Here is a 245212-nt window from a genome sequence, read left to right on the forward strand (position 1 = left end):
GTCTCTCTCTCTCTCTCTCTCTCTCTGTCTCTCTCTCTCTCTCTCTTCCTTTCTTTCTCTTGCTCTGTTGCCCAGACTGGAGTACAGTTGCATGATCTCAGCTCACTGCAACCTCTGCTTGCTAGGTTCAAGCGATTCTCATGCCTCAGCCTCCTGAGTAGCTGTGATTACAGGCATGTGCCACCATGCCCAGCTAATTTTTGTATTTTTAGTAGAGACAAGGTTTCACCATGCTGGCCAGACTGTTCTCCAACTCCTGGCCTCAAGTGATCCACCCACCTCTTCCTGCCAGAGTGCTCAGATTACAGGCATGAGCCACCATGCCAGACGACTTGACTGGATTTCTTAACAGCCAGAAAGCGTAGGAGCCTCACCTGAGTTATTGTGTGTATACACACACACGCACCACACACACAATTTTAAATACAGGAAGCGTTATTTCACACAATGGATTTGCAGAGTGAAATATTTATGTACTCCCCATGCAATATTTGTTTCAGGCATTCTGAACTCCCAAGGTTGCATCCCAAGCATAGGAAAGGATGACCCTGACCTTTCTGTCCTCATTTGCCAGCTTGGAACACAGGAGCTTCCTCCTCCTCACAAGTCAATGTCTAGCCCTGCCTGACCTGGTCAGGCTACAGCCCCTACAACCAGTACTCCCAACCCCAACCTGGCCAACATGTGCTGAGGACCCCATGCAGTACCATTTTCTTGGATCGGGTGGCAGTCATATTCCAAACTCGTTTCGCTGAAGCAGAGCCAGCAGCTTTTTGTTCCAACTTCTGCCTCTTCTGGGAGGCACCCAGGGACCGAGATCCATGCTCCATCATTTCTAGAGAGAAGAACAGAGACCCCAGGAGCACCCATAGAAGTTGTACCAGGGCTTCTTGGGCACAAAACACACCAAAAAGAAGACAGAGTCCCCAGCTTTCTTGGGAATCACTCAGCACCCATTAACCACTGTCCACCAGCTGATCCCAGGTCTCAGTTTGTTCATCTGTTCAAAAGTTAAACAAGAATTTCCTGAGGGCTCAGCTCGAGACTAGGTTACTCTCCAGTAATCTAGAGAGCAATGACCAAGAACAAGATTCCAGCTATCAAGGAACTGACCATCTGTTTTGTGTATAAGAGTGAATGACAGGTGTAAAACAGAAGGTCTATCCTTGCAAATGCAGACAGAGAGATGCAGGCTCCATAAATGATCAAAACAGGGTAACATAGTGGAAGGAAAGGGCTCCTTCTAGAAAAGTAGGAGACAACAATTGAGGCAGGGACCTGAAAAAAATAAAGGACCCAGCCCTGGGAAATTGAGGGAAAGAGCATTCCAGACAGAGGAAACAGCAAATGCAAGGTCTTTGGGGAAGAAGCAGGCTTGGAGCATTGTAAGAACAAACATAAATGCAATGTGATCTGGATCCCTTTGTGTGCTATAGAAATAGTATTTTCTGTCTATATCATAGTATGAAATGTTTTGAGGAGGCTGATACAATCTTATAGATCATGGAGTCTGGATTTTCCTCCAAATGGCAGGAAAATGAATTCGAGGGTTGGGAGAGAGAATTGATCTCTGGTCTCATAATTTGAGCCCTCTGAGTATTTTGCAACAGACACTGTGGTGGCTTGGACAAGGGGAAGACAGAGGGACCACACATGTTGTTCCCATCCTCCTCCCTCCCAGGGCAAGATGCTCACATCATCTATCCCTTTTCTCCTAGATCCCTTACCATCAACCCACAAATCCTCAAAGCCCGCCCAACACACAGATGTGCAAACACTTCCATGCACACATGCACCTTTCCCAACACACACATGCACAGGTACAGACATGTATCTACACAGTTGGCTGTAGCCTAGGGGTATTTTAGGGGATCCTCACCCGCTATCACCAGGTGCTCTTGGTTTTGCCCTTGGCGTCCATGATTCAGTTCTTCTGTCAGGGACATTTCCATCTCTGCCTTGGTGTTGGGAGGGCCTCCTGCCATCACAACCAGCTGTTCACTTGTAAGCTATGGCTAAGGATGTACAGGGTGCCAGGAACAGAGGAGTCACATTCAGAAAATCACCTCTTCCTGGAACAGGAGCTCAAGGAAGATATAGTCAGACCTGGGGGTGGAGCAAGACTCCCTCTCTAGGCTGAGGCCTTGGACTCAGCACTTTCTGTTTCTATTGTATCTTGTTGGCTAGGTCCGTGGCCTTCTCCTTGCTACTCTGTAAGCAACTTAGGAGAAGAGATACAATTCCATGCCTTTGACTGTGAGAACTGCTCTGGCTCATGAATCTCCATATTTAGCCCATGGGGGGAAGGGTGGGGTCTACCCTCCATCATTTCTATGAAGAAACAGGGATTGGCACAGGGTCCAAGAGCCAGGCAGTGGCTACAGCAGAGTTAGGTCCTAGCAATCCAGGCCATACCACACCTTCAGAAGGGATTCTCTGGAGAGCATATCCTACCTCCCCCATCCAGAGTCCCCAGACATGGGAGGTAGCCTTTTTCTGAAGTAGGTCAGACTAGGCAGGAGCCATGAGAACAAAGGGAAAGAAGGGTAAGAGAGGTGGGACCTGACCGCAGCCACTAGAACTCCCAGGGGCCTCAGGCCCTGCACCTTCTAAGTCCCAATTCTCCCTCAGTTTCCCTACTGATTAGACCACTGTGATGGTCAGGTTTATGTGTCACCTGGCCAGGTTCTAGTCCCCAGTGACTCCTTCAAACACTAGTCTAGGTGTTGCTGTGGAGGCATTTTGTAGCTGTGGTTGGCATTTACAACCAGTGGACTTGAAGTAAAGTAGAGACACATCCTCGATGATGTGGGTTGGTCTCACACAATCAACTGAGAGGCCTGAAGAGCAAAGACTGAGGTTTCCCAAAGTAGAGGTAATTCTACCCCAGGACTGCAGTGTCAACTCTTCTTTGAGTTGCCAGCCTGCCAGGCTGCCCTGCACATTTCAGACTTGTCAGCCCCACAATCGCATAAGTCAATTTATTAAAATAAATTTATATATACTTGTGCATATGCAGATATATACATACATACATACATACATACATATATACATCCTATCAGTTCTGTTTCTCTGGAAAACACTGATTGCTACACGACCTATGGTGAACCCTTCATTCTAGGAAACAACCCCAGAGCCCCTGGGGGAATAGGAGGCTATTGGTGAAAGGAATCAGGACAGGTTTATAAAACGTTCCTTTTAGAAATAGCCTCTTCTTCCCCCAGAGCCCTTGGGTCAGGTGGGATAAAGAGGAGGAAGGAAGGAGGAAAAGAGGAAGGGAGGAAGGAAGGAAGGAAGGAAGGAAGGAAGGAAGGAAGGAAGGAAGGAAGGAAGGAAAAGAGGAAGGGAGGAAGGAAGGAAGGAAGGAAAGAAGGAAGGAGGAAAAGAGGAAGGAAGGAAGGAAGGAAGGAAGGAAGGAAGGAAGGAAGGAAGGAAGGAGAGGGAGTGCAAAGGAAGGGGTCAGAACTAGCTGAGATAGGGCAGCATGGTCTGAGGCTGCCTGTCCCCTGCCCCCACCTCACCTGTCCAGCGCTGGGGCCGAGCTCTTGGGAAGCAGAGCTGATATAGGCCCTGCCTGCATTCCTGGGGGCCCCAAAGAAGCCCTTCCCAGATCTAGTGGAGCAGCTGCGATGAAATTTGAGCTTTCTGGAGGGCCACCTTGGGAGCAGAGAAACTACTGAGTGTGCTCAGCTTAGTGGGATTCAGGAGCCTGGGAAGCCCAGCCAAGGTTGCCAGATTGAGCAAATGAAAATACAGATACGAAGTACATTTAAATTTCAGATAAACAACACATCTGTACTTATACTACATTTGTAGTGTAAGTATTCTCTCTTGTATACTAACCTTTGGGACATATTTACACTAAAAAAAGGATTCATGGGTTGATCTAACATTGAAATTTAGCTGCATATCCTGTATTCTATCTGACAATCTTATCTCACTATGACCTCAAGATTTTACCTCGAGCAAGTTTCTCCCTTCTTTTGGTGTCAGTCTCCACCATGGACAAGCCTCCCTACAGGGTGGCTGGATTGTGAGGAGCACTCAGAAGTCAGCAAAGCTACAGTAGTGTAGGCACTGGCTTGCCACAGGGCCTCAGGCTATGGAGGCCAGATTTCTGTCTAGTTATCAACTGACCCTGGTGGGGCTTCTTGGGCACAGGAGCACAGGGTCCAGGTGCATGTGGAGGCACTGCCTCCTGGTGGCATAAGAATCCACCACCTAAAGCCAAGCAAAGAGGGTGGGAGAATTCCTTCCCAATCCCTGAACCCCCAAGGCCACTCAGAAACCCCAACATCTCACCCCCTTAGCGTGCCTTCCCCGCTTGGATTGAGTGCCAAAGACAACTTGGAGGTGACAGAGAGTTTAATGTGCCTTTGAATTTGTCTCTTAGCATGTTAGCTAATTATAATTTCATAATTGTAATTTACAAAGTAATCTCCTTTTGAAATGGCCCGAAATTCGTACTCCAACCATTCTGAAAAGCTCCCTACCCCAAAGTCTGGGTGCTAACCTCAGGGGCCCGAAGGACTAGAGCACCTGCGATACAGAGGGAGATCTTTCAAGTCTTACACGGTGCCTGGGTCCAGGAAGATGGCACAAGGCCAATTGCAGACAACAGACTGCAGAGCCCTAACACTCCAGTGGAAGGCCCTGCTCACCCAGAGGTTCGAGAGATGCTTCTTCATAGGGGAAGGAAGGGTCCAGAACATACCTGGCTTGTATGTGTGTCTATCTGCTTTCAATGTGCAGTGTTTTACATAAATGAGATCTTACAAATCTGAGATGTGTGCCATTGTGCAACTTATTTTTTCAAGTGAACCAGGTGCCTTGGGGATCTCTCCGTGTCAGAACAAATCTACCTCGTTTCTTTTCAGCCCAGCATAGCATTTCCCTACACAGCTGCCTCCCGTTGCTCCTTTATTGACTTGCTCATGGATATTTTGGGTGTCTAGAGCTTTTTTACTTTTAGAAACAATGTAGCACTGAGCGTTCCTGAACATGTCTCTCTGCACACATATGTAAATGTGTTTGCACAGTGGGTGCCTAGAAGTGGAATTGTGGGGTTCTAGGGTATGTGTGTTGATTATTTTGACCTAAAGGGACCAATATTGTCAAAGGAGCCTCCGAAGAGGCTGTACAAAGTGAGGCCTTACCTAGGAGAAGAAAGTCTGTGTTTCTTCCCAGTCTGATCAACAGAAATATTATGCACCTATTTAAAAGGCATAATGGGTGAAAAATGATATCTATCTCATTGTTGCTTTAATTTATATTGCCTTAATTATGAATAATCTTGAGCAATTTTTCACATGTTTATTGATCTTCTGTATTTCTTTCCCATGAACTGTCTGCTGGAGGGTTTGAATCTTTATTAAAATAAGAGCTATTTTATTAACAGAAAAGAATAAGACAAAAACTCTCCCTCCTTTCAAGTTAAGTATCTCCAAAGGAAACGTATCATCTTTTTCCCTAAGGGGGATCGTGAGCCCAGAGCCTCCACTGGGGACCAAACAAATCCAGTTAATTGCATCCAAGCTTTTGCTGAAACCTAGAGGGCACCCAGCCACCCACGGAGAAGGTGTCCAACTCAGGCTGCTGCCTACCTACCTGCCCATCTGCCCTTGTGTCTGTCTGTCTTCTCTGCCTGCCCCCAGCCAGCCTGATCACCTGCCTCCAACAGTGCCTTCCAACCATTAGCTTCTTCCAGATGTTCAGTCAGCTGAGCACTCTGCTCCAGTTCCCAGCGGCTCAGGGTCGCAGCTCTGTCTGCCCCATGTTCCCACCTCCCTTGCAAGCTGCAGCAGGAGATGTCAGGAACCCAGCCCAAAGTCAGCATATCTGTGAGTGACTCAGAGTCCTGACACTGGGATATCTTAGGCAAGTTGCTTCACCTGCTTGGATCCTCAGTTTCCCATCTTCACATGGAAATTTTAGGGAGATTTGTGGGGGCTGCCTGGGCTTCAAGGCAAACTCTAGCTGTTCTTCATCTAGAGCAGCTCAGCTCTTACCACTTTCTTATATTGGGGCTTTATGGAAGAGGTCATTCAAGCCAAATGTCTTGAAGGAAAGTAAAAAAAGCCATTGGGTGTGATGACTTCCTATCTCCCAGTCCTGCTCAGAGTCCAGTCTCAGGCAGCTACAGCCCCACACCCAAGCAAATGAGTGCACCTGGATCTTCCAGGCAGCTGAGAGCTTCCTCTTGGCTTGTTAATGAACCTTATGGACCCATAAACAATTCTCCTTCCTGCTCCTGGAAGCAGCTGGTACTGAGGTCATCCCTGGAGCCCCAAAGCCCTCCCTACACCAGAGAGGAAGGGGAAAGGGGACTAGCAGAGTCTTGCATCTCTCCCGCCTCTCCTTAAAGAGGCAGGGATGACAGACAGAAGGACACAGGGTCAAACTGCAGGGACCATAGCTGGCCCAGGGAAGGAAGGCCACCTTGTGAGCAGAGAGAGGGAAATTAAAAGTATCAGGGCCACTTAGGGCAGCCCTTAGGACCCACTTCCATGGGGACAGGGCCACGTTGATTTCCAGCTTTCTGTCTTGAATCAAGATTGACTGTGTGCTAGACACTGGGGATGGAGATGAGGTCCCTGTCCTCACAAAGTTCATGCTCTAGTGAACAGAGAATCAAATGGATAGGAAGGAAGTCCATTTGTCTGTGGGGACAATAGCAGGCAGCTGTTTATGTGGTGGCCATGCCCTTAACCCTGCTGCACTCTGCCTGTCTGGGAGTGTGGTGGGTGCTCACTAGAGCTTGGCAAACCTAAGAAGGAGGGGCCCAAGGGAGATCTGTCCCAAGCAATGTCCCCAGCCTCTGCAGCCTCTGACTGCACACCTCCTGGGGCAGCTCGCTACCTCCCAAGTGGGCTCAGATCAGTAGAAACGTCTTCCCTACATGGGTGGAAACTCTGGTACAGTCTCGGGGGTGGGGGAGGAGCCGCTTCAGCAGAAGGAAGTTAAAGACGCAGACATAGAGTCAGTCTTGGCTTTCAAACCAACAGGTAGGACTGCAGTTGCTGAGATGCTAAGTGGTTCCCAAACAGCCCAGTCCTCCAGGCTTAGGGGTCCGGAGACCATCCTGCTGTGCCCTGAGTCCCTTCAGAACAGCACCTCAAGATTCCCCCGGAGAAGGGGAGGCTCCCTCAGCAGCTCAGGTGGAGCTGCAAAGAGCTCAGGGTAATTGTTGTTGGTTGACTGCCCTAGAAACAACTCGGGACCACCCTGCATGCGACAAAGAACAGCACCCAGAAATGGGGGAAATGCGCCTCCTAGCGCAGCCAGCTGCTGTCACTGCCTGCTCCTTCTTCTGCCTTTTCCTTTTCTCTTCACTGGCCCAAGAAATCCTGCCCCCAAAAGCTGCAGAAGTTTCAGAGACACAGAGGAGTTTGTTTCCTGCCTATCTGTCACACTGTGGCCCAGTGTCACCCTGCCCCCCAGCTGAGAGGCTAGGGCACTTTGCTCTTGTGTCCAGAGATCCCTTGGAGCTGGTGGGAAAGAGTCTCTTTCCTGATCCTCAGGAAGGGGGATTAAGCAAGGTGACCTCACAAAATCCTTGGCCTCAGCTGTGTGGTGACTCCTCAGATCAAAATGCATCTGCTTTTAATTGTTTCTGTGCTCAATGGCTGAATTGTGATGCGTATGTAAAAATCAGGGGAATCAGAGGCCAAAGAAAGAAGTAGAAAATGTGGTACAAAACCTCAGACAATGACCTGCTCAAAACACAATGAGCAGCTGCCCCTCCAAGCTAGAGAAAGATGTTGGAGAGGAGAAAAGAAGGCCCAAGGTGGGAAGCACAGCCCTGAGAAGCTGCATGGGTTTGTTTTTTTTTTTTTTTTTTTTCAGACAGGAAGCTAATGACAGATGTTCCCATCTATGAAGTGGACACTATTCCCACTATGCCCCCATTTTACAGATGGAAAAGCTGGACAGTGGTGGGAAGAGAGGGCTGAGATATGACCCAATTCACTGATTCAGTGATAAACCAAGGTCATCACATTAACACTCCAGGGTCCTTGCAAACCAAGAGGAAGTCCCAAGGAGAAGGTGGCTCCAGAGAATTTCAGAAAACATCTCTAGCCCCCTATTCTACTCTGACCTGCCCTTCACTCTTAGAAGACAGAGATCAACAGAGACCTTGTCTGCTTTGTTTGCTGGCCCCTCAGCACTTAGCATGCTGCCCAGCATATTGGAAGATTACTAAATAGTGGTTGGATTGGAATGACCTGAATGTTAGAAAACAAAACGATCCCCCCTTAGCATCTTGTCTTATGCCATTAAACTCTCAACTCCTGGAAAATGTTGCCTTCATCATATGCACTGTCTCCACTTGTTGCCTCCCAGGCATCCCACTGCTCATTCTAGTCTGGCTTCTTCAGTCACTATGGAACTGAAACCACCCCTTGCCAAGGTCACCAATGACCCCCTGATGGCTCCATACAATGAATTCACTTTGGCTGTCATCTTTCTTGGCTTCTTGAAAGCATTTCACATCATTGTCTACTGTCTCCTTCTAGAAACACTCTAGTCCTTTGGTTTTCAGGGCTCCATACTCCAGTGCTTTTCCTCCCACCTGTCTGGCCTCCCTTCTGGGCCATTGGGTCCCCACTCAAGACCACTTGTTGTCTTTCTGAGACCTCAAGCAATTCTGATCTCTTCTGCTGCAGCCTAGGCCTCCCTCCTCAACTACACTCAAATGCACTATACACCACATATGCAACACGTCAACTCAAACCTGTAGTCTTTTGCTCCCCTAAACCTTCTCCTCCTCAACTGTGACCCTTCCCAGGGAATGGCCCTACCATCTACTCTACTATCTGAGCCCCTAAACCTGAGAGTCATCTGGGATTACTTGCTACCCCTTCCCAATGCAATCAGTCACCATGCATGGTTCTACCTCCTGAATAGAGAATTCAGTGTTTCTTCCAATGTGATGCAAAGATCCCCTGCAGAAGAATCAACTGAGTGATCTGGCCACAATGCACATGCCTGGCCCAACCCTGGACTCAAGGTATCAGACTCTGAGGGTGGGATCTGGAGATCTGCATTCTAAACAATCAGATGGTCTTGTGCCTATCAAAGTTTGAGTAAAAACCTTCTCAACAGTCTATTTCTCTCTGTCTCTTCTGTCATCAGCCTCATCCATCCTATTGCTGTCTCTTGCCTGGGCGATGGCAATAACCTGACCTCCCTGACTTCTCTTATTCTTCAGCTCCCGCAGCCTGTTTTCCACATGGCTGGCAAAGCATGCCTGGCCATGCCCTCTTGCTCCTTAAGACACCCCTTGGTGGCCTCCCCTTATCACTAGGGTAAAGACTACAGCTCTGAATGCTGCCTAAAGGGCCTAACATGGGCTCACCTCCATGTATCTTGCAAATCTCATCTTGCACAGGTCTTTATCCTCATGCTACCCTGTCTTCTGTTTCCTTAAAACCACGATGGACTTGCTAAACTCCAGGCCTCTTCACGTGCTGCCCCTCTGCCTGTCTGAATTGTCTTGCATGGTCTTTGCTTGGCTGATTCTTACCCATCCTTCACTTTGGTTGGCCATGGCTTCCTCAGGAAGACTTTCTCTGGAGGCCCCCAGCCTCAGCCCTCTGGACTTCCCCTAGCATAAAGTTCATCATGCACCATTGCTACAGCTGTTCTGATGTTTCCCCAACCTGCAGCTATGCCCAGAGCTCCAGGCAGCCAGGGCCTGCATGCCCCAGCTTGTGGAGCATCATGCTCTGCCAGCACCCACCCCTATATGTCCTATCAGCCCAAGGACCCAGCAGTGCCACCACCCTCTGGGCTCCTGTAATCCCATGCAATCAGCCTGATATGAAATGTTACCCAGTCTCTATTTTTATAGCTCAGAAATCCTAGTGAAACTGAACCCATCAAGCAGTTTGAGCTCTTCAGAGAAAATGCTGAAAGTTAATGTCATTGGATCTGGTGGTCTTGTGATTCCCCAAAACAATATATTTTGTCTATAAAAACAACCTGTGGGGCACAAACGTTTTGTCTCTTCTTCAGGCTTTGGGTTCTCACATCACTTCCCACAGACGAACCCTGGAAGAAGCATTCTGAAGCCCACTTCTCCTTTCCCAACTCACCTGCCCTGTGGAGACTTTTGGCAGCTGTCCCAAGTCTGTCCAGCGTGGCAGGGAAGAAACTGCTTTGGGGCCTGGTTGGAGACTGACAAGGTGCCCCTCTGTATTTGCCAGCATCTCAGAGAAGCTGTGATGTTCACCCTTCAAGATTTTCCAGAATGTGCATGATGTGCTTAGGTTGGAGGAAGGAGCAACAAAGAGTCTTCCTGCCATGAGTGGAGCATTATGAGCCAAAATTTGTCCCCCTAAAATTCATATGTTGAAGTTGTAAGCCCCCAGGACCTCAACATGTGACTGTAGGAGTAATTAAGGACTAATTAAGTGGAAATGAGGTCAATGGGGTAGGACCTAATCCAATCTGACTGGCATCCTTATAAGGAAGAGGAGATTGGGAGCACTGAAAAGAACAGAGGGAAGATACTGTGAAGCCACAGGGAAAAGATGGCCATCGGCAAGCCAAGTAAACAAGTCTCAAAAGAAATCAACCCTGCCAGCACCTTGATCTCAGACTTCCAGCCTCTAGAACCTTGAGAAATTCTTCTGTGGTTTAAGCTCCCCAGCCTGTAATATTTTGTTTTGGCAGCCCAAGCAAACTAATGCATGGGGCTTGGGCTCCAATTCTAGAACACAATCAGTCAATACGTTTTTAAAAATTGATCACTTACTGTGATCCAGGCACTGTGCTGTGTTCTAGGGCAGAAGTGGTGAGAAAAGTTATACATGGTCCCTGCCCAAATGGGGTTACCAATAGGGCAGGGAAAGGAAGGGAGCATTTTGGAGGGATCTATAGTCAACACAAAACCAACGCAAAGTCACCCTTCCCCAAAAGGGACCAGCAGTGCTAGGTGCATGGCCTGGGGTGGGGACATCAGGACAGACCTGGATTCACATGATGGAGCCAGGACTTCCTTTCTATGAGATCTTCGTCAAATGGCATGCCTTTGCTGGCTTTGCTTCCCTCTGCTGTAAACTAGGGTTAGTTATAAACCCCATATCACAAGTTTCTAGAGAGGATTGTGTCAGTCAGTGCATGTACAAGGCTTGGCATATACTAAGTGCTCAATAAATGCTGGCTATGATCATTTATAATCACAATTCAGGTGTCTTCCCCACTGCCCTTCCATCCTGTCACTCCTTGTAGCCTCAGGCCAGCTACTATGGGGGAGTGGCACTGGTGCAGGATGGGAGGCTGGGGAGAGGGCAAGGAGAGGGACCCCACCTTCCCAAGCCACACCCTTGAGGCACAGGGTCTGCTTTTCACCTGATCCCCTGTCTCTGGGGGCAGAACCGTCTCCCTCCACCATCACCCCATTAAGTCCCTGCCCCTGACTTGCCCTCATCGTCTATAAGCAAGTGCCTTGGCCCCAGAACCTGTGGCTAGATTAGCAAGGGAGGCCCAGTCCACTGGATGGTGCATAAGGGGGACTTTGGAAGCCCAGGGCATCCTTCATGTATTAACTTCCTTGCATGCGCAAAGTGGGACCCTAAGTCACTGCCTAGAACATTTGTCTCTGGCAAAAGAGCCTAAAGTTCAAAACCCATGTTCAGAATATGACCCCATCTGTGTGCCTGAAGGGCCTTCCTTTGACTTTCCAGCATCCCCAGAAGGTAAGCATCACTCAAGCCCCATCTCCCCAAGGCCTCTGGCTGCCATTCATGGCATTTGGGCTCCATATTCGGTCTTCTAAGGAGGTCCCAAGTTTCACTGCCATTGTCCCATCACTTCTAGGGTCTTCCCGATTAAAGGACAGATTACTTTCATTACTTGGAGTTGGCACAACTAGCACTTGCGACTTCCTGTGGCTATATCTCTCTGCATACCCACAGCTGGGAATCTCTGAGGGCTAAGACCATGTTTCCTCTGTGCAGAAGCTGGGCATTATTGCCCTCTGAACAATCCCTGACCCTTGCCATCCTTAGAACTCAGGAAGCCCAGCCAGGGCAAAACCTGAGTACTGTACACCTTCTACTCCTCTCCCAGCTTTGAAACCAAGCAGGGCATCCTTCCAGCAAGGGACACCTCTGTTAGTAAGCAGGGATAATCTGACTAGGAAGTTTCTAGCTGCGATTTGTGACAGATCTTACTAACCTCATCCCAGAAAGACAGGTCAGGAGATCATTTTACACACTGGGGACAAACTTTAGGACCCAGGACATATCTGCTTCCTGCTCCTGGACTGGTTTGGGCTACTTCCTTACCTACAGCCTGACCCACAACCACCCATACCCCTTGGAAGTTTGGGAGTCAGTAGGGATCCAAGATGGATGAGGACAGGATTCAAGTGGATGCCATTTGCTCTTTATTATTATTGTTTTCTTGTAAAGAAGAAGACAAAATGTAACAGCCAAACTCAACAATTATGAAAAGAAAGAGAGAGAGAGAAATCAGAAGCAAGTTTGCCTGTTGTTCCCAGGCTCCAGTGAAATGCTGACATATTACCGAATGCACAGATTTCCCAGCTGACAAGGGTTAACACATGAATACAAGCACAGTTTAAAGTGGTACCAAAATTAATCAATTTCACAGTAATTATTTCTATAAGCTCAGTTGCACATATCAGGGTTTCCACTGTCACAAATTCACAATGTCAGAATGAAATAGCAGATGTGTTCAGGCCTGGGAAAGTGGCATCTGTGAGGGGAGATGGATTGAGAGGCAAAAGCAGCTGGGGGATTTGTCCCAATCCTGAAGATCTGAAGGCTGGGGGTGGGTAAAGGGCAGGCACTGTTCAGCAGTCAGATGTCAGTACAGTGAAACAACTGTTGAGGCATTGAGCTTGAGAGGGTGTGCTATTTGGGTATGTTTGTCAGAGAAATTCTTGCTAGAGAGAGACTCGCTGCCCACAGTCTGAAAGGAAAAGCTCCCACGTTTGAATATTTGGAGGCGAATGATGGAGCGGCCAGTCTGACAGTGAAGCATCTGCTTTACAGAATATTTAGAAAGATACATCACGTGTATTAGTTTAAACTGCAGTCCAGTTCACAAACTATGTTATTCACAGGATAAATAAAGGAGTAGAGTGAAAGGCTGCAATATCCAACATCCTTGCGATGGAGAGAGAACAAGAGATCACCCTGTACATACAAGAAGTGCTGAACCGCAAAGCTGAAGGCACGGTGAAGGGATCCTTAATATCTTGAGCCTTTTCTTTGAAAAGGGTACTCATTTTAAACTGGATTTCTCTTACACAAAAGACCCTGAACATTGGCTAAAGGGAAGAATATTTCAAATATTTTTATGTAGCCAGAATCACAGCTACTGTGAATTGTCTTGAGTTGTGATTTTCTCGAAGTTCTGAAGTAGTGGGCTTCAAATTAATGGACTTTTACTATAGTTGCAAGCAGTCTGATTACTGTACTTTTAAATTAGCTAATTGTAGTGATTAGTATCAGTAGAGTTCCGTGGCAGGGGGGTGGGGGGCTGTGCTTGTTTCTGAATCGGTGAAGTCCTGAAATGGAGCTTCATTACTTGTCAAGCTGAAAAGCCACCTAGACCAGCAGCTCTACTGCCAAGACATCCATCTCAGCCTCAACTGTGAGTGTCCACACATGAGACAGCACACATGCATACTCCTAGAAAGACAGAGCCTCCGTGAGTGAGACTCTCTCCATGATCTCTCTCTCTCGGACAAAATAACAATCTAGAGGCAGTGTTTAACTTTTTTTTTCTTCCTTTTCATGGGATGTCATTTGGTTGTCAAAAGATCAGCTCCGGCTGGGGGTTGTGATGCTCCACTCACCGGAAGAGGGGAACCATTTGGCTCTGACTACTTGACAAAAAGACACTTTCCTGTCCTGAATTCCTCATATTCGGGCTACCAAAAAGGCGATGTCCGACAGATCAGGCAGACTCCTGTTTCTGGAAGCACCCTAAGGAATTCACATTCATGGCAGTGGGATTGGAAGTTGAAAGAGAGACCTCCCGGGGCTGACTGCTCAGCACTGCGTCTCCCTCAGCCAGCGCTCAACGCAGCTGTGCGGGTGGTGTTTACACGCCAGGCACCTGTGCACCCCACTCTTGCACTTGTGCTTTCATTTTGAAAACCAGAGGCAATGGGGAGTGGGGGGAGGGACAGGATCTCGATTTTTCTTTTAAAAAATCTTAAAAAGTTTTTGGTTGAAAACAAGTGACAGTCACATTTCAAGAAATTTTTAAAGACTTCTTTTTGAAAAATGAAAAACATCTAAGTAACTAGCCCCGCCATACCCAAAGTCAATAGTCACACATCTTTCCACAAAAAGAAAAAAAAAAAAAAACATGCCCAGGAGTGCTCAGATTTCTTTCAGCTGCTGACGCCCACAGGAGCCTGGGCCAGGGGCATCATGCCAAAAGGGCGTGTGAGCGGGGGTTGCACAGGGTGGAGGCCTGCAGAATGGAGCTGCTTTGTCTTCTTCCAAAGCCTTTTTCAAGGAGGCAAAGGATGACAACTTTGGGGGTTGGGCGTCCAATAGTTAATGTCACTTTTCCTTGCTCAGGGTCCTGTCATCAGGCTACTCAGCCCTGGGAGGGGAGGTGACATTCCTCTTTTCAGACCGGATCCCTCCTGGTACAAATATAGCTGCACACTGGCTATTGTTTCAGATAAACAATGAGAAAAGGCAACGTGCACACTTAGATACACACACACACAGACACAGACACACACACACACACACACGCGCATAGAAGTCCAAAAACAACAAAAATGTAGCCACAAAAGAGTTAGCATTGTATCAAATCCACCTCCATACAAAGACAGAGTTTGAAAAGATATGTACAGGGCATTCGTAAAAGCCAAGTGTGCACCGCAAGGAGTGATGCCGCTGTGTGCTGTACAGTCTTTTTTCTACAATGTGTTGCAAAAACCATCCCAGAGACCATGGTGCAACCCCACCTGGCAGAACATCATGAAGCATCTGAACCGAACACCACAGGCCTTAAGCAACCACCTGTGACTCTTCCCATGGCCTGTCCTCAGTCCCTGAAGGACACATGCTGCTCTCCATGGGCCAGGCCTTAGGCTTCTTCCTGCTCTTTCCCATTACCACCCAGCTGCAACTCAGATGCCAAAGGCAGCGGGCATTTCTTGGCAAGCTCCCTTTGGCTCTGATCAGTGGAGCTCATGCCCGGCTCTGTGCTGAGTAGACTTAGGATAAGTTTCTTCTCACCTGCTCCCAGGTCACACTCTGGCACCTACTTGAAGAAATATTGGGAGAGCCAGGGCTAGCCCCGAGCTTCAGGTTTCCCCAGGTCCCCCAACATGGAAAAAGCAGGGGCCTTCTAAGCCAAAAACCCCTTTGTGACGAAGGGCAAGAGTGCAATGTTGAAGGCCCAGGGGAAGGAAAGACAAAGGAATGAAAGGTAGAATGTCACCTTCTTAGCATCTCTGGCATCAGGGAGCTCTGGGGAGGACGAGAGGATGGAAAGGGTCAACTGACGGGAGATTGACTCCCCAAGTGGAGACTCAACATCAGAGGCATATGAGGGCCTCAGCTAAGACTGCTTCCTTACAACCTGCACCTTTCTAGAAGACTCTTCCTAAGGCAAACCTCACTGGCTTCCTGGCACTTCAAGCACTTCACAGGCATTTGCTCAGTCAGCCTCCAACAGGCCTATGAGGTAGGGGGAAGGATGGAAAACCCCAGCCACAGGGTCGAGTGGTCCAAGCTGGTGGCCTCACTGGGATAGGGACACAAGCCTTCTCACTGGAAGCACGTCCCAGGGCAAGTCCTCAGGGCTATAGCAGCCTCCAGAAGTCCTCTGTGGCCTGAAGGCAGGGCTGCATTCAAGGAATGAGTCCCAATATCTGCCTTAGAGAGATATTTTGATAGAAAGAAGCTTGTCAACTGAGTGAGTTTTAAACTGCTGTGGTTGCCAATAGACCCAGGCCATGCATTCTTGCACCACACAAAAATTTGCTACAGTTTTTAAAGCACCACAGAGGAGAAATGGTTTGGTGTCGACGTCAACAGGATGGAGACGGAAGTAGGGGGAGGCGGTATCAACAGTGTCTAGCATGGTCACTGACAGTTAAAGGGCAGGTGCCTTCTGCCCTACTGCTGTCCAAAGCCTCACTGAAAACAGACTGGCACCTGGCAACAGCAGAGTAAACCCCAAATGGGCCTTCGACTCCAGGCCACGGGCTTCTCCACAAGTGTTTTGAAAGGGACACTTTAGGATCTTCTCCCGAGATGGGCACCATCATTAAGGAGAAATTCTCAATCTGAAGTTCAATTTCAATGCACCATTCACAAAAAGTAGGCTCATGCCAGTGGGTAGTGGTTTGAACACAGCTGGTCCACATGTCTGGAGAGACAAGCACACTAGAAACTGAATGGCAGAGTCCACGTGGGCCCCTTGGTCAATGTGGATGAGGAAACTCTGCCACCCAGCCCTCTGGCCCTCATGCTTCACACACCCTGTCCTCCTTCCAGGAATGTGGGGACAGGTTTTGGGGCAGGTGGGCATCACAGATCCATGTGATCAATTTCCCTTGGCCTCCTATGAACGGCCCGGGTGCTAGAGTTTTGTTCTACTGTATTCATTATTTATTTGTCATGATTTTTTTCACTTTGTTTTTGCTCAATCCTTGTCCCTGTCCTCCAAATATAAGCAAGGACAGAAAGCACAGAACTGTGGAGGAAAAGGGGTGCTGAAAGGCTGGCTTCCCTCCCTTACCCCTGTGGTCCAGGGCTCCAGACACAGACAGGCCTCCAGCCAGCCCCACAGCCCCCGGGCCGGGCCTTTGGACATTCTGGTTACAATCAACTCAATGGGGTGATTCCTTTGGCATAAGAGAAGCCAGTTCCTGATGGAAAGACAGGATGTTGGAGGCTTGGGGGTCATCCCAAAGAGTTGGGCACTTTGGCCTTTGGCTCTTCCGGGAGCTTTGACTCATGCGTGGTCCCTACCCCCACCCTCCCCACTTGTCTGTGACAGCTGACTTCCTAAAACTCCGAAGTTAGGGAATTATTTGGCAACAAGGAGGCTAAGGCTGTTTTGTGGTGGCACAGTCTTTAAAAAGTTCAAAAGAAAATATGAGACCTCAGAAAGAGGCGTTCATCCGGGACAGGGCATAAACGTCCCACTATTTGTCAGCGCCAGGGTTGGCGGCCACTATCTCCTCGTACTTTGGGGGTGGGTCGCTGTAAGACATACTGGCCTCCTCACTGCTGCTCTCTTGGGGCGCAGTCACCTCCTCGTAGGAGGGGGGAGGGGTGGTGCTGGACAGTCTGGAGAGAGAGAGCTCAGGGAGGTAGAGAGTGCTCTCGAGTCGGACTGTGGTCCTGCTCCCCTGACTGGGCCCCACCACCACCTGGGGGCTGCTCACTGCCTCTCGGTGCCCAGAAGGCTCCCCTTGACTATGCATGGTACCCCGGTACACCATGACCCGGGGGAGGGTGTGCCCGGCGCGACTGGCTAGGTACCGGTTCTGAGCATAGGAGGGGTGGTGACGGGTCGCTTTCTGCAGCTGGCACCTCCAGATGATGAACAAGGCGATGACAATCAGCAATGCCACCCCCAGAAGGGGTACCACCACGTACATGGCATCTGAGCTCTGTGAGGGGTCTCGGACTGAGTATACTGCATTTGGGTATCCCTTCCAGAACTCCATCTGCAAAAGAAAAAGGGGTACTTACGAGAAGCTCAAGCTCCAGGTGGGCTCAGAGACCTTCAGTAAGTCTGCTGCTTCCTACCCTTCCCCATCTGACTTGTCTCAGAGAGTTACTAGAGAGGCAGCAGAATGTACCAAGGGCAAAGGACAATGCTCCCAAGTGAGGAGGACCCCAAAAGAGTCAGACAATGGGACTGTACGGACTTTATCTGCTCCTTGATGGCCCTAGTGGCTATGCCTTACGCTGGGTGGCTTTCCTTGCTTCTGACTCATCTGCATTACCAGGGCCTGTTCTTGTTATTCCTGAGGCTACTTCTACTCCCAGAACCAGCCCCAGGGTGGTACATGCCGTTTTCTCTTTGTTCTCAAACACTTCCTTGACCTCCTCGTAGCTGCAGATCTCCTCCATGCACTCTCGCTCGATGGTGCCCTGGCGCAGCTCCTCCAGGAACTCATTGGCACGAGGGAATCGTTTCAGGACCGAATGGGCATCCTTGGCCTCCAGAAAAACTGAAGAGAGAGCCCTACTGAGGCCTGGAATGGGGAGATGCCCAGGGGCTCCTTCAAACCAGGCCCAGCCCAGCAACTGAAGCATAATTACGCAGGGAAACAAGGCCGAGTGAGCAGGCAAGACACTAGGCTTCTGATCAAAGGACATGGCCAGCCCTTTGTAAAAGGGATGGAAAGGCTGACATTCTATGGTGCCATGATACACCTGTCTAGAATACCATGGCCCCAACAAGGCTCAGGCCCCTGGTTACATGGAAGAAAATGGGAGCCAACTGCAAGGAAAGTGCACGTTGCACAGGAACAATAAAGAATAAGAACTGTGAGTAGGCAATCTTCAGTGACTAAATCTCCAGTATCTTTTGCATCACCTTGAAAAGTGAAAGTTGGAGCCCTTGCAATGAGAATGTATTCCTCTTTAAGGCTGATACTGGTAGAACTAATACCAGATAATCCTAGAAGACTCTACCAGGGTGGCATTCCTCCACCTGAACATCCACCTGTGCCACCAGGTTGTCTGGCATCAATAGTCTGTTCAAGAAAGCCTAATGCAAAGCCAGCCTGGGCTAGATCAGACAAGTGGGCATACATGAGCCTAAGAGCACCTCTGGGGATGGGAAGTAGCAGGGCTCAGATGGAGAGTCTAAGCCTTTACAGACAGGGCACAGACTCCCCCTACAATACTGTCTTTGGATGGTGCGCATATCTACTTATTCCAGAAAGAGAGACCCAGCTACAACAAGGCTGACCAGAATAGCTTGAGCTCTGCACCCACATAAGCCTAAGTTGAGACTGTGAAGGATGAAAGAAGAGGTGACGTTTGCTCCTGTTGTTCACCTAGAGGTGGGACTTCCTGGTTCCCATGTAAAGCAACTCCCCCTGGATGCCCAAGCTGGCATGTCTTTGCCAGTGGGCAAGCACCCTTCCCCAGGTCCTATGGCCTGTCACGTTAGTGTCACTCAGGCAAGTCTGGGTAGGTACACATCTACAAGTAACACATGCTCCAGAAGGGAGCCAAAGTGTTGAGAGGGCAAAACTGCTACTCAGCTATTTGGAAAATGGCTACAGGGCCACTTGGGGGGTGGGGGGCAGGGAAGCTGGGAAGGACTTGAAACCTGACTCATGAACCCCTAAGCATGACCCTCCACAGCTCTGCCCGGGTCTGGAAAAACTCACCTGCCATGATGCTCCCTCAGCTCCAGGGTCTCACTTCTCTGGAGTAAGAGAAAAGCAAAGTTGCAGTGAAACCACATCTAGAAATTTACAGGGAACCCTCTTGGTTCTAGGATGTGCCCCCTTCCCACTGGCCTGGTCAAAATGTTGAAGCAGCACCTTGTGGGGCGCATCATCCTCCATGCAGCCACCCATAGCTTCTGCTGCTTCTGATTCTGCCCCAAGCTCTTCTCCAGAGACCTCCCCAGGCCCAGCAGAGCCCAAAGCAAACCTTTAAGCGTTTTCCCCCAAGAACATGTTCTGAGCATCCATAAGAACCAGGGGTTGACCTTTTTCTTTAAGAAAGGAAAGCTCCTACAGACTGAGGCTCCTCCTTCCTTGCTCCCCTCAATGAATCTTTGCAACTTCCAGTTGGAAAGGACCCCAGAGATAGATGAGGAAATAAAGCCCAGAGAGACGTGCTCAGACAAGGTTAAGCAAATCAACAGTGACAGTGGCAGAACCAGAATTCACAACTAATTTTGATCACAATGGTGAGTCACAGATACCTCCAATGACAAGCACGTTCCCTGAAAACAAAGCTTAACACATCATCAACCATCTCAAAAGTCACTGCCCTGCTGGGACTAGCCTACAGCAATCTTCAATTGACACATCTTCTACAGGGTCTCATCCTCCATGCACAGCAATGCTGCATTCTTCATATTCCCAGGCATATCCAGAAGACCCAAGCCCAGGTGACCTACTGTGTTCATCTTCACCAGACAAAGAGGCAAGATACCTGGAATGTTCTGGAACCAGGCCTCTCTTCTCTCTTTGCATTAAATCCTATAGCAGTAGAGTATCAAGACATTAATTTAGATGACCAACACCGAGATGCCAACTAGAAGAGTTGCCCCTAATGTGAGCTATTGTCCGAAAGCCTTTCTCCTGCTAAGGAGCTATCCAGCCAGTACTTAAACCGTGGTCACAGCACACTGCTCCCTCTGTCCCTCCCCACAACACACACGCCCACTCATACACACATTCTGGAGCCCTTGCTGAGCTGTCCACATCTGGGAGCAATCACCCCACTGCTCCCCTCCCCAAGCAGAAGCTCTGGTTTTATGACTAACTGGTTGCAAGACACGTGAACTGCGGAATCCATTGAGCCCTCCTTTTTGCCTAGGCTGCCAGGAAGTACAGCATCACTATTGCCAGTCAAGTATAGGCACACTGGAAGCCCAGTTGTTAAGCACATATGCTTCTCTCCTGTGATGTGGTATACAGCTTTCTATTTATGTTTTCAGTGTCTTATTGTGCATGTATAATATGTCACCTAATCCTTTTGGCAAACAGTTGGGATATAAATCAATAATTTAGGCTATCGCAGTGGCTCATGCCTGTAATCCCAACACTTTGGGAGGCTGAAGTGGGCAGATCACCTGAGGTCAGGAGTTTGAGACCAGCCTGACCAGAAAATGGTGAAACCCCATCTCTACTAAAAATACAAAAATTAATTGGGCACGGTGCCGTGCACGCCTGTAGTCCCAGCTACTCAGGAGGCTGAGACAGGAGAATCACTGGAACCAGGGAGGCGGAGATTGCAGTAAGCCGAGATTGCGCCACTGCACTCCAATTTGGGCAAGAAAGAAAAGAAAGCAAGAAAGCAAGAAAGAAAGAAGAAAGAAAAGAAAGAGAGAGGAAGGAAGGAAGCAAGCAAGGAAGGAAGGAATGGGAAGGGAAGGGAAGGGAGAAAGGAAGGGAGAAAGGAAGAAAGGAAGAAAGGAAGAAAGAAAGAAAGAAAGAAAGAAAGAAAGAAAGAAAGAAAGAAAGAAAGAAAGAAAGAAAGAAAGAAAGAAAGAAAGAGAAAGAAAGAAAGAAAGATGGGAGGGAGGGAGGGAAGGAAGGAAGGAAGGAAGGAAGGAAGGAAGGAAGGAAAATTAAAGGTAAAACAGCAAATCTGACACCTATTTGTGGAAAAGCTACATCAAGGGGCTTTCTCTTTTGAAACCTGTAACAATCCCATTCAAAACTATCAACATGTGAATTTGCCAACAGATGGGACTGCCTTGTGAGACAGTTGGCCCTCAATGTTTGTCAGAACCAAGATGGAATATGATCTCAAAATTATGCTTGCATTATGGATAGCTGAGCTTTATGTGGTGAGGGTGTGGATGTAGTATGCCTCATGGCAAGGATTTTTTGATTGAAGAAAAATGGAGCTGTTGTATCTGGGTTTGAAAAGAATGCATATAGTCTTAACTAATAAGGGAAGAGAGAAAAATATGTTGCATTGCTTATCAAAGGAAACTGCAGTGGTTTTTTTAAAAATGTGGAAAAATTTACATAATAGATTATATATATCCATCTTTTGTCCCCCACACACCTAGCCTTGGTCAAAGATGGCTATATGTCACACCTATCATAGACCCAAATACATGTTATCCTGATGCATCTGCTAAAGTCATCAGTTCATTTTTAAGCTTCAGTCGAGCCGGGAACCCCCCAAAACAGTTCCCACGGCATGGTCCACTCCATTAGCAATTCTGTAGCCACCTTCACTGCTGCTGCCGCCTGCCATGAGGCCTCTTCCCCCTCCCTCCCCAAAATGTAGCGCCTGCTTCTTCCCCTATAAATACACCATCAATAGACAGTTACTATGGCAACAATAAGGAAGCAAGCGTGAGGGCTCCACGACAGAGAATGATGCTGCAGCCATACATGTATATGTCCCTCCTGCCCCTGGTGGATACTGTAAAGCTGACTGTAGGCGGAAGGAATTTTTAACCCACTCCCCACAGGAACACAGCTGAATCCTGACAGCCTGGAAAGGAAGGAAGGCAGGGAACTGGCCACCACAAAGACCTTGCTTAACTCCACCCCAGACTGAAGCTTCTGAATCTCAGCCCTCTGGGACACAACTCCCAAAGTCCTTCACATGAAGCCTGGTGACCACCAGAGCACCTGGTGTCCCAAGACATGGCCTCCAAACCACTTCTCCATACCCTAGACCTTATTTCCATCCCTCAGAACTGATCGCCAGGAAACGGCTCCGTGATCTCCAAATCGCATGACTCATCGACCCACCCAGTGACACAACAACTCCCAAATTATGCTCAAACTCAAACTCTGGGGCCCCCTTGTCCCTTTCCACTCAGACCAGCTCTGAAAGTGCCTGTCCTCGCCCACCTTCGCTGGACACCAGCGCCCTGACCCAGCAACAATCTTCTCCCGGGGCTGCTCAAGACCCCCCCATCACCTTGGCCCGGCCAGGCCTCCAGCTCTTCCCTCTCCAACAATGCCCTGCGCCCAGCTCGTTGGCCCTGGACACTGAACCGTGCCCTCGGGACTGGGACACCCAACCCAAATGGCCTCACCGTTCTCCGGGCCCAGAAGGCGGCCGCCCTGTTTGCGCACGCAGCCCGCCACCTCGCTGCTGCGCCTCTTCCAGCAGGGGCCCTGTCCCCGCCCACCTGCTCCCCGTCTGCCAAGCCCCCCGGTCCGGCCCAGTCGTCTCCTCCCTCCCTCCCTGCTGCCCTCTCACCGCCCCAGGTACCCTGTCGCCCGCCCCTCCAGGGCCGAAGTGAGCCTGGAAACCCGCCCCTCGCAGCCGGGCGCCCAGGCCCTGCCCATTACCTCGGCACCCCCCTGCCTGCCCCTGCTCTCCTCTGGGAGCTCCGCAGCTGCCCGCCCCCCACACCCCGCCGCGCCAGGGCTGGCCTCGCGCCCCGCGCCTCGCGCGCCACGACCGCAGTGCCCCGATCGCCAGGCCGCGATCGTCGCGCTGCCCTGCGCACCGGGCCGCCGGGTCTCCTGGCCGAGTGGAGGAAGGAGGGGTGGGGGCGACGGAGTGGGCCGAGGGGGTTAGGAGAGCGGGCAGGCAAGCTGGGCCGGAGGGGCGGCGGCGCGCACCGAGCACAGCGCGCCCGCGCCCCACTCAGCCGGCGCCGCCCCTGCCCCCGCCCGTGCCGCCGGGGGGCGGGGCCTGACTGGCGGGCTTGGGGCGCACAGAGGACCCTTGGCCAAAGCCCTGGTCCAGTCGTGACCCAAGGCGTGGGCCCTCGGAAGATACCGCGCAGCAGGGAGCTCGGGCGGCCGCTCTCAAGGCCCGCGCGCCAGGCGTCCCTGCGCAGCCCAACCCCCGTCCTGTCCCCACTCCGGGCTCACCTGCCATTCAGGCCCGCTCGGCTCCTGGGGCCGCCGAAAAGAGAGGGGGTCTAGCCTGCAGCCTAGGCCTGCCTTGCCAGGGATCCACAGGGCCCGCAGAAGAAGGGCCGAGTCGAGGCCGCGTTCCGCCAATGACTGGGTGACCTTGGCTTCCTCACTTACCTAACCCCACCCTGCCCCTGGGAAGGCAGGCTTCTCTCCTGAAAAGTCCGAGAAATGGGGAGAATTCTGCCTCCCTCGCGAGGCTGCAGCGAGTTGAAGGAGGAAATGGGTTTGGAAAACTCTAAGGCTCAGTAAGGGGAGAAGGAATCTTCTGGGCCTGCAAGGAGCGCTAGATGGGGGCTCCTTTGGAGGCCGCACTGTGAGAGGTTTAGCATGGCAGGACAAGACGCATAGCAGAGATTACACTAGTCCAGGAAGAACTACATGACAGGTCGACTGCTAAGAGAGGGGCAAGGGGGTTCCGAGTGGGCTAAGGCTCTGGGTCTAGGAAAGCCTTCCTCCGAGAAGGGGATGCTGGGTTTTCAGGGTTCCTTTTTGTTCTCTGCACCTCTAGAACCCTACCAGGCACTGGTGTTGGCGTCCTCTTCCTCCCTCCACCCCAAGTGTTGCTTTTGATGGGAATGAGTCTCAGAAGGCGTTTCCAGAACCACTCCCACCCCTATCCCAGGGCGGGTATTAGCCACCTGCCCTGCAAGGGGGCGGAAGAGGGGTGGGAGAAGGTCTTCACTGCCACAGGCCGACTCCTCTCCAACACCCAGGGCCCAGCTCCCCTAGCTCCCCCGATGCCCACCCCTACATTTCTCTCCCCGCATGGTGCTTTCCCTTCCATTTCTGCCTCCTGTTAAGAGTTCTTCCCTAGCTTGCTTGCTATTCCACGGCTGCAGGAATCTTCCTTACCCAGGGCAGCTCTTCTACGGCCTTCCTCCCATGCCCCCGGAGCCTGTGGGGCAGAGTTCCACAGGCTCTTCTGGAACTAACCTCCTGAGTTTCCTAGCCCACCAGCATGTTCCCATCCTGATCTTAACACGGCATAGACCCTTGTACAGCTGACTGTTGAAAAAGCAGCTCTTCCAGTATGTGCACAAGGGTCTATGGCTTCTGCTCTCCTCCTGGCACTCCAACTTTAGCTTCTGGCTCCAGCAACATGAGGCTACTTCTACTTCCCACTGCCCAGAATGCCTTTCCTCCCACTGTGGAGCCAGAGCACTTGCATTCATTCTTCCCACACAGTGCGCATGACATCTCTACTGTGAGGTCTTGCAGGATCTTCCCCGCACCCCAGTCCACCATTCCACTCTCAGGACTATCTGAAGAGACTATGAACATGGGAGCCTTGGGGGATAGCAAGCGGGGGGAGGCAGAATAGCAGTGCCTCTGGAGCGTACTGCCTGCTATATCTCTTGGCAGTACTACCTAGTAGGCTCTATTATCTCCAGCAAGTGATTTGACCTCTCTGCATCTTGGTTTCCTTACCTTTCATATGGGAATGATGCTAACAGTGCCTGCCTCAAAGCATTGCTAAGGGGTAATGGAGCTAATCATATAGAATGTGCCTGGTGCTTAAGTGTGAGCTTAATGCACATCAGCTGTGGCCTGCATCCAGCTGCGTTGTGTTCATTTGGTAGCTCACTTATGTGCACACTTGCCTCCTCTCTTGGGGCCGGGGACCTTGTCTCTTCCTATGTCCCTAGCATCTCACACAGAGCCACATCCACAGCTGGTGCTCTCTAGAGCCTTGTAAAGCTGAGACTGGAGAGGCTGGGGCTGAGAAGGCCTTCATTGCCTTCTTACCTGCCCCCATTTCTGTATCAAATCCCATTTTGCAGAGACGGAATTGTGGGTGTATGACCTATGGAGTCAGACAGGGCCCTGTGCTTAAGAGGGCTCTGGACACTTGGCTCAAGGCTGTGCTATCACCATCTTGAAATTCTAATGCTTTTTGAACAAGAGACCTTCATTTTCACTTTCACTGGGTCCCACAAAGTATGTAAGCCATGGTGCCTATGAGTGGTATCTCCAATATCCCCGATCCTATCCCAGGGAACAGAATTCTCAATCACCTACCACTTGTGACTCCTTACCTTCTCCCCTCTGCAAGCCTTGACCAGTTGCCTCTTTCCTCACCACCAATTCCATTACCTTCCTCCACATTGCCCCTCCCTAGCCCCATCCCTGTGCCTCACCCTTTGGCTAAGAGGAGCACTCTCTGCCAACCTCATTTACTCCCAGAGTTTCACTCTTTCCCCAACACTCATCTGTTCCAGAATTGAATGGATAACTTTATCTGAGCTCTGCTGCTCCCATCCTTTTATGTCCCGACTGAGCCTAAACATTGATCCTTACCCTGTAAGAGACTCATTCCATCTCTGCAAACTGATCAACAAGTTGATCAGGTGTTATGGATTGAGTTGTGTCCCTCTGCAAATTCATGTTGAAGTCCTAATCCCCAGTACTCCACAATGTGATCATACTTCGAAATGGGCCTTTACAGAGGTTATTAAGGTAAAATAGGTTTATTAGGCTGGTCCCTAATCCAGTGTGACTAGAGTCCTTATAAAAAGAGGAAATTAGGACACAGGCATGTACAGAGGGATGACTATGTGGAGACATAGGGAGAGTGTGGCCATCCACAAGCCACCAAGAAAGGTTCAGGAGAAACTGACCCTGCCCACACCTTGGTCTCAGACTTCCAGCCTCCAGAACTGGAAGACAATACATTCCTGTTGTTCAAGCCACCTAGTCCACAGTATCTACTTTGTTAAGACAGACTGAACCAACTCCCACATCAAGTATTCACTCAGTGATATTATGTGCTATCCACTGTTCTAGGACCTGGGATTACAGAAGCCAAAAAATTAAATAAAAACTCCTAACCTCATGGATATTAGACAAAAAAAAAAAAGTCAAAGATACAGGATGCTGGATGATGATTGTTTCCATGAAGAAAAAGTGAAGCAGAGATTTCAAATAAGGTAGTCAGGGAATGCCCCACTGAGAAGATGGCATTTGAACCAAGATTTGAAAGAGGTAAGAGGCCATCCTATTCCAGGTCAGGAAATTCACAAGTGCAAGAGCCCTGGGAGCAGAAGCTTAGCATGTTCTAGGGTTAGGCAGGAGGCTGGTGTGCTGAAGTGAAGCAAGTCAGAGGAGGGTGGTAGGCAACTAGGTCAGAGTAGTTAAGATGGGGGTAGCGTGAGATCATGCAGGGCCTTGTAGACCACTGTCAGGACTTTGGCTACTAGTCAGAGTCATGTGGAGAGACAGTGAGGATTCTGAGTCAATGGTTACCACGATCTGATTTCTATTTTACATCAGGCAATTACGTGGAGGTGGTAAGAAGCAGGCAGATTCTAGACTGATTTTGATGGAAGAGTCATTAGGGTTTGATGCCAGTTTGGAGTTGGGCTAGGGCAGAGACAGAAATCAATTATGGCGCTAAGGTTCTCAGTCAAGGGAACAGGAAGGATGGAGGCCCTTTAACTGAGATAAGAAAAGCAGTGATGGAATGGGTTATATAGATGTGTGTGAAGTTCAGGGACAATATCAAGGCTGGAGTTATAATCACAGAATGAGTAACATTTCGTTCATATTACAAGTCATGAGACTGGATCAGATGCACAAGATAATGAATGTAGAGAAAGAAAACCAGCCCCAGAACGAAGCCCCAGGCAGTCCTACATTTAGACAAGGAAAAGCCAGCAAGGGGGCCAGGAAGGAGTGATGGGTGAGGCAGGAGGGGTGCAGCAAGACATGGAGGCAACTGCAGTAAGTGTATCAGGAAAGAGGCAGTGAGCAGCTATTCCAATCCTACGGACTGGACAATTAAGAAGAGAACAAATAATTCAGCATTATGTCTGTCAATGTTGTGGTCATGAATGTCTTTACAGGGGCTATTTCCAGGAAAATGTGGAGGGACAAGAGTAGGAAAAAAGGAATTGAAAACAGCGAGTACCCAATGATTGACAAGTATTGTAAGGAGTTTTGTTGTAAAGGAGAACAAAGAAACTTGGGTTGGGGGTGGTAGGGATATGAGAGGACAAGATAAAAGTATTTTTAAAATACGAGATAAATTCCCTCCCAGTAACGTTTGTATGCGAATGAGCCAGTAAAGTGGGAAAAATTGGTGATGCAGGAGGGAGAGACACAGATGTAGGTAGGTGGGAGAGGCGATGGCAGAGCTTGGAAAAGTTCTCTTCTGATGGCTTCTATTTTTCCAGTGACACAGAAAGCCAATCCACCAGTTGGGAGTTGGGGTGAGGGATGTCAGTGGTTTGAGGAGAGAAGGCTTGAAATAGTCTTCTTCTGGGAGCCAGGATGTTCTCTGGAACTGTAGCGTGATTTCTGGGCTGCATGGAGGGCCCACTTGAGGGTTGATGGTCATTACTTTAAAGTGAAACTACTCAACATATGTGCGTGACTTTCTCCAACCATATTCAATTGTTCTTGTGGAGATTTAGAGGAGGTAGAGTTGGATTTCATCAGGGTTAGGGTTTTGCCAGATGAGTACAGGGATATAATGGAGGGACACAGTAGTTTTATGTGGATTCAAGGGAGAAATGATAACGATTGACCATGGATTTTAGGCTGGTTAAGGAGGGAGGTAAGGACAGAATCAGGGTTTGGTGAAGGAGAGTGAAATCAACATTAGAATCTTTGGTTTGAGGGTCCCCGTAGGGGTCAGAGGAGTGTTGTAATACTAAAAGGAGTGAGCAGGTGGTTAGAGAGCTGGATGCATGAAATGGAGATTCTGGAGAGACGGTGGTTATAGATGTCAACCAGGTCTTAGGATGACTGTAGAAGGAAGTAGCTGACGTAGAGAACAGGGCAAGAGCACCAGTGGAGAGTAGGTCAAGGGAGTAGGAGATCAGAGAGTAGAATTATCTATGCAGATATTGAAATTACCAAAAACTTTGCCATCCTCCCACCCACACACACCCTGGATCCCAACCTACACATACACTCTAAGCCAGGAAAAAAATGCTTAAGTAGACAAGTTCCCATGGGTCTCAACCCCAGTGCATCTCATTTTCCCTACTGCCATGTCCTGGACACTGTGGGCACTGTAGCTACCACCTCCATCCCTGAGAGCATGTTCCTTTCCTAGGCCAGGCCTCTCAGGATGTCATTACCACACAACTGTCATCAACCATGCTTGAGGGCTCCAAACTCAAATCCAAATACATTCCTCACCCCTGAATCTTATGATTGGGGTTAAGGCATGGGAATCGTGCTGATTTCCAGAAGGGATTGAGTTCCTGGAGCCACTCTCTTTCCTTGATTATTCACCAAACATCAGAGGTACCACCAGCCACCAGCCTCTGGTCATTGGGAATGGACACTGTAAACAAGATGTCAAAGAAAGGCCTGAGAGGCCAAATGACAAGCTTCTTTTATCACCCTGCTCAAATCACCATGATACTCCAGAAACCCCACGAGCGTGTTCCCACCTCAGGATGTTTACACTTGCTGTTTCTTTGTCTGGAATTCTCTTTGTTCAAGATGTATAACAAACATTTACTGAACACCCACTATGCACAGGTATGTTCTAGATGCCAAGAGTCCATCGGTGAACCAAGCAGACTAAAGAATCTACCTTCATGGATGTTACAGCAGGGGAAGACAGACAGTTACATTAGTAAGTCAGCACAATATAGATCAGATTCCACCAAATTTAAGGTGACATCAATTACATGACCTGTCAATTAAGTTAGGCTTTCAATTAAGTCATGATATAATGCTTTCATAGCACTTAAAATTTTTTATGCTATGCCTATTGAAAGAGTTCTTTTACACTTAATCAGACATTGATTCTTATCATAGATTTCACTGGTGCTTACATAAAAAGGAAAATAGAAGCAAAATAAATTGGTTAAAGTAAACCTACTTGCATTCAGAGTCCAACTCATCTGAATCATTTTTTGACCTAGGCTTGTTGGTGTCCCTGTGTTGCTACACATATCACCCTCTGTGACATCAGGAGTGTTGCAGAGACAGCTTTTCTTTAAATAATTAACCATATATCTTTTGATAGGACAATTCAGTCTGTTTGCATTCTATGTTACTATTGATAAGTAAAGATTTATTCTTGCCACTTTGTTATTTGTTTTTTCGTTGTTTTGTGGTCTTCTCTTCCTTCCTTTTTTTCCCTTCCTGTCTTCCTTTTAGTGAAGATGAGTTTTTCTGGTGGTATGTTTTAATTTCTTGTTTTTTTTAATTTTTTTGTGTATCTGTTGTATATTTTTTGATTTGAGGTTACTATGAGGCTTGCAAATACTATAGTATAACCCATTGTTTTAAACTGATGACAACTTAACACTGACTTCATAAACAAAGAGAAAACCAATGAAAACTCTCCACTTTAACTTCACACTCCTGCTTTTTAACTTTTTGTTGTTTCTATTTATATCTTATTGTACTGCCTATGTCTTGAAAAGTTGCTATAGTTATTATTTTTGATTGGTTTATGTTTTAGTCTCTTTTTTTGAGACAGGGTCTTGCTCTGTCACCCAAGATGGAGTTCAGTGGCATGATCTTGCTTACTGCAGACCCAACCACCTGGGCTCAAGCAATCCACCCATCTCAGCCTCCCAAGTAGCTGGGACTACAGGTGCACACTCCCATGCCTGGCTTTTAGTGTGTGTGTGTGTGTGGGGGGGTGGGGGGGTGTTGAGGCGGGTATATTTTTTTAGAGATGGGATTTTGTTAGGTTGCCAGGCTGGTCTCCAACTCCTGGGCTCAAGCAATTTGCCAACCTTGGCCTTCCAAGGTGCTGGGATTACAGGCATGAGCCACCATGCCCAGCCCATTTTTCAGTCATTCTATTCAAGATATGAGCAATTCACACACCACAATTATAGCATTATGATATTCTGTGCTTTTCTGTGTACTTACTATTATAAGTAAGGATTTTTGTTTGCTTGTTTGATTGTTTGAGGTATGGTCTCGCCCAGACTAGAGTGCAGTGGCATAATCATGGCTCACTGCAGCCTCAACTTCCTGGGCTCAAGCAATCCTCCCACCTCAGCCTCCCAAAGTGCTGGGATTACAAGTGTAAGCCACAGTGCCCAACTGAGTTTTGTGCCTTCAGATAATTTCTTACAGTTCCTTGACATCCTTTTCTTTCAGATTTAAGAAATTCCTTTAGCATTTTTTGTAGGACAGGTGTTGATGAAATCCCTCAGTTTTTTTTTTTTTTTTTTTTTTTTTTTTTTTTGAGACGGAGTCTTGCTCTGTCACCCAGGCTGGAGCGCAGTGGCCGGATCTCAGCTCACTGCAAGCTCCGCCTCCCGGGTTCAGGCCATTCTCCTGCCTCAGCCTCCCGAGTAGCTGGGACTACAGGCGCCCACCGCCTCACCCGGCTAGTTTTTTGTATTTTTTAGTAGAGACGGGGTTTCACCGTTTTAGCCAGGATGGTCTCGATCTCCTGACCTCGTGATCCGCCCGTCTCGGCCTCCCAAAGTGCTAGGATTACAGGCTTGAGCCACCACGCCCGGCCAATCCCTCAGTTTTTGTTTGTCTGGGAAAGTGTTTCTCCTTTATGTTCAAAGGGCATTTTCACTGGATATACTATTCTGGGATAATTTTTTTTCTTTCAGCACTTTAAATATGTCATGCCACTCTTTTCTGGCCTATATTGTTGACACTGAGAAGTCTATTGCCAGACATATAGGACCTCCATTGTATGAGATTTGCTTCTTTTGCTGCTTTTTGGATCCTTTCTTTTTTTTTTTTTGAATTTTTTATTTTTTATTTATTTTTTTATTATTATACTTTAAGTTCTAGGGTACATGTGCATAATGTGCAGGTTTGTTACATATGTATACTTGTGCCATGTTGGTGTGCTGCACCCATCAACTTGTCAGCACCCATCAACTCGTCCTTTACATCAGGTATAACTCCCAATGCAATCCCTCCCCCCTCCCCCCTCCCCATAAGAGGCTCCCGTGTGTGATGTTCCCCTTCCTGAGTCCAAGTGATCTCATTGTTCTGTTCCCACCTATGAGTGGGAACATGTGGTGTTTGGTTTTCTGTTCTTGTGATAGTTTGCTGAGAATGATGGTTTCCAGCTGCATCCATGTCCCTACAAAGGACACAAACTCATCCTTTTTTATGGTTGCATAGTATTCCATGGTGTATATGTGCCACATTTTCTTAATCCAGTCTGTCACTGATGGACATCTGGGTTGATTCCAAGTCTTTGCTATTGTGAGTAGTGCCACAATGAACATACGTGTGCATGTGTCTTTATAGCAGCATGATTTATAATTCTTTGGGTATATACCCAGTAATGGGATGGCTGGGTCATACGGTACTTCTAGTTGTAGATCCTTAAGGAATCGCCATACTGTTTTCCATAATGTGCAAAAATCGCAAGCATTCTTATACACCAGTAACAGACAAACAGAGAGCCAAATCATGAATGAACTTCCATTCACAATTGCTTCAAAGAGAATAAAATACCTAGGAATCCAACTTACAAGGGATGTAAAGGACCTCTTCAAGGACAACTACAAACCACTGCTCAGTGAAATAAAAGAAGACACAAACAAATGGAAGAACATACCATGCACATGGATAGGAAGAATCAATATTGTGAAAATGGCCATACTGCCCAAGGTAATTTATAGATTCAATGCCATTCCCATCAAGCTACCAATGAATTTCTTCACAGAATTGGAAAAAACTGCTTTAAAGTTCATATGGAACCAAAAAAGACCCTGCATTGCCAAGACAATCCTAAGTCAAAAGAACAAAGCTGGAGGCATCATGCTACCTGACTTCAAACTATACTACAAGGCTACAGTAACCAAAACAGCATGATACTGGTACCAAAACAGAGATATAGACCAATGGAACAGAACAGAGTCCTCAGAAATAATACCACACATCTACAGCCATCTGATCTTTGACAAACCTGACAAAAACAAGAAATGGGGAAAGGATTCCCTATTTAATAAATGGTGCTGGGAAAATTGGCTAGCCACAAGTAGAAAGCTGAAACTGGATCCTTTCCTTACTCCTTATACGAAAATTAATTCAAGATGGATTAGAGACTTAAATGTTAGACCTAATACCATAAAAACCCTAGAAGAAAACCTAGGTAATACCATTCAGGACATAGGCATGGGCAAGGACTTCATGTCTAAAACACCAAAAGCAACAGCAACAAAAGCCAAAATTGACAAATGGGATCTAATTAAACTAAAGAGCTTCTGCACAGCAACAGAAACTACCATCAGAGTGAACAGGCAACCTACAGACTGGGAGAAAAGTTTTGCAATCTACTCATCTGACAAAGGGCTAATATCCAGCACCTACAAAGAACTCAAACAAATTTACAAGAAAAAAACAAACAACCCCATCAAAAAGTGGGCAAGGGATATGAACAGACATTTCTCAAAAGAAGACATGCATATAGCCAACAGACACATGAAAAAATGCTCGTCACCACTGGCCATCAGAGAAATGCAAATCAAAACCACAATGAGATACCATCTCACACCAGTTAGAATGGCGATCATTAAAAAGTCAGGAAACAACAGGTGCTGGAGAGGATGTGGAGAAATAGGAACACTTTTACACTGTTGGTGGGACTGTAAACTAGTTCAACCGTTATGGAAAACAGTAAGGATCCTTTCTTTATCCTTGACCTTTGCGAGTTTGACTGTTAGCTGTCTTGAGGTGGTCTTCTTTGGGTCAATCTGCTTAATGTTCTATAACCTTCTTGTACTTGAATGTTGATATCTTTCTTTAGGGTTGGGAGGTTCTGTTATTTTCCCTTTGAATAAACTTTCTACCCCATCTTTTTCTTTACCTCTTCTTCAAGGGTTCAATAACTCTTAGATTTACCCTTTTGAGGCTATTTTCTAGATCTTGTAGGCAGGCTTAATTCTTTTTTATTTTTTCTTTTGTCTCCTCTGACTGCATGTTTTCAAATAGCCTATCCTCAGGCTCACTATTTCTTTCTTCTGCTTGATCAGTTGTGCTATTAAAGAGCAATGATGCATTCTCCAGTAAGCCAGTTGCATTTTTCAGCTCCAGATTTTCTGCTTGATTCTTTTAAATTATTTCAATCTCTTAAAGTCTATCTTGTAGGATTCTGAATTTCTTCTCTGTGTTATCTTGAATTTCTTTGAGTTTCCTCAAAACAGTTATTTTCAATTCTCAATCTGAAAAGTCACATATCTCTGTCTCTCTGGGATTGATCCCTGGTGCCTTATTTAGTTCATTTGGTGAAGTCATGTTTTCCTGGAAGGTCTTGATACTTATGGATGTTAGTCAGTGTCTGGGCATTGAAGAATTAAGTATTTATTCTAGTCTTTGCAGTCTGGGCTTGTTTGTACCCATCCTTCTTGGGAAGGCTTTCCAGGTATTCAAAGGGATTTGAGTGTTATGATCTAAGTGTTTGGTTACTGCAGCCATACCTGCATCAAGGAGCACCTGAAGCCTAGTAACACTGTGGCTCTTTCAGACTTGTGAAGGTACCACCTTGGTGGTCTTGGGTAAGATCTCAAAGAATTCTCTGGATAACCAGGAAGAGACTCTTGTTTTATTTCCTTAATTTCTCCCAAAGATATGAAGTCTCTTTCTCTCTCTCTCTTTCTGTGTGTGTATGTGTGTGTGTATGTGTATGTGTGTGTGTGTGTGTGTGTGTGTATGTATCCGTGTTGAGCTGCCTGGAACTGGGGGAGAGATGACATAAGCACCCCTGTGGCCACCACCATTGAGACTGCGCTGGATCACACCTGAAGCCAGCATGGCACTGGTGCCTCACTCAAGGCCTGAGATAACCACTGTCTGTCTACTGCCTATGTTTGCTCAAGGCCCTAGGACTCTACAATCAGCAGGTGGTGAAGCCAGCAAGGCTTGTATCCTTCCCTTCAGGGCAGCAAGTCCCCACAGTCCCAAGTCGGTCCAGAGATGCCATCAGGGAGCCAGGGTCTGGACTCAGAAACTTTAGGAATCTATCTGGTGCTCTATTCTACTGTGGATGAGCTGGCACCCAAGCCACAAGACAAAGTCCTTCCTACTCTTGCCTCCTCTTTCCCCAAGCAGAGGTCATGTCTTCCCAATGGCTACCACCACCCAAGGCCCGTGAAAAGTACTGTCTGGCTACTACTGATGTTCCTTCAAGGCCCAAGGGCTGTTTAATCATCTGGTATTGAATACTGCCAGGCCTGGGACTCTCCCTTGGGGGCAGTGGGCTCCCCTCTGGCTCAGGGCAGGTCCAGAAATGCTGCCCAAGAGCTAAGGCCTGAAACTGGTAATCTCATGAACCTCCTTGGTGCTCTACTCCATTGTGGTTGAGTTGGTACATAAGCTGCAAAACAAAGTTCCCTTTACACTTCCCTCTCCTTTTCTCAAGCAAAAATAGTCCCTCCTCATAGTCACCACAGCTGGGGATGTTCTGGGTCACACCTGAAGCCAGCATGGTACTGTGTTTTGCCAAAGGTCTGTGGTGACTGTTGCCTGGCTGCTGTTAATGTTTTATTCAAGGACCAAGGGCTATTTAGTCAGAAGCTGTTGAATTCTGGCAGGACTGGGTCCTTCCCTTCAGGGCAGTGGGTTCCCTTCTAGTCCATGGTGGTTCTAGAAATGTTGTCCAGGAGCTATGGCCCATAGAGGCTTCAGGACTCTGCTTGGTACTTTAATTTGTTGTGGCTGAGCTGGTACACCAGTTTCAAGACAAAGTCCTCTTTACTCTTCCCTCTCCTCCTGGAGCTGCAAGCTGTGCTGCCTGGGGTTAGTGGAGGGGTGACATAAGCACTCCTTTGGCCACATCAACTGGCATCTCACTAGGTCACATGCACTCCAAGTCTACTGATTCTGGGCCCAGTTCAGCACCAGGCCTTGCCCAGGAATTGAAGTCCTTGTGACCTAGACTGCCTTTCAAGTTTATTTAGAACCCCAGAGCATGTTAGCCCAGAGTAGTGGGGCTTGCCGGAACTCAGGTTCTAACTGTTGGGATGGGTTATTCCCCTCTGGCTAGGACTGGTCTAAATACTCCTTATATAGGTGCCAGCTGAGCTGTGCCTGGTGTTGCTTTCCACTTGACAAAGCAGCACTGAGTTTCAATGTAAAATCTCACAATCACTGAACTCTCCCTCCACCAGGTTCAGAGATTCTTTCTCCATGCCAGACTACTGGCCACTGCCAGGGGATGGGGGATAAGCGGTATTGGTGACCCAAGACTGTCTTTCCTACCCTCTTCAGTGCCTCTTTCAGTGATATCAAGTTAAAACTAGGAACAGTAATTACTCACCTGATTTTTGGTTCTTATCAAACCAGGAACTGTGATTGCTCACCTGATTTTCAGTTATTATGAAGGTGCTTTTTTTGTGTGGAAAGTTGTTCAATTCAGTGTTCCTGCAGGGAGGATGATCAGCAGAGTTTTCTATTTGGACGTCTTGCTCTGCCTCTGGATTGCAGTTTTAAACCAGCTGGTCGGGGAAGGACTCACTGAGAAGTAATACTCAAGCAGCATTTAAAGGAATAAGGGTGATAGCTGTGTAGATAACTGGGAGAAGAGTGTTCTTGTAAAAGGAAATGACAAGTGCAAAGGCCCTGGGGCAAAAGTGTGGTTGGCATGTATGAGGCACAAGGAGTGCAAGGGAAAGATTTCACACAGGCCACAGAGGCAATGTTCAACCACAGTCTTGAGTCCAGTCTTGGCGGAGTGCCTGATGATCCTCCCAGGAATGTCAAAAGATGGATAGTCCTGTGAGGAGCTGCCACAAGACCCTTTTCCACTCTCTTTTCTATTATGCAAGGTTACCATGAAGCAATTCCTTACCCACTTCCCTGGTTCTAGTGAGGGATGGGACTTTCCACCTAGCCCCCTGCTTTGATCTGAATATTTATGTCCCTTAGAAAATTAATATGTTGAAACCTGATTAACAATGTGATAGTACTAAGAGGTGGGACGTTAAGGGATGATCAGACCATGAAAACAGAGCCATCTGAAGACAGCCCTCACCAGACACTGAATCTGCTGGTGCCTTGATCTTGGGTTTTCCAGCCCCGAGAACTGTGAGCAATAAATTTGTGCTGTGTATAAGTTACTCAGTCTAAGGCGTTTTGTTATAGCAGCCCAAATGGACTAAGACACCTCCCTCCCTACCTTATAGTTTTTAGTATGGTATTGGCTCCTTAGCAACAGTGCATGCACCTCTTGTGTTGCCCATAATCTGATCTTTGGTTTGGCACTGTCCTGTGGAACTAGGGACACAGGAATCTAACAGAAGCTCAATGTGTCTACATCAAATATCACCATAAAAGAGTGTAGGAGATTAGCTCAGATGATTCTCCCTTAAATTTTCCATAGCTGGCTCCTGCTTGCCCTTTAGCTTTTTGCTCTAATGTCACAACCTCAAAGAAGCCTTCCCAGATATACTCTGCAAAATAGCTCATCCCCTTCTACATTGTATCTCAGCTCCTGTTTTCTTTCCTCCAGAGCATTTGCCCTCTGACATTTTTCTGATTCACTCCTATTTCCTTGTGATCGCTCTGCCTTCCCCACCAGATTACTGGTTTCATGAGGGCAGGGACATTTCTGTAACCTCAGCTCCCTCCTGTCTTTCTCACATAATTCCACACCATGTAGCATAGGAATTATATATGTATCTTTTTGTTCTGATTCTAAAAATAATATACTCTCATGGTGGCAACTTTGAAAATGACCACTCACAATTCCACTAGCCAGAGAAAGCCATTATTAAAATGTTTCCAAATCACCTTATTTCTCACTCTACAAATTCAATTCTACATCATTTAGTTCATACACTGTGAAAAGATTTTTAATTTCCTTTGTTTTTTATCTAATTATAAAATTCATAAAGTATACATTATAAAATATTCAGGCAAAACACAAATATATGAAATAGAAAGTTAAAATTCACCTCTAATCCCCTGATTTGTTGAAAATCACTTTAGTACTTTCCTATCTATCCTTCTGTATGTTTTCTATCCCTCTGTATGTTTTCTTTCACATATGTTTTTTTCACACACACAAAGGAATTATGAAATGCCTTTTTTTCCCTTAACAATATATTGCGATCGCATGGGCATCTCTCTTTGTCAAGGCAGTACAGAGTGTGGCTGAAGTAATACTTCTTTACCTATTTCCTTTTTTTTTTTTTTTTTTTTTTTTACCATTGTAGACAATGCTGTTATGGCCCTGCTTGTACATGTATCTTTGACATTTGACCATTTTCTCCCTTTGCTTTCATGCTTTGGTTTTCTCCACTTCCAACATTTAAAATACTTGTTATTTTCACCTATACCTTTATGTTTTCATTAGATAATGTGTTAAATTTTTAATCCCTGTATGAAATTGAATTTGGCTTAAGATTTAAGCTAGGGATTAACTGTATTTTTCTAAGTGTTTATTCTGTTTGGGAACTGTCATTTCTCCACCACTGTTGGAGAGAAGGGGTAGCTTAGGAGACTTAATATCCATTAACCACCCTCTCAGTGTCTCTTTCACATGGACAATTAATATTTCCTCAGCCTTTACGAATCTTCTCCCCTCCCTACTGACCAGAGAGCCACCATTCAGATCTGTCTTTAAAGCTATTTTGGAGCCACAATTCTTCCACACTGATGGAAGCACTAGTTTTACCAGGTATTTCTTTTTTGTGTATTATTGGTTGTGTTTCTGGTCAGTCCATTGCCATAGCCCATCTCTTCCTATGCCAGTAATACACTGTTGAAACCAGTGTAGCTTTAACACAACTTTTATTATCTGGTGGATCAATTACCTTCTCTCCTCTTGTCCCTAATCATTTCTACTTCTTTCCCTCCAATTTTCTTGTTCATTCTTGTTTATTTATTGTTTTCTAACCTCTAGAATAGTTTTATAAAGTTACAAAAGAAGAAATACCATTGATATCTTGGTTGTAATTGTATTAAATTTTTGGATTAAAATTGGGAAAAACTGATATCTTTACACTATAAACCTTTTCAATCAATCCCTTGGTGTTCGTAATATTTTCCTAAATCTTGTTTAATATTCCTAGGTAAGTTTTCTAGTTTTCCTTTTATACATTAGATGCTGCACATTTTAAAATATTTCACACATAGTTGTTTTATATATATACACACACACACACATACATACACATATATGTGCTGCAATTGTGATTTCCATTATAGTTGCCAACTGGTTATTGCTAGTTTGTGAGAAAGATGCTGATTTTTGTAAAATTACCTGTATCCATCAGCTTTGCTAAAAAATGTTTCTTAAACATGTTTAGTTTTCTAAACGATGAGCATACAATTTGCAAATAATGATGAATATGTCTCCTCCATTCCAGCTTGTATGCTATTTGTTTCTTGACATAATCTTAATACAAGATCCTGTCCCTAGCTTTCAGGGCAATGCCTCTTATGATTCGGTTTACACCAACATTTACCATTGGTTATGATACACTGAATGCATCATATTGAGGAAGAATCCTTTGATTCCTAGTTCACTATTATTTGTCATTTTAATCAGAAACAGAAGTTAAATTTTATTAAGTCACTTTTGTTTATTTGCAGTATTTTTAATGGATGGAAAGTATTACATTTTATGGAGGTTTCAAAATTTATCTAATAATTCCTCAGGCAATTGGAGACTCATGCTGTCTCTACTTTGTATTACTGTAATTGATGCTGAAAATTAATCATTTTATAAATATTTACCTACTTTTAAAAAGTAGAATTATAGATCTTTAGCAATTAAATTACTGGTTTAAAGAATATGAACCTTTAAAAGGCCTTACTCTGTAGATCTGATTTGCCATACAACAAGGTTGTACCACATCCCAGTGCATAAAAGTGTTCATTTCACTTCACCCTTGCCAGCAGGAAATATCACAACTTAATGGTCCTTGCAAAATTTATTAGTATTTCATTGTTTTAGTTTGTATATTTTTTTATTATTATACTTTAAGTTCTAGGGTACATGTGCACAATGTGCAGGTTTGTTACATATGTATACATGTGCCATGTTGGTGTGCTGCACCCATTAACTCGTCATTTACATTAGGCTTATCTCCTAATGCTATCCCTCCCCTCTACCCCCTCTCCACAATAGGACCCAGTGTGTGATGCTCCCCTTCCTGTGTCCAAGTGATCTCATTGTTCAATTCCCACCTATGAGTGAGAACATGCGGTATTTGGTTTTCTGTTCTTGCGATAGTTTGCCGAGAATGATGGTTTCCAGCTGCATCCATGTCCCTACAAAGGACACAAACTCATACTTTTTTATGGCTGCATAGTATTCCATGGTGTATACGTGCCACATTTTCTTAATCCAGTCTGTCACTGATGGACATTTGGGTTGATTCCAAGTCTTTGCTATTGTGAATAGTGCCACAATAAACTATGTGTGCATGTGTCTTTATAGCAGCATGACTTAAAATCCTTTGGGTATATCCCCAGTAATGGGATGGCTGGGTCATATGGTACTTCCAGTTCTAGATCCTTGAGGAATCGCCACACTGTTTTCCACAATGGTTGAACTAGTTTACAGTCCCACCAACAGTGTAAAAGTGTTCCTATTTCTCCACATCCTCTCCAGCACCTGTTGTTTCCTGACTTTTTAATGACTGCCATTCTAATTGGTGTGAGATGGTATCTCATTGTGGTTTTGATTTGCATTTCTCTGATGGTGAGTGATGATGAGCATTTTTTCATGTGTCTGTTGGCTGTATGAATGTCTTCTTTTGAGAAGTGTCTGTTCATATCCCTTGCCCACTTTTTGATGGGGTTGTTTTTTTCTTGTAAATTTGTTTGAGTTCTTTGTAGGTGCTGGATATTAGCCCTTTGTCAGATGAGTAGATTGCAAAACTTTTCTCCCGTTCTGTAGGTTGCCTGTTCACTCTGATGGTAGTTTCTGTTGCTGTGCAGAAGCTCTTTAGTTTAATTAGATCCCATTTGTCAATTTTGGCTTTTGTTGCTGTTGCTTTTGGTGTTTTAGACATGAAGTCCTTGCCCATGCCTATGTCCTGAATGGTATTACCTAGGTTTTCTTCTAGGGTTTTTATGGTATTAGGTCTAACATTTAAGTCTCTAATCCATCTTGAATTAATTTTCGTATAAGGAGTAAGGAAAGGATCCAGTTTCAGCTTTCTACTTGTGGCTAGCCAATTTTCCCAGCACCATTTATTAAATAGGGAATCCTTTCCCCATTTCTTGTTTTTCTCAGGTTTGTCAAAGATCAGATGGCTGTAGATGTGTGGTATTATTTCTGAGGACTCTGTTCTGTTCCATTGGTCTATATCTCTGTTTTGGTACCAGTATCATGCTGTTTTGGTTACTGTAGCCTTGTAGTACAGTTTGAAGTCAGGTATCGTGATACCTCCAGCTTTGTTCTTTTGACTTAGGATTGTCTTGGCAATGCAGGGTCTTTTTTGGTTCCATATGAACTTTAAAGCAGTTTTTTCCAATTCTGTGAAGGAAGTCATTGGTAGCTTGATGGGAATGGCATTGAATCTATAAATTACCTTGGGCAGTATGGCCATTTTCACAATATTGATTCTTCTATCCATGTGCATGGTATGTTCTTCCATTTGCTTGTGTCCTCTTTTATTTCACCGAGCAGTGGTTTTAGTTTGTATTTTTAATCATGCTTATATTTTCTCATATTCATTCACCATTTTCCTTTTATTTTCTGTGCATTAACTGTGTGGTCCTAGTTTTCTGTTGCAATCTTAGTGGTTTTTAATTGATTCTCGTATGTTCTTCGCACATTATATAGCACATATTTATGCTTTGGTTTGTGTCTTATTGGTGCTTATATGTTTGACATGCAGAAGTTTACTATTTTAATGTAGATAAATCTATTGCTTTGTCTTTCCTTTGTGATTCTTTCCATTTCTTTTAAACACAGAAAGCCTCATCCATCCCTCCACCTATCCATCCAGGGATCAGAAAGATAACTGACACATCTTGTTTCTTAGTTTTCTTGTGGCTTTAGACTTAGAGGAAACAGGAAATCCAGAGGCCCACAGGTGTGGCAGCCCATCTAGTGAGGTGGGGTTTATAAGGCTTCCATAGCTCCTTGGCCTTTGCCATAGCTGCTTCCTTTCCCTGTAATGTGCACCTGCTTCTCTACCTGGCAACATCCATTTGGAGTTGAGATCTGGTAGAAACCTGTGCTGACACTCCCCTTTCATCTAGAAATGGTCTTGTTGTCATGTTTTACCTCCACTCAACAAGCCACTATATGCTTCTATTAAAGCATCTTCATTTATTTCCTTTTTTTTTTTTTTTTTCAGTAGACATCTAATGACTGTCTACTTTGTTGCCTGGACTCAATCATTGTCCCCACTTTATGATACTTGTAATTCAGAGGGGAGAGCAAAAGCCACACAGTTACTCATTCAATCTATTTAAGTGCATGTATTCACTTACCTATTGGACGCAACAAGATAAAAGTACAGATTAAGATGTGCTGTGTTGTTAGGAGCACTTATGACAAGGAAGGGGATCTTACTTAAAACAAGGAAGGGGATCTTACTTAAAGTGATGTAGTAAGATTTGGACAAGAAACAAGAGGCAAACCTATTAGAAATGCCCCACTACAAAAATGTATTATTACTTACAGATTATATGATTAGCTGCTTAGAAAGCTAAAGATAATTAACTAAGAACTGTGTTTAGCAAGGCAGATGGAATCAAGCCAATTTTACAAAATTCAGCACCTTTCCTACAAATCAACAATAACCAGTTAGGAAATAAGATGGGAAAAAATCCATTTTTGGATGTCACAATTGCAACTTCCCTTTGAAGAAGTGACAATTAAACTGAGACCTAAAGGGAAAGAGTCAGTCATGTGACGTGAGTTTGAGGCTTGATGTCCACTGGCCAGAAAGGAGGCCAGTGTGGCTGGGACATGGTAAGCAAGGGTGGGGGTAGTAGGAGGAGATGGTTTGGAGAGGGGCCGTAGAGAACTTTTCGAGGGGTTGACCCTCTTTCTGATAATAATGTAATGCACTGGAGTTTTAAGCAAGAGAATGGTCAGTTTTATACTTTGTAAAGATCACTGTGATATTGTGTGGGGAATGCACTATAAGGAGCAAGGATGGAAATAAGGAGACCAGCTAAAAGTGTTTTACCAGCAATACTTGTGACAGATGATCATGGGAGCTTTGGGGATGGAGAGCAATAGAGGGATTCCAGATGGATTTTGGAGGCACAGCTAACAAAATGTGGACATTAATTGGATATTTGGAGTCGAGGAAAAGGATGTAGTTAAGAATGATCCCAGTTGTATTAGTTTGCTAGGGCCACCTAAGAAAGTACCACAAACTAGGTGGCTGCATTAGTCAGTTTAAGCTGCCACATCCAGGTACCACAGACTAGGTGATGTAAACAACAGGCACCCATTTTTCTCACAGTTCTAAAAGTGGCTAAAAGTCTACAGTCAAGATGCCTGCAAATTTGGTTCTTGGTGAGGGCTCTCTTCCTGGCTTGCAGATGGCTGCCTTCTTGCTGTGTCCTCATATGGCCTTTCCTCTGTGCAGAGAGAGAGACAGAGAGAGAGAGAGAGACCTCTTAAAAGAACACAAGCTAACTTGTTGGGTATATTGGGAAGACAAGATGAGGAGACAGTACATGCAGACAAGTGCCTTGAACACAGGCAGAGAAATGTGGCACTTACTGGAGAGGGATGTGAGAGTCAAGGACTGGTTTTTTGTAAAGACAGAAAATATAGCAAGTTTCCATGGTGATGGGACTGATCAAGTAGAAAGGGGGGATTCATTGATGCTGGAGGGAGGGGCAAGTGGCATGGGATGTGATCTAGAACACAAATGAAGACATCAGTCTTAGAAAGGAGAAGGGATATTTCTGCCATTTTAGCTTGAGGAAAGCTGAGTTCAGTCAGAGGAAGGTACAGGAAGGATTAGTGATGGGAGGATGAGGGAATTTCTATTCCATATCTTGTAACATCTAAATTGAGTATTGACAAAGAAAGCAGGAGAGAAATGGAACGACATGGGGAGTTTGAGGAAAGGGCAAATCACCATTCTGAGAACCGGACTGGAAAGACACCAAACATGGAAGTCCTGAGCAGTGAGATGTGCCTTGGTGAGGCTGAAGATCATAAGCCTATAGCGGTACACAATCTGCCGATGTGTGTGATTTTCTCTGGAAGCACGGAGATGCATAAGTGCAGACACACAGAGGGCACAGCTGAGTTCATCCAAGAGTGGGAATTTGTCAGTCAATTGTGACAGAGGCAAAAAAGGGAAATAAGATGATTATATGATGGATCATGGCCCTGGGGTGTTTGAGGAGAATAGAGAAGGAAGATTCATCAGAAAGTTGACCAAGGGCTGGACTGAAACCTTGAGAATAGAATTCTGTATGGCTTAAGGCCTGACCTGGAATAGGTAGTCAGAAAATGTTAACCAAATTGGTCACAAGGGAGGACCCTGGAGAGCTGCAATACTGTGATCAAGCACCAGGGGGCAAGAGATGACAATAAATGAGTTTGACCACACCCTACCTAGGACTTGGGGGTTGTGTGTCCTGAGCTCCACTGGCCTAGCTGACTGCTCCTAGGGCTTTGGGGTGCATGATGCTGCCTACCTGAGCTGGAGCCTACTGTATCTACCACCAAATTGGTGGCGGTGGGGTGTGTGGGGCAAGGACAGATGAAACCATGAATCTGAGACACAGATAAAGGAACTTCCTTCGTTTGCACCCATCCTGTGCTCTTGTCCATGTCTGGGCGCTGGGCAATGCCCCAGCCCTGAGCAACCCTGGGAAGCTGACTCTTGAGTGTTATGGGGGCACCCTGAGATATGGCACCAAGAATGCCAATCTATGTGCTGGCCCTGAAGAGCCATCAAACATCTTTCCCAAGGCTGGTACCATAGGTTATAGTCTTAGCGGCTGGCCCTAATCTAGAGGGCTCCTAGAGCTAAGGGCCCTGAGCCTGGAAAAGGTGTCTGTGCCTAAGGAGGGGCATGGGAAGGCTCTGGTGGAGAGAACCCATTGACCACCAGATCTCCCCTGATGCCTCCTATAAGCCCAGACCATGCTGAGCCTGGGAACAGAAGAGAATGGAGACTGGACAGTCATCTGTTCATTTATTTACTTCCTCATTAATTCACACTTTCATGCTCCCTTCCCTGTGTTAGTGGAAGAAACAGACAATTATGTCTAAGGTGATAGATGGAAGAAAGGGAGGATTCAGGCAGAGTGTGTGTGTTAGCTTGGGTGACTCAGAGGATGGAGGTGCCTATCAAAGACAGGAAGCAGTGCAGGAGTTAAAGGAGGGGAACAGTGTGCTGATAAAGACCAGAAGAGAAGACCCAATTGGCCCGAGAAGAGAGAGGGGGAGGTGAATGCAATAAGGGTGAAGATGCCATCTTCCAGGAAGATGTGGTATGGCCATCTTCCAGGAACCCATGTTGTATCTTCATCAGAGCTGAGAAGGAGGACATAGGGCTCAGAATGGCAGGGAGACAGGCTGACATTTGTTCTCTCATTCATTGGTTCCTTGATCCAGGAGGACCTCTGGATTCTAGCCTCTCAAGTAAGTGTCTTATCTTTGTCCCCATGTTCCAGTGAGTCAGCAGAGACAGGGAGTGGTAAAGTGATTTGCCCAGGGTTTCACAGCAGGTGGGTAGCAGGTAGAAGCCTAAACAGTCAATGCCTTGCCTCCACTGGCACCACATCCCACATGGAAACTGGTGGGCACTGCCTACTGACAAGTGAGGGGAACAATAAAAGACCAGTACTGAACTCAGTTCAAGACCCCCGTCTTGAGTCTTCTGCTGTCCCATTACCCCTTTTGCAGGCAGTCCCAGGTTGCCTTTCCTAGCAGATGGCATGTCCAAGGTTCAGGGTGTAAATGGCCTCAAGAGCATGGCTCTTACCTAGAGCCCTGAGCCTCTTTCTCTGCTGAAGTCCGCCCCACTCCTAGTCAGCCAAATTTCCAGCCTCTCTCCCACCTACTTTCCCCACAGGGTAGAACTGGAAATAGATTGCACACTTTCTAAATACTGCAATTTGTCTGTCCTGTCTGCCAACCTTTGCCTCTCTGTAATTGACATGTTTTGATTCTGCAGGGTTGTGGGTTTTGTTTCACCACCAAGGTGATCAGGTGGTTAATTACCCTTTGACCTTTGGGGTCAGAGCCTCCATCTGGGCAGGAAACATCCATGGCTCCAGGAGTTTTGGGCCTCTTGGCATTTAATTGTCACCATCAGTTCCCCCTACAGTTCCCCACAGCCCCCATCTCCCTGCAGTGGTCCTGACTTCCGTGTGCCACAAAGGGATTTGCAGAGGCTAACTGGAGCCACTACCAGGGATGCTCACCAACTTGTGTGCAGTGCTTTGCACTTCATGACTTACACCCTGCTGTCTCATCTACCAAGTTCCCTTGTGCCCCAGACCCATAGGAAAGTTGCAGTCCCAGGGCCAGAACTGCACCCCCACTGCAGGGCATGCCAGCAGGTCTGACAGACCTTCATTGAGGAGATCCTCCCTGAGGAAGAGCTGCAAGGTTTCTGGTTAATGTTCAGAAGCTTAAGAAGGGCTCTACCTAAATAGAAAATGAGCACTGGAGGAAGGCTTTCCTGGGGCCCGGGAGCTGTGAACATTCATAGAGGGAAGGCTTACCTGCAAGGTACTGGGGGCATCCAAGATCTGTCCCAATCTCTGCCCACTGTAGCTCAGTCTAGAAGGGCAATGGCATGCGTGCTCCAAGTGAGGTACAGGTGGGGGTAGGGGCACATGGAGCAGGGCTCCTTCCCAGCAAGGCTCTGCATGGTGGTGGGCAAAGGTTGAAAATATAGAGCTGGGAGGCAAGGACATAAGAGCATACGGAATAGTGACAAATGTACAAGGGCAGAAAGGCCCAGGGCTTCTATGAAACCCAAGGGCTCAGGAGACTGGGTGCAGAGTGCATGACTGGAGGAGAGAAATGCAGCTGCAGAGGAAGAGGGAGGCCAGGCCAGGTGGAGAACCTGGATTCTATTTGATAGGCAATGGAGAAGCACTCAGTGCTGTCTTCCCTACCCATTAAAACAAACCAAACAAAAAAATTCCAATTATTTAATATCCCCTAGGGAATATTTAATTTGGTCCTAGCTATAAACCAGTCTTCATTAAGGTTGATGTAGCCCATTTTTAGAGATGCAGGTGAAGTTTACTGCAGTCTCCACTGAGGCTAGAGACACATTCCAAGGCCTTGATGGACCAGCTCCCTCCTTTCACCTCATAGGCAGTGTGGCCTGAAGCTGCAGTTCCCAGTTCCCATGTCTGCCTGGCTCACTTCCTGTCACAGTAGCCCTTCTTCTCCAACCTTTCCTTCCCAGTGATTTTGGCAGAGATGAACAAAACTCATACCCAAGAACATTCTATAGCTGCCTTCCTTTTCATTGTCTTCAAAATATGCTTCAAAACACACTGAAGACACCACAGTGGGCATCAGCCCATGCTGTGGTGTGTGCTGCAAACATGAACTGGGGCTGGTAGTTTTAATAACACTCTTCCTTCTCTATTAGAAAATGGGCTTGGGAATAGGAACATTTATGAATGTTTGATGTGTTTAGAAAACATGAATATTCAGCTTTAAGGCTGTGTATGCAATATTCTATTATGTACATACAGACTGAGTGCTGCTCAGTGAGGACTGCTGTACTGCCCACCTGGGAATGAACTGATGTGGAGGTCAAGGTGGCTGTTTCTGGAAGCTCTGCCATGTGTGGTGGCTGGCCTACCTCTGTCATGTTCTTCCAGCTTCCCCTACCGTACCAGCCCACATGCAAATGCAACTCTTACACTTTTCCAGACAGGTGAAGCCAATCTGGCTTTACCCCTTCATGCTGGAGGGGTAAAGAAATCCAAACTGAACTACCATCAAGCTATTTGGGCATGAAAGGGGACCAGCACTTCCCGTTTTCAATCTTGGGGTTGCTGGTGGCTGTGTTGAGGGTTGGAGAAAGGCCTGGGCTTGGGCCTCCTTTTCTGGCATGACATTGGATCTGCAGGTGCTGTCAGCAGTTCCTCTGGAAGGAAAGGAAGAAGAGGGGAGGGATGGGTTCCTGCTGCAGGATCCCTGTACCAACAAACTCACAGTGCTTTGGACCCTCTGGGCCTCTACCTACCCCATCAAAGGGGAAGCTTGTGTGGGCTGGGCAGCTAGAGCAAGGGAGGAGTTCACAGCATCCCAGCAGAGGGCAGGAACCTCTGGGAACAGGCAGCCCTTCTGGCCCAAGTCAAGTTCCCAGCCATCTAGTAGTGTGTGGGCCACTGTGCTCAGGGCATGAGGCAGAATGCCACTGGCACTCTGGGGCCACCCAGGAAGGAGGCTGCCACCAAGGAGAGCCCATCAGCGAAGGCCAGTGGTGTCGGAGATGGGGTCCTGCACTCATGGACTGCTGCATCTTCTTATTTGCCCTCCCAACTTCTCACCCGGTGTCTGCCTGGCCTTGGGCTGCTGGTGAGACAGCTCATAACCCACTGTTATCTCCTTCACCCCAAGAAGAGCCTGATGGTAAAGATGGGGTGCATTGTGTGCATGCAGTGTGTAAGGCTAGAAGGCCAAGGGACAGAAAATGTTTGTCCTGAGTAGTTTCAGGTGAAGCGTCCATTTGACGATTTCCCTTGTAAAACTTTGTGGTATGAGTTCCAGAGTCCCCCAGAGCCTCATGGAGCAGCCTAGCACAGACCATGGGGACAGCCATACTGCCTCCTAGTGCGAGCTGTGACCCTGAAAGCTTGGTCTGTGACAGGTCTTCTTGACCCAAGTTGTTCCCAGACTTCTCTCCTACCCTGGGCAAGGCTGGTACAAGCCCCGCTGCTTAGTTTTCACACTGCCATCCTTTTGCTTCGTCTGCCTCTCCCAAAGCCCTGGACTGAGGGTTGACGGCTTTCTCCCTGGCCCTCTGGAGCTGGGGGAGTTACGGCTTGTGCCTGGGACAATGAGCAAAAAGATAAGCACCAACGGACTCTAGGCAGAGCTACTGATCTGCCAAGGGAGCCAAGCTAAGGTGTCCAGGCCAGGAACAAGCTGGAACGGGCCTGCCAGCAGCACCACAGATGCCTTGAGGCAGGCATTCGACCCTGGAACTGCCTAAGAGGTCGCGGAGAATTCACTCACCACAGTCTGACTTTAGTAATTCACAAAACAACTGGGCAATCCTGCACAGGAGTGCTCATTCTGGGCTTTTGGCCCCTGTAACCCCTTCTTACCCTCAATCCTAAGATGGGTTGTCCTTGGAGCTACTCCTGGGAGGATTCCTAGGTAAAAGCAGACCAAGGCAGCCACCAAACCCTCTGGTACCCTGGCTGCAGGGCTGAGCTAAGAGCTAAGCAGTCGACTGGTGGGTGACCACAGACTCCCCCAGTTCAGATAAACCCTAGCCCAGGCACACTCTATAAACACTGAATTCAAACAGTAACCCCAGCCTAATGTCTCCAGCCTAGCCGGTTTCACAGTGCCTCTCCCTGAGGCTCTTTCAGCTCTACCATTCCATTCATGTGTCCTCATCTGCTGTAAGAGCTAGATTGGAAAGGCATTATCTCCTCCAAACTCCTTTTCATTCAGATAGAGAAAGTGAGGCCCAGAGAACTTAGGTGACTCTCCTAAGGTAAAACTGGGCCTGTAATGGTGGGAACTACTGATGCTGCACAGTAAACCCCTGAGCCTCCCCTGTAGTCAGAATGCTAGCAGGCTGGCTGAGTAGCTGGAAGGGCTTCACATATCACTACCACCATCCCTTCCCCTGCTCTGGTTCTAGGCCTCTATTGTGCATGCCAGCAGTCAGTGCCCTCTCACTCCCTTGCACACCTTCCTCACTCCTCTGACAGGTGTGGCTTGGTTTTCCACATGTGTGGCCCTGCACACTCTGGCAGGAGGGGAGGAGGTGGCAGGTGTGGCTGCTTCCGCCTCTGAGCTGGATTTGGCCTGTCAAGAGAGTTCCTGCCAACAGCCAGGAATGCCAGACACTTTCAACTCTGCCTGTCCAAAGTCACAGAGGGTATAAAGAATGCCCCCAAACTCTGCTTGTCTCTACTGGGTGCCAGTTACCTGGCTCTTAGGAATGCTCTGCATCTGATGATTACAAGGAGAGGTATACCTCTATGTGTCAAGTGGCTGACTTTTGACAACCAACTGAGCCATCAGCTGCCCCTTCCCAGTGTCTGCAAAGGACACACCTGAGAACAGCCTGTGTGTCTTCATCAGCTCACGGTGCCCTAACAACATACCACTGACTGGGTAGCTTCAGCAACAAACATGCATTTCTCAGTTCTGAAGGCTGAAAAACCCAACATCAAGGCTTTGGCAAGGTAGGTTTTGTCCTCGAGCCTCTTCCCTTGGCTGGTAGGCAGCCACAATCTCGCTGTGTGCTCACATGACCTCTTGTGTGTGTGTGCGTACGTATGTGTGTGCATGCGCCCATGTGCACGCGAAGGGGCTTGGTGGGCACAGAAAGCTTCCTGGTGTTTTCTCTTTTAAGGGCACTAATCCCATCATGATAGTCTCACCCTAGTGACTTCATCTAACCTTAATCACCCGTCAAAGGCATCATCTTCAAACACTCTGACACTGGGTAGTTACAGCTTCAATGTATGAATTTGGGGTGGGGCACAAACATTGTCTATAAAACCATGGTAGAGATCACACTTCCTAAGGAATCTCTGGCTCCTCCTGTGATGTGAGGCCTAATGTGCCTCCTTTATTTTAACTTGCCACTAGAGACTGGGGTCTCCTTTGCTTTCTCCAATCAATGGTTCATTACCTTAAGAAAGGCACACAATGATCTCTGGTTTGGCTATCCGAACCTCTCTCTGCACCATGCAGACAACTGCGAAGATGTCCTTCTTGGTGCCTGACTTGTAACCAAAATCATTTTCCCTCTAGGGGGTACCCATATCCATTAAAAAGTCTACTGATGGGAGAGAAAGAACCCACATATAAGGGGTATGGGTACACTGTCCTTTAGTGTTCAGGCTTACTTCTGAAGTAATATGTGAGGCACAAACACCATCTACCCTGAGAAGGTAGCCCCTAGGCAAACTGTTTCAGAGTTCAGTGGGCCTGTGGCTGCCCTTGGTGTCAATGAAGGAGCCAGCATGCCTGAGCTACACAAAGAAAAGCTACACAGCGTGCCTGGGCACACGGCCATGTGGGAAGGCAGCAGTCGCTGGCCTCTGCAAATGTGGCATGGAGCTGAGGTGTGAACAAGAGACTGAGCAGGGTCCACAAAAGGGGCCTAACTGTAGGGAACGAGCCCTTCACCAGGGACCTTGGCACAGTCGGGTTCCAAACGTCACACATCAATTCACAAAGCTGCAGTGAACGAAAATGTTTATTAAGCAAGGAAGCCATAATTATTTTAGCTCTTAAGCGCCTCCATTGAGCTGATTTCAGGTTCCTTTAGTTGGAGTCCCATTCTCTCTGGGCTTCTCCAACAAGACTATGGAGGGGAGGCAGGGCTTAATCATCCGGGTCAAGACCTCAGAATTATTGTGGCTAAGACAAAACACCCTCTAGATTTACTAGATTGAAAAGCACTCTGGCATTTTTTTTCTTTTTTTTGTGTTGAAAACTTTGATCAGACTCTTGGCCGGCCACCTTCCTGTGGTAGAACATGGATATACAAAGCTGGGCAGGGCAGACGAGACATCAGATCCAGCTGTGGCTGGCTGCTGTCACACCCTAAAATACTACAGATCACAGGCTGCCTCAGCAGCATAACTTCCAAGAAACAGGCTGTGCTTCACAAACAATTACAAACATAACCTATCAGGAAATGAGTAAGTCTCTACCTACTAACTTTATGCACCTCGAAGGTCCCCTGGCCATGCAGACCTTATTGGCCTGCCCCCTCCCCCCATTTCCCCTCATGAGTCACACTGCTCCGCAGGCATCAAGTATCTCATTTGATCTGACTGGTATGCAGCAGGGCCTTGGAAAGCCTGTGGACCAGGAGGCCCCTCGACTCCTACCTCAGAAACTTGCACCTGCCAAGAAAAAGTGAAACAAGGTGGAATGTTTTGCTAGAGTTTGTGGGCCCATTTTTTGGTGGTGGGAGGAACCCTTCAGTTCGAATACGCAAGCTGCTGAGAAATACTTCTTTGGAATATGAGCCTGCAAGGTGATGGTAGACAGGGGAGCTACAAAAGATGAGGTTCCTCTCCTCTTCTCTCTCCCAGCAGCATCTTGGCTTAAAGAGCAGCGGAAGCAGACTCAGGCTTTCTCAAAGTTGCCTTAAGGCTCCTGGGTCTGCGTCTGGCCCTCCCTCGTCCAGCTTCTCTGCCAGCCATGGCTGGCCAAGGCCACGAGCCTTGGATCTTGGGCTCAGTCATTTCTATGCTTACTCTGATTTGCAGCTACTTGGCCCACTTTAACAAAGTGACAGGAGAGGTACCAACCCACACTGGGGTGTGGAGGAGGGAGAAGGAATAGATACAAAGATGGTGTTCAAACTATGGGCTGAGGGGGTCTTTCCTGGTTAAGGAGGAAGGATTCCTTGGGTTATATTGCAAGGTGATGTAAGATTTCAGTAAGTGGAATCCAAGAGGGCGGAGAAGACACAGGGAGCAAAAGGAGCAGGGCTGGGCTCTGGACAAACAGCTGGAGGCGTCTGGGGACCTGCAGGCAGAAAGGTCACAGAAGACAGTAGGGATAAGCCAGGACAGGGCAGTGAGGGCTGGGAAGCTAAGAAGAGGAGCTCGGACTTCATCCTGAGGATAGCAGGGAGCCCCTGAGGATTTGTGGGCAGGGAAGTTCCGATACGGTCCTGCCCTTGGCTTGTTCCACTGCTTTCTCCCAGCTGAGCAACCTTGCAGAATCTGACTTTTCCCACTTCCCAGGGCAACGTGCTAAGCCTTGTGCTGGCTTGGTCTCTCAGGACCCCCTCTAGGTGGGAAAGTGCCTCAAAAATAGGCGTAAAAAATGTTCTCAACAAAGTCTGGCTTGGTAACGGAACCATAGGGACCTATTGCCCACTCTGATCTCTCCATGTGAGCAGTCCCTCTAAGTGACCAAGTTTCTAGCAGTACTGGTGGCACAGCTGGTCAAGGTGTATATGTGAAAATAATCACACATTTGCTTGCCTAAAATATTTAAACTCCTTTCTGCCTTAGCTTACTGTTTGTTCTGGTTTGGTTTTGTGTTTGAAGAAAAAAAAAGGTTAGGCTATAATAAGATTTTTAAAGCTAGAGTGAAAACACTTTTTGAAAGTTCCACTCATTCGTGAAATTGTGAGTGTGTGGTCCCCACAGGGCCTGCGGGGAGCAAAACCTGCTATGTAACTGCCATCTGGACCAGCTTCCATCCTGGAAACATGGCCACTGCAGATGGTCCACAAGGTAGGCCTGCCCTTCCAAATACGGGGTACTCCGTAGATGGATACCAAGCACATTCAACAGAGGGGCCCTAAGTTTATTTTTAGTACAAGGAAACATACCTACACTAGGTCCTAGATTTTGTAGCAGAACTAAAGATCCTAAGTCTAGAAGGAGGCTTGGGATCAGACGATAAGCTCAGATTAAAAACACGGCATGGCTCACTTTGCCCGTGTAACATAGTTTTGACAGAAGTTTCAGTCAGATTGCATCTAAGATCGACTAGGCCAGCTCACTTTTTTGAGGAACCTTGTAGAGAATATTTTTATTCAACAATGAGTAAAAGTTAGTCATGTGACTAACTGCCCTCAAATGTACTCAGCTTTGAAGTCTGGCTCTCACACACAGCATGCACTTGGGGTGTGTGCCTTATGTGGAAGGGGCCCAGAATCCCTCTTGACCTGCACTGGAGGGAAAAGGAGGAGGCTGTTGCATACCTGATGGTAGGGGGGTTGTCTGTGCAAGGTGCCCTGCTCATCGCAAGTCCAAGTATTCACTTGGACAACAACAGGACCGAGTGGATCAGACAGCTGTTGCCAAAGCTGGATGTAATCCTGTGGGGTCTCCAGGGTGCTTATGGTTGAGTCTGAAGTTATGGGAGACTGAGGAATGCTGGAAGAAGAAATTGTCTCAGAGTTTGAGGTATCTGTCAACGGCAGCTGGTTCATGGGGGGTCCTTGATACGCCTCAGGATAAAAACTGTAAGAGAAGAAAGCTGTTGCAGTGACGTGGATCTGGATATGATAACAGATGAGACACTCATGTGGTCATCAGTAGGTGCTTCAGGCACATTTGGTTTTGGTGGCCACACCATAGGATTCACTTGTTTGTATTCTCACTTTGGCCTGACTAAGATTCAACTTGTCAAAGTAAAGTGAATGTAGACACTGACAGAAATTACAATCCTTTGTCTCAACTGGTTTTATTTATGTTACTTGGACAGTCTTGGTCCTGCTACAACTATGCTCTCTGTGGTCTTGGAAAGTCATTTCACCTACTTTGAAAGCACTCAGGGAGCTAATGGCTGAGAGGAGACCGTAAGGCAGATTTCCAAACTCCAAATCCAGTGGTCCCTCCACAACCCTAAGCCTGAAAGTCTTGTGATCAATATAGATTTTTGAACCCCATCCCAGACTCTGAATCTCTACTTTCCAAATCCTCCTCAGGTGGATTCTGATGATCAGGTCAGGTGGGCAATAGGGCCCTAAAGCAGTCTACATGTCAAAGTCACTCATTCTAAAGCAAGGCCCAGAAGGAAGTCCAGAGAGCTTTGGGAAGGCTAGCATTCATTCAAAACTATTTAGTGGGCCCCAACTATATGCTAAGCAATCCTTTCATTGCTAGGCAGAACCTTCTCTTTCTAGCATTTGGAACTGAAGACCTTATTATTGGGCAGAAATGTGTTTGTGTCCTTATATTGCCACTCAGGACTTAGCCTTCATGTATTCTTGGCTGATCTTAGCAATCTAGCAATTGTTTCACACTCACTTCCCTCCTACTGTTCATAAATGACAGGGAGATACCTACACTTGGCCTACTGCAATCACCAGATTCCAGGAAAGTTAGGGAATGAAACTGGAAGCCCAGAAGTTATTCAGCTGTGGGCACAAAAGACTTGTCCATAGACACCCTGTGCAAGAGACTAGGCTTGGGGAATCCAACCAAGTGATTTCAAGGTTTGTGGGCTAATTACCTAGCACTGAGGCTTCCTTATCTAGTACTTTCTTCACTGGTACCCCTTTGTTCCATCAATGGATGCTCAGTCATGCACCACACATGCAGAAGGATGATGGCAGTGGCCACAGAGAAGGTAAGTTGAGGGCAAGTTGTTATTGACAGGAGGGACGCTGGTGCCACACGGACAGGTCGTCTGTCTGTGGTCTCAGGCATGGGATCCAGCCATGAGGGAAAAGCAATAATCATAGCCACTATCACTATCCCATGCATGTCTTACCTTTGACTCTCATCTTCCTGTTGCCCACAGTTTTCATCTTGATAGAAGCCAGAGGACTGTTGTTCAGCTACTATCTGGATAGGAACAATGGGTTGGGTCTGTAAAAGCCTAACAGGGTTATTGCAGAGGGGCACAGATATGCCACTTGGGTTTTGCAGGCATATCTGCACCCTCTGATTCCCCACGATGACATTACGCTTCAGTGGCTGCTCTTGCAACTGCTGACTCTGCTGCTTCTCCTTTGGCTCTTTCTGCAGCATCTGCCCCTGCCGCTTCTTCCGCTCCTGCAGCTTCTTCTTCTTTTGCCACCTCTGCTCCTGCAGCTTCTTCTTCTCCTGCATTTTCTGCTCCTGCAGCAGCTTCTTCTCCTGCATCTTCTTCTGCTTCTGCACCTTCCTTTGCTCCCTCAGCTGCTGCAGCTGCTTTCGTAGCTGCCGCTGCTGCTCCTTCAGGTGTTGTTCTTGCTGCGCCAGTTGCTGCTGCATCAAAAGGCAACAGATAAAAGCACCCTGGTGTCTGCAAGAGCCCCCCAGAAATTTATTTAACACCCCCATTCAATTCTCGCAAAGCAAAAGGCAGCAACAGTTGAGCCTCTCTGCACATAGTGATCTGTGTGACTGTCTACTTGTTAGACTGGATACTAGTTGCAGCTGTGCATCTGGCAGCAAGAGTCTGCTAATCCAGCACATATGTACATGTAGGTACACATGGTCTAGTGTGTGCATTCAGGTCTAGGTAGCCCAGGATTTTTTACTATCTTGGGCAAATAAATTGCAGCCAACTGGATAGTCACTACCCCCTAAGGAGAACCAAGTGAGTCAAAGTCCTCAAGAAAACAAAATCCCCTTTCAGATACACAGTTAAAACAGCCTTTCCATACCTGGTTGAAGGCAACACAAGGCTCCTGAAGTTCCCCAGTGTTTTTGAGACAGTTGGATAAAGATAAACCGCAGAAACACTTGACCTCCTTGGGATGTGGGAGAGGCCACTTCACTTGCCCAGTGTGTTGTTTCTTGGGCACTGCCTCTGAAGATTGGAGATCAGGACTGACAATGTGGCATAATGTGTTTGGCTGCTTCTGTAAGGACACAGTACCACAAAGGTCTTATTCACAGTCCACACCTTTCCGTAGGGCATAAGACAAGCTGGGCATGGAGCAGGACTGCCCATAGGCAAGCCTACAGGAAGCCTTGGCTATATATAAGCCACATCAACCACTGCCAAGGCCTGGCTGGGCCAATCTCAGCTCTTGTAGTCAGGAGAAAAAGGGAAAAACTCTAAGTCCCTGCTGGAGATCACATTAGATATCCCATATCACCCTGCGGGCAGCAGCTGTCACTACTGGCAGGCACTACTGACTAACTCCTTAAGGTTTGCCAAGGTCCCTCTCTCCTCTTCCTTCTGCTACTTATATAGAACTGCTCTCTGACCTGAAACCTAGCATCCTCACTGACCTGAAGCTGATCCATCATCAATTCCAATGCATTCTGCTGGTTTTGGATGGCATCATGGAGCAACTGAGTCCTCTCTTCTAGCTGCTCCTTCAACTTCTTCATCAGTTCCAGTTCCCGGCTAATGATGTCGTAGGCAACTGGTGATGATGGCTGTGGGGAGAATTACTTATGGTTCATGTATAGTGACACTGGTTTCTCCAAGTCTTACCATCCTGTTTCACTTCAAAATTTCTGAAAGACTGAAAATGCAAACGGTAGCTCTCAAATTCAGATTTCATTCATTACTAGAAAGTTTGAAAAAAATGGTTAATTTAGGAATTCTAGATAAGAAATGGACCACGAAGATTATTTAGCCTGATTCTTTTCCCAAAAAGAAAGAAGTGGAATTGACCCAGAGACATGAAGCAACCTGTACAAAGTCCTTAGTGGAAGAGTCATGGGCCAGTGCCAAAGTATTCTGCTCCTGGGTCAAATCACAAATGACAGTCCACCAATAGGGCCCCTGTTAGCAATGCAATAATGAAAACCATCAACTGGCACTTCCTTTGTTCCAGGCACTCTTCTAAACATCGCATGAAAACTCATAGGTCTGATCTTCACAGAGCCCTGAAAAGCAGGTACTATTATTGTTCTCATTAACAATTATAGTACTTAGATGAACTCTCCTCTAGGTTCTGGAAATCTAATTTTAACTTGGATAACAGCTTCACATCTGGAAAGAAGCAAATGTGCAGGTTTATAAAAGTAGAGAGTGTGTTATGGGGCAAATGATGCTCCAAATTGGCTGGAATAGAAGGAGTAAGGCAGGTCACATGTAGAGGAGAAGCCAGAGTTTTGTACAGGTTCAGGCAGCCAAGGAACTTGGATTTTATTCATCAGTCACCTGGTACTGCTGTTAGAAGATGTGTTCTACAATCCATATCTTATCAGGGATGTAACATGCTCAGATCTCAGTTGTAAAACATGCCTTCTGGCAGCTGTGCAGAAGATGAAGTGGTGGGAGAAAAGAAGCGTGGAGTTCGGGACAAGTCAATTAGAAGGCTGTGGGAGTAATTCAAGGTAGAGATAATAAGGGCATGGAACAATCCAGAGGTAGATGATATAAAAAGGAAGAGACATATTTGAGAGAAATTAAGAAAATAACAAATGCTGGTGAGGATGTGGAGAAAGAAGAACACTCATACACTGTTGGTAGGAATGAAAATTAGTACAGCCACTATGGAAAACACTATGGAGGTTCCTCATAGAACTAAAAATGCAACTACCATATGATCCAGCAAATCCCACTACTGAATATACACCAAAAGAAAGGAAATCAGTAGATCAAAAAGGTATCTGCACCCCCATATTCGTTGCAGTACTATTCACAATAGCCAACATTTGGAATTAACCCAAGTATTATCAACAGACAAATGGCTAAAAAATGTGTTATATATACACAATGGAATATTATTCAGCCATAAAAAGAATAAATTCACGTCATCTGCAGCAACATGGATGGAACTGGAGGACATTATGTTAAGTGAAATAAGCCAGGTACAGAAAGACAAATATCACATGTTCTCACTCATATGTGAAAGTTAAAAATGTTGATCTCACGGAGGTGCAGAGTAGAATGGTGGTTACCAGAGGCTAGGAAGGGAAGGTGGGAGAGGTGGATGAAGAGAAGTTGATTATTTGGTACAAAAATACAGTTAAACATTAGGAACAAGTTCTAGTGCTCAAGTAGGAAAATTAGAGTTAAAACAATTTACTGTATATTTTAAAATAGCTAGAAGAATTGTAATGCTCCCAACACAAAGAAAAAACAAATATTTGAAGTGATGGGTATCCTGATTACCCTGACTTGATCATTACACACTGTATACATGTATCCAAATATGTACCTGTATCCAAAACTATGTACAACATAATATATAGAGTGTATATATATACTATATATAGTATATATATAAAATATGAAAACCATCAATTGGCACTATACTATTATACTATATATAGTATATGTATATATATACACACATATACACACATATAGTATATATAATATATACAACTATAATATATCAAAAATAAACAAAATTCTAAGAAACAGATTAACATCCAGAATATCTTAAAGTAAAATAAAGTTTAAAAAACAATAATAAAAAAGAAGCTGAGCTGGGTGTGGTGGTTCGCATCTGTAATTCCAGCTACTCAGGAGGCTGACGTGGGAGAGCTGCCTGAGGCTTGAGACCAGCCTGGGCAACAAAGCAAAAACCACAACTCTTTTAAAAAAAAAGGTGGATGGGATTTCTCAACTGATTGGCTGAGAGGCTGAGAGGGACAGAAGAGAGATGAGATTCTTGGAAAATATCTTTCAAGGCTGAAGTAAGGCCTGGGAACAATTGCTATTTGCCCGGAACTGTGCTGAATACCATGCATATAAACAAGGTCAGAGAGCCACAGTCCTGATCGATAATATTACAATATTAATGATAAGAAAAAGGTACATATACTTGCAACTTCTAGAAACCAAAAATATACTGTGGTTCATCATTACCCTTTATGAGTAATGTAAGTACACAGATGAGTTGAGAGAAAGAGAGAGAACACCCTACAAGTTGTTGTTTTCATCATTTGGAATAAAAATTATATATGTATTTTTAGTCCATTGAAAACTGTTCAATTTGTCCTTCTTTCACTATGCATTGTATGTCTCTTCCTATATGAAAGCAGACGTTCATTAGACCAAAAAAAAAAAAAAACCACACACACATGAACGCGCACGTACACACACACACACACACACACACACACACACCCCACACCCCTTTAAACTCAGGACTGGAAGAGACAAACCTTACAGGTTCTCACATCCTCTCACCCTCTCCAAGCAGAAATCTTCTCTGCTGTTCCTGGAAAAGGAGCTGCCAAGCATTGGCTCTAACCTTTCCATTGAAGGAGAGAGGACTTGCTATTTCAAGAGGTGACCTAATCTGTCTGAGAAGGGCTAATAGTGCCAGACTGCTTCCTTGATCCTCTGGAACCACATCTTCCACTTTATGATCCTTCAACTATTTGGATAAAGCTGTCCCTGTCCCTTCCCATTCTTCCCTTCTCAGTGTCTTCAGCAACTGATTAAGATGTCTTCCAGCCCCTTCCTCATCCTGGTCTCCATCTTTTGGATACACTCCAGGTTGTTGATACATGGCACCCAGAAATAAGCCTAATACACTAGCACATGCAGAGGCAGATGACACACATTCATTGCTGGTTATTTTGGTGATTTTTTAAAAGTCATACTTAAAAATTTAATTACAAGTTAATTCAAAAGAGAAGATAAACCTGTCAACAGCAAAAGAGAACCACAACTTTTTGGCATAATAAGGGCATAAATCAGGCCACAGCAGATTTTCACAGAAATTTCCTTTTAAATAGCTCAGAGAATTTTCACAGTAGTCTGCAAATCCCTGCAAGGCAAGACCATTTCAACATGGAGAAACTGAGACTCAGTAATTTGCCAAGGCCACACTGCTGATACTAAACTCAAACAATTGTGTTCTAGCCCTTAATTCTTTTCATTAGATGAGGATCCTTTTGACACGGAGTCACTCGTCTTAGGCTTGGTGATGAATGCACACAATTCCATGTAACTGACCATAAACTCACTAGCTTGGCTTCTAATCCTGATTTTAATAATCCTGTCTAACATAAAAGATGATTGTTCAAATCATGGTTATGTAAACACATTTCGGGGTAGAGGAACTACACAGTAGTTAATCCAATCATTTTGATTTGGCTTTGGACTGTACATTGGTACTGACGTTTCAAGGTTGGGTATATCTAACGACTCTGAAATGCATGTTCTAACCTAATAAAAATTCCACTGGGAAAACCTAGCTTGTGGTGCAGGAAGAGGGTTGGTATGGGTAGGCCAGAAGGTTGTCTTCCCTCTAGATGGTTAGTATGCTCTCACAGGTGATTAAAATCAGGGCTTTTAAAAATACCACCTTTTCTTAGTAGCTAAGCTTCCTATTTGGCTCAAACTTTTCCTCAAGTACAGAGTGTCCATGGGATTTCAAATTAAGAAGAGCACAGGGATTTGGTCTTACGTAGAGAACCTCCAATCTCCCTGTTTGTGAGGGTCCACTGAGTTCTCAGCTGCATCTGAAAATCCAGTACAACAGAAATAGTGACATAGTTTTGAAAAAGTAACAAACATACTTTCTGCAAAGTGAAACTGGTCACAAGAGTGAAAATTTGGGCTTTGCAAGGTTAGCTGTCTAGACAAACATGTGAAGCGAGTGAAGCGAGACTTTCAGAAGTACCTGAGCACTTGTGCCAGCAGCCCCCAGGTCCACTGAGTCCTCTGGATCCATCAGGCCTGCCTGGTCTAACAGGTCCACTGGGTTCTCTGGGTCCTGCTGGTCCATTGGGCCCTCCTGGTCCACTGAGTCCTCCTGGTCCACTGAGAACTCCAGGTCCACTGGGTCTGCCCTGTACAATGGATTCACCTCAGGCTCAACCTGAAAGTCCTGCAAGGATAAGGCTGAGGAAGAAAGCACAGGGGAGTTCATGACTTAAAAAGCAAAAGTACTGATGTTATCAAAAAGACTGTACGAGGGTCATTTTAGTCCATGTTAAGGATGAGATGTGCCAGGTGCCAGGAATCATTCAGAATATTGTTTTTAAAATCTGTTCATATTTGAAAACGAAGAAAAGAGAGAGAGTGTTTGAAATTACCACTGCCTATCCTCCAGCTTAAGCTAGTGCCTAAACCCACTGCATTTATTAGTGTCATTTCATTCATTATAAAATTATTTTGGCTCTACTTTTGGAGATTTAGTACCATCCAACTGATAAAACCAAATAAAATCTAGTCATAAATCACTTCTGAACAATTGGATTGCCCAGAATGTGGGACCTTGGGAGTGCTCAAAGTGCTCTGGGAGGTGTTATGACATGACTTGGCTTCAACAGCCCTGAAAAGGACAGTGGAGAACATTATTTGAATAATGCAAAATGGTACAGTTGTTTTTGAAAACCCTTTGTCAGTTTCTAATAAAGTTAAACACATACTTCCCAAATGACCCAGCAGTCCCACAACCAGGACTTGAAAACGTATATTCATACAACACTAAAACTTCTATGCAAATGTTTAATGTAGCTTTATTCATGATCAAAAAACACTTGGAAACAACCCAGATGTTCTTTTACAGGTGAATGAAGTGTTAAAACTTGATAAATTCATAAGATGTAGTACTACTCAGCAATAAAAGGGAATTAACCATTGATTCATGCAAACATGGATGAATCCTAAATGCATTTTGCTAAGTGAAAGGGGCTAGACCAAAAAGGCAAGATGTCATATGATTCCTCTTACATGACATTCTGGAAAAGGGAAACCTGCAGAGGTGAAATACAGATCAATGGTTGTCAGGGGATGGGAGACAAAGGTTGAGTACAAAGAGGGAGCACAAAGGAATTTTGGGGGTGATGGAACTATTCTGTTTGGTACTATGGTGATGGATACATGACTCTTAACATTTGTCAAAATCCATAGAACTGTATATATCAAAGAGTGAATTTTACTGTATATAAATATGAAAATAAATTGATCAGGAGGTAGGAAAACCTAGGTGAATATGCAGACTGTAACAAATGAATCTAATTCTATTACAAATAAATGACATATCCACAGTGATGGGGGTGAGAAATAAAGAAGCTAACGTAGGAACTTCGGAAAACAGAGGTTTGCCTGGATACTGCAAAGCTAAAGACCAAAAAAAAAAAAAAAATGCACACACAAATTAATTCCACATGGTAAATTTGTTCCTTAAGGGGTACAGGTTAGCAATTGTGAAACTACTTTTTATGAATGTTTATGTACTGGAAAAATCAATAAATATACTATACATAATGAGAGACAGATTTATCACTGTCAGAGATACAAATTACAAATAAGCAGACAGAAAAGGCTAGAATGAACCCTATGATACTGGGCTGGAGTAGGAAATATCAGTGAACTCCTGCTGCTGTTGTTGGTTGTTACACGCTGAAATAAATACAGATGGTTGTATATGGTTGCACAGGTTAGTATGAACAGACATCTTTCTTAGCTGTGTCTACTGAGAGGGTTTAGAAGTAGTGACATACCTGTAACAGTGAGTACAACTAGCACCCAGATCTTCGTTTCTAAATACCACTTTCCAAATAAAGGACCTAAATAAGGCTCCTTAAAGAAGGGGTTGATTTCAATGACAACATGTAATAACGGAAATAAGGAAGTGAAGGGGGAAAAAAAAGATGCAGACATGATAAAAGGACAAGGGAGCCAACCTAAAAGAGCCCCATGAGCCAAAGCTGGAGCAATTTTTTTTTTTAATGATGGTATTGGATTACAAACCAAATAATAAAAAAATGCCCATGAATACATCCTGATGTAAATGAATCTACGAATAAATGAATGAAAGAGAGACAAGGAACAACTCTTTCTTACAGCAAGATTGCAGCTAATAAATACACAAAAAATAAAGGATATAAAAAAATGGCATTAGAAGTAATTGCTACAGGCCAATTCCACTGATGATGCTACAATGTGAAGGAGAGTTTAAGGAGAAACAGGAAACATTATTGCATGTTCTCAATGTAGCTCCCCTCAAATATTTGGTAAGTACAAAGGGGAAAACAGTATCACCTTAACCAAGCAATCAAGTTAACACCACCAGCAATAAAATATACCATCATGTATATTCTGATATGATGCACTAAGGAGGGCACATCACATCTGTGGTATTCTTTCCCAAAATGCAAGACCTCAATCTCATCTTGAAAAATCATCAGACGAGTCCAAATTGAGGGACATTCTGTCAAATACCTGGCCCATATCCTTCAAAAGTATCAGATGATAAAAAAAAGAAAAGCAAGACTAAGACACTATCAAAGACTAGAAGAAACTAAAAACACATATTATTTAAATTCAATGAAAGATACTGGATTAGTTATTAGAACAGAAAAACAATTTTCTGGGAAAACTGAGTAAAGGCTGAAGCTCACTTAAAAGTATTGTATCAATGTTAACTTTTTAGTTTTGACAGTTGTACTGTGGTTATGTAAAATGTTACGTTAGGGGAAGCTAAATGAAGGTTATCCTAAATGGTATATTTCCCTTATTTTTCTATTTTTTTTCTTTGTGCTATTTTTGCAAATCTTCTTTAAGTCCAAAATTATTTCAAGATTAAAAGTTTGGAAAAGAGAAACATCTGGATTAGGCAGAATGAACCACTCTGTCACTTCCTATCTGCTCTTTGCAGCCTGGGGTTGCATATCTTACCAGGCTATGGTCATGAGCAAATTGTCCTTCAATCATAGCATGAGTTTGGGATGACCATTGAAAATATTTTGGAAAATTCTGGTTTCTGGACACTTCCAGTGTTTAGACCGTTGGCTAAATTCGTCTGCTTAACTCTTTTTCCACTAAAAGCCATTTTCCAAATCAGTTTAGCATTTTTTTTTTCTTTTTCTTTTTTGAGACGGAGTCTTGCTCTGTCGTCCAGGCTGGAGTGCAGTGGCGCCATCTCGGCTCACTGCAACTTCCGCCTCCTGGGTTCCAGCCATTCTCCTGCCCCAGCCTCCCGAATAGCTGGGACTACAGGTGCCCGCTACCACGCCTGGCTAATTTTTTGTATTTTTAGTAGAGATGGGGTTTCATCATGGTAGCCAAGATGGTCTTGATCTCCCGACCTCGTGATCCGACGACCTCGGCCTCCCAAAGTGCTGGGATTACAGGCATGAGCCACCGCACCCAGCCCAGTTTAGCATCTTTTAATTTTCTGATTCCAAGTAAACAAAGCTACTAAATTATCTGTAAGTGATAGTGAGAAACCTAGGAGTTACTTGACTTCTACCATATCAGCCATAAGCTGCTAGTCATCTCAGTATGCTCATTTTGTTGAAATAGTCATCTGTGGAAGGTTATAAGGATTTCTCCATCATTGGCTTAACAGTAGTAAACACAAATAATTCTCTATAGCAAAGTTACAATGGTAGGTCCAGATAAATAGGTTTAAAGCAATCAATCTCTTATAAATTTTAGAAATCACAATTATGAGTTCATGGAGTTTGACCTCTCCTGCCAAAAATCAATTGTTTTGGAAGGAATTTTTTAAACACAGCTGTGAGATTGACAGCAACAATGGAAAAGTTGTTAACTAAGAGTTTTAAAAGTGGAGATACTAACACTGGATTTAAAAACTGAAAAAAGTGAAATAAAAATTAAAATAGAGCTTACTACTTCTATATAAGATTTCACATACCAATTATTTATGATCAGATTAATTAGGAGATACGATTTGCATTATGCATACACCATTTTCTTAAGTTTTGTACTTTTTAAACAATTACAGTTATGAAAGGTCTTTAATACTGAAACTCATGAAAGAAATATCACTGTTTTTGAGAGACTCTCACTTTCCCCCTTTATTGCCATGAAAACTCAATAACAAGAGGTTTCTTTGGAATCCAAATACTGTGTGATAGCAGAATAGACTACATGAGTATAAAAAGATAAAACGCTATTCCTTCAAGGACTGAGATCCAGTGCCAATTTTTAGAAGATTAAAATTAAATAGGAGAAAAGACCATTTCCAAGCACTTGAACCTGTGATGAAATACTCATTTTTATTATTCGCAAATCATCATCTCAAATATTTACAGAAGATGAAGAAAGCTGGAATTCACTCTGTGATTTCACACTATTATAGAGCATTATATTCATTTGAAAAACTGTAACTACGCTGTTGGTCACTATTTTTCTTCTAATAGTCCCTATCCAAATGCATAAATGTACCTACCTGGAGATTCAGGAATAGTATACAGGGAAACTGTGCTGGAGCAATAAGTTGAATCAGAATCTACAAACATTACATGAACATTTTCTTGTGGTCCATACTGCTCAACCTCTGCAATATCGATTTGGTCCTGTAAATGTCCAAAAGAGAAAGATAGGATATCGCATTTCGGAGTTAGAAAGAATAGGAAACACAGGCAGAATACAAACTTTGATGCATTTCACATCACAATTTCTAACACTGCTGCAATCAACTGAAAACCTAACAAAAAATCGTCATCAAATACCTCTTTAAAAATATTGCTGGAAGATAACAAGCAGAGATTATAGATGCCACAAGGTATACACTGACAAACTTAAGAAGAGAAACACAGTATACATAATACTAAAAATAAAGGCATCAAAAATGTTTATAGATCAAAAGGCATGGCAAAAACAATTCTGCCTTTCAGTGGTGTCAGTAGGATGCTGTCATGATAGTAGCCAAGGATGGTAGTCACCTCATCTCCCATTCCTCATTATTAGACCCAAACACACTGGCTCACAGAGAAATGGGACAGCAGTGGGAGACCTGCACCACCATTGATAAGGCCATTTTCCCAGAGTTCCTGCACTTGCATCCTAAGCTTAGAGAAAGAAAAGGCCAACCGGGGGCTGTTTAACAACTATGTCTTTAGGCAGATTAAAGTTGAAAGTATTATTAGCAAAAGTACTTTTAGCAGAGAGGTGAAAAGGCCTCTAAGAGCTTCTAGTGCAATGTTCTCATTGGATAGTGTCAAAGAGGGCAAGGCCATACAGACAGGAGCAGAGTGAGAGACAGAATCCACTGACTCCAAACCCAATGCTCTTTTTCCTAAGTCTGGCTACCTTTAAGCCATTCGTTGCTTTAAACTATATACGTATTTCTATTGAGTGATCCTGTCCTATTTCCTGAACAACTGGATCCTTTTTGAATAGTCTGTGGATCACTGTCCATTGAAATTTTTTTTTTTTTTTTTTTTGAGATGGAGTCTGGCTCCGTCGCCCAGGCTGGAGTGCAGTGGCCGGATCTCAGCTCACTGCAAGCTCCACCTCCCAGGTTTACGCCATTCTCCTGCCTCAGCCTCCCGAGTAGCTGGGACTACAGGCATCCGCCACGTCGCCCGGCTAGTTTTTTGTATTTTTTTTAGTAGAGACGGGGTTTCAACGTGTTAGCCAGGATGGTCTCGATCTCCTGACCTTGTGATCCACCCATCTTGGCCTCCCAAAGTGCTGGGATTACAGGCTTGAGCCACCACGCCCGGCCCTGAAATTTAAGTACCTTGTTTAGCAGTGAAATATTTTACATCCCTGACAAAATTTTTTTTTTTTTTTTTTTTTGCTTTTGTTCTGGACTGGCTTAAGACACAGACCCATGGTGATTTTTCTACAAGGAATCTGTTTGTTGGATCACATCCCAGTATTTCAACTTCAGGAAATTGTGCAACCTCACTGTTCAAGTGACTATGTTTTATACTCCCTAAAATAAGTGATATGTTGCCAGGGATGTGACAATCTTTTCATTATTTACGATGATATTATGGTGAATCGGTATTCATTAAGAGGAGATATGACCTGTCTCTTTCCTCTTCCTTCTGTTCTTCTTCATAGCCATCTATCGATTTAATCACTAACTCTTTGCTTTCTGGATTATTTTCAATAGAAATTTATATTCTCAAATGTTAATTAAGATGTCCACTTTTGGGCATTCATATGTTTGGGCTTATCAATATAAATGCAGTGAGCTTAAATTAACTTAAATGACAGCATTATGTGCAGTAATGGTAATTGGCCTGGAAAAAAATAAAGCCAAGAAACTACTTTGGAAGCAAAAAGATACCAGCTTAAAATGCAATTAGGACTAAGGTGAAAAAGCATGCATGGAGATAGGAAGACAATCAACATGCTTTTACAGTTTTGAGTGGAGTTTTTGATTCACCTTTATTCCGTAATTGTCTCCACGATTAGTATGCTAAAGGATTTGAAAAGAGAGGCATGGGTTTTGAGGCTGGACATAAAGTAGGCTTCAAATGCAAACTCCAATACCTGATGGTTATGTAAACTGCAAATATGTAGGGGGAGAGGGGGAAGAGGGCATTCAAGAAGTTTGTCCCCAAATTTTTGCATTTTCCCTGTGGTGGCTTATTGTTAAAGTGCTCTGACTAATTTTTAGGAGATCCTTGCATTTTACTTTTTTGGAGGTGGTGGGCGAAAGGCCATAGGGCTTCCAATCAAGACAGCAGATTGGAGAGACATGGGGAAAATGCTAGATAAAATAGAGCAGAATTTTTTTAAAAAAAATACACTGAGTTTAGAAATCCTCTCTGGACCTCATCTCTTATTTACCTGCCACCCCACTTATGTGATTTCCTTTATAGCAAAACTTCTCAAAAGGATTTTTTTTATATACAATGTCTCCAATTCCACCATCTTCTCTTAAACCTACTGTGATCAGACATTATCTCCTTGAACCCCACCATACTCCACCAAAACTTTTGTCAAGTTTAGCAACGATCTACAGGTCCTAACGCTAATGGTCACTTCTCAATTGTCCACCTATCTAATCTATCAGCAGTATTTGACATTGTTCATCATTCCTTCTTCCTGTAAATACTTTATTCACTTTGCGTACCTCCTACCTCACTAGTTACTTGTCAGTCTCTTTTGCTAATTCCTCCTTTTTCTCCCCTAATTTCTTAACTTTGGGTGTACTTCAAGGCTCAGTCCTTGGTCTTTGTTGCTATCTACCTTAGTGACCATCTTCCAGGCTTACAGCTTTAAGACCATCCATACTGATGATTCCCAAATTCAAATTTCCAGTCCAGTATTACATCTCCAGTTGGATGACTAATGGGCATCTCAGTCATAAACATTTTCAAAACTAAGTCCCTGATATTACTCCTCCCCTCAAAGAAAACACCATTGGCTAGGCACAGTGGCTCATGCCTATAACCCCAACACTTTGGGAGGCTGAGGTGGGAGGACTGCTTGAGCCCAGAAGTTTGAGACCAGCCTGGGCAATATAGTGAGACCTTGTCTCTACAAAAAATTTAAAATTAGCTGAGTGTGGCAGTGTGTGCCTGTAGTCCCAGCTACTTGGGAGGCTGAAGTGGGAGGATCATTTAAGCCTGGAAAGCAGAAGTTGCAGTGAGCTGACCATACCACTGCATTCCAGTCTGGGCAACAGAGTGAGAGACCCTGTCTCAAAAGAAAAGAAAAAAGAAAAGAAAAGAAAAGAAAGAAGAAAGAGAGAGGAAGGAAAGAGAGAGAGAGGAAGGAAAGAGAGAGGAAGGAAGGAAGGAAGGAAGGAAGGAAGGAAGGAAGGAAGGAAGGAAGGAAGGAGAAGGAAGGAGGAGGAGGAGGAAGGGAGAGAGGGAGGGAGGAAGGAAGGAGGAAGAAGGAAGAAGGAAGGAAGGAAGGAAGAAAGAAAGAAGGAAAGAAGGAAAGAAAGAAAGAAAGAAAGAAAGAAAGAAAGAAAGAAAGAAAGAAAGAAAGAAAACATCCCTAAGCTTGTGAATTCTTCCCATAATTTTTTCCATCTTAGTTAATGCAACATTATCCCATCAGTTGCTCATGTCAAGTACCTTAAAATCATCCCTAACTCCTCTTTTTCCACACCCCTCATCAAATGCCAACAAATTCAAGGGCTCTTCCTTCAAAATATTTTCAGAAGGCCGGGCACGGTGGCTCATGCCTGTAATCCCAGCACTTTGGGAGGCCGAAGCAGGCGGATCACCTGAGGTCAGAAGTTCAAGACCAGCCTGGCCAACACAGTGAAACCCCGTCTCTACTAATAATACAAAAATTAGCCAGGTGTGGTGGCGGATGCCTGTAATCCAGCTACTTGGGAGGCTAAGGCAGGAGAATTGCTTGAACCTGGGAGGCGGAGGTTGCAGTGAGCCAAGATGGCGCCACTGCACTCCAGCCTGAGTGACAAGGGCAAAACTTCGTCTCAAAATACATATATATATATACACACACACACACACACATACATATATATGTGTATATATGTATTATATGTATATGTGTGTATATACACACATATATATACACACACATACATATATATGCACACATATACACACACACACACACACATATACACATACATATATATTTTCAGAATCTGACCACTTCTCACAACTTCTACGGTTACCACCCTGCTTCAAGCCATTATCATCTCTCGTTTGGACTGCTGAGAGAGCCTCCTAACTGGACTCCTTAACTTCCATTCCTGCCCTTCCTTCCACAGTCTATTTTCAACACTGTGACTCTTTTAATAAACAAGTCAGGTCATGCCATTCTTCTGCTCAAAACTCTCTAATCATTCTCCTTTTCACTCAGAGTTAAAGCCAAAATCTATACAATGGCTTACAAAGCCTTACTCAACCTGACCTCCATTACATCTATGACTTCATCAATACCTACTCTCAGCTTTGCTCACTCTGCTCCAGCTGCTCTGACCTTCTTGTTATTCCTCTAAACACTGGGCATGCTTCCACCTCAAAATCCTGCAGAAGTTTTTCCTCTTCTTGAAATAGTCTCCCCGACCACAGATGTCTTCATGGCTAGCTTTCTCCCCTTTTTTAAGTCATTGCTTATATTTAATACTGTACTCCCCCACCTCTTGCATTCCCAAACCTCCTCATCTTGCTCTATCTTTTCAATAAGTCTTGTCACCTTCTTTTTTTTTTGAGACTGAGTCTCACTCTGTCGCCCACACTGGAATGCAGTGACACGATCTTAGCTCACTGCAACCTCCGCCTCCCGGGTTCAAGCAATTCTCCTGCCTCAGCCTCCTGAGTAGCTGGGACTACAGGCGCGTGTCACCACCGGCTACTTTTTGTATTTTTTAGTAGAGATGGGGTTTCACCATATTGGTCAGGCTGGTCTCAAACTCCTGACCTCATGATCTGCCTGCCTCGGCCTCCCAAAGTGCTGGGATTACAGGCACGAGCCACTGTGCCCGGCCTAAGTCTTGTCACCTTCTAATCAATGATTTCTTTATTTAATATTTTCATCTCGTTATTGTCTGTTTCTCACTGTTGGAATGTAAGTTCCTCTAGAGCAACAATTTTTCACTGTTTTGTTAACTAATGAATCCACCCTCCAATTTAAAACAGTATCTGGTATCTGGTAGGTGTTCAATAAATAGTTGTTCAATAAATCAGTAAATGAAGGAATCAGAAATGGCCTTTAAAAATAAACACATTTAACATGTTCGAATATATAAAGAACAAAAGGGAAACCATGCAACGAATAGGACAATATGACAAAATAGTTTTAAAAGTAGATGCCTCACTGGGCAGTAAGAGACATAGATACTGAGATCAGACAGATCTGGGTTTGAATCCTGGCTCTGACATTTACTGTGTGACTTTGGGCAACTTATTTAATAGCAAGACTCTGATATTTGCCATCTGTAAAACTGGAATGATAATGCCTCATAGGTCTGTTGTGGGAGTTAAGCACCCAGCAAAATGCACAAATAGGAAGCTCTCAAGACACTTTAGCTTTCAGTGTTATTATTCTTCTTCAGGGTTGACCTTCTTTGACTACTTTTTAGAATCTTAAATACGTATCTGTTGAATGAATAAATGACTAAATGCCTACCATATAGTAGGTTTTAAAATCAATGCAAGATGCTCTCATGATTATCCCCTAAACCAGGTTTGTCCTGGCCTCTCATTTGCACATAATCAGCTCTAGCAGACTGTTTCTGTGTTGTCTGCTGGTATCCTACCCAGCCCTTGGTTCATGCTCAGAGACAGCTGCTTCTGAAGATGCCACCCCACCTGCCACCTCCTGCAACAATGGATTTGGATGCAAAAGCGATCTGATAATGCACAAGCGCCAATTCTGCCAAACATGCCTGTTTAGTGTAACATGGCTAAGGAGCAACCTATCTCTAGGGATGGATGGCAGAATGTGAGTGGCTACTAACATAAGTCACCTACACTCATCATTAAAAGAAGTATTTGGGACAAAGTCAATTGACAAGGAGATCCAAACCATATCACTAGAGTTAATTTTTCTCCACACCTGATGCAAGACATTTCTGTGTACTCTCACTTAATGTCTTGTGTGTTATGAGGATTTCCAGTATGGCTGGTAGGAACAGGAACTATTACCAACCCTTTGTGAGTACTAGCATTGTTCTCTGTAATCCTCTGGAATGGTTTTCCCCTAGCCCCACTTCAAGTAGCTTCCTCAAGTTAATACGCCAATCAATATGCTGCTGAATACTAGAGGAGGCCCCTCACAGATCTCTAGCATTCTTTCTCCATGCAGCTCTCTCTTCTCTAGGACTCTGCTAGCAAACTTAGTCTCCCTATACTCTCACCTCAATGTCAACTCAGGCAGTCCACTGGGCTCCATATGTGTTCTCCCTCTCTGAAATGTGGCCTAGAAACTTGCTATGTAGTAAGCTCTGGTAACTGTGGAGCTCCTCTCATTGATTTCCAATTGCTCAAGAATCTGTGGCCTTTGCTGCCTGCTGGCCATTATCATGAAAACTGTTATGTCATATATTTTGTCTGTTTTATTTTTGCCCGTTTCAGGTAGGCAAGTTAACCTGGCCCCCTCACTCCATCTTGGCTGGAAGCAGAAGTCTCACAATTCCATGGAATATTATACAGTTTTAAAAAATGATCAATGTGACTGTAGAAAAAAATGGAACTTAGGGATAAGTGGAAGCCAAGGGTATGCCGTAGAATGTAAGCTATATTTTTCATTGTAACTACATGCAAAATATATACGTTGGTGGACTAAGACTGAATGGGAATAAGCAAAATTAAACAGCAGCTGTGCCACAGCAGTGGGGTTATGTATTTCTTTTTTTTTTTAACACACTTTTCTCTAAATATTATAATTACTTAGGCATTATATGTTTTGTAAAATGAGAATATTTTAATCCAGCTTTCTTCCACACATACTAAGTTTAAGGACTTTGGATTCTTCACACACAGTACACTATAAACCCTGGATAAATACTTATTTACTGACGGGCTGATGAAGCAAGCCTGACAGCTGTGTAGATGTTACACTGATTGCTGGAGCTATACGGTTGGCTTGGCCCCTTTTCCTAGCATACCTGTAATTAGTTTGTGTGTAAAGAGAACATTGCTCTGTCTAAATTAGCATTCTTCTACCTAATTTCCTCTTTGTTTCATACTTCTTTGAACAGAATATTAGGTTAAGCAGAGGTACTTATTCAGAATGGAGAAAGTTTTATTTACATAGACATACTTTGTTAAATGATCAATTCTTGGAAAATTCAATGCAAAATCAGCACTTCACGTTTAAAATATGTGCTCATGGCATCTCCATGTTACAGGAGAACTTAAATACTGAAAGGACCTGCTATTTGCACTGATCCCAGTACAAATTCATTCAGGCAAAACACATGGAGGCCTGAAAACCAAAGTTAGAGTCCATGCATGCAGCCTGTTTATACTGCTCTTGAAATCCCTTTACCAAATATTTGAAGAGTTCTATAAAAATAACAGACTGCTTTAACACAGAGTACTCATTTGTGCATCTAATATTTATGACTGCTTACTATGTGTAACAAGCCTTGTTCAAAGTTGACCAACAAGACAGCCAATGGTCTCTCCTCTCACAGAGGTTTCATTCTATTACAGGAGTAAAATAAATATCCCGATAAGATTACTTTAAGCATTATTATATGCCTATGAGGTAGCCTGGTAGAGATTATTATTATTACTTCCATTTTACAGATGAGGAAACTGAGGCTGAGGTAAAATAACTTTCCCCAGGCCATGTAACTGGTAAGGGCAGAATCAGGAATCAAACCCTTGTCTTCTGATGTCTCAGCCATGTTTTCTCTCTGTAGCACTGTTACCACTGTGGTGATCCAGCCTATCAGCTGTGGTACATGCACCCATGGAGTGGCATGTAAGGCGAGGAACCACCCTCTCACTTTTTAACGTGGGAAATGCCTTCTGAGATACCTCTTCTGTTCTTCTCTACCTCTCTCTCTCCTTGCAGTTTGATTTTATTTCCCAGACGAGAGTTTCATCAGATCACTGAGGGCAGACCCAGGTTTTAAATTTATATTAATGTATATCTCTTAAGGATTCTTTCTAGTAATATCTGGTTAATGAATAAACGGATGATACATTCATTGTCTTAGAGGATGGATGCAGACAACCTAGGCTAATTAGGCACTGGGTTCTGGCCTTCATGACTTTTTTTTTTTTTTTGAGACGGAGTCTCGCTATGTCACCCAGGCTGGAGTGCAGTGGCACAATCTAGGCTCACTGCAAGCTCCGCCTCCCGGGTTCACGCCATTCTTCCTCCCTCAGCCTCCCAAGCAGCTGGGACTACAGGCGCCTGCCACCACGCCCCGCTAATTTTTTGTATTTTTAGTAGAGATGGGGTTTCACTGAGTTAGCCAGGATGGTCTTGATCTCCTGACCTTGTGATCCGCCCGCCTTGGCCTCCCAAAGTGCTGGGATTACAGGCGTGAGCCACTGCGCCCAGCCGCCTTCATGGCTTTCTATACCATGCAGGTCAGTAAACTTTCATTATGAAATGTACTCACAAGGCAAAGGACCCTGAACAACATCTGGGATAGAGTTTAGCTTAATTCTTTTTCAAGCACTACAGGGACCATTCCAAGTCTGGCAGTTACTGGCTCCTAATAAGAAATGTCTACAAGATGGCAACTGTGGAACACTGCTCATGTGTCACGTCCATCTGACATACTTCTTGGTAACACACATTAACTAAATAATCAACATCACACGGTAAGGGTCCAAGATTGTAGTCTGTGGTCCTCAATGTACATACATCTGAGATAGCAGCAGCAGCAGCGGCAGCAGCGGCAGCAGCAGCAGCAGCAGCAGCAGCAGCAGCAGGTTCAACATACACGACTTCCATGCTAGTATGTCCTCTTTGACCTTGAGAGCTACTATAAATAGGTAAAAAGAGAGATGGTAAGCATATCTCACTTGCCATTTAAATCAAAATTTTCTATCATACAATAAAAAGGTTCAAATAAAAACTATTTGTTTTATTTTCCCTACTACAGAACATCATTAACATCATTAATCTTTGAGGTATCATTTTTCCCACAAAGTTGTTCTGCACATCTACACAAAAAAAAAATCATCTGGACCCTCATTAGAATGAAGTTTGCTGCAGGTCTCAATGCCTTTTTAACAGTGGGGAGCAAACCAGTATTTTTAAAGCCAAGGTGTATGAGTAAATATTCTTTTTCGATTTTTAAACCAACTGCAATTACAAAAAAAATGCCTTTAGGCCCAATTTAATTTTGTTTCTTGTAATTAGAGAAACTCTCCATTCTCGGGGCTCATTAACAATTCATTTCTATCAAAATTAGAATTTCGATGAAGGTGAGATGCAGCTTCATGGCACACTAGAGTCTAAATACTAGCTTACTTTTCACCAATTAAGTATGGGGTGGAGAAAATATGAATGAATGAGAATCTTACTTTTAATACTGATAATAGTGTTTCAAGCCTTAAAAATTTCGTAACTGAGATTCTGTTATTGAAATGTATTTTGTTTTCAAGAGTTTTTCTTTTGAAAAGCCCCTATTACTCCACAAAATGAGAAATTAAAGTCTGATAATAAATATTATAAAAAACAAGACCTCAGAGCAGCAAGACAGTGGCAAAATGGTATCTATAAAACTTTCGAAGCATATTCAGAGACATGTAATTAAGAGAAAACCTGGGTTATTTCACATGGTTTCAAAAAGTGAATTCTGAGCCAATGGAGAGAAATTTTCCATTCTGTATTTCAGAGGACCCTGACAAAAATCTATTTTATTTATAGCATTTATTTCTAACACCAAAAAATTAAGAGTTTGAAAAAATTTATTTTGGATATCAAAAATATGTAATATTTAGGAAGTATTTACACAGCATAAAACAACTAGTTAATAAGTTAAGTCAGGCATTTGTGTGTATAATTGGACTATATCGAATATAGAATGTTTAAAATATATAAAAAGTATATATTTAATTAAATATATTTATTAATATTTATGTTAATATTAATTAAATATGAAATATGTAAAATATAGAATATTTCTTACTGATTTTTCAGTGTCATGAAACAAACATAAATGGAGTCACTTGTAAATTTGCCAACATATTATTTAAAAACAAAATTCCTATATTATTATATATTTTTAAAATAATTTTTCGATCTCCGACTAAATTTATAAGCCAAGTTATTTCTTGTATTATCTGCCTTGCAGACCATGTCGTATTCCTTGGCTTCAACTATGGGTGACTCCCACAGCTCTACCTCAAGACCTCTTCCCAAGCTGTAGACCCACATATCCAACTGCCTTCAGCACATGCATGCGGATATCTAACTTCAACATGGTATAGACTCCTGTTCCCCCTCCAGTGTCTCCTACTTGGTGAACAGTGCCACCCTCCACCCAGTCACTCAAGACTGAAATCTACAAGTCATCCTAGACTCTTCCCTCCTTCTCAACTCTCTTCTACCTTATACAAATGTTTCTTATTACTTTCTATCTACTTTTTCTATGGGGTGAATTTCTTCAAGGCAATGAACATGCTTTAAACTTCTTGTATCCCAGGCACTTCACACAATGGAGAGCAATTACTATGTGCTTAATGGATATTTGCTAAGTAAAAAAAGAAATAAACAGATACAACTTAGCAGTCAATTCAATCAAAATGTTTCACATCCTTCATCCCAATCTGCTTGGATTGACAAAATTATTTTAATGGACAAGCTGGAGCTTCTATTTGTTCCTTAAAAGCAATTTAATACCTTTATATTGGCTTCTAAATAGTGCATACTTTTATATCTGAGATAAACAATATATGAATGTATTGCTTGCTGCATTGTCCAATATGGCAGTCACTAGGCACATGTGGCTAAATCAAAATTTAAGTTAATTTAAATTAAATACAATTTAAAATGTAGTCTTCAGTCACAGTAGCCACATTTCAAGTGCTCCATAGCTAGCAGTTACTGTGTTGGATGAAGCAGATTATAGGCCACTGCAATCATCACAGAAAGTTCTACTGGATAGTGCTGTATTAAAGGATGCAGTAAGTTTTTCTGGACAAAACTCTTTGACAGCAATATATTGTGAAGCAAGTATGTTTTGTTTCAAATCCACTGACTTAAATATCATGAATATAAATAAAAGTGAATATTTTCCAAATTATTCAGTGAATTTACATTTTTTGCCTCTCCATAAGTCAATATAAATGGCAAATATTTGATGTAGAATATAAAAGTCACAGGCACTCTGGGAGGCCAAGGTGGAAGGATCACGTGAGCCCAGGAGTTTGAGACCAGCCAGGACAATACCGTGAGATTCCATCTCTAGAAAAAATAAAAAGTAAGTCAGATGTGGCGGTGCATGCCAGTGGTCATAGCTATTCAGGACGCTGAAGCGGGAGGATCGCTTGAGCTGGGGAGGTCAAGGCTGCAGTGAGCTGTGATCACGCCAACGCACTCCAGCCTAGACGACACGGCGAGACCCGAAAACAAAACAAAACACCTCACAATTAAAAGCCACAGAGAAGCACTTACAATTTTAAAGAAAAACATTAGGGAATATTTCATACCTAACTAGTCTGTGCATGTAAATAATGAGTTCAGGCTCAGGATATGGGATATAACATGTAACAGAGGGTTTGCAGCCATATCCACTGCTGGCCTTTGGGTAGGAACAGATACAAGCACAACTTTCTTTTTTCCAAATTGTATCACTTAATTTTTAAAAAGAAGGAGAAAGATCAAAGAACACTTTGCCAGTTGTAGTTACATAAAAGAACACCTAATTCTACAAAGACGAGTACCTCCGTTTCATCATGTAAAATCTCAAAATGTTACTCTTAAATTGAGCCCTTCATGTTTCTTCTCTCTCTTCATTTTAAATATTTTACCGAGATTTGATATCCATTGGTAAAGTGCTTAACACTGCTGAATTGCTTTAATGCAAGGTTGTTCTTGGCTTAAAATATCATCTACTTCTACTTGCTGTATAAATGAAACTGTAAATATGAAAAAGATGTCAAAGGAATGCTGTCCTTTCATACGCCAATGGAGTACAAACTAAGGTGTGTTTTGAACAGTTGTGGCAGAGTCAGGAAACTGATGACAGTAAAAATATAATCCTAAATGTCTCTCCCTATTTAATTTACAGCTGAGATTATATAATCTGAAGTGATGGAAGGAAAGAAAACCAGATTTCCCTTCTTGGTTGCAGGTTATGAACAAAGTTTAAGAAGCTAATTTTTAAGGCTACTCTAACCAAGGCTAGTCTACAGGCTCTCAGAGGAAGCTCACTACCATGCCCTGTCTGAAATGTAAAATCTTGAGTCCAGGATCAGGTATCAACTTTTCCTTCAAATTCAACTGCATCTCAGCCGTCCCTGATAACTAGATACTAGCAGCTCCAAAGCCTACCTCTCCTCAAGAGTCATTATGTTCTTAGAAGAGGATTCCTGTTAAGTGGCTCCCTAGGAATCAAGCCTGAAACAGCCTCTCTTTGCCCTAGCCCCCTACTATTTTATTCAGTATTCTAGGCATGCCATGGAAGGTGAACAGAAGCTGGGGTCACACACCCTCAATATTGGTCAATTATACCTAAATAAAGCTAGAAAAAATATTTTTCTCAATTCCACATGCAAAAAGTGAAAACAAAATTCTGAAAAATTAAAAAAAAGAAAAAGTACATTGTAATCTGTAGAGTCTCCCTAAGTGTGGTCAGCTCAAATGCCCTCATTAGCCATTCTTTCATTGACCACCGTACATCTCTAAGTTTCTATTCCACTTAACTATATGATTTGAGAGGTATGATACTGTAATTTGCTTTACAATTGTTCTTTTGTAATTTTAATTCTCTCTCCTAGAAAATGTCTTCCTGCAAGATGAGTTCTGCATGCGCTATCATTTCTCTATTCCTTTGGAGCCAAGAAGCAGGTGCTCTAGTGTTAAGATGAGCAGAATAGGGATCAAGAGCCTGGGTTTTGTGACTTGAAACTGCACTGAGAGACTTGGGAACGTTGCTATTGCTATAGATCACCTAGATCAATATCCTCCTTTGAGGGGGAGAAGAGAAGTGTGTTCTGTGGCTACAAGGCTCTGCATACAATGTATACTTGTAAATATCCTCTGAATCAATGTACAAATCTTGATCCTTCCGAATACAAAATAACTACACTGCCTTCTAAATATTTGACAGGTCCTTCTCTTTCAATATAGCAACTTTTACTAACTAAATAATTGGAGATAGTCATCTTAATAGATTTACATTATTTGAAGATGAATTTAGTTCATTTTAGGAACCTTAACTAAAGGCAGATAGTCAATGGATGTAATTTTGATCGGTTCAGAATATCAGTAACTTGAAGTGAATGTTTCATCATCACCCTCAATAATCTTAAGGTAATTGCTAACTAACCATATTGCCTACCCACAACCAATCTCATCTCTGACTGACAGAAAAGACACTATCATTTACCAAGTTCCTACCATGGGGTCTGTATCTTTTACATATTACCTTTCTGAGTCCTACAATAACTCAATGACATATGTTCTGTTATCGTCTCCACTTTATAGATGAGGAAAATAAAGCTTTATAACGTGAATAACATATAAGTTCACAACTAGTAAATGACAAAGCCAGAATATGATCCCAGTCTGCTAACTCCTTATACCAGTAAGGGCAATAGTTGTGTCACCATTAGGGAGTAGTAAAATAATCTCTAGTTTTGTTTAATCCCAGCCAGAAATGCCTTGATTTTGTCATGCCACACATCCAATATGCCCTAATTTGTTAATTTTTACTTTTATTTTTTATTTTGATTTTTGTGTGTACATAGTAGGTGTATATATTTATGGGGTACATGAAATGTTTTGATACAGGCATGTGATGCCTTCATTTGTCTCTATTACCAAAATGTGTATGTCTTTGAAATCGATAGGCCCATATGTTAAGATCAGTTCCATCACTTTATATTCACACCACAAGTTAACCCACTAACATCCTCCACAGAATGAACTGCAGGTAACTATGAGCTACTATCAACTTTGCCAGGTAGTTTGTGCACACTATTGTTTCCAGAAAGGATGCAATCTTGACCCACTCCTGGCTCCTTCTTAGTTTTGCCTCTGGAAAGCCACTGCTTTTCAGTATGGAAGCATACCAACTTCCCAAGTCAATCTACTAATATTAAATTTTCCAAAAGCCAACTTGCCAGGAGACAAATGGACTGAATGAACATGAATCAAAGCATCAATTTGTCAAATTATCCAAATATATTGATTTACCAAAAACCTGTTTCTTTAAGCTATTCATAAAATTTTAAGTGTGCTGAGTTGGCAGAGTTTAAGACTATTGTAGGAAGGAAGGATTTCAGAGTCCTGAGGGCTTCAGACACCTGCTGAGTTCCTCATCTCCTTCTCTCATGGACTCATTTCCTCCCAACCCAACTTCAGGGGTTGGTAGCCCAAGCTGTGCTGGTTGCTGGTTCTCCTTTGTTTCTTTCCCCCATCGCAAGTTCCCTTCTCTTGTCCCCTGCTCAATTCAGCTGCAGCAGTAAGGGACCTGGGGTACAGACAAATGGAACCTTCCTTAAAATGTTAACAGAAAAATTGGCCAAGTACAATATATCCTAAGTATCTTCAAAAACTGTTAAAATATTTCAATCCACTCTAAGTCATTAAGCTTTGTCAGAGTTCACAGATACAAGTTTGGGGAAAATGGTAAATTTGGCAAATGAGTCATTTGATGATATTGTTGATAAAATCTGAAAACATGCTAAATCATTGAAAAATTAGAAAATGAATTCTTTAAAAATGTATTATTAAATTAGCATAAACTAAAAACATTCATATGAAGTCCTGAAATTCTGTTTTTATTCATAAGAATGGCAAACCATTCTGCGACTTTTAACTTTTTACAAATTAAACATTCCTTAAAATGTTGAAAATAATAATATATCCATTGACTATAATCAAGAATGTAGTCATTGCATGTAATCAAGAATAATATATTGATATGAACAGATACTTAGTATACTGAATAGATAAGGGTTTTGTCCAAACTATGGCCTGTGAGCCAAAATCAGCAGCAGCCTGTTTTTTACAACGTAAGAATGGATTTGGAAATTTGAAAAAACACGAGCAGGTGATTGGTTTCTTTCTCTCCAATGGAATCAGAGGCAATGGACAACTTACAGCCAGAGAAGCCCATTGCATTCTCACTTGGGAGAGATCTTAATGGACCTGAAGCTGCTCAAGATCATGGTTTCTTGCTAACAAAGGGACAACAAATCCCATCATTTACCATCTTAGCATATGAATGTTTTAGGAAACTCTTCCTGAGTGACTGCTTCCAGAAATTTTCTTTTGGCTTAAAAAATTAACTTTTAGTCACAAAAAGTTCTGTCTTTTTTTGATGTGAGGGAAAAGTATGATATTTCATTCAGATATTCTGAATGGAAGGAGTGTGCTATTTGAATTTACCAGTTCTCTCCAACAGAGTAATTTATTACTCCAGGGCCTAAAAGGATGGAAAAGGAAAATGTCTGGTATATGTGTGTGTGTGTGTGTGTGTGTGTACATGTGTGTACACGCCTATGGTGTGTATTAGGATTGAGAGATAGGCAGAAAGTGAAACAAGATGACTCAGAAAATAATGCACCCTTCTCCTCTCCAATTCCCTACCCTGAGCATCACACCCCTTACTGCTCCCTGGCCACAGCATGAAGAGGACTGACTTTCATGAGACAATGAGTTAGGGTCTATATGCATCTTTCCTTTTCAGCCTTCCTGTCTTCCTGTACGAGACACAGATATGGATTCTTGTGGCTTTCAAAATCATATTCTTTGAGTGGGTTAACATATATATATATCTGATATATCTGAAGCTGATAACATGACTAAACCTACACCATACAGATTAATTCAGATAATTTTACATATCAGAAAATGAAGATTTAAAACAAAATGTTGAATTTCAACTATTTAGAACATGAGGTCCCTTTTATCTGGCAGGTAATTACTTTTATGGCATAGCTAAGAAAATTCAATTCTTCTTTTAGCTGTATGGTAAAGACTTGCTTTAAATAACTACTAATACACAACTAAAAAGAAGCCAAATGGTGTGACTCTGATACATTTAGGTGTTTTACAAAGGATGAAGTCAAAATGGGAAAATTTCCACTAAAATCATACTCCATCCATTTCATAGAAACCATCACTCTCTAAAGGGCCATTTTGAATTCCTCTAATGTGCTTTTTTGGTTACACCAGTTTTTCACAAACACATCAAAAGAGGAAAAACACCGAACGGCACTTGGTGGTATTTCCTCACCAGAATTAAAAAAAAATTAGTAACGCACAATATTCATTACACTTAAAAAGTAAATACGATCATCAACATGGTAGAAATCTTAGTCTCATATACCCTGAAGAGCAAGTAATCTACGGTAAGAGTTGCCCTAATGTCAAATAATAAAGACAAGACAGAAAAGTGAACACTAAGTCAACAAAAACTCTATTGCTCTAAAATTAACTTAAAAAGTTTCAAGGTTTTGTCATCTCAAAAAGAATATTGCTGATATTGGCTTCCTCTGAGCAGTGTAGAAATATTAAGTAAACATGAAAGCAACTTTAGAATCTGATTAGTGTTCTGTGGTCCGCCCCTGCCCCTTTTCAAACGTAGAGAAGGCAATGTATAGCTTTGGTTGGTGAGTCACTGGAAAATGCCTGGATGCCAGTTGCTAACACTAAAGACATTCATGGGCAGAATGAATGTCAAGGCTACACAGTTCGCCATCATATATTTGTGGAAAATTCATCCCAGGAGAAATTCATAAATCAGACACAAGACTATACTAAGACCATAAGATATAAAGATATAAAGAAAGTTTGCTCTGTTCCCACTAACTAATAAGCCCTTAAGGCCAAGCCTTCCAGCTGAGGACAGGATGTTCTATAGGGATGTATCTCTCACTCAAAGAGGACAGGGTTTTTGAACGACTAGAACTGACAGCTCAGATATAATTTCTACAGTTTGTAAGGTACTACATTGATTTTTATATTTCATTATTTTCATACTTGGATCCATTATCAAATATTTTTCCAGTCTAAAAACTATTTTATGAATTAATGTTTGTCACTATTCCATTAAAATCATTTGCTTTCACTTCAATGAATCAAGACACACACAAACACACACACATTTTTACATCATAAAACAGGGCAGGTCCAACTTCTTTTTAATACAGTCAGTAACTTTAGAGCGCCTGGACTAGGTCCATATGTTCATGCTAAGGTTTTGCCAAACAGCCCATGTTTTATTTGGCATCTGAGTCTTCCTACTTTTGTAACCCACTCGGTCATCCCTCTAAGGTAACATGGTGTATGGTCTTTCTGTCACTTTTATGACTATTGTTGAGCCAGTTGGGGAAATAAAGCAACAGAGACCAGTCAAGTCCCAGCACATGTTAAAAGAAAACGTTTTATGTCTTTGCTACTTATTAAAAAGCTAATGGCCTATGTGTTGGCTGTGCAAATATGAGATATGATTTGAAGTTTGGCCTTGTTTTCTTTTTTGTTCTGAAAATCAGCTCTGTTAGTTTCCAATGGCAAGATGGACCCATGGATAAACACATGACTGTATTCTAGAAATCAGAAAATGAGTTAACTGAATAAAATGAGCTGCTCTGTGTACTGAAGGAGACACAAGCTGAATGCAATTTGGATCCCACCCTTAGCAAGCTTTTGATTTTCTAGGAGAAGAGCTAAGTCAGTCTCTGTGATCTTAAGGCAAAGTGGAGAGTGTCAGTAGGAGAGTAGAAAGCAGGGAGGAAGAGCTCTTCCGAACTGGGTACCAGGAGGAACTTCTCAGAGAGGGAAGATGGAACTGTTTCTTGAGGGGTGAGAAGGATTCAAGTATACAAAATACAGAGGGGAAAAACATTTTAGTCCATGTAGAAATAGTGAAGAACTTAAATGGCATTTATGCAGAATGGTGTAGCTTCTTGTAATATTGTAGTTTCTCATTTAGTTGTACATCTCAGCACTAGGCAGCAAGTTTTATGAGGATACGCACAGTAGTGGGCACTGCAAACACAGTTTCATGGATCTTACAGTTTCATGGGAAATCCAGACAATGAATGATTAGTTTAGAGATAACTATAAAGTTAAAAATTATAATAAGTATGATTAAGGAAAAGGGCAGAATGCCAGAGGAGAGAATAAAAAATGAACTTAGGGGAACGAGTATAAGCCAACTATTGAACAACATAATGGAAAAATATTTCAGGTTGAGGACACAAACATGTGCAAAGACTCTATGTTGGAAAAGAGTGTTGAGAACTCACAGAAAAGAGAAGCCAGGGAGGCTGAAGTCTGACAGACAAAAAGGAATATAACACAAAATGAGGTTTCAGAAATAAGTAGGCATGAGAGCAGTATGCTTTACAGACCATACAAAAGGAGTTCGGATTTTATTCTAAGTGCAATGGGAAAAGCACTGAAAGTTTTTGAGCAGGACAGTAACAAGATCATATTTCAACAAATGATATTGGAACAACTGGACATCCATATACCAAAAACAATGAACTCTGACCTAAATTTCACACTTTGTAAAAATATTAACTCAAAGTAGATCATAGATACAAACTTAAAATCCAGAATGATAAAACTTTTGGGAAAAAAAAACTAAAAATGTTTATGTGGCCTTGGTTTGGTAATGAATTCTTAAGACATGGCACCAAAAGCAATCCATCAAAGAAAAAAAATAACAAAATATTCCTTCCTTAAAATAAAAACCGTTTGTTCTGCAAAATACACTGTTAAGAGAATGAAAATAGAAGCCCCAGACTTGAGAAAGTACTTGCACATCAAATATTGAACAAAGAACTTGTATCCAGAATGTATAAAGAATTCTCAAAACTCATAGACTGTGGTGAGGATGAAATGAGCTAAGATGTGTTTAAAATATTCTGAACAGTGCCTGATACATAGTAAGCACTCAGCAAGTGTTGTTATTGCTTTTTTTTTTTTTTCTCACTTTAAGTTCTAGGGCACATGTGCACAAAGTGCAGGTTTGTTACATAGGTATACACATGTGCCATGTTGGTTTGCTGCACCCATCAACTCGACATTTGCATTATGTATTTCTCCTAATGCTTTCTCTCCCCCATTCCCCACTCCCTGAAAGGTCCCAGTATGTGATGTTCCCCTCCCTCTGTCCAAGCGTTCTCATTGTTCAATTCCACCTATGAGTGAGAACATGTGGTGTTTGGTTTTCTCTCCTTGTGATAGTTTGCTGGGAATGATGGTTTTATATGAGTATGATTTCACAGTTGAGGATACCAAGGTTCGGAGAAGTCAAGCTGCTAAAGTTACACAGCAATAAGTGACAAACCCAGAATTTGAACCCAGATTGTTAGCTTTGGAGACCACATTTTTAATTTTTACTGCTCTGACTTTACAAAATTAATATTAGAACAATGTTTGCAGGATGCTGAAAAGATTAAAGACAATGAATATGAGAAAATATTTTGTGAATAAAAAATGAAACAAAAAAGAATTATCAAAACTCAATAAGAAAACAAACAACAAAATTTTAAAATTAGGCAAAAGATTAAAACATACACTTTGTCAAAGAAGATGCAATGATGGAAAATGATGAAAAGATATTCAACATTATTAGTCTTTAGGGGGAATGCAAATTAAAAACGTAACTCAATACCACTATGTGCCTATTAGTGGCTAAAACTTTAAAAAATGACAACACCTTTGATGCATGCAACAACTCGGATGAATCTTAAAGGAATTGTGCTGAAAGAAGCCAGTCTCTAAAGATTGCATACTGTATGACTCCATTTATATGACATTCTCAAAAAGACAAAACTATAGGGATGAAGTATAGATCAGTGGTTGAAATGAGTTAAGGGTGAGGTGGGGTAGGGCTGACAATAAATAGGCAGGACAAGGAAGTTTTTTGAGGGATAACAGAACTGTTCTGTATTCTGATTACGGTGGTGGTTGAATGAATCTATAGCTTACTTAAAATCCACAGAACTGTATACCAAGAGGAAAAAAAAAACAATTTTAGTACACAATTTAACAGATAAATTGTTTAAGAAATAATTTTCAAAATGAAAATACAGGCCGGGCATGGTGGCTCATGCCTGTAATCCTAGCACTTTAGGAGGCCAAGGAGGGTGGATTACCTGAGGTAAGGAGTTCAAGACCAGCCTGGCCAACATGGTAAAACCCCATCTCTATTAAAAATGCAAAATTTAGCTGGGCCTGGTGGCAGGCATCTGTAATCCCAGCTACTCAGGAGGCTGAAGCAGGAGAATCGTTTGAACCTGGGAGGCGGAGGTTCCAGTGAGCTGAGATCACACCACTGCACTTCAACCCGGGCGACAGAGCGAGACTCCATCTCAAAAAATTAAAAAAAAAAGAAAAGAAAAAAAAAAGAAAACACATATCCACAAAAAGCCTTTTTTAAAAGAATGTTCATTGCAGCTTTATTTGTAATAATCCAAAACTAGAAACAAATGTCCATCAAAAGGTAAATACATAACAAATTGTGGTATAGTCTTACAATAGAATACTCCTCAGCAACAAAAAGAATGAACTACTGATACATACAATTTATGCTGGGTTAGAGGGCAGAATCAACAGAATATATACTGTCTGGTTCTATTTTTATGAAGTTCTAGTAAACGCAAAATTAATCTACAGTGAAAAAATTTAAAACAGCAGTTGCCTCTAGGTGGGAGGATGTCAGAGAAGGGGCACAAAGAAGCTTTCCAGTGTGCTGAAAGCATTGTTTATCTTTAAAAATTTTTAATTAAGAAGTAAAAATTATATATTTCTGGAGTACAATATAATGTTTTGATATATGTATACACTGCGGAATGGCTAAATCAAGCTATTTAAAATATGCAAGCATTACCTCACATACTTATCATTTTTGTAGTGAAAACACTTAAAATCTACTCTCTTAACAATTTTCAAACATAAAATACAATGTTGTTAACCATAGCCACCATGATGTACATTGTACATCTTGACAGGAATGAGGTTTATATGGGCTTCTCCATTCAAAGTTCATGGAATGATAGACTTAAGATAGGTGTATTTTACTACATGTAAATTTTACTTTACAAATGTAAATAATATTAAACTCACTTTAGAAGGTTTTCTTTTTGCAATGACATAAGTTGGCAACCCTAAAACTACTTTCTGTGCATTTGATATTTGAGCAAGTAAGTAACTATATTGAGGACAATGGGGCCAGGCCTTTGTGATTATTGGAAAAGAGTGTTGCAAATACAGAAATGGAAAGGCTAGGGTTCTAGAATGAACCCTATGGTTTTGGCTTAGAATCTGAAGCATCACTATGAACTCATGATTTGTATTATTTTATACACACTCATACACAAAGGTACACATACATATAGATGGGTAGATATGGAAATACATATAGATATATATCTTTATATGTAGGTACATGTGTATTTGTTTTCTAGTTCTGAAAGCACTTAAAAGCAGTAGCACACAAGTAACAATGACCACAAGTAGTGCCTAGATCTTGGTTTCTAAACACTTCCAATTAAAGAAGCTGGAGTTGCTCAGACTAAGAGAACTGGCTGATTTCTCTGAGGCAGAGAAAGTACAAAATGAACCTGAACAGTCTTGTGCCAGGTAGTAAGGGGGATGCTCAAAGAATGATGGGACACATTAAAAAGAAATGAGTCAGCTGGAAGAGGCTCCCACTGGCCAATTCCGAGATAATGTGAGCATTGAAATAAGTAATAATAGTAATATATTATAAGCCAGTGAATAAATAAATAACAAATCAATCAATGAGGCACAGGGGAAACTTCCTAATCAAAATGCCAACCAATAAATGTAGAAGGTATGATGGTGTTAGAAAATTATCAACAGGTACTAAGACTAGCGGGTAAAAATTTCTTGAGGAACAGAGTATTTACATGTCTTCAAGTACTTTCCCATAAGTTACTTAAAATTTACAAAGGGAAATTTTACTTTACAGGTGAGAAACTTGGTGGACATCTCTTCAACCATGTGATCAAAGTTAATATCAGCTTGTGAGAAATATCAACATCATCCATCTTTTGATATGTTGTACTGAGAATACAACATTGCTTCTGTGGTATTCCTGACAAAAATGCATAACTTGACTCTAGTTAAGAAGACACATCAGACAAACTCAAATGGAGGGACATTCCATAAAATATTCAGTCTGCACTCATCACAAATTTCAAAGTTAAGAATATCAAAGGGCGTCTGGGAAACTATTCCAGATTAAAGACATATGACAACTAAATGTAATCATGATCCTAAATTGGATCTTATACCAAAAAAAAGCTACAAAAGATAACTGACAACATTTGAATATGGACTGTGGATTAGATAATAATATTCCACAGATACCAAAATTCCAGATTTTATAACCATACTGAGGTTATGTATTGTAATAAACTTAAACACAGGAAATACATAGAAGTATTTGAGAAATAGAGGTGTACTTCCATAGTTCATAATAAATTACACATGCACAAAATGTCTATCTATATGAAGAGAGAGAGATGAGAGAGGGAAGAAAAGATGGGAAGAAGTTGAAAGAAGGAGAGAAAGGGAGAGAATGATAATAAAGCAAATGACGCAAGCTGTAAAAAGTTGTGAGTATAGATAAAAGAGGACACATATAGTTCCCACCAATATTCAAATAAAAAGTTAAAAAGTAAAAAAAAAAAAAAAGGCAATGGACCTAAAGCAAAAAATGGTCCCAAGATAAGAAAGAGGTAAAGCAAAAATCACTAAGTGAAAGGAGAGCTGGATGAATCGCATTCCACATCTTCAGATGACCAACACACAACTGGGCATCTATATTGTGGAGTGACAAATGAACACTGTGAGAAAAAAATAACATTATTATTTGAGAAGAATATGCAGCTGTCAGAATATTTATTTAAAATTGCTTTTCATAAAATAGGCAAATATATCAGGTAATTCGTCCCACTTTTTTAAACTTTTATATTTATTAGACTCTTTTTTTCATTAGTGTCTAAACCCTCAGTGATTTCAGTGTTGCTTCAATGAGTTTTGAGTACAAATCCTTACACAGAGCTTTTCAAAAAATATTAACAACAAAATTGCTCTTATCAATCGCAAATCTAATAGTATAATGATTTTATGCTTTTGGACGATCAAAATAATTTGTCATATAGCTGAAGATGGAGTATGGGTTGGCTAGAAGTCACATCATAAAGAAAATGATATATAAAACCCAGAATCCTGAGACTACTATCCCTGCTACCTATGTTTTTTGATGTCTGTCCTTTTCAAGGACCAGGCCCTGTACATACTACTAACATGACTAGTTAAATGTACACCAAGAGGCTGGCTTCAAATCTCTGCATGGAATACAGCTGCATGGGAATGGGCTCAGGTTCTTTCCCTGGATGTCAGCCTGAAAAGCCCCAACTCCTTTCCTTATCTGTTAACACCAGGTGTCAGCATGTGAATTATCTCTCTGGTGGGTGTAAGAGCATAGAATCATCTGGCTGGATGTGGCCTCCAAGCTGGAAGTTTCACCATATTCAAAGTTGGCCACACCCACTTCACCCTGCGAGGAGACATGGATGCTCTTCATGGAATAACTTGGTTGTTAATGGAGAGAGTACCATCTCAGTATGGAGGTTAAAATGTACTGGCTTTAAGCAGAAAAAAAAAGAACTACCTTAAATTTATAGAAAAATAATAAGAATATTGAAGAAATCACCAGACACAAACTTCAGATCATGACTGTCTGCTATGTTCACAGGTAGCCCTTTGTATTTAATAGTGTCTGTATAGATTAGTCAGGACTATAGTGTTAAATTATAATTACTCCATATTTGGAAGGACTTTCTAATCCATAATAATTTGACTTTGCATAGTATTTTACAAAACATACAGATCTTATTTCTTTTTTTTTATTTGAGCCTCATACCCATTCTGCGGTAATTATCTTCACCATTTATAGATAAAGAACGTGAGACTTAACAGGCTTCTCCAAGATCACACAACCTGTAAATGGCAAAACTGAGAAATAAAACCTAAGCATTATAGTTTTTAAAAATCCTAATTTTATGTTGTTTTAAAACTATACTATAAGACCTCCACAGTATTTGCCAAAGGTGACAGGTAGAATTAGGAGACTAGAATTAGTAGAAATGGCCAAGTAACGTGTAAAGGGAGAGCAGGTAGTGTTGACTGAGTCTCCACACGACATTGAAAAACAAGAGAAATAATGGTGAATGACTCTAGCAGGAGCTATTCCACAAGGCAGGGTCGAGCTGACATGATCCTGGTCCTTCCCTCACAGTTGCTCACAGGCCCTGCATGCTCTGAATGTTCCTCTCTAGTGACTCTGCTCCAGCTACACTGGCTCCCTTGCTGTTTCTCAAACATACGCTTCTGCCATGTACTTCTGCCTCAAGGACTTTGCATCTGCTCTTCCCTCTGTCTGGAATATCTCCTCCAAAATCCATGAGGCTTGCTCCTCCACTCCTTTCAGATGTTAACTCAAGTCACCTTCTTGTTGAGGCCCTTTCTGGCCACAAGGGAACCACAGGGAATTGCCAACATTACTCCATTTTCAACCGATAAAATGCCATTTCAAAATCTAGTAATATTTAACCTTCCCCCAATAACATTCCCTACCCCACCCCTTTCACTGCTCAATTTTTTTTCCCTTGGCCCTCATCATCTCACCTACTCTATAGTCTATTGATTTGTTTATTATCTTTTTCCTCCACCAGAATGTAATCACCATGAAGATAAGGACTTTTGCTCACTACCATATCCTTAAATCTTGGAACAGAAACTTCCACATAGTAGATGCTAAATATTTTCTGTATGAATAAATAAGTTTCGTTGGGACTAAAGTGGTAAGACTAGGCACGCTAGCCACATTTACAATGATGTGCAAGGCTCCTCCTCTGTTCAAGATGGGGCAGACATAAGGAATGGAGTCAATACGGTATAGTACGGTAAAAAGACTCAGTACAACAAAACCTCATTAATTAGGACCATTGCACATCTTTGCAAAATTTTCCCCACACCTTTGTACAAGGTGTGTCTTCACTGAAAGAGGAATTAGGCAGGAACATTCTTTCTGGTGGAGTTGCTGACAGATGGAGTCTCCCCAGGGACCAATTCCAGTCCTGTAGCAGAGTTTCTGAGGACTTTGCAAGCACAGGTAATAGCTATCAGAACCTGGGAAATACTCATCATTTGATTTTCCAGTGTTTTCTACTTTACTTTTGGGTGAAAATGTGCCATCTTTGTAAAAAGTATTAGGACTAACTAATTGGTATAGTCTCCTCCCTCTAAGGTGAAATTAAAAAGAAAAATGCTTTTTCTTAGTAACATCCCTGGTCACGTACTTCCCAAAGACTCATTGAGTTTTCTCTCTTGAATCTTACACCAGCCACAGCTCCTGAAACTGGTGTCCTCGTGGAATGGAGCCTAGGATAATTTAGGTCCCAAATACAGCTATACTGCCTAACCAGCTGTGTGAGTTTGGGTGAATCATACATCCTCTGCGAATGCACTTTCTCACCTGTACAATAAGTCTAAAATCTACCTTTTAGATGTGTAGAAAATAACTGAGTAATAAACATAATATAGCATCATGAAGTATGAAGAACAAATTGCACTGTGTTAAAAGATGATGCTATGATAGGAATTTGGGCCTTACCAATACATACAACTGGGTAAATCCAAAAAGTAACTTAGTTGCTTACTTCTGACTCTAGCAGTAGCAAGACAGCAGAGGGCTACTCAATATTCACTTCTTTGCCTGACCCTCACTGACTCACAAATCCCTTACTTCTTTCTACCTTCAGTAGTCCAGGAAAGCAAGACTTTCCACTCCAGTACATCTGTAGCCTCAATGAAAAATACCCCAGCTGTTCAGGCCCTCTCCTGAAATGAAAGATTTTTAAGCCTCAAATCTTAAACATGCACAAACAGGACATTCTATGTGGAAATACACCCTTTCTTCTAAACACTTCAAATTCCCATCTTTGTGTTTCCTTCATAAGCGTAGAAAAAACTCAGGAGTATGCTTCTTACTCTTAAAAAACTGAATTACCAAGATAAGGGAAACATTTTGGGAGCTGTAGGTCCCTAAGACATTTGTGACCAATTGCTTTTCTAACTATCCCCCAGAGGGTAAAATGGAAGCCAGACTATTAATAACTAAAAATTACAACCCTGATACAAAGCAATCTCTTCTCCTTTTTAATTGAAAATATCATGGGGAGAAGGGACAAGTCTATGAAAAAATCAAGCAATAGGGTACTGGTTTGCACTTTTTTCTAACAATACTGCATAATGATTGAGAGATCTCATGGCCTGGAATGTATTACCATTCTGATAAGATCAAGTAACCAATCAGTTAATGAGCAGATGTCACTTCTGCCTACTCAATATCAGGCTCTGTGCTAGACAAGGATGAGGGTGACAGGTCCTGCCTTACAAAACTCAAGTTAGTGGGCCAGCCAGGTCCACCAACAGTCTATCACATGAGAGTTGAAGAGACTGGGGCCAGAGTAGTGGCGATGGAGTTGGAGGAGGGAGGGATATGAGAGGGACAAGCAGTCTGGAATTAATCAGACTTTTCTTCATTAAATGCATCCGTTTTTCTCCCCAAGTGTCATTTTCTATCTTACTTCCTACATGATAAACAATCCATTGTCTAGTTTTGAACTTAAGGGGAAAGAGTGTGCATTCACCCACATTTGAGTCATACTTTCTTACAAAATTAGAAAAGACATAATTTTAAGCCTTCAGAAAACACTTTTCTTATGTATCTTATGAAGATTATGGCATAGATGTGGTAGCTGGCTCCTTGCTGCATCAGAATATTTTTCATCCAACTAAGCTCTACCTTTAAATAAAATACAGGTATCTTTGTTCTCTAAACTCCCACTGTCTAAATATTTGCTACACTGATATGCTAATTTTTAAACAAAACTCATTACCCAAACCTGCTAAATAAATCTGTTTTAGGGCGCATGCAAGAATATGTTTAAGTCATGCATGCTATTGTGTCTCAGTCATTCTCCTTATAGCGTCTTGAGTTCGTGTTGTTTAAACATGTTGTCTTGTATGTATCTTATTCTCCACATTATTCAGTAAAAGGTCTTCTAAGAAACTAGAGAAACTAATGAAAGAAGTGGGCAAGACTTACAGGCCTATTGAAGTCCATGTACTACAAGAAAAGTTGGGAGCAATAAAGCACATTCAGAGACTGGCTAGAAGTCTTAAGTTTGGTCATGCATGTGCTCCCCACTCCTAGGAGCCAAACATAAAACACTGAAGATTCATTTAAAAATTTAGATTACGGCCGAGTGCAGCGGATCACACCTGCAATCCCAGCACTTTGGGAGGCCGAGGCGGGTGGATCACGAGGTCAGGAGTCGAGACCAGCCTGACCAACATGGTGCAACCCAGTCTCTACTAAAAATACAAAAATTAGCTGGGCGTGGTGGTGCATGCCTATAATCCCAGCTGAGGGATTATAATCAGGAGGCTGAGGCAGGAGAATCACTTGAACCCGGGAGGCGGAGGTTGCAGTGAGCCAATACTGCACCACTGCATTTCAGCCTGGGCGACAGAGTGAGACTCTGTCTCAAAAAAAAAAAAAAAAAAAATTAGATTCCATAAAAACAGCATGCTGGTACAAATAAATGTGATCATGGCATGAGCAGACAAGTCATATTGTCACATTCAATACACAATTACACAATTATTAATACAAATGCAGCTTTATGCTAACAAGAATTTTTAACCAAGCAAAGGGGATGTAAATAGCTAGCCACCATAAGTTCTGTTTCTCATCCCATTGCTCTGTGTGTAGCATCAGACAATGGTTGACAGCCAATCACCTCTGTACTCTTCTGATGGGAATGGAAGATTCTCCCTGCCTTCTCTTAAATCCAGATGAGCCTCAAATATTTCCTGTTTAACTAATTCCTTCACCAGCTCTGGCTTCCTTACCTCCTCCTGCCTCTGAATAGTAACAGTGACCACAGCTTCCAGCTCACTCTTCTCACCATCAGACCTCATACAAGCATGCCTTTGATCCCAAGAAACCTCTTTGAAAGTTCCCTTGTTTGCTTATTTTATTTTGCTAAGTATTACTGGCATACAGTGCACATCTTTAATATATTTAATATATTATTTCATTATTTATTTACCAGTACATGTACACTGCAATGTATAAGGAAAATGGAATCCATTCCCAATACCAGACACTATGGTGTATGCTCTTGTGGCTTACTACATACAAACGTACCTAACAATTAGTTTATCAAATGCTGAATAACTGTACAGTATTATAAATAATTTACATTTTACAGAACTCCTTTGTGGTTTGTTAAATAAGTTTATAAAGGGGTGTTAGTGGTATCTGGCAAATTAATCAGCATTTTCCTGGGGGTTAGGAATATATTTTTACTTTTCTCATGTAAAATAGTGGAATATTGGCTTCTACTCTCTGAAAATGTGTTAGTAAACAAATTTTAAAGAACATATTAGATTCACAAAAGAAGGATCCTGTATAATTAGCAGTTACCACAACGCATACTTGCTCTTCTACCATTTAAAAGTGTCTAAACATTACCTTTATTTTCAAGGAAAAAAGTAATGAAGTAGTATATTAAAATGCATTACCTTAATTTGAAAGTCATTACATGTCTGGGTCAGTTAAGTTTTCTCTATTTATTGCTTTAATGTTTTTTTAAAAACAATAAAAAGCCAATCACCTGTATTTATATTCTGTTGGAAAAACATGTAAATTATATGAGCTGGGAAAGGAAGTTCAGACTAGTAGACTGCTATTCTGGTTTTATTTATTTATTTAGTGACAGGGTCTCACTCTGTTGCCAAGGTTGGAATGCAGTGGCACGGTCACTGCTCACTGCAGACTTGATCTCCCAGGCTCAATTGATCCTCCCACATCAGTCTCCCAGCTAGCTAGGACTACAAGCACATGCCACCATGCTTGGCTACTTTTTTTGTATTTTTTGTAGAAACAGGGTCTCACTATGTTGCTCAAGCTGGTCTCAAACTCTTGGGCTCAAGGGCTCCTCCTGCCTCAGCCTCCCAAAGTTCTGGGACTACAGACATGAGCCACCATCCCTGGCCCATTTGTTTCTTTTTTCTTTTTATTTTCAATTTGATGGGAAAAAAATATCTGTAGGTGTTATTTCTCTTGTTTTAGCTTTGTTTAGTAAAATTGTATTCTAGATCTTCATTACCTTTATCAATACTACCTCTCACCTGAGCTCTCCCACAAAAGGTTCCTCATCTGAATCTTGTATAAGTTCAGCTTCGTCACTGACTGCCTTTGAAGTGTAAAGTTGCTGCAGAAAAATTCAAATATTTAAATATTTAGTATGTATGCAAATAGTAAAAATGCATAGCATATATTAATTTTGGAGGCATGCTCATATCCAATGTTACAAATAATCTGCATATCAATGTGAGAAATGCACTGGAGTTTTACAGATTTGAAAACTCAAGATTATAGAGATACAATGATTTGACCCAAGAAATAGAGCTAGTAGATCTAGGAGCAGAATTTCAAAGTTTGAACTGTGAGTTCATCACTCTTCCCACTGTACTACACAGTCACACTGTGAAAAAATCTTCCTCCAAAAAGCCATCTGTTTGCACAAGATTTTTTCTCCAAAATGTCCACTAATATGGAACAAACATCCTATAAACCTAGAGAGAAACTGGACTAGAACACAAATAGAGTTCCTTGTGCTGTAAGGGCAACCAAGGTATTGGGCCAAATAAGATTATTTTCTCTTTCTCAGAGAAGGAAGTAGGTACTGGGGTTGACTTCCAAAGTGGGATGTCTGTATTCTCATAGCAGATGTGACAGTTCAAATCCCACAAGGCTACAAAGAAGGAATAATGGAAGGGGCAACTGAATTAGGCAACCTCCTTAAACTGTCTTTCTTCTATACTGCTTTTCTTACCATCTTAAATTTGAAGAAATGATGACATATATTACTTGTTCTAAAACTGAATGTAAAGGCCCACTCCACGGTTTCTAAAATGTGGTCTGAAAATCCCACATTTTAAACCAGAGATGAAAAGTAAAGCAAGTATGTTGCCCTCTCTGGATCACTGGCAGTAATAATGACAGTAATAACAATGATCACGACAATTGTAATAGTTCACATTTACTGAGTGCTTACCATATAGGAGAAACTGTCTTATTTACTCCTTACAACCCTAATAGAAGGTACTATGACTGCCATTTATAGAAAAAGAAACTGAGGCTAAAGGATGTGACTTGGCCAAGGTCACATAGCTGGTAGGGAAAGGATTTGAACACAGGAAATCTAGATCAGAGGCTTCCCTTATAAGGTAATGAGCTGGATATGTTTTATGTTGTAACATCAACACAATATTAACATGGCCCAAACAGTGCTGTTGATTTTAGCCTCCCACATTGCCTGATCCACATTGTCCCAGTCTTGCTAAAATCAGTTAATGGCACCTCCATTTGCTGAGTTCCATAAGCCAAAAAGCTAAGAGTCCTCCATGAGATGTTTCTCTCCCTTCTCCTAGACACTTTTAACTCATCAGCAAGGGCACTATCTCCAAAATATATCCCAAATCAGAATACTTTTATCTCCATTAGTATAATCATAGTCCAAGCCCCTGTCATCTTTCACTTAGGTCTTCTTGCTTCCATTCTTGTTTCTCTATACTCCATTTCTCACCCAGTATTCAGCCTGACCTTTAACAAAGAAAATCAGATCATGTCACCTTCCTGCTTTCCAATGCACTTGAAATAAAACCCAAACTGATTACCATGGATCTCAAAGTTCTACATAATTAGTCCCCTGTCTCTCTCCTGGATCTTATTTTCTGTTGCTCCTTCCCACTTTCACCTTATTCTGGTCACATAACTTACTTTGTTACTTGGAACTCTCCAAGCTAGTTACTACCTCAGGTCTTTTACAGATGTTGAACCCTCTACCTGCATTGCCTTCCTTTCTTAGCATCCCTAGGGGTCTCTGCTCAAGAGACAAATTATCCAAAAAGGACCTTCCCTGACGACTGTCTGAACTCTCCACCCGCACTAGTCATTAGCACATTATTCTGTCATCCTCCATGGCACTTTCCAATATTATTTAGCCATTGCCTATCTCCCCTAATGTCTCTCTGGCACCTAGCACAGTACCTGGAACACAGTAGGTGCTTACTAAATATGTTACTGAATGGATAAATTAATGGATGCTTAATCTATCAGAGGAATCCCAAAGTGAATCATTTTTAGAGCTAGAATTTGTGAATGGTATATTAGAGAACACAAAGAGAGCAGAAGTCTTTACAATCAGCTACCCAATGGGGCTGTGGTGGAGCTGCCTCAAAACTCACCTGGTATCAGAAGCCTTCCTTCATCTCCCTGCCAAAATGCTCATTTCTCTTAATGTGTTCCAGTCCCCAGCACCTACCTTTTATAATATTTTATATTATGTCAAGACTACTTGTAAATGATTATGCATTTCTTTTGAGTGTGTCCAAATTTTCATTGAGATGTTCACTTTCTGAAACATAGGAGCTGATTTTCCTTATTTGCATATCCTAGCACAACCCTCTGCACACACTGAGTAATTTAGCAATGCGTCCTGTGGCTGAGAGACCAAAGGGGAAGTGACCCTTCAAAGGAAGCCCATGTCACCACAATGGGGGAAGCACAAACACAGTATACCCACCTGCAGGAGCTGAGTCCTGAGAATGCAAACATTTCCCACAAGATAAAACCGATCCTCCTGAGGAATACATGCAGCAGACAAGTCAGCATGGAGGTGGCTGGAAAATAAGCCACTAAAGACCATAGTAGACTCTAAGGAAGATAGACACACATGTGACAACAGAAAGGTGGACAAGTAAAACAAGAAGACAAATACCTGCCACATCCATGTGCTGTTTGCTAACCCATTGACAATTTTCAAAATTCTGAGCCATGGGATTTTTCCTGTCTTCTTTCCTTTTCAGCCACCCTCCCCACCAAAACATAAATAATTCATTACTGAGAATCAAATGTTGAGAGTTAAGGTTGGTTTTCAGTCTTCCGTTATTACCCTGTGGATGGACATTTTAGCCTCCAAAAGAGATGTGGCTCCTCTCTTTTATATAGACCACATGGGTAGAGTGTGTGTGTGTGTGTGTGTGTGTAACCTGTGCACACATAGTCAAGTAAGATTTTTTCAAAAAGTATGACCTTTAATTTCCAAGAATCATGACAAATATATCAGCCAGCTTTTGCATGAGTTAATTTCATTTATTTATTTATTTCTCACATGTTCACCAATATTTGGTATTATTCACACTTCTAATTTTTCCCATTCTGATGGGTGTAGAGTGCTAATGTCATTGGTTTTTAAATGTTTCATTCTTTGCTTATTAGTGAGTTTGAGTATCTTTTCATATATTTGTTAGCTATTTGGGCTATTTACCTCTGATTCAAGTCCCAGATATTTTAATGGCTCCAAACCAGTTAATATTAATTAATTTATGTTAATTTCTCAGCTTGCAGTTTCTGACACCTCAAAATTTGTAAAATGGACCCTATATCCACATGCAACAAAAATTTGGGTTTTGGTTTCCTGTAAGTGGCACATTTTGTCCATTCAAATTCCCAGAGAGAGATGATGAACCCACTCACTATTCTTCTGGGCCAATGGACAGAACTTTATTGATCACTTTATTGATCTCTAGGTTTTATATACTGGTGCTTGACTGGGTGTTAGAATTCCTGACCCCAGCCAATGGAGCCTATGCATGACTTAAAACCCACCAAGGCCACCACAAAATCAGCTTCTTCTTATCATTATCATACTGCTTTAAACTTTAATTTCTGGTACACATAGACACATAGAGTCCCCATTATTTTAAGCTTGGATATGCATTAAACTTCTTTTGTTATATGTTTGCAATCATTTCCTTGTTTTATAAAAGGAAAGAGCCATCCTTAACAACTCAGTGTCCCCCACCTTGTAAATTTCACTGTTAATTTTTTTAAAGTCTAATTAATGTGAGTAGTCAGAAACTGTGGCCACAGGGATATCAGACAGTTTGAAAGTACCAAGCAGAAGAGCATTTATGTTAGTAATGAGAGGCTACATAACTCATAAATGTCATATAGATAAGATAAACAGAATTGCTTACCATTACAAATATCTCTTACATTCACAATAAATTTCACGTATTCGTAAGCAGAACTATCACCATGTTCAACATTTCCTCTTTTTAAATGACAGCAAAATTCAATATGTGTTTCTAATAAAAAGAGAACAAACACAAAACAAGTCTACATTTGTACTTTACCATATTCTACTGGATTATTTCATATGACCAATGTCTTACTTAGATTAGATTTCACAAAAATATTATTTTCTTTCCATGAACATTAGCATTTACATAGCTATCTATGTTGTATCAGTAGAGCAGGGCACCAGCTAGAACACTACACACGATGGTCCATTATTTATACAGCACTAATGCAATTGTACAAATGCTACAATACTCAGGGTCTGTGGTGAAGAATAAGATTTAATGGAGGAGAGATTTTTTAACACTAAAAATATAGTTTGTAATATTACATAAAAGTAAATTAATATATGATCAACAGCCATATATGCTCTAATTATCTTTTTAAAAATTAATCCATTGAGTGATTGTTACTTGTCCTTTAAAACCTAAGAATTTACTACTTTTAAAAATATACATACCTGAGTTTAACAAAGGAAATCTGAGAATAATCTTTTGGTAGACTTCATCTTTCTCTTCATCAGGCAGAAGGCTTAATAATTTTCTGCCCACAATCTCAGCCTGGCGGGAGAGGAGAGGAGGAGGTGAAGGGGAAAGGGAGGGGAAGAGGGAGAGAGTAAACTTTTTTATCTGTGTTAATACTGTTCAGTTCCTTTTTTATCTGTGTTAATACTGTTCAGTTCCTCTATCTCCTTACCTCCAGCGAGCTCATGCTCTGCCCCACCTCAGCCATCTACAGTTACATCTGTTATACCTCTAAAAAATACAATTCACATTATCCTACTTTATGACCACTACCTTCTACCTTTCCAGTGCACTCATACAAATACCCCTCTTGTATGTACCACCTCTCCAACAATGATTCCATCCACTAAGACCTCTAACCCATTTCTATCACATTTTCACTGTGCATTATCTTCCTCAAATCATCACATCTTTCCCTCTCCAGCTCAGATTCCATGGTCACTGTAATCATTCCTATGTGCTCTTTCCCTCTACCACACTTGCCTGGGAAAATTTTGACTCTAGTTACTTCCAACCTTTCATTTACACCCACACCTTCACCCAAGCAATTGAATGTAGATGAAGAAAAACCCACAACTAAGCAGTATATTGTTTGAAATACTTATTCAACTCTGCCCAAAATTCATTTATTTAGACAATTTGCTCCCCTACTCTTTTTCCTCCTTCAAACCTCCAACGCCCCAGCCTTCCTTTTCAGCTGACCTAATTTCTTGTTTCAGTCAGTGAAAAAAATGGGAAATGTCAACATCTGACACCAAATCTACCAACCGATAATATCTATTCCTGTGCCTAGAGACCTGCTTTCCCTCCTCTTCCAATGAATAAGCTGTTACCTAAATTTGACTCCTTCGCCTGTGCACTGCATCCCATTTTCTGTAGACTATGAAAAGACATTGTTCTAGAAAGTCTTACTCTACCCCACACATTAAGTTTTCTTTTCCTCTTGACTGGGTGTTCCGATAAGCATACAGAATGCTGTATTATACATGCTATGATATCTGTCATCTATTTGGTCATTAAACACTGTATGCATGTATCAAAATATCACATGTATGCCATAAATATGTACAAATATTACATATCAATAAGAAACTTTAAAAATAATCAGGAAAACAAAAACAACAGCACAAAAATCTAAAAATGCATAACCTTCCTTTACATTACTGCCTCTCCCTTCAACTATAACTCTATTTATCTGGAGTTATGTACAAATATTATACATCAATAAGAAATTTTAAAAATAATCGGGAAAACAAAAACAACACAAAATTCTGAACATGCATAATCTTCCTTTACATTACCGCCTCTTCCTTCAATTATAACTCTACTTATCTGGTCCACTTCGGGACAAAAATTCCTGAAATGAAACTATACTTGTCACCTCCCCTTTCTTCACTTCTCACTCTTTCTTGAAACCACACTAATGAAGTTTATATCTAACCACTCCACTGAAACTGCTTTTGTCAAGGTCACTAATGCCCTCCATATTGCCAAATCAAATCATCACTTCTCAGCCCTTCTCAGCCCTCACCTTACCAAGCATTTCAGCATTTGATGCAACTGATCCTTCCTTTTCCCTTGATACATTTACTTGACTTGCAGGACACCACACACATGAGGATATACTTCTACCTCAAAGGCTACTCCTTCACAATTTGCTAGATCTTACTCTTGCTTCCTGAATACTAGGCATCGGAGTACCAGGGCTTAGTCATTAGGCCTGTTTCCCTACGTGGTCTCTTCCACTTCCATCTCATTAAATACCACCTATCTGTTAATGACTCGCAGATACTCGTCTGTTGCCCGCACGATAACTCAATTTGGATGTCTAATCAGATTTCAATTTTAAGAGATCCAAAAAGTACTCCTGATCTTTTCTTTGACAAAATATGTTCCTCCCTCAGTCTTCCTAATATCAGTAATGGCAACCACCATTTACCCATTTACTTGTCCTTGACTTGCCTTTTATCTCTCAAACTCAACATCCATCAGCAATCTCTAATGGATCAATTTTCAAAACACGTACAGACTCAGTACACTTTTCACCACCTGGTCCAAGTCTCATTCCCAGTTTGGATTACTGCAGTAGCCGTAACTGCTCTCCCTGCATCTGTTCTTGCCATGCCTCCACCACCACTCCATTCTCTATAGAACAGCCAGCGTGATCCTTTCCAAACATAAGCCACATCATGCTATTCCTATGTTCACTCAAAATTTTCCACTGATTATCCAAGTCATTCTGAATAAAAGCCAACGTCTTTATAAGGGCTTTCACCACTCAATATTCTAGTTCCTTGTTGCTATTGACCTTATCTGCTCTCTCTCTCTCTTGCTCACTGCACTCCAGGTACACCTAACTCCTCATTCACATCCAAACACAACGAGAGCAAATACTCATCACAGAGCCCTTGAACTAACTCCTCCTTAAATGTGAAGCACTGGTTCCCAAATACTTGCAATGGCTTTCTCCCTCACTTAATACAGGTCTTTACTCAAAAGTATTTTACATAGCACCAACTCCTTGACATTCTCTTATTGCCTTTTTTGTTATCTGTTTATTATCTGCCTTCCCCATTAAAATGTAAATTGCAGTATAACAGAGACCTTGCCTGTCTTATTCACTGCTATATCCTCAACACCTAGAACAGAGCTTGGCACTGGTAAGCATTCAGTAAATATTGGTTGAATGAATGAATAATATTGTATCATGTAGCTGAAATATGGTGAGACATGGATAAATTGAATATCAGATATAGAAGTAATGAGCTTTTAATGTGATAGCAACAAAGTAATAAAGTATTCTTTGTAGCTGAATAATGGCTTTGTGTGACAAACCACAAATTCCAATGATTTTTAACTGATTAGCATTAATAATCTACAGTCAATATTCAGAAATATATCTTTATGGCCCATTTGTAGAGGCCAGCCTATGAACTGGTCAATGCTCGAATTAGCAGATGGATGCTGTCTCAATCAAGTTTGGCTTGATTAAGGATAGAAATATTACCTTAATTTACCAAACAAAACATTATGGAATTAACAGGCAATACATCTTGACAGTGAAAGTCACACAGTCAAAAGAAAGGTAGATTTTTTTCACTAAATTTAACTTTTTCAATAAAAACGTTTTTGTTGGTTTAGTTATAAAATAGACTTTAGATGCCAAACTAGGTTACCTCTGTGGAGACGACTCATTCATTCACTCACCTAACACACGATAAACAACTGCTCCATGCCAGTCACTATTCTAGGTATGTTCACATATACAAGCTCACTTAATCCCCTGGGAGAGTAAGAATTATCCCTTGTCTTATTCTTCAGAAATTAAGGCTTCTCCAATTGTCAAGAGTTCAGAAATGCAGAAATGAAATTGACATGAAAGCTACATCTAATTCCGTATCTATTGTGCCTTTTACTACACCATAGCTGCCTAAGTCCAATTTGCATCAGGAACAGAAAATTTGCTACTGGACCAGTTCCTGTATTTTGGACATTCTACATGAAGTAATTCACTGAATAAGATTTTACACTTATTTCTTATAAGGGTTACAAAAGGTGAACCTGACAATGAATTCCAATGAGCACATAGTCTAGTAGGGCAGATTAAATATGCACAATCAATTATGATGTAAAGTATAAAATAATACCCTAACAAGAGGTACAAAGTGCTATGTCTCATAAGTTCTTTCATTAGATGAAAAATGAAGATAGTATTGTCACTTAAAAGAGTTCAAAGTGAGCTATCTTTTGATAGTCTACATTCTCTTGGATGTGACTAGTGGTAATGAGTTTCTTTTTGATTCTCTAGGGATAGGAATAGTGACAATAAGCCTTATAATTAACCACCAATTGAAACAGTGGATCTGTTCCAGTGACCTTGTTCCTTAGTTAGAAAAAGGGCAGAGACCTGAAAGCGTGATTAACCTCATGTTATTTTTGTAAATTTTTAGCATTTGCTCTTATTACACAAGGTAGAAAGATCAAGGTACTTAGAACTTAATGAAGCAAGGATAAATACCAGTGAAAAATTAAGGTGTTTTTTCAAAAGCCAAGTTTGCAAATATCTATTAGTTGTCACACAAATATTAGCATGGTGAGTCTCAGTCACGCCAAAAAAACAACAAAAGAAAAAGAATTAAGAAATTTACTGGGGACTCCATGACATTTACTGAGAATCTAGGCAAGAATCATCTTTTTTACTGCCAAAGACATTCATATTACACATGCATTAGAAAGCTATTCAACTGTATGGGGCACAGGGAAGGATAAGATCCTCTGCAGGAGATTTAGGCTGCATCTCAAATCAAATGAGACTCATCACTACTAAATCTCTGCTATCTGTAAGCTTCTCAGGGAAAACAGAGCAAATCTCATCACAGTTATCACAAACTAACCATGTACCTATGTTCAAAATTCGCTAAAGTCTAATCTCTTAAAGATTCAATGCTGAGAATCTTTTCAGATGTAGCGTATGTTTTAAAAGTTTCATTTGCTTTAGAACTGCAAAAGAGAATAAATATATGTAAACTCCCAGATTTGATTTTATTTTCAGGGGGAACAATGGAGTGGGGGTGAGTAGGAGGGCAGGCTGCTAAGAACAGGGGGCAGTGACTAGAACTTACTACTACAAATGACTATGAGTTTTTCCAAAGGAAAAAAAAAACTGTCAATAAAATCAATGATTGGGAAAATATGATGGAAGGTTTCAGATAAAAGTTTAATACCATGATGATAATGATAACAGGCATCACTTTATTCATGGTATATGTTGTAACAGCATAACTTGGACTCATCTTATCTCTCTGTCATACCCATCTTCAATACATCAGCAAAACAACTTATTTTACCTACAAAATACTTTCACTGCCACATTAATCCAACCCACTACCATCTATAGCCCTCCAAGTGGACTCTGTACTTCCATGCCTGCCCCTCATAGCCAATTCTTGACATAACAGCCAAAGCGATTCTGATAAAACTTAAGTCAGATCATTTCTTTCATCTGCTCCAACCTCCCCAATGGCTTCCTCCCATCTCAGAGGAAAAGGGATGTTACTTCTCCTGTTACTGCTCTGACTTTATCATCTCTATTTTCATTTTGCTCACATCACTCCAGTCACACTGTTCTCTCTGCTGTACCTTTTCCTGCTTTCAGGCTCTTACATATGCTTTCTCCTCTGTCTGAAAGATACTTGCTCCAATTACCTGCATATCACACATACTCCATTCAGGTCTCTGTATAATCACGTTATTTATAATAACTCATCTCCCAGCACTCTCTAAGTAATATTATTTCCCCACTTATAGAAGAGAAACTAAAGGTTACGTAGTTAGAGAGAAACAAAGCAAATTTTAATTTCTAGATTATTTGATTATTTGATTCCAAAGACCAAGTTCTTTCCATTCCACCATGCTATTAGTTTGGAGTTGCTCCACAGACAGAGGTGCCTAGATGTGCAATGAAACTGAAGATTCCTGGAGCCACGCAGACACTCTAGAAATGGTTTGGTCTCCATTTTATAATATAAGTTGGATGACTTACAAAATGAAATTTTTAATCAAAGCCTGAGAAAAAGATTGCCTGTTTCGAAAAATTAAGAACAGTTAGGATTTAATGAGGAAGTGTGAAACTATGCCTCAGGTGTAGTCGTTTTTAACCTTGTTTTATAGGAATATATAACTTAATTCCCATTTAATGTTTATGTACAAATATAATAGTTATACATTTATTTTTAAGTACACTGATCTCAGGTAAATCAAGTCTATTGTTTAAGGCTGGCAGTTCAAAGCACATGTCCCAGATACCTCTCTAGACCTTGTGGTTTTGGGGCAGCGTGTGTGTGTGTTGTACCTCAAATGTTGAAGGGTGAAAGAGCTTCTTGATAATGAAAACTCTGAACCAAATACATAAAGAAGCAAGATCATATCATAACCAACACCATCATTATAATAAATCTTCACATAATAAGAAAAAGTCACCAGTCTCAGCCAATGACCAATTTGGTTTAAGCAATATCTGATGCCACAAAAATTTGGGTAGTTTTCTGGTCTTCATTATAATAAAATTTAAGCTGTAATGGATCATACTCACACATTCCTTCTTTAAATATAGATTTTAAAAGAATCTTTTCCTTCTATGATTTAAATATACTAAAGTGCAATCCAATAAATATCTCTATTTGCATTTTATTCAGCTGTTTTGGTAGCCTACAAATATAAGCTGAATTTGAAAATGTAAACTGTTTTTTAAAAAAACGAAAGAGAATGAGAAATAAAAGAGATTGATTCTAGCATCTGTAATTTTTTTTTTTTTTTTTTTGAGACGGAGTCTCGCTCTGTCACCCAGGCTGGAGTGCAGTGGAGCGATCTCCGCTCACTGCAAGCTCTGCTGCCTCCCAGGTTCACGCCATTCTCCTGCCTCAGCCTCCCGAGAAGCTGGGACTACAGACGCCTGCCACCACGCCCGGCTAATTTTTTTTTGTATTTTTAGTAGAGATGGAGTTTCACCGTGTTTGCCAGGATGGTCTCGATCTCCTGACCTCGTGATCCGCCCGCCTCGGCCTCCCAAAGTGCTGAGATTACAGGCGTGAGCCACCGTGCCCGGCCGCATCTGTAATTTTTTTTTAAAGGGTGTAAGGACTCTGAGTTTCCAAGCAGGCCACGGAACATGCCAACTGGCCTGGCTAAACTAGTGAAATGTTTTTAATCCACTTCCAACCTAACTACAGGATAATCTAACCCTAGCTTCTATTAATTTCCATGTTCCAAACTTGAGTGCTATAGATCTCTGGATCAGGGTTTGTCAAGTTCTTGAGACAACTCTGTGGAATGAGGAATACGTAATGAAAACAACCGAGATATGATTGTTTTACACTACCACCAATAGTGCATAGGGGTTTCAATTTCTTCATATCCTCTCCCAAAACTTTTTGTTAACACAACCATGCCAATGGCAGACAGTTTGTGTGGGAGGGTTGTTGTTGGTAAATGTATTCTAGGTAACCCCTCCTCAAGCACCTGTATAAGTGGAATATCAAGGCCTTGCTACAGACTGAATGTTTATGTCCCCCAAAACTTTATATATTGAAATAATCTAACTGTCAATGTGACGGTATTATATTAAGAGATGGGGCCTTTGGAGATGATTAATGGGATTAGTGTCCTTATAAAAGAGACCCCTAGGCTGGGCATGGTGGCTCATGCCTTTAACCCCAGCACTTTGGGAGGCCGAGATGGGCAGATCTCTTGAGGTCAGGAGTTTGAGACCAGCCTGGCCAACATGGTGAAACCCTGTCTCTACTAAAAATACAAAAATTAGCCAGGCGTGGTGGCGTGTGCCTATAATCCCAGCTACTGAGGAGGCTGAGGCAAGAGAATCACTTGAACCCAGGAGGCAGAGGTTGCAGTGAGCCGAGATCGCACCACTGCACTCCAGCCTGGGTGACGGAGTGAGATTCCATCTCAAAAAAAAAAAAAAAAAGAGCTCCCTTGCTTCTTCTACTATATGAGGTTATAATAAGAATAAAGATGTCTATGAACCAGAGAGTGGGCCCTCACTAGACACCAAATCTGTTGGCACCTTGATCTTGGATTTCTCAGACTCTAAAACTATAAAATGTAAATTTGTGTTGCTTACAAAGGCACCCAATCTACAGTATTCTGAAACCAATGAAAATGACAATAAAACAGGGGCACGTTTTGACAACATGGAAAACATCTTCTCTGATGAGCTTTATGCTCCTGAAAATAAATAATGAACCCCTAAACAACAAACCAGAATGATCCACTTTCCCAAAAGTAGAAAGAACTTACTGGTAAATGTCCAAGAAGAGAAGAGATGTTTTCAGCCACATGAATGATCACTCCATCTGCGCTCAGTGTAATCATAAAGCCATCTAATAACTAATGACGAGAGGATAATAATGTAATTAAATAGTGGAACAATAATAAAATGATAGCTTTATTGCTAAATGCTTAGATAATTATAATGGCACACTGAAATGTATTGCAGTCCTTAAATATCAATAAAATAGGCACAGACTTAATTAAAATTCCATTATTCTGCCTCCTACACAGAATCTACTTAACCTTAAGCATGAAATGTTTATCAAATGATATGTCACTTAAACAAACAAATTTCAATGTACACCCAATTAACATGAAATTCTCTAACACAAGCTAAGAAGATTCATTTCCATGTGTAGGTTGTTTCACTTTAAGAACACTTAATTTCAAAAAAGTTAAAAATATTTTAAGGACACTTTCATTTGTGGTTAGGTTAGTCATCTCCTTATAAATACGGATATTGCCATCACTTTCCTGCTATATAATGGATTCAATAGCCAGACAAATGCCTCCTGGTAGAGAATATCTAAAATGATGAATAAAATATATTAAAACTTATTTTTCAAAACAGGACCAAGCTATTGGTAAAGTAAGGGAAATAATCTGGTGTCAGAAATGACTAGATTGTGAGAATTAAGACATCAGAGAATATTAGACCCTGTATTTGCCTTGAGACTATCTTCCAACACTGATGGCCTAGAGCTTGGGGGACAAAAGCAAAGCCGAGGCCTGTACAAGGCAGGAGGTGAAATCAAAGACCACAATATAAAGCCAGGTCTCCAAAAGGGTGACACCTTCAACAGGTGAAACAGAAAAATCTTATCCAGTGAAAGGAGACAGGGAATGTGCATGCCTCCCTCAGCCTCAGTCCTGGGAAGAGTAGGAAAAGAGAAAATAGTCAACTTTAGGAGGCACTAAGCAGAAGCCCACCTTTACACAAACTTGGAGCTAGAATTCATATACTACCTGTGTGGCCCTCAACGACCAAAGTCTAATATCTAGTTTAAAGTGATCCTGACCCCATATGTCTAACAAAAGTAAATCAAAATCAAGAACTCATGCAGATAAAGTTACAAATAATACGAGCTTATAATAAAAATAAAACACAGGAAGAGATGAAGCATTATGAACAAGAGGCAACAGACATAATAAAATAAAGAATCATATTTAAAAAATAACAGATATTGGAATTATCAGATACAGAATACAAAACAAGCATGCTTAATAGGCTTAAATAAATAACAAAGGGCACTAAAAATATGAAGAAACAAGAGACTCAAAACTGACTCGTGAGATATAAAACATAATCAAACAGAATGTCTATAGATGATATTGTCATCAAAATTAGAAACTTAATGTATAGGTTAAATAGCATGTTAGAACACAGCCAGAAATAAAATTGTTGAGCTGGAAAGAGCTGAGAAAATGACTCAGAATGTAACACAAGGAGACATACAAATGGAAAAATAAGATAAATTCATTTCATGGAGAAGAGAATGAGAAAGTCCAACATATGTCTGATCAGTGTTCCAGAAGGAGATAATATAACAGAGAAGAGGAAATACGCAATGAGATACAGGTTGAAAATTATCCAGAAGTAATAAAATACATCAATCTTAAGATTCAGGAAGCCCAAGTAATTGCAAACAGGATTCTACATTTGGATAAAGTCACGAAATCCTCAAACCCATTAGGATGGGCTATGATTAAAACAAAACAAATAGTTTTGGGACAAGATATAAAGAAATTGAAACCCCTATGCACTATTGAGGTTAGTGTAAAATGACAAAGCTGCTATAGAGAACTCTATGGCAGTCTCTCAAATAACTAAACATAGAACTATCATGTGATTCAGCATTTCCACTTCTGGGTGTATAAAAAAAAAAAAACAACCTGAAAGCAGGAACTCAAACAGATATGTGTACACCTATGCTCACAGAAGCATTATTCATAATGGCTAAAAGGTGTAAACAATCTAAGTGTCCAACAGATGAATGTATAACCAAAATGTATAACAAACAACGAAATATTATTCAGCCTTAAAAGGAAAGAGAATTTTGCCACATACTACAACATGGATGAAACATGAAGATATTATACTAAGTGAAACAAGTCACAAAAGGACACTACTGTATGATTCCATTTATATGAAGTTCCTAGGACAGCCAAATAGATAGATGCACAAAGTAGAATGGTGGTTACCAGGAACTGGGAGAAAGTGAGAATGGGGAGTTATTGTGTTTCAATTACGTAAGCTTTTAAAAGCTGGAAATGGATGGTGGTGATGGTTGCACAATAATGTGAATGTACTTAATGCCACTGAACTCTATATTTAAAAGTGATTAAATGATAAATTCATGTTATATACATTTTACAATAATAAAAAAACAGGCCAAATAATAAGTTATAATGGAGATTAGAAAGTATTTATGATATAATAATTTTTTAAACACCATTTATCAAGACTTGTGAAATGCAGCTAAAACAACATTTGGGAATCTTTGCCTAAGTGTATATATTAGAAAAGAAAATTGGTTAGAAATCAATGAATTAAATAATCTAAAATTGTTAGAGAACAAAAAACGAACCCAAAAAAGTAGAAAAAAGTAAATAATAAAAATAGCAGAAATTAATAAAATAAAAAATAATGACACAATGGAGAGAATCAAGAGAGTTAAAAGTCAATTCTTCGACAAGAACATTAAAATTGACAAAACTCTGGTAAGACGAATCATGGGGCAAAAAACACAAACAATATTAGGAGTGAAAAGTGGATATCATTACAGAAGCTTCATTATGAACAACTTTATGCCAACAAATTTGAAAGCAAGTCTTAGAAAAATATAAATTACAAAAAGTAACTTGAGAAGAAGTAAAAAATATAACCAATCACATCATCATTAAACAGCAAAATCACTACTTTAAAATATTCTCTTATCTTTATAATGTTTCTCCTTCATAGCATACACAAAAAAGAACTCAAAAAGTATGAACACATTAAATATAACAGATAAAACGTTAAAGCTTTTAAAATAAAATATAAGAGAATATATTTATTACCTTGTGGTAGGTTAAGGATTTTTTAAACAAGAAAGTACACACTCTTTGGTAAATTTGATTACTTTAAAATTAATAATTTCTGTTTGTCAAAAGTCACCTTAAATAGTGAAAAGGCAAGTTTCAAACTAGAACAAGAATTTTGCAACACATAACTTGCAAGTGATTCATTTCCAGAATCTGTTTAAAATCTCCAACATATGAATAATTAGAAAGAACAACAATATCATAAGAAACTGAGCAAAGGTTAGAAACAAGCATCTCATAGAAGAGGAAACACAAATGGCCTCAAAATTTGTGAAAAGATGCTCATTGTCATTTGTAATGAAACAAGACACCATTCCATTCCCAACCAATTGACAAAAATTTAAAAATTAGACAATAAATTGTTAGCAAGGATGTGGAGCAATAAGAACTTTCATCCACTACTACTAAGAATATAAATGAACAGTAAAATACACAGTGAAACACAGCCACTTGAAAAGCATTGTCATTTTCATGTAAAGGGGAGCTACCCTACCACTCCACTCTACCCTCCAGCAATCTCACTCCTAGATATACACCTAGAAACACTCTTGCTTATATGGAAAAGGATATACGAACAAAAATGTTCAAACCAAAACTGCTCTCAATAACAAAAACCTACAGCTCCGCAAGACCCAGTTTATGCGCCTCCGATTCATACCCCATCCCACCCTCAATCAAGCCAGGGATTTTAGCTTTCCTTTTGCAGTCCCAGCCTAGTCTCCTAACTCCGCCAGCAGTAGGGGTTTTCAGTATCCATCCAAAGTGACTGGATTCATGAAAGCAGTAACTTCATCCACCTTGGGGCATCGGATCTGGGTACCCCAGTGGGTTTCCAAAAAAGCCAGGTGACTTTTGACTAAGGACAGGAGACAGAAAATGACAGGAGATAGAAAGGAACTGGTAGATACAGTATTTTCCCTTCCTCCCCTATACAGACTATTCTAAGGTGCGGTGCCTTTTACATAGTTTAAGAGTGACTGAACAACCCACTGTGTGTTCTTGTGAAGCTGTATCCAGCTTGGTAATAAACTATCCTAAATTTCAGTTCCCTTCTTCCCTGCCTTACTTTTCTTTCCCCCTCACCCTCACTATCCTGAGAATGTATATCCCACTAAAACCCTAGCATGTAAGTTTTGTTTCTGCCTCTACTTCCTAAGGAGCATGAGCTAAAACCGATTTCTAGTGCCCATCAACAGTAAAATGGTTAATTGTACAGTATGTTCTAACAAGAATACAGAAGTAAAAATGAATGCACTAGAGTTACATGCAGTGTCATGGATGAATTGAAAAAGGTTGAGCAAAAATATCAAGTCAGAGAAGAATACATACAATATAATTCAATTTATATAAAGGTGAAAGTCATGCAAAAGAAAACAACATATCACTTACAGATGCATACACTTGTCCTAAAAATACAAAGCAAGGCAAAGGAATATTGATACAGAACTCAGGAAGTGGTAGGGAAGAAGTGGTGTGGAAGAAGAAGATCATGACAAAGGGGATTTCAAAGGATCTGGTAATGCTCTATTTCTTAACCTCAGTGTTACCTGTACTATTTTTTAACTGTTAATATATGTTATATACATTTTTGTAAGATAAAATTTTAAGTAAAAGTTTTTAAAACTGGGTGCTTGCTATTTCCTATTAGACGTCAAAAGATAACGTCCAAAACTGCCACATGCCTGAAGTGACCTTCCAAACACATAGGTTCAGAAAACAGTCTAGGCGGATCTGGTAAGGCGTTTTGCTCCTCTACTCATTTTTTGTATGTCTGCTTGCTTTTGGCATTTTGATTACCACATTCTCTACTGAGATGGTTTGCTCTGAGTCAGTCTGGACCCCCATGGGCTGGAGTGTAAGTGAGGAAACATGGTGTGCTACTTAGCTGTGCTACTCAACAGGTCTTGGAGTAGCACAAGGTGCAAGGTGCAAGCTCTCCCAGTTTGGTCTCCTCTTTCCTACAGTAAAAAGGATCAACATCATTATTAACTTACTCATAGGCTTCTTATGAGGATGCTCATAAGAGGATGCTCTACATGAGAGCACTGTGTAGGCTACTCTACACGAGAGCACTCTACATGAGAGTGGCTACTCTACATGAGAGCACTGTGTAGGTTGTTACACAGATGTCAGGAGGCTCTTACGTTTGACCAACAGTATGGCAAACAGGAAGGAAACATCCAAAGCTAAGTCATTGCTCTGAAATACAAGCCATAAGAAACAAAGGCACCTTGCTCTCTTGCCCTCCAAACTCCACTTTCTTTCATGCTTCAAAAGAATGGCCAAAGCTGTAATGAAACTAGAAAGTGAAGAGAAAGAGCCCTCTACTGTCCCTCTTCTCAGATTTCCTGATGTTTCCATCTCTCTGCCTGAAGTCAGCCCTGATTGGTCAGACTGAGCTTGTTTATTGCAAGAAAAAACTTCATGAATAAAGAACAGACTTTTCTAGGGAAGTTATTAAAGCCTAATGGAGGGGAATAAAGTGGAAAGGAGGGAATTACCCAAGATATTCTGATCCTTCCAGTTGAATGCCATATATTCTGTAGTTGTGAACATAATTATCCCTCTAGGGTGTAGTTATACCTTGTCTAGCTTCTAAAATATTTCAAATAAGCATCTGGTTTCATAAAATTGGTAACAAGATTTCACATAACACATTTTAAGTCCTCTATTTAGCAAATATTTGTGTATAGGATCCCTAAAACAAAACCTTTAATAAAATTGAGAGAGGGTCGTGTGCAGTGGCTCATGCCTGTAATCCCAGCACTTTGGGAGGCCAAGGTGAATCGCTTGAGCCCAGGAGCTCAGGAGACCAGCCTGGGTGACACAGTGAGACCTTGTCTCTATAAAGAGTTATAAAACATAATTAGCTGAGCATGGTAGTGTGCACCTCTGGTCCCAGCTACTTTGGGGGCTGAGGTGGGAGGATTGCTTGGGCCCAGAAGGCTGAGGCTGCAGTGAGCTACAATCATACAACTGCACTCCAACCTGGATGACAGAGTGAGACCCTGTGTCAAAAAAAAAAAAAAAGTGAGAGTCTGTTGCTTAAAAGGAAGAAAAATGAAGTAGAATATTAAAATATGGTTCCACTCATTCACAGTCAGTAGAATTTTGGCTCTAACATTGGGATGGGTTTGAAAAGATTCACTCACACAATGCCTTTCTCAGACACCATTATGACCACTAATGGTCATAGTGCTGGGTGATCAGCCAGTACCGAAAGAGAAAAGGGACCAGACTGATAATTTCTGGGTGTCCAATATTGCCAAACAGTGTACTATATATTTTACACATGTTCACTTTATTTTATTCTCACATCATCTCAATGAGATAAAGATCATTTTTACTCATTTTAAAGAGAAAGAAATCAAGGCTCAGAGATGGTAATTCAGTCAAGACACACAGCAAGTAAGTGACAAAGGCAAAATCTGTATCCTTATCTGTCCAACTCAAAGGAATATGGTCCTTCGGAGTGCAGTTTGTGGCTTGTGAAACTAACCAGTTCTCTTGGAGATAGAAACTATAAACACCTTACATTCTTGAGCGGGGAACAACTACTTGAAGGCTAATTCATTAGAGTATAACCATCTATGTTGAAAGAGTCTACCAGATAACCACTTAACTTGCCACTAACCTATGCAAAGATTTGTGCTTGTTGTCACTCAAAATCAGTGTTTCTCAAAACTCAGTTGGCATAGGAAGCATCCGGGGAGCTTGAGAGAAATGCAAACTCCTGGCCCTAAGAGGTTTGAGATTCTGATCCAGACGATTTAAGTTATCAAGCTCTCTGGTTGATTCTAATGCATATTATCTCCTAATCACACTTTGACGAACACTATTCTTTGTCTTCTATTACATGTATTCAACATATGAAGTAATCAAAGAACAAAAGCCCTCTTACCTGTAGCATCATTTGGTTGAAGTCATCATAGGTATGAAAAGATGGAATCCAATGTAATTTCCTTTGAGAGCTTTTTGGATTGACTTTGTCTTTTTAGAAAAAGGAAGAAAGTACAGAACAGTATCACATTAAAATGATTAGCTATGGGTATTAGATTTTTCAAAGTTATACCTAATTTATAGAAAAGACTCATGAGAAAATGCTGAGTGCTAATGAAGGATCTGATGTTGGCTAACTAATTGTATATAAATGATCACAAACACAGAAGTGTTTGGAATTGAAAAAGACTTTGAAGATCATCCAACTCAATTTCTACCCCACACATTATGACCTGTTAAACACTTTTATGATTTTTCAACTTCTAGTTATTTTTTTCCTCTTAGGAGTTCTACCAAAACCCAGTATCCATAATCCACCAGGTAAGTCAAGGGGCTCTAAGTAGGTCCAGACCCCCAAAGTCCTCCCCTAGTCCTGACTAAATTATGAAATTCCACTCTTTAGTTTCATCTATTTAAGCTTTACACAAGGTCCCTTAACTAGAATATCTTCAAGCTTTATCTTTCATCTCTTCCAAGCTACTGGTACTGTCCTCTCCCCCATCCGTCCTATCACATTCTTCAGGGTTTTCTGGTTTCCTCAATGAAAAGTGTGTTTCTGCTCCTGTCTTTGCTGTCAACATGTGCCCCTCTCTACCTCCCCAACTCCACCCTACTCCACTAACTTCACTAGCAAAGGGACTTCACTAACACAGCCCTCTAATCTCAAGTGATTTTAATACTTCATGTCAATAAACATTAGTTCCTTCTCCTCACAGAAAAATGAGACCCATAGCATACAACTTTGATCTCTATTAAAAATATAAAATCGTATGACAAGGATAATGTTTACAGTGGCTATTGCTTTCTTGACAGGCACGAGTCTCTGACTCGTTCCTAGAAGTAGAGTTGGGTAAGAGGGAGGCCATGCATAAGGAGAGCTTTAGAGCCCTCACTGATGAGGGAATGAAAATAGGGTGTGTAACTGGGTGTGAAATAGGAGTAACATGAAAAGTAAACCATGCCAACTGCATAAATGCCTCAAGATCAGTGATCCTGACCACTGTCCCAGCTTGGAAACTCAATTCTAGACATAGCTCTTCAAACTCAAGAAACAACCCATGATACTCTTCCACGGTCAATTTCTGAAGAAATTTCTCCATTGCCTTCCAGTTCCATCTAATAACTTTCACCTCCTATACTTCATTCAAAGAAATAAAAAAGATAGGGGAGTTTATATACTGTCAAGAAAGGATAACCACTGTATTTTATAAATAAATCATAAAGGACTTTTCTACTTTACTATTACCCATGAACTTGTTTTTGTTTATTCTCTAAGGTGTGCATCATATCCAATTCTTCACCATATCCCCAATGTCTAACATGGTACTTAAGTCATGGCAGGGATTTAACACTTGTTAAACTGAACCTCTTTTATTCATTTATTTAACAAATGTTTACAGAGCTTCTGCTATGGGTCATATTCTGCTTTACAGGTTCAGGATATAGCATAAACAAGAAAAATAAGGTGACTGTTCTTTTGTATCTTACAGACTGATGGGGCAGCGTAGACAAATAATCAACACATAGACAACAGAACAGACAGTTTCAGGTATCTGCAAGTACAATAATTGGTAAGATCGGGTGATCAAGAAAAGCCTTACTAGGAAGGTACTAGGAAGGTAACATCTGAACTACGATTTGATAGACAAGAAAGCAACTGTGTGAAGATATGGGACCAAATAATCTCAGGGAGATGAAGCAGTAAGTGCAACATGAAGCAGGAAATCATTTTGCCTATTTGAAGAGACGAAAGGATCCCAAAGTGGCCGCAGTGGGATGACCAGGGGGTAAAGCAGTAGGAAAGCCTGAGAGATAGGAAGGGCCAGATCATGTAGGGTATATGGTAAGAAGTTTGTATTTTATGCTGAGTAAAACATGAAATGCTTTTAATTATTATTATTTTGAGATAGAGTCTCGCTCTGTTTCCCAGGCTGCAGTGTAGTGGCGCGATCTCAGCTCACTGCAACCTCCGCCTCCCGGGTTCAAGCTATTCTCCTGCCTCAGCCTCTCGAGTAGCGGGGAATACAGGTACCTGCCATCACACCCAGTTAATTTTTTGTATTTTTAGTAGAGATGGGGTTTCACCATGTTGGCCAGGCTGGTCTTGAACTCCTGACCTCAGGAGTTCAGGTGATCCACCCACCTCGGCCTCCCAAAGTGCCGAGATGACAGGTGTGAGCCAGTGTGCCCAGCCCATGAAGTGCTTTTAAGCAGGAGAGTGACATGGTAGATTTTTACAAGATCCCTATGGCTGTTTGTTGCAAACAGAATGAAGTGGGTAGCAAAGATAGAGGCAGAATCTAGCTATGAACCTTCATCAAAAGTAAGAGATGAGGGAATGGGGAGATGTTGGACAAAGGATACAAAATTTCAGTTAGAATAAGTTCAAGTTCTATTACACATCATGGTGACTACAGTAAATAACAATATATTGTACACTTGAAAATTGCTAAGAGAGTAGATTTGATGTGGTCTCATCGGAGAAAGGTAAGTATGTGAGGTAATGCATATATCAATTAGCTGGATTTAGCCATTCCACAGTGTATACATATATCAAAATACCATGTTCTATACCATAAATCCACACAATTTTTATTGATCAATTTAAAAAAGAAAAAGAAAAAAAAGTAAGAGATGATGGTGGCCTGGATTTGGGTGGTACATCAAGGCTACGCAAATGGTGAGAAATGTATAGATATGAAACATACTGTGTAGGTAGAAGCCAAAAAAATATTGCAGAGGAATTGGATAGGATGGTGAATGAAGTGGAGGAAATAAGAACGGCTTCTAAACTTTTTGCTTGTGCGCCTGGCAGAACGACTGGTGGTTGCCAGTTACTGATATGAAGAGAACTGGAGGTGGGGATGAGACAGGCAATGCAGTGTAGGGGTATCAAGAGTTCCTTTATGGCCATGTTAACCCTTCTATTTAATATGCAATTGAGGACATCACGTAGAAAACTCTTTTGCTAATTGTATAATAAGTATGATTCTCAGGGAAGGAGCTCAGGGCTGGAGATAGATTTTAAAAGTGGAGGTCACTGATATCTACATAACACTTCAAATCAAGGGAATAGATAAGGTAACCTGGAAAATGAGTACTGTGTAAATATAAAAGAGAAAAAAGTCCAAGGACTGAGCCATGGGTACACCCATGTTTAGAAGTTGAAAGGGGAGGAAGAAGTAAAAAAACACAGATAAAGAGTGGCCAATTCATATGGTTTGGCTTTGTGTCCCTGCCAAAATATCATCTTGAATTGTACTCCCATAATTCCCACACGTTTGTGGGAGGGACCTGGTGGGAGATAATTGAGTCATTGGTGCACTTTCTCCCATATTGTTCTCATGGTAGTGAAAAAATCTCAGGAGAGCTGATGGTTTCATAACAGGAAACCCATTTCTCTTGGCTCTCATTCTCTCTCTTGCCTGCTGCAATGTAACATGTGCCTTTCCCCTTCCGTCATGATTGTGAGGCTTCCCCAGCCATGTGGAACTGTAAGTCCAATTAAACCTTTTTCTTTTGTAAATTGCACAGGCTTGGGTATATCTTTAGCAGCAGTGTGAAAGTGGACTAATACGCCAATGAACCAGGAAAGAAACTTAGTGACTGTGCTGTCCCGGAACCTGAGGGAAAAGTGTTTCAAAAAGGAGGGAGTGGTCACATGTCCAATGTTTTGGAAAAGTCAAGAAAGATGAGGACAGTTAAACCAAATAATTCAGCAATGTGAAGGTCACTGGTATTCCTGACAAAAGTAGTTGTAGTTGAATGGTAGGAGCTAAAGCCTCAGTGAAGTGGGTTGAAGAAAGAATGGGATGTGAGCCAGTGGAGACAGGGCCCATAAAATCATTTCAGTAAGTTTTTCTGTGAAGGAGGAGAACACAGAAATAGGGCAATACCTGGAGGTATCATGGGGTCAAAAATTATTTTAAGGTAAGAGATTATTACAGTATAATTACATATTTATGGGCATGACTTACTCAGATGTTTTGAGTTAAACCCACTGAATTAAACCTTAAAATATTGTAGGTAATATTTTACAGGCTCGGGGCCATGTTTCCCTCAGCAACATTTACTACATACCTTTAAGTGCTTAAGATACAGAAATTTGCATTATTTCCCACATATGCTTCTATTAATTTTCATTTCCTTGGCCCACTTTTGCATGAATCTCAATCACATTTTAAGTGTCAACCATATACAAACTTGTGAATGCAAAGAAACAAACTATCTGTGTATTAGAAGGTACTTCAAGAGTTCCTCTAATCATTAATTCTTCCCAACGAATGTCTGAGGTAAAGTGAGAGACCAAGTTGTCCCACCCACAGCTAATTTTCAATGTGGCTAATCGAAAACCTATAATGATGGTGGAGGCTGAACAAATCAAACCTTTGTCCTTTTGTGAAAGGACAGTGGTGCTCTGTGATGTTTCCGATTTGTCTCCTTTTACAGGATAGCCATGAGTTTGCAGTATTTTGCGGAGTCTTGTCAAGACGGCATTTAATTCAGCCTTCTTTGCCTTTTCGAATTCATCAGATTCATCCCTAATTGAGAAAAAGAAAACCAATCAGGGTTACTAATGGCAAGGGTGGGGTGGGGAAATCAGATGATGGAACAATAGAAGGTAAGAAGAGAGAAAGGGAGAAGTTAGTGTCAATATTTGAGCAAAAATCCAGTCCTTTGATTACCCATAGAGCAACAATAATAATCATTATTAAAATAAGGAAATGAAAGCCAACTTCATTTCCCTTTGCTGTGGGGCCCTTGAGGGTAGGGACCATATCTGTCTCCTTGTCTCTTCCAGAACAAAGCCCCGCACAGTACCTGGCACAGTGACCTAAGAATTATATAAAATAAGTCCAAATTAATTTGAATTTAACAGTGGGTCTTTGTTCCACCATATATTATTACATCCTTTAGCAAGAGTGTTTCTGATAAAATTAAATTCTTTCTAAGTGGTCTATAATCACACAAGAGGCTCTCTCAAAGCCAATGCTCTTCTCAGAGAGGAGACTGAACCATAAAATGCTAATTGATTTTTTATTTTTTACTTTTAAAAACCACAGATCATACTGCAAACTTTTGACAAAATCTTTTTGATCAGTGTACTTGAATTTATTTTAGAAGTTTGATCTGGAAAAATAAATTAATTTATCTTCTCAAACACAAATGAATTTAAGCTGTAGGCAAGCCAAGGCTCAAAAACAGTCTTCTAAAAATATCAGGGACTGTATACTTGTCAGTCATTTGACAACCATTAGAGTCAGCTCTGGGCAGGCACTATGCAAGGCATGGAGGACACAGTTTGAGGAAGAGGGCTGTCAGGTAAATAGGTAATGTGCTAAGTATTATAATAGAGTTGGGGCTGAGAGTTATGGAAAAAAAAAAAACACTGGAGAAACGACATTTCTCTGAGTGAATTAGGCTTCCCTGAGGAAATAGCATTTTGCTAGATGTGAAATGGGAACAGAGCACGAGGGAGAGGGCTTTGACAGAAATGTCAGTCAGTTATGAATGCATACCTCTTCTCTTTCTCTCTCTCATCCTCATTCATTATTCAGTGATGTAAGGAAGACTCCTGAAATCAAAGTGAAGCAATATTTTACTAAGAAATCAGTTTTAGTGGTGAATCACAGTAAAGCAATAAGGATAATCAAAATTCTCAATTGCATAACACTTTTCCCTCAAGGAATGCCTACTTCTTTTAAAGATAGGCTTTCATTAAGTACCAATAACACTCTCATATGTTATGTAGATGTTGAAGACTTGCTTTATTGTGTAATCCCCAATGAATATTTTTGATAATAACATTACACATGAATATATTTGTAAAAGTTACAAAAACATTCTGTGGTTACACCACTTAATCAAAAAACAAAAACGAAAACAAAAAACAAGTATTTGTAGTTTTAGTTCCATACCCTTAAATTCATTTAACTTTCATTAACTTTGAGAAAATTTAAGGAAATGAAGACAGATGCAGTTTGAAAGCTTCATGCCAAGCATGTACATGCCACAAAAGAGAAAAATCTGCATTATTGTTGTTCACAGAAATCCTTGGTGTATAAAACAATGACCTTGAAATCACTGAAGTCCTCTGCTTTGAGCTGTACAATTAGACTCACACATCACCTCAAGGCCAAAGCCTCAAGGTAGATGTCAATGGCATCCCAATACATATGTGTTACAAAAAAGTGATCAAAATATAGCAAACATCCTTTAAATGCTCTCTAAGTAAGGGAAAGCTTGGGGAGTCAAACACTGGAAAGGTACTAAGCACGAAATATGAACCTGTGCTTGGTGTTAATGCTCTCCTAGATAAAAAATAACCTGAACAGGGAAGTGAAACTAAAGCTCACCATCTCTCCCTATGTATAGCCAGAACTCCCAGAGGCTAACATTACATTGAAAAAAAAATGGATAAAGAATAACCCAAACAAGGAAGTGGAATTAAAACTCACCACCTCTGCCTACATGTAGCCAGGACTCCCAGAGGCTAACATTACATTGAAAAAGAAAAAAAAAAAAATCCTCCCACCAACAAAAGAAGAAAACAGGAAGCTTGTCTGTCTCAGCATGTTCTCTGGGTGCAGGGGAAAAGACACCACCATACGGAATCAACCTTGGGGTTCCAGAAAAGGCAAAGATAAACCCCTTCTGGAGAGATACTTTCTAAAGACAGATTCCACAGAATTTCCACAGATAAGGCACTGTTGAAGATGAGCTCACTATTCAAAATTAGAAAATACGTAAGGAAATAATCTATCAATCCCCAAACTAAGGGACACACACACCCCCCAACAGTATGAAACCCCCAAGAACTTCAAATAGCTGTGGAGAAAGATGAATTAGAAGTTATATAAATAGATATATTCAATGAAATTAATTTTTAAAAGATGGGTTGAACAATGTATTAGAAACATCAGATAAGGAAATTAATAAATGGAAGAGAGCTATGAGAAAACTTGCCATACAGTAGGAGAAAATGGGTTGGAAAATATGAAACAAGAGGTTATGAGATATGAAGGACAAAATGGGAAGGCACAGTATATATCTAAGAGAGGTTCCAGATAGGCATAATAGCAAGGGGAGATGAGTAGTAAGGAGACAATTTTAAATTTTCCAGAATGGAAAATGTGACCCAATCTGGATAAATTAAAATAAAACCACACCTAGAAACATCACAGTGAAATTTCAGAGCACCAAAAACAGCTAAGCCATTCTAAGCCATGAAAAAGATCAACACATACCAAAGAATATTATCAAACAGACCGTATTTCTGGCCCAAATACAATTAAATTAGAAATCAATAATAAAAAGACAATACAAAACCTGATCGATTTGAACATTCAAAATAACAAAACTTCCTAAATAGCTCTGAAAAGCAGAAAATACTCAGAACTAAATATTACAAGTATACCACGTTAAAAATATATTAAAGTAAAATGCAGCTAAAGTAGTACCAAAGCATTTGGTCTTAAATGCCTATTAGGAAAAAAAGTAAACAAAAACTAGTAAACAAATTAGTAAACAAAATTAGTAAGTTGGCCGGGCTCAGTGGCTCACGCCTGTAATCCCAGCACTTTGGGAGGCCGAGGCAGGCAGATCACCTGAGGTCAGGAGTTCAAGACTAGCCTGGGCAACATGGTAAAACCCTCTCTCTACTAAAATACAAAAATTAGCCAGGTGTGGTGGTGGGCACCTATAATTCCAGCTACTCAGGAGGCTGAGGCTGGAGAATTGCTTGAACCTGGGAGGCGGAGATTGCAGTGAGCCGAGATCACACGACTGCACTCCAGCCTAGGCGACTGAGTGAGACTCCATCTCAAAAAAACAAATAAACAAAAAACAGTAAATTAGTAAACAAAAAAAATTAAAAATAAAAGTAAAGCTAAAGAAAGGAGAAGTAAGAAAATACTAAATAGGACCAGAAAATAATGCAATAAAAATAAAGATAGAACAGAAATCTTAAAATGGTTTCTTAAAATAAAAACTAGTGAAATAAATAAAGCATTGTTATACGAGGTTAATCAAGAAACATGGGAGAGGACACATTTTGGAATGAAAGGGCATACTATAAATACAACATAGTAAAAAGCAGTATGATCAACTCTACACCCATAAATTTGAAAACAGTGAAACAGAGATAAAACGGGATACTGCCTTGGAAAATGAATTTTACCCAAACCTATTTAAGGATACAAAAAAAGCTGAATAAACTCTACAAATCTAAATAAATAAATTCGGTAATGAAAAATCCATCCACAGAAAATAACCTAAACAAATCTAAGCAAAACCTGATGATTTCACAAATGGATGCTTCTAAACATTTAGAGAACTGATAGGTATCGCCTATCTCATGCAAATTATGCTAGAAAACACACAAAAAGAGAAACTACCCAATCTATTTTATAATGCTAGTATATTCTTCATACCAAACTAGAGAAAGGCAGCATCAAAAAGAGAAACTTTATGTCAGTTTCGTTTATGATCCATATGAAAAAATTCTAAATAAAGTGTAGAAACCCAAAGCAGCAGGGTATTAAGAAAGTGGAGTTAATCCAGAAATATCAGGATATTTTCACATTAGAAAAAATATGTAATTCAACATCCCAGATAAAAAGAGAAAAAGCATGTGATCGTCTCTGTAGATTCAGAAAAATACATTTGATGTAATTTAATACACACATATGATTTTTGAAAATATTCTTAACAGACTAGGAATACACAGAAAGTTCCTTAACCTGATAAAATTTATCAACCAGAACATACAATCCTCCTATGTAAAGGTAGAACATTAAAGGAATTTTTTAGTTTCAGGAAAAAAAAGAGTGGCTGCTAAAACACTTAACACAGTGCTAAAAGTGCTAACCAATGCCTTAAGGCAAGAAAAGTAAATAAAATGGATAATTATTGGAAAGGAAAAATAAAACTGTCTGCATTCATGAACATTCTGATTATCTACATAGAAACCCTAAGAAATTCTGCAAACTATTAGAAATAAAATAGTTCAGCAAGGTTGCTGTGTACAAGATTAATATTTAAAAACGAATTTGTTCCTACATACCAGCAACCAAAATTAGAAAATATTTTTAAAACATACAATAGCACCAAAAATTATAGAGGTCTGCTATGGCTTGGTTGTGGTTTCCTGTCTCCACCAAAACTCATGTTGAAATTTGATCCTTAAAAAGAAGCAGTGCTGGAAGGTGGAGCCTAGTGAGAAGGTTTGGGTTATGAATGGTTTGGTGCCATTCTCCTGGTAGTGAGTTCTCACTCTCCTGATACAGGATTACTTCTCAGGGGAATGGATTAGTTTCTGAGAGACTGGGTTGTTAGAAGCTGAAGTTCCTCCTCCTTCTTGCCTCACTTTTTGCTCATGTCCCCTTCCCCTTCAACTTTCTCTGCCATGTTGTGATGTAGTGCAAAATTCCTTGCCAGAAGCTAGGACCACGCCCTTGAACTTCTCATCCTGCAGAACCTTGAGTTAAATAAACCTCTTTTCTTTATAAATTACCCAGTCTCAGGTATTCTATTATAACAACAGAAAACAGACTAAGACAGGATTGTTGCTTATCACTAGAATAACTGATGTGGGAACAGCCCTGCTGCCATGAACAACAAGGAAACTGGACAAATTATAGGAAACGCCTGTTCTAAGACACTGGAAAGAGGTAGCACATGCCTGTGATCTTTGAGATAAGAGCAAAAATGAGAAGAGCTCCACAATAATCCCAGATTTCTACCTGAGGACACTTCCAGACCATGATTGAGGGAGAAGGATCTCAAGCAGAATAAAGTGGTCTCATTAAGTTTTAGGAGACAGACATAAGAGTTCAGAAAGCCAAGAAAGATGGTTACAATTTATGGAGCAGAGTATCAGAAAGAAGGGAGCTCTGGGGGAAAAAGAGTTCCAGAAATCTGCATACATGTTTATTTTTGTTTGTTTGTTTTTTGAGATGGAGTCTCACTCTGTCACCCGGGCTGGAGTACAGTGGCACAATCTCGGCTCGCTGCAAGCTCCACCTCCCGGGTTCATGCCATTCTCCTGCCTCAACCTCCTGAATAGCTGGAACTACAGGCACCTGCCACAACGCCCGGCTACTTTTTTTTGTATTTTTAGTAGAGACGGGGTTTCACTGTGTTAGCCAGGATGGTCTCCATCTCCTGACCTCGTGATCTATCAGCCTCAGCCTCCCAAAGTGCTGGGATTACAAGCGTGAGCCACCGCGCCTGGCCTGCAAGGTGACATTCTACAATACCAGTCAAAGATCAACTACCAGGGAGAGAACAAATGGTATGAATACAAAACTAAATAACCACCACAGTTCATGCATAGGTGGAAGACATTTGAGTTGTATCTAGCCAGTGTAGAGGAAAATGAGCAGAGTCTCTCTCAGTGTGGGATGGTATCAGGCCATCTAAAATATAAGTTACTAGATTCCCAGAAGAGGGAGGCAAACATATTTTTTGGAAAAATAATTACCAATTTTTTTTGCCATACTGGATGAAAAATATAAACTCATATATCCAAGAATATTGGTGACTCCAATAAAATAAACACAAAGAAAAACTAAAAGAAATTGCTGAAAACCAGTTTTAAACAGAAATCTTAAAAGCAAACAGAAATAAAAGATACATTTAATACCAGAGGAAAAATAATGTTTTCTGTCTGGCTTCCCATCAGAACAACTCAAACCAAAAGACAATGAAACATCTTTAAAGTGCTTGGAGGGGGAGTTGGAAAATCAACCTAGAATTCTACATCCAGCAAAAATACACCCTTTGAGAAAACTAAAGATATTTTCAGGTGAACAAAATCTGAAATAAGTCAATGAGAAGCATACCAGCTTTAATAGAACTGTTAAAGGAAGTACTTCAGGTAGAAGGAAAATGATCCCAGGTGGAATCTCAGATCTACACAAAGGAATGAAAATCACTGGCTCTTAAGAATATGTATGTTCATAAATATAAAAGAATGTTTCTCTTTTTAAATTTCTTTAAAAGATAATTGATGTAAAAGCAAAATATTCTAGAGTTTATAATACATGCTGAAATAAAACCTGTGACAATAATAGCACAAAGGATGAGAGGGTGGAAAATAAAAATCTGCTGTTGTAAGCTTCTTACATTATACATGAAGTGGCACAATATTAATCCATGGGCAGACTGTAATAAATTAAAGATGTATATGACAAACTGCCTAGAGCAACAAATAGAAGGCACAGATACAGATTATAAATCAAAAAAGAGATAAAATGGAATACTAATTAAAAGCTCATTTAATCCAAAAGAAGCAGAAAAAAGAAGACAATGGAAACAGCGATCAAATAGGGCAAACAGAAAACATATAGTAAGATGGTAGACTTAAATCAAAACATACTCATAATAATATAAACTATCAATGGACTAAACACACAAATGTAGTTTAGGATTGATGATTAGATTTTTAAAAAGCAAGACCAAACTATATGTATAGTCTATAAGAAACTCAATTTAATTATAAAGACACAGGTTAAAAGTAGGATTAACCATTGTGGAAGACAGTGTGACGATTCCTCAAGGATCTAGAACTAGAAATACCATTTGACCCAGCCATCCCATTATTGGGTATATACCCAAAGGATTATAAATCATACTACTATAAAGACACATGCATACGTATGTTTATTGCAGCATATTCACAATAGCAAAGACTTAGAACCAACCCAAATCAATGATAGACTGGATTAAGCAAATGTGGCACATATACACCATGGAATACTATGCAGCCATAAAAAAGGATGAGTTCATGTCCTTTGCAGGGACATGGATGAAGCTGGAAACCATCATTCTCAGCAAACTATCACAAGGACAGAAAACCAAACACTGCATGTTCTCACTCATAGGTGGGAATCAAACAATGAGAACACTTGGACATGGGTCAGGGAACATCACACACCGGGGCCTGTCGGGGGTGGGGGGAGGGGGGAGGGATAGCATTAGGAGAAATACCTAATGTAAATGACGAGTTGATGGGTGCAGCACACCAATATGACACACGTATACCTATGTGTCAAACCTGCATGTTGTGCGCATGTACCCTATAACTTAAAGTATAATAATAAAATTTTTAAAATAAAATAAAATAATGAATTTAAATAACTACAAAAAAGTGGGATAAAAACATATATACCACTCAGCCCTAATAATAAAAGATTTGGGTGACTATATTAATATTACACAAAGTAGACTCTAGGATAAATATATCACTAGGGAAAAGGAGGGACATTTCATAATGATAAAGGAAGTCAATCAAGAAAACTTAACAACCCTAAATATGTTTACCTCTAATTACAAAGCTTGACAGTGAAGTAAAAACGGACAGAAATGAAAGAAGAAATACATAAATCCACAATTAAGAGTTGGTAATTTAAATACTCCCCTTAGTAATCAATAGAATAAATAAAGAGAAAATAAGTAAGGATATCGAAGACTTAACATTACCAGCAAAAATATTCACAGAACACCACATCCAGGCAGCTATGGGATGTACAGTATCTTCCACTGTATATGGAACATTCGGTAAGATTCAACATCTACAGTTTCAATAAATTTAAAGCATTAAAATCACACAGATTTTGTTCTCTGACCACAACAAGATTAAATTAGTAATCAATACTAAACAAACAAATATCTGGAAACCCCTCAAATATTTGGAAATTAAATGCCATACTTCTAAACAATCTGTAGGTCAAAGAAGAAACCCCAAAGAAAATTGGAAAATATTTCAAAATTATTTACTATAAAAATTAATTTTAAATTCCAAAAACTTCAATAATCTAATTGTAATTTATTAAAATTACATTATACATCTTCACAGTACATATTTCCATCAAGAAAAGTTCTCTACAATTATTCAAACCTGTTTTTCATGTTCTTAAATAATATTTATAGGTTTCTTCATATAGGAAGGAAACTATACAGTGCTTAGTAGCTAATTTAACAAAAATGCACAGAAATACTACACTGGAAATAATAGGGCTTTATTGAATCACATAAAATAAATAAATGCAGTGACAATGCCAAGTCTGTGTAAGGGATGTCTCAATATCATCAATTTATCAGATCTTCTCAACTAATGTACAAATTAACATAATTCTGATCAAACCAGTAATTTTTTTGTTTTGTTTTACTTTGTTTTTCTATGTAACTTCACAAGTTAATTACAAAATTCCTGTGGAAAGTAAAGGGCCAAAATATCTACGATAACTTTGAATAACAACAGCAATATAAACGGTGTGCCTACTAGACATCAAAGTTTATTATAAAGCTACAGTATTTAGGCTAATGAATAATGGTGAAACACATACATGTAGTAGAAAAGAGACAACATAAGAACAGATCCATGCATAAATTGAAATTTGATTTATGATAAAAATGGCATTAAAATTTTGAAGTTTTACCATGGAGAGAGAGAGAAAAGAGAGACACACAGACAGAGAGAGAGAGAGAGAGAGAGAGAGAGAGAGTGTGTGTGTGTGTGTGTGTGTGTGTGTGTGTGTGTGTGTTTAATACAGCCTTTTCTGTGTTTTGGGGCAACAAAATTTGTTTACAAGTTCTTTGAAGACAGAAGCCATGCTTTGCATATCTTTGATACCTCCAACAGCACACAGCTTCACACAGAGCACACACTCAAAATACACAGATAAACAACTGACTACTCTCCTTACCTACTGGACAAGGTAGGCTCAAACACCTAACTGCTAATGGACTTTGCACCTTCTCCACTCAGTAATTCATTCTAAAACAACAGATTCAGAAACTTATGTCGGTGAAAGAACATGGAAAGACTGAAAAAGAGTAAGGCTAATTAAAAGCTCTCAGGCCAAGGATAGTCAGCCCTCCTATACAAAATAATAATTAATTGGTTGGAAAAAGCAGTTTACATAAGTACATTTTTCCAAAATCAATGGGAAATAATCTAAAATCCCATCAAATTGTATTACGGAAGTATAATATAAAGGTCAAGAGGGTCACACTTGCAAACATTTCTTCTAAGAGCTGGGAAAGGGAGCGTTGTTCTCATCCATTTTTAATTTTCTGGAAAAACATATGATAGATGTATGTGTACACACACATCTATACACACATAGATATTTGTTTTAGTTTACAAGAAAATACACTGAATAGGTGGATTTAATTCATCATTGGTTCTCTGTGGTTGAGAATCACTTAGATATATACTTTCCGGCATGACTACTATGATAATATAGATTTATCAGTGTCTAATTGGGATAACGTCCACAGTCAAAAGAATCCTCAGTCTAACTCTCTCAGTCTCAAAACTTCCAGGACCCAAATATCAGACTTCCGGCTCAAGCTCCACAGCAATACCAACCTTTTCTAGAGACAAGCAACTTGCTGATCAAAACCTGGGCTCCTGCAGATAATGTTCCTGAAACATGCTGCAGGAGTTCTATCTGGGACCTATGTGACATACATGTCATGTGCCATATCTCCCAGAACAAACATTTCAGGACTAAATGACACTAAAGTTGTAATCCTGAATTAGAGTCAAAGTGAAGCATGTCCTGGCTGGGTGCAGTGGCTCACACCTGTAATCCTGGCACTTTGGGAGGTCAAGGCAGGAGGACAGCTTGAGCCCAGGAGTTCAAGACCAGCCTGGGCAATATGGTGAAAATATAAGAAATAAGCTGGGCATGATGGTGCGCACCTATAGACCCAGCTACTGTGGAGGCTGAGGTGAGAGGATCGCTTGAGCCTGGGAGGTGGAGGTTGCAGTAAGATGACATGGCACCAGTGCACTCCAGCCTGGGTGACAGAGTGAGACCATCTCAAATAAAAGTAAAAATAAAAATAAAAAGTGAAAGTGGAACATGTCCTGAAAATGAGTCCAGGACCCATTTACTATGGGGTTAGGTTCAAGGTATTAAATCTTCCACCATCCACGGACTACTTTACAATGCCAGACTTTTACTACACCTGACAGCTGTGGAAGGAGAGCAACCAGGCTGAGGAGCAAGAATTGCAAGATCGTGACTTTCTGAATGCAAACCTAGGGGACTAGGAAAGAGTTTTAGAATAAAGACTAAAGCACTGTAATTCATAAGTTTACTTACATATCTCAGGGCTGATGTCCTTTCCAACAAATCCTTCACAAATTCAGATAAATACTTGTACTCATCCATCTTTGCCTGTTCTGCCTTTTAAAGTTGAATTTTAATGCAGTTCCATGTGAAATGTCTATATTTGTGGCATTCTTCATTTTCAAGTAGAGTAACATTTGCCCAGGACTAGGAGTCCAAGCTCCCTTTATCCTCCTGCCCCAGATTACATTTCTTATTTCATGGAGTATCTCATTTGTGACACTCCCCAGTAGATTTTTCATGTTTTGTAATCAATGCAGAGGCTAGTGAAAAGCATGTTTGCAGAGAATCTGTATTATGAAAAATACTTATTATAATCTTGTCTGAAAAGGGTTACAGGATTGTATGTGCCATATGAAGCCAATCATGTTAAGCAAATGATCAAATGAAATACTGTGTAGAAAACAGAATGAGAAATAAAAGCAAAGCATTCACAAGGTGTCCTTTAGTGAAAGAACAATGAGCAAGTAAATTTTTAAAATATTTTTAAAGTTTGTTACATTTAGTATGTGTGTCATTCAGAATTAAGAAACTCCTCTCAAAAATAATGTGGATGCTAGTGTTGAAGAGTGAAGAGACTGGGCTCTGGAATCAATTGGATCTGGGTTTAAATCCCAACTCTCTACCTGTTTATAGATGTGTGACCTTTGGTCCTTAACTTCTATGAGTCTCAATTATCTCAATTTTAAAATGGGGGTTATAATACCTACATGCCAAGGTTTTTATGAGAATTAAGTTAATGTATATAAAGTGGCTAGCACTATGACTGACTCATAGCAACCACCCAATAAATTATGGCTTTAATTAGAGATTGTTAATAGCAGTGTAAAATCTAAAAGACTGTGACAAGGATGCAATCTTCTCAGAGGGGTCAGTGATGGCAAAAATTTGGCAATACAGAGAGATTTCTTCACATCACCTGTTGTTGCAACAATGAGAGAGTTGTGTGGAGACCAATCTCCATGCAGTGGGCCTGCCAGGTAAGTCCAACATGTCATGAATAAGTGCTGTCTCAGGTCTGGGTGCAGAGTCAGGGTATCACGGCACCTAATGTATGTCCTCATAATGTGCAACATGTGGTAGAAGAGAATAACTCTGTAGTGGTAACGATCTGCACAGAAGTGACATTGTCCCCAACAACACAAAGAGAAAACATATCCTCACTCTTCCACATCTGAAGAGGTTAAAGTTAACTAGTTAGTGCTCTAGAACCCACGAATAACTGCCCTCTCTGTGGGCTTGCCTAAGTCACAGGTAGTTCCTGGCAGGCCTAATCAGCCATTTGTCAGAATGAGTACTATTTCAGCAGCTCCCAGAAACGTGCTCTGCAGATCAGTCTGAACTCCCTCACCCAGTCTGTCAGTCAGCTTAGCCAGACTGACAGAGAGAAGGAAAACTCTATGGCCTCACGGTGCAGTAATGGCCAGAAAGTGTTTGGCTCATGTAAACATCATTTAAAATGTTTACATGGAATTTTAAAGAAAACCAGAGAAGGTCAGAAGAAAAGCAGAATGCAGAGACTAATACATCTTTGGATATTACTTTGGTTACAATATTTGTTTATTTTAAAGTAAAAACCTCAAAGTATTTAAAATGTTATTGTGGAAGATAATCACATCATATATTTGTAGTTATAAAACTTGCTGTGCACTATCAGGGATCAACTCTGTCTTTATATATAGAGAAACACATACACACTCTTTATAAACAATTGCTCAAGCAAAGGAAAGTGGTCTTTCAAATCTCAATATGGTTCCAGGAATTTGTTTTAAGTTTATAGGGGAAAATGCATTATGGCAGATTTCATCAACTTGAGTGAAGTCATCTTCTCATATAAGGTTTATTAAAGGCATTTAATCAGTGAGAAAGAATGAAATATTTACAATTCTCAAGTAGATAGTAATGATGTTAAATGTGTATGATATAAATATATCAACCAAGTCAGTGGAAATTTCCAATTTATTTTCAATCAAAATTCCTTCAAAAATTACAACTTATAAGACAGTATTTTATCAGTTACTCATCCATCTTAAGGGAACACAACTTTCCAATGGATAAAATCAAGAATGTAAATTAATCTACACTGGATTATGTAATATGCATGCCATACACAACACTGAATATGCCAGGAAAGGCAGTGGCAAAGTCATGCTCCAAAAGACATCCAGGAACAGAATCAGGTGTCCTGGTTTTTCTGACGTATCCCTACTGACTGGCTGTGCTTTTCTCTAACCTTAGTTCTTTCAGTAAGCTCTTACTGCACAAGCATAGACCCTGGCCTGGGCAGCGTTGTGAGGGAATCCAAGCAATGAAGAAAATGAACTCAATTCCACAGAAGCATGCACACACACATACACACATACCTGCATGGGTAAAATGCTCACTCTTTCCTAGACCAAAGCTGAGGTGCATTCTAAGCACAGGTGCATATTTTGTGACCCCTTCTGAGAAAAGGGTCAGGCCAATTTTGTCACTTATTGTATTCCTAGCACCCTAAACCCATGTTGAATAAATGTTTGGTGGATGAATAAATGAATGAGGGATTGCTGAGTCCTACCTGGAAAAATGCAAATGGTCAGCCAAAGTTTGCTGAATACCTCCTCTCACCCAGCTAATCCTGTTCCTAAAAGATAGATACAAAAAAAAAAAAAAAAAAAAAAAAACGAGGCAAACCCAGATCTGTAAAGAAACAAAGTCAGATTTAAAAAGGTATTTCTTACTGATTTCCCTCTTTTGGGAATTAGTATGCCATGTTCTCTTAGTCTGAGACAATAAGGAATACTAAAGAAACAGAAGATTTCTTGCATCCCTGAACATTCCGGCAGAATATTTCAAGTTTCTAGATGGTCCAGCAAAAATTTCTGCAGACTCTAAAACAGATCAGCAATCCATTAAACGATTAATCCTAGTCTTATTCCAATTAAGTCCATAAAACCCTTCTGTGCTCCTGCCAGTTCTGAAATCTCAGCAATTCAACCCCTGTCCCTGCCACACCCTGGCAGTACACAGGCTTGTGGGGAAGACTGGCACCTATATAAATCCACTGATTCAGGGCAAGGGGCAAGGGAGTAATCAATACTGAACTAGAAGCTTCACAGAAGATGGCAAGTTCTAGGGCTGCCCCAGACATGTAGAATCAGAATCATCATAGCATCAAGTTCTCTAAGCCATGCTTATGCACGCTAACCTTTGAGAAGCACTTAAAGTTAGAAGACCCAAGGAGTTCAGCTGGGAGAGGTTGGGGCCTTGAAGCAGGGCAGTGGCAGCAGAGGTAGAGCCATAATAGCCAACATTTACTGAGACTACTACATACATACTAGGTCCTGTGTATTTCACAAGTCACCATTTAATTCTCACAACAGCCCTGTTCGATAGGTGCTATTACTCCCATTTCCCACATGAGGGTACTGAGACTCAGAGTTTAAGTAGCTTGTCTGAAGTTACATAGCTACTACCTGACAGCACTGGAAAATCAGTCTGTAAACATTTGCTTCACCATCTCCTCTGTAGTGCTTTTCAATTCTCAAGGAAAGTGGTCTTTCCCTGTCTTGCTACACTACCCACTTTCTTTCTCTCTTACTCAACTCTGCAGTGATTACCCTAAAAGCTCTCTAAACTATTTTGGAGGCCCAACTGATGTGAAAGTGAGTATATGAATAAGTGGGACACTTTAGAATTCAGTTTATAACCACTACATTCTCCGGACAACACCACCTAAGCTTTCGTAACAGCCTTCACATTCACTCTAGCCCAGGAAAGCTCTCTAGCTACTCTCTCAGATGCAGTCTTCTACATCTGAGAGATGTAGCATTTTCCTGGGTTGTACATGAAGCCCCAAAGCAATCTGCTTCCTCTTCCATGGTCAAACTGACTGCCCTTCCCACAACCCTTTCCTCCAGAATCCCTAGGCCATGTAAGAATTCTGCTGATCAGTATCAGGCAGGTGATTAAATGTTTGTTACTTTCCCTTCCTTATTTATCAACAGAATGCAACATTCCCCTTCCTTGGTTGAAACAACAGAAATTCGGTAGAATTAAATTTCTACATTTATTGTATAACAATCCTCTGAAAGGAGTAGAAAGCCAGGTATTCATATTTACCTGGATATTAGCAGAGAAAATCCCAGTTATATGACAAAATTCTCAAGCACCAATATCATCAATCTATTCCTGCAAATGATGGTTGCCAAGTCAATTTTCATAACATCTCTTCCTTCTCTGCCCTGATTTGGGCCCATCTGACCAGCATCCATAGCCTGTCCTTGGATCCCATCTTTGTACTATCGCTCACACTTGCCTGCTCCTACCAATCCTCAATGCCAGGCCTCAAGCTCAGGCCCTTTCACCTCAATTCCTGCAACCACCTCGTCCTCCATGGTCTCCATTCCTGCCCCCTCTAGTCCATCCTCAACCAGCGGCCAATATGATCTTATACACTGACTTGATCTGTCCTTCCACTTAAAGTCCTCCCCTGGGTCCCCCATTATCCCAGACTACTGCAAAGTTCCTGCTTGAAGCCCTCTGCAGCAAGTAACTTATTTGTCACATCTCTTTGAGGTATGATCTGATGTTGTCTTCACTTTACAGATGAAAAAAACTGAGTCACAGAAAGGTAGCCCAAGATCAACCAGCTAGTAAGTAGTAAATCAAAGATTTGAATCCAGAGAGTCTGGTATAAAGGTTAAAAAGTACACTGGATTTCCTTATATACCTATGCTACTGTTTCCAAGAAGTCTTCCCGGATTACCCCTAAGTCTTTCCTTTGAAGACCTATTTTCCAAACCCTGCCCTTTATGTGCATTTTTCTTATTCTTCCACTAGAATGTAAGCTTCCTCAGGACAAGGAAGGCTTATTCCACTTTCTATATCCTAAAACATCTAGAACTGTGCACCATAGACACAAAGCACTGGGTATTTGTTCAATCAAATTAAATGCATGTAAGTACAAAAGATGATATAGATAACTTGGTGCAAACTATGTTACTGTAACAGCTCACCCTCTACTTTGCAAAGTGCAGTGACAGAATATGGTCCTATACAATGAGATGATAAAAGAGAGGAAATGAGAATTTAGAATACCAAAATTAAAGAGATGGGGTCACTAGGAGTCCTAGGATTTTACAGAATAAATAATTCCAGAGAAATCCAGCATATTTAATTTCCATAGTGAATTCTGTGTGATGTTTACCAACCCCATCATGTCTAAAGACGTTTCAAAGGGTTAGAGAACGGGTAATAGACTGTGGAAGCATTTACCAGACAAATCGATTCCAAGTTTCTTGCATCTAGTGGTTAAAGGGCTGTTTCACACTATCTATAACTGTCCAGGGCTAACTCCACCCCCGATAGGCAAAGGGAAGTTCATTATCACTTTGATTTCCAGTAAAACAATAAGACATCCTTGCAGGACTTCACTTCCTGGAAAAGGAAAATTAATCTGAAGTCTGCTACTCAAATGTACACATTATCACGGCTAGTTGCAGTAGCTGGACAATAAAACCTAGTGAATAAGACCTATAGATACCCAGATGACAAACACGAATTGTAAGATTTTAAGTGGAATTCAATCAGCCTGTAGAACTTAATGTTTTTCATTATTCCCAAAGCATATCCTAATATTAAATACAGAAATCAATCTGTATAGGAAGCAATAAACCCCCCTGATACGAAGAAAATAAAAGCTTCTGCTTTTCTTCTGGATAATTGTCTGGTGCTATCTTTCCCTGATTGATTTCTTTGATCTCTATTTCAAAGGCTAGCCTTCACTTCCCAATGAGAGTGGTCTACTGTGGGATTCAGAGGGGAATTCTGAAGTTATTGTTAATGGTCCCTACATTTCTAGCTATGTCACAATTTCCATCCATTTGTGACCTTCTGCTCACTAGGAATGTGCCTATATACCAACCTTGATGTTCTATTAATTCATTAAATTCATATTCTCCAGATTGACATCTTATAAAAATCTAGCTGAAAACTGATAGAAATATCAGTAAATTTTTATCTCTTTTGGATATTCTTTTGATTTCCCTTAGACTTAACCTGAATTCTTCTAGGACTGGGACATATGAAAGCACCTTAAGTCGAAAAGCGGAAGTACTGCATTTATTCCCAATACATTCACGAAGTGCCTACTCTGAGCCAGCCTTAGCAATACCAAGTGTGAGAATCCAGAGATGAAGATGCCACAGTCTCTGTCCTCACAAAGTCCACAGTCAATAAGGAGAGGCATTTAAGTCAATCATTATAACTCCACAATTAGAAAGGATTTTGTCAAGATTAAAACAGTCTGTGAAATCTAAAAGACAGGTAGAACTGAAAAATATTGCCAATTTTTAAATTAATTATGAAAAGTATGGTACTCTCATTCGTCTTCAAAGTCACAAAAAAAAAAAACTACGCTGGGACTTGACAGGGAATCTGTCCTCAGGTCCCTTGTTATAAGAGTTCCTTGGAGATGAAACCATCCCCTTATGTTACTTTTATATTTAAGCAATAAACTTCCCTTGGAATGGGGCTCATGTGAATTTAGATTTATAGCAGTAGAAAAGTATAAGATTTTAGAAAAATTAAAAATAGTAATAACATTAAATGATATTTATTAAACACTTAAACTACATCCCAGGCATTATCTTCCCCATTTTACACGTGAGGAAAATGGGTTCCAAATATTTTTGCTAACTTTCCCAAGACCATCTTGAGAGTTCATGGCAGTGCCTGAGCACTCACTCGCTGTAGTGCACTGCCTTTTCATTACTTAGCATTGGCCCTTTTTCAACACTCTTGCCCATCCTGACCACCCTCCTCACACCCACCCCCAATTTCCATCTGTGACCTTCAGCTCACTAGGAATAAGCACGAACATCTCACATTTCTCCCAATTCTGGTTCCCTTGCCTATCAACAAATTACTTTGATATTCTGAAGCAATTACATTTATGTCCAATAATGTTTTGGCAATTGATCATGCTCTTGAAACTCACAAAAAAATCATAAATATGGTGACAAAGTGTCTGTAAACACATCAGTGTCGTTCGTTGAAAAAAAAAAATAGGAGAGCTTGGTTTCCATCATGTTGAGAGCTCGGTCCCTTGACAGTGATTGCTAAGACACGGGATTTGAATATTTGAGAATTCCTAGTGTATAGAAAGGAGTGACAGTCCAGTGTACTTCAAACCTCTAGACAGTATCAAGGCTGAAGTGCAGCAGCACTTTAGGCTTCGGAGGAGGTAAGAATCTTGAAGTGCATCCCATCCTTGTTTCTTCCTCATTCCTTCCCCCTCCAGTATTTGAGTTCTAGGCTCCTGCTACACCTCTCTCCCAGCTAGAGCTCTCCTAAAGCCCCTTTGGGTGTTTGTTGCTGTCATACCCGAGTGGACCATGACACTGAACCAAGGCTGATACTCTTAGATGCACTCAAGATCCAAAGACAGGCCAGGCATGGTGGTACAGGTCTGTAGTCCCAGCTACTCAGGAGGCTGAGGCAGGAGGATCACTTGAGCCCGGGAGGTCAAGGCTGCAGGGAGCCATGATTGTGCCACTCACTGACTCCAGCCTGGGTGACAGAGTGAGACTCTGTCTCAAAAAAAAGGTGGGGGGGGGGGGCAGGTGCAGTGGCTCATGCCTGTAATCCCAGCACTGAGAGGCCAAGGTGGGTGGATCAGGAGGTCAGGAGATCGAGACCACCCTGGCTAACACGGTGAAACCCCATCTCTACTAAAAATACAAAAAATTAGCTGGGCATGGTGACACGCACCTGTAATCCAGCTATTCGAGAGGCTGAGGCAGTTGAATCACTTGAACCCGGGAGGTGGAGGTTGCAGTGAGCCAAGATCGTGCCCTGCACTCCAGTCTGGGTAACAGAGCAAGACTCTGTCTCAACAACAACAACAAAAAAAGGTAAAAGAAAAAAGAAAAGGATTCAAGGACACACGATTGGGAATACTGCCCCTGAACACCTCCCAGAGAAATTTTCCTGTCTACTCTTCACACATTGTAACTCTATCCTATCTATTTCAGCTATTCATTGAATTGAGAGCTATGCAAAATTGAGCGGACAGAGCTGGCTGTTCATGGCCCCTCTTTCCAGGGTTCATTAGTGGACACTTTATTCCTGTATCCTGCTCTTTTCCTCTCTCTTTTTTCATCATTTTGTCCCCAAGTTCCAATATGGGTTCCTCTTCAAAAGAAATCAACCAGAGAATTTACCAAAAATGAAGAATGAGAAACTCAAAACGTATAACTGATAGTTCATCTATAAGAAAAGATGTAAAGGGAGCATGTTCGAAGGAAAAGGTCAACAGGAGAAAATCCCATATTCTAGCATCCTGGTTCTCTTTACCAGATAGCACTTATATGAAAAGTAGAGACTCGTTTGTGGAAGTAAAGATAACACACATCACATAACACATCTTTCTGGAAGAGTCCTCTGTAAATAAAATTCCACTATTCATTTAACATTTATTCATTTTATAGACATTTTCTAAGTGTGAACTCTGTGGCTGACTCTGGAGAATAAAGAGATGAAGTCAATTCGTTCTGCTCTTTGGAGATTAGACTTATAGATAGATAACTAGAATACAAGGTAAAAATTTATAAATTCCCTTTAAAAAGTTATACATAAAGTGTTGTAGAAGCTAAGAGGGAGAAATAAAAATGAAGAGCATAGATGGAATACAGAAACAGAAGCACAGAGAGTCAGCATCTAGTGTTAGGGACAGCAGGGGGGCGCCTGGGTTAAAGTAATCATACTTTTTCTTAAATGCCCTGAACTCTGCTAGAGTAAAGTTCAGGGTTCTCTGGCTAATGAAAAGCTCAGGCTGTCATTCTTAGACTCACAGAGAAAATAGACTACACTGCTACTGAGATAAGGAGAGCAAACCATTATAGAAGAAAAGCTATTTTCACCCATTATATTTCAATAGAATTTCCATTTCAAACCACTGAGGCAATCCAACATGTGTAATCTTGTCTAATAAGAAAAATAATGTGAAGTACTAAGTGACAGCCTCCAACAACCCAGAATAGAGGCTCTTTCCTGCACATCTCCCCCACACCTCCCATCTTCACTTTCTCCCAATAATTTGTATTCAATGAATAAATAAATGAATGAAGTAATCATGTTTTAATATTAGTTAAAGCATTGGAGTTTGCAAATGATTACTTAAAAAGTTAAAATTGAGTCAAGATTACATTACTCTCATGTCCATTTCACTATGCCTCTTTCCTTAAAATGTCTACAGCTTTTAAGCTTCCTACAGTTATTCCTTTGCTCCTTACAAAAGCTGAATAACAACTTATCCTTTGACTTGGATTCTACAGATCTGCATAACACTTTTAAAACTTCTATTATTACTCATGTAAGGGTAAAACTTCATTTCATACATATTTTCTCACTTGAGTTTATTAAAATTTATAGAAACTAAGGTTTTTCTAGTCCCTCACCTTATTAAAAAATTTTGCAAAGTTAGTAACAGGCTTAAGTTAAACTTGAAGCCTTTACCGGCTTGTAAGATTAACGTTTTATATGACATTGTCCACACTGGATCTACCTTATATACAATATAAACAGATGCTGACTTTTAAAAATTATGTATTAAACAGAATTCCAACCATATACACTAAAAATAAAACTCACTGAAACTTGATCAAAGAATTTCAAAATTTTGCGGAATGGGAAAATCACATTTTACTGTTTCCTTAAAAAAAAGTTAATTTGTCAAACTACAGGCAAACCCATTTTTCTACAGTATTTTAAAGGATGGATTATCAGAAACATGGAATGAGATTTCGTCTGTGACTTAAATGCCCAAGAGATGACCCTGAAAAAAGAAAAAAAAATCAAATAATATATTCTAAAACTATTTTCTTTAACTCTTCAATGAAGCAATCCACATTCCCAGCTTCCTTGGAAGGGGAGGAGCCTCTTCGTTCACCACAGTTGTGATGCCGGTGTCCACACTTTCTCTCCAACAACGTGAACTCAGTTATCAAAACCCACCATCTCAAAGCCACTCAGAGGAGAGGGAGAGGGGAGAAATCTCTGGCAAATGTCATCCCCATGCAACAGCATCTAAGATCAGAGGGGACTGTGTCAACAGAGTCATTCTGGATTTGGGGAGTTAGGCTTGTTTCTGTTGTCTCTGCAGCAGAGAAAGTTCTTAAGCCTGCAAGGCCAGTTTTTGAACCTACTGGAGATATCTCAGGAGTTTTTGCTGCCTTCAAACCTGCCAGAGCCTTAATCAATACATCAGGGAATTTGGCACAAAAACATTAATAACCAGTTGTCATAAGAAGTTTGACACTGCAATTAGCTGATGGTCTTCTTGCTCAGAAATGGCTGGTCAATATTACTCCTGGGGAATTCAACATAGCTGAGCCAAATACCATTGATCACATATATACAATGGTATACAGGTAACAACAACTTTCCTAAAGGTCACTGGTCCTGCAGAACACGAATACCAAAAGATGGTAATAGGATTAAGCAAAAATAAAAATAGGTATTAAGTGTTCCTTAGTGGAGAACATTTGAAAAATGCTGGTTAAATATACTGAAGCAGATTTATTGACACAAGACATCTCAGCATTTTAATAGACCTAAGAGCACAGAGAATCTCCAAGATGACTTCAATATGTCTTTGTCTTGTTTTACTTTCTATCCTCAAACACCTATGCATGCATTTTGGCTTACGCATGACACAATGGAAACTTTGAAAGCCTAACAAATATTGAATGGTCTCTGTGACAAAAATACTAGTCTTAGGATCCCCTCCAAGGTTTATGAATGGTCCAGGGAAAGACGAATGTGGTAATAGTAGAGATCCTTTTTAACTGGTTTACTGGTTGTAGTTCAAAGTCCTCCCATAAAGGTCCCCAGCATAGCCTGCCCAAATACCTGCGAAACAACTCTAAGAATAAAGGACTCTCAGGGCCAGGTGGAGTGGCTCACACCTATAATCACAGCACTTTGGGAGGCCAAGGCGGGCAGATCACGAGGTCAGGAGATCGGGATCATCCTGGCTAACACGGTGAAACCCCGTCTCTACTGAAAATACAAAAAAAATTAGCTGGGCATGGTGGCGGATGCCTGTAGTCCCAGCTACTCAGGAGGCTGAGGCAGGAGAATCACTTGAACCCGGGAGGCGGAGGTTGTGGTGAGCTGAGATCGCACCACTGCACTCCAGCCTGGGCAACAGAGCAAGACTCCATCTCATAAATAAATAAATAAAGACTCTCACCTAACCTTTCTTTTACAAAACAATTGCAATGACTGTGCATTATGGTATATGTCTCTGTCAGAATTATCTGTGTAAGATAAGTCTCCTTCAGGCAAACAGTATGAACCATAAATTAATAGGCTATTAATCCCTGCCATTGAAATAACTTTGAAGACAGAAACAAGGTAAAATCTGTTCACTATATGTACCATCACAGTAGAATTCCTATACTAAGGAAATGGTCCCAAAATGGAATTTCAAGGCTGTGCAAGGATAAAATGTGGTTCTACTGAGAATTTTTTATTAAATGAGCAACTTAACATAACAGAAGTGTAAATCTCATTCTCTCGCTCTCTTTCTCTCTCTTTCAAGACAGGTCTCACTATATTGCCCAGGCTGGCTTCTATTAATAATTCCTGGGTTCAAGCAATCCTCCCACCTGAGCCTCCCATATAACTAAGACTACAGGTGCACAACCACTGCACTGGGCTGTCTCATGTAATTTCAAAAAATATATTTAGAGAACTGACCAACTGCATAGCTGGAAAAATGCCCCCTTTGAAAGAATTGGGTGAGAATGACCTGTAATTGTTATATCTTAAGATTTATAAATCTATTTTCTATATCTATTTACTTTTTCATTACAGAAGTATCAAATTACATTTATGGCAAATCATGTTAAAAAATTACATTTATGGCAATAAATATATGCTATGTTTTGAGAGAATACAATCATATAATATCTATATAAACATAAAATTACAGTAGTTGGCGATAATCAACATTCAAGTTCATTTCTGTTTGCAATTGTTCTACAACTGAGTACACATACACACGCGTGCACACACACACATACGCACACACACTTCTTATTGATCTACAATCACCAATTTATCAAAACTAAGACATCTTTCCTTCACTTGATTTTACAATTCTCTGAGGGAAATTAGAAGAGTGCTACATTTAAAGTGATCAAGTAGAATCTCAAGATTAAAATATGATTTGCACTTTAAATCTGTAGTTGTCATTGGTGAAAATCAAGAAAATCCATAAACAGATATTTTTATTATTCATGCTACACAATTTCACATGTAATCAGTTCACTAGGATAAGGGTTGATTATGACTATTTGAATGATGTTACATCTTGACCTGTGCTTTAAGCCTGACTGAGCATTGTATGAATTACTAACTCAGGCGTTATTATTTTAAAATGCAGTTTATTGCTAGGCAAGGTGGCTCACGCCTACAATCCCAACACTTTTGGAGGCTGAGGCGGGAGGATCACTTGAGCCCAGGAGTTCAAGACCAGGCTGGGCAATACAGGGAGACACCGTCTCTACAAAAAAGTAAAAAATTAGGACTGGGCGCGGTGGCTTAACACCTGTAATCCTAGCACTTTGAGAAGCCGAGGTGGGCAGATCACTTGAGGTCAGGAGTTCAAAACCAGCCTGGTCAACATGGTGAAACCCTATCCATTCTAAAAGTACAAAAAAAAAAATTAGGCGTTGTGGCACGTGCCTGTAATCCCAGCTACTTGGGAGGCTGAGGCAGGAGAATCACTTGAACCCGGGAAGTAGAGGTTGTAGCAAGCCAAGATTGTGCCACTGCACTCCAGCTTGGGTAACAGGGTGAGACTCTGTCTCAAAAAAATAAATAAATAAAAATAAAAATAATTAAAAAAAAATAAATTAGCTAGGCATGGTACTGCACGCCTGTAGTCCCAGCTACTCACTGGCTACTGAGGAGGCTGAGGTGGGATAATTGCTTGAGCCCTGGAAGTCGAGGCTGTAGTGAGTCACGATTGTGCCACTGTACTCCAGCCTGGGTGACAGAGACAGACGTTGTCTCAATAAAGAAAAAAAAAAATTCCAGCTCATTACTTAGATTTTCCCCACTTACAACTTGATGATCTGTTTCAAACTACAGAGGAATCTTACTTCCATTACAAGTACATAGTAAAATATAAAAAGGTAAGTACAAAAGTTAAGTCTGAAAGACAAAAATTGTTTTCTTACCTGAGAATGAGAGATTTAAAAGCTGATGAGTGTTGTGTATGGGCACTGGATAGTCTATCCAGATCATCTTAGGAAAAAAAGACGTTTTTAAATAAAAAATAGCCCGTCTAGCAACACCAGGGAATTCAATAATCACATAACTGAAAATAAAGGTAAGAGAAACTTTTCAACCACCAAGACTTTCCAGATTAGAAATGACTTTTCATAGTGTTACAATTCTCACAGAAATGCTATCGACTGGAGAAACTGGGAATGTTCATCACCTCCCCCTCCCCGAGAAAAAATGTTCTTAAACCGCTTTTACCTTTTGCACGAAGTCAAATGTCTTCAGTCTCCTCCCAATTCCAGTTCCCCGCAATCACCACGGTGGTCTACTTGACCAAAGGGACTGAGCTTTCTGATGCTATTTTGTCCAGTGGTCTTTTATACAAGCCCTAGAGATGGTGTTTAGATCTGCCTCTAAGGGAATTCTCCTTTCTCTGCAATGTAAAAACTCTTACTTGTAATCTTTAAGTTGGTTTATAGATACAAAAATGAGTGATGGCTGGGAGCAGTGGCTTGCACCTGTAATCCCAACACTTTGGGAAGCCTGAGACAGGAGGATTCCTTGAGCCTAGGAGTTCAAGACCAGCCTAGGCAACATAACGAGACCTCATCTCTATTTTTTAATAAAAAAAGAAGAAAATGTAAGTGTTGATGTTCAAAAATTTCTTTTAACGGATTCTATGGACTTGCTTCACTTTAGGCAAATAGTATTCTTGCCTTTTCTGAGGGACACACCATTTTTGCCTCTGGAGCATACCAATGCTAAAGCCAAATAGCATAGTCCCAAAAAAGCAATCTGTTTCTGATATTTGGCAAAATAAATCCCCACAGTATCTACTGGGTGTAAAGGAATGTGGAACCTGGATGTATGCACTTGGATCCCAAAGTACATCATTTTTTTCAAGTTTTTCCAGATTCAGGTAGAAGGCACTCTCACAAATGTTTTCCTCAGCTTCCTTCTCCCTGAACCCTCTAGAATTCATTGTCCGCTACTGTCTCAGGGCACTTGCCACTTTCTAAGATGTCTGATCACTATTTGACCCCTTGTCTGTCGCCCCCAGTGGAGTATGAGCAAAAGGTCAGAATGTGGTCTGATTTCTCCCTGTCTGCAGCACCTAGCACAGGGCTGAAGCTCAAGAATCATCCGGTGACATGAACTGAAGCCACTCCTCAACAGATGACTTTCATTCACATCAGTCAAGGAGCATCTGGCAAGAATCTGATTAGGTGCCCACAGTTGGCACTTATGCCCAGTGCTTAACTTCACTAGTGACTGGCACTTGGGACTACCTGTTTGGCACAATTGTGACCTCAAGGAAGATCCCCTCACAAGGTTTGTCGCTTGAAAACATTGTGAAGCAAGCGGGAGTAGTCATGTGGACTTTGGAACCCACTTAGTTAGATAGGTTTGAGTTTGGTTTGGTTTATTAAATTCATTTCTACCTTGCCTCATTACAGACAACATGTTAGTAAAGGGAAAATATAAGAAGTTCAATATATGATTTCTCCACAAATATTTATTGAATATGTTCTCCTATTATAATCACATGTGTTCTTGTCTGGAGATTTTAAGCATCACCACAGTAAAACTGTCTCAGCCTGTCACCCAAGGCTCTCTATAATACAACCCAACTCACCTTTCCAGTCACACCATTCATGAATTCCAGGAAGTACCTACTATTATCCAGACACTCACTCTTCATTCCTACTGCCCAGCCTTTGCTCATGATCATCTCCTTGCCTAAAATGTCCTTCCCTGTATCTTTACATAATGAAGTAATATAAATCTTTCAAAGCACTTCCCCCAAAGCACCTTCTCCAAGAAGCCTTTTCTGATACTCTCTCCTCCAGCTCCATAGCACATTGCCTGTACCCCTTATGGCACCTGCCTTACTTGGTACTGTTTCAAAGTCCTGTATTGTCAGTCTCTCCCTGATTAGTGCAGCGAATAGGGTAAGCTTCTCTCCGCAACACAAGGCTATATAAACATAGCCTGTAAAACTATGAAGAATAACATTCAGCTAGTTGAAAACTGAAAAATCAAGAACTTGTTGTTTCTCCAGAGATCACGAGATGCAGGAAGAGAATGACCTAAGACATAGAAAAAAATGTAGGAAAACATAAAGGACAGATGATAATATAGCTTGAATATTTGTCCTTGCCCAAATCTCATGTTGAATTGTCATCCCCGAGGTTGGAGGTGGGGCCTGGTAGGAGGTGACTGGATCGTGGGGGTGGATCCCTTATGGCTTGGTGCTGTCTTCTCCACAGTGAGTGAGTTCTTGTGAGATTTGGTCATTTAAAAGTATGTGGCACCTTCCCCCAGTCCGACCCCAGCCACCACCCTCACCCCAAAACCTCCCCTCCCTCACCCCCCACTCCCATCCTCTACCCCCAGCATGCCCTTCCCCCATCTCCCATCACCACCGCATCCTCCTGCACCCCCTTTTGCTCTAGCCACATGATGTGTAAGCTCCCGCTTCACTTTCCACCATAAGTAAAAGCTCCATCCAGAAGCCAATACCATGCTTCCTGTAAAACCTAAAGAACCGTTAGTTAATTAAATCTCTTTTCTTTATAAATTACTCAGTCTCAGGCATTTCTTTGTAGCAATGCAAGAACGAACTAATACAGATGACTTAATATGGAGATAGCCATTTCTGTTCATATAAAGGTATATTTCAAGTGAACCATTTAAAAGACATCTTCATGAATCATTTAATTAAGAATCTGATAGGTAAGTTTTTCTCTGTCTCCAGTCCATTTTCAATTTAAAATATTGACAGCCAATCAGTAAAACAATCTAGAGAAAATGATACTGGAACACTTCATTAAAGGACTTTTTAAACCGAAAGATTTACATATATAAATGAACAGAAAAATATAAATTTAAACCGTAGAGAACCTGAAAGTATTAGAGATTATAGTGGGATATTTTAGGCCACTCTCAGTCCATATTTATTAAGGTTTCCCTTTACTTGACGCCATAGGAATTTACCAAGGAAGAAAGAATACAGTTTCCAGGACAGTGAGTTCTACATTTCTGGCTTCTGGGAAAATCAAGTTATCTACAGTGATTTCAAATACTTTTATTTATTTATTCATCATTCATGCCCCCCAGTTATCTACTATGAGCAAGGCACTGTGTCCAGTGTTTTCAATGCTATTGTTATTATTGTTGTTGTGGGGTTTTTTGGTAAATCAAAAGGACCTAAAGAAAAATTAAAATATTACTATTTCAAAGAAGAGCTATAGCTCTTATAACTGTCAAAATGATTCTCTAAAACTTGAGCAGCTGGAATGTTAAAAGGTGATAAGAAAAATCAAATGAGAAAATCAAAGTGGTCAGGTCAGGCTGGATTCTCTAACTGAAGGTAGTAACATTTTTATTTAATATGTGAGGTAGCTGGGCACTACTAAAATTTTCCGAGAATTGACAAACAAGATCAACCTAATTTTAAAAGAGGTGATGCAAGGGGAGCTCAAGCAGACAGGCTGAGAAGAGGTTCGAGGTTAGCTGTTGCGGAAAGAAGAGAAAAAGGTTGCAAGAGAGGATGTCTCCCAGACGTGCTATGAAGGAGGTAGACTAATATGAGAAGGAACAAAGATTAATAATTAAATGTGTTGCTACTGTTATGGGCCTGGAGCAGTGGGGGCTAAAATAGCTAAAGGTCAGAAGAGGAGAGTGTTCTTTCCTAAAGAAAAACTGAATCATGGAAAAGTACTGACAGAAAAGTCATCAACTTTAGGTTCTCTTGCATGCTTAGGCATCAATGAAACATGGAAGAAACTCCAACCTCTATTTGACAAGAATTGTCAATTTGACCACATAGACATGAGTCGGATAGACTTCGAAGTCTCTTTCAGCTTGGGGAATCCATGACTCTACAAGGCATGTTCACAGAGAATATTTGAAATTAGACTAATTACTTGAGCGCCCCAAGCGAGTGACTTGAGGAAAAGAAGATAAGACCTTGGAAATATTCTGTTAGATGGGTGGAGGCAAAACACAGCAGCAAGGAGAGAGAAAAGAGCCAAAGCAACTAAGGAGGAGATGAGCACAGATGGGAGCAGCCTTTCCACTCTGAACAAAAACAAAGCAGCTCAGGATCAGGGAGGAAACTAGAAAGGAACTGGAAAAGACAGATAAAGACATAATGTTATTTTGCATAATGCCAAAGGACAACAATTTCAGCACTCCAGAACTCTATGGCACCTCAATCTGTTCCATTTTAAGAATAATCTGTTCTTCCCAAGTAACGTCTTAAGTGCAAGTTTTGCCAATGTTCAGTTTATTAGCAATGACATTTACAAAACCGCCTCAATCCACTTTTCTTCCTGGAAACACCTAACCTGGGTGATCCCCCAGACTTGCACAAAGCCTATTTGTCCAGAAAGGCTTAGCTGGCCTCTGTCATGAGGGAGCCTTTGGACAAAGGAGAGAGATTTGCATAAAGGTGGTCAGCTTAATACAGCCCCTGTTTGAGGCTGTACAGCATTGAAAGGGCCATTCTCCAACCTGGCAGTGTAATCCTAATGGAGAGCTTTTGTCCCTAAGGCTGTAGTGGGCCGCTTTATTCAGCTGACAATCCACAGTAAAAGAATGAATCAACCACCTCCTTTTAGTACAGCTAAGGCAGCTGGCAGCCCACAGTCCTGACAGCTTACCACATAAGAAGCAGGACAATCATCAGCCTCAGACCCAAAAGGTGCTCCATGAGGGAGTGACCACAGCTAGGGCTCCTGGTGGCATGCTGGGCGTTTACCACTCAAGACAAAGGTCCCAGAGCCCAATCTCCACACAGGAAAGGGGCTGTGGGAGTGCCAGCAGAGCTGTTCCCTACAGTACTTCCCAAAGAGATCAAAAACATTTCATCACTATGTAGCTCCTCGGCCAGTTTTATGGAGCTCTATAATCATTTCCCATTAGAATGCTGGGAATGAGCCAGGCTTCTTGCTTCTTTTTACAATTTCATTTTTTTAAAGGAAATTTATTTTAGGTTTCTTTTTTTAAGAGTGCCAAATTTACAAAATAGAAAGGAGAGACAGCACAAGCATAATTCTACCACTGTGAGGGAAACATTGCCATATTGGAGTATTTCTTTCCAGTCTATTTTACATGGCTGTGAACATTCTGTAAATACAGTTTTTGAATCAGGGCAAGTCTGAGTAGGGAAACAAACCCTTTAGCAATTAGGTATCTAATTAGGTTTCTCCTAATTTATTTTATTTCAACTTCAAGAAGAGGAACAGAATCCTAACTTCCTTTAAATCCCTTATCTTCAAGTAATCCCCAGCCTAACCCCCGGTTCTCCTGAATCCTACCCTACTGCTCTGCCTACTGCAGGGATGCCTTATCCCAAAAAGCAGAGAAGTTGTCTCCTAGAAGCTGTTGAATAATTTTTTTTATAAAGGGCTATGTCCACACATAAAAATCTATATGCAACAAAATTAATTTAAGATGGATATACAAATTAAGTATTAATACCACATAAAAGGTCAAAAAATATATACCACTGAGTGAAAAGGTTGACAATGTATGAGCCACATTGTTTTCAAATTAGAAAAAGGGGCCAAGGAAACCTTCCACTTCCCGAAAGAAATGCTATGGACCTCCTCACTTAAAATTATCTCTGTAATTGTTGCTGACTCTTGGCTATCTGATGCCAGAGCTCCTCTCCCCACCTTACCCTCAGCCCCTACTCCTGTGCCATTCCTTTTCTCAATGCTGATGGTTAAGACACTTGCCCATTATGTGAGGCTCTGCAAATGCCCTGGCTGCCAGTTACAATATACTCTGTTCTATACACTTCAAATGCCTTCCGTAATCACAAGTTAGAACTTTACACGAAAGCTCTAACTTGTTTCTTATGGAATGTATAAAAAAAGAAACAACTCTCAATGAGAGTTTCCAGATTCTTCATGTTGATTGATCTTGTTTGTGAATTTCACCTTAAAGTACAATCATTTTGTGCAGAAAGACTTTTCAATTTCCCCCTCAAATTCCTGCCTGTTACTTTAAAGCTTTCTCATTTCAAAGTGCTGTGTGGTTCATGCCTTACAGCGCAGCTTACACCTATATTTCTGAAGATGATTGGCAAAGGAGGCTGATATGGGAGAAGGAAAAGAGTAAACAGCCCTAAGTCCTGTATGAAGAATACCCAGGAATGTTTCAAAGTGATCTTGACGCAGCCCAAGGAGGAGAGTGGAACTGCCACAATTTATTGTCTACACTAAGGAATATATTTATTGCTTTCTACTAGAAAACTATTAACCTACAAGTTCATTCTCCCAACTGGGAGACCTAAAGTTAGAGGAGAGCAAGCCAACAAAATATACTTGCCTTAATCCACACTTTAAAATTAGTGACTTAAGTAGGGGGAATTGCAAAATCAATGGAAAATCAACACCCCTCTTGAGGTCAGAATTCTTGGGATCTAGTCCCAGCTCTGCACTAGCTGTGTGATCTTGGGCAAGTCACCTAGCCTGTCTGAGTACCTGTAAAATGGTGCTAAGCCCTGGCCTCCCTACCACATAAGGCCGCTCTCAGGAGGATCAGATACCACACGGATGGAGAAGTCTAAGGCGCATTGCTCACCCATATATTTGGTCAATGTCTCAAATGATAAGGATCACCTTAACCTTGAATGTTAAGGTTCACCTTAACAAGGAGACAAGCTTAAAGAAAGACACACTAGTTCAACACTTCTTAGATCTTTTCCCTAAATATCAGTAGTATTCATGAAATCAACAAATATTGCAGTAAGTGAAACATATATCATCAAAAAAAATAAAAACAAAAAGGAGAAATCTTGGAACATTGTGTGCATACATACGTTATGGTTAAATACCAACGCAGAAAGAAGAACACTATTCAAATTCATGAATTTATGCTTTAACTTCCAAAGCTAAATATTAGCTTGACTGAGTAGTATTGTGTGCCTTGATCTCAGGTATTAGCATATAAAAGAGCCGATGGCCCTTAGCTCCCTGCCATCCCAAAGGTACAACTTGTATGTTTAAATACGGGGAACATTTATTAGTGGTCATGAACACTCTGTAATCAAGAAACAACCAGTTACTTAAACAATGTGCTTAACTGTTAGAAATAGAATCAGAAGAAAAACTCATCAACGTCCAAAACATCCTACCCTACTGGGACATTAGCTAGACTCAAGTCAGAACACACACACTCCATAAATACATATCAAATAACAAGAATGGTATTCCAGTTCTCATAAACAACATTTGGAAGTCAATTTAATATTTATATAGTGTTTGGAGAAAGCCTTGCCAAAATCTTAAGCCCTTGATAAAGGACAAGGGGCAAATGTAAAGTTTCAGTGTAAACTGGGACGTCAAAGGTAGTTTGTATTTTCCATTAAAAAATACGACAATTGGCCGGGCGTGGTGGCTCATACCTGTAATCCCAGAACTTTGGGAGGCCGAGGCAGGTGGATTGCTTGAGCTCAGGAACTCAAGACCAGCCTGGACAACACAGCAAAACCCTACAGTCTCTACAAGAAAATACAAAAATTAGCCGGGTATAGTGGCATATGCCTGTGGTCCCAGCTACTCAGGAGGCTGAGGTAGGAGGATCACTTGAGCCCAGGAGGCAGAGGTTGCAGTGAGATGAGATCATGCCACTGCACTCCGGACTGGGTGACAGAGTGAGACCCTGTCTCAAACAAAACAAAACAAAACGAAAAGACAATTGCTTAGATCTTGTCTTTTAAGAGACTGACTTTTGGGAAGTACCTCCTTGAAAATCTAGTGGAAGCCTTTGTCACATAGACCTTTGCCTATCAACATTCAGACACAGTCTAAGTTACATCAGCATGACTATAAACAGCAGCTTTTTATGTCTAGAGCAGGGTAGGCATTTCCCTGACTGATTTCCCTGACACCAGAGCCATAAAGAGGTGCTAGTAGTCCCCAGAAGCCTCTGCCAAAGGAAACCTTGATGACACTGCATCTTTATTTCCAGCTGTGACTATTCCTTTGAGCTCTGGCTCTAGAAGCATATCCAGTGACTTCCTAGATATTTCACCAGCACCTTATGCTCAGGTTCAAAACTAAAGTTACCAAATTGCTCCTGGTCCCGGTGCTCCTCATCTCAGTGAGTGGAATCAGTTGTATAAAACAAAATCTTGTAGGATCTTTGCTAACAGCTCCCTCTCCTTAACTCTGCCTCCAAACAATCCAGTCCAGCAAATCCTGATGAGTACACCTCTAAATCAGGTGTACTCATGGTTGAGCATCCCTGACTCAAAAATGGAAAATCCAAAATCTGAAATGCTCCAAAATCTGAAACTTTTTAAATTTTATTTTTATTATTTATATATTTATTTATTTTGAGACGAGTTTCACTCTTATTGCCCAGGCTGGAGTGCAGTGGTGCAATCTTGGCTCACCACTACCTCCACCTCCCAGGTTCAAGCAATTCTCCTGCCTCAGCATCCTGAGTAGCTGGGATTACAGGCGCACGCCGGGCTTGGTAGAGACGGGGTTTTTCCATGTTGGTCAGGCTGGTCTCGAACTCCTGACCTCAGGTGATCCACCTGCCTCGGCCTCCCAAAGTGCTTGGATTACAGGCGTGAGCCACCGCACCTGGACAAAATCTGAAACTTTTTAAGTGTAAATATGACATTCAAAAAATGCTCACTGGAACATTTTTGGACTTCAGATTTTCAGATTAAGGATGCTCACTCAGTAAGCATAATGCAAATACATGTATTCCAAAATCTGAAATCTGATACACTTTTGGTCCCAAGGATTTTGGATAAAGGATATCAACCTGCATAGGGAATCACTTTCTTAAAATCCTGCCATGGCTCTCTACTGTTGCCACCCTCACCTGGTCACCTCCTGCTTCAGAAAATGCTAGGCGTTATTGCTCCTCCATCATTTTGTTAATATGTGTGTCTCCCTCTGCCTTCTCCTTCCAGAGTTATTAATCTCATAATTCAAAACCCAATCTAAATCCTCCTCTTTGGGGAAGATGGGCTGAGGCCCTAACCCAGGGTAAACTGATCACTCCCTTCTCTTTGAAGTCCAGTGTCTGGGTTTCTTATTCACATATTATAGCTCAAAGCAAATAATGGGATATAATAATTTGTTTGCACGTTTCTCAGCTCCACTTGCCTGTGGACTCCCTAAAAGCTTGCATCTTTATTCTCAGTTTCTTTGCCCTATATCTTAGCTCAAAACGTGCCTCTAACAGAACTTTTGAATATGTGTTGAATGAAATGTTGAGACTAAAACCGGGAGAGTTAAACTACACTTTTATCACAAATGTTCATTTTACTATCAACAACCAAATGCTCTCCCCACAATCCTAATTACTTTATCAACCCTATCAGCTTTCAGTTAAGAGTAGGAGGATTTGTAGTGTAATTCTTATCAACCAAGAAACTGGGTATCTGTGAAGTACTTTGCAAAGAAATCTCCACATAAAGGCCAGCCATTGGAAAGCCACTTCCCACTGGCTCCTGACTTGCTGGGGGAAAAAAAGGAGGAACATCCCTCAGCCTGTTCTTTGCTGATGGAAGAAAGGTCCAGTTCCCGCCCCCACATCCTCCCTCCATCACTCCCAACTCTCCCAAGGAAGTGCTAGGATAATCTCAGAGACAGATGTCTAAGTAAGTACTGACAGACTGGAGGGCATCTACTGGCTACATTTGCCTGAATACTTTCAAAGTCATGAGTCCAATGCTTTCTTCCCGTTCTCTTGAGTTTGGTGGAAAGGATTCTCTTTTGCTGCCTGAGTGTCTTAACCCCTCAATACTCTCTTTTCTAGAACAGGCAGAGAAATAAGCACAACAAATCTACGTTAGATACAAACTGAGCTTACTGAAAGAACTAAGGTTAGAGAAAAGCACAGCCAATCAGTAGGGATATCTCAAAAAAACTAGGACGCCTGATTCTGTTCCTGGATCTCCTTTGGAGCATGACTTTGCCACCTGCCTTTCCTGGCATATTGTGTGGTGTATGGCATGCATAATACATAATCCAGTGTAGATTAATTTACATTCTTGATTTTATCCGTTGGAAAGTTATGTTCCCTTAAGATGGATGAGTAACTGATAAAATATTGTCTTATGAGTTGTAATTTTTGCAGGAAGTTTTGAATGAAAATACAGGGTCTTGCTCTGTTGCTCAGGCTGGGGTGCCATGGTTCATTTGTGACTCACTGCAACCCAGAACTCCCAGGCTCAAGTGATTCCTCCCACCTCAGTCTCCTGACTAGCTGGGCACCACACGCCCGGCTAATTTTTGTTTTTTGCTTTTTGTTTTTTTAAATTTTTGTAGAGAACAGGTCTCGCTAAGTCTGCCCAAGCAGGTCTCAAACTCAGCCTTACGAGTAGCTGAGACTAAGGTGCATGCCACCGGACCCACGCTCACCTCCATTATAGGTCTTCAGATACGTGGCTGCTGCCACTTTCACGCTAATCTGACTCCATTTTGTAAAAATACATTTTCTAAGGTAGCCACAACTTCTGTGTTCTCCGTCTAAGTGTGCCCAAATACACATCCTGACATAAACTCCTCATCATTTGAAATCCAAAAAAGCGAAAAACAAACCCAAATAACAAAAACCTCAAGGAGATCCTCCGAAAAGCCACTGCTGCCCTCAAAATTCTGAAGTCTGAGATTTCACGTGCACAAACTGCTCAATCTGCTAAAAGTGAGGCAAACCTCTTGATATGCGCGCCCACCGCAGCACACCGTCCTCGACCATGGTAATGGAGACGCGCCCAGCCCTACCGGACAGAGCCTGGCGTTCTCACTCAAACGCGCGCTCAGGCCGGCCTATTCGCAACACCCCAAGCTTTCCTTTCATCCCAACTCTGCTTCAATTTCTCGAAATGTCCAAAGAAAACTCAACGGGTGCCTCCTATGGTGCACCTGCGCTGGTGCCCAATGTGGGAGGAGGTTCAGAATGTGCAAGTCTTCCTCGTGCAACCCCCAGCTACCCACTGCCACCTCTCCCCCTCCCCCTCATCCCAACCAACCTTCCCAGGATGACCAGGAAAACGAGGGTCCTGGAGGAAATGTCTCTGATGGAGTAGCTTGAGCTCCTCAGCCACCGAGGGACAAAGGGGCTGGCTCCCCGCCGCCACCCCAAGTCATGTTACTTTGGAGTAGCCGTCATTAACGGACTTCACTCACCCTTGTGGAAGTCTTCACTGCTGAAGGCTGTAGGAACTTGGGGTGACTTGAAGCTCCTCCCTGTGGTCTCCGGTGAGAGACCGGGAACCGGGTGGGCTCCCGGAAAGTCTGTAAATGAGGAGCAGCTTCTAACTGACTCCTCCCGCAGTGAACTCCCCAGGGAAGTGCGTGGGCCCCAGAGTGCAAAGCGCGTGGTGGGGGCGTGGCGGGGGGGGGCAGGCACGGAGGCAGCGTGGCTGCGGAAGTGGGGGGAGGAGTGGTAGCATTTCTCCCCAGACCTCGCGATGTTGGAGTGCGAGATCCCTACTGCCTCTGAAACTGGGGGTGCAGATAAACCACTTCAACGTAGCCCTTACCTTGTCGAGTCAAAAGGTTCCACCCCAATCTGGGCTCTCCACCCTCCCTGGACCCTGGAGCACTACCTGAGCAGCACCTAATGGAGCCCAGAAAATGTATGGATCACAGAAAAGAGGGGTCTTTTTGAGTCCAATCACGGCTCTATTGTGGAACAAAGAAGGTAGGACCCCATCCTGATCTAAAGGGGCTTTGTAGCCTCACAGAGCAAAATGCAACCCTTGTTGAGTATCAAGTCCAGCTTAGCAGGGCATCAGTGGGTGTCTGGAACCCCAGAGGTCAGAGGGAGGGCAACAACTGCACAGTGTACCCCTTGACCTGCTGCCTCATTTAGTATGGTTGTCTCAATCACAAGGCCAGCCTTGTTTTCACACCTCCCAATCCGCCCTCCTCTCTGGCCTTTTCCAGGAGACACACCCACTGAGCTTTGCAGGGTTGCCCTATATTATACCATTTGATTTCTCCAGTCTGTTTCTAAACACTCACAGGGAAGATGATCTCACAACCTCCCTCACCACTCATTCCAGAGTTGAATAAATCCTCAATGAGGAATAGATTTAACACTACATGTTATTTTCTTAAACTGACCAATTTTGAGACAAGTTAAAAAGACATTCAAAGAGTTAAAAGATCAAAACTAACTTTATTTGTTTACTTATTTATTTATTTTTTGAGACAGAGTCTCGCTCTGTTGCCCAGACTGGAGCGCAGTGGCATGATCTCGGCTCACTGCAACCTCCACCTCCCGGATTCATGCCATTCTCCTCCCTCAGCCTTCCAAGTAGCTGCCCGCCACCACGCCCGGCTAATTTCTTTTTGTATTTTTAGTAGAGACGGGGTTTCACCGTGTTAGCCAGGATGGTCTCAATCTCCTGACCTCGTGATCCGCCCACCTCAGCTTGCCAAAGTGCTGGGATTACAGGCATGAGCCACTGCGCCCGGCCCAAAAATCAACTTTAATTCTGCTGTATCACTAAGCACAGGAAGAACAAAGTACATATTAATTTAACATCATTACTATTAAATTTTATTCATAATAGTGATAACCCCTGCCCCTCTGACAAGGAGGATATGTCACAGAAAAGGCCCTAGAGCGTTCAGCCTCCTACTCAATCCTTGTAATGTCAAAAGTTGACCACTCTGAAGGTGGTCTTTGGATGTATTATTTTCTCCACATCAAAACTGAAGATCAATGCACTTCAGAAACAAGCTCCTAAACCCAGTTTCAGAAGGGACTCATTTTAAAACAGCATGGGTCTTCCTGACGGCATTTTAAATAAAACATTCTGACTCGCAGCTGTGTCTGCAACCTTCAGTCTCTACAAACAAACTCTAATTATTAAGTGTAAAAGCTTCAGTATGACGTAACATCTGAAATAACCAGGAAATCATAGAGCAAAAAAGTTGTTTAGCGAGGCAGGCATTTATGTAACACTTCTAGGAACCTAAATCACAATCCCCTTCTAGGGGCAGAGAAATCAGGTCTCTTCTTCCCCAACACACGTGCAATTCTTGTCCTTAAGCAAATCACTTCCCTTCTTTAAGTGCCATATTACATGCAAAGGGGTGATAACAACATGTATGAATGTAATACTTGTCATTTGTAGAGTATATTGTCTGCATAAATTAACTTTAATTGTAAATTTAGTAGTGAGTTGTCAGAAACGACGTTCAAAAAGGATTTTTACATGCTTTTCTCCTGATAAAATCTCAACCAAGCTTCCTCAGAAAGGAGGCACGACTTCCGCCACAAAAGCAGAGAGATTAGCGGCAGCAAAGAACGGGAAGAGTTTGGGCTTAACTATAAATCCTGACCAGTCTTAGAGAACGTAATTAATATCTCTGAAGTCATGGTGTCCTTCTCCTGACAATGGGCCCAGTAATAAATAGTACTTGCCTCACAAAATTGGGATGCTTCAATGGGATGATGCATGCAAAGCACTTAGCAAAGGGCCTGGCAGGAAGGTGGTCCTGGTCAATGAGGCTGTAATTACCACCGGGAACCACAATAGAATACTCACCAAAAGCAGGAAGGGCTTCTAGATGTCCATCCCACCTGAACATGGGATGCAGGATTTGGGGAACTTTGGCCTGAGACTCTAGTGGTCTTTCTTGGAAGTATCATCTTACCTCTGCTCTTTCTCGCAGGGGGACTGGTCGATATCAAAGACTAGGCACTTGTCTGCAAAGAAAAGACAGTTGTGAGTAGCCTGTACAGCAAGTCCCAAAATTTCATAGAAATCTCTGGAGGAATTCCTTGGAAGACATAAAGGCAAGTGAGGTAAGGTTTTATTTCTATGTGGTCATCAAACTGTCATTTGTTTGGTTCATCCTCAGAGGAGATAAGTATCTCATTTTCACATCTCTTGAGGCAAAACAGAGCAAACTTGTATAAAATCAACATGAAGTCATCTTGGCTTGTAAGAATACTCACACTTTTGTTCATCTCCAGTTTATTTGAATGCAATTTTGTGGAGCCTTGGTAATATTTCCATTACGTCTGAAATACACTGATCAATGTGTGATTTGAGTTTTCCTCAATAGTCCTCCATTTTTCTGGGGGGGGGGGACATATGATGTTAATACATAGTGGTGTACCTTAAAGACATCTGCTCTATTTTACTTGTGGAAAAATTTAATGATAAATACATAAAAGGAATTTAAGTAGTGCTATTTTAATTCATTTGGAATTTTTTTAAAAATCAATTAATTCTAGAAGAATCCTCATTTTATGTCTATACAGTTTATCAAACATACAGTGGGTGACTTCTATTTCACTACCTACTATAGTCTTCATAATTCCAGGAGTACAAACCAGATATAAGATCCATTTCTAGATGCCAAGTCTCTCCTATATAGCATGATTATTGCTCTCTGGCAAAAATCTCAAAAACAGTCAGGCTTTCTGGTGCTAAAAATGTTCTTTAGGCACAAGAAATGCCATATGAACTGTCCTCTCCTCCATCACTGGCACTGCTTTAGTTCAAATCGCCATTAAGTCTAGTCTGCACTCCTGACTGGAGTTCTTGCTGCCTCCACTCTCGACCCCTGCAAATTGTTCTCCGCCTAGTAGCCATTGTGACCTCTAAAATGAAGTTCATGTCATATCACTTCCATAATGGGAATACTGTCAGCTCCCCTACCGCCACCGCCACCATTTTTGCTTGTGGAGAAAGGCCTAATGCCAGCCTCACCTCCTCTAATACCCCTCCCAATTATAATGATAGTTTTTCTCTCCTCACTCCGCAACAGGTGAATATACATAACTTTGCTAGAGTTTTTTATTGTTTTGATTTTTATTTCTTAAATATTATCATTAGGGTTGAACATCTTTTTATAGAGTAACATCATGTATTTCATTAATTTTTTCTTGGTGAATTGCCAATTAATTTCCATTTTTTTCTTTTACTTTAAGCTCTGGGATATATGTGCAGAACGCACAGGTTTGTTACATAGGTATACATGTGCCATGGTGGTTTGCTGCGCCTATCAACCCGTCATCTAGGTTTTAGCCCCGCATGCATTAGGTATTTGTCCTAATGCTCTCCCTCTCCTTGCCTCCCAACCCCCAGCAGGCCCCGGTGTGTGATGTCTTTCACCTTGTGTACATGTGTTCTCGTTGGTCAACTCCCACTCATGAGTGAGAACATGTAGTGGCTCTTTTTTTGTTGTGTCTCTGCTAGGTTTTGGTATCAGGATGATGCTGGCCTCGTAAAACGAATTAGGGAGGAGTCCCTCTTTTTCTATTGCTTGGAATAGTCTCAGAATGAATGGTACCAGCTCCTCTTTCTACCTCTGGTAGAATTCGGCTGTGAATCCATCTGGTCCTGGGCTTCTTTTGGTTGGTAGGCTATTAATTACTGCCTCAATTATAGAACTTGTCATTGGTCTATTCAGGGATTTGATTTCTTCCTGGTTTAATCTTGGGAGGGTGTATGTGTCCAGGAATTTATCCATTTCTCCTAAATTTTCTAGTTTATTTGCATATAAAAGTTTATAGTATTCTCTGATGGTAGTTTGTATTTCTGTGGTATCAGTGGTGATACCCCCTTTATCATTTTTTATTGTGTCTATTTGATTCTTCTCTCTTCTTTATTCGTCTGGCTAGCGGTCTATCTATTTTGTTAATCTTTTCAAAAAATCAGCTTCTGGATTCATTGATTTTTTTGAAGGGTTTTTCATGTCTTTATCTCCTTCAGTTCTGCTGTGATCTTAGTTATTTCTTGCCTTCTGCTAGCTTTTGAATTTGTTTGCTCTTCTCTAGTTCTTTTAATTGTGATGTTAGGGTGTTGATTTCAGATCTTTCCAGCTTTCTGATGCCGGCATTTAGTGCTTTAAGTTTCCCTCTTAACATTGCTTTAGCTGTATCCCAGAGATTCTGATACGTTGTCTCTTTGTTCTTGTTGGTTTCAAGAACTTCTTTATTTCCGAGTTAATTTCGTTATTTACCCAGGAGTCATTCAGGAGCAGGTTGTTCAATTTCCATGTAGTTGTGCAGTTTTGAGTGAGTTTCTTGATCCTGAGTTCTAATTTCATTGCACTGCTGTCTGAGAGACTGTTTGTTATGATTTCCTTTCTTTGGCATGTGCTGAGGAGTGCTTTACTTCCAATTATATGGTTTATTTTAGAATAAGTGCTATGTGAGACTGAGAAGAATGTATTTTCTGTTGATTTGGGGTGGAGAGTTCTGTAGATGTCTGTTAGGTCCACTTGGTCCAGAGCTGAGTTCAAGTCCTGAATATCCTTGTTAATTTTCTGTCTCATTGATCTGTCTAATATTGACAGTGGGGTGTTAAAGGCTCCCACTATTATTGTGTGTGAGTCTAAGTCTCTTTGTAGGTCTCCAAGAACTGTTTTTTTGTGAATCTGGGTGCTCCTGTATTGGGTGCACATATATTTAGGATAGTTAGCTCTTCTTGTGGCATTGATCCCTTTACAATTATGTAACGCCCTTCTTTGTCTTTTTTGATCTTTGTTGGTTTAAAGTCTGTTTCATCAGAGACTAGGATTGAAATCCCTGCTTTTTATGCTTTCCATTTGCTTGGTAAATATTCCTCCATCCCTTTATTTTGAGCCTATGTGAGTGTTTGCATGTGAGATGGGTCTCCTGAATACCACACACAGATGGGTCTTGACTCCTATTTGCCAGTCAGTGTCTTTTAATTGGGGCATTTAGCCCATTTACATTTAAGGTTAATATGGTTAGGTGTGAATTGGATCCTGTCATCATGATGCTAGCTGGTTATTTTGCACATTAGTTGATGCAGTTTCTTCATAATGTCATTGGTCTTTATATTTTGGTGTGTTTTTGCAGTGGCTGGGACCGGTTTTTCCTTTCCATATTTAGTGTCTCCTTCAGGAGCTCTTATAAGGCAGGCCTGGTGGTGACAAAATCCCTTGGCATTTACTTGTCTGTAAAGGATTTTATTTCTTCTTAGCTTATAAAGCTTAGTTTGGCTGGATATGAAATTCTGGGTTGAAAATTCTTTTCTTTAAGAATGTTGAATATTGGCCCCCACTCTCTTCTGGCTTGTAGGGTTTCTGCATAGAGATCCGCTGTTAGTCTGATGGGCTTCCCGTTGTAGGTGACCTGACCTTTCTTGCTCTGAGCCCTTAACATTTTTTCCTTCATTTCAACCTTGAAGAACCTGACAATTATGTGTCTTGGGTTTGCTCTTCTAGAGGAGTATCTTAGTGGTGTTCTCTGTATTTCCTGAATTTGAGTATTGGCCTGTCTTGCTAGGTTGGGGAATATCCTGAAGTGGGTTTTCCAACTTGATTCCATTCTCCCAATCGCTTTCAGGTACACCAATCAATCATAAGTTTGGTCTTTTCACATAATCCCAAGAAGTTTCACATATTTTTTGAAGTCTTTGTTCATTCCTTTTCATTCTTTTTTCTCTAATCTTGTCTTCATGCCTTATTTCAGTAAGGTAATCTTAAATCTCTGACATCCTTTCTTCCACGTGATCAATTCAGCTGTCGATACTTGTGTGTGCTTCATGAAGTTCTCATGCTGTGTTTTTTAGCTCCATCAGGTCATTTATGTTCTTTTCTAAACTGGTTATTCTAGTTAGCAGTTCCTGTAACCTTTTACCAAGGTTCTTAGCTTCCTTGCATTGGATTAGAACATGCTCCTTCAGTTCAGAGGAGTTTGTTATTACCTACCTTCTCAAGCCTACTTCTGTCAATTCATCAATCTCATTTTCCATCTAGTTTTGTGCCCTTGCTGGAGAGGAGTCGTGATCATTTGGAGAAGAGGCATTCTGGTTTTTGGAATTTTCAGCCTTTTGTGCTGGTTTTTCCTCATCTTCATGGATTTATCTACCTTTGATCTTTGAGGCTGATAGCCTTTGGAAGGGGTTTTTGTGTAGAGGTCTTTTTTGTTGATTTTGATGTTGTTGCTTTCTATTTGTTAGTTTTTCTTCTAATATTCAGGCCCCTCTTCTGCAGGTCTGTTGTGGTTTGCTGGAGGTCCACTCCATACCCTGTGCACTTAGGTGTCACCAGTGGAGGCTGCAGAATAGCAAAGATTGCTGCCTGCTCCTTCCCCTGGAAGCTTCGTCCCAGAAGGGCGCTGGCTTGATGCCAGCCAGAGCTCTCCTCTATGAGGTGTCTCCCAGTCAGGAGGCATGGGAGTCAGGGACCCACTCAAGGAGGCAGGCAGTCTGTCCCTTAGCAGAGCTGGTGTGCTGTGGTGGGAGAATCCCCCTTGTCAGGATCAGATGCTCTCTCCAGAGCTCTCAGGCAAGAAAGATTAAGTCCACTGAAGCTGTGCCCACAGCCACCCCTCACCTCAGGTGTTCTGTCCCAGGGAGATGAGAGTGTTATCTGTAAGCCCCTGACTGGGGCTGCTGCCTTTCCTTCAGAGATGCCCTTCCCAGTGAGGCGGAATCTAGAGAAGCGCTCTGGCCATAGTCGCTTTGCCACACTGTGGTGAATTCCTCCCAGTTCAAACCTCCCAGTCTCCTTAGCACTGTCAAGGGAAAACTGCCTACTAAAGCCTCAGTAGTGGCAGATGCCCCTCCCCCCACCAAGCTCCATCCTCCCAAGTTGCCTCCAGACTGCTCTGCTGACAGTGAGAATTTCAAGCCAGTGGTTCTCAGCTTGCTGGGCTCCGTGGGAGTGGGACCCACAGAGGAAGACCTCTTGACTCCCTGGCTTAAGCCCCCCTTTCCGGGGGAGTGAACTGTTTTGTCTCACTGGTGTTCCAGGTGCCACTGGGGTATGAAAAAATTCTTGCTGCTAGCTCGGCGTCAGCCCAAACAGCCACCTAGCTTTGTGCTAGAAACCCAGAGTCCTGGTAGTGTAGACACACGAGGGAATCTCCTGGTCTGTGGATTGCAAAAACCATGGGAAAAACATAGTACCCAGTCTGGGTAGCACAGTCCCTCACGGCTTCCCTTGGCTGGTGGGGCAGGCAGGTCGCCCAGCTCCTTGCGCTTCTCGTATGAAGTGACACCCCACCCTGCTTCTGCTTGCTCTCCTTGAGTTGTGCCCACTGCCTAACCAGTCCCAATCAGATGAACTGGGTACCTCAGTTGGAAGTGGAGAAATTATCCACCTTCTGCGTTGGTCTTGCTGGGAGCTGCAGAATGGAGCTGTTACTATTTGGCTATCTTGTCTTCACTCCTAGAGTTCTTACTAAATGTTTTGATGTGACCAACTATGGAAGAAACATGTTCTGGCATTGGAATCCAGGAAAAAAAAAATAATGCCTTTCAGAAACAGCACTAACTAAAAAGAAAAAAAAATGTTAAAATATGTTCTTAGAGAGCCAAAACCTCTATGATTTCTTCTTCCTCTGCTCTCAATTTATCAAGAACAAGTTTAAGGCAGGCGAGGTGGCTCATGCCTGTAATCCCAGCACTTTGGGAGGCCAAGGTAAGTGGATTACTTGAGGTCAGGAGAGTTCGAGACCAGCCTGGCCAGTATGGTAAAACCCCGTCTCTACAAAAATACAAAAATTAGCTGGATATGGTGGTGTGTGCCTGTAATCCCAGCTGCTCAGGGAGGCTGAGGCAGGAGCATGGCTTGAACCCAGGAGGTGGAGGTTGCAGTGAGCCGAGATCGCGCCACTGCACTCCAGCCTGGGTGACAGAGCAAGACTTCATCAAAAAAAAAAAAAACAGAAACAAAAACAATAATCAAAACCATTGAAAATACCTATGTCCTCTAACCTACAGAGTGTTGATGAACCTCTGAAGAGTCTCTCACAAGGATGAGAGAAGGGCAAAAGTAGGAAATTTACTTGGGGTCTTGCCTTAGTGATCCTGGCATAGCCAAGATGGCCATTATGGATGGTCTCGTCCAAGCCCCTCACTTTCTAATGGAGGACAGTGAAGCCCAGGGAGTTCTTTGGGGAGAATTATCAAATCCCAGGGCTAGAGATTAGTTGTACCCTGATGAGAAGCCCTGGATGCTCCCACTTTATCATGCCCACATGTATTTTGCTCCCACAAAAATGTTGCTTTGAAACAGAGCATGAACAGGCTCTAAAGTTGTTCCTAAATTTCCAACAAATGGTAAGATGGTAGACTTAAACCCAGACACATCAATAATTAGATTAAAAGAAAATAATAGTATGAAAACCTCAATTAAAAGACAAAAATGAACAGACTGGGAAAATAAAGCAATCTGAACTGTAATCTCATATATAGGAAACACCTCTTTTTTTGAGACAGGGTCTCCTTTTGTCACCCAGGCTGGAGTACAGAGGTGCAGTCACAGCTCACTGCTGCCTTGACCTCCTGGGCTCAAGCATTGTCCCACCTCAGCCTCCAGTGTAGCTGGAACTACATACAGGTGTGCTCCACCACACCGGATACTTTTTTGATTTTTTTGTAGAGACAGGGTCTCACTTCATCGTCCAGGCGTCTTGAACTCCTGGACTTAAGCAATTCTCCCATCTCTGCCTCCAAAACTGCTTGGATTATAGGTGTGAGCCATCACATCCAGCCTATAGGAAATGCCTTTAAATACAAAGATGAAGAGAGGTTAAAAGTAGGATGAAAAACAGGTATCCCACAAATATTAATTATAAAAAAGATGGAGTAGCTCTATTAATACTAGATAAAATGGACTGCAGGATAAGTAATCTTACCAGGAATAAGAATAACATTTCATAGTAATAAAAGAGTCAATTGAAGAAGGCATAATAGCATCAAAAAGAACAAAATGCTTAGGAATAAACTTAACCAAGGAGGTTAAAGATTTGTGCACTACAAAGTACAAAATGCTAAAATAAATGCAAGAAGACACAGAAAACGGAAAGGCATCCCCAAGTTCATGGATTGGAAGATTTAATGTTGTTACTATGTCAGTACTATCTAGAGCAATCTACAGATTCATCCCAATCCTTATCAAAACCCTGATGGCAATTTGCAGAAATATAAAAATCTGTCCTTAAATATATATATGGAATCTCAAGAGACATTGAATAACCAAAATAATCTTTAAAAAGAACAAAGTTGAAGGTCTCACACTTCCTGATTCCAAAACTTACAACAAAGCTACACGAATCAAAAGAGTGTAGCCCTGGCATAAAGACAGACATATAAAGAATAAACTAGGCCAGGCGCAGTGGTTCATGCCTGTAATCATTACACTTTGGGAGGCCAGGGCAGGCAGATTGCCTGAACTCAGGCGTTCAAGACCAGCCTGGGCAACACGGTGAAACCCCATCTCTACTAAAATACAAAAAATTAGCTGGGCACGGCGGCGGGCACCTGTAGTCCCAGCTACTCGGAGGCTGAGGCAAGAGAATCGCTTGAACCCGGGAGGCAGAAGTTGCAGAGAGCCAAGATCGTGCCACTGCACTACAGCCTGGGCAACAGGGCTAGACTCCATCTTAAAAAAAAAAAAGAAAAGAATAAACTAGACGGCCCAGAGATAAAAGTTCGCATATATAGTCAAATGATTTTCAACAAATGTACCAAGACCATTCAATGAGGAAAGGGCAGTCTTTACAACAAATGATGCTGGGAAAACTTGGTATCCACATGCAAAAAAGTTTTAAATGAAGTTGGAACCTTATCTTATACCATATACAAAAATTAACTCAAAGTTAATCAAAGACATAAATGCAATTGCTAAAACTACAGAACTCTTAGAAGAAAACATAAGGGAAAAGCCTCATGATATTAGACTTAGCAATGATTTCTTAAATATGGCACTAAAAGCATACAAGACAAAAGAAAAAATGAATAAATTGGCTTTCATCAAAATTTTTTAAAATTTATGCATTAAAGGACACTATCAACAGAGTGAAAGGCAGCTCATGAAATGGTAGAAAATATTTGTAAATCATATATCTGATAAGGGATTAAAATCTAGATTATATAAAGAACTTCTACAACTCAACAGAAATAACGAAAGGAAAAGGACTGGAATAAACATTTCTCTAGAGAAGCTATACAAATGACTGATAAACATATGAAAAGATGCTCAACATCACTAATCATTAGGAAAATGGAAATCAAAACCACAATAAGATAACATTTCACATCCATTAGAATCATTATTATTTTAAAAACAGAAAATAACAAGCATTGGTGAGGATACTGAGAAATTGGAACCCTTATGCATTACTGGTGGGAATATAAAATGGTGCAGCAGCTGTTAAAAAATACATATATATGTAGTATGCTGGTGCCCTAGAGAGCTAAACATAGAATTGTCACATAATTTAGTAATTCCACTTCTGAGTACATACACAAAAAATTGAAAGCAGGGACTGAACAGATATTTGTATACCCATACTCATAGCAGCATTATTTACAGTAACCAAAAAGTGGAAGCAACAACAGATTAATGGCCAAACAAAATGTGATATATAAAGAAAACAGATCAGCTAAGCATGGTGGCTCACACCTATAGTCCCAGCACTTTGGGAGGCTGAAGTGGGAGGAGAGCTTGAGCTCAGGAGTTTAAGACCAGCCTGGACAACATAGTGAGAACTCCACCTTTACCAAAGTAATTTTTAAATCAGCAAGCTGTGGTGGCACATAGTTCTGGTTTTAGCTACTTGGGAGACTGAGGTGGGGGGATTGCTCGAGCCCAGGAGTTTGAGGTTGCAGTGAGCTAAGTAAGCTATGATTGCACCACTGCATTCCACCCTGGGCAACAGAGTGAGACTCCGTCTCTTAAAAAAAAAGACAATGAATTATTATTCAGCCTTCAAAGGAAAAACATTTTGACACATGCTACAACATGAATGAATCTTGAGGACATTATGCTATGTGAAGTAAACCAGTCACAAAAGCATTATATAAGTTGAATCCACTTATAGGAGGTATCTAGAGTAGTCAAACACATAGAAATGAGGGCTGGGGGAGGATATATGAGGAGTTCTTGTTTAATGGGTACAGAGTTTCACTTTAGGAAGATGAAAAAGTTCTGGAGATGGTTGACAGTGATGGCTGCACAACAATGTGAATGTAGTTATCACCCCAAACTTAACACTTAAAACTGGTTAAAGTGCTAAATTTTTTGTTATGTATATTTTACCACAATAAAATGAATTTTAGAATTAAAAAGTAAGGATACTACATTATGACCATATAGAATTCATCCCATAAACACAAGGTTGGTTTAACATTTGAAAATCAATTAAGTTACCAGAATAAAGGAGAAAACCCAGAGGATCATTGACAGAGATATAAAAATGGACAACATTCAACACCCATTCCTTATATAAATATAAATATATATTCAACAATCCAGGAATAGAAGAAAATTTCCTCAACCTGACAAAGGGCATCCAAAAAAGACCTACAGTTAACATCACACTTGATGAAAAATTGAAAGCTTTCCTCCTAAGATCAGAAGTAAGACTCAATTATAAAAGACTGACTACTTTTTCTGTGAGTGGGAACTATTCAAATATGTCCTCTCTTTCCAGTTTTATTCAACATTATACCAGAGGGCCTATTCAGTAAAATAATAATAAAGAAATATAAGACAAAGATATTAGAATGTAAGAAGCAAAACTATTCAGATGACATATATATGCACATAGAAAATCTATGGAATCCACAAAAAATCTGCTAGATTTAAGGTGTTAATACAGGAGAGTAAAAAGTTACAAAGTCAATGTACAAAAATCAATTGTGCATAGATCTTAACTAACCAAAATAAATAAATAAACAAAAAGTGAAAGGAAATGGTAACTATGTGAGGTGATGGATGTGTAAATCATTTAATATTTCACAGTATATACATATGTCAAAATATCCAGTTGTACACCTTAAATATATACAATTTTTACTTACCAATTATGCCTCACTGAAGCTGGGGAAAAAATCAATTATGGGACTTCCACTTTTGGGAAGATGGAGTTGACATACTTCTCCCTGTTCCTTCCACTAAGTACAACTAAAACCCCTGGACAATAGGTATAAAACAAACAGAAGTAGACACTGAAAGGTAGAAAGAAGAAAATTGACTCTTTAGGGACTTCAGGACCCATGGAACTACTCCATGGTGACTTCTGTGGGTTTTCTTTCTGCCTCACAAATCCCAAACTTGGAGCTGAAGAAACTAGCAATCTGTAAACACCAATGGGTACGGACAAAAATACTCCAACAAAAACTTGCTCTCTCCAGCCAAAGGACCAGGAAAGGGGTGCCTAGGACAGAAAACATTTGGACAATAACTTCTCTAATTCAGCTAAATACCATAGAAAAATTACTGTGACCCCACCTTCATTCCAGCCAGCAAAGGCACCCCAATCTCTCTTTCAAGCCAGGGCCAGAAAACACCAAGTAGGAACTTCCACCATAGCTCACTGGAAACAGGGTCCTGTCCCTTCCCCTCTCCATGATGACAGCTCCTGTGACCTGCCTGGCAGGCCCTTTGAGGGAAGTCTAGCCTCATCCATTCACTCACTCAGCATTCAGAGATGGTGGCCAATACTCTGGCCTGGGCCTTGGGGATTCATAAATGAGGAAATCCCAATCTCTGCCTTCTAGGGGTTCATAGACTTGGAAGTAAGGGTTGACAGTTGATTTAACAAGTTACAGTGCAATGTAATAGGGGAAGGCTGTGGTGAAAGAAGGCACAGGGTGCTATACTTGCACCGGGGAGGGACTGTAACACCACAGAGATGGGGAGGAAGGCAACAATTCTAGCAATGCTTCTCAGAGAGGGTGATGGTGATTGCAGAGCTGAGTCCTGATGAGTCTCAAGTAGCAAGCCAAACAAAAAAGTGATGAAAGTGCTTTCCAAGCAGAAAAAAAATAGCATATGCAAGTCACTAAGACATTAAACATCCTACTGTACTCGTGACGCTGAGGCAGGAGAATGGCGTGAACCCGGGAGGTGGAGCTTGCAGTGAGCCGAGATTGCGCCACTGCACTCCAGCCTGGGCAACAAAGCAAGACTCTGTCTCAAAAAAAAAAAAAAACAAAAAAAAAAACAAAAAAAAAAAACATCCTACTGATGAAATTGGGTATCATTCTTTTGGCCTGGAGCATAGAGTATGAAGGGCAGGTGGAAGAAGATGAATTTAGACATGTAAGGAGGGGCCAGATCATGCAAGACCTTGAAATCTTGCATGTAGTTGACTCAATAAATATTTGGTGAAAGAATAAATAAAAGTCTTAATGGGATAAACAATCAATTAACTTCAAGCTGTTTTGAGGTTCAATCCTCAAGTCTTTCAGGAGCCACTGAAATATAGTGAGAAAGATGTAGTCAGATGGGATATACTAGAAAAAACAGCAGAAAGGAAGGCTACATGCACCCTACCTGCACAGCATCAGGACAAGGCCCTTAACTTCATAGCCAGTACTACTAGGGAACATATAAAGCCTTGAGACTGAAAATCTTGGTAACAAACATGAACAAGATTGCCCTTAAACATTTTCAGACTTGCAGGAACAGCCAGAACTGTTTTGCCTAGGGACAGGATGGTAACACAACCAAAGAAGACTATGGTCTTTTCATTGTAACTTGAAACTCAAGACATTTCAACAGAACGCAACAAACTAAGCTCTGAGGTCAACCATCTTCCATCTTGGCTGACATTGCCCTACTTCTGCCTTTTGTAGAGGGTGGACTGTTTTCTAACTGGGTGTGTAATGAGAACAGAAATGGATTCCTTAGGCATATCTTGACTTTCCTGATTTAAGTGGGCTGCCAAGAACCTGAGCTAACAGGACTGATGATGCTTCCCACCTCCTCCCGAGTGCTATGACTCATGATGGTGGGTAAAGCCTCTTTGGCAAACTGTAAACATGGCAAAGCTGACCAAGTTTATTTCCTGCTCCTGTTCCTTAAGTCTCCTTCCTCCTACCCTGTGGTGGTCGGCTTGTTGACCTTAGAACTGCAACACTTTTCTTTTCACTAAGACAGCCAAATGCCTAGGCAGATAAAAAGGGGTCCCTGGAGAGAATCTCCTACCTGCCCCACAAGTGTTTACATCAAATGCTTGTGTGCAGATGAAGAAATCTGCCCAGGGCTTGTCTGGGCATGCCCACAGTGGACTGGAGTCCAACATATACACTGGGAGAAGTGGGTGGAGCCACAGGGAATTCACATCTTAAGCAGAGGAGGACTCTGCTCTCTTCAGCTTGTGTGATGACCTGGGAAACAATCTGTGAGGTGGAGGGCCTGTTAGCAAGACTCCATATCACTTTGCTGAGAGGTTTTTTTTTTTCATTTTCACCCAGTAAATTCCTCTCTAATCACCCTTCAATGTGTCTGTGCACCCAATCCTTCCTGATCGTGTGACAAGAACTTGGTTTTTCTACATTTTTGGTGGCCTGTATGGGGACATGAGAAAAGGTTAGTAACATGCAAACCAAAAAATATTTCTTCCTTTCACTTCTAAGCCTTTTTGTCCTCAGACTTCTTCTGAGGGTAGAGAAAATTATGTTTCCCCCATTCACGTTGCTCCTAGGGGTTGGGAATGTCAGCTTTTTCCTTCTTTCTTCAGGATGGACGGGGAACCCACAGCTCCCCAGCTCCTGTCTTAAGTTTCTCTCCCTTAGGAGCCCATTGGCATAAGAATAAGAGGTTCTTTCCCCAGGCATCTTTCCAACCCCTCACGTTAAACTGTTTTTCCTTTTCTCTACCTTGTCAGCAGTTAACACAGCCCTGTACTTTAAGTTTTCTTTCTTTCTCTAGTAGGTCATGAGTTAACTTTTAAGTGAAGTTTTTTTTTTTTCTTTTCAAAAAAATGTTTTACTAGGCCAGTAATGATAAAGTTCACTGTTTATATTCTCTGTAAAGTTTTAATTATGAAAAAGGATTTGTGAGGGTGGTCTTGAGCTGTAGCCAAAGCCAATGCTTTGTGTGTCTTTCTATATGGTACATAGCAAACTTTGTGGCAGGCCTCCATCTTGTTTTACCTCCTTGGGAGCATGACCTGTAACCACATAGCAATGCTTTGTTTAGCCTCTGCCATTTTACAGTGGTAGCCCCGATTCAATCCTGGCTTAGGGAATGAGTCCTTTCTAGTTTGATATATTTGCATCCTTTGCTATTTGTTGATTATCTTTCCCTCCACTAATCCTTGGATTGTCCTTTCTCTGAGCCTTTAGTGAGGTTTGAAAGTCAGAAATATTGGCCACTTGGCATGGCTAAAGTTGGATAATAAGGGAGTTAAAATGATTTTCTTAAAGAGCGCTCAGCTTTTAAGTTCTAGGGTACATGTGCACAACGTGCAGGTTTGTTACATATGTATACATGTGCCATGTTGGTGTGCTGCACCCATTAACTCGTCATTTACATTAGGTATATCTCCTAATGCTATCCTTCCCCCCTCACCCCTCCCCACAATAGGCCCCGGTGTGTGATGTTCCCCTTCCTATGTCCAAGTGATCTCATTGTTCAATTCCCACCTATGAGTGAGAACATGTGGTGTTTGGTTTTCTGTTCTTGTGATAGTTTGCTGAAAATGATGGTTTCCAGCTGCATCCATGTCCCTACAAAAGACACAAACTCATCCTTTTTTATGACTGCATAGTATTCCATGGTGTATAAGTGCCACATTTTCTTAATCCAGTCTGTCACTGATGGACATTTGGGTTGATTCCAAGTCTTTGCTATTGTGAATAGTGCCACAGTAAACATACGTGTGCATGTGTCTTTATAGCAGCATGATTTCTAATCCTTTGGGTATATCCCCAGTAATGGGATGGCTGGGTCAAATGGTATTTCTAGTTCTAGATCCTTGAGGCATCACCACACTGTTTTCCACAATGGTTGAACTAGTTTACAATCCCACCAACAGTGTAAAAGTGTTCCTATGTCTCCACATCCTCTCCAGCACCTGTTGTTTCCGACTTTTTAATGATTGCCATTCTAACTGGTGTGAGATGGTATCTCATTGTGGTTTTGATTTGCATTTCTCTGATGGCAAGCGATGATGAGCATTTTTTCTTGTGTCTGTTGGCTGCATAAGTGTCTTCTTTTGAGAAGTGTCTGTTCATATCCTTTGCCCACTTTTTGATGGGGTTGTTTTTTTCTTGTAAATTTGTTTGAGTTCTTTATAGGTTCTGGATATTAGCCCTTTGTCAGATGAGGAGATTGCAAAAATATATGGAATGCTTCATGAATTTGCATGTCATTCTTGTGCAGGGGCCATGCTAATCTTCTCTGTATCGTTCCAATTTTAGTATATGTGCTGCCAAAGCGAGCACAGTTATAGGTATATTTAAAAGGCCTTTATGTTTTTCTTTTCTCGGACCTTGTTTTGCTGGAAAAAGGTGTTTTCTCAGTTGATTGAATTCTTTTTCTCCATTTTGCCTTGTCACTCTTAATACACACATGAGAATGGGGAGACCTCTGTTTTCCTCATGGAACCCCAGGAATTAAAAACAGATAGATCCCTCTCAAAATCTGTTTTCGCCCCACCTATGTCTGTTTACTAGGCCTTAGAAGCTACAAGTTTTCTGAGCCCTGTCTCTTAAAAGGACTCCACTTGGAGGCCAATAATCCAATTAGGAGATTGGCAAACAAAAAATCTTATGGCAACTGGGTTTTCTTCTACCTGTCTGTATAGCCATATATGTGTTGTATGTGTGGTGTCTATGAAAAAGAGTTCTAATTAATTGGCCTAAAGGAAGATAAGTGCTTGGATCAGATATTTTTTAAAGGGAAGATAAAGCTCTGGTACCTTTTAGTTCACATGACTGTAATCTTTGAGAAATAAAAACAGCCTTAAAGGTTATTGGTAAAGTGCAGATGTTGTCAGAATATTAATAGGTGAACTAAATTATGCAGGTCAGATTCTAGGTTTGCTAAATGTTTTAAGGTTATAATTGATTTTTTGGTTTTTGAGAACTATTTAACTGGCCCGCTTCACAATTGGTAAGGCCTGGGGACATATGGAACTAACCACACCCTTAATTATGCTGGAAGGAGTCAAACTTGGCTGTACCTAGCACATAATTAAAACGACTTACCGGGTTTTACATTAAAGTTAAAAATTTCTAGGAGCTACCATTATAACATGTAATTGAAACTACTAGAAATAAATTTACATGCAAGGTGTGTAAGAACAGTAAGGTGTGTTCTTAATACAAGATTATAAGAAGGTGTGGAAATGTAAATTCTTGCCTAGGGTTAAAGGATTGTTTTGAGTTAGATAAGATAAAGACAAAAGGTCAAATATGTTGTGAAAGGATTGTAAAAATTAATATTGCCAAAGAAATTCTGTGTGTTAACTTATTGACTAAATTCAAAAGGATATTATATGGTTTTTCTGTAAATTGATCATTGAAATAAAAGCACAACAAGGTACTGTTAAGGCACTAATCTGCTCTTTAGCAAAATTTGTAAAGGGTTGTAGAAGGTTTTTGCTTTTTCAAATTTCTAAGTCATCATTTTGGCAAAATAACATGGTAATTTGGATTTCTATTTCATAACATCAAGTGTTGTAAACCTCTAACATATTTAACAGGCTTCCAAAAATCAAACTTCAGTTTCAAAATTGTCTTTCCTGATGCCTGGCTTTTGAATACAACAGAGGGCCCCTGGAGTATCTAAAAAAAGAAGTAAACAGGATTATTTGATATGTTGAGTTACATGGGATTTCTAAAATCATGTTTGGTATTCCTTAGGTTATATTTTGGTGAATAGTACTAATATATGTTCCAAAATTATATGGGATTTCTAAAATTCTAATGTCTAAAGCATATGCTATCAATCACAATTAAGGTGTCTATGTTAAGTTATTGTAAACCACAGAGATGACCAAACTTTTTGTCAATTGTGTTTCTAACTGGAACTATCCTGGATATTTTGTTATTCCCAGACAATTGTTGTCTTGTTTTGATCCTTTTCAAAAGATGATTTATAATCTATAGATCTTTGACAGGTGCTCTCAAATGCAGGTTTCTGATAACTTTGGAGACTGTGACATTGGAATAAAAGAAAAATGTACAGGACTAATAAAGAGGTGAAATGTTCACAAATATCAAACAAAACAAGAGTTAGTTGAATGGACTGAGCTAATAGAAAACTGGGGTAGTCTTTTTGACTTTTGCTTGAAAGATTACTGATGCTTGTTTTGTTTTTGAGAGTCAAGGAAATTTACTTTGAACAATTTAAGGCCTTTAATAATTGAGTAAGATATACTCCTGTGTACAAAATTTGGAGCACATTTGTCTCTCTCTGCCTGGCTTCTCCAGAATTTGGAAACTAGTTGTGAGTATTCTTAACTCATGGTAATATAATTGTTTGCATCAGTGCAATAAGAATCCATTTTCTTTTGCAACAGGATGCAATTGGAGAAACTGGTTGTTTTACCAAGGCTTTGACTGGAAGGGTATGCTTTCCTTTAAGGAGTCAAGCTCGACTTGCAGAGCTGATAAAAGCCCCTTGGGAAAACTGGCCTCATACTCTTGTCTACACAGTCCCTGTACAGGGTTCCTGACCTGTGGTGTAAAGAATGTCACTTTCTGACAGGCCCAGGAGCTCTGAGTTTATCTTGGGACCTTAAGATGAGAGGATCAGCCAACTCACGGGTATTTGAGGATACAAACCCATTATTGGGCTCGGCTTTAAAAGGTCTTATCTGAGATTCCTTGTGGAACAAAGTTCCATCAAGGCTGATCTAAAAGGCCTATGTAGAAATAATAATTCTTGCTGTACTTTATGCAAATAATTAGGCCAAATATAAACCTCAAGTCTATTTTGCAAACAACTTAGTCCTATCACTATCTGTTTTTTAACAAAAATGAGGACTGGAGAGAGAGAAATTATGTTATAAAACTTATCATACATTTGTCATTAAATTCTAGAATCATTAGTTGTTTTTAAGTTTTTGCCTACATTTTAGACTAACCCTGCTTATTCATGTGAACCAAGCAGCAATCTCCAGCTGCAGCTAAGAAAGAACAAAAGGGATAGGTGATGTAGAAATCTGGTTCAACATTCTAGTTCTGAGCAATTATCCTGCAAATCCTTCCAGGGGATGGGAATAAATAGGATTCCCATCACTTGGAGGTTTCCTTTTGGGGAAAGTAGGACCAAGGGAGCTAACCAAAGCCAAGCCACATGCACCCAAAGCCAAACTATAGCCACCAGTTATCTGAGCATGTTGCAAAACATCTTTTTCTCTCCCTTGTTGGAGGAAGACTCAATTCCACAGCTTCACCTTAGCAATAGGCTTATAAGGAGTCCATGCAACCCCCCCACCCCCACCCCCACAAGACACAGTTTTGTCTCAGACTCAATTCCAAGCTTCAGGTCAAAGCATTAGGAAAGAAAACTGGATCTGAGGGATCCAGAGGCAGATGATAATGGGAGTTAAACAGCCCAGTGCAGGTGAGCATGGCTAATTCCTGCCAATTAAGCCAAGCTTCCTGTTTTACAGATAAAGGCCATGCTAGTATCCATGGCATAAATGAGGTTTAGAGAATTCAAAGGCTACTGACAGTAGGGGAGATAGGGCATACGTGGGTAAGAACAGGTATTCCCACCTCCGGGCCCCTTTGTTAACATGGGTGAAAGCCACTTTGACACCCATGGGTGACACCCTGTCCCAGTCGCCAGGACTCAGGGATACAAAGATGAAGGAAAGAAAGAGGAATGCCTTGCTTTCCCTGTCTCATATACCCCAGGTATTTGCTAGTTAGAGAAAGGAACCAAGGATGCCTGTTCTCCTCTTTCTAGATGAGAAACCATTCATCTTCAGCCTGTACCCTTTTTGAATGCACCCTGAACCCTGGGAGTCCTCTGAAAAAAATACCTTCTTTTCTTTCCTCCTCTGTCTTCTCTTCACTGATAGGTAATTGTATCTCCATACAATGGGACACTTCCTTTGGATGCATCATCCAAACTGGGAAGAGTTAATTTCCTACACTTTAAACAGTTTTTTGTTTTGTTTTGTTTTGTTTTTGCCTGCCAGTCTTTTGGCCTCCCTCTCCCTGTGTAAACTGGTAAAAGGCCTTGGAATTTTTGAACTGTCCTTACCCCTGACCCTTGTTTTGTTTTAATACATGTTTTCTAATAACCAATTTGTCTTTTCTTGCCTTCAGGCCAGCAAACTCCAAACTGGCATGCAACCAGAGCCTCAAACAATGATCCCTTTTTCCAGGGACCCTTTGTTAGGCCTCTGAGGGAGCTCTGACTGTCATTTTCCCAAAACAGCACCTGCTGTCAGCAGGAAGCAGTTAAGATCACTCTTTGTCCTTATCCTTATTCTGACAGCAGTTAGATGTACTTCTTTATAAGGGGAAATGAGACAGCCAATGCCTAGGCAGATAAAAAGGGGGTCCCTGGAGAATCTCCAACCCACCCCTAACAAGTGTTTATATCAGATGCTTTTGTGCTATGAGGAAACCTGCCCAGGGCTTGTCTGGGCATGCCCACAGTGGATTAGAGCCCAACGTGTGCACTGGGGGAATTGGATGGAGCCACAGGGAATTCACACCTTATGCAGGGGAGGAGCCTGCTCTCTTCAGCTCATGTGGTGACCTGGAAATCAATCTGTGAGGTGGAGGGTCTGTGGGGCTGTTAGCAGGACTCCATCTCATTTTGCTGAGAAGTTTTTTTTTTTTTCCTTTTTTCCTTTTCACCCAATAAATTCCTCTCTAATTACCCTTCAATGTGTCTATGCACCTAGTCCTTCCTGGTCATGTGACAAGAACCTTTTTTTCTACAACATCACTGTCATCTTCACTCCCTTCCCCTCCGTATAACATAAACATACTAAAATTGTGTATTAAAACCACACTGAGATACCACTACATACTAACTAGAATGAGTTCAAATTAAAAGACTGATAATACCAGGTATCAGTGAGAATACAGAACAACTGAAACACTCATACACTGGTGGGAGTAAAAACTGTTGCAGCACTTTGGAAAATAGTTTGACTTCATCTAATAAAGTTGAAGATATCCATACTTTTGTGACCCAGCAATTCCACTACCAGGTATTTACCCTACAGAGTTGTGTGCACCTGTGCCCCAAGAGACAAGCACAAGGAATGTTCATGGCAGCATTGTTCATCATACCCTCAAACTTGAAACAACCCAAATGTCCATCAACAACAGAAAAGAGAAAGAAATTGTGCTATGTTCATACAACAGAATTCCATACAGCATCAAAAACGAACAAACTACTGCTACACACATCAACCTAGATGAATCTTGTGGACACAGTTCTGAGAGAAATTCACCAGGCCCCAAAAAGTACACACTGCATGATTCTATTTACATAAATTTCAAAAATGGGCAAAACTAAACCCATTTTAGTACACACTCATGTGTACACACTCCATGATTCATTTACATAAATTTGAAAAATGGGCAAAACTAAACCCTACTTAGGTGGTCATACAGTATAGCTAGTAAGTTGGAGATTATTACACCTTCAGGAAGAGATGGACATACCAGGCAAAGGTTTGCATAAGTGAGGGGCTCCATGCGAATTTATTAAAATCAACAAGTAGATGCAAAATGAATGAATGAATGAATGGGAATGAATAAAAGACTGTCAGGAAAGCCTGGCCAGCAGCAGGCAGCTCCAGGCTACAGATTAGTGTGGTGTCTCCAGTGAGAAAGGACAGAAGGGAGTGTTCCTGGAACCTCTGCAATAGGAAACATCCTGGTTCAAGTTGACCAGAGAGCCTGCTGGCTCCATGCCATTTATGCCATCTTGTCCTCTTATTACACATCAAAGACGTCTCTCTCATGGGTACTTAGTACATGCATGCTCATGACTGCCACAACCAGGCAGTCAGAGTTTCTAGGAAGTTCCAGATGGGTCTTGCCGCACATCACAGGAGAGGCAGAATGAGTCTTGATCCTAATTTCCCATGACCAAGTTTACTATTTTTATAAAGGTGCCAAAAAATAGACATGAACATTAATTTTTTTAAAAAGAAATTATTTTGGCCAAATATATCTTCCAAACTCTATGCAGTTCTTTAGTAAGAAAATGAGGAATGTACAGGGCACAATAATCCTTCCATATGGACACTACATCCCAGTGAGTTTCAGGTGGGAGATCCAGTCCCTGGCCTGGACTCCTAGTGTATATCTCTGGGCTAGACTGTGGCAATGGTCCTTTAACTGTTCTGGCTTTCTCTACCCAATCTGGTCATCAAAACCCAAGGGGCCTTTGCTTTGCTTGGCAAATAGTGGACACTATAGGTGTTAGTTCCTCTTAGCCTTCCTGAACTAATCCAGGGCTTCTTTCCCATTTCATGTCTCCTGCCTCCTAAAGTACAGCTTCTGTGCTAACCATGCCACATTTCTCACCTGCCCAAGACTTCTCAACTGGGAAGCACTTCTACATCTCTTTGATCTGGGTTCAGAATTATGTGTACCACTATCTGGTAGCTCACAGAGGGCAGGGACCATATGGGGGATTCCTTGTCTTCCCAAGCCCCTACCACAGCGTCAGAGCCTGGTTTGGTGGACGAATAGGAAAGGGAGCAGGGTAAGGATCAATTTAATATTGTTATTTAGTGCTACAGTAGCCCAGATAAATTTCTCCTTTGAGCTGCCTTAGTATCACACATTTTACATTTCCAAGTAGCCCATGTAATGTTGCATGACCCTGAGAGTAAATGCCTCCTTAAATGTTGTGCCCTGGGCACTCCACTTGCTACTTCTTAGTTCCAGCATTGGTTGCCAATTCTCTTTTTATGTGGGATCTCAGGCAAGTTGGGCCATCTCTAAATTGTGTTTCTGGGCCTCTGCAATAGGAAACATCCTGGTTCAAGTCAACCAGAGAGCCGTCTGGCTCCATGCAATTTATGCCATCTTGTCCATCTTTTAAAACTGGTATCCAGTTTGATGAACTGTGTCCATCTTTTTAAATTGGTTTACATAAGACCCTAGAACTGCCCTAGCCAGCCCAAGTAAAGAGCCTTGGGGCACTAACTCTTTCCATTCTGAAGCAGTTACTATTGCCTAAGCAATCTTAGGGTAGCTTAAATCAAAAGCACAGGCTATAGGCACAGAACTTTAAAATGTTTTTATAGGAGAAAATGTCTTCACCTAAAGATTGTGAGCAAGCCATGTTTTTGCCCTCTGGTCATTTTTATTTTGTTTTGTTGTGTTTTGTTTTCCAGCATTTGTGTAATTATTTGTGTCTTCAGTTGCTATTTAAAAAAAAAAAAAAAAAAAAAAAAAAAAAAACCACTTACCATGACAACTATAACAGTTTTGTCTCAATAAAATGAAGCTTCAAAAATACTGAAATATGTAGGACTCTAATATGCCTCCTTTTTAAAAAAAAAAAAATCAAAATTTTCTTCTCTTTAGAAAAGCCGTCTCACTATTCTCCACTTTCTCTGTGTTACTTGTCACAGAAAGCCGGAAGACTTCAACAAGGAATACCCAAGGGCTAAAATCAAATGAAATTTTCGTAAAAAGCCAGGTCATGAAAAATCAAAGGATGACAAACTAGAGATTTATCATGGACATATTCTGAAGATGTGTACAGGTTCTTTTACATACAATGTTTCATTTTATCATGATTTTACCTCATTTTACAGAAGAGAAGAACACTCAGAAGTTCAATCACTCGTCCAAAGAGGCAGGGCTAACCCAGGGCAGACCTGCTCCAGTGATCATTCTCTTCTGGCTTATCACAACATTGTTTATTTAAGCAGTCTGGTCACCTAATTATTATAATCAAGCAAAAACTGAGCGTTCAGAATGATCTTTTTCAAATAGAAAACTAAGAGTTTTTGTTAAAAAATAAAATTGATCCAGTTACTAGTCTTCCTGTCAGTATACCTTTGGAACAACTATAATCCCCTCTCACCTGGCTCCCTCTGCCCTAAGTCAGATCAGAAATTGCAGGGTTAGGGAGGCAAGGAACCCCTGCTGCAACCCACAAGAATGGCTATCAAAAGGACAAATAATAACAAGTGTTGATGAGGATGTGGAGATATTGGACCTCTCACACACTGCTAGTGGATATGTAAAATGATGCAGCTGCTGTGGAAAATAGTCTTGTGGTCCTTCAAAAGGTTAAACACAGAGATACAATAGGACCCTGCAATTCCATTCCTAGGTATATGACAAAGAAAATTTAAAAATTTACATCCAAAGAAATACTTGCATATGAATGCTCCTAATTCAAATTATTCATAATAGCCGATAAGTGGAAACAACCCAAATGTCCATCAACTGAAGAATGGATAAACAAAATATGGTATATCCATACAATAGAATACTATTCAGTCACAAAAATGAAGTACTGATTGATGCTACAATATGAATAAACCTTGAAAACATATGCTAAGTGAAATAAACCAGTCACAAAAACACAAAAACTATATGATTAGCTTGTCTGAGGTTCCTAGATTAGTCACATTCAAATAGACTGAAGGTAGAATGGTAGTGGCCAGGGGCTGGGCAAGGGAGGAATGGGGAGTTAGTGTTTAATGGGGACAGAATTTCAGTTTTGCGAGATATAAAGACTTCTGGAGATTGGTTGCAAAACAATGTGAATGTACTTAACACTACTGAAGTGTACACTTAAACATGATTAATATGGTAAATTTCATGTGATATGTTTTTACCATAACAAAAAAAAATAGGTTCTGTTTCTACGAAATGTCCAGAATGGGCAAATCCAGAGTGACAGAAAGTAGATTAGTGGTTGCCAGGAACTGGAAGGAGGGAGACTGGGAAGTGACTGCTAATGCATGGGGTTTCTCTTGGTGGTGATGAATATGTTCTGGAATTACATAATGGTGATATTTGCACAACCTTGTGAATACATTGAAAAAACACTGAATTGTATGCTTTAAAAGGGTAAATTTTATCTCAAAATTTTGATACAAGAAAATAAAAGAATCTGGAAGTAGGAGCTGGAGTGTATGTCAGAGATGAAAGGAAAAGGAAAAACAGGAAATTGATGATTATGAGAAACCATGCAAAAGCAACACATTGCTTCCCTGCTCACAAATCTCATTGTCTGCAGGTGCAGACAATCATACACCAGTTAGCTCAAACCAAGAGTGGGCTTCATGGCTGGAGATAAAATAACGCAAAATACATATCCATTATGATTATTTTAAACGTAACACAAGATTGCCATGAAACCCAATTGATAACCACTCCTAATGGCTGGTCAGTGGCTAACTAACTTGAAGATACAAAAAATAATTATAATATGAATAGATACTAATATTCTATTTGAATACAGCCTAATGGCACTTATATGTCCTAATTTCATGCTTTTCTAATAATGTCTGCCTCATTCTCTCTACTGTTGTTGGATAATAGAAATCTCTTTGGACAGCTAATAGGATACTAGAGTAAATTAACAATAGCCATTAAGCTATTTGAGAAAGTCTGGTTCCTACTGGACTTGTTAGAAGTACATCAAACCTCTTGATTTATAACAGTGTAGGGCGTGAGTTCTTGGCTGCCCCATAAGGAAGGAAATTGCCGGAAGCCCTTATAGAATGAAGAAAAGTGAGAAGGTTCTTGGAAAGTGGACTGAGCTTTTAACTCTGCAAGGGACCCTCAGCACTCTTGGCATACTGAAGTGAACGCTCTGTACCTAAGTACCACTGAATCCAGCAGGTGAGCCTCCTCTCAGGTTCATCTTGCAAGATTGGCTTCTTTGCTATTCCTTTTTCAAGTAAGTTATTCTATTCCTGGCAATGAATAAAATGACCAAAGTGAATGCATACAGAATGAAGCTAAAGTCATGCTAGAGATATTGTCAAATTTAAGTAGACCACAGTACAGAATGAAGAGCTCAGAGACCCAGCAAGATCCAGCTATGCATGGGAATATAGGATACAATAAATGTGGTATCACAGGTTACAGAAAAGCATGGATCAGTTAGTAGACAGTGCTGGGAAAATTGTCTTATTATGTGAGAACAATCAAACTAGGTTCCTGTCTAACAACCTATATGAAGATGGATTCCAGATGATTTCAAGGATAATCATGGGCCGGGCATGGTGACTTATGCCTGTAATCCCAGCACTTTGGGAGGCTGATGTGGGTGACCTCTTCACCTGAGGTCAGGAGTTCGAGACCATACTGGCCAACATAGTGAAACCCCATCTCTACTAAAAATACAAAAATTAGTCGGGCATGGTGGCATGCACCTGTAGTCCCAGACACTTGGGAGACTGAGACAAGAAGATCACTTGAACCCGAGAGGTGGAGGTTGCAGTAAGCCGAGAGAGTGCCACTGCACTCCAGCCAGGGAGACAGGGCAAGACTCCATCTCAAAACAAACAAACAAAGAATAATTATGAAAGGAAAAAATGGTAACAACAAAAAAGAAATTGTGAAATACTGTTTTTGTCTTGGAATGGCAAAGGATTTCTTAAGACTCTAAAACCAAAAATGTGAAGTCTATGCTAATTGATTTGATTGCATTACAATTAAGGATTTATGTTCAATGAAGGACACTATGAACAAAATTCAAGATGGATGGCAGGATGGGAGAAAATATTTGCAATATTTAAAACCAAGAGGAACTAACTTTAAGCTAGATAAGACTTCTAAAAAGCAACACAAAAAAAGACAGAAAGCGTAATAGAAAAATTGTTAAAGTATAAAGGAGCAGTGATATGATTTGGCTCTGTGTCCTCACTCAAATCTCATCTCAACCTGTAATCCCCACGTGTGGAGGGAGGTGACTGGATTGTGGGGGCATTTTCCCCCATGCTGTTCTCGTGATAGTGAGTGAGTTCTCACAATATCTGATGGTTTTATAAGGGGATCTTCTCCCTTCACTAGGCACTTCTCCTTCCTGCCACCTTGTGAAGAGGGTGCCTTGCTTCCCCTTCACCTTCCGCCATGATTGTAAGTTTCCTTAGGCCTACCAAGCCATGAGGTAGGCCTCTTTTGTTTATAAAACCTCTTTTGTTTATAAATTAAACCTCTTTTGTTTATAAATTATCCAGTCTTAGGTAGGATTTTGATAGCAGTGTGAAAATGGAAAATACAAGCACGTAATTTATAAAGGAGTTAACCCCAAAAGCAAACACACATATGAGGAGATGCTCCAATTCATTATAATCACAGAAATGTAAATTAAAGCAACTATGTAATATCACCTTATACCTGCTAGACAGGAAAAAGTAGAAAGCTGGAGATTACCAAGTATTAACAGAGCTGAGGTATTATAGGAATTCACATGCTTTGTTGTGGGAACATAGGGCCAGCCAATTGGAAAGAAATTAAGCAAATACTGCTCAGTTAAATTAAGTATACACAGTCTCCATGGTTCAGCAATTTTGCTTTTGTATGTATGTGTGCATATATGTATGTACGGGTGTATGTATATATAGGAGTATGTGTATATATATAATATTAACTAATAGACACATGTTCATAGCAGCATTATTCATAATAGCCAAAAAATGAAAACAAGCCAAATGTTCATCAACTGATGAATTGATAAATAAAATACACTCATACAACAAAATGCAATTTGGCAATAAAAAGAAATAAAGTGGCAGGTGCGGTGGCTCATGCCTGTAATCCCAACACTTTGGGAGGATGAGGCAGGTGGATCACGAGGTCAGGAGTTCAAGACCAGCCTGGCCAAGATGGTGAAACCCAGTCTCTACTAAAAATACAAAAATTAGCCGGGCATGGTGGCGGGCACCTGTAATCCCAGCTACTCAGGAGGCTGAGCCAGGAGAATCGCTTGAACCTGGTGGGCGGAGGTTGCAGTGAGCCGAGATTGCACCACTGCACTCCAGCCTGGGTGACAGAGAAAGACTCTGTCTGAAAGAAAGAAGGAAAGAAAGAAAGAAAAAGAAAGAAAAGGAAAGAAAAGAAAAGAAAGGGAAATGAAGTACTGATATAGGCTATAACATGAATGAACCTTGAAAAGGTTCATTATGCTCAGCGAAATAAGCCAGACACAAATGGACACATGTTATATGATTCTACGTAGATGAGATATCTAGAATAGGCAAATCCATAAGGACAGAAAGTGGATTTATGGTTGCCAGGTGCTGGAAGTTGGGGACATGGAACTTCACTAACAATAGATTTGTTATTTCTTTTTTGGATGATAAAAATGTTCTAAAGTTAGACCATAGTAAAATTTGCAAAACTCTGTGAGTATACTAAAACCATTGAATTGTATACTTCAAATGGGTGAATTTTATAGTATGTGAATTATAATACAATAAAATTGTTATTAAAAAAGGAATGAATGAATGCATGCAATAGTAAACAAAAACATAAGCAGGGTTTGCATGGACTTATGATAAGAATGTGCCCATAACAAAAGAGTGTGATTAATTCAATCCTCTGCTCCAGTGGTACCTGCCTCTTTTTTTCTGACTTTGCTGATCTTCCTGGACATTGTAGATTTCTGAAACATATGATATTCTTTTTTGACTTTCTCCTGCTCACCTTGTCCCAGGTCCTCAGCTCTTCACATTCTGGGCCTGGGTTGGGCCTTGGTCTGAACCATGCTTCAGATATTGTAGGCTAAGTAGAGCCTGGTGCAGATAGAGGATATGGTAGACAACTTCTGACATGGCTCTCAGCGATTTCTGCCTCCTAGAATTCATGACCTTGGGTTATCCCCTCCCCCTTAAGTGTGGGCTGGACTTAGTAACTTCCTTCTATCTAACAGAATATGGCAAAAGTGATGGAATTACAATTTTATGATAAGATTACAAAGGACTGAATTTCATTTTGCTGTCTCTCTCTGTGTGTGTCTCTCTGTCTCTTTTATTGTTACTGTCTCTTGTTCTCTAGCTTGCTTGCTGTTATGTTGTAAGATAATTTATGGAGAGGCATACATGGCAAAAAGAAACACAAGAAGTGCCTCTGATCAATAGGTGATGAGGAACCAAGGCCTCGAACTAAAAACCTTTAAGGAACTGAATTTTGCCATGTACCATGTAAGTTGTCTTGGAAGTGTATCCTCCCAAAGCTGAATCTTCAGATGAAACTGCAGCCTTAGCTGACACCTCGAGTGCAGCCTTGTTAGAGATTCTAAAATCAGACAACCCATCTAAATCACACCAGAACAACTGATCCATGGAAACTGTGAGATAATAAATATGTGTTAAGACATTAAGTTTTGGGATAACTGTTTATGCCACAGTAGAGAGGTAGACAACGAATACAGAGGACAAAGCATATTAAATATGCTCCTTCTTTGTCACCAGAACTTTGGAACTAAGCTTCTCTTGCAGTTGGATGGGGTTAAGTGCCTGGCCCATAAAAACCTCTCAATTTGGTAATTTGTTTTTACAGTTCCAAACCCACCCTTGGACTGGGCATAGCAGCTCATGCCTGTAATCCCAGCATTTTGTGAGGCTGAGACAAGAGAATTGCTTGAACCCAGGTGTTTGAGACCAGTCTGGGCAACATAGTAAGACCCCATCTCTACAAAATTAAATTAAAAAAAAATAACTAGGCATAGTGACACGTGCCTGTAGTCTCACCCTCCCTGAGGTGGGAGGATCGCCTAAGCCTGGGAGATTAAGGCTGCAGTAAGCCGTAATCATGCCACTGCATACCAGCCTGGGCAACAGAGTAAGACCTTGTCTCAAAAACAAAAAAACACCCTTGGCTTCCCAGTACCCTCAGAGTAAAATCCGAAATAAGTCTTTACTTTAGCCTACAAAATCTTACATGATCTGGTCCCTGATACCTTTCTGGACTCATCCTACTCTCCCTTCACCCTCTCTTCCCTAGACACACTGGTATCCTTTCTGGTCATTGAAACAAATATGTTTTCACTTTGGTGGCTTCACCTTTTGGTTTCTCATTGGAAAGGTAATCCCTGCAAGACGTTTAAATAACTCACTACCTCACTTCTTGCAAGTCTCTGATAAAATACTATCTCCTTAAAGAGGCCTTTTCCAACAACCACTACAGTAAGCTTCAATTCTCAATCTCAATTCCCTTCTCTTTATTTTTCATGATAGAATTTATCACTACCTAAAATTGCACGTACTTACTTGTGTATTTGTTCTGTCTCCTCCCTATAGAAAGTCAGTTCCATGAGGGCAGGGGCTTTCTTTTGTTCACTGTTATATCTCCAGTGCCTAGAACAGTGCCTTGGAACCTATGGCCAGATCAGGGAGGAGAGGGTATTGGGAGAGATGACAAGTCACTTCCCAGAGGCGTTGTATTTTGAAGCAGAAAGGGGCAGAAAGCATCCAGAGAGAAACAGTTGCGCATTCAGGGAGCTCCAAACCTGTCGCATCACCAGGGATTCTTGGGATTCTTGAGGGATGCCAGAATATGCAGCACAAAGGTAGACAATTCTCAGTATATCTCTCACCTTAACTGTATAACTAGTTCTGTAAAAAGGTATTTTAGATGGTTGCTCAATAGGCTTATCTTCATATGTGGCTTACTCTTTATGAGGGCTGCTTTTTCTAAGTTTTCTTTATTTGCATTTTGTTCTTTCATGACTAATTATCACATATAATTTAACTGCATGATTTAATTAATCGTCAAAATGCAAAAGTGCAAAATTTTATGTAGAAATAATTACTGACACAGGCAAACACTTGTTACTTTAGAACGAACAGCTGGTAGCTAATTTTGCTCACAATTACCTAATTGTAGGTTTAGCAGCATCTGAATTTGTTATATATTCAAAAGAGATTCCATCTTTTTTAATAAATTTTTTTTCTAAATTTGAAAGAAGAGTGCATATAAGCAAAAGGTTGAAACATGATTTTGTAAAACATGGAGAGGAATACTATGTGGAGTAAAATCTAATTAGAACACTAATTAATGAGAACAGATGAAGTGAAGTTTAGGACTGTGTTTATTGTTGCAGTTAACAGATTCTATAATATTGACAAAATTCAATGGGAGAAGATCGAAAACATTTATGAAAAGCAAACAACAGAAAAAAAAGTGAAGTAAATGAATGCATTGTCCAGTGGTTCTATATATCATGAAGGCATAAATGAGGAAGGACCAAAACAAAGACAGGTTAACAAAGGGAGCTAAGGAAAACTGTGGAACTCAAGTAAGAATTTGGAAGCCCTAGGGATGCAACATTGAGGGAAATAAAATATCTTGATTCTCTATGTTACAGTTACACATTGAATGACTAATTCTATTAGAAGGCCAGTCAGTCCTTGGAAAACAGTGCGGACACATGTGAGCACAACCTTTGACACAGCGACCTCCTTCCTGATCATAATCTCCAAAGCGGGGTGGGGGTGGTGAGCCTATGCATAAAGCTACTTGTTACAGTTTTACACACCATATGAATTATTCTGGGAATGAATAGAGCATAGTAAAATGAATATTATAAAATAAAGAGATGACTTTATGGAGATTTTAACAAATGAGGAAAATTAAAAGGCTGCCTCATTCACTATCACGTCTGTGTTTTTGTCAGAAAGCAGTTAAAAGCCAATTTAAAACTTTATATCATTTTTTCATGCTGAATTTTCTACTTAGATGTAAGAGGAACAAGAGTTATTAAACACCTTGGTTGGAGAAAAGACATATTTTTGGCAGTTTTTTGTCATGGTGATTTTGCTGCTTATGGTCAATAAACTTGTTAATCAGCATTAATTTGGCTACATAGTTTCAAATATTTTGAATGAAGTTTAACCAAATATATTTGTTAATATGTGATTTTTAAGACAGCATGCAGATGATCCTTTTAAATTCTACTATATTTTATACAAGTCATATATTTGGGGCACAGTTTATCTGTTAAATAAAAGTCTAATTTTTTAAAAATGTTATATATACATTATCTATATCTATTAGCAACTGAAAAACAACTATATCACTATCAATAAATTTGTGCTCTTGCATTATTTACTGAATATTTGTGAAGCTGAGTCCCTTCTCCACTAAATTATTCTTTTTTTTTTTTTTTTTGAGATGGAGTCTCACTCTGTCTTCCAGGCTGGAGTGCAGTGGTGTGATCTCAGCTCACTGCAACCTCAACCTCCTGGGTTCAAGCCATTCTCCCTCAGCCTCCTGAGTAGCTGGGATTACAGGCGTCCACCACCACACCTAGCTAATGTTTGTATTTTTAGTAGAGACAGGGTTTCACCATGTTGACCAGGTTGGTCTCAAACTCCCGACCTCAAGTGATCCACCCACCTCAGCCTCCCAAAGTGCTGGGATTACAGGCATGAGCTACTGCACATGGCCTCCACTAAATTATTCTTAACCAGAGGAATTAAGCTAATGTCTTTACTTCTCAATTTAATTCTATAAAAACACTTTGAATATCTACTATACACAAAACTATATTTTATTAGCAACATTTCATCAGAAATATTTCAGCAGCAACATTTCAGAGCTATATGATAAAAGAAATTCATGGTTTGGACTGGGGAAGTTGGTGTTTACACATTAATCAAATTAAATGCACCATTGTTTTTTTCTTCTTTTCTGTTTGTTGTTGTATTTGTTGTTGTTGTTGTATTTGTTGTTGTTGTTGAGAGAGGCTCTCACTCTGTTGCACAGGCTGGTATGCAATGGCATAATCATGGCTCACTGCAGCCTTGACCTCCTAGGCTCAGGTGATCCTCCCATCTCAGCCTCCCAAGTAGCTGGGATTACAGGCATGTGCCACCATGCCGGACTACTATTTTTTTTTTTATTTCTTGTAGAGATGGGGTTTTGTCATGTGGCCAGGCTGGTCTCAAACTCCTGGGGTCAAGCAATCTGCCAGCCTCGGCCTCCGAGAGTGCTGAGATTACAGGGGCAAGCCACTGCACCTGGCCAAAATGCACCATTCTTTAACTATCTTTTTTTCTACCTTCCAGTTTCGAGTCAGAAGAAGCTTTATTTATTTATTTATTTATTTATTATTATTATTGAGACAGAGTTTCACTCTTGTTGCCCAGGCTGAAGTGCAATGGCACGATCTCGGCTCACTGCAACCTCCACCTCCAGGTTCAAGTGATTCTTCTGCCTTATCCTCCCGAGTAGCTGGAATTACAGTCACCCGCCGCCACACCTGGCTAATTTTTGTATTTTTAGTAAAGACAGGGTTTCACCATGTTGGCCAGCTGATCTCAAACTCCAGACCTCAGGTGATCTGCCCGCCTTGGCCTCCCAAAGTGCTGGGATTACAGGCATGAGCCACTGCTCCCGGCCTATTTATTTATTTTTAAAATGGGGTCTTATTCTGTCTCCCAGGCTGGAATGCAGTGGTGCGATCATAGAAAGAAGCTTTTGTAAAAAGGAGGGAGCATCATTGTTTTCAGATTATTGATATAACTGTGTTCTTTCTGTGTCTATATCTCAGCTTCATTTAAATCCCACTCAGGCTTCACCTCTTTAATTAAACCCTGACTCATTTTGCCTACCCCTGATTTTTGCCCTTCTCTGGTTACCTTTAATATCAATCCTGTGTTGTATATCTTTTTGTATTGAATTAGCTATTCATGGTTATAAACCTTCTCTAAGACTGACTTCTCCAGCCAGATTGTAATTTCGTTTTGCAAGAAATGGGGATAAGGCCTGTTATTTTTCAATGCTATCCTACTGTTGGGCATGCTGTGAGAATATCAGTAAATGTGGATTGATTGCTTGACAATGCTGCAGTATTATCTGCAAATATACTCTAGGCAATTGATGTACATATTAACTCCCTAAAATTCTGGAAAACCTGTAATCAGTTGTTCAAAAATGTAGTCAAGTCTCAGAAATCCTAGAAGAGGCTAAGAGTTATTCTGAAACATTCAGAAGTTAAGTTTAAAGAATATTTCAAAAGACAGGCATTTTCGTTATTTCCATTCCAATGAAATACTTTCATTATTTCATTTACCAACACATATGAAGATGGGAAAACACTTACCAGAAGTCTCTGCCAAGGAAGAGATGTGAATGATATGCAAACAGGATACTACTCACCTGAAATGGATGAGGTAAATTTACCCGAGAACCAGGTCTCCATGGTTCACCTGTTTCTTGTCTACCTTACCTCCTTCAACTTATTCACATACATTACTTAGCAAAGGTCACCTTGCTAGCTCCCAAATGTGAAACTTCAGCCTTTCTTAGCCTGATTTATCATTACTTTATAATTTTAAAATTAAGAATCTGTAATGTTTGACTGTGGAGGAAACTCATGGCTGTTCAAACCAAAACAAACAAAAAATCTCCTGGGGAGCTTGACTTAGTGGTTCTTCCCTGAAGGAAAATGACCAAGCCCTGCCTAATGTCAGCCTCAGGGAAAGCCTTCAGAACCAGGAAGAAGGATTTAAAAATTCTTAAAATTGCTTTTTTGTTTATACTTTAATTTTGAAGACTCAACAATTATTTTAAATTTTGCTCAGTGCCTTAACCAGAGTGTTTCCATATTGAAAGCATTAAGTGGAATGACTTCTGGCTGGAAAATACAAACAAATTTTAGTTATCTCAATCACTAAGAACCAGAGAGTAAGGCCCACCCTGCCTGGCAAACAAGGGATTAGCTTCTTGGCTTTTGGGGCTAGGAGAAAATAGTTAATGAACTTGCTAATATTCACTGTCTGCTGAGTAATTTGCTTACTCCTCAAGCCCCACATCTATATTGTGAGGGGTGGAAACTCTCGGTGATGCTGTTTCAGTATTTCTGAACCCCTCCAGTAATAAATCACTTAATGATCTACCAGAGAGAGAATATCCGATTTTAACATGCATCTCAAAAGCTATAAGCTGTCCTGTGCATGCAAGCAATAGGACCCTAAAAACAGCGCCTTAACAAAAATGTGCAAGACTTAACAAAATGTTCGAGCCCGATTTCCTAAAACCTCCTGACTTTACATTGAAAGGAGTGCAATCAGCTTTGCCTTACAGGAAACGGAGTTTTGTGTCCTTCACTTACCTGAAAGCAGTATTTATTCACACCTAATACTTGAAAATGGGTTAATATTGCAACATTGGACTGGGGGACTGGATAATGTTTAGCGTTGGGCACAAGAGCAGAAAATGATTCCCTCTGAATGTTTTCAAATTATATACTTCCCTACTGGTGTGGTAAAATAAGCTTTAATTTAGACGGCCCCTCTGGATAACGTTGCATGTTGGTTTGTTGTTGAACATCCACATATCTCTTTTAACTCTAATTATTTGTTTATTTGAACTAGTCTTAGCTCTGGTCAATGGTAAAATGTGAAGGGCTAATTTCAGCAGATGTTTGAAGCCAGCTCTGTCTAAAGCTCTGTAGGGAGCCTCTACACAAGAGCCCTGTGTCGGGTGAGGGGGAAGGGGCTAGAGGTCAGGGTCATAGGTAAATCAATACCAGTTTCCAAGGAATGAAAGCAGAAGCAAATCAGAGACCTGGAAGGGTCTCATCCTGGGAAATGAGAAAGAAAGATATTATATGAGCAGTTACAAGGTTGGAATAGAACATAGAGGGAGGAGATGATGCATGAAGATAAAGACTGGGCAGCTGAGGGCAAAGAGATGCTAAAATGACAACTTATAGAATGGAAGGGCCAGAACAGGGCTAGATCAAGCCTGATGATTAGTTGGTGCCTTCTATAAGAATGAGGTAGAATGAGGTGCAGGAAGTAGGATGTGTGTACTATTTCTCTGCCAGTTATTGCTACCCAGACACTGTCAATCTGCCATTTTGGAAATGCATCTCCTTAATCACAAAAAGAATTTAGGGAGAAAATATGCAAGGTTGAATTACCTACCTCCATCCACATGGTTGGACAGACAGCACCTACTGCCTAAGATTCAGCAGCAACATGATGTATAAAGAGCCTTTTGAGCGTTCATTTCCATTCTCATCTCCTGTGGAAGAACTCAAAAAGCACCCTTGCCCCTTTGTTCATTTCAAAATAGATTAATCTTAATCTGCATCTGGGAGAAGTATCTATCAAATGGGAACAGATGATCCATCTGCTGATTCGTGAGTTATTAAGGCAGCCAGTACCACATAAATACAAAGACTATTCAAATGAAGGTAACCTTTCTGTACAAAATGGTACCTACCAATTAAAACTTGTGAAAGTTGTCTTTGTCCCTATGTGGAACAGTACGGTTGTTAAATAGGTGCTACTCCATTATGTTGAAATTTAAATTGAATATTCAAAATATTTACATAGTACTTCTTCAAACTAGATTGAAAATGTCAAAACCATGTATATTTAAATTACACTCTCATTGTGTGAAATTAGAGGACATAGACAAAATGTTGTTTTTGTTGGAGAGTAAGTGACCCTTTCATTAGAACTTAGCAATTTCGAAGGATCAGTTAATCAACAGAGAGGTCTCTGGAGTTATCATTTGTGCTTTTTACCAATATTACGCCAGCATTGTATTGGCAACTGTGTGAAGAGTACACATTGTGCTTTTTGAAAACAGAGACTGATAGGAATTATTTTCCTTATAAATAATGCATGAGAAAGAAAACAAAGTCTTTTTCACTATTATTTTTCAAGTACTTTATTCTAATCATTTTGGAACAATTGAACATACATCATCTTGTCTCTTTTTATGATTATAAAAGCAATACATACTTATTGTAGAAAAATAAAAAATTTGAAAAACAAGTTTCCAAAAAAATCTCATTAAGCAGAGGTAATCATCAATACTATCTTGGCATGTTCCCTTTTATTTATATTTGTTTTACATGATTGAGACCATATCGTACATACAATTTTATCTTCTGATTTTAGAAGTTACCATTATAATAAAGTTCTTCGTGTTATTAAATAAAATTATACAACCTGATTTTAATGGCTGCATAATAACAAGTTATGTGGAGATTCAATAATTTATGTTAAAATAGCTCTACTATTGTACTTTTAAGTTGTTTCTGCATCTTCTCTCAAATGCAGATCAATCTATTTTGAAATGAACAAAGGGGCAAGGGTCCTTTTTGAGTTGTTCCACAGGAGATGAGAATGGAAATGAATGCTCAAAAGGCCCTAAATACATCAAATTATTGCTGAATCATAGGCAGTAGGTGCTGTTTGTCCAGCCATGTGGATGGAAGTAGGTAAATCTTGCATATTCGCTCCCTATGTTCTTTTTATAATTAAGGATGATGTTTTAACCATCTTTGTGCATAAAACTATTGCTTTAGAATAGTGTCAAAGAAATGGTATGCATAATACTATTTCCTTAGAGTCAAAAAATGGAATTATTAAGTCAAGAAAAGTCTTATGTTCCTTAATACACATTGCCAAATTGTTAACTGAAAATGACTAAAAAAATTACTTTTCAAATTAAAAAGCAGGTGATTTCTCCCAGCTGTCATGCATTATTTGAAAATAATGACAATTACCTGTTTGTTTGCTATATTAAAAAACAATATGTTTGCTATATTAAAAAAGAAAATTGTCCGGGCGTGGTGGCTCACACCTGTAATCCCAGCACTTTGGGATGCCGAGGTGGGCGGATCACGAGGTCAAGAGATTGAGATCATACTGGCCAACATGGTGAAACCTCGTCTCTACTAAAAATACAAAAATTAGCTGGGCATGGTGGCACAAGCCTGTAGTCCCAGCTACTCAGGAGGCTGAGGCAGGAGAATCACTTGAACCTGGGAGGCGGAGGTTGCAGTGAGCTGAGATCACACCACTGCACTCCACCCTGGCAACAGAGCGAGACCCCGTCTCAAAAAACAAAACAAAACAACAACAATAAAACACAACTAAGTGCCTTCTATAGCCAATCATTTCCATTAGACACTGGATTTACTTCATGGTACAAGCCTCTATGAGCTAACTATCTACAAAGTTTTTGTGGAAAAGATGCAGTCCAGCATAGTTTCTGATAGAAAAGAGAGTAGAATTGAAAAGAAATTGTTAAGAAAAACTTAGAGATATTTGTAATTTTATCTGAAAAGTTCTTATTTTTGACATGTAGTAGAACAGATCCTAGCTTGGGAGGGAGGAGCACAGATTAGTTACTAATTACTATGGAAACTCACTCTGGTCTCTAAATTTCTTTGGACTTCAAATTTCCAAATCTGTAAAATAAGACATTAGGTCAGATTTCTAAAATCCTACTTCACGTAAAAACACCATATTGGGTTATATTTTCATGTGGAATCATTCAGACATTATTATGGACAAAAAACACTGTTGTCTCATGCCTGCTAATAAACCAGAAATACAGTCTGGGAGACCTCAGATTAGATATAGGAGATACACTTTTACATATGATGAGCATGATATAGTAAGAAAATGATACTGACTCACCCAGAAATAACGGTGATATTACTATGCCCATCTTACAGTTTATTTTTACATTTTAAGGATTGAACTCTCCTTTTATCTGGATTCAAAGTAACCACCTAGTTGACCATACCTGTGTTAGGCACTATGATATTTATAGAATCTGAAGATAAAATAGTCCAACACAAACCCTTTAAAAATGATTTTTGCTGAATAAGTTGATTGATTACAGAAGTTATCCATATAGATAATTTAGAGTCTGACTATGAAGACTGGAGAAAACAAACATCATTTAGTAAATTCTACAACTTTTTATATTAACATTTCTGATCAAGTCACGCATTTCTTTGTTGTGAAATGAATTTAGGATCTACTCCTTAAAAAAGACAGAATGTTCCCTTTTCTCTGATATTTTAATACTATATTAAATTTGTCATAATCACTCTCTTGAAAAATATCACCTTCACTTGACTCCTAATATTTTCCTCAGAATCAATCATACACAGAAGTTCTAAAGTAATGTTGAATTCTTCATTTTAGCAATATGTAAGAATTACATTATCCTTCCTCTGAAGAAGCTTCTTTGCAGCTAGTAAAATAGTTGAAATAGAAGAAACAGAACAGAATTAAAATCTGACTTTGAGAGTGTCTGTAAATGAGCACGAAAATAAGATTAGAGACCAAAAAGACTTCAGACTTTTAAATTACATAGCCACATCAATTTTAACACATGTATTGATATATCCACAGGTGAATGTGGAGATTATTTTATTCTATAATTAGAGAGTGCAGAGCTCCGAATACAGTCTAATTGGTATATTCTGAAGTACTGGATTTATTATTTGGATGCTGGGTCTCTCTATGGCTCTGGCAATTTTGTATTTATCTCAATTTTAAACAAATCAATTTCCACTTCTAGGTATCATTTTTCTGATTGTGCCAGAGGATAGTAAAACGTGGCACTTTTCTACTTTAAAAATTACTTTTCACAACCACTAAATTCTTCAGTTTAAGTTATTGTCTGACCAAGTTTTAAATATAACTTAACTTTAAAATGGGCCAGATTTACTTACAGTGTACCTTTGGTTTTACATTTTAGTCCCAGACTATCGAATACCAAATAGCCAGTAACCTAACACATATAAAAGTGTTTCTATTAATAGAATTCTGAATGTCTCTGAGCACTGAGGTATCTTGGTAAGCATCTACTTTCAACTCCTTTTACAGAAGGGACTTCAGAAGCAAAGAGGGCGTGGGACATGCCCCAGGTGACACAGGGATTTTTGGCTAAAACTAAGCTACGTGTCTACTGACTCACAACCTAGTACTCTTCTCATTGCACTATACTGCCTTGCAGGGTTTTTTTAAACATTAGAAATCCCTATGATGGGATATTTTAAACTTTGGTCAAGCCAATCCATTATAATCACTTTATACAGGAAGCCAGATATTTTTATTACTATTAACCAAAGATTTTATAGAACTACGGGTCTGGAACAGAAATGTAAGAACAAAAGTTTGAAAGTTAAATGTCTAGTAATACCTCACAAGCACAGGCAACCAAAGCAAAAATGGACAGATGAGATCACATTGAGTTAAAAGGATTTTACACAGCAAGGGAAACAATCAACAAAGTGAAGATACAATCTGCAGAATGGGAGAAAATATTTGCAAACTACCCCTCTGAGGATGAGGGATTAATAAACAGAATAGATAAGGAGCTCAAACAACTCTATAGGAAAATAATCTCATAATCCAACAAAAAATGGGCAAAATATTTTAATAAACATTTCTCAAAAGAAGACACACAAATGGCAAACAGGCACATGAAAAGGTGTTCAACGTCATTGATCATCAGAGAAATGCAAATCAGAACTATAATGAGATATCTTCTCACCCCAGCTAAAATGGCTTATCCAGAAGACAGGCAACAACAAATGCTGGTGCAGATGTAGAGAAAAGAACACCCTCATACACTGTTGGTGGGAATGTAAGTTAGTACAATCACTATGGAGAACAGTTTGGAGGCTTCTCAAAATACTACAAATAGAGTAACTATATGATCCACCAATTCCACTGCAATTTCTTGGACAGTGGGCCAAGAATTATGAGATATTTAAGGAAAGTTGCTTACATGAAAAACAAGACCAAAAGCAAACATAGTAACCAACAGAAAAAGGAAAATTGAATGAAATAGAGACACAGCAGGGAACAAAATAAAACTTCAAAGAAATCTACAAATAATGTCATCAAAGACACAAGATAATATTCATGTATAAATTAGGACAAGGAGGGCATAAAAAGCAGCATTTAGAAATGAAGAATAATATCTTGGACATTCAAAATATGAAGGGAGACGGGGAGAGCCATGATGGCCAATAGATACAGCCAGGAAGAGTTTCTCTCACTGAGAGAGACCAGACATCATCAAGTAGACCAGCACACTCCAAACAGATCTTCAGAAAGAAGGCACTGAGAGTGAACAGAGGGAAGAGGCAGACCCCCAGCTGAAAGAGAAGGAAGCTGGGAACCCTGCACAGGGTCGCCAAGAAGCGGTATTTAGTTCCTGTCCCTGAGCAGCTCTTAGGGAAGGGGTGAGTGAAATGGGCATGGAGTAGCCCACTTTTGCCACAAACCCCTGATACTCTAGCTGTGGGAGACCCCACAACCACCATGGTCATCTGAACTGGCAGGGAGAACTTCCTGGATAATTGGCAGAGACACAACTCCAGCCTGCATGGAGCCCGGAGGGTTTGGTGCAGGAACGGCTGCAGTGGAACATGGCCATGGATGCCCACTTCTCAAGATTCTCCATACTCCTCTAGTTGGCTCTAGCCTTTGTTAGCTGCTGGACCTGGACAGAGCAAGGCTGTCTTAGCCGTGGGATGGGGCCAGTATGATCTGAGTGCCCCCCGTCTGCTGACATCTACCAAGGTCCCTGCCTGGCCACACCCGTTTGCAGCGCAGCCTCAGCTTCCCAGCAGCCACTGCCATAGCTCTTTCGCTGGCAGACCCTGCCCAACTGTCAGAGAACTTTTGCAGATGGACCCCTACCACCTTGCACCTGCAGCCTTGCCTCACCACCATGCACTCACCTGCAGCCTCCCACACTGTCCCGCCTACACACGTACATGGGGTCCCCTGCCACTCTGCATGTGCTCACACACGGGGGCCTCTGCTGCCCTACTGGAGCACTTTTGCCAGCAGCCCCCATCACAGTGTTGTTGCCATGGACACAACACAAACACTCTGGCCTCTCCATCACAGCGGGTGCTTAACCTCAACGGGCCAGAGAACAAAGTTGCAAGCCTGGTCCCAGTCCCTCAGGGTTAAAGCATGTAGCCCAGGAGTGCTGAGCTGACCTTTGGCCTTGTGAAAGAAACCTCACAAGAAGCAGAGCAAGCCTCTTAAGTGGAAATTTGTCTCCAGTGCTCAGTCCTGACACAGTCCTTATCCTGCTTGTCTGATTAACTGTGGACCTGTCAATCTGACCCCAATCCCGCAAAACACACCTCCCTCCCTTCTCACACACCACCTCTTCCCTCCTTCCCTCCCCACCATCCTAGAACATGCGGGCACTCAAATCATTTTACAACAGGTTCATTTTATTTTCATCACTATGGGGGGTGCCCTGTGGTGTGTAAAATGTACCATAGACCCTTTTGGCTATTTCTCTGGGGTTAGACCTCTGGAGACCTCTCAGATAGATCTAGGCCTCTGAACTTGCCCTGAAATTACTGGCTGTCCAGGGAGATGCTGGAGATGGTGGAAGTCTCCTCGCTTTCTTGGTCCTGCTGTGGCTCCTTTTGATTGAGTTCCTTGTTCAGCTGGTCAGAGTGGCTGGATAGTGTTGGCCCTCTCCCTTCCTTAGGTTTTCTTGAAGCGGCGGTCTTTTGGGAGTGGCTTTTTTCCTGGAACTCCCTCAAAGAGTCTCTTTTCCCTTCCGGGTTGTCTTGGAATCTGGAAGGACAACAGGGAGCTCACAGAAGGGCACTGGTTTGGCGGAAGAGGATGGGGGAGGAGTGGGAACAGGGGCTTCATGAGAAGGGTGCAGGCTGAGGTGGGGGTTGTGCCAGGCGAGGACAGGGTAAGGTGTCTTGGGAGGGAGGAGTAAAGGGGAAGACAGAGAAGAGTCAAGGGGAAGACAAGGAGGAGCTTGGGTGCACCACTCACCTTCAGAGGGCTTCTGAACCTTGGTTGAGAGGGGGCCTTCCTCTTCCTCACCTCTTTCGTGTTGTGGGTGGTTGTCCCTCAACAACTGGGTTGGAGGCTTGTGCTTTGCTGGCCATCTTCACCACATCAGCCTCTCTCAACTGTCTTCTCCAGGGCACCTGGCCTCACTATATATAACCCTTCCAGGACAATGATGAGCCACACCCCTAAGCTTTCATTGGCCAGCAAGCCACTACCCAGCCAATGGTAGGCCTGTTGGGAGGGGCTTAGACATCACAAAATCCCATCAGGACATTGTCATAGGGTAGTGGAGAGTAGGAGGAGGGGCCAAGTATAGGGAAGAGGAGGGGACAAGGGGAAGAGTGGGGAGTCTTATGAAGAGGCCAGGCTGGTTGAAAAAAAAGGGGCATTTCTTTAGCACCCCTAAAAACTTTACCAAACTGACCTGGCACCCTCCTCATCTTCTCGTGTCAGTTCTGGTGAGTCACATGGCAAGGATAGGGTGTGTCTTCGAAAGCCTTTCTCCACTGCCAACCCATTCAGTGGTACATCCTGTTTTCTTCCACCTTTGAGCTTTATCTAGTTGTTGCATGTCTTACCTACAATCTATTCACGGTAAAAATTTATGCTGATATATCATGGCCATATGTAAGTGTCTGTGGAGATGTCAATCATCCATTTCCCACCTACAAATGTTCTAAGCATTTTGAAAACCATTAACTTCTTGACTTACTACCAAGAAACTTCTTTATTCCATGTACCTTTTCTAGTGTCCATGTAACTCTCCTCAGTTTTCTGATCTCCAGTCTCAAACCACTGCCTTCAGACTATGAAGACTTCAGTGAAGGGCTGTACGTGATGGCTCACACCTATAATCCCAGTACTTTGGGAGGCTGAGGCAGGAGGATTGCTTGAGCCAAGGAGTTCAAGACCAGCCTTGACAACATAGCAATACCCCATCTCCACAAAAAGTAAATTAGTTGGGCATGGTAGTGCGTGCCTGTAGTGCGAGCTACTTGGGAGACTGAGGTGGGAGGATCCCTTGAACTCAGGAGGTCAAGGCTGCAGTGAGCCATGAACATGCCAGTGCACTCCAGCCTGGGTGATAGAGCAAGACCCTGTGAAAGAAAGAAGAGAGAAAGAGAGAAAGAACGAATGAGTGAAAAAAAAAAAGAAAAGAAAAGAGAAAGGAAAAGAAAGAAAAAAGAATGGGAAGGGGATGGGAGGGAAGGGGAGGGGAGGGACTTCCTTGAATAGACTTGCTCTTCTGGGTATCCTATTCTTGTTTCAACTCTGCTTAGCTCAACAAGTATAATACTCAGACTTGAGCTTTAACAGTGTTAGGGGGATGAGGCAGATTTATACATGCTCCAAGTTGTGCTGGGTGTTTGCATGCAGAAAATCACAACCTCAAACTGATGAATGCATACAGGAAGGAGCTTGGCTTAACCAGAGTCATGCACATCTTATGTGAAAAGCTCTTCTCAAAAGGTGCCCTCATCCACCAGATAATTTTCTTATCTTATTTTACTGCTATCTCTTAACATCCTACTTTCCTTTCTTCTCCTGAGGCCTTCTGAAGAAATAGAGCTTACCTTAAGTGTAAACACTCATGGAATTATTTTTCATGAACAGTTATAACAAGCCCCAGCTTCTTGGAGGAGACACTATGTGATCAATTTCAGTTCATTCACCTCCCTAAGTACAGGACCTCTCATTCAGGTTTTTGTCCCTGGAAGAAAGGGATGATAGAGTTACCCACAGGCTGAAGTGACTGCATTAATATACAAAATCTAATGTAATTAAGGGAAGATTATATTAATATAATTAATGTAATATAGTAATATGTCAATATAAGGATAATGACATAATATATAATGAAAAAGGCATCTAGACATGTGTTTCCCAACCCCTAATCTAACAACAGAAGGCAGCCTATTCCTCCCTAGGATTAAATGGGAGCTCAATCAACAACACTGGGGAGGTTAGCAGCATCACCAGATGGGATTAATCCGAAGCTCCTTTGACAACTTGCAGCCAAGAGAAATGTTCTTCTTCACCATTGTGCATGAGACTCACCCTCTCCCTAGAGACTCTAGGAGTCCCAGAGCAAAAGCCAAGGGTGTCCCTGCCAGAACAAGTGATCCAGCTCAGGAAATGGTCTCTGTCACTTCAGGCCAGAGAATCCTTTCCTCTACCAAAAACACCAGGTGATCCAGCAGAACTAACAAGGGCATACTAACACAATAAGCAACATCAGAAAAATAGTCCAATAAGTAATTACAGATTCTCATGAAACAAATGAAAAAGTAGAAAAGCTCAGCAAAGAAGTAGAAGTTATACAAAATGACCAAAGGAAAACTATAGAAATTAAAAATAAAATAACAGATAAAAACCTTGCTGGATAGGCTTAATAGAAGAGTGGACATAACAGAATATAGAATCAGTGAACTTGGGGACAGATCAATCGAATTTCCTCAGTCTAAACAGCAGAGAGAAAATAGGCTGAAAAAAAAATTAACAGAGCCTTAGGGACAACAACTAAAGACCCGATATTTGTATCACAAGAATTTCAGAAGAGAAAGAGTGGGGCTAAAAGCATACCCAAAGAAATAGTGGGTGAAAACTCAAAAGTGGCAGAAGACATAAACCTACAGATTCAAGAACCTATGGAAAACTCCAATAGGATAAAGCTAAAAAAGAACTATGCCAATACAGATAATAAAACTCAAAGAAATACATGTCAATACACAACATAAATTTACAGTTCTGGAAGAAATTGGGGGGAATAATTAGTGAAGTATATTGGTCAGTTCTCACGCTGCTATAAAAAATTACCTGAGTCTGGGTAATTTACGAAGAAAAGAAGTTTAAGTGACCCACAGTTCTGCAGACTGTACAGGAAGCATGGCTAGGAGGCCTCAGGAAACTTACAGTCATGGTGGAAGGTGGAGGGGAAGTAAGCATGTCTTACCATCATTGGAGCAGGAGAGAGAAAGTGAAGGGGAAAGTGCTACACATTTTTTAAAAATGAGATCTTGTGAGAACTCCCTCACTATCACAAGACCAGCAAAAGGCAAATCCATCCCCATGATCCAATCACCTCCCACAAAGTTCCTCCCCTAACATTGGGAATTACAGTTCAAATTGAGATTTGGGTGGAGACACAGAGCCAAACCCTATCATTCTTCCCATGATCTCTCCCAAATCTCTTGTCCTTCTCACATTTCAAAACACAATCATGCATTCCCAACAGTGCCCCAAAGTCTTAACTCATTCCACCGTTAACCCAAGAGTCCAAGTCCAAAGTCTCTCTTGAGACAAGGCAAGTCCCTTCTATCTATGAGCCTGTAAAATAAAAAACAAGTTAGTTACTTTCAAGATGCAATGGGGGTACAAGCATTGGGTAAATGCTCCTATTTCCAAAGGGAGAAATTGGTCAAAACAAAGGGAATACAGGTCCCATGCAAGTCGAAACCCCAGAAAGGCAGTCATTAAATCTTAAAACTCCAAAATAATCTGTTTTGACTCCATTTCTCACATCCAGGCCACTCTGATGCAAAGAATGGGCTCCCAAGGCCTTGGGCAGCTCCACCATTGCGGCTCTGCAGAGCTCAGCTCCCATGGCTGCTCTCACGAGCTGGTGTTCAGTGCCTAAGGCTTTTCCATGTGCATGGTGCAAGCTGTCAGTGGATCTACAGTTCTGGGGTTTGAAGGACAGTGGCTCTGTTCTCACAGTTCCCCTAAGCAGTGGCCCAGTGGGGATTCGGTGTGGAGGCTCCAATCCCACATTTTCCCCTCCACACTGCCCTAGTAGAGGTTCTCCATGAGGGCTCTGCCTCTGCAGGAGACTTCTGCTTAGACATCCAAGTGTTTCCATTACATCCTCTGAAATGTAGGTAGAGGCTCCCAACCCTCAGTTCTTGCCTTCTGTGCACCCACAGGCCCAACACCGCATGGAAGCTGACAACATGGGGAATTACAATTTAACATGAGATTTGGGTGGGGACACAGAGTCAAATCATATCAGATAGGTAGACATGAAATGAACCAAATGAAATCATGATGGCTATTACTTCCAGGAAAAACCCAAGGTGCTATAAGAAAGGAAAGGTAATAATTATATATTATGTGGCATAGCTGTGAGTAACATTTACATAGCCATAGTAATGTAAGTACAATGTAAATTCTAAGTACAAAGTCTTAGGGCTCGATACCAGTCTTCTAAGCATAGGGCTTCTGGGCTGTGCAGGTTCTTGGCATTTTGCATTATGATTTCTTGTCTTTTTTTCTTCATTATTCTGTTTCCCGCACATTTCCAAGTGAGTCCCTTTGAAAAACTCTAATATTTCTTGGATGAACTGAAGGGAAAGCAGAGATGGCAGGAAGTTAGGGGAAAATAAGTCATGAGCGAAATAAATTATGACAGTGTAGGTATCTGATGATGAAAAAATGTCCCAGTATACAATGCAAAGACGCTTGAAAATTTCCCTGAAGTTTTCCATTGTAACCACTGAGATTGGGAAAGTTACCACTTTTTCCCATGCCATGTACACAACTAACATTCTCTTGGGTTGTTTATGTTTTTCCCCCTCTAAAACTTCAATTCTTACTGGAAGAAGCTTGGGTAGGAGTCAAGTTCTTGGTTCAAATTTTGATTCTGCTACTAATTTTCTCTATGACCTTGAACAAGTCAATCTCTCTCTGGAACCCAGTTTCCCCATCTGCAAAATGAGAATAAAAATGTCTGTCCTGCTTTCTTCACAAGAGCACTCCATCATTCATTCATGGCTAGTCTCCATGGTAGCCTCTAAAATAGTTGCCAAGTATCTGAGAGTAAACAAGGTACAATTTCTGCCTTTGGAACGTTCAGTGTAGAGGCTGGGTGCAGTGGCTCATGCCTGTAATTCCAGCATTTTGGGAGGCCAAGGTGGGCAAATCATTTGAGGTCAGGAGTTTTGAGACCAGCCTGGCTAACATGGTGAAACCTCATCTCTACTAAAAATACAAAAATTAGTTGGGCATGGTGGCATGCTACTCAGGAGGCTGATGCAGGAGAATCACTTGAACCCGGGAGGCAGAGGTTGCAGTGAGTCAAGATCACGCCACTGCACTCCAGCCTGGGCAACAGAGCAAGACCCCGTCTCAAAAAAAAAAAAAGTTCAGTGTAGAGATATATAACATGACAATGACAATAATGTAGCATATACATGTCCAGGAGCTAGGTAAGTCCAGAAAAAGGCACCTCACCCCACTTGGGAGGAGTAGTTCAGGCCAGGGTGTTAAGGATCCAGTAAAGATCTGAACTATAAGCTTCTAGAAGGCAGGTACTGTGTCTTTTTAATCAAATTCATGACTGTTTGCATTCTAGATGCTCATTAAACAGGCATTAAAATACCATAAATCATCAGAGATACAAAAATGTATATCCAAGAAGAAATTGGACATGAATTGACATCTAGTTCTATTCCAAGAAGACAGAAAAAAACATTGCTTATGCTTCATGGCCTCCCTCAAAAGGAGTAGCATGTTGTCCTTGTCCGTTTGTCTTGCTATAAAGGAATACCCTGGGCTGAGTAATTTATAAAGAAAAGAGGTTTATTTGGCTCACAGTTCTGCAGGCTGTACAAGAAGCATGGTGCCAACATCTGTGTCTGGTGAGGGCCTCAGAATTCTTCCACTCATGATGGGAGGAGAAAGGGAGCCAGTGTGTGCAGACCACATGGTGAGAGAGGAAGCAAGAAGAGAAAAAGGGCATGGTGGCTCATGCCTGTAATCCTAGCACTTTGGGAGGCTGAGGCAGGTGAACCATTTGAGTTCAAGAGTTCGAGACCAGCCTGTCCAACATGGTGAAATCCCATATCTACAAAATACAAAAATTAGCCAGGCATGGTGGTGGGTGCCTATAATCCCACCTTCTTGGGAGGCTGAGGCAGGAGAATGGCTTGAACCTGGGAGGCAGAGGTTGCAGTCAGCCAAGATCATGCCACTGCACTCTAGCCTGGGTGACAGAGCAAGACTCTGTCTCAAAAAAAAAAAAAAAAAAAAAAAGAAAAGAAAAAGAAAAAGGAGGAAGTGCCAGGCTCTTTTTAACATCCAGTTCTTGCTGGAACTAGTAGAGTAAGAACTCACTCAATACCTGGAGGACAGTACTAAGACACTGATAGGGGATCCACCTTCCATGACACAAACACCTCCCATTAGGCTCCACCTCCATCATAGGGGATCAAATTTCAACATGAGACTTGGAGGGTCAAATAGCCAAATTATAGCACATGTTAACACTCTTCCTTGAAACTATGTTTTGTCAGTATCTCTGCTAATGTTTCACGGTGGGTATTGCTACAATATGGGGCTCCTTCTACCACAAGAGCTTGACCAATTGAACAAAAATCTGGCCTACTCTAAGAAAATATGTTCGGGCACATTCTGCAGTTTTGATTTTGAGTGTGAGACCATTAATGTTTTGTAACCCAAACAAGGCTTCAGCTAAGAGAATGGTACAAATTAAACAGTGGCAGAGCCCAGAGCATCCCAGCCCCACACCTACCTGGCTGTCCCATCCCATCCTGCCAGTCACTCCTGCCAGCCATGAGCTCCACACAATTCAACAAGGGTCCCTTGTATAGCTCTTGGCCAAGGTCAAGAATGAGCTTCTGTCGAAATACATCCCTCAGAAGGAGGCTGAGCTCCCCAGCTGGATCGAGGGACTCATGGGCTTCTCTATTGGCCCTAACTTCCAGAAGGATCTGAAGGACGGGATTATTTCATGCACACTCATGAACAAGCTCCAACAGGCTCAGTCTCCAAAATCAACCACTCTATGCAGAACTGGCACCAGTTGGAAAACCTCTCCAACTTCCTCAAGACCATAGTTAGCTATGGCATGAACCCTGTGGACCTGTTTAAGGCCAATGACCTATTTGAGAGTGTGAACATGACACATGTGCAGGTGTCTCTTCTAGGCCTGGCGGGGAAGACCAAGACAAAGGGGCTACAGAATGGTGTGGACATTAGCATCAAACACTCAGAGAAGCAGGAGCAGAACTTGTACGATACCACCATGAAGGCTGACCAGTACATCACTGGGCTCCAAACAGGCACAAATAAATGTGCCAGCCAGTCCAGCATGACAGCTTATAGCATGAAGGGGCATCTCTTTGACCCCAAGAACCATATCTGCCCCCCATGGATCAACTGACCATTAGTCTCCAGATGGGTACAAACAAGTATGCCAGCCAGGTGGGCATGACAGCTTCTGGGACCTGGAGGCACATCTATGACAACAAGCTGGGAACCGACAATTGAGACAACTCCATGTCCCTGCAGATGGGCTACACACAGGGTGCCAACCAGAGCAGCCAGGTCTTTGGCCTGGGTCAACAGATATATGATCCCAAGTACACCTGTGAGGCCCAGTGGCTACTTCCCAGGCCCAAGGGAGGCCCCCAAGTATCCCCCCCCAGCAGAAGGAGGTGAGCTACTAAGGCTCCCAACCACACTGTCTCCCCACATCATTGCTCTATCTGGGTTTTTAGGATTTTCTGTGTTTTCATGTGTTTTTTTAACCTGTTCAGTGCTGCTAACTGAGGGTCTGTGGGCAGCTGCATGGGATTAGGCAGCAAGTGTTTTTCCCTCCTGCCTTGGCTCCTTTATAGGACTAAGCCACCAGGGTGGGGAAAGGGGTCAAGACCATATCCAGATGCTTGTGGGGTCGCAGTCCCTGGCAGGGACATCCAGGCTGTGGGCCAAGCTGTGTGGGGGAGAAGACACCTGGGTAGGGAGGGAAACAGGCCCTAAAATGTTTCTGGTTTCCTCTCCCCTTCCCTTTTGTTAGCTGATCAATTTGTGGGTTTCTGTACCCACAGAAGTTTCAGGAAGTTTCATGAAAGAAATTTTTTTTTCCAGGAAATGGGGGAGAAATGGGTCCTCTGTGAGAGGGCCAGGCCATAGTCCTAAAATATTTTAGGCTCGTGAGTGACTGGATTTCCAACCAACAATCGTGACCCTGTTCAGGGGCCTGGTAGGGAAACTGAAGCCCATACAATACAATGGAGTTCTGAGTTGTTGGGGCTAAGCCCCCTCCCCATGCTCAATCCCTTACTGTGGCCCTCGATAGGTTTTAAGGAGCCCCCAGCTCTCCTTTTCCCCTTCCAAGCCTGACCAGCTGTACTGCTCATCTTCCCCTACCACATGCCCCTCCAAGTACTGCACAGGGACCTTCACTTGGGGAATCTACACCATGAAATAATGTGAAACACTGACTATGGACCAAATACAATAAAGACTTCTGCTGTCAGGAAGACAAAAATAAAACAGTGGCTACTCCTTCTATTCTACTATCCTTGCTTCTTGCCTTTTTTGTCTCTGAAGATTAGTATTTTTAACAAGAGGGATTATAATGGAAACCTATGCATGCAGCGATGAAATAGTTGCCAAGTAGAGGAGGCTAGGCATGGTGGCTCATGCCTGTAATGCCAACACTTTGGAAGGCTGAGGTGGAAGGATTGCTTGAGCTCCAGAGTTAGAGATCAGCCTGGGCAACATAGTGAGACCACATATCAACAAAAAATAAATAAAAATAATAGCCAGGCAGGGTAGTACATGCCTGTTGTCTCAGCTACTCAGGAGGCTGTGACAGGAGGATCATTTGAGTCCAGGAATTCAAAGCTGATGTGAGCTGTGATTATGCCATTGCACTCCAGCCTGGGTGACAGAACAACACTATCTCTAAAAGAAAAAGAAAGAGATAGTTGCCAGATAGAAAGAAAGGAAGGCACTTCAAGGCAACCTCACATTATACTGTCTCTGCTTCATTTTCAAACTGAGAGCCTTATAGAAAGCCCATTCCTGAAAGATATTTGGAAACAAATAGCCTTGATTTCCTTTGAATACATTTGTAAATGGTTCTCTCTTGATACTAGGTGCAGGTATCTTATAGAGGGGTGTCAAGATACACTCAATTTACCTCTTTAATGTTCCTCTTCCACCTTGATAGAAGTCATCAACCCACTCTTCGAACCCCTCAGGGAAGAAATGCCACCAGTTGGCAGGTAGGGAAGCAGCGTCACCCCTAACTTAGAGAAGTATCTTCTCTAGCAAAAGCAGGGTGATCTGTACTTCTTTAGCATTTTTCTCTGGAAAGAGCAAGATGTGTTAAAAGCAATAGTTCTTATAGCCACCTGGTGGGAAATACTACCATTTTCATTTCAGTAAAGGTAAACTTTTCAAGACCTTCTCTTACATTAACTGAGAGTTCATATAGCTCAACTTGCTCATTTGGGAAACTGAGGACCAAGGCATAGAATGGTTTTACCTAAATAACCCAGTGAGTAAGTAGCTGATCTGAAACTGGATCTTGGTACTTTTGCCTCCCAGGTCATGGCTCTATGTTAATTGTGCCCTTTGACCTTATCATGCTTAATCTTCAAGTTCATCCTTCTTGACTGCAAAACACTGGAATTTCAGTTTCAATATGGTCAAAGAACATAAGAGACAATTTATAGAAAAATATATTTAAATGGCTCATAAACATATAACAATGCTCAACACTATTTGTAATCAAAAATGCAAATAAAAATAAGTGTTACCATTTTTCATGATTATCAGTAGCCAATATTTTAAAAAATTTACGTGTTGACAAAAACATGTTGAGATAAACACTCTCATGCTATGTCAATAGGAATATAAGTTTGTGCAAACTTTCCAGAAAGTAAATTGGCAGTATGTATCATTAGCCATAAAAACATTCATATTCACTGACACAGTAATTCCACACATTGGACTGTAATCTAGAAAAATAATCAGACATTGTCATACATTTATATTTATTGATCGTGTCAATTTTAACATTGTTTATGATAATGAAAAGCAAACCAATATTGTGGGAATGATGATAGAAATTATGGTACAGTGATACAATGAAATACTTTGTAGCCATTAAAAGCTATGTTTATGATGAATATTTAATACTGTGGAAAAGTTCTCAAGATTGAAAAGAGCACAATAAAAAATTGCGTAAAAGCTGGATCCCACATTTGGCCTCAGTTGCCTCATTTGTCCAGTGAGGAGTTCAAATGGATGGCCTTTAAGGGCCCTTGTGCACTCATTGCCTCCTTATTTGCTTGCCTTATTTATCTCCTTTCTCTCCTGCCACCATCAATATCTTCAAAAACATTCCCAGTGTCTTGGGGAGAGCCAAGGCATAAGAGCAAGTGGGAGGCATCCAGAAGACTTAGCCATGGAGACCAATACTCAGGCCCTAGGCTTGATATAGTATCAGGGCTCAAGGCTCAGGGAAAAGGATAAACTAGCCAAGGAGTGGTCCTCCCAAGAGCTGGAGGATGGAGAGGGCCAGGTCCAAAGACCAAAGCCAGGACTTCCCTCTGTGGGTTAAGGGAGTGAGGAGAGGATTTGGAATTTTGTGGGTTCACAGGGAATAAAACTGAAGGCCACCATTGGGGCTAGGCTTGCAACTAAACCTCAAGAGGAGCGTCAGCTCAAGTACTTCCTTCATGGGGTAGACTGGTGCTGTGTGGGAAGGAAAAGGAGAGATCAGTGGCCCAGGCCTTGGGCAGAAGCTGAGAGCCAGATAGGGCTTAGAGGGAATAATCCCAGGGGGCATCTACGTTTGAATTCCTACAGGGATTCAACAAAAGGAAAAAGAGTCTGCAAGTTAGGTTTTGGGGCTTTAGGCAAGGTACGGGAGATTGAGGGATGTTCTTAAATACACAAACTACTTCTTCTTCTTCTTCTTCTTCTTCTTCTTCTTATTATTATTATTATTATTATTATTGTTATTTGAGACAGAGTCTTGCCCTGTCGCCCAGGCTGGAGTGCAGTGGTGCGATCTTGGCTTACTGCAACTCACTGAACCTCTTGGGTTCAAGCTATTCCCCAGCCTCAGCCTCCTGAGAAACTGGGATTGTAGGTATGTGCCACCACGCCCAGCTAATTTTTTGTATTTTTAGTAGGGAGGGGGTTTGACTGTCTTGGCCAGGCTGGTCTTGAACTCCTGACCTCAAGTGATCCATCAGCCTCGACCTCCCAAAGTGCTGGGATTATAGGTGTGAGCCACCGTGCCTGGCCAGACTTATTGTTATTCAATATGCTTATTTTTTGAACCATCCATGAAAACCCATGCCAAGAGAGATGTGTTCTACTCTTGAAATGTGGAAATCACTGCTGACACATGAAGTTACCAATGATACATGTATGCATAGAAGCTTTTTTCATAAGAGCCAAAGACTACAAATGATCCAATGTAGTTTAATAGGTAGATAGTTAAACTGTGGAACATGCATACCATGGAATATTACTTAGCAATAAAAAAGAAGGAATTATTGATGGATGCAACAAACTTGGTGAATCTCCAAAAAATTCTGAGTGAAAACAATGCCAATTACAAAATTTTTCATGTTGTATGATTCCATTTGTATAACATTCGTGAAATGGCAAAGCTATAGAAATGGTGATTGTCAGGGGTTCAGGATGGGGTGGGGGGTGGCATAAGAAGTGGAAGGCAACAATAGGAATTATTGTGGTGATGCAGCTGTTCTGTATCTTTACCTTTTCAATGTCAATGTCCTGGTTGTGATATATACCATAGTTCCGCAAGATGTTTCTATTGAGAAAAATTGAGTAAAGGGTACAAGGAAGCTTTCTGTATTATTTCTTACAGCTGCATGTGAATCTACAATTATCTCAAAATAAAAAGTTTAGTTTAAAAAGTTATACTGCTTAGTTCCAGTTATATTTAAGTTCAAAAATAGACAAAACTTATTTGTGATGTTAGGAGTCATGGCAGTGGTCATCTTTGAGGAAGAAACTGGGTCAGTGGTAGGAAACAAAACTAAATGGTGTTTTGGCTGGTCCAAGTGTTACAGAAAAGGGGTCCTGATCCAGACCCCAAGAGAGTGTTCTTGGGTCTTGCACAAGAATTTAGGGAGTCCGTAGTGCAAAGCGAAAGCAAGTTTATTAAGAAAGTAAAGAAATAAAAGAATGGCTATTCCATGGACAGAGCAGCCCTGAGGGCTGCTGGTTGCCCATTTTTATGGTTATTTCTTGATGATATGCTAAACAAGGGGTAGATTATTCATACCTCCCATTTTCATACCGTATAGGGTAACTTCCTGATGTTGCCCTGCATTTGTAAACTATCATGACGCTGGTGGGACTGTAGCAGTGAGGACGACTAGAGGTCACTGTTGTCACCATTTTGGTTTTGGTGGGTTTTGGCTGGCTCCTTTACTGCAACCTGTTTTATCAGCAAGGTCTTTATGATCTGTATTTTGTGCTGACCACCTATCTCATCCTGTGACTTAGAATGGCTTAACCATCTGTGAATGCAGCCTAGTAGGTTTCAGCCTCATTTTACCCAGCTTCTATTTAAGATAGAATTGCTCTGATTCACACGCCTCTGACACAAGTGCAGTGGTGTTTACAACTAATTGGTCATAAGTACTTACAGACTTCTTTGCTCCTTCTTCACTCCAACTGTTTCACGTGACTAGCCTAAAAAAATTAAAAATTAAAAGTTAAAATAAATGGTGCTCCTGGGGTGATAGTTAAGCTTCTATTTTTCATCATAAGTGCAGGGTATACATGATCACTTTCTGATACTTTTTTTGAGTTGTATCTTATGACTTGTGCACTCTTCCTCTAACTGTGTTACAGTTGAATACATTTAAGTATCATATATTATACAGAAGCAAGAAATATCCAAATCGATAAATCATATACTGTGAAAGGAAAATAAAAACATGGGACCCCAACTGACTATGCCAAAAGAAAAAAAATTAAGCTGAAAGCTGAGTCATGCAAGAAGCTGCCTTTCCTTTTCTTCCTCAGCAGATAGCTACAGATAAAAGTTTAACTATCCCCACAGGTAATTACTGTAGGTTCATCTTGACTTAAGTAAGTGCCGATTTACTGAGTGAGTGATGCATACATAATTGACTATTTTTCTACTTGCTTCTTTTACTCTTGAAACATGTGCATTCAGCAATGTGACAACATCATCCCTCTTTCCCCTCCAGTCTGCTTTTCCCCTTTAAATAGTGAAACCCTCAAAATTATCTTTAGAGAAAGGCACAGACCTGTCTTTTGGGTGTGTCTTTAACCTTGGCAGCATAAACTTCTAAGCTGATAGAGACTTGTCTGAGATACCTTCTCGTTTACAAATTGGTGACTAATGGATGGGATTGTCAGTGGGGGTAGCCCTGGCCTTTGATAAATCTATGAGTGCTTGGTACCAACCTGGGCTAGCTTTATTGCTCAAACTGTTAGTAGCGGCAAATCTGATGGGTCTGCAGCAAATTTGATTCTTGCCTCCTCAGAGGAAAGAATTTGGCCGAGGGGCATAAGGCAGAGTGAGAGATTGAGGCAAGTACTGGGGCAGGAGTGAATGTTTATTAAAAAGTTTTAGAGCAGGAGTGAAAGGAAGTATACTTGGAAGAGGGCCAAGCAGGTGACTTAAGAGATCCAAGTGCCCCATCCCATCCTTGAGTTCAGGTTTTTATACATTCGTATGGTTGTAAGATTTCATTTCTTCTCCCTTTATTATTATTTTTTTGTGTGGAGGGGGTGGGGCAGGCTGTCCGCATGGGCAGTGACCTGCCAGCACTTGGAAGGGGTCGTGTGCACAGTGTGTTTACTGAAGTTATGCACATGCTCACTTGAGGCATTTTTCCATTACCAGTCGAGTGTTCCTAGAGGAAGGTCATCTACCAGTTAAACCCTGCAATTTTGCCTTTTATTGCACTTGCTTGAGCCTGCTCACCAACTCCTGAGATCTTATTGGGAAGCTACTGATCACCAGTTGCAGGTGTTCCTATCCATTGGGAGACTGCCTTTCCCTGGTCCCAGCTGTGACCAAATATTATTTTAGAGCGACAGTTTAACAATTGCCTGACCTTCATCTGGTGGTTGTCCAACATTCCTGGGGTGGGGGCTCTCCTGCCCTGCTTATGTCTGCTTAGCTACCTACTCTAACAAAACCAACAGGATACTTTGCTGGGGACCAGGAGCTCCCCTTCCAGAGAATCTTTCATCTCCCAAAATTTGGTCGAGATATAAAGTTTATTTTGCTATACAACTCCTTTTCTACAGATTTATTTGCTTCCAACAAGGAAAGCAAGTTTTCCTGCTTCCATGACAATGGAAGGCAGGTAACTTCCTTCTACAATTTCAGCTTGCTTCCAATGGGGAAGTCCAGTTTAAGATTTTTTTCTCCTTCTGGGATGGTAGAGAGCAATCTTCAACTTGGACCCCATTTCTAGGTAAGTAGTTGAGTTCGGATTTTGGCTTGGAAATTCTCCTTAATGACTAAAAGTTAAGATAACAGCCAGCTGGTCTTAATTTCTCCTTACAGTTAGAGTGCTCGGTAATTATGTAAACTGTGTGACCGTTTGTTTGCTTTGTTTAACTATTTTTTGCTAATTTGTTTGTTTTCTGTTTTGTTGTTATTTCAGTCTTTTTTCCATTGGGTTTGACCAAATCTACCCGACTTGGTCAAATCCAAAGGAAAATTGCAAATCATGGGGAACAAGCCCTCTGAATTGACTGAATTCCTGCAGCTGAAAAGAAAAAGAAGATTTTTACTATCTAACATGCTTTATTTGCATAACAAGGTCATCTTTGGTAGCCAAGCCAAACTGAAAGAGCAATGGCTGAAGTTCACTAGCTAAGATTCTGCCCTTTTTTCACCATGACAGCCTGGGTTGGCCTCCTAAATCAAGTCCTTTCTGGTTTGATATTTCTGTTACTTTTGAAATATCACCAGTTTGTCTCAGTTAAAATATGGTAATGAGATTTAAAAGGATTTTTTAAAGCATGTAGTGGTTAAGAGTCAGTTTAGTTAAAAGCTAATATCCAAGATATATATGTGTATAAAAGGCCTTTTATGCCTTATTTTTATCCTAGGATCTTGTTTTATAAAAAGTTTTTGTCAGGCCTCTGAGCCCAAGCCAAGCCATCTCATCCCCTGTGACTTGCATGTATATGCCCAGATGGCCTGAAGTAACTGAAGAATCACAAAAGAAGTGCAGATGCCCTGCCCCACCTTAACTGATGACATTCCACCACAAAAAGAAGTGAAAATGGCCGGTCCTTGCCTTAAGCGATGACATTACCTTGTGAAATTCCTTTTCCTGGCTCATCCTGACTCAAAAAGCTCCACCACTGAGCACCTTGTGACCCCCACTCCTGCCCGCCAGAGAACAACCCCCCTTTGACTGTAATTTTCCTTTACCTACCCAAATCCTATAAAATGGCCCCACCCTTATCTCCCTTCGCTGACTTTCTTTTCGGACTCAGTCCACCTGCACCCAGGTGATTAAAAAGCTTTATTGCTCACACAAAGCCTGTTTGGTGGTCTCTTCACACGGACGCGCATGGCAGTTTTTCTTTTCTTTTCAGTGGACTGAATTATGTTTTTCCATTTACTTCTGCCTCTCTCTCCTTACTCTTGCCGCCCTCTGCTGCATTAAGGATCTAAAATAATTTCTAACAGCCTGCGATTCCCTAAAAAAACCCAGAAGGTGCCAAACTCCTTTTTGGGGAGAAACATCTGTTTTCTCTATGGAACCTCAAGAATGTAAACAGACCAGTTTCTCTCATATCTTAAACTGCTTGCTTTTGTATTGTGTTACGTAATTTTTTTGAGTAAAGTAGTTATTACAACAGGGGCTACTCTTGGAAGTTTAAGATAAGAAAGGGTGTGGTTTAGACACTTAGAGAAATGTCTTTATAACAAAGTGCATTGTAAAAGCATTATGTGACCCAGTCCCATGATATTTTTGGAGACCCAGGAGTTCAGAGATTCAGTTAAAAGACAGAAACTAAAATTAAAAACTACCTGTCTAAATAAACTTGGTCTCCTTATACAATGCTATGGTAGATTTCTATAATTTTATGTTTGACTTGGCATCCATTTTTAATCTCCCTCCAGCACACCAGACTATGTGTGTGTGTGGCTGGAGAGGAGACTTGAGATGTAAATTTCACTATCTGATTTTCACCTAAGAGTTGTTCCTTTAGTACGCAAATTTAGAGTTATCTAGCTGACAATTACCTAGGGTAATGAAACAGGTTATCAACAAATTGGAAGTCTAAAATAGAAGAAAAAATAAGAGGTCTTATGAATCTATAAAATCTACATGAAATCTACATAAAATCTATCTGCATGTCTAATACATCTATTTCATGTATATAATGTATCAGTACCAAAAAAGTATAAAAGAGCTTTAAAGAAAAAAACTGAAACAAATAATTTATCAGGAAAATAGAAACTTTAAGTCCAAATGCTTTTTAAAGTTCATGTGACTTAAATAAGTCCTTAATAAGTAAGATGGTTTTAACATTATTGGTAAAATAAAATTAGAAATGTCCTCAGAATTGTCAACGTACATTATTATTTAGATTTATTGGTCAAGCAGTCTAATATTTAATCTCTGCTAGATAGTATAAGGTGTCAAAACTTGGCATGAGGGTTATAAAGCTTGCAGCCCAAAAGAGAATTATCTTTGTTTGTGTAATTTTTTATTAAGGCGTTTAATATTATTTAGTTTAATGAAAATAGCTGAATCCAGAGTTATTGGCAAAAGAACCCATTTATTTAACCTTAAGGTTCTTACTTAGGTAAATGCCTGAAATTCACAAGCTATAAAAATGGTTAACAGGGAAATAACTTTAAATGATAACTCATAAGTAATCTAGGTAAACTATTTTTAAAAAGATAATTAGATAAATGTAATGGAACACATGCTTTAGATAAATTTGTCATATAATTAAGAATCTAAAGTTATATTACACTAAAGAAGATATACTCATTAAATGTCTGAGTCATTTCCAATTTTTTTTTAATTATAGGAAAATATTTTTCTTAAAAGTGTTCTTATTTAAAGAAAAATAATTTTTGTCTAAATTCAAAAGTTATTTGTGAAACAGGGCAAAAGGAACCAGTAAATAGGAGAGATATAAAGAAAGTTACAGATCTAAAGCAGTATTTTTGGTAAGAAAGATTAAAAGGAAAATAATTTCATATGAAAAAGAATCTTATATCAGAAATTTTTGTCCTAAAATAAAATGACTGGTTATTTAAGGAAGAGGGATATCTAGGATAAAACAGGAAGTCCAAGCATGTCACAAGTGTTTTGTGTAAGTCATAATAAGATTTGTAAAAAGAATTCATGAGGAAAAAAATCTTTGTCATCAATTTGCCTATAATTAAAAGGAAATTCTTCATAATAGTCTTTCTAGAGATTGGGCTTTGATATGAAAAAAACACTAATACACTAAAGAATTGGTTAGAACAACAATATTTTATGGTACCAAATTAATAATAATACAAGAGATTTTAATTTTTTTAACTCAAAAATTGAACCTTTATTGCATCTCACTAGTTTCAGCTTTCTTTCCCCTTTGAGAAAGTCTGAGATAACAACTCTCTCTGTAAACTTTTTAGTCAGCTCCTGTAACTTCTTTGCTCAGGTTCTAACTATTGTTTTGGCCCGATGCTAACAGTGTTTCATCTTAAAGGTCTAAAGGAGATGCTTTCTTCCAATATAGCATTCTGTACTCTTGGCTTTAAATTGTCCTATGAAACCAAAATTTTCACTTATGACCCAGGACACCCTCATCCTATGTCTAATGATAAAAAGAAAAAACAGCCACATTAAATTTAAAGGAGTTTAACTGAGCAATGAACAATTCATGAATCAGGCAGCCTTCCAAGACAGAATAGGCTCAGAGACTCCAGTGCAGCCACATGGTGGAAGAAGACTTATGGACAAAAAAGGAAAGTGACCCACAGAAAATGGAAGTGAGGCACAGAAACAACTGGATTGGCCACAGTTCGACATTTGCCTTATTTGAAAATAGTTTGAACAGTTGGCTAAATTTGACTGGCCAAAACTCAGTGATTGGCACAAGCGTAGGCTATGGTCTGTTTACACGTTCATTTGTTATAGTTTGCAACGTACAGAGAAAACTTTAGGCTGAGCTTAAAATATGTAAGGAGGCAGCTTTAGGCTAAACTTGATTTAACATTTTTCCTCTTTTGGTCATCTTCTCACTTTTGAGATTGACCAAAACTTTAGTCATTGATATCACTATCACCATCATAAATGTACTTATTTGGTCTTAAAACACACTGGTAAACAGTAGAACAGTGGGATTTGCAAGGTGGGAACAAGGACTTCGGGTATTTTTTTTTTTTCAGGCTTAGAATGGCAAGTACCTCCATATGCTAGAATGTCCTGTTTACAGGAGAAAAAAAAAAACAAAACCTGATCTGTTCTAGGATCTGTGTTTCTCTTTAGAGTCTTACTTTACATGACATTTAGCATGAGAGACTCCATTTTAGACTGGTCTGGTCTGTTGGGAGCTAGTGCATGAGCTCAGTCCAAAACAATGGTCTCCCTTAATTTTGTTTAAAAATTCCCTCTTCTTGGTCATGTTCTCACTTAGATGAGAGTGTGACCAAAACTTAAGGCCTTAGTACCACTCTCAGTTACCAGTTACCATCATTTTGGATTTCCAGTCTCAGCATGTCATTTATAGGTTACAGTGCCCTCGTGGTCACACATTTCTTTCAGCTCTTGTCATTCCAGCTGAAGAGAGATCATTTGACATTCTAGAGATGGCTGCATGCAAACATCTAAAACTTTTGAGAGAATGCAGTGCACCAGTGAGACTGCTATTATGACTGTCAGGAGGATAATACCAAGAGTTTAGGGTGTGCTCTTTACCCAGGGTCTCCATAAACCAAACAACCTAAAATTAAATAGATCCGAGAATGAACTAAGGAGTCAACTCACTTAACTAAGCAGTCTTTTCGTTAATCCCCTGCAACTGAATCTCTATAATACCAATGTTTTCTCTGTAGGCCATAAGTGCCAGCAGCTGTACAGATACTTCTGTTTAGCCAGTAAGTAATCTAGAGCAATTCTATTATCTAGCATAACTTTCACAAGAGAATGTAAAGTCTGCTGTGTAACCATGGTCTTTACCATAGAATCTGCTATAGAGCCTATCATGAGGGATACATTTTTAATCATTGCCTCTTTTACTCCAAACCATGGTATAAAGGACCTAACAAATGATGCCCTTCTAGAGTATTGAAGGTTTCCTGGCAATGCTCTCTTCAACCCATGATGTGGGTTAAGACGAGTGAACCAATGTTCTGTTTCTGACTGATTATGAGGCAACATATGTACCATTAAAATTTCTTACCCACATTGGGCCTTCATCTTCCATCTATTAAGGTCTAAATTTATCCATGTATAAGACTGGCTGCAAAATCCTTCACAAATAAAAGTATAGTCCATAAATGCACACGACAGACCCCTTTTCACTTCTATTGTTCATAGAGACTTATTAAGCAAGGGAAAAAGTATTCAAAGGTAAGAGTCTCATAATAGTAGAGAAGTTGTTATCTGGGATCTTGGGAAAAGGAGTTCACATCAAGGATGCCATCTTCTGGGGAGAAACCACCTTGGTTAGTTTTACCTTAAGGGTTCCAATGGATGTGAAGTTCCAAGAGTGTGGAGGGAACCTTCTCAGTTGTGAGAGTATGAATCCAAAGTTCAAGGTACCAAAGTTTTGCTGTAGTGTGGATGGCAAGGGCAGTCTTTCTCTGATGTTCTCAGAAGATCCAGTCTTCTGGTTCTAGACTGTGAAAGGGTTGATGGTCCTCCATCAGTGAACCATAAAAAGCTTTCTTTACCTGGTGAAAATACACTGTGGCATAATAATCTACTGTTATAACATCAGACCTCTTGCATTAAACAACTAGAAAACATGCATTGAAAATGACAATTGAATGAAATCCCTCTGTAAATGTTTAAATGGCCCATCAGGTTGCTGAATCTATCTGAAGCTTTGATCCTCTTTCCAGGAATATGGGTTTGACAAACCAAACATTTAGTTTATAGTCATAAACTATTTTAGCAATATAGAAGTCACCACATCAATATATATTTAATTTGGATCATTTTATCTTTTTCATGATGAGTCATGAAGTGCAGAACTTTCAGTAACAAAAGCTTTAAGGACCCTGGAAGGACAATGTAACTGTCATGGTTCTCCATGAGTTCATGCTTACCACTGGACTTATGTCCTCTTGAATACCAGTTGTTTTTCCAATTTAGGTGCATGGCACTGATAACTGATGGGTTGTCACAGGTAATTTGACTTAGACCAAGGAGTTCAATCAAATTGTATATCTAAACAATTTTGTTTTTTTTGAGACGGAGTCTCACGCAGTGGCACGATCTCGGCTCACTGCAAGCTCCGCCTCCCGGGTTCACACCATTCTCCTGCCTCAGCCTCCTGAGTAGCTGGGACTACAGGCACTCGCCACCACGCCCGGCTGATTTTTTTTTTTTTTGGTATTATTAGTAGAGACGGGGTTTCACCGTGTTAGCCAGGATGGTCTCGATCTCCTGACCTCATGATCTGCCCGCCTCGACCTCCCAAAGTGCTGGGATTGCAGGCGTGAGCCACCGTGCCTGGCTATCTAAACAATTTTAATACTGGCTGATTTAGCATGAAAATCTGGCAAAGTATTTTCTTGGTATGCAATTAATTTTTGTTTTACTTCGGTTAGCAGTTGTATAAACCAGTCAGTCTTTTCATTAAAGTCCCAGGAATTTTTTTTTTTTTTTTTTAATTTAGTTTTAAAATTTTAAACTTCTTTTTTTTAAATTATACTTTAAGTTCTAGGGTACATGTGCACAATGTGCAGGTTTGTTACATATGTATACATGTGCCATGTTGGTGTACTGCACCCATTAACTCGTCATTTACATTAGGTATATCTCCTAATGCTATCCCTCCCCATCCCCCAACCCCACGACAGGCCCCGGTGTGTGATGTTCCCCTTCCTGTACCCAAGTGTTCTCATTGTTCAATTCCCACCTATGAGTGAGAACATGTGGTATTTGGTTTTCTGTACTTGCGATAGTTAGCTCAGAATGATGTTTTCCAGCTTCATCCATGTCCCTACAAAGGACATGAACTCATCTTTTTTTATGGCTGCATAGTATTCCATGGTGTATATGTACCACATTTTCTTAATCCAGTCTATCACTGATGGACATTTGGGTTGGTTCCAAGTCTTTGCTATTGTGCATAAAACATACGTGTTGCATGTGTCTTTATAGCAGCATGATTTATAATCCTTTAGGTATATACCCAGTAATGGGATGGCTGGGTGAAATGGTATTTCTAGTTCTAGATCCTTGAGGAATCACCACACTGTCTTCCACAATGGTTGAACTAGTTTACAGTCCCACCAACAGTGTAAAAATGTTCCTATTATCCTCTCCAGCACCTGTTGTTTCCTGACTTTTTAATGATCACCATTCTAACTGGTGTGAGATGGTATCTCATTGTGGTTTTGATTTGCATTTCTCTGATGGTCAGTGATGATGAGCTTTTTCATGTGTTTGTTGCCTGCATAAATGTCTTCTTTTGAGAAGTGTCTGTTCATATCCTTTGCCCACTTTTTGATGGGGTTGTTTGATTTTTTCTTGTAAATTTGTTTACGTTCTTTGTAGATTCTGGATATTAGCCCTTTGACAGATGAGTAGATTGTAAAAAATTTTCTCCCATTCTGTAGGTTGTCTGTTTACTCTGATGGTAGTTTCTTTTGCTGTGCAGAAGCTCCTTAGTTTAATTAGATGCCATTTGTCTATTTTGGCTTTTGTTGTCATTGCTTTTGCTGTTTTAGTCATGAAGACCTTGCCCATGCCTATGTCCTGAATGGTATTGCCTAGGTTTTCTTCCAGGGTTTTTATGGTTTTAGGTCTAACATTTAAGTCTTTAATCCATCTAGAATTAATTTTTGTATAAGGTATAAGGAAGGGATCCAGTTTCAGCTTTCTACATATGGCTAGCCAATTTTCCCAGCACCATTTCTTAAATAGGGAATCCTTTCCCCATTTCTTGTTTTTGTCAGGTTTGTCAAAGATCAGATGGTTGTAGATGTGTGGTACTATTTCTGAGGGCTCTGTTCTGTACCATTGGTCTATATCTCTGTTTTCATACCAGTACCATGCTGTTTTGGTTACTGTAGCCTTGTAGTATAGTTTGAAGTCAGGTAGTGTGATGCCTCCAGCTTTGTTCTTTTGGCTTTGGATTTTCTTGGCAAAGTGGGCTCATTTTTGGTTCCATATGAACTTTAAAGTAGTTTTTTCCAATTCTGTGAAGAAAGTCATGGGTAGCTTGATGGGGATGACATTGATTCTATAAATTGCCTTGGCCATTTTCACGATGTTGATTCTTCCTATCCATGAACATGGAATGTTCTTCCATTTGTTTGTGTCCTCTTTTATTTTGTTGAGCAGTGGTTTGTAGTTCTCCTCGAAGAGGTCCTTCACATCCCTTGTAAGTTGGATTCCTAGGTATTTTATTCTCTTTGAAGCAATTGTGAATGGGAGTTCACTCATGATTTGGTTCTCTGTTTGTCTATTATTGGTGTATAGGAATGCTTGCAATTTTTGCACCTTGATTTTGTATCCTGAGACTTTGCTGAAGTTGCTTATCAGCTTAAGGAGATTTGGGGCTGAGACGATGGGGTTTTCTAAATATACAATCATGTCATCTGCAAACAGGGACAATTTGACTTCCTCTTTTCCTAACTGAATGCTCTTTATTTCTTTCTCCTGCCTGATTGCACTGGCCAGAAATTCCAACACTATGTTGAATAGGAGTGGTGAGAGAGGGCATTCCTGTGTTGTGCCAGTTTTCAAAGGAAATGCTTCCAGTTTTTGCCCATTCAGTATGATATTGGCTGTGGGTTTGTCATAAATAGTTCTTATTATTTTGAGATACATCCCATCAATACCTAGTTTATTGAGAGTTTTTAGCATGAAGGGCTGTTGAATTTTGTTGAAGGCCTTTTCTGCATCTATTGAGATAATCATGTGGTTTTTGTCTTTGATTCTGTTTATATGATGTATTATGTTTGTTGATTTGTGTATGTTGAACCAGCCTTGCATCCCAGGGATGAAGCCAACTTGATCGTGGTGAATAAGCTTTTTGATGTGCTGCTGGATTCGGTTTGCCAGTATTTTATTGAGGATTTTTGCATCAATGTTCATCAGGGATATTGGTCTGAAATTCTCTTTTTTTGTTGTGTCTCTGCCAGGCTTTGGTATAAGGAAGATGCTGGCCTCATAAAATGAGTTACGGAGTATTCCCTCTTTTTCCATTGATCAGATTAGTTTCAGAAGGAATGGTACCAGCTCCTCCTTGTACCTCTAGTAGAATTCAGCTGTGAATCCATCTGGTCCTGGACTTTTTTGGTTGGTAGGCTATTAATTATTGCCTCAATTTCAGAGCCTGTTATTGGTCTATTCAGGGATTCAACTTCTTCCTGGTTTAGTCTCGGGAAGATGTATGTGTCCAGGAATTTATCCATTTCTTCTAGATTTCCTAGTTTGTTTGCATAGAGGTGTTTATTAGTATTCTCTGATGGTAGTTTGTATTTATGTGGGATCAGTGGTGATATCCTCTTTATCATTTTTTATTGAGTCTATTTGATTCTTCTTTCTTTTCTTCTTTATTAGTCTTGCTAGCAGTCTATCAATTTTGTTGATCTTTTCAAAAAACCAGCTCCTGGATTCATTGATTTTTTGGAGGTTTTTTTGTGTCTCTGTCTCCTTCAGTTCTGCTCAGATCTCAGTTATTTCTTGCCTTCTGCTAGCTTTTGAATGTGTTTGCTCTTGCTTCTCTAGTTCTTTTAATTGTGATGTTAGGGTATCAATTTGAGATCTTTCCTGCTTTCTCTTGTGGGCATTTAGTGCTATAAATTTCCCTCTACACATTACTTCAAATGTGTCCCAGAGGTACTGGTATGTTATGTCTTTGTTTTCATTGGTTTCAAAGAACATGTTTATTTCTGCCTTCAGTTCGTTATGTACCCAGTAGTCATTCAGGAGCAGGTTGTTCAGTTTCCATGTATTTGAGCGGTTTTGAGTGAGTTTCTTAATCCTGAGTTCTAGTTTGATTGCACTGTGGTCTGAGAGACAGTTTGTTATAATTTCTATTATTTTACATTTGCTGAGGAGTGCTTTACTTCCAATTATGTGGTCAATTTTGGAATAAGTGTGATGTGGTGCTGAGAAGAATGCATATTCTGTTGATTTGGGGTGGAGAGTTCTGTAGAAGTTTATTAGGTCCACTTGATGCAGAACTGATTTCAATTCCTGGATATCCTTGCTAACTTTCTGTCTCGTTGATCTGTCTAATGTTGACAGTGGGGTGTTAAAGTCTCCCATTATTATTGTGTGGGAGTCTAAGTCTCTTTGTAGGTCTCTAAGGACTTGCTTTACGAATCTGGGCACTCCTGTATTGGGTGCATATATATTTAGGATAGTTAGCTCTTCTTGTTGAATTGATCCCTTTAGCATTATATAATGGCCTTCTTTGTCTCTTTTGATCTTTGTTGGTTTAAAGTCTGTTTTATCGGAGACTAGGATTGCAACCCCTGCTTGCTTTTGTTTCCCATGTACTTGGTAGATCTTCCTCCATCCCTTTAGTTTGAGCCTATGTGTGTCTCTGCATGTGGGATGGGTCTCCTGAATACAGCACACTGATGGGTCTTGACTCTATCCAATTTGCCAGTCTGTGTCATTTAATTGGGGCATTTAACCCATTTACATTTAAGGTTAATATTGTTATGTGTGGATTTGATCCTATCATTATGACGTTAGCTGGTTATTTTGCTCATTAGTTGATGAAGTTTCTTCCTAGCATCGATGGTCTTTACAATTTGGCATGTGTTTGTAGTGTTTGGTACCGGTTGCTACTTTCTATGTTTAGTGTTTCCTTCAGGAGCTCTTGTAAGGCAGGCCTGGTGGTGACAAAATCTCTCAGCATTTGCTTATCTGTAAAGGATTTTATTTCTCCTTTACTTATGAGGCATAGTTTGGCTGGATAGGAAATTCTGGGTTGAAAATTCTTTTCTTTAAGCATGTTGAATATTGGCCCCCACTCTCTTCTGGCTTGTAGAGTTTCTGCAGAGAGATCCGCTGTTAGTCTGATGGGCTTCCCTTTGTGGGTAACCTGATCTTTTTCTCTGGCTGCCCTTAACATTTTTTCCTTCATTTCAACTTTGGTGAATCTGACAATTATGTGTCTTGGAGTTGCTCTTCTTGAGGAGTATCTTTGTGGCATTCTCTGTATTTCCTGAATTTGAATGTTGGACTGCCTTGCTAGGTTGGGGAAGTTCTCCTGGATAATAACCTGAAGAGTGTTTTCCAACTTGGTTCCATTCTCCCCATCACTTTATACCAATCAGATGTGGATTTGGTCTTTTCCCATAGTCCCATATTTCTTGGAGGCTTTGTTCATTTCTTTTCACTCTTTTTTCTCTAAACTTCTCTTCTCACTTCATTTCATTAATTTGATCTTCAATCACTGATACCCTTTCTTCCACTTGATTGAATCGGCTACTGAAGCTTATGCATGCATCACGTAGTTCTCATAGTTCTCGAGCCATGGTTTTCAGCTCCATCAGGTCATTTAAGGTCTTCTCTATGCTGTTTATTCTAGTTAGACATTCATCTAATCTTTTTTCAAGGATTTTAGCTTCTTTGTGATGGGTTCAAACATCATCCGTGGACTGCACCCACTGTCCGACAAGCCCCAGTGAGATGAACCCGGTACCTCAGTTGGAAATGCAGAAATCACCCGTCTTCTGTGTTGCTCATGCTGGGAGCTATAGACTGGAGCTGTTCCTATTCGACCATCTTGGAACCCAGTTCCAGGAATTCTTAACCAGTCCAAATGATATGATTCTACAGTTACCAAAAACCTATATTCAAGAGTGCTTTTCAGGGTCGTTTCCATCCTTTCCTGAACTTCCTAAAAGACACCATATTCTAGGATTTTGCATGCTTGTGAAGTTTTCAGAAACTGTATCAGCATTAAACAATTAGCTGTGGAAATGGCTTTAAATAGTCATAGTTAAAGACACAATTGACAAGGAAATTTGGTTATTTCTGTGGTCTACAATAACATATAACTCTAATTATGATTGATAGCATATCCTTGGACATATTTGAATTCTAGAAATCCCATACACTTTTGGAACACATGTTAATATCATTCACTAAAACATAACCTGGCTGGGCATAGTGACTCACACCTGTAATCGCAGCACTTTAGGAGGCTGAAGCAGGCAGATCACCTGAGGCTGGGAGTTTGAGACCAGCCTGGCCAGCATGGTGAAATCCCATCTCTACTAAAAAAAAAAAAAAAAAAAAAAAATAGCTGGGCGTGGTGGTGCACACCTGTAATCCCAGCTACTCCGGAGGCTGAGGCACAAGAATCACTTGAACCCAGGAGGTGGAGGTTGCAATGAGCTGAAATCACACCACTGCACTCTAACCTCCGTGGCAGGGCAAGACTGTCTCTTTCTCTGCCAACTCTGAAGAAGGTTAAAAGGTTAAACATTATTTTTTTTTTTATTTTGGCAATGCTTCCCATGTAACTTAACAGGCCAAATAATCCTGTTTACCTCTCTTTTGGATGCTTCAGGGACCCTTTGTAGCATCCCAAAATTAAAGGTCAGAAAAGATAATTTTGAAGCTGGAATTTGATTTTGGGAAACCTGTCAAATATGTTAAAGGTTTAAAACATTTGATATTATAAAATAGAATTCCATGTCAACATAAGGCATTCATTTAGCCAAAATGATGACTTAAAAATTTTTTAAAGGCAAAAACCTGTACTCATTTATAGAGGGAAGACTTTGCTTTCCAAACATTCTGTCTCTTGTCTTTCCTTTCTTTTTCCTGTAGTTTATTCAAAAGGCAAACAGAAATATTTCATTATCCTTTAATATTACCTGAAAATCTTATTCAAGAGAGAAAGCCAAATTTCACCCTTGCATTAGTGAACTATTAATGTCAATCTTAATCTTTAACAAAACCTTATAGACATATTTATCCAGTGTTAATCAGTTTGACCATAAGGTGATTCTCATAAACCTTTTATAACCCTTTACAAATGTTTGTTAAAGAGCAGATCAGTGCTCTAAGAAAACCGTATTGTGCTTTTATTTCAATGTTCAACTTACAGAAAAACTGAATAATGCCCCTTTAAATTTAGCCAATATGTTCATACACAGAATTTTTTTTACAAGATTAACTTTTCACAACTCTTCCACGACTTGCTCAAACCTTCAGCTTTATCCCATCTAATTTAAAACAATCCTTTAACCCTCTAAACCAGGCAAAAATTTACATTCCTACGCCTTCTTAGAATTTTTTAGTAAAAGCACATTTCACTTTCCTCACACACCTTGCATGTAAAAACTGATCAGTAGTCTCAATTACATGTTACAATGTTAACTCTTATTAATTTTTATTTTTGGTGAAAAACGTGGTAGTGATTTTAATTATATACTAGGTGTGGAGCCTAGGACACCAGAGAGAAGTGCAGATAAAGTCTGACTCTTTCTGCATAGCCAGGGGACTTGACTAACAACACATGTCACCAGGCCTTACCCAGAATCTAATGGCTCCAAAGCAGGCAAGTTGAACAATTTTTAAAAGTCAAAGAAGCAGATTATTACCTTAAAGAATTTAGCAAACCTAATAGCTGACCTGCCTAATTTAGACCAAATATCTTTATTTTTAAGACATTTTTATTTTACCAATAATCTTTAAAACGGTTTTTATTTATGAAAGATTACTAAATTTACTTGAACTAGATGGCATTAGTTTTAATTTCTCTGACAATGTATTCAATTTAAGCACTTATTTTAAGCCAATTAATTAGAGCTCTTTTATGTAAAAATTACACACACAACATATATAAATACACAGAGGATCCAACAGTTCTAATATTTTCCATTTGGCAATTTTTAAGTTTCTTAATTGGATTACTGGCTTCTGGGCTGGATTTCTTTGAGGAGCAGGGCTAGGAAAACATGCAGTTTCTAAGGTCTAATAAGCAGGCACACCTGGAAGGAAGAAACAGATTCCTAAAATTAAGGATCCCATTTTTAAATCACATCCTGAATCCCCAAAATGTGAGAAATGCTATGGAAGAAGACAGTGTGATGCTTTTACAATGCATTTTATTGCAAGGCAACCCAAATCCAATCAGCCCATTTTGTAATCAGCCCATCCCCCATGGGAATCTCACCTCTCAGTTGGGAGGGGGATTTTTCCCTACCTTCCAGTTGTCCAAGAGCATACTTCTTTGATTCCAGTATGCAAAGAACCAAGTATCCCTCCATAACTGCCATTAGCCAGCCCTTAAAGGGTATTTCCTGCCTAGTTATTATGCACCAAGGCTAAAAGCTCTCCCATCATGCAAAGTAATTTCTGATATACCCCAAAAGTAAAAAATGTCAGATAACACAATGTAAAACAGAACAGAGCCTTAGATTTTGAGAGGGATCTATACACCTTCAATTTCTGGGGTTCCATGAAGAAAACAGAGTTTTTTTCCCAAAAGGAGGTCGGTGGTGCCTCCTCTGTTTTTTCCCAGAGTCCCAGGCTGTTAGAGTTTGAATATCCACTTTTAATTATGCTGACTTTTAACCATAGAACTTAAGAAAAATGTCCTTTTAAATCTCTTATTACCCAACTTTAGCCAGGCCAAATGGCCAATATTTCTGGCTTTTGAACTTTACCAAAGGTAATCTCCCTTCCTCAGAGAAAGGAGAATTCAAGAAGGGAAGCCAGAAGTTGTACATAGAGGGGAAGAGAATCAACAAATGGTAAAGGTCACACAGATATCAGTCAGAAAGTACTCATTCCCTAAACCACGATTGAACCTGGGCTGCCATTGTGAAAAGACAAAGCTAGCTACTAAGCTACAGCACTGGGCAGTTTCCATTGCTTTTCCCAGAAGGAGTCTAGAGCAGCCAGTTTTGAGCTTGCAATGACTTTTAACTGCTCAAGATAATTTTTAGAGCTAACTATGATATAAACCTTAAAATTCCTGTTGCCTGGATGGTGGAGACCAAGAGAAAGCACAGCCACATGGTTACAAGGCTCCTAAGGACATAAAACAAGACAAGATGAAAACCTCATCCAGTTTTGTTACTGATCAGCTTGCTGGTCCATCTTGAACAGCAGGCTTATGGGGTCGTAAGTCTGTGTTCTATCCTGAGATACTCCTCTTTATGATAGAATAATATAGAAAAGTAAATTTGTAGCACAAAGGATCCCAGATTTGGTACAGCTTAAGACTAACCTCATGAATCATTATTCTCATTAATTAAAACTTTGCAAGAGATAGTGATTTTTACCATCTCTATTATCAATTTGCACAGAGAGGAAAGGGAAGTTAGAATAGGATTGCCTGCAGCAGGGTGGGAAAGGTGAGGAGCTCAGGGAGGCCAGAAAGACCCACCCACTGCAACAACACTTAATCAAAACTCCAGGCAGCCACTTGTCAGTCGCAAAGGATCTTTTCCAGAAATCCGATCAGCTCTCTAGTTTCTCCCCTTAGGGAGGAAAAAGTTCCCCGTGTTCTGTGATCCTGTACATGCCTGATCCTGTCACCCGCAGCCATCAGCAAATAGTGCAAGGTAGATTTATCGTAAGAGAGTAACAGTTAACATCCCATAGTGCCAAATCCATTTTTAACCAAGATGGACTTTACTGAGGGGAGGGCCTTTAACCCAATCCCATCCTTTGCCCAGGTAAAATGTACCCCGTTACTTACCCAACATTTGCCAATTGGTGCTTCTATCTATTTCCTTTGGATTGGGATAGTAAATAAGCTAAAAGTTTAGCAGATTTAATGTTTTTTAAATCAGTCGCTTGAGCTTTTTATTTGCCGTTTGTAAAGACTTTAAATTTAAAAAACTGAAATTTTTAGAAGCTTCTGGATATGAATAGGCATCAATAGCTTTCATTTTTAAATGTGTTTTAGTGCAGTGTTGTTCATTTGGAATGTTCCACTGTAAGCTATCTTTAGTAAGATTTTGCCATTTCTGTAAGACTTTGCTGCTTCCGGGGCATAACACTTAGGCATGTATAAGCCATAAGAAACTCAGTTCTTTAGAAATTAAGGATCCCATTTTTGCCTCACCTATTGGCTTTGCTCTCAGGGTCCCTTGATCAATGTAGCCAATAAGTTTCTCCTACTTAAGTGCATAAGAAAAATGAAACAAAGGGGTAGAACACAAAAATCCCTGTGAATGTCCAAAAGCCAAATTTTACACCCCCTGCATTATTGCCATTTACTTCCAGTTTCCTTCTGACCCAGTCAGATGTAAGAGGCCTCTGACCAGATCCAATGTGATCCCAGACTCAGACCAGTTTTTGTTGCAACTTCCAAACCCAGTTTAGATCAGAAATTTGCTCAAAGAGACTTGGAGAGCTCAAAACACAAATCAGTGGAGCTTCAGAACTCCAGAGAGAACTTACCACAATCCTCAGCTGCTCTGAGAGTTCAATTGACACAATGGGTCCAGCGGGCATCTCACTCGGTCAGTCGGCACTACTGGTGGCCATTAGAAGCTCTACTTTGGATTCCACTTCTGACATCATCCGATAAAATAAAACCTTCAGCCAGATTAAATTTATAGGAGTTTAATTGAGCAATGAATGATTCACAAATTGGGTAGTCTTCCAAGCCAAAGTAGGCTCAGAGACTCCAGTGCAGCCACGTGGTGGAAGAAGACTTATGGACAGAAAAAGGAAAGTGACATACAGAAAATGGAAACATGGTACAGAAACAACTGGATTGGTAATAAGTTGGCATTTGCCTTATTTGAACATGGTTTGAACAGTTGGCTACATTTCATTGGCCAAAATTCGGTGACTGCACAAGTGTAGACTACAGTCTGTTTATACCTTCACTTGTTATAGTTCACAAAGTACAGAAAAACCTTTAGGCTGAACTTAAAATATGTAAGGAGGCAGCTTTAGGCTAAACTTGATTTAACACTAACTAACTCAAGTACTGTTTTCTTAGTTTTGACTGCAGGTTATCTAAATGGACTCACTGTAGGGAAAAGCAACCATGCTGCAGAAAGTCTTTATTTTGCTTTTGGTAACTGGACTAACAAACAGATTTTACATTTTATTAAAATAATTCCTATGTCATTGTTATTAAGATTTCAGTCACTTAGGAAAACTGAGATTAAAAGTTAAAGTTATTATATCCTTGTATCTTCCTGTATGTGCTTTTGAAGTACTTGTGACATTGAGTAACAGGGCTTTGTCTCCTGGGTCTAAAAAGAACACCAAGACCTGCTAAATCTTAAACACTAACAGCAATTAAAGCCTCATCTTCAGGTACAGATTAAAATAATCTGTCTTCCTGAGACACAGGGCGAGAAATTAAAGCTATTCAACTCCTCAAGGCCCAGGGACGATCACAGAAGACATGAGTGTGTGAGATTTTAAGGGCCAATTTTGAAAGATAAAATAAGTTAAGTTTCTCTATAAACGAATTACGAATGTCAAAGGCACACTGATGCAAGACCAGTATCTAGGCCCCTGTGTCAGATTAACAAAGTTTTCTTGGAGTATTAACCCAGGTTTTAAAAATATATATAAAAGATTATAAGACGGTTTATAGAAATGATATCCTATGTTCAAAATGATTAAAATCTAATAGATTTGTTTATAAGATTTGAGAGACAGATTTAATTGACCTCATGCTCTTTATTAGGGCTTATTGTTCGGGAAAGTAAGTTTCCTCTTCCAAAGAATAAAATTTTTCCTTTTTTTTTTTTTTTTTTTTTTTTTGAGATGGAGTCTTTGTCACCCAGGCTGGAGTGCAGTGGCACAATCTCGGCTCACTGCAACCTCCACCTTCTTGGTTCAAGTGATTATTCTGCCTCAGCCTCCTGAGTAGCTGGGATTACAGGCATGCACCACCACACCTTGCTAATTTTTATATTTTTAGTAGAGACAGAGTTTCACCATGTTGGCCAGGCTGGTCTCAAACTCCTGACCTCAAGGCCTGCTTCAGCCTCCCAAACTGCTGGGATTAGAGGCATGAGCCATCGTGCCTGGCCTAAAATCTTTTTGTTATTACTATGGCTGCATGAATGACTTTTTTTTTTTAAACAATCACCTGTGATCCTATTTCGTGATATCAAATGTTTTAAACTTTCTATATTTGATGCTTTCCAAAACCAAATTCCAAATTCAGTCATCAATTTTTTGATATTAGGTCCCCTGAAGTCCAAAAGAGACATATTCAGCTTATTTGGTATAATAAAATTATACAGGAAGCATTGTCAAATATGAAATGCTGTCTAATCTTCTTTGCATTGTATTTATATAAATGTGCTATTAGTTATTTGTTCCATAATTATATGAAATTCCTGTGATTTTGATGTCTTAGTATATGTTATCAGTAATAATTATGATTATTATGTAAAATTGTTTTATGCCACAGAAGTATCCAAATTTCCTTGTCAATTGTGTCTTTAACCATGGCTGTTAAGCCGGGCGCGGTGGCTCACGCCTGTAATCCCAGCACTTTGGGAGGCCGAGGCGGGCGGATCACAAGGTCAGGAGATCGAGACCACAGTGAAACCCCGTCTCTACTAAAAATACAAAAAATTAGCCGGGCGCAGTGGCGGGCGCCTGTAGTCCCAGCTACTCAGGAGGCTGAGGCAGGAGAATGGCGTGAACCCGGGAGGTGGAGCTTGCAGTGAGCCGAGATCGCTCCACTGCACTCCAGCCTGGGCGACAGAGCGAGACTCCGTCTCAAAAAAACAAAAACAAAACAAAACAAAAAAAACCATGGCTGTCCTAGGACTTTTGTCATCCAGAATTGTTTTATTTTGATCCTTTTATAGAGTGGTTTATAATCAGCTATAGAACTCTGAGGAGAACTCTTAAATATAGGTTTCTGATAACTTTAGAGATTGAGCCATTGGAATAGAGAGAAAATCTTCCAGGACTCTCAAGGAGAACTGATATATTCATGAGGTTTACTGATCCAGTATTGAGCAGGATGGGAGTTATTTGCATGGACTGAACTAATAGAAGACTGAAATAATCTTTTATGACTTTTTGTTTAAAACATTTGCTGATTCATTTTGTTTTGTTTTTCAGAGTCAAGAAAACTTTCTCCTCTTTTAAGCTATTTACAGCTTTTAACAACTGAGTCAATTATACCCTTCTGAGCAAAATTTAAAACATATTCCCCTTTTCTCAATTTCTCCAAAATGTGCAAACTATTTTGTGAGTATTCTTAATTTATGACAATATAGTTATTTGCACAAGTTGAATAAGAATCTGTTTTCTTTTATGACAGGCATAACTGGATACACTGGTTATTTTACCAAGGCTTTGACTGGAATGACATTTTCAGACTGGCTTGAGAAAATGAAGCTGACCTGACCTATGGAGCCAATAAAAGGCCCCTTGGAAAAACTAGTCCCATATCCTGTCCTTTCTAGCGTCCTGACCTGTAGTAAGTAAAAGGGATCACTTTCTGATAGGCCCAGGAACCCCAAGTTGTCTTGGGACCTGGAAAAGAGAGGAATTCACGCAATTCACACAGGTATTTGCAAGCACAGATAAATCCTTGGCCTGGCTTAAGGCTCTTAAAAAGGCCTAATCTTAGACTCCTTATGAAAAACGTTCAAGCAAGACCAACTAAAAAGAAGAGAGTGAGAGTGGCTGTATAGAAAATGATTATTCTTGCTGCACTTCATGCAAATAATCAAGCCAAGTCTAATAGGACTAAAACTTATTTTACAAATAAACCGATATTACTATGATTTTGTCTTTAGTAAAATTGAGGAATTGGAGAGAGAAAAATTATGTTTCAAAATAAACTATAGTATACTTGTTTATGATTCTAGTCTTACTTAATGTTTTTCAATTTTTATTATTGTCTACTATTTGGACTGAATTCTAAAATTTTTCCTGACTGCAAGTCTCAAATAACATTTTCATTTTTTCCCTTCTTTCTTTTCCTTTTTTTCTCACATTTGTCCTGATTTGAAATCACTAAAAATTAAGCTGTGCTTTTCCTAAATCCCTGTAAACTGAAGCTAGACAACTTAAACTTCGGAATAAAATAACAATAACCTATTTTTGTATATAAACCACTTTCATACCTGCCTACTGATGTATGGACTTCAGAGCAATATGACCTATAGTCATTTTCCAGGATTGTTCTTTTTTATTTGATTGTTGCTTCCCTTATCTTTTCCTCTCCTCACTTTTTCTTTGTAGGACTTGAGACTTCATAATCTGCTAAAAAATGAGCTTTCCTAACAACGTGGGACCTATTTGTCTAAAAATAAACTGTCCTAGCCACGAGAGAGCAGACAAAACCCAAGACCACAGACTCATTTTCTTCTAAAATGCTTTGTCTGAAAGATTTTAAGAAGAAAACGGGAGAGAAATATAAAAAGAAAATAAAAACTTGGGACCTCAATTCACTATGCCAAAAGGGAAAAAATTAAGCTGAAAGCTGAGTAATGCAAGAAGCTGCCTTTCTTTTCGTTCCTAAGCAAATAGCTACAGATAAAAGGTTAAATATCTCCACAGGTAGCTACTCTAGGTTCACTTTATCTTATGTAAAGTGCTGATTTACAGAGTATGAGATGAATACATAATTGACCATTCCCCTAACTGCTCCTTTTCTCTTGCAATATGTGGATTCAGTAATGTGACCATACCCTACCTCTTTCCCCTCCAGCCTGCTTTTCCCCATTAAATACTGAAGCCCTCAAAATAATATTTGGAGAAAGGCACCGACATATCACCCAGGTGGGTCCTTAACCTTGGTAAAATAAACTTCTAAATTGATTGAGACCTGTGTCAGATACTTTTTGGTTTACAATATAATGCGAAAAGTATTCTTTAATCTGCATGCATGGAAAACTATCTATTCATACTGGAAAATAAAATGTTACCTAACTTATATTTTAATTAAAAAAATAATTGCAACCACCTCAAAATTGAAGAAGTAAAAACTTCTCACAAACAACAGATCAAAGAGGCAATAAATGAAATATTAGACTATAAAATAATGAAAAGCAATACAGTGAATATCAAGTCTATGAAATGTACCTAAAGTATTCAGAGGTAAATAGATACCTTTTAATATTTTTATCATTTAAAAAGTGAAAAAAATGCCAGTATCTTGGAAAGGAAATATTAAAGCCTGAGGACCATTGTTGCTCCATGGGATGATAACAGTCCTATCAGATAATGAGGTAGTATGATATATGTTATAAGCACTGGCCTTAAAACCAGGTGACTTGCATCCATTTCTCAACCCTACCACATTCATAGTAGTATGAAGTTGGACAAGATATTGAACTTGGATATTTACTTTTCTCATCTGGAAAATATCAGTTTGGCAAATATTTTCTGTAAAGGGCCAGATAGTAAATATTTTAGACTTCACAAGCTACATTAAATCGTCTCTGTCACAACTACTCAACTCTGCCATCAAAGCACAAAAGCATCCATAAACAATGTGTAAATATCAAGCGTGGCTATGTTCCATGTGTCCCATTAAAACCTTATGAAAACAGGCAACTGGAAGCAGGATTTGGTCCCAGGTCGACTGTGGTTATTTGGCTCCTAAATCACAGTGTTTTTCATAATAATTGACTAAAAAAAAGTCTGCAAAATACTCTACAGGTAAAGTCAGGGTAGTGTAGGCAATATATACACACACAACACACACACACACACACACACACCCCCATATATATATATATATATATATAAAATTTTATATATATATATTTTATATATATATATATATAAAATCATTGCAAATTCTGGACTAAATTCCACTTGTCATGTTATGTAAACCTTATAATATGTTGGCAGATTTGGTTTGCTATCGTTTTGTTGAGGATTTTTGTGTCAATATTAATTAGGAATTTTGATGTATAGTTTTATTTTCTTGTGATGATTTTGTCTGGTTTTGGTATCAGGGTAATACTGGCTTCATAGAATGTGTTAGGAAGTGTTCTCTCCTCTTCTAGTTTTTGGAAGTTTGAGAAGGATTGGTGTTAATTCTCCTTTAAACATTTGGTAGAATTCAGTCATGAAGTCATGTGGACCTGGCCTATTAATTGTGGGAGGTTACTAGAATTATTAAGTTCAGTCCCTTTACTTCTTAATGCCTATTTATATTTCCTATCAGTTTTGGTATTTTGTGTCTTTCTAAGAATTTTTCTATCTCCTCTTGGTTATCTAATTGATCATCTAATTTGTTGGTATATGTTTATTCATAGTATTCCTTCATTATCCTTTTTATTTATTTACAATGGGCAATGATGTCCCTTCTTTCATTCATGATTTTAGTAATTTGAGTCTTCTCACATTTTTTTCTTTGTCTACCTAGATAAACATTTGTCAATTTTATTGATCTTTTCTTAGAACCTGCTTCTTTGAATATTTTCTTTCACCCTTCCTCTCTCCGTTTCTCCCTCTCTCCTTTCCCCTCCCCGTTTCCTCCTCTCCTCTGATAATGACAGAATCAGATTTCTCAGATACTCTTTCCTGGAGCAAAGCTTCTGCAATGTGGGGCTGGGTGAGGGGATGAAAAATGCTGGCAGTCTGCCACTGGGGTTAGGGGCAGAACCTTAGTCAGGAAACTGGCTGTATAAGGATCTGTCTGTTTGAGCTGTGGCTGGAATGAGTAGAGCTGCCATCAAGCTAAGCTGGGGGGCAGGTGAGGGAGCTGGTTGCTGCTCTTACTGAGATTTAGTAAATTTTTTTGAATAAATGTTTCTCCATTTGTTGAATACTCTCTGAATTTCCAGACTTTAAATTGTTGTGTTCCTTAGTAATATTCACCATTTATGGTTGTTTCACTAGGAAGAGGGATCAGAGCTCTTTGTGTTGCCTTTCTGTCAATTGTCTCTCCAGTCTGGAATTCTTTTTGATACCCACATGAATCCCTTCCATTTTAAATGAGCCCACTTTCTTATGCTGGGTGCTCTCTGGACAGGTCTCTGTACCTTCTTTTCCTGTGTGTGTCATGGAGACATGTGCTAGGAGAGCCACAAGCTTGTTCTAGTCAGCTTGATTCCTGTTGCAATTTGGTTCCCTTTCCTTCCATCTTTATCTAGACTGTCTGTCTTTTACTTCCATTCTTATTGCTTCTGCTGCTGTGCTGTGTATTTTCCAAGGTTGGATCTGCCCTACCCTAAAAGGCTCCCACTGGCATAACTTGAAACAACCTGAGGAGGGAATGATGTAAGGTGCAACTTCTTGTTATTCCAAGTAAATGCATATAGAAGAATTCCAGCTACTATCTATTTAATCATTGCTGTTTTAAAAACAATGAACATTTATTATCTAGAAAGTAAGAAATTTAAAATCTGATAGGAAAATGTTTTGAACACCTTTTCATTATGAAAAATTCTCCCTATTGTCCTGGGGTATACATTCACACAGCAAGTCCTGGCCCATGGGAAGGCAGTTTGGAAGCGCTTTCCTGAACACATCTGAACGCACTCTCACCCCTCAAGCTCCACACCAGCAACTGCACAGTGAATCTCCTAACACACCCTCCTCCCTGCTCTCTGGGCACATTCTTGTCGTCAGATGTTTATCGAGGAGTTGGACTGCCTTACAAGACAGTGAGCATCTTGAAAGCAGGGATCCCATCTTCCTTACCTCTGCATGCCTAGCCAGGAACAGGTCCAGGGTCTGGCATAAAGTAGGGTCTCTATAATTGAATACTGACCACGTAAATGAATAGGTCAATGAATTGTTGCACATTTCCAGAATTATAAAACACAAACTTCTTAGCCAGGCTTTCTGGGCTTCCCTAATCTGGCCCCTGCACCCTGTCCTACCAATGTTAACATCTTGTAGTCTTCTTCTCAAAACAAATTCTTCATTTTTGCCCATCAGGCCTGCTCTCTTATCCTCCAAAGCATCCTGCATAATCTCTCCTGCTCACCTTGGCTATGCTCTTGCCTTCTGCTCTGCTTATTTGAATGTTCTTTTTCCATTATTCACAGGCACTTTACTCCGTGGATCTTTACCGGCCACTCTGCTTGAACTGTCCAGACCTTTCTTCATACTTAGACATCTCCCCGGAGAAGAATAAGCCTATTTCCACGAGGCCAGGCAGAGAATCTTTAAATATGATCTGCCTGGTGGATATGTCTTCACCTATGGTATAATAGTGACAGCAGTGTCAGATGCTGAGTCCTATGGTGCATATCATTAAAAGATGCTCCTCCAGTCTGAAAGCAATTTTGGGGGGAACAGATGTCCAACCAGCCTTCAAAATTATGCAGTCTTCAGTTTCTGAAGTTTTCCTCTTTCTGCTTTTGAAAAATCAGGGTAACTTTTACTTCTTTGAAGTTCCATTCTTTGTGATTCTGCGAAGAAATTTCTTTTTTAAAGGATGAGTTTGCGTCCTTTGTAGGGACATGGATGCAGCTGGAAACCACCATTCTTAGCAAACTATCACAAGAACAGAAAACCAAACAGCGCATGTTCTCACTCATAGGTGGGAACTGAACAATGAGATCACTTGGACTCGGGAAGGGGAACATCACACACCGGGGCCTATCATGGGGAGGGGGGAGGGGGAGGGATTGCATTGGGAATTATACCTGATGTAAATGATGAGTTGATGGGTGCAGCACACCAACATGGCACAAGTATACATATGTAACAAACCTGCACGTTATGCACATGTGCCCTACAACTTAAAGTATAATAATAATAAATAAATTTAAAAAAAAAAAAGAAATTTCTTTTTTATTCAACACATATTTAATTACCACTACAAGCCAAGCAGGTACTGCTGTTACAAATAGTGTGTGTGTGTGTGTGTGTGTATATATATATGTGTGTGTGTGTGTATATATATATATATAAAATGTATGTGTATATATAAAAAAATATAGACACACACACATACACACACACACACACACACACACACACATATATATATATATATATATATATATATATATATATTTTGAGATAGAGTCTCTCTGTGTCACCTAGGCTGGAGTGCAGTGGTGTGATCTCAGCTCACTGCAACTTCTGCCTCCCAGGTTCAAGCAATTCTCCTTGCCTCAGCCTCCTGAGTAGCTGGGATTACAGGTGCCCATCACCACATCTGGCTAATTTTTTTTTTTTTTTTTTAGTAGACACGGGGTTTCAACATGTTGGCCAGGCTGGTCTTGAACTCCTGACCTCAGGTGATCCACCCACCACGGCCTCCCAAAGTGCTGGGATTACAGGCGTGAACCACCGCACCTGGCCCAAACAGTGTATTTCTTAACATATCTAAAATTTTCTCAAGCCCTAGAAATGAATTGTGTCTGGACAAGGGTGCTTTTATTCCTTTAAAACTGCTAGGTGCTCTCTTACTTTTGCCTCCTTAAACCTGGGTTGCAAACCCTTCTTTACTCTGAGGATTGGTGGAGTATAGCCCTTCCTGGATTGAATGTCTCCTTGAGGCTCTGTTCTGTTTTGCAAATGAACACTTACTCATCTTGTGACATGACCCATCCTTGGAGTTTGACCACTGCAAACTTTCTGCATATGAAGGGTGAGCTGTCAGTCCATCTGGGACATCCCTCGGCTCTTTATAGGCACACTGCTATTGAAACAGTGAGCTGTGGCCTCAAAATGTCCCATTTTTCTATTGAGCTGCTGTGATTTAACTTTTCAGGAAAGAAAAACCCTGTAATCTACTACAGATAGCTGAATTGGGCTGATACATGTGCTTTCTCAAAGAATACCTCTTTTGGCTCCACAAGAAGCAAACAGCTCACTCGAAAGTTCTAGAGCATTATACAACGCCTTGATTTGGGGGAGCCTTGAGGAAACCTTTGCTGGCAATAGCAATGACAATTCAGGTGAGACATCAATAGTGGCAGCCATTCTTCACAAATGTACAGTGCTTCACTGCTAACAAAGTGCAACAGGATATAGCTTGTCTTATTTATTACATCAGTATTTTGTGATAAGCAGGTGTGATGGTTAATACTGAGTGTCAACTTGATTGGATTGAAGGGTACAAATTATTGATCCTGGATGTGTCTGTGAGGGTGTTGCCAAAAGAGATTAACATTTGAGTCAGTGGGCTCGGGAAGGCAGATCCACCCTTAATCTGGTGAGTGCAATCTAATCAGCTGCCAGCGAATATAATGCGAGCAGAAAAATGTGAAAAGGAGAAACTGGCTTAGCCTCCCAGCTTACGTCTTTCTCCTGTGCTGGATGCTTCCATCCCTCGAACACTGGACTCCAAGTTCTTCAGTTTTGGGACTCAGAGTGGCGCTCCTTGCTCTTCAACTTGCAGACAGCCTGTTGTGGAACCTTGTGATCGTGGAAGTTAATAAACTTCCATATGGATGTGTGTGTGTGTGTGTGTGTGTGTGTGTGTCCCTCCAGAGAACCCTGACTAACACAGCAGGATAAGAATTAGTATTGTCATAGGAGGATACTGAGGTCCCAGAAGGCAAAAAGCTTGATTAGGATCACAAAAGTAATAAGTAGAAGAGCTTGAAGAAGAATCTAGATTTCAGGCCTCTGTGCCAGAGCTCAAATAGGGAATGTTTCCTATGATCTGTCTTCCGACTGAAAAGGAATGGCAAGAGCCCTGACCACCTCAGGTGTCTGGCTAATGTAGTGGCAAATTCAAACAGTTTCTCTTGAGTTGTCTACCTTCAAGACTGACATTTCTGCCTGTCCTCCAGGGTAGTCATTCATTTGTTCATTCACTCACTATGTATGTATTGAGCCTTTAGTATGTTCCAGGCACTAGAAATCTAGCAGAGAACAAAGCCAAACATGATTGCTGACTTCCTAGAGCTTATAGCCTAGTAGAGGAGAGATCCAAAGAACTGAAAATTACGGAAATAATGACAAATTGTGATAGATGCTATCAAAGAAGAGTATAGGGTTCTATGAAACAGAATAAGAAGGGAACTTCATCCAGTTTGGGAAGATCAGAGAAGATTAAATCATCTCTAATGAAATCATATTCAACTCCTACTCCTAGTGGATGGAGTAGGAGTTACCCAATGTTGGTTGAGGGCGGTGGGGTAGCAAATGGAACAGCATGAATGAAGGCCCTGGGATAGGAAAGAACTTGGAGTATTACAGGAAAAAGACGAGACTTATGTGGCTGAAGTGGCACAAGTGAAGGGGAAGTTGGAGAAAAATGAGCCTGGAGAGTGAACAGAAGCCAGATCACAAAGGGTGGGGAACAACCCCTTTTAAGCCTGCTTTGAATGTACTTGAGTAGGACCTAGACTCCTGAAGACCCTATGAATGCTTATGAATTTATTATTCAGCCTCTTCTCATTCATCTTAGATGCTCTGGGGCCACCTAGAGGCCAAAACACAGTGCCCAGTGGGGCAATTAAGGCTAAGAAAGGCAGAGAGTGTTCCCTACTGTGGAGACAGAGTATTAGAGAGTTGCATGGGGCATTGACCTTGGCTGGCAGCTTTCTGGAAGCTAAGGCACAAAGGGAAATTTACTGGGTTTTGTGGTGTTTATTCTCTGGCAACAAAAAAATTAAAGCAAAAGCTGACTGAGCAGCAGCCAAGGCCAATGAGTCCTGAAACTCAGTTAAACTGAGAAGTCTTCACTTAGGACCTGCATAAGAGTGTACTATGACTTCAGCAAGTGCTGCCTCAAATGAATGGCAACTTTGCTTCTGCTCATGGCACCATCAAGCCTGGGAGAATGGACTATACCCTCCAGAAAGAGGGAGATGCAGGCATTTCTGCCAGTTGGGAAGATAACAAGGTTCAATCTGTTCTCTGATGTCTGAGCTTAATGCAACAGAATAAGTAAGCACAACTTGATGAAGAGGGAGTTAATGTATTCATTAGCTTGCATCTCTCCACTGGATAGTTTGAATACATTTGTAACAGGGCAGCATTGCAGGTACTTTCCAATTGAAGCCCTTGAGAAGTGTTGATAATGTGGTACACAGTTGGGAACCCAAACTACTTGAATAAATGAGTCCAATTTCTTCATCCCTGTATGAGAAAATAATCACCTTATTTTTACCCTCCAGGGATTAATGGTGGAGCTTGTTAGAGGTGGTAACTTCAAATCCTGGACAAAGTCAGCTGGATGTCCTCAAAAATGGAAATCTTAAGCCTTTGTCAGAAAATGTTCTGGAATTCTGAGCAACTATCACAAGGACAGAAAACCAAACACCGCATGTTCTCACTCATAGGTGGGAACTGAACAATGAGAACACTTGGACACAGGGTGGGGAACATCACACACCAGGGCCTGTCGTGGGGTGGGAGGCTGGGGGAGGGATAGCATTAGGAGAAATACCTAATGTAAATGACGAGTTAATGGGTGCAGCACCCCAACATGGCACATGTATACATATGTAACAAACCTGCACATTGTGCACATGTATCCTATACCTTTAAGTATAATAATAATAAAAAAAAGAATTTAAAAATGGAAAAAAAATAATGCTATAGCAAATAAATCTTTATAATCATTTCCCCCCACCCCACCCCCCCAAAAAAGAGGAGTTCTTGGTTGCTTGGGATCCCTACTGAAAAAGCAGGCATGGTTTGTAGAGCATTAAAACTGATGTTACAAAGGCTAAATACCACACGGACAGAGGAGCAAGTGGCCAAAGATATCCTTATCCAGGTGGCTGAAAGCTTCCCCTTGGCAGGATAGCTAGTTTTGACACAGATTGTAATCTGGGAGAAGCAGACATATCAGCCTTGATGATGAATGGGGCTGCCTTCCCAATGTACACTTGTATCTCTGGAACAGAATAGGTTTAGGCAGCAGGTAGGCAGGAAGAGGCAGGCATGTTTCAGGTTGGCTGGCATCAGTGGTTCAAGGTATGCTCATCGATGTAGTGGTAAGGAAGGAGCCTCAACATCTCCTTAAAGAATGATCTGGTTAACAGACCATTGGTTAACAGATTAGACACTGGGTCAGAGGCCCGAAATCTGGGAGATAACTTCGTAGTTGTAAGTGCCCTTCAGCCTCTGAGATGATTGGTGGTGTGAGGCTTACAGAATTTGAGGGTAACAACAAGCTGAAGAAAAATCTGGAGAAGAGCCTGAGGAAACAGAATCACAGTCCGTCTTAAAAAGACATTGCCTGAATACTATCCTCTTTTTGTATAGATGGGACCTCAAAGCCAAGAGAGGGAGCAAGGGACTTACTGAAGTCACACAACCACTGAATGGCAGAGCCAGGGCTAAAATGCATCTATTCTGCTTCTTGGGCTACCACTTGAACATAGGTTCAAGTCTTCCATGGATAAATATAGGTCACTTGATCAAAGACTAAAGAGAAGTCTGCAGGTAAGCATGGAGAATTATTTGACTAGGCTCCAACAGGACAGTGTACAAAAACCAGGAAGAGCAGTAGGCAGAAGCCTGGGGATACCAACATTTAAAGGGAAGGCCAGGGAAGAGTTCACTAGGCTGTGCATTCTGAGGGCAGGCACTGGTTCCTACTTACTATTGCTACCTCAACACTTAGTATGTAACCTTGCACCTAGTAGGTTCTAGAAAAAATATTTATTGGATGGATAAAGAGGAGTCCACAAAGAAAGTAGAAAAAAAAAAAGACATAAAAATGTGAGGAAAGCTGGGTGCCGTGGCTTACGTTTGTAATCCTGCCACTGTGGGAGACTGAGGTAGGTGGATTGAAGACCAGCCTGGGCAGCACGGCTGAAACCCCATCTCTACAAAAAATACAAAAATTAGCCAGGCATAGCAGTGCACGCTTGTAGTCCCAGCTACTCAGGGGGTCTGAGGTGGGAGGATCACCTGAGCCCTGGAGGTTGAGGCTGCAATAAGCCGAGATCATGCCATTGCACTCCACCCTTGGTGACAGAGTGAGGCCCTGTCTCAAAAAAAAAAAAAAAAAAAAGTGAGACAAACCAGGATGGTACAGTGGCACACAAGTCAAGAGAATAGAGAACTTCAAAAAGGAGGTAGAGAACAACTGTTAAATGCAACAGGGGGCCAAATAAATGTGTTACTTGTTGATAGAATGCTTCCAATTCAATGGGCTCCTAAATCTTCATCTCTAATGCAGATATTTTCCTTATGAGCACGAAACTTGGATATCTGAGTCATTGCTGGCCATCTTTACGTTGACATCCACGCACAATGTCCTATGTCCCCAAATGAACATATTATCTTTCTCCCAAATCTGGCCCTACTCTTCTCTTCTGTATTTTAGTAAATGACAATACTGACTCTGGTTAACAACCTAGAAACCTAAGAGTAATTCTAGATTAGTCCTACTTTCTCAGCCACACAATCAACCAATCACCTCACGCTGTTTTTTCTACTTCCTTATCGCTCTCAAATCTGTCCACTCAGATCAACTTTCTCTGTTATAACCCTACATCTCTCATGGGAAATTGGAATAACCTACTAACTGGTCTGCTCAATCCACTCTTGCTCCCCTACAGACTTTTATCCAAAATTAGCCAGGCAGATTTTTTTTTTTTTCATTTATAATTGTTTTTGAGACAGAGAGTCTCACCATGCTGCCCAGGCTATTTTTGAACGGGGCTCAAGCGATCCTTCTGCCTTGGCATCCCAAATAGCTGGGATTACAGGCATGTGCCACCATGCCCAACTCATCTGTAAGTTTTAATTAAAATTTATTTTCCATTTACATTCAGAAAAATTCACTCTTCTGGTGTCCAGCTTGATGAGTTTTAACAATGTGCACAGTTATAAAACCACTACCACAATTAAGACACGGAACAGTTCCATCACTACCCCAAAAAACTTCTCTCATGCTACCTCTTTGTAATCAAAACTCCTTCCCACACATATGATCCCTTGCAACCACTGATCTATTTTTCATCCCTACTGGTTTCCCATTTCTAGGATGTCATAGCAATGAAATAAGAGTGTGTAGCCTTTTCAGATGGGCTTCTTTCACTCAGGATGATACAGTTGTGATTCATCCATGATGTTGTGTGTATCAAGATTTTGTTCTTTTTGTTACTGAGAAGTATTCCATTGGATGGATAGGTCAGAGTTTATCCGTTTCTAAATTAAGGGATGTTTGGGTTGTTTCCAGTTTTTATTGGACAATTATGAATAAAGCTATATAAACACTGACTACAAATTTTTGTATGAACATGTGCTTTCATTCACTTGGGTAAATACCTAGGAATAGGACTGCTGGGTCACATGAGAAGTGTATATTTAACTTTATTAAAAATACTGCCAAAATATCTTACAAAATGACAGTACCATTTTGCGTTCCCAGCAGCACTGGATGAGGGTTCCAGTAGCTCCACAGCCTCACCAGCACTTGGTTTGTCAGTTCTTTCCTCTTTTCTTTATTTTTTAATGTTCTAATAGATATGCAGTAGTGTCTCATTATGGTTTCAAAGTGCATTTCCGAAACAACTAATGATGCTAGGTATTTTTTCATGTGCTTATTTGTCTTAGGTATATATGTTCTGTGTATCCTCTTTGGTCCATCATGTATCTTCTTTGGTGAAATATCTGTTCAAATATTTTATCCATTTTCTTAATTGAATTGTTTGATCTTATTGTTGAGTTTTGAGAGTTTCTCATGTATTCTAAATACAGTTCCTTTTCCAAATATCTGACTACAAATAATTTCTCCCAGTCTATAGCTTATACTTTTATTCTTTTAATAGTATTTTTTGCAAAGGAAATGTTTTTAATTTGTATAAAGCCAATATATATTTTTCTTTTATGCATCATGCTTTTGGCATATCTAAAACCTTTCTGCCTAACCAAAGACCACATGGATTTTTCCCCTATGTTTTAATTTAGAATTTTATGATTTTATGCTTTTCACTTATGTCTGTGATCCATTTTGAGCTAATTTGTGATGAGATTTGAGGTATAAGTCAAAGTTCTTTTTTTGCATATGGATGTCTGATTGTTTAAGTACTATTTGTTGAAAAGACTATTCTTTCTCCATTGAATTGCCATTGAAGTTTTGTCAAAAATCAATTATTCATATGTGTGTGGATCTATTTATAGGTTCCCTATTTTTTTTTCTGTTGATCTATGGGTCAGTTCCTCCATCAACATCACACTGGTTTGTTTACTTTAGCTTTATATAAGTCTTACAAGCAGGTAGTATGACTTTTCCAACTTTGTTCTTCTTTTCCAAAATTTCTTATGTCTTTCTATATGAATTATAAAATCAATGTGTTGATAACTACAAAAAAAATACCGCTGTGATTTTGATGGGACTGTATCCATAGATCAGTTTGCAGATAATTGACATTTTAATGATAGTGAGTCTTCCAATTCATAACTATTGAATGTATTTACATTTTTTAGGTCTTTAAGTACTAGAAATAGTCAAACCCGTAGAAGCAGAGAATAGAATGATGGTTGCCAGGGGCCGAAGGAGGAGGAAAAGTGGTATTGTTGCTCAATAGGTATGAAGTTTCAATTATGCAGATGAATAAGTTCTAGAGATTTGTTGCACAACATAGTGCCTTTTGTGCACTTTACAGTTTTTAAGAGGATAGCTCTCATGTGAGACAATTTTACCACATTAATTGAAAAGACACATGGAACACAAGGAAACTTTTGGAGGTGATAAATATGTTTATTACCTTGATTATGGTTATGGTTTCATGGGTTTATACATGTGTTCAAACTCGTCAAATTGTATACATTAAACATGTGCAGTTTTTGTATGTCAATTGTACTTTAGTAAAGCTAATAAAAATGTAAGTTTTCAAATATTAATTGCTGATATATAGAAATACAATTAATTTCTATATAAAGACCTTTTACACTGTGACCTTGCACTGTGACTCTCAAATTGAGTACGTGTAAGATTTCATTGGATATATTTTAGATTTCATTGGAATTTTTTACTTCAATAGTGATGCTGTCTCCTAATACCGTTTTAGTTCTTCTTTTCCAATGTATGTGCATTTTCTTTCTTTTCCCTTATTGCACTTGCTATGATTTCAAGTATGATATTGAATAGGAGTGGCAAAAGCAGACATCTTTACCTTATTCTCATTCTAGAGGAAAAGCATTCAATCTTTCACCATTAGGTATGATACTAACTTTAGGATTTTTATAGATGCTCTTTATCAGGATGTAGGAATTACTTTTTATTCCTGGTTTGCGAAGATTTTTTTAAATCATAAATGGGTATTGGATTTTGTCAAATACTTTTTCTGCATCGACTGATATGACTGTGTGATTTTTTTTCTTTAGTATGTTATATTGGCTGACTTTTGAATGTTGAAGCAGCCTTGTATTTCCAGGATAAACCTCACTTGGTCATGATGCATTATCCTTTTAATATATCATTGAATTTAATTTGCCAGTATTTTGGTGAGAACTTTTACATTTATGTTCATGAGGAATACTGGTCTGTAGTTTTCCTTTATTGTAATGACTGTCTAGTTTTGGTAATTAGGTTAGTACTGACGATAAAATGAGTTTGGAAGAATTTCCACCTCTTCTATTTTCTGAAGAATTTGTGTGATGGAGTGAGTATTATTTCTCCTTTGAATGTTTGGGAGAATTTAGCAATGAGACCATCTGAACTTGAAGTTTTATTTTGTGGAAGGATTTAAACTATGAATTCAATTTCTTTAATATAAATATGACTTTTTAGGTTGCCTGTTTCTTCTTAAGTGATTTCTCTAAGTTTGTATCTTTCAGAGAATTTGTTTGTTTTATCTAAACTGCTATATTTATGACCATCGAGTTGTCCATGTTATTCCCTAATCATCCCTTTAATGTCTATAGCATCTATAGTGATAGCCTCCCTTTCATTCAAGATATCAGTAATTTGTGTCTTCTCTCCATTGGTCTGGCCAGAGGTTTGTCAATTTTATTGATTTTTATAAAGAAATGGCTTTTTGGCCAGATGTGGTGATGCATGCCTGTAATCCCAGCATTTTGGAAACTGAGGTGAGAGGATGGCTTAAGGCCAGGAGTTTGGGGACAGCCTGGGTAACATATGCCATCTGTACAGAATTTTTTTAAAAAAATTAGCTGGGCATGGTGGCATGCACTTGTAGTCCTTGCTACTCAGGAGGCTGAGGAAGGAGGATTGCTTGAGCCCAGGAGTTCAAGGCTGCAGTGAATCATGATCAAACCACTGTACTCCAGCCTGGGTGACAGAGTGAGAACCTGTCACTAAAAAAGAAAGAAAGAGTTTTTTGTTGCAGTGATTTTTTTCCCTAATAATTTTGTTTTCAATTTCACTGATTTCTGCTCTTTAGTATTTCTTTACTTTGGCATTCCGTTTGCTTTGGATTTACATTTTATAGTTGTAGGTTCACAAGATAGAAATTTATATCACTGATTTCAGGTTTCCCTTTTTTTCCAGCATAAGCATTACATATTATTAAATTGTCCCCAAAGCACCAGGGGCAAGCTACTTCTGTTGCCCTGCCCTGAGTAGCCAACTATTCTTTCACAAATTTTCTTGACAATGAAGTGGGCTAATCAGTGTTGGGTCTGTAGCCTCCAAACACCATTATTTCAGTCCTTGGGGTGGGGGGGTGTTGTCATCAGCTTTTAGTAGAATGAGATTTTTGGACCCTTTGAAGGTCCTTTAGTTGTTTATAGCATAGGCAGGATGCAAGAAACGTCA

At 40.8% G+C, this 245212-nt stretch overlaps 3 protein-coding genes, 1 long non-coding RNA gene, 1 other non-coding gene and 1 pseudogene across 9 annotated transcripts in view; 2 read left to right on the forward strand and 4 right to left on the reverse strand.

Moving 5' to 3' along the window:
* The window catches only part of LOC105495885 (fetal and adult testis expressed 1), a 7296-nt gene extending 5200 nt beyond the window's left edge, over nucleotides 1–2096 (reverse strand). Inside the window, exons 1-2 of the mRNA XM_011765778.2 lie at nucleotides 1880–2096; nucleotides 708–835 (exon numbers count right to left, since the gene is read on the reverse strand). Coding sequence (XP_011764080.1) covers nucleotides 708–835; nucleotides 1880–1985 — 234 coding nt within the window. The 5' untranslated portion in view covers nucleotides 1986–2096. The remainder of the gene's footprint in view (nucleotides 1–707; nucleotides 836–1879) is intronic.
* A 12188-nt stretch (nucleotides 2097–14284) lies between these two features.
* LOC105495886 (proline rich and Gla domain 3) lies at nucleotides 14285–23658 on the reverse strand. Of its 4 annotated transcripts, none has more exons than XM_011765784.2 (4): nucleotides 23522–23658; nucleotides 19376–19413; nucleotides 18042–18202; nucleotides 14285–17692 (listed from the first exon to the last, which is right to left on the reverse strand). In XM_011765784.2, exons 2-4 carry the CDS (start codon nucleotides 19380–19382, stop codon nucleotides 17165–17167), a joined length of 696 nt encoding a protein of 231 aa, XP_011764086.1. In that variant the 5' UTR covers nucleotides 19383–19413; nucleotides 23522–23658; the 3' UTR covers nucleotides 14285–17164. The 4 variants fall into 4 exon arrangements, with proteins under 4 accessions (XP_011764086.1, XP_011764084.1, XP_011764085.1 ...); XM_011765782.2 differs by lacking the exon at nucleotides 23522–23658 and adding an exon at nucleotides 22991–23045; XM_011765783.2 differs by lacking the exon at nucleotides 23522–23658 and adding an exon at nucleotides 22732–22800.
* A 27165-nt stretch (nucleotides 23659–50823) lies between these two features.
* On the reverse strand, nucleotides 50824–153759 carry LOC105495887 (PAS domain containing repressor 1). 2 transcript variants are annotated; one of them, XM_071088829.1, is made up of 17 exons: nucleotides 153589–153759; nucleotides 119513–119568; nucleotides 118380–118534; nucleotides 113896–113984; nucleotides 106878–106967; nucleotides 99002–99101; nucleotides 98439–98549; nucleotides 96983–97113; nucleotides 94524–94606; nucleotides 73956–74076; nucleotides 65125–65251; nucleotides 60601–60821; nucleotides 56291–56440; nucleotides 55717–55914; nucleotides 54837–55312; nucleotides 53320–53581; nucleotides 50824–51496 (listed from the first exon to the last, which is right to left on the reverse strand). In XM_071088829.1, exons 2-17 carry the CDS (start codon nucleotides 119542–119544, stop codon nucleotides 51377–51379), a joined length of 2466 nt encoding a protein of 821 aa, XP_070944930.1. In that variant the 5' UTR covers nucleotides 119545–119568; nucleotides 153589–153759; the 3' UTR covers nucleotides 50824–51376. The 2 variants fall into 2 exon arrangements, with proteins under 2 accessions (XP_070944930.1, XP_011764089.1); XM_011765787.2 differs by having other exon boundaries at nucleotides 54837–55315.
* Nucleotides 153760–168506: 14747 nt separating this feature from the next.
* LOC139360594 (uncharacterized) lies at nucleotides 168507–231424 on the forward strand. Its single transcript, XR_011618090.1, has 3 exons — nucleotides 168507–168729; nucleotides 179771–179951; nucleotides 230842–231424. It is a non-coding gene; the product is annotated as an uncharacterized lncRNA (long non-coding RNA).
* LOC112429211 (U6 spliceosomal RNA) lies at nucleotides 170482–170588 on the reverse strand. Its single transcript, XR_003021370.1, has one exon. It is a non-coding gene; the product is annotated as a U6 spliceosomal RNA (small nuclear RNA).
* Nucleotides 203249–204136, forward strand: LOC105495906 (calponin-2 pseudogene; annotated as a pseudogene).
* Nucleotides 231425–245212: the final 13788 nt, after the last annotated feature.

Source organism: Macaca nemestrina, chromosome X (genome assembly GCF_043159975.1).
Source record: "Macaca nemestrina isolate mMacNem1 chromosome X, mMacNem.hap1, whole genome shotgun sequence".
Lineage (NCBI taxonomy): Eukaryota > Metazoa > Chordata > Mammalia > Primates > Cercopithecidae > Macaca > Macaca nemestrina.

Bases quoted from the DNA above. Each gene is read 5' to 3' on its own strand.
- LOC105495886 (XM_011765784.2), bottom strand. The intron at 17,693-18,041 runs GCATGTACCACC...TTTCTTTTGCAG, and splicing joins TTGAGAACAAAGAGAAAACG to ATGGAGTTCTGGAAGGGATA.
- LOC105495887 (XM_011765787.2), bottom strand. From the start codon at position 119,544: ATGAATGAGGATGAGAGAGAGAAAGAGAAGAG. The intron at 94,607-96,982 runs GTGGGTATACTG...ATTTTTCTGCAG, and splicing joins TCAGGACTCAGCTCCTGCAG to CAACTTTACACTTCAAAGGC. The intron at 53,582-54,836 runs GTAAGACATGCA...CTTCTCTTACAG, and splicing joins CAGGAAGATGAGAGTCAAAG to TTTTTATCCTGAGGCGTATC.